Here is a 271,882-nt window from a genome sequence, read left to right on the forward strand (position 1 = left end):
GTCACTCTTTCCTTGGCTCTCGGATGAAGCCTCCACCAGGCTAAGGTTGATGGGCATCAAATCGTCCTCGTCATCATGTGTGTCTGTGACGCAGGTGCAGCTGTCACACAGCCCAAAGCGCCTCAGGCCCTGTGACAGGTGACTCGTGAAGGTTCTTCTGCAGCCCTTACAGATGATTGGACGGTTGGATCTGTGGACCTAAAATTACAAGTAGACAAAGTAAATGTCACAGAAATGGAGTCGAATCGCGGCCTTCAAGGCCCCACCGATGTGGGCCCTGCTGGACCCTCCAGCCTCACTTCTCACCACTCTTCCAGCTGTTCCGTCAGCTGCGGCCGCAGCCTCACCAGGGTCCTTGCCACCCCAGCGCCCTTGGACATCCCTGGAAATTGCCCTCCTCCTCATTGCCAACCCCTCCCGTCTTTCAGGAAAGGCTTTTCTGATGCTCCAGGCCGGGTTAGCTCCCCCAGCTATATATTTTCACTTCTGCTTCTTCCTTGATTATACAGCAGTATCCCATTACCTGTGGGGAATATGTTCCAAAACCCGCTGGGAATGCCTGAACCTGCAGATAGTACTGAACCATACATACTAGTCTGTCTGGGAAAAGTGCAGCCATTCTTAATATGGTTAGAACAGTTTGTGTGGCATCGGACATCGATGTAATCAGGCACTCAAGGAGAGTGGACCGGAATGCGCATGCGTGAACAATGATGCCTTCACTGTACTAGTCAGTGGTGGCGGTACACGCAGTAAGTAAACACATGTACTATACAGCTGCTGCATTGAAAATGACTGAGCGAGACTTCCGCCAAGATGGAGGTATAGGTGGGTGTGCCGTGCCTTCTCACACAACCAAGTTTAGGGACAACTAAATATTAGCATCAGAAAACACAACCAGAACACGGAAAATTGAACTTTTCGGAAGTCCGTTAACAACAAATTCTTCAGCCCGACCGGTAAGGGGCGAAACCGGCATCTCGTGAGGGGTTGCACAGGAGGACTCCTGTCGGACGGACCCAGGCGCGGAATCCCGGCGCGCGAATCCAGACGCACGGGTTCCAAACGCAGGATTGGACCTAGCGAGCGACCGAGCAACCCACCAGGTGAGCGACTGCTGAGGAGACAGTGGGGAGGCGGTGCTGCGTGTTGACTGCGGTTGCCTGTCTGCAGGTGAGCGGACAGGCGAGGGAGTGGGCGGTTGGACCGGGGCCGGCGGTCCCCGTGGCGTGCGGCAGTAGAGGGCACCGCCATTTCCCCGCTCTGACCACGCCCCCACATACAGCGTCACAACCCAGCGACCTGGGAGTCCAAGGCCCCGCTTCTCACATTTAAAGGGCCAGAACAGACCAAAAATGTCGCAGGAAGACCTCAAAGCCCCAGAGATAAATCTAAGCGACGAAGAAATAGCAAAACTCTCAGATGCACAGTTTAAAACACTGGTCATCAGGATCCTCACAGATCTGGTTGATTATAGCCACAAATTAGAGAAACATATGAAGGCTAAACTAAGGGAAATGAATGGAATTCCACAGGAAACCCATAGAGATGAAAAGGAAACTGGGACTCAAATCAATGGAGTGGACCAGAAGAAAGCAAATAATGGCCAAACAGAAAAGAGTCAAGGAGCAAGAATTCAAATAAATGAGGAGAGTCTTAGGAACCTCCAGGACATCTTTAAACGCTCCAATATCCAAATTATAGGGGTACCAGAAGGGGGGAAAGACACAACCACCAGTGGAAAAATTATTTGAACAAATAATAAAAGAAAATTTCCCCAATCTGGCAAAGGAAATAGACTTCCAAGAAATCCAAGAAGCTCAGAGAGTACCAAAAAAGTTGGACTCAAGAAGAAACACACCAAGGCATATCATAATTACATTAGCCAAAATTAAAATGAAGGAGAGAATCCTAGAAGCAGCAAGAGCTAAGGGGACAGTCACCTACAAAGGAGTCCCCATCAGACTGTCAGCAGATTTCTCAAAAGAGACCTTACAGGCAAGAAGGGGCTGGAAAGAGGTATTCCAAGTCATGAAATCCAAAGACCTACAACCAAGATTGCTCTATCCAGCAAAACTTTCATTTAGAATGGAAGGACAGATAAGGTGCTTCTCAGATAAGATCAAATTCAAGGAGTTCATCATCACCAAGCCCTTATTATATGAAATGTTAAAGGGACTTATCTAAGAAAAAGAAGTTAAAGAAACATGAACAGTGAAAGAACAACAAGCTCACAGTTATTAACAACCACACCTAAAACGAAAGCAAACTAAAAGGACAGCTAGATCAGGAGTGGAAACATAGAAATGAAGATCTCAAGGAGGGTTAGCAACAGGGGAGTGGGAGGAGGAGATGGGGGGGAGAAGGTACAGAAAATAAGTAGCATAGACAGTAAATAGAAAATAGATGGGGGGGGCAAGAATAGCATGGGAAATATAGAACCTAAAGGACTTGAGACACATGGACATAAACTAAAGGGGGGTAATGGTGGGGATGGGGGGGCAGGGTGGAGGGGAATGAACGGGGGAATAGAACAACTGTAACAGCATAATCAATTTAAAAAAATAAATTTAAAAAAAAAAAGAAAATGACTGAGCAAGGGGACCTCCAGTCAAGATGGTGGCACAGGCAGGCATGGCTCCCCTCTTCACACAAAATTATAACTAAAATGTAGAACCACCATCTCTCAGGAACATCAGAAGTTGAGTTGAATGCAAGTCTGACAACTACAGAATTAAAGAAACCCCATCCATTCAGACTGGTAGGAGGGATGAAGACATGGAACAGGCTGTTGCAGATAAAAATTCAGAAGGGATACTCGGGAGCTCAGAGTCCCAGCCCCACACCAGGCCCACCAGCCTAGGGTTCCAGTCCCAGGAAACTGAAGTCCCTGCAACTTCTGGCTACAAAACCAGTGGAGATTCAGTCAGTGGAAGAAACTTGTTAAGTCCCAAGCAGTTCCTGTTAAAGAACCCACACACAGACTCACCTACTCAGACTCACTCCCTCTGAGCTCCTGCACTGGGGTGTAGCTCGAAAGGCACCAGTGGCACGCAGGGAGAAACTAAAGTGTCTGGCATCAGGGCAAGCAGAGGCCACTGTCCCTTTACAAAACCCCACCACAGAGCAGGCGAGCTGGTGCCATATCTGAGACTCCATCAATCTGGCTAACACTGTTTGATCTGCCTTGGAGATCCCCAGAGATTCTGCCCCGCCCAACTTACAGGCCCACCCAAGCTGCTTTTCCATATGAAGCGCAGGCCTTAGCTCACACTTCACAACTTCTTGAATCCTATCAAACAAGCAACAGCCTGCCTCAGTGAGTCCCAGGCCCAGCACTAGCAGCAGGCAGCTTAGATTCACAGCTTGGCTCCACCTGGGAATATCCAAGCCAAACACAAGTAGCAGCCTTATTGCTTTATAGCTCAGGAAGGGTGGCCCTAGACAAAACACAGGTTGGGGCCGACCTTGGCCTGCACCACTTGGGAACCCCAGGGCCAGTGCACCCAGAGGTACACACCGTGCTGGAGCACTATCACCCTGTCCCTGCACAGCTGATCCTCCACAGAGGGCTGAGGTTGGTGGTCAGTGGTCACAGACAGCCCTTGCAGGTGACTGGCCTAGGTAAATCTCACCCATTGGTCTGCCAACAGCAACCAAGGCTCAACTACAAGAGGAGGGTGTACTCAGCCCATACGAAGGGTGCCCTGGAGTACCCATCTTGGGTGATAGGGGAGGCTGTGCCACTGGACCCTATAGGACACCAACTACATTAGGCCACACTACCAAGACACAGAGTCAAAGCAGCTCCACCTAATACAGAGAAACAAACACAGAGAGGCTACCAAAATGAGGAGATACAGACACATGACCCAAATGAAAGAACAGATCAGAACTTGAGAAAAAGAGCTAAACAAAATGGAGATAAGCAATCTGTCAGATGCAGAGTTCAAAACACTGGTTATTAGGATGCTCAAGGAACTTAGTAAGTAAGGACTTCAACAACATGAAAAAGATCCAGTCAGAAACAAAGGATAATTGAAATAAAGAAATAATTTACAGGGAAACAACAGTAGAGTGGATGAAGCTGACAATCAAATCATTTATCTGGAACATAAGAAGGCAAAAAGTGTAATAAAATGAGGGTCACCTACACAACTCTCCCCCACCTCCACGCAGGTGCTGGGGCTGGGTGGGAAATGGAAAATGCGGCTGACCTTTGGCATCACACTGGTGACACAGACTCAGAGCCACCTGCCTGAGCCCTAGGGTTCTTTGCCTATGACAACCATCCCTGACCAAGAATCTAAACTTAATTCTTCTCTAGGAAAACCAGTCTGTTACTATAAGTTTTAACTTTCTCTAAGTGCCAGCAACACAGCTTCAATTTAGTAGTAGAAGCATGTTTAAAATTCTCTGAAAATAGCCCAGGGACAGAGATGTGAAAGATACTTCTAACCTTTACTTTAGACCAGTCATTTTCAACTGGTTTTGTCTCACTTACGCTAATTGCTAAAATTCTGAGGCACACACAAAATATATTTTTGCCTATCTGATAAAAATAGGTATAATTTTTGTTTTCATTCAGTGATTTGAGGAAGGGAGGAAGGGAGTGAGAGAGAGACAAACATCAAGTTGTTGTTCCATTTATTTATGTGATCACTGGTTGATTCTTGTATGTGCCCCGACTGGAGATTGAACCTGCAACCTTGGCATATCAGGACAATGCTCTAACCAAGTGAGCTACCCTGCCAGGGCAGTATAGCCCTGATTCATTCTCACTGGATGACTACTGTTGTGTTGGCTGTTGTCATTTTTTAATTTGACAATCTAAGGGAAAAGAGGTCAATGCCCCTGACTGAACAGTCAGGTATTACATGTTTTAAAACTTCTTGTGGCACCTCGGTTAAAAATCACTGCATCAGACAAATGTCAGGAGCCACCCCCACGAACCACGAGAGAACCGCCAGCTCACTTACGCTCAGGGCGTGGCTCCGCAGGTGCTCCTGGCGCGTGAACCTCTTGCCACAGGTCTCACAGGGGTAGGGCCGCTCACCCGTGTGCGAGCGGATGTGACGCTTCAGGATGCCCTTCTGTTTGGCAGTGTAAGGGCAGAAAGGACACTTGTGGAGCTTGATGGGGACCACCAGCACGTCACCTAGGAAACCAAATGGACTGATTTAGCTGTACAGTAAGCAGCGACAGCACTGCCTCCGGCGGATGGCATCTGGGGCTGGGGGATTCCACCAGCCCAGATCGAGGTGATGGATCAGACCCCTGGACTGGGGTTCATGCTCTGACGGCCCCTCCTCAGCACGGCTTCCAGGCACGTACAGAGAGGTTTGTTACGAAGCAAACCCCAACTGTTTGGAATCATATTAACTCTGTATATCTGAAATGACCAAACATCCTGAAATCACTTGAATCTTTTTCCAACTTTTTTTTTGTTGTTGTTTACCTTGCTCATACAACCATTAAGGGGACAAGTGTAGAAACTGTTACTGTCAAATAAGTTTGCAGTATTCAGAGATTTGTTCCCTTTATCCACACCCTTCAGGATTAGCTAGAGAAACTTGGAGTTCGGGGAAAGAAGGGGAGAGCACAGTTGGGGGAGACCTCGGCAGACTGAAGTGGTTGCTTCACCTGGGCCCTGCCTCTGTCCTGAGCGCTCTACTTCCCTTAACGCTTAGCCCTGACACCTCTGGGTTGGAGGCGGGTGGGGTCTCTCTTGTGCTTCGCTGTCCCCTGTCCCTCCTTCCATCCTCAAACACCCTAAGCTCTTTTGAAGCTCACACCATCAGATGATACTACTGCTACCTCTCCTTGCTACAGTACCCAGGAGCCCCTTGGCCATCTCCTCATTCCCAGGAGCCCCTTGGTCATCTTCTCATTGCCTTCAAACAAAACTCCTGGCATAATTCATGGCAATACCAAAAATGACCCTTCCAACACCCTGGTCTCTCTGTCCCTTGCCCTCCTTTTCTCCAAAGACCTTGTCCTCACCCACCTTATTTCAGCTACCCAACCCTAGATCCAGAGTTCTCAACTCTGCCTGCATATTAGAATAATCTGGGAAACTTAAAAAAAAAATACTTATGTCCAATCTCCATTTCAAGGATCACATTTTAAAAGCACCCTTCCCATTCTAATGTACAGTCAGGAATGAGAGTCATGGCCCCATTCCTAGATACTGCCATTAAACCATATTTGCTCCATAACCTCCATTTCAAATACCCCATTACCCAATCACTCTCTCTTACCTTTTCAGCTCACCCCCTGAGGGTCCTTTACCTGCTGGAACCTCCAAGCCATGGACTCGACTGCCATTCTACTGCCTTTCTCCTCCTTTAGTCCTCACTCCTCTTTCCATTCATCAGGGAACTTACTCCTCCATGTACACCCTCCATTGCCTTGGTCCTCTCTCTCCCTCTACCTGTATTCTCTTGGTTAAACCTAGACTCTGGTTAAATACAATCCTCTGCCCGTTCCATACCTGAAACAAGGCAAGTCAACATCACCGAAGAAAAATACTCCACTGTGTGTTCTGGTCGCACTTCAAATCCATTTAACCATCACCATCTAACCACTAATGTCAAAAGAGCTCTTGGCTCTGCCCAGGCATCCAAAAAATGTCCCTGGTTCATTCACTCACCCACTCTTCTCAATGACTATTTTACACCTTCCCTCTGCTCAAGCCTGCATCCCCTCCGACTGCCTCCTCACTTTCAGCTTCTGTCCTTGTTCCTTGTTTAATTGAAAAGGAGGACCATGCAGAAGAGAACCTCTCCTGGCTCCCAGCCACCCACCAACCTCCCACATGAACACATATGTTCTGCTTTCACTCCCAATACTGTGAATGAATTGTCCTTGCCCGCTCCAAAGCCAGACCATCCCCTTCACTGGTACACAGGATCCCATGCCCCTCCCTCTATTAATTGCCCTTCCTCTTCCATCATCAATCATCCTCCTCTCTCCGGCTACCACACTGAGTCAAGGATCATCATCTCTCACCTGGGTAACTGCAGTTACTTCCTCCGAAGTGATCCTCCTGCCTCCACCCTTACTGCCCTGGGTCTATGCTGCCCTGGGTTCTACAGGTAGAGAGCGAGGGAGGAAGCAAGAGGAGCACTTAGGAGGATACTGCACACAGTACCCAAAGGGATCCTTTTACTGTACTATGCTGAGATCCTCTAGTGGCTTCCTTGCTCAGAGTAATATCCCAAGGCCTTCTCATGGCCTGCAAGACCCTACCTGGCCTACCCTCACCCAAACTCCATGAGCTCACCCCCCAGAACTCTCTGCTGTGCTTACTTTACTCCAGCCAACACCAGCTGGTCTTTTGGTTCACTCGCCAAATGCTGTCCTGCACCTGGCGTGCCTTGCTCTTCCCTCTGCCTAAAATGCTCTTCCCCCTGATATCTGGACAGTCTGCTCTTTTACTGCCTTGAGGTTTCTGCTCAAAAGCAGCTTGTTAGGAAGGGCCTCCTTGTCCACGCTAAATAAAATAGCATCCCCTTCACTTTCTGTCAACTTTTCCCTGCTTTTGTTCTTCTTCATATTATATATATACTTATTTATTGTCTGTCTCTCTCCACTACAATGTCAGCTTCATGAGGACAAGGACTATCTTTTGTTCTCTGAAATAAACAATGCTTGGCCTGTAGTAAGTGCTCAGTAAATATCTGTTGAGTGAATGAACGAACGAACGAACAGAAATGAAAAGACACTGACGAAGCACGCCAATGACAGAACACTAGACATTAAATGACCCGTGATGAGGCTGAGAAGGAATGGGCAGAGGTAACAGCGATGGGCACTCATGGTGTCAGAGGCCAGGGTAAAAAAGAACTGCAAGGAGAGAAAGGTCAGAGGCCACTACTGAGGGAGGTCAAGTAAGAGAACACCTGAAAATCGCCCTTTACCATGTAGCTGACCTCATGACAGAGGTTTCAGTGATGTGTAGGGGGCAGAAGCCAAGCTGCAGTGGGCTGAGAAAGCAGTGGGAAATGAAACAGTGGGGGTAGTAAATGTAGATGAACTTTCCAAGAAGCGATAGGAGGTGCTAGAGCTGGGGTTGGAAGGTCGGGAAGGAGATTCTAACAGGACCTAAAGCTTTGACAGTGTCTGTGAATGCGGACACAGGCAACACGGACACAGAACTACCACAACAGCCTCCTGCCGTCTCCCTGCCCTGGTCTCCCAGCCGCACACCACCTTGTGCTGAGGCCAAATTAAATTCCCTGAAGCACAGATCCAGTCCACTCCCAAGCTCAGGAACTACCCAAGATCCCCTCTGTGCCTAGAGATAAAAACCTCACCTCTGCCCTGGCTGACATAGCTCAGTGGACTAGGTGCCAACCTGCAAATCAAAGGGTTGATGGTTCGATTCCCAGCCAGGGCACATGCCTGGGTTGCAGGCCAGGTCCCCACCCCAGTAGGGGGTGCTTGAGAGGCAATCACACATTGATATGTCTCTCCCTCTCTTTCTCCTTCCTTTCCCCTCTCTCTAAAAATATTTCTTTACATCTATAAATAAACTCTTTTTAAAAAAACACAAACACCTCATCTCTTAGCATTCTGGATTTCCCATGATCTGACTAGTCAATTTTCTCCTACGTCTCTTCTTTTTACGCTCACATGCCTCATTCATACAGCCTCCCTGATATCCCAGTAGGAAGCAGTTCTCCTGCTTTTGGACAACAGGGAAACTCACACTTCCATCTGTCTTCCAGCCCTAGTACCCTTTGGCCATGTCATGCCAATTACACACGTCTGATCTCTAAGTTCTTTGAGGGCTGGATCCTTATCTGACTTATCTTCATAGCTTCACCAAGAAGGGACTCAAATATTTGAGCAAATAAATGAATGACCAGACAAATCAGTCCTACTCAGAGCTTTGGCACTTGGAAGAAATTTAGCCTGGAGCTGTGTGCATGGAATCAAAACCTGGCAGGCGCCAGGCCTGGCCGGGGGCCAGGTGGCTGCCTTGCCACAGCACCCAGTAGCTAGAAACCTGAGTTTACAGACTGCCGCTCAAGACCTGAATGAAGCCCTGGCTGGTATGGCTCAGTGGTTGAGTGCTAGCCTGTGAATCAAAGGGATGCAGGTTCAATTCCCAGTCTTAGGGCACATGCCTGGGTTGTGGGCCAGGTCCCCAGTGGGGAACCACACATTGATGCTTCTCTCCCTCTCTTTATCTCTCCTTTCTACTCTCTAAAAATAAAATAAATAAAATCTTTAAAAAAAAAAGACTTGAATGAAGATACCTGGCAGCTGAAGTACATCTTGATACTTGTGCTTACAGGCAGCTTGTGCTGAAAGCTAAAATAATTGCACTGAAATCCTCAATCCAACTGTGCTCCTTCAGTCTGTATAATAAGTGAAGCAAAGCCAGCCCAGGTTTCTAGATTTAGCTGCGCCGCTTACCAGCTCTGCGTTCTCAGGAAACTCACTAAACCCTTCTGAGTCTGAGTTTCTCTGCACTTCCTCTGCCAAACTCACGGGCGTGAGGAAGGTCTAAGACTGTTAAAGGGCGATCAGAGTCTGGGAAGGGCTCTAACCTGCATGGAACTGAGGCTGCAACAAGTCCCCACAGAGCACTCCCTGGAAACGGCCACTACCATCTACATGTCGGTTGAGACAGTGTCTCTGAGACCAAAACAGCGTTTTCAAACCCTTCCAGTCTAATTTTAATCAGACATACGCAATGTTCTCCTTCAAAAAACTGAAATTAAAAAACCCTAAAGACAGCCATTTAGTAACAGATAAAAGCAGCTGATCTCCATTATTTAAAATACTTTCACGGTTCCATATTGAAGGGTATATAAGAATTTGATTCATTAATTTCTTTTGCCTTTAGGTTCTGGAAGCTATAGGGTGCTTTCATCGGGACGGTGACAGCCAAATCTATTTCGGTCTCCTACGAGATGCTTTATCACACAATTAGCTCACTGTTAAGAAGAGTTAACTCATCTTTCGAAATTGTTCAGGGATAAAATCAAGCTCTCTTAAAACAAAAAAGCCTACGAAAGGATATAAGAAATTTATTCACACGAAGCCAAAGGCCAACTCTAAAATATTCTCAAGTAGGCCACACCACTGACCATGACATGTTAGTGAATGTCTTTGTGCCGGTCAGCATGGCTGACACAAAGAAAAATCAATTTCCTACCTGTCTAGAGCATATTATACATGACAAAAATTATGAACACCTTGTCGCTTGGTCCTCAGTCCTGTGAAAAAGCAAGACAGGACGATTACCTCCTGAGCAAGACAGGCTCAGAAAGATTTAGTGATTTAACCCAAATCCCACCACTGGTTGGTGGGATTCTGAATGTTCAAACTGCCCTCAACATGCTTACACTCTAGTTGTAGAGGTAAAATACTCACATACATGAAGAGACAATGACCCACTCAATTAGTACCTATTGGTTGTAGTGGTGGCAGCGATAATGTGGTGAGAGTGATGGCGGTGGCAATGACAGCAATGATGGTAGTGGTGGTGGTGGTGATGGTGGTGATGGTGATGATGGGAGACTACAGGCACAGATGTGGGTGCTAAATGACCGCCAGAGACAATGAATGACAATGGAGCTCACCTGAGTCCTCTCCATACCAGTCGGCCTGGACATCCATCATGGAAGTCATGGCTCCTCCCATGCCGTCTGGTCTTCCCTCCAGACTCCGAGAAAAGTGATGGTCCACATCATCTTTGCTCTGGACAGCACTGTTGCGCAGCAGGGCCTCTAAAAACTGCTTCACATGGAAGTTACTGTAAGCCAAGTCCACGGCCTGGCCACTGGGCAAACCCTCCTCCATGTGGGCCAGGCTCAGCGGGGCAGCATACTGCTGTAGCTGCTCCCCAACCTCCACCTCCACTTCATCAGCATCAAACTCCACCTTGGGCTCGATCTGTTTGGGCAGAGTAGAGAGGTCACTGTCAGCTGAGCCACTGCCCTGGCTGTCTTTCCCCAGCAGTTCCAAGGGGTGGCAGCCTCTGCAGTCCCCACAAGGGGACTCTCTTGGACAATCCACACGCTCTTCTTCCTCAGCTGGAGAGGAGATCATGCTCTTAGTATCACAGGAGGTCCCCTCCTTGCTTGAACTGGGGCTCCCACTGTCAACCTGATGAACTGCTGCTGCAGCCGCTGCCGCCACCGCTGCAGCCACAGCAGCCTCCTTCTCCATCTTCCGGCAGATATCCAGGGATGACCTGATGTATGTCTTGCAGAAGTTCACCACATCATTCATCTGCAGGTAGCTGGCGGCCGACATAACTTCAATCACATTCTCCCCACACAAATCCAACTTCCCAGAATAGAGGAAATCTAAGATGATGGAAAAGGCATCGGAGGTGACAATGTCCAAGGAGGCGGTGCTATGCCGCCCACTGTCCTGGATATAGTGAATGAGCAGGGCTCGGAAGTAGCCGCTGTTGGCAAACAAAATGTTCCTGTGGGCCTTGAAGATCCGCCCTTCCACAATGATGCTGCAGTCACAGAAAAAGTCCCTCTTTCGCTGTTCATTCAGCTCTCCTAAGAGCTTGGCATAATAGGACTGCACCTCCATTTCTCCACCAGCTGCTGCTGCTATTCTGGAGCAGCCTGTATCTCTGCCAAGATTTTTGAAAAGTTAATTCACAAACTCCAACTTTACAAATAAGATGTCCATTTTTAAATTTTTATTTTTTAATTTCTTTAAAGATTTCATTTATTTTTCAGAGAGAAGGGAAGAGGGAGGAACGAGAGGGAAAGAAACATCAATGTGTGGTTGCCTCTCGCATGCCCCCAACTGGGGACTTGGCCCACAACCCTGGCATGTGCCCTGACCAGGAATTGAACCTTGAACCAGCAACTTTTGGGTTTGCAGGCAGGCATTCAAGCCACTGAGCCACACCAGCCAGGGCATTTTTACTATATTTTTTAAATTCTTCCCAAAACACTGGTTCAATAGCGTCTTTATATATGGGCTGTTTGGGATCTAACAAAAATCAGAGGTTGTCCAACTCTGTCAATTTTAGAAAAACAACAAAATATAACTAGAGCTAACTACATGTGGGCAGAGTACATGGTGTTTGATTCTTTCAGTGAATTTTTAGAAATATCCTATGACAAAACACCAATATTGTCCCCATTTTTCCAATAAGGGCAAGAGACTCAAAGAAGACACATGACCCAGCTGTAACAAAGCCAGGACCCAAAATAACCAGGCTGGTTAACCTCCAGAGTTCGTGCTCTGATGCATGAACTATCTCTACTTTCTTCAAGGCTCAAAATACAGATAATACCCAAGCCTGAGAATTACCGTTCAGTCTACATTGTCCTGATACACAGCTTAGAGACTGGCAACCAGTCTCAGCTCACACCTCTTCTCATCACTTTGTGGAAACATTGGCAGATCCTTGGGCCAGCACTGACCTTCTTATGGCTGTAGTGTCCTTTCTGGCTTTGGTTGGAACCACCCTTCCGTATTCTTGGTCAATGTGCTTTGCATCTGGCTGATGCATGCCCAGGCTCCACCAGCTGACCACAGTGATTGGCTCAGAGATGGCCACGCGGCTTGTTCAGAGCCAGTGAAAAGCGATTAAATGTTTACTGGGAGTTCAAACACAATGCACTCTCTCCTGCTCTGCAGGCAGGTGCGGTATGAGGGATGCTGCTGCCACCACCAGGTGACCCAGCCCTACAAGGATGACAACACAGGAGTAACGGATGGACCCAGGGATACCATCTAAGCCCCAACTTCTGCTGTGCCAGAAGCCAGTTCAGTTCCTTTTTCCTTTTTGCTTAGCTGGTATGAGTTATGTTCTCTCTCTCTCTCTCTCTCTCTCTTTCAGTTTATTTTATTCTCATTTGAGAGAGAGGGGAAGCGGGGAGGTGGGAGGGAAGGGGAGAGAGAGAGAGAGAGAGACACGTCAATGTGAAACATCAATCAGTTGCATCCTGTGACTGGGCATGTGCCCTGACTGGGAATCGAACCAGCAACCTTTTGGTTATGGGGATGATGCCCCAACCAACTGAGCCACTCCGGCCAGGGTTGAGTTAGGTTTTCTACTTCTTGCAAGTGAGAGACTCCTGACTGATTGACTCTACTACCCTTGGTTTACTCCTCTGTATTTCTGTGTCCTGGCCCTTGTCTTTCTGTGGATTACAAGACGTATGATCCGTGTCTTATTTCATTTGATATCTCCCACAGCACCTGGTAAAGTGCTTTGGACAAGGTACATTTGCCAAATACAATGAAATACTCTTTTCTTAACTGCTAAGTAGAACATGTATAAACCAAATTCAAAATCTTCCTGCTAAAATTCCACCTACGTATATGCTTTTGCTGGTATATGCATGCATTTTTCCCGGATGGTTATATAAGCAGTAGTTATCTTCTTTCCCAAGCTGTCTGCTCCATCCTTTCCCATCACACAAGCCACAGAGCCATCCAACAATACCCGTCTTACTTACTGACCCATTGAGCTCAGAGAAGTGTCTACAACCATGGACACCATCTCCCCTTACTAAAATTGCAAAAAGCCTAGTTAGAGCTGCCAGCCATAGCTAACGACTCTTTAACACTGTTCCTTTCTACAACTGGAGCACAACAGTACCTCTCCCAACCAGAAATCAGGCACTCTCTTCCCCCAAAAAGGGTCCTTCCTCTGGCAAAACTAGACTCCCAAAGGCCTAACACAATAACTGTGCCGACTTTACTCTTACAAGACCCACAACAACCTTGTTAAAGGGCAATTTACACCTACTTCATACATATATATAACAAACGATGCATTCAGGTTGGAAACTAGAGAGCCAATTAGGGCCAGAAGTGGAGAGGAGCCTCTATAAGCAAGTAAAGTGACAAACTTAAAAGTGAGAACTGACAGCTAGGAAAAAGTAAAACCATTCCAAAAAACTAGACCTACACATTTTTTTTTTCCAAAATATCAGCCTGAGGCCATTTAGCTAAGGGCATTAAGGGCTCCTACATTGTCCAAATGGCCTAAGGACACCACTAAATTATAGCCCAGGGCTATAACAGGTGAGCCTAAGTCATCAAGAAGACTCATCTTTTTATATTATTCTAAACTCAGGGACGTTATATATATCATAATTTTGGAAATTTTCACCTGAAGTAGTTAGAATTAACATTTGGTGCTGAAAGGAAGAGAACTGTCAAAGATACCTGAAAAATTCCACTATTCCCAAATAAAACACCCCTGAAAGTTTTGCACAGGACTAGGGTTTTGTTCCAGTCATTCTTACCTCTTCTGGCTGCTCCACCCAAGCCTTCCCGGCAGTTCCTGCTACTGCCCCGGCAATTAAAATGGTGAGAGAAGAACAAGATACAGGAAAATGCTACATTTAAATACCGCATTGTAGGCTTCCTCAGGACTGAAAGAAAACCTATCAGATTGGTAAAATCACATTTTTTTAATGTGATAATATCCACTATGGATGGGAATGTAAATTTGAACACCATTTTAGAGAGGAATGTTTAAAGGGGAATATTTATCCCAGCTTAAAATGTATACATCTTTTGCCCCAGAAATTTCATGGCTAAGATTTTACCCTTTTGGATGTATTCTAAAAAATACATCAAATTATAAATTCAGAGATACCAGCGATTACACCAGGTCTTTTTGTATCAACGCAAAAGTAAAAACAATCTGAATGTCCTCTGACCGAGAAGTTAAATCAATGAAGTGCAATCACACAGGGAAATACTAGGCAACCATGTTTTCAGTGAGCTAGAGCTGAGAGTGTGTATATGAAAAAGGACACTAAGATATGGTGAGAGAAAAAGGCAAGATGCAAAACAAAATATATAGTATGATCCTATCTGTCTACATGTTTTTGCTGGTATAGGCATAAATCTTTTTCTGAAAGCTTATATAAGCAAATACCCTTGAGGAGAGAGAATATGGGCAAGAGAATGTGTGGTAGGAACTTCCCTTTTCCTTTGCAACCTCTGTACTGTTAGCATGTTCTACTATGTATTTGTATTGCTTTTATTTTTCTTTTCTAACAAACAAAGGAGGGGGGCAAAGGGGTAAGGAGTTGGCAAACCAGGGAGATAAATACGTAAGTGGGCACAACACTTCTGAATGTGTAGAACGGTCTTACCTGCATGGCCTCCTCCCAGGACACTTCCATTTTTTTTTCACTGGAAGATGCTCCTTTTCAATAATAGTGCTCAAAATCCTTTTCCTTTGGCTTACTCTCTGCAACTATTCTAAACTCTATTGGCTCACACAAATACTCCCTGACTTTGCACAAGTCGATCCACATACTTTCTTCAAAACTTGCCTCAATCCTACATTTGGCATATAATGTGAAAATGTTTATTCATATTAATCTTACTTGCCTTTGGTGCTCTGCATCCCTGGGACATGCTGAGGATCAACATTTCTCCCAGAAAAGCAGCTCCTAGGGCACACTGCTCTCAGAAGTATATTTATCCGCACTCTGGCAGGCGTCCTCCAACCTTCCCACAGTTCCAATTCAACAGTTACTAGCTACGAACAATGCCCGATAAAAGGAAGATGCCAAGAACAGAAAAGTGAACCTAATACTACATAGTGCCCATCCTCCGGGAGAGGGCAGATGTCAACGCTACCCCCTGCAATCCTACCCAGCCAGATCACAGGACGGTCTTCATTCCGGCACCAAAAGCAGCCTTGAATTCCAACCACTGACTCCTGACAAGACTCCTCCAGGTTCACTGACCTGAGAATAAGGAAAACCTGCTCATCAATTGGTAGCATTCACTGAGAACTACTTCTCACGAAGCACTGAACAAAGTCTGTACAAATGTTAATTAATTTTAACCTCACAAGAGCCCAGTGCAGTAAACACAATCATTACATCCTCTTTTTCCCAGGAGAAAACTGCGGTTCAGACTTACAGATAACACGCCCAAAGCTAGGATTTGAACGGAGGTCGGTTTGATTCCAGACTTGACACCCTTAACCACCATGCCAGCCTGATTCCCCAAACCCTCCAGGACAGAATGAGAAGGGTTGGGGAAGTCACTCCTTTCCCCAAACCATGGAGTAAAAGGGAAGGACACGGAAGAAGTTTCCATTTCTACAAAAAGAATTTCAGGGCGAATCGCATTTTTGGTTCACCTGATAAATTTTCACAAGACAAGGGGGTCCTCCCCCGTCCGGACCCAGACGACTGGAACTTTGGCCTCCGAGGGTAGGGAACCGAGGCCTTCCTTGCCCCTCCCGTGGCCTCCGCGGACAAAGTGACCATCGCTACGGCGGTTACTGCCTCGCGCCCCCGCACCTTCTGGATGAGCCCACTCCCCGATCACCCTGGTGAGCCACGCCGGGGGACAGCCTAATGCCAGGGAAGGCGCGCGGGGGGAGGGGGGGTGCTCTGCCTTCACGGCGCCCGTCTCCAAGCTTAAGGGGAGATTGGGGGTCGGTCATTCGCTGCGGGGATCCAGGAGTCGCCAGGGCCGGGCGGTCGGAAGAAGGCCGACTGAGATCGGGCTCCCTGCCCGCTGACCCCTGGCCAGGGCCGACCTTCGGTGTGCCCGGGATCCTGCCCAAGCCAATGAAAGCGGCAGCGTGAAACCCCTTCTCGGTTCTCACCTTCCAGCGGGTCCCAGCAGCGCTTCCACTAAGCTACGTGCACCGACACGCCCCCCTTTCATTCACTCGCCGCCCCCTCCATTGAGGAGCGGGGTAGCCAACCAATCATGGGTGCGCCTGGGCTCAGGAAGGCGGGCACTCGACCAACAGGTTAGTCAATGGCGCCGGAGCCCCCTCCGGGAGGATGCGCTCTGAAGACTCCAGTGCTCGCGGGGTGATGGGAGTTGTGGTCTCAGAGTTTGTTTTTCGGTGAAACATATAGTGGACAAAACTACAAGTACCAAGATACCAAAAAGAGCAAGAACCAGCACTTGCCAAAGGCTAGAGCTTCCTTCGGTCTTCTGAGTCCCACTTGAGCGACCTGCGAAGTATTGATCTCTTTGTCCGGAGAGCTAAAGGCACGTCATGCATATTAATACAACCTGGAGAGTAAGGGCTATGACTTATCCGTGCCCCCTTCGCAAAAAAATCTGGAAATGTGTGAAATGGTTTAACCTACTCAACAGGTTTTTTTAAATTGTATTTTCCCATTGTCATTTAGTCCCCTTACACCTCTCACTCCCCGCACCCCATCACCACGCTATTGTCCATGCCCATGAGTCCATTTTACACAACAGGTTTTGATGGAATACTAGCTACCATTTTCCCCCTTGAATAAAAGGCTTTCAGATTCATGTAACACTTAAGTAGCTGTACGAGGTGTTAAGCAATGGTACAGGCAAGATCTGGCGTGGCTGTGAACAAGATAAACCAGCTTACTGTTCTCAGGAAACTTAGTTTTAATGGGGGGTGGGCTGTATTAGTCCGTTAGGGCTGCTGCAATAAAGTATCACACATTAATTTAAACAACACAAATTCATTGTCTCACAATTCTAGAGGCTAGAAGTCCAAAATCAAGGTGTTGGTAGTGTTGGTTCTTTCTGAGGCTATGAAGAAAGGATCTGTTCCTGTCCTCTCTCCTTGGCTTATAGGTGGCCATCTTCACATTCACATGGCCTTTTCCCTGTATATACTTCTGTGTTCATATTTTCCTTTTAAAAAAAAAATAAGGACATCAGTCTATTTGGTTAGGGATTCGCTCTACTCCAATACAAAAGTCATCTGAACTAATTACATCTGCAGGCAGAACTGTAAGCAGTGCATCTCATTGTCCACTTTGCCTAGAAGGAGAGATGGCCTGAGGTCAAGATCTATACCAGTTCACAGGCAGTGACTAATGATTTGAGCAGCTCAGAGCTACAGATCAGAAGGTTATGACAAACAGGTGTGGGAAAGATAGATCCCCCGCTCCCCCCAAATAGGCCCAGCTCATGAGACAACAGCTATGTCGTATGAATGCTCACCATGGGCTCCCACGTGTTCAGTGGGTTCATGGGCAAAGGGCCGTGGTGACGGGGTAAAGAACACAGACACACCCTCACCAAAGCCAAGCTAGCAACCACCGCTACTGATACCCAGTGTGCCCACAGCACGAGTCAGCTCGGAACCCTTGAAGTGATATCATACCTCGAGGGCACCAGCCAACTGCTTGGTGGCAAATTGACTACATAGGACCATGTCCCTTGCGATGGTGGTAGGAATTTGTTTCCCTGGAAGAGGCAGTGACTCTGGATTCGGATTTGCCCCACAGGCCTCTGCCAGCACCTCCATGTGTAGACTTACTGAACAGTTGGTAGCCCACACAGTATTGTTTCTGGTCATGGAGGTCCCTTCACAATATCGAAGTGAGACACTGAGCTGACACTCACAGGATTCACTGGCCTTAACCATGTGCTCCATTGGCCAGGCTTCTAGAATGTTGGAAGGGCCAATGGAAGGTCCAGACAAGGTACCCTCTGTTAAACACTTTGAGAGGTAGAGCGCCATCTACAGGATGTGTAATGCACTGAAACAGTGTGTTTCTCCTTTAGTCAGATACTACCCAGTTCAAGAACTAAGGGGGCTAGATGCAGGGGATTGGCTCCTCTCATAAAAACTTTTAGACTCACTCAAAAATTTCTGTTTCTTAGCCCCATGACTGTAGGGAGGGGAGGAATGCTAAAAGCTCTTAGTGATCGAGGGAGGAATGCCTCCACCAAGTGACAAAAATTTTCCACTAAACAAAGTTGAAACTGCCACTCAACCATTTTGAATATTTCATGTCTATAAACAGAAAACAACAAAAAAGAAAAAATCAAGGTATTATATGGGTTAAAAACTCTGGCTATCAAGGGGAAATAAGTTGTTACCATACCACAGGGGCAGGGAGGCTTAGTGATAGACTCAACTGTATCTCTAAGGGTCCTGTTGCTACAACAAATCCTGTGATCAAAGTTACTGCAAGACCACTGTAATTCTTTACAAGACAGCTTCACAGGGCACAGATCTCTCAGAAATGGAGGCTTGGATCTCTTCTGTGGGCCAAGAACTTGACCATCTGTTGCTAAGTGAAGGCAGAGGAACCTGAGATAGTGAAGAAGAAAAGTCACAAATCCAAGCACAGTCTTAGAATGAGTTATGGAGGGGAGGGTGATAGTCTGAATTTGAACTCTTTTCCTCAAAATATATATTTACATATTTCAAATAGTTTTTCTTCTCTTTCTTCTCCCTTGCCCCTATTATTGTCTCCAGGTGGTTGTCTAAGGAAAGTAACTTCACCATTGAGTCATAGATTGCAGATTTTTATTTAAAGATTTTATTTACTTATTCCTGGAGAGTGGAAGGGAAGAAGAGAGAGAGGGAGAGAAACATCAATGTGTGGTTGCCTTTCATGTGGCCCCCACTAGGGACCTGGCCTGCAACTCAGGCATGTGCCCTGACTGGGAATCGAATTAGTGACCCTTTGGTTCACAGCCCACTCTGAATCCACTGAGCTATGCCAGCCAGGGCAAATTGCAACTTTTTGAGAAGGAATTGCAAGGGAGCCAGAGGAGGAACATCAGAGTCTGGAGGTGACTTCCTAGGGGAGAGGTAGGCCACTTAGGGAAGAGGGTAAATAATTTTTAGGAAAGAAGAATGGGCCCGTAGAAGAACAGATGAGAGATATGATAGTTTGCATCAGTTTGTCTGGTTACACGTCCACCTTCCTCTCTTGTGATGAGTCAGGCTTCCCTAGCTGATGAACCCCAAGGGAGGGGGTTTATTACAATTGAGTTCCTCTCCCTCGACTTGTTGTTTTTCAAGTGACTTCAACTCAAAATAATCAATCTACCAAAGTGGCATACTTAAGGCTGGCATTTCCTGAACTCCAAAAACATCAACCCGTTTCCCTTCTTGGAAAAACCTTCACTGTTGTCACAGTAAGAAGGAAATGCCAGTTATCTCTCACAGCTGTATTCTTCTGCACACTCAGAGGGGGCTAGATCTACCCACTCTCAGTTACAGCCAAGAAGCAGACTCATGATGCATGAGTCCCAAGAACAATGCTGGAGCCATTGGGAAGACTATTATTTATTATTATTGTTATCATCATCATTTAACCCATGCGGAGGGGCACTGATGGCTTATGTGACTTGCTTCCCTGAACCAGTCCACAGCGCCACCTTCTGGAAGTCTTTGATGACAACCAACTTTAGGGAGCCAAAGTCATCACCTCTTCCTGGGAAACATCCTTTGCTCTTTGGACCACAATAATCCACCGGCTCCGTGGTTCTAAGGATTACATGAGACAACAGTGGCCAGCACACAAAGGATGTCCCCACTTTTGCAAATTATAAAATAATGCATATTCTTTTATAATAATGTGAGGCTGGAAGGAATAGGACTTTACTCAAGTTCACACAGCATTTCCCTGGCTGGTGTAGCTCAGTGGATTGAGCACAGGCTGTGAACCAAAGGGTCACCAGTTTGATTCCCAGTCAGGGCACATGCCTGGGTTGCAGGCCAGGTTCCCAGAGGGGGCCATGTGAGAGCCAACCACACATTGATGTCTCTCTCTCTCTTTCTCCCTCCCTTCCCCTCTCTCTAAAAATAAATAAATAAAATCTAGAAAAAAAATCATACAGCGTAGCACAATAGTAGTAAAACAAGGACAAGGGCCAGGGTACTAGTAAAAGTTCAACAACTGTCTTGGAAGCAGGGGTGTGTAGTGTTTGTAGATCTTGCTGATGTAAGCACTCCCACCTTCACTGATTTTAAATGATCCATATGGCATCACTGAGAGTTAAAGTTACTGTAGAAGATGTACAGTAAAAGGCACAGCATAGTGTTTCTACCATACAGATACAATAAGTTTGTCACTTCAAAAGCATAGATGACAGTGAAACACATAAAAATAATTACATAGTGTGAGTTTATTACCTTTATTTAATTTGTTTAATTGTAAATTTATATCATTTTTATTTTATTTATATTTTATTTATTTATGTTGAGAGAGAGGGGAAGGGAGGGCAAAAAAGTGGGAGAGAACGTGGATGTGCGAAAGAAACATCGATCAGCTGCCTCTCGCACACCCCCAGCTGAGGACCAGGTCCACACCCCAGGACCTGACTGGGAATCCAACCGGTAACTCTTTGGTTTGTGGGACAACACCCAACCCACCGAACCACACCAATGAAGGAAGTTTATATCATTAAAAAAAAATAATGGCTGTGGCCCTGGCTGGTGTAGCTCAGTGGATTGAACATGGGCCTGTGAACCAAAGGGTCGCTGGTTCAATTCCCAGCCAGGGCACATGCCTGGGTTGCAAGCAAGGCCCCCAATTCGGGGGATGTGAGGGGCAACCACACATTACTGTTTCTTTCCCTCTCTTTCTCCTTCCCTTCCCCTTTGTCTAGAAAATAAATTCTTTAAAAATAATAATAATAGTTGCTGTGCTAAACAGTTAGCTTATAAAATTCTTGAAATTTTAACAGCTCTAGAAAGTTGAACTAGAACCTTTCTATCGGCTTTTAGGCATGCCCTGTGCTACCTCTACCAGCAACTTACGCGTTTCCATTTTACAATGGGTCCTGCAAATTATGTAGCTGGTCCTGCTGCCAAGTCTGTGCTGCGATCTCCACAGCAGAAATAGGGCAGTGTTTGGGAATGTCCCCTCCCAGAATCATCTCCAGCCTAGCTGCCCTCCGCTGAGGAAGCCTAGCCTCTTCAGAGGAGCCAGAAAGTCACTGTAGGGCCACTCCTGTAAGCCCTGCCTGGAGACTGAGAGTCAGCCTCACCTGAATGTGTCCACAGCACCACCTGGTGGCAATCAGGTGTCAGGGCTTCCTGGGAGTCTAAGGCAGGAAGATCCCGGGACAGAAATCCTCAGCCAAGAGGGGTCCAGCAGTGCACAAGGCAGGATGTGGGTCAAAGAAGGGCCTGGGTCAAGGCTGGGGTAAATCTGTGCGTTTATATTTCACCTAAAAGTTATTGGTAAAAGAGCTCCTAGAGGTCCTGAGAACAGTGAAAAAATATATAGTTTCAGAGAAAGTGACCAAAGCCTGTAGAGCCCAAGATGAAAGTCTACCTCTGCTGACACCCAGTCCAGTTTTCTGTCAACAATACTGTTTAATTCAAAAGAAGCTTATTGGAGGACGGGTTATAAGGAAGATAAGTGGTAATAAAAAATGCAATAAAAATAAATTTAAAAGATACGTATTAGCCAGTGCCTAGCAATGTGTTAGGCTATAAGGACAGCGGTAACGGGCTAAGACAATAATTGCCTCATTGAGGACTTTGCTGTATAATGTGTTGGGCGTTTTACTTATTTTACTTAATCCTCATAACAACCATGAATCTTATTCCCACTTTAATGATGAAGACACTAAAGCCAGGGGCAGTTAACTTGCCCAAGGTCACGTTGCTGAGAAGTGGCTGAGCTTGAATCCAGATCTTCTTGATGTGAGTGAAGGGAGCCGAGGGTCAAGGTGTGGGGAAGACCAGAGATTGAAACAGGATCCCAGTCCACACACACTGAGGGCCTCATAGGCAAGCACTGTGCTAGGCCTGGATATGGGAGTGTGTGTGAGGTTAATATATCAAAGGATAGAATACAGTCCTTGCCCACCCACAGCTTATCATTTGGGTGTGGAGGTGGAACATAAGGCTGGGTGGAGTTAAGATATATAAGACATGCGGAAACTTGATTTTATTAGACAACACTGGCTTCAAATCAGAGTTCTGCCATTTCCTGGCTGTGGGACCATGGGAAAGTAACTCCCAAGTTACTGAAATCTCAGTGTCTTCAATAAGAACATGGGAGATTAAAAATTGCTCCTGCAAATACTTCTGGCCAAGATGGAGGCATAGGTGGAAACGCTGTGCCTCCTCGCACAACCAAGTTTAAAGACAACAAAGTTTTAGTAACAAAAACGCAACCAAAACACAGAAAATTGAAATGTGTGGAAGTCTAACAACAACAAACTATTCAGCCAGACCAGTAAGAGGGGCGAGTCAGCGGCTAGCGGAGAGGGGTCCCAGCAGGAAAAATTAGACCAACTGACACAGGCTCATAGGCGGCAGTTGGTGGATCCCAGGCATGGGGTGGCAACAGGCAGACCCAGGAGGGCGTGGGACAGCTGGCTGACCGCGGTCACACATTCAAGTGCAGATAAACCAGGCAAAGGAGTGAGCAGTGAGACAGACCTCACTGGCTAGGGCCTCAGCGACGGGAATTAAAGCCTAAAAGCACCAATTAAAAAAACTTTCAGGGTCGAGGTGCCAGGAGAGGCTCCCAGACTCACAGTTTGTTGGAGAGACCCACAGGGTCCTGGCAGGTGCACAGGCCCACACACCTAGGAGCCAGCACCAGGGGGGCCCAGTTTGCTTGCGGGAAGCAGCAGAGGAGACCAAAAAACCCGAGAGAGCAGAACAAACGCCACTGTCCCTCTCTGACCCTGCCCCCACATATAGCAACACAACCCAGAGACCTGGGTGGCCCCACCCTAGTGAACAACTAAGGCTCCGCCCCTCACACATAACAGGCGAGAACAGACCATAACATTATGGCTCAAGCAGAAAAAGAGCTCAAAGCCCCAGAGCCAGTACTTCTAAGCCACCAAGAGATAGCCAACCTACCAGATGCACAGTTCAAAACACTGGTGATCAGGAGGCTCACAGAATTGGTTGATTTTAGTCACAAATTAGAGGAACATATGAAGGCTAAACTAATTGAAATGAAGAGAAATGCACAGGAAACCAATAGTGATGGAAAGGAAACTGGGACTCAAATCAAGGAGTGGACCAGAAGGAAGAAAGAAACAACCAAACAGAAAAGAATGAAGAAACAAGAATTCAAAAAAATGAGAAGCTTAGGAACCTCCAGGACATCTTTAAACGCTCCAACATCCAAATTATAGGGGTACCAGAAGGGGAAGAGGAAGAGCAACAAGTAGAAACCTTATTTGAACAAATAATAAAGGAGAACTTCCCCAATCTGGCAAAGGAAATAGACTTCCAGGAAAACCAGGAAGCTCAGAGAGTCCTGAAGAAGTTGGACCCAAGAAGGAACACACCAAGGCACATCATCATTACATTACCCAAGATTAAAATGAAGGACAGAATCCTAGAAGCAGTAAGAGATAAGGGGACAGTCACCTGCAAAGGAGTTCCCATCAGACTGTCAGCTGATTTCTCAAAAGAGACCTTACAGGCAAGAAGGGGCTGGAAAGAAGTATTTCAAGTCATGAAATCCAAGGACCTACATCCAAGATTGCTCTATCTATCCAGCAAAGCTTTCATTTAGAATGGAAGGGCAGATAAAGCACTTCTCAGATAAGGTCAAGTTCAAGGAGTTCATCATCACCAAGCCCTTATTATATGAAATGTTAAAGGGACTTATCTAAGAAAAAGAAGTTAAAGAAACATGAACAGTGAATGGACAACAAGCTCACAGTTATTAACAACCACACCTAAAACGAAAGCAAACTAAGCAGACAGCTAGATCAGGAGCAGAACCATAGAAATGGAGATCACATGGAGGGTTAGCAACAGGGGAGTGGGAGGAGGAGAAGGGGGAGAAGATACAGAGAATAAGTAACATAGACGGTAGGTAGAAAATAGACGGGGATGGCAAGAGTAGTGTGGGAAATGTAGAAGCTAAAGAACTAGGGGGAAATGTGGGGGGAGGGGTGTGCAGGGTGGAGGGGAATGAAGGGGGGAAATGGGACAACTGTAATGGCATAATCAATAAAAAGAAACAAATTTTTCCTACGTCATAGGGCTATTGGGAACGTCACACCAGGTACATTGTGTAAAATGCTCAGCTAATAAGTAGCCCCATTTCACCTATTGACAGTAATACATGATCACTTGGTCATGTCACCTTCACAGCACAAGTCATTTCTTGATTCAAAAAATCTTTGGTGCCCTGGCTGCTGTAGCTCAGTGGATTGAGCACAGGTCTGCGAACCAAAGGATCACAGTTCAATTCTGTCAGGGCACATGCCTGGGTTGCAGGCCAGTTCCCATCAGGAGATGCATGAGAGGCAACCTTACATTGATATTTCTCTCCCTCTCTCCTTCCCTTCCCCTCCAAAGATAAATAAAATCTTTTAAAAAAATCTTTGGTCACTCTGTGTCCATGAATTATGTTTGAATTTTCAGTCCTGCATCAAAGGTTGCATCCAAGAAACCTAGATGTTAATGACCTTTACAGCTCCACCTCCATCTTCTCTTACTTTTCATAATTTAGCCACTCCAGCTTGCTCCAACTTAGTCCTGAGTTTGTCCTTACTCTCCTTACATTTATTCTTTTATTTGCTCAATAAATATTATCTGTTTTGTTCCCAGGACTGTTCTAGGTGCTAGGGGTAGACAGATAAACCAGACAAAGAAAAACTTGTGACTTCATGGAAGTCACATTTCTAGTCAGAGAGAGGCAGAAAAAAATTTTTTTTTAATGTGTGGTATTTCAGAGGGTGATAAGTGATATGTAGAAAAATAAGCAGGGGAGAGGAATGGAAATGCTGGGGCTTTGAGATTTTTTTATTTTGCTTTTTGAGAAAGAGAGGGGAGAGAAAGGGAAATATCAATTTGTTGTTCCACTTATTTATGCATTCACTGGTTGATTCTTACCTGTGCACTGACCTGGGATCCAACCCACAACCTTGACATATCAGGATGTTGCTCCAGTCAACTGAGCTCCCCGGCCAGGGGAGCTCAGTTTTAAATAATGCGGTCAGGGTGGGTAAGAGATATGAGTGAAAATTCAAAGGAGCCAAGGGTCTGAAACACATAGATATATGGAGTAAGGGCTTTGTGAGCAGAGGGAACAGGAAGTTCCCTGAGTGCAGAGTATGTGGTCTCTTCCCCATTCTCTCTTCCCTCTAATAACTTCAATAACCCTCCTCCAGCCTGTCTCTACATTTGTCTTAAACACATAGTCGATTTATTGAGTAGGACCAAGAGCTGTGGTACTTGAATGTGTACCTCCCGTTATCTCCAGAGGTTGCAATTAAGTCACCTGAATTTTTCTCCACAACTCCAAACCCTGACCTAGAGCCCCTCGGTCTGAGCTTCAGGAATTAGCCCGCAGAAACCCCAAGCAGCTGCTACGCGGCCGGTTTCATAAAGGGGGGCGGTCCTAACCCTGCACTCTGGGATCCATACGTTCGAGCTCCGGGCCGGCTCCCCGCAGCCAGGATCCCTCTCTTCCTCTCCCCCTCCCGCCAAGACCCCTCCCTCCCTCCCCTCTACTCCCAGTTTTCCACCGCCCACCCAGCAGGACTACAAAGGTCCACAGCGGCCACCGTAGGGAATGTTGACTGATATCCACAAAGATTCGAGGTTGGTGAGGGCGGAGCTAATGCTGGGGGTGGGCCTTAAAACAAAACTGAGGATTGGACCAAGCCTTCAGTGGCGGAGTTTAAGGGCGAAACAGAGAATGGGCTAAGCTCAAGGAGGCGGAGCTCAGTGGTAAAGCAGAAAGAAGATTGGGCTGAGGAAGGTGTCCGCGAAAGGATTGGGCCGAGTGCTTCGGGGCGGTGCTTGAGGGGGCGGGGCCGTGTCGTAAGTCAAAGGTCAGTAAATAGTGGTGATGTCATGCAGGCAAGATGGCGGAAGGGTGAGCCCGTCACCTAACTCTCGGGCGTTGGGGCCTGAATTTTCTCAGGGTTGGGGTGCTGGGCCAGGGTCCCTGTGGGGAACAGGAGGCCAGCGCGGCGGTGGACAGAGCTGAAAAGGCGGGGCGGAATCGCAGTGTGAGGGGGGTTGGGAAGCGGTCTGCGAAGCTTCAGCCCGCGGAGCCACTTCTGAGGGGAAACTGCGACCCGATCATTGCGCGGGCAAGAGTCGCACTGCAGGGATGCCAAATGTGTCTTCTTCCACAGGGAGGACGTGGGATGGTGGCGGAGCTGGCTGCAGCAGAGCTACCAGGCAGTCAAGGAAAAGGTAAGCCGGACCGGCGCCGCCTCATTGCAACTGGGGCGCAGCGTCCCCGCCCGACCTGTGTGTGTGCCGGCCTCAGGGATGAGAGCGATTCTGTCCCTACTTTTAGCCCCTTTCGGTCTGCCGAAGGACAGACCCCCCCCCCCTCAGGCCAGTGTGACACTAGCCACAGTGAAATAAAAATTGTTTTAAAGGCTGGAGCGACTCTTTCGTAGGGATCTGTAGGAACGAGCAATTTATTCCAGCTCGGGAAATGCCTAACTTTGTAGAAAAGAGAACATTTGACATAGGCCTTGAAGATAAACAATTCTAGCAATAGAAACTTCCATCTATAGTCATTTAAATATTAGCGTTTATGCCACAGCCAGCCCTCTGACAGGTTCCACCGGTGTCCCCACCAAGGGCACCGATGTTGGCCAAACCGATGCACTCCTGGGCCTCACAAAGCTCCCAGTCTGGTGGGGAGACGGCAGTCCCTGTGTGATGAATGAGACTTGGCTCTGCCAGTGAACAGTGCCATTGTGTGTTTCTGTTTCATTCCATGCTAGTCTGTCAAAACCGACCCAAATGAATTCTGGAAGAAAACTACGGTAGTTACTGTTTACCGAGAACATTTAGGGGCAAGTCCTGCTTCCACGCGGACTTCAGGAGGCTTCTGGCCTCAGTTAAATCATTTGGCTACTCTGGGGGCATTTTTGTTCATTTTTGTTCTTCTGGCCTGTACACAAACCCTCAGCTCCAGTCCAGCAGATCTGAGGATGCCCTGAGCGGTTTGTTTTGGTAAGGACCAAGAAAGAATTTCATACTGAGGTTAATAGAAGAGACTTCCGCGTAGCTTGCTTCCTGTTGATCAATCCACTGAGAGTCTGACATTCATTTAGCAAATCTGTTTGAAGGCCTCCTGTGTGTTTCGTCAAGGTTTGTTTACCATAACTCATGAAAAATAGGTAGTTGACTAACCTTTCATTGTTGTTCTTGGAGAATTCACATTTGAAAGCAAAGGGTGGGGAAGTGAATGTTGTTTCTGCCTTTAACAATTCCCCATTTGTAAAGAAAAGGCTTAATTTCCCTTTCTTAGCTGCTTACTCTTCAAAGAACCTGTGCAAGTTATTTAACCTCTCTAGGTTTCCATTCATCATCTGTAAAATGGGAATACTAACACATACCTGATAGGGTTTGTATGAAGATTAAGTGATAATATGTATAAGCACTAAGAAATGCCTAGCACACAGTAAATTTGATAAAATAAGTGTTGGCCTTTTTTATTAAGTGCTCAGAGTGTTGGGGAAACTCTTAAATACCACCCATCCATTTCTCCTTCCATTTTTTTGTTGGTCTTTCAGTGCTTTCCTGGCCTTGCTTCCCTCCTTCCTATCCGGGTTTCATTTGGACTACTCAGTTCCCAGCACCTTCAATTTCTTGTTCCCCACAGCTCTGAGATGGTGCTGGTAATCTGCCTCTACTCTTCCTACAGTGTGTGTGTGTGAGAGAGAGAGAGAGAGCGCGTGCACTTGCCCACAGACACTGGTAGAGAAAGTCACATTGCTCTTTGGCCCTGCCATAGAGTCCCCAACCTCATCTGGGCCGGAGCACCCCTAGTAAGCATCTTCATCCTTTATGTCCTCCCCTTGCCTTCAGAAATTTTCCCCTAACTCTTTCCTCAAGTCCCCTGTTCAGCCACTTCTTTTATTTCAAGGAGATAACATTAACTCTGACATTTTAAAATTTGAGGTCAACAACATGATCTCTCTGTAATTCCTTCCCACCCCTGAAGCCAGTATGTATCGACTTATCTATATACACACACGCAGCTGCACCTACCACTTGCCAAATCCACTGGGTGGTTTTCAGCCCTTATCTTCCGGCAGCTTTCTGCTGCATTTGACACTAGTGATCACTCTCTCGTTCTTGAAACTTTACTCCCTTGGCTTTTGTGACATGATTCTCTCTCAGTTCTCCAAATACTTCCTCAGGCTTTCCTTTCCTGACTGTTCTCAGAAGTTTCTCTTCCTCGGCCTCTTAAAAGTGTGGTGTTCGAAGGGTCTTGTCCTCAGTCCACTGCTCTGTTTATCAACTTTTCTGGGTGACCTCCATTCTTGTTTGGGTGACTCAGTCCTTTTCTCTGAGCTTGCCTTTGAGAATAACTCTTTCTGGACAGCAGTTCCAGATACCCCATAGTCACTGCTGACTCTGCATGACCAGAGTCACTGTCATCATCTTCTCTCTAAAGCTGCTCCCCATTCAGCATTTTCTCTCTCAGTTGGCAGCAGTGCATCTCCTCTAGTCACCTAGTTTAGCAGCCAGTGGCTCTTCCCTGATTCTGTCTTGTCCTCAGTCAATATACCTATTTAATCACCAAATCCATCTCTTTTGCCTGATATTTCTTGAACCAGTCTCATCCTCTTCATCCTTACCAGCACTGTCCCCTTATTCTTCTATTTTCTTTTCTAGACTATTGCAGCAGCATCCTGACTGGTCTTCTTCTCTCTTCTAATCTTGTCACTCTTGGACCACATCAGTCCCTGGAATGACCTATTAAAAATGCAAATCTCATCATGGCTGCCCTTTTTCAAACCTTTGGTGGCTCTTCATCACCCACAGGGTTGATCAGGTGCTCCATGGTTGCCCTTGGCAACCTCTCCCTCACTACTTTTGCTTTACCTTTTATATTCATTAGGACTATCTGCTTGTAGGCTTCAGTAAACTCATGCCCCACCACATCCAGGCTTCTTAGCCCATTCTTTAGGGCACAGTCCAGGTCTTTCCAAGCTCTGCACAATACTCTGGTTACTGGTCTTTCCTTGCTTGTCAGAACTGTTATGTGAGCATTTTTCCCAATAGACTGTGACCTTCTTGAAGGCAAGCACTATGTTAATTCACATTTGTCCCTTCCAAGCTCACAGTCTAGTGAGGGAAACAACCATTCATCACATAATCATGCGGATGGTTATATAATTAAAGCTGCTTTATTACGTGTAAATTTAACAACATTTTTTACTCCGTGCCCAACTCTTTGTCAGACACTGGGGAAGCATCAGTGAATTAAAAAAAAACATGAGATCAGCCCTGGCTGGTATGGCTCTGTGGATTGAGTGCCGGCCTGTGAGCCAAAGGATCACCAGTTCAATTCCCAGTCAGGGCACATGCCTGGGTTGCGGGCCATGTCCCTAGTAGGGGGAACGCAAGAGGGATTGATGTTTCTCTTCCTCTCTTCCTCCCTCCCTTCCCCTCTCTCAAAATAAATAAAATCTTTAAAAAGAAATAAGTTCTATGTTCATGGAACTCCCAGCTCTGCAGGAGGATAGACATTGAATGGGCAGTCATGAGTCTGAAGTATGAGAAATGTTCAGACAATGTGCAGTTCTCTTAGACCATGAAGCAGGGGAGCCACCCCAGACTGAGGTGGCATCGGGGAAGCTTCTCTGAGGAAGTGACATTTAAGCATAGATCTGAAGGAGGAACAGGAGTTGGCCAGGTGAGAGGGCTCTCTCATTGTGTTTGTTCTCTGCTTTGCTTTGAAGAGTTAGAACTGTGTGTCAAGGAGAGGAATAATATATTCAGAATTCCTGAGATAGGGAAGATGCTAGAACATTTGAGAAACTTGAGGAAGGCCAGGTAGAGCTCAGTGAGGGACACAGCATTAGGGAATGAAAGAGTGCCAGAGGCAAGATTACATGGGCCTTGCAAGTGAGTATTAAGATTTATACTTGCTCATAGGGTACTGTGTAACCGTCAAAAGAATGTACATGGCCTGCTCTGACTTAGAAAGCTCCCACTGGTGTCAGGAAGAGAATTTAATAGAAGCACCTGAATCATGCAACCTAGGAGGAGTCCAGGTTGTCCTGGACTAAGGTGGTGGTAGTGTGGATGGAGAGAGAATTAATGAATGACCTGTCTATCCCAATTAAGGAGTCCTGAGTCTGATATGGAGGCATAATGCCCACCTCAGAGTAGCCTGTGGCTGATAGATGAGACTGTCCCACTCAGGATTCCAGTGCTGATGAAAACTGAGCAGGCCCTTCCACGAAAGAAGCATCACCAGGATACTAAAATACATGCTAAAAAATTGCAGGTGGCTATCCTTGTGTAAAATGAGAGGGTTTGCAGATGAGTACAGAGCTAGTCCAGGAAGGTGTCCTTGCATGGGTGAAGAAAAACAGACAAGGCAGCACTTAGACAAGAGCCGAGAGCTCGCTGTCTCAGGCTGCTTCTGAGTGCAGGATTAGAAGCAGATTGGTGTAAACAAGCAAATACCAGTTCTGCCCGAAAGAGCTCTATGCATGAATGGGACCAAGAAAGCCTGGGAGAGGATCCAGTCAAGTCTTTCTGTTAACACTTCCTTTGTTGAATATAAAAATCAACATATTTTTTTTACTGGTATTAAATCATTAATAATCATAAAAGCTTTCTAAACTATTGTTATTATTGCAACATGTTTATTAAACCTTTCAGACACATAATTTCACATCCTCCCTCATTTCAACTAAATTTTCCTGTACCAAAAAAAAGTGAAAATAGAAACTTTCCTTTGATTAAAAAAAAAAAATCACAGATCTTTTCATGTTATTTGAAACAAATGTCATGTCTTGAAGCATATCAAAGTGATGCAACAAAATCTGTTTTCAGACTGTACGTCCCCTTCCCGTCTGCTCCTGAGAACTGCTCGTCTAGCCCCCCTCCTTCATTTTCTAGGGTACCGCAGAGGACTAGACGAGAGTTAGCTCCTGGCTCCATAGCTTGTAAGTGTCTAGGCCGGTACACAGTTGCTGTTCGCAGAGCAGCAAGAAGTTCTTTGCTCTCTGTTGTCAGATACCAGGTCGTGGAATAGGGACAAGTGAGCATTGTTTCTGAGCCCAGGCCTCCCATGTCATTTGAGTTTTCCATGCATCTGTCTGTACAAAGAAGCACAGGGAACAGCAACAAAGGGTGGTGGAGACAGCTGTCTTTGTCATCCTTCTCTGTCTTCCCATAGTCCTCTGAAGCCTTGGAGTTCATGAAGCGGGACCTGACAGAGTTCACCCAGGTGGTGCAGCATGACACGGCCTGCACCATCGCTGCCACGGCCAGCGTGGTCAAGGAGAAGCTGGCTGTGAGTACCACCTGTCTCCTCCACGGGACTGCCCTTCACAGCCTGACCTGTTCTGGGACTACGCTGGGGGGCTCCCAGCCTTTCTCCAATTTTTTTTATGTGATTGTTTTTCCCCATAGACTCTCATTTTGAAAGAATTTTGTCTTGTCAAGCAAACAAGCTACATAATACGTATTAAATAACAATAAGCTTTCTCATTTTGTCCTAGCAAATGTTTTCTGTTATCAAAGTCATTCATTATAGACAATTTAGAAAATACAGACAAGTGAGAGAAAGAAAGAAAGAGAGAGAGAAAGAAAAGAGAGAAAGAAAGGCCTAGAGACGCCCATGAGTCCGTCTCCCAGAGGCAACTCCTGCCACTGTGTGGGGAGGGCACCCCCATTTACACTTTCTCCCTCAGAATCAGAACCAACTCAGTACCATGTTTGGTGGCCTACTTTTTGACTTGATCATTGCAGACCTCTTTCTGCAGCATCACAAATGGCACAGTATTCTGTTAGGGGTTTAACTAGTTCCTGGTTTCCTCTTTCATGTCTTTCCCAGGGCTGTAAACAGGGCTGCAGTGAACACTCTGATTGCTAAATCTTTGCCCTTAACACTTTCTTTATAATAAAATCTTGGATGGGATCATAGGGTGAGTACAGTTTGGGGCCTTTTAATATCTATTGCAAAACTGTCCTCCAGAAGGGTGTGCCAACATATTCTTACTGGCCTTGTTTTTATTACTCAGAGATGTGCGGTGGAATCTTCTTGTGAGAAAGGAGTTTGATTCTGAAGTCAGTGTGACAGTGAAAATTATGTACAGTTGAAGGTACCCTTGCAAGTGTCAAGTTTATGATGAAGTGTAATATACTGGTTTTGTATGACAGCATTTCGTTTAGTATTGGGACACACTGCAGTTTCTTAATTTGATCACCAGCTGAATCAATTTCCTTGTGACTAGAGGTCACATTATGAAAAACATGTTTTGGAGGAGTTTTTTGCCAGGCTTTTTTGGTCGAATGTGGTAAAATACTAGACATCTGCTACCCACAACTACTGATAAGTATGACTGACAAGTGGTAACCCTGTTGAACTGCGATAAGTCCAGCCAGTAGCAGAAACAGCACTTGTTTCTTTCATTTGTTGATTCCTTTTTTTCATTCAACAAACATGGTTGTATACCTGTGCTAACCTGTGTGAGGCACTGTGGTATATTCTAGGGTAAAATGCCTGGGTGGCCTAATTAGGAATAAATGTTACAGTTTTCCATGAGGTCTTCAGACCTCATCTCTGTCTCTCAGCATCTCATCCCTGGGTGCTTGAGGGCATTCTGACCAGTGTGGCTCAAGCTTGGTGTCCTGCTTGCCCTTTCCGTGAGGTCTGTACGTAGGCCCTCAGCTGGCCTTCGGCTTTCCTCTGGGCAAGACTCTCTGTTCTAATCCTGCCCATATTTCCTCAGCCTTCATATAGAGTATTGCACTTCCTGAACAATCATGATGATGAAATTGTGATGTTTCATATTGCTTTTTATTAAATGTTTCTTAAGTGCCAGGTATTGTACGTGCCTCATCTCTTGGAATCTTCGCAGCAGCCTCCTGAAGGAAATGTATTTATCTGCATTTTACAGATAAGGAAACAGAGATTCAAGGAGGGTGTAGGTCTCATAATCAACAAGCAGTAGAGCTGGGATTCAGATTCAAGTTTGACTCCACAGCTATACCTTTCTCATCACTCTACTCATAGGTCTTCTTCCCCACTGAATGTCCATAGCATGGCTTCTCTCCTGTCAGTTTTTGTTCAGTCTGGCTGGCCTTGAAATTTTGATGAAACAGCCAGTCACGTAGCTCTGCTCTGACCTACAGAGGCCTACTGCAGCCCTATTCTGCACCCTCATCTGAAGGATGGAAACCCTGGGCTGTCTCTCTCTCCTTCTCCAGCCCCAGAGATGGGGTGAGAGGTCACGAGCACTCCCTGGTCCCCACATACACAGTACACTCTCCCCCTGATACTTTGCTCCTCCATACCCCATGCCCCAGAGTGTAGCCTGCTTGTGGGCCACTTGCTTCTTTTGCCGACTTCTCTTTGCAGACTGAAGGCTCCTCGGGGGCGGCAGAGAAAATGAAGAAGGGTTTGTCTGACTTCTTAGGGGTGATCTCCGACACCTTTGCTCCCTCACCGGACAAAACCATCGACTGTGATGTCATCACCCTGATGGGCACGCCCTCTGGCACAGCTGAGCCCTACGATGGCACCAAGGTATTCACTCACTAGTGGCCTCCCTGCAGTTGCCTAACCACACTGGGCTCTAGCTTCCCGCATGTCCTCACAGAAGCAATAATGTGCAGGCTACAAAGTAAATATACTTATATAACTAAATTGGAGACTACTGATAAGCCGCAAAGTAAGTATTTCTAAACCCATAATCCCATCACTCAAAAAAAACCACTAATTTTTTGTTAGTGTTTAGCCTTCCATTTCTTTTTATTTACAAACATGGGTAAAGATTGTTTGGGTATTTTTCTAAATACCCAAAATAAATAAAAGGCACATTATATGTGCAATTTTATAACCTTTTAAAAATTTTTACGGTAAATTTAGCACCTTTCCTAACCACCATTATTTTTAATGTCTTTAAACTCTTGCAAAGGAATCTAGTGTAATTTATTCAGTCATTTCCCTAATGTTGCACATTTGGATTCCTCTCACCTTTCAACCATAATAAGCAGTCTTGTAGGGAGCATCTGTACAGGCATGATCTTTTCCACATTTGGGTTATTTAAGACTAATTTCCAACCCTGACTGGTGTGGCTTAGTGGGTTGAGTATCATCCCAGAAACCAAAAGGTTGCTGGTTCAATTCTAGGTCAGGGCACAGGCTGGGGGCATGCAAGAGGCAACCAATCAGTGTTTCTCTCACACACTGATGTTTCTCTCCCTCTCTTTCTCCCTCCTTTTCCCTCTCTCTAAAAATAAATAAATAAATAAAATATATTTTTTTAAGACTGATTTCTATTTCTAATAGGAATACATGTACAGAGGGCAGTGGGGAGAATGTCTATTTCTACTGCATTTTATTTTCTCATCATTCTTGGATTTCGTGGAATGTTTCCACTTAAATGTACAGTGTGGTGTCATAACAGTTTGGCCTCCTTCGTAGCATTTTGCCACATTGAATTTTCGTTCCAAACCTACTACTGATTTTTCAAGTGTGATTTTAGCATTAGAATTGGCACCACCACACAGTGAACATTTGAGTGGAATTGTGAATATGTTTAAATTACAGGATTTTAAATTTAAACAGTGAATCACTAAAACCTGATGTTCTGGTGCAGCCAGCCAGCCCATGCTTCACATAATACGGAGGAAGGAAGGTGGGGCTCTCTGTGTACCAGCTAAAGGTTGCCACATCTGTGGCCCTAATAGCAACACAGCTTACAGTTTCACTTGGCTGTCAAATTAAGGCACTCTTTAAAAAACTTTTTTATGTATTGATTTTAGAAGAGAGAGAGAGACATGGACTTGTTGCTCCACTTACTTATGCGTTCACTGGTTGATTCCCGCATGCGCCCTGACCAGGGGTGAGCTCAGAGCCTGCTGTGTCGGGACAGCACGCTCCAGCCAACTGAGCAGCCGGCCAGGGCTAAGAAATTCTTGATGAGTCGTTTCAATCTGGGGAAGTTACATTATTTTAAAACCTGCCCATAACTTTGGACTTTATTAATGTTTTTATTAGCATTTTTTACATTTCACATCATTTCACACATATAATTTTGTAGCCTGTTTACACTGTATTTTCCTAGTTCCCAGGAGTGGAATACTGGGTGAAAGACCATTTTTCTCGGAGCCCCAGTCTTAGACTCCTAGCCCAGCACCCCATTCCCTAGCCACACTATTAACTGACAGGTGCGCTATGGACGAGGTAGCCAGCAGGGGAGGGGCTGGGCTGGGGTTGATTGAGTACTGTGGCAGAGGGGGCTGCCTTCTGTGCCCAGCACCTCAGAATTTATGTTCTCTTTCTCTTTTCTTTTTTCTCTTCTCTTTTTTCCCCTCCCCCCCCCCTCCCTCCCTCCCTCCTCCTCCCTCCCTCCCTCCCTCCCTCCCTCCCTCCCTCCCTCCCTCCCTCCCTCCCTCCCTCCCTCCCTTCCTCTCTTTTCTGCTTCAGTCAACAAAAGGGAAACTTTATTGAGGCCTCCGGGCCATGGGGTTCAGGCAGAACACCTCCTGAGGAGGTGGTTGGAGGAGCCTTATTTAACCTTCTTGGGGTGCACGTTTGTTGGTGTGGCCACACTTCTTGCAGCAGTTGACAGTGGGGGTGCAGGTGAGCATAACACTGTGGCAGATCTTGTCACAGTTGTACTTCTGGGTGAACGGGTGGAGGCATGGCTTGATGATACCACCCCACAAACGAAGCACCAAGTGCAGGGTGGGCTCTTTCCAAAGAGTATAGTCTCTGTCAGAGAGTGCGGCCATCCTCCAGCTGTTTGCCCACAAAAATCAGACACTGTTGGTCAGGTGGGATGCCCTCCTTGTCTCAGATGTTAGCTTTGATTCTCAGTGGTGTCACTGGGCTTGACCTCGAGGGTGATGGTCCAGCCAGTCAGGGTCTTCACAAAGATGTGCATATCTGTGTCTGCTGGGGAAGCTGCTCTGCTGCCTCATTGAAGAGTCTTCTCTGTTTCTTACAGGCTCGTCTCTACAGCCTACAGTCAGACCCGGCAACCTACTGCAATGAACCAGATGGTGAGAGGGTAGCGGTAGGGGGTGGGCTTGCGGGGCAAGGAGACCAAGGGCATCTGGGCTGTGCTCCATTTGTCTCTGGTAGCAGTGGCCAGGCTCCCACTGTGTAAAGGGATGAGAGTGGGGCTGGTGCATACCTTAGACCTAGTGGGATGGGTTGGTGGTCTCTTTTCCTCCCGGAACCCAGGCTCTCTTCATCCCTGTCTGCAGAGGCTTTGATCCTCTTCCTCATCCTCAGCTCAGGCCCCTGCCCAGCCCTGCTGCTCTGCCTGTTTGCTAAACCCCAGTGGTAGAGCAAGTTCCAGGTCAGAAATGAGTCAAACCCACAACCTGGTCCAGACTTCCAGGAACCTGCTCTTAGAAGAGGGAAACAGGAAACAATGAACAAAGCAAAGATAGTAGATTTGCAGTGACTGCTTCTGTGGAGCCAATGAGGGGAGTGGGAACCCAGAGGGATGGCATCCAACCCACCTTGGCAGCCTGTGACATGACACTTGAAGTGAGGTTTTAAGGGTGAATTAGCAGTAAACTTATTTTTTAAAAGATTTTATTTATTTATTTATCTTTAGAGGGGAAGGAGAGAGGGAGAGAAACATCAATGTATGGTTGCCTTTCGTGCATCCCCTGCTGGGAACTGGCCTGCAACCCAGGCATGTGCCCTGACTGGGAATCGATCCTCTGGTTTGCAGGCCTGTGCTCAATCCACTGAGCTACACCATCCAGGGCCAGCAGTAAACTTATTTTACCTTCAGAAGTGAGGGGTGGGTGTTCAAGCATAGCAGTAGAACACACGAAGGTCCAGGAAGAACAGGGCGGACCTAGGCATTTGGGAAGGCTGGACTAACGGTGCCGCGTGGGGTGAGAGCAGAGAGAACCTCGGGGGCAGCCGGGTCTGTGTGCTCTGGGGTCAGGCTAAGCTGTTTGAATTTTGAATTTTGTCCCCAAAACAAAATTCTTAACCTTTTTTTTTTTTTTGTCACAAAGACCTTTAAAAATCTATTGAAAATGGCAATCTGAAAATTTTGTAGAGAGAGTTCTCTACAAAATTTTATATGCAAAATCGGATTCTTTGACCTTTGAAGCCTGTCTTTGGACCCTAGTTTTAAGAGTGTTCCTATAGAGAACTATTAAAGGGCTTTGAGTCCTGATGTGATCAGATTTTACATTTTATAAGAGAGCCCTGGACAGTGTTGTGAAGAATGAAGTAGAGGCAGAGACAGAAGATGGGAAGACCAGTTAGGAGGCTTGGTAGCAGCCCTGACGTCGGAGGTAGGGCCAGAACCTGGGAAGCGGCAGGAGTGAGGAGGAGAGTGTGCCGTGAGAGACACTGAGGAAGTGGAGTCCAGAGTGACTGGGTAGGGAGGCATCTCTGAGGGACCCCAAGTTTTCCAGTGGATCAGGGTGGGTTGGGTTGGGCAGGAAAGAAAATGAGTTGGGTTTGCATCGCCTGGGCATGTAGATTTGTCCAGGGGACACTCGGACCCCTGGATCCGGAGGGCTTCAAGAGGAAAGCAGTGGCTCCCAGGGTCAGAAACTGGATTGGTCTCAAGAGAGGACAGAGAAGTTGCCATTGGATCTGGCAACGTGGGTGGCCCGAGAACAGCTGCTGCAGAGAAGAGGTTCAGTGGCCAAGTGCTGTGGGGGCTAAAAAGCGAGCAGGCATGGCAGAGAACAGAGTCTGCAGCCCCTCCTGGAGACCACCTGGGTGCTGCACCCTGGTATCAGTAAGGCCCATCCACCCCTTCACCCAGCCTTTCCCCCCAGCTTGGGCCAAATGGCACTTTGAAAAGACCTTAAGCTTTCCTCATTGTCCTCCATGTCCAGGTTTAGGTGAGTTTTCTGGAGGCCCAGTGTCCTTTTCCATACTCAGGGAACTGACCATCAGTGTCTGTCCTTCTACAGGGCCCCCGGAATTGTTCGATGCCTGGCTTTCCCAGTTCCGCTTGGAGGAGAAGAAGGGGGAGATCTCAGAGCTCCTCGTAGGCAGCCCCTCCATCCGGGCCCTCTACACCAAGATGGTGAGGGCCCAGTTGACAGGACCTCAGCCAGCTGCCAGCTTGAGGTGTAGGGATATGGGAGAGGTACTTCCAGAGTCATTTCGGAGTATTTGGCCTGGGGAGCAGTGGGCAACCCTGTACAGCCAAACCAGTCAAGCACCTGTAGGGGGAAACTGACCTGCCAGGTTTCTGGCCATCATGGTAAGCAATGGAAGGGCTGGCAAAGCTTGATGAAATTTCTTTCCTCCCTCCTGGGTCAGGCTAGGCCAGGAAAGTAGCTGGGGTTGGATGTGGGATAGAAGTGCTCTGATTAATCACTGCTCAGCCTCTTACTGTGTCTCAAATTCAGAGTGGCTAGGAGCTGACCGATAAGGCTGGGGATGCGGGCCCCACACAACCACTTCACAAGTCTCATCTCTGCTGTCCTGTCCTTCCAGGTGCCAGCGGCTGTTTCCCATTCAGAATTCTGGCATCGCTATTTCTATAAGATTCATCAACTAGAGCAGGTATGCTGGCCTAGCCTGGGGAGGTACTCCACTCAGCCTTGGGGAAAGTGGGCTGGATTTTGTTGAGGGAAGAAGGGGACACAAGGGTGTCAGGAGTTCTGGGGTTAGGACCAGGGTGTGGGGAGAGGATGCTCTGACTGCTCCTGGCCATCTGCTCCCCCACATTCAGGAGCAGGCGCGGAGGGATGCCCTGAAGCAGCGAGCAGAACAAAGCATCACTGAGGAGCCTGGATGGGAGGAGGAAGAAGGTAAGAAATGATGGGCAGGTAATAGGTCCTGCCTATGGGGGACTCTCTGGGCCATGTGCTCTATGAGGCCTGGAGAGATGCGGCACCCCAGGGAAGAGGGAGGAATGAGTACAGTGTGTGCGCATGCTGAGGACAGGCGGGGCTGAGGAGGGGACGTCTGCCAAGGCCGGAAGACTCCCAGGCTTCGGTGTAAAAAGCACATGTGTCAGTTGCAGCAGATTCCCCTGGCAGCCGTGGACCAGCTACTTCAGAGTCACCTGGGATGCTTCGTGACATTCCAGAGCCTCGTCCCTCCTCATAGGACTCCATGCCTAGACTTGTTAATATTAATTGACTTGGGAACTGCTGGCTTAGGGAGGAAGCTGAACATCCTCTATGACAGCTCAGCTTAGGACAGTGTATCGGGGCCACCTGCAGGATATAATGCTGAGGTGTTTAGTAAGTGCTTGTATCATACGCCCAGTCTGTACTAAGAGCTTTCTTTGTATGTAAGGTCGTGACCACGACTCCATTATCCCTCTTTTACGAGTGAGGCAGGAAAGTTAACGAACTTTAAGTGCCTTGCCCAAGATCACACACTTAGGATGTAACAGAGCCTGACCTGAGCTCAAAACTGACTAACGAAGAAAAGGTGGCCCTGACCGATGTGGCTCAGTGCGTGGGCATCATCCTGCAAACTAAAAGGTCTGATTCCCAGTCAGGGCACAGGCCTGGGTTGTGGGCCAGGTCCCCAGTTCTCAGTCAGTGTTTCTCTCCTTCCTTTCTCCTCTCTGTAAAAATAAATCTTTAAAAAAAATAAAGATAAATAGAAGTGACTGACAAGTCTTGGCTTTGTAATCTGCAATACCACCTCGGGCTGCATTTCTGGAGGCTGAGTGCCCACCAAATAGGTGCGAGGCCTCAGGTGTAGGGGACACTGGGACACGGAGTGTCTGCAGAACAACCTGGTGGAAAATGGTGAGGAAACTGGTGTCTTTAGTCTTTTTTTCTTTTTAAGTCTTTTTGATTTTAGAGGGAGAGAGAAACATTGATTTGTTCCATTTATTCATGTACTCATTGGTTGCTTGTAAGTGCCCTGATTGGGGATCAAACCTGCAAGCTTGGCATATCAGGATGCTGCTGTAACCAGCTGAGCTACCTGGCCAGGGCAGGTCTTGATCAAAGTAAACTTTGGAGGGAACCTAAGACCTGTCTTCAGAGAGCTCCGAGGTTGTCTTGCGCTAACCAAGCACATTGCCTACTTTTTCTGCTTTTCTCTCTCGACAGAGGAACTTGTTGGCGTTTCACCCACATCTCCAAAAGAGGCAAAGTCTCCTGTGGCCAAAACATCCACATCCCTTGAAGGACAACCTGGCCCCCAGAGCCCCTGTGAAGAGAGTCTGGTGATCCCAGTAGAGCCTCCAACAGAAGTGACCCCGTCGGAGAGCAGCGAGAGTATCTCCCTCGTGACACAGATTGCCAAACCTGCCACTACACCTGAGGCACAAGCGGTGCCCAAGGACCTGTCCCAAAAGCTTCTAGAGGCGTCTTTGGAGGAACAGAGCCTGGCTGTAGACATGGGCGAGACTGGACCCCCGCCCCCAGCCCAGTTCAAACCCCACACCCCTGTGGGCCGCCCCAGTGGCCCAGAGCCCAGGCCTCCAGCCGCCAGAGTAGAGACCCTCAGGGAGGAGGTGCTCACAGACTTACGGGTGTTTGAGCTGAACTCGGACAGTGGGAAGTCTACACCCTCCAACAATGGAAAGAAAGGTGAGTCAAGGCCAAAGCCCAGGGAGTGTGTGGGGCAGAGCAGGTGAGAGTTGATACTTCACAAGGCAGGCTTGTCTCCTTGTCCCTTGTGAGGATTCTAGGAGCAGATGTCTTTCTTTTGTGATACTGATGACGATGATAACAGGTTCTCTGTGTTATTTATTACCATACCATCAATTCTAAGATACACAGATTCTCAGAAGTAAAGATGCCTCTTAAAATTGTTGTGATCTTAGAGTCAACAATATAAGGTTTATGTCAGATCCTGTGCTAAAGTTTGTAACAGCCTTTAATTTCTCATATCTTACAACTGAGGGCAGTCAGTATTACTGTCTCCATTTTACAAGTAAAGAAAGTGAGGCTCAGAAATGATAAATAACTTGCTCAGATTCACGTGGCGAGAAGTGACAAGTCCAAATTCAGATCCAGGTCTGTCTGACTTGAAGCCCACGCCGTCCACTGCCTACCACGCTGTGCTGTTTTCTCTCCTTTTGTACAGTTTAACCTCGTCCTGGGGTGGGTATTCCTATGACACTGATTGATGTTAAGGATCTTCTTTCCTGGGTGACCTTAGGATTGAAGATTTTAGACAGAGGGGAAGGGATAGAGAAAGAGGGAGAGAAACATTGTTTGATTGCCTCTTGCACGCTCCCAGCTGGGGACCTGGCCTGCAACCCAGGCATGTGCCCTGAGAATATCACCGGCGACCTTTCAGTTCGCAGGCCAGCCTTCATCCACTGAGCCACACCAACTAGAGCTAGTATTATGAAATATATAAATAAAACTTACATGTTCAGTTTAAGAACAATAAAGTTAGTCCTGGCTGGCGTAGCTCAGTGGATTGAGCATGGGCCTGCAAAACCAAAGGATCATGGTTCAATTCCCAGTCATGGCACATGTCTGAGTTGCAGGCCAGGTCTCCAGGGGGGGCCATGTGAGAGGCAACCACACATTGACATTTCTTTCCCTCTCTCCTTCCCTTCCCCCTTAAAGATAAACAAAATTTTTAAAAGAATAATAAAGTTAATACTCCTGAACTTGCTGTGAGCCAGTTTAAATACTAAAGCTTTAGTTTCTTATCTGTATAATAGAATTTTAGTCTGAGACTCTTTGACTTTATGCCAGGAGGAAACCTCTCTGACTCCTTGAATTAAAGGACAATTGTACATCTGTTGTCACATCCAGAATACCTCTTTAGAGACACCTGATTATCAGCAGGACCTCCCGTCCACTTCTCACACGCACATGCATCCTGTTTTGCCAACACTCAGTACCAGTTGGCCACAGAGCTTGGCCAGCCTCTGAGTGCTGGCCTGCTGGCACAGTGAGAGACTGTTTTGCTATAGCGTGTGGGAAACAGGCCCTGCCCCACCCTGCCATGCTCCCTGATGGAAACTGCAGGGTACCTAGTTTCCATCACAGTGCTTTCCTTCTGACTGTGGCTCAGTGAGGTCGTCCATTGAGCTCCCACCTAGTCTTTGTGAGGCACAGAGGAGGGAGGGGCCGAGGCTGCAGTCTTTATGACGAAGCGTGAAGCAGTATGGGACAGACATGGTACTGGAGAAAGTCAAAGAAAGAAGGAACCTGTTGGTAACAGTCGTCAGGTGTTTCACCACAAAGACACGCGCCGTGTAGGAGAGCTTGGGGCAGGTGCAGGGGAGCAGTCCAGGCCGAGCGGGCCTGCAAAGTCCACAGAGCAGAGGGCATGGGACCCATGGCAGGGTGGTGACCAGAGCCACTTTTTTGTATTGTCTCCTAGGAGAGGGAGGAATAAGAAGGGTGGATGGATTGGCTCAGAAATAGAACTTAAGAACTTCAACTGAATTTAGAAGGTTGAACTTAGTGCCACAAAGCAACAGGGCATGCTGCTTATATGATATATACTTGCATGTATCATACAAGGCTCTACTAAGCCTTGCATGTCGAGGCTCCAGGTTCAAATTCCAGCTTTGCTTGTAAGACATACAACTTCAGAAAACTTACTGATCTCTAAGCCTCCATTTACTACTCTATAAACTGGAAGTAATTGTTCCACAACAGGTCAGGGAAGAAATCTGAGTGGAGCTCTGCTTTGGAGAAATGATGATGATAAAAAGAGTTACTATTCCCTGAGCACTTTCCGTATAGCTCTGTGCTAAGCACTTGATATGCATAATCACTCATTCTTCACAAAAGCCCTGTGCAATTTTCCCCATTTTTTACTAGCAAGAAACAGATCTGTTACCTACCCAATAAGTATTTAGAAAAGTATGAAATAGTACTTTAAGAGAGTAGGTGAGTAGCTAGGGCCCAACAGGTAGTGTGGGGTTGCTGATGGGTGGTAGCAAGGACCCGTCGGAGGCAGTGGTCCTGAGTTTTGAGACAGCAGCCAGCATTATTGCACTCTTGTCCAGCCACTCAGCTGCTCAGGTGCAGGCACACAGCAAGTGGGGAGTTGGTCTTAACCAGGGGTCAGATTTAGCCAGGTGAAACCAGTGGAGGAAGTGTGTGTGAGAAGTGACCAGAGTGAAGGCCTGTGGGATCTGAGCTGGAGAAGGTGGGGCATAACACTGAAAGAGGTAGAGGGTTAAAGAATTTGAGGTTCTACTTGGAATTGGAATAGAGAGCATCATCAGGAAAAATGAGTGGTGGGTAGAAGAGACCAGACAAAATGAGATGAGGGGGAAGGTGCAGTGAAAGCTCTTGACTGCTCTGTTCTACTGTCTCTATTGCATTGGAGATTCACAAAAGGAGAGGCTGGGGATTTGATGCAGAAGCCCCACCAGAAGTGGTCGTAGGTAGTGGGGGGAAGCCAGAGTCTTAGACTAAGGTAGGACAGTGGGAACGGAGTAGAGAGGGCAAATCTTAAAAGGAAGAATAAAGACTTATAGACAGAGTGACTCCTTTCCTTCTTATGGTCACTTCCTAAGGTGACATGAGGGAGGCTTGGTTTCTGGGTGGAGCCTAATCTCTTGAGGTCTAGCCGCAGGGACTCGCAGGTCCCAGGGCATCCCTGCCACTGCAGAGCTGCTTCCCACCTGAGATTAGTAATCAAGAACCAGAAAGCTTCCATCATCATGTCTAAAACTGTTGTTGCATAGATGAGTTTTCTGCCACATGCACTGTGTTATGGAGATTTTTTTTTAAGATTTTATTTAGTTACTTTTGGAGAGAGGGGCAGGAAGGGAGAAAAAACCATCAATATGAGAGAGATACATCAATTGGTTGATGTATCTCACACCCCCCCAGCTGGGGACCTGGCCTGCAATCCAGGCATGTGCCCTGACTGGGAATTGAACTAGCAACCTTCAGTTCACGGGCTGGTGCTCAATCCACTGAACCACAGCAGCCAGGGCTGTGTAACGGAGATCTTAGTACTCTTTGGGTGTGTCAGGACAGGATGGTGGGATGAGGCAGGTGGGAGAACCCAGGTTCACATCTCTGCCAACTCAAAGCCTCCGTTTCCTCATCTGTAAATTGGAACTATAAATGCCCACCCTAGAGGGTGGGTGTGAAGTGCTCTTAAAGTTTAGTTGATAATCTGCTTACTAACCCTGGAAGGGTCTGCCCTAGCATTTAAGCCTGAAGAAGAGAATTCCAAGTCCCTAGAAGGTAAGCCAAGGTTGGGAAAAGCTGTCAGGGCCACAGCCATAGCTCCGAAGTGATGAATCACCCCAGAGTCTGGCTTTCACCCCACGGGAACCCTATGCTGTCCCGTAGGCGGGTGTGTGGCCACCACCGTGTTCTGAAAGCGCAGGGAGACAGATGTGGAGTCAGAAGGACGTGGTCTTGGTTGCAGGTCTGCCTCTGACTAGCTGTGGCCCCGTGCGCAACATCACTTAACCCTGAGAAGGGGCCTTTAGGGACTCTATTTGTTAAGTCTCCACTATGTATACATGTTACAGGCACTTTACATTGATATTAACTCTGGTCTGTGAAAAGGCAGGCTCTGGTCTACACAGAACCATCCAGGTACCTGCAGAGTTCTGGGACACCACCTAGATCTGCTCAGCCTGAATGAGAGGGTTAGAGAAGCAGGAATCTGCGTACTTTTTTCATTATTTTTTAAATTTTATTTATTTAGTAATAGAGAGGAAGGAAGGGAGGGAGAAAGGGAGAGAAATGTCAGTGTGTGGTTGTCTCTCAAGTGCCTCCTGCTGGGGACCTGGCCTGCAACCCAGGCCTGTGCCCTGACTGGGAATGGAATTGGCAACCCTTTCGTTTGCTGGCTGGCACTCAGTCCACTGACCCACACCAGCCAGGGCGGAATCTGCATTTTAATAAGCTTCCTCAGTGGTTCTTTGCAAAGAGGGTGGTTTTATTCTTATTTTATAAGTAGACTGAAGCTCTGAATATCTTGCCCCAGAACTACAGTAATAGATAAAAAGAATAGAGATTTTTGCCCTGCCTGGTGTGGCTCAGTGGGTTAGGCATCGTCCTGCAAAGCAAATGTTCGCTGGTTCAGTTCCTGGTCAGGGCACGTACCTGGGTTGTGGGTTTGGTCCCTGCTCGGGGCACGGAGGAGAGGCAGCGGATCCGTTTCTCTCTCACATCATCGTTTCTCTCCCTCACTTTCTCCCTCCCTTCCCCTCTCTCTAGAAAGAAATAAAGTTTTTAAAAAAAAACAGAGATTCCACTCAGTTCTGCTTGTTTGTCTCCAGAGACCATGCTTTTATAATGGAAGGAGATATTCATGGGTCATGGTTTGGGGGGAATCGGGCCTATGCTTTTTAAGGCGCTTAAAAAATGATAATGTAATATATGTTCCTTTTAGGGGGAAAAAAACCCACCAAGAAAAATTACCCCATGACCTCATCACCTAGAAATAACTATTATTAGTATTCTGTGGGTTATTGCTCACCTTTTCTGTGTGCGGGCTGCATCTGTGAGCACATCTCTAAAATGGAATCTGACTGCATATACTTTTTTTTAACAGGGACTATTTTTGTAGTTTTCTTCTTAGTAATAACTTTCGGCGTACATTTAAAAAATGCTGCCTGTAAGAAGTCATAACCAAATATGAATTTTTAGAGTAGTAGTTATTAAACTTTAGCAGGCATCAGAATCTCCTAGAACAGGGATACGTAAACTTTTCTGTGTTGGGCCAGGTCACAAATATTTTAGGCTTTGGGGGCATACGGCCTGTGTTCCAGCTACCCGGCTGTGCTATTGTAGCCACAGAGTGACCTAGGCAATGTGTACACAAGTGGCCATAGCTGGGCGCCAAATTTTTACCTCCAAAAACAGTAATAGGGTGGATTTGGTCCACAGACCATAGTTTGCCAGCCCCTGGTTTAGGGAAAGGGTCCATGGATATTTACTGATTACAGACTATGTGTTCTAGTTCGTTGGAGTATTAAAAAAATCCCACCTGTCCTTGGGGAGCTCTCATTCTAGCTCCTGTATTATTAGACAGTGAACATATTAAGTCTGATGATACAAGCTAGAAACTGATAAAACAGGAAAAAAGAACGAGCAGAGCAGAGTATAAGGGAGTAGGTTGCAATTTAAAAGGATGGTCAGGGTAGGCCATACTTCACTGTGAGATCTGAGCACAGGGAAAGGAAGTGAAGGAGTTGGCCTGTGGCTCTCTGAGGGTCCCAGGGACAGGGGGACACCCCCTGCAGGGGCCCTACAGTGGGATGTGCCTGGTGTGTTTCCAGAGGAGGGAGTCAGGGTAGGTAGGGTGTAGTCAGTAAAGAGGAAGAGATTATTTTTTTTGGAAGACTTTTGTGGCTCCCAAGGAATCTCTGGACCAGAGTGCTTCTCCCCTACTCATGAACTTACTTTGCTGCCTCACTTAGTAGTAGAGTTTAATACTATTTAAATGTATATAAATGTTCTACATCCTAAACGTAAAAGTCACATGATGTTCCATCATGTCACCATTTATTTGTTTGGAATTCCCTTATCAGTGGACTTGCAGGTGGCTTTTTAAGTTTTTACCACTACAGCAGCACTACAGTGAACGTGCTCTTGGCTAAATTTTTGACTGAATCTAGGATTATTCCTTAGATTCCTTAAAGTGGGAGGTGAGCTAGAGTGACAGCAGAAGGCAGAGACCCTCGGCGTGTATTGGTCAAGTCCTTTAGAGAGTGCCAGCGCCCCAGCTACAGCCTCTTCACATACCCCTTCCCGAGTCTGACACTGTGGGTTATGGTTCCAGGCTCGAGCACAGACATCAGCGAAGACTGGGAGAAGGACTTTGACTTGGACATGACTGAAGAGGAAGTGCAGATGGCACTTTCCAAAGTGGATGCCTCGGGTGAGGTGAGTGCGTCTGGTTGACCACAGGGAAGCAAGCCCAGCGGGCCCAGGGTCTGAGGCCTCTCCTCACCAGGCCCAGCTGTCCCCTCAGGGTAGACCCCTGTGTCTCTCCGAGGTGACAGGCTGCAGGAAAGAGACCCGGCACCTCCCACTGTGGCCCTGAGCAGTTGTCATCAGCAGGCTCTGCTTCCTTTCAGCTTCAGGATGGATGAGTGGGAGAGTTCCTGACATTAGCTGTGTCAGAATCACCAAGGCACTATTAAAAAGTACAGATACCAAAGCTTGCTCCAGATCTCCTGGCTCACGGCCCCAGGGTGGAGCTGAGCAGGTTTCTCGCTTTGCAGACCAAAGACAATGCGATCGAAGGCTAATCACTTAACTGGAACCTCTATTTTTTCATCTAAAACATGGAATTAGTGATTACGAGCTGTGACAGACAATGTACATAGCTGTGTTAGGCATAGTGCCTGGGACAGGGGAGCACCGGTAGATGTTACCGAAACCACCGCAGGACCCAGACCAGGTATTAGCTCAGAGGCCTGGTGCTCATCGTTCACTGCTTCTCAAAGTCACGAATGGGTCCTTCTAAACGAGAGGCTGGGAGGAAAGCTCTTATCGCTGATAAGCTGCAGGGCTGACCCCCAGCCCAGACATACCATTCAAGTCACTGTTACTTCCGCTGTCACACAAGAACTGCGTGATTTCCTCCATCATGTGGCCCATGCGCCTGTTGGAGAGGTGAACAGGTTAGAGGCGCAGCAAGGGCCTGGTTTTTCGTGTCGGGAGACTGGAGGCTGAGGGGGGTGGTGTGTGCAGAGCATTTTGTGCCGTGGTGTCACTGTACCCAGGGCGGAGAAGGCCATGCTGCCCTGTCATGCCTCGGGGGCCTCGTGTCTTTGCAGCCCTCTTTTAAAACCTGACATACAGTGTCCCTGAGCAGTCATTCTATAACCCATCATAGTAGGGATCAGCTGACAGCAGGCCAAGAGAAGGTTGCCTGGGAAGACTTCGGCTGGGGACCAGGGTTCTGGAGCCCCTAGTGAAGACCCTGTGAGCACCTGTAGCCCAGGCCGCCACTTTCCAGTTCTCTGCCTCTCTGACCCATCTTCTTAATCTGCTCAGCAGGGGACAAGTTTTACTTAAGGAGCTGACTGACTTGGTTCCTGTGGGTAGGGCTTCCCCCTTGTAGAGTCCAGCATTGGTGGGTGGAAGCATTTCCTTTGGTTCTGAAACGATCTCAGCAACAGATCGACCCTTTAGGCAGAGGACAGCTCTGCTCCCCAGACACGATGCTTAAGACTGTGGTTCACTCTCACGGGTACTGTATGGGCCAGGGGAGTGGGGTGAGGGTTGGGGAGGGCTCCCTGGAAGTGGAGGCAGCAAGGGGAGCTTGAGCCTGGGCTTGACATAGAGGAGTAAATTTGTTTTTGTGTTCTCCATTGTCGCCTCCCATTTGCAGCTGGAAGATGTAGAGTGGGAGGACTGGGAATGAGGGGAGCCAGGGCAGCAGCTCCCTCTCCACGGCATCTTCGATTTCCCATGATCGTCTCAGCCCAGCCCTGGAAGACACTGATCAAGAATGTCCCCCAAACGGCCTCTGTGAGCCAGAGCTCAAGGCACAGATTCTGGGTTGCTCTTTGCTGGCCCCGTGGGTCTCCGCTTACAGCTGGGAAGGGGCTCACTAAATCCAAACCAAGAACTCTGACTTGTGCCAACCACGGGATGACCTAAGGGGGAGGAAACCTGCCCCCTCACCAGAAGAGCCTGCATTTCTCTGCTGAATACCCACTGTTCTTGGGGACTCTTGCTGGAAAGTCCCAAGGGATAGCTCCATTGCTTCTGCCTGTGTGGACAGGAGCTAAACAACCAGTCTCTTGGAGGAAGCCAAGTCAACGCACTGTCCAGCCATAAGCAGGGAAGGAAGGCCATGCCACCTGCCTTTGGCTGGACAGGCATGGCAAACACATTCTGGTCCCTATTCCAGTGGGTAAGAGACATTTGACTCTGGGAAATTATCCTCTCTCGGGAACCTCCCATTCCCAGGCATTTTCCATTTCTGGAAAAGTTCCTTGTGGTTCAGAATCTAGAGACCAAACCCTGAGTTCCTACCTTTTTGCTCCAGTACAGGCTGGTTTGTCCCCAATGCCCTTCCCAGGGCTTATTCATGTCAGAAGCACCCAAGTCCTTAGCCCACCTGTGCCACCTGCAAGACTCTGCTCTTGCTTCTCTTCCCCTCCCCAAGAAGGGAGGGACCCCTTCAGGCCCTTCTGTGCGTTGCCTGGCGGGGTAACTTGTCCAGCCAACTGCCCAACTTGGTTCACCTGGATCTTAGGATGCAAGTCTGCTCCAAGTGGTGCAGAGCAGTGATCAAAGCCGAATACTTACATCCCTGGTAAGCGCAATTTCTCTGCCTCAACCCTTCTGCTTCTTGAAGGAATATACCGGGGGTGAATTCTTGAGACTCTCACCAGGCTTCTGAAAAAGCTCTTTCTCCCGAAGGCAGGCAGTCTTTATGGCTCTTACCCTCCACTCTGGTAAAGGTACACCTCTCGGGGGAGTGAGGGGCTGCAGGAGTCCCTGGAGACCCTGGTGCTTCACGATGCTGCTCTGGTGATTCTTGTACATAGTCCAGGGTGTTCGCCCATGACTTAGTGGGATCAAGGCAGGGCTGCTGAGAGAGGTGGTCAGACCACTCCAGACCTTCAGTGACAGGGTGGGTTGGAGAGAATGCTGAGTCTTTTTGATGGGATGGGGTTTTTCTCTCTTTGTAATATCTTCAGTTTAGTTAATCTTTTGGTTGTTTGTGCAATATTATATATTTTAAATTATAATGCATCTCCCCAGAGTATTTTGTAGCCGGGAAAAGAAAAAAGGAAAAAAAAGATTCTAACAGCTGTTAGTTTTGTAATTAAAAAGAAAGAAAAAAGAACCTTGTCCTGAACGTTTTCCAGACTTGCCGTTAACAGCATTAAAGAGATTCAACAGAAGCTGGAAGGTGTCTGGGGGTCTGTTCTTGTCCCCCATGGCAGCTGCCCTGAGGTCAGGGCAGGACACACAGTGTACAGAGTAGCTTTCTGCTTGGACCCGGGCAGGGGGGCGGGGCATGGATGGGAGGTAGCATGGCTCCTGAGGAAGTCCCTTGTCCTCACCCAGACTCATCCAACTTGGCCTTTGGGATGAGGAAGGGATGGGGCCCCCAACAGGCTTCTCACCAAGGCATGGAGTCAAGAGGCCAGTTCTGCACTCCCAATGCTTCTGCTTTTATTTGGAAAGGAAGTTGTGACAACAGTGGCTCCACTTGCTCTTTGTCATTGTTCTCTCCTCTCCTCCCCCTGTATGTATATGATTCTGAGGTCTAATTTAATTACCTTTAGTTAAATACCCATGTGAAAATCACTTGTCAGCCATAATAAAAGGGAAGCCTGAATGAGGCCCTCTGGTTCCATGAAAATCTTTAAAGGGAAAGAGAAGTAAGGCTGGGGAAGGTGTAGGTAAGTTTTAGGATAAATAAACTTAGAGTGTAAAATATATATCACCATTTCCGAAGCGGGTTAGGTTTGCTTTCTCCCCCTGCTTTATTGGGGAGGACTTGCCATTGCTTTTATGAAGTGCTTGCTAGCCATGGATGCCAACTAATTTCTTCGATCGAAGGCCGGAGGATCATGTCTGGTTCCAGGAGCTGTTTGAGCAAGTCCTGGCATTCAGCCGAGATGCCCAGATGAGTGGGGAAGGACACCCCCTTCTGCTGCTGCCACAGCATCTTGGGAATGTCTGTGTCATCAAAAGGTAGGCTGGCACAGAGCATGACATAGAGGACAACGCCCATGCTCCAGACATCACCCTTCTTGCTGTCGTGAGGAACACCCTGCAGCACCTCGGGGGCGGCATAGGCTGTGCTGCCGCAGAAGGTCTGGCTCAGCTCCCGGCGTGACTTGGGCAACACCTTGGCGAAGCCAAAGTCAGTCAGCTTCAGGTTGAAGCCCTGCAACAAGGCGTTCTCACACTTGAGGTCCCGATGGGCCACACCACAGCCATGGCAGTAGCGGATGGCCTCAACCATCTGACGGAAGAGGGCCTTCGCCTGGCTCTCGGGCAGTGGCCCCCCATGCAGCACGCAGTCAAAGACGTCCCCCCCCTCAGCCAGCTCCATCACCAGGTAGATTTTACCATCGGCAGACTCCAGCATCTCATACACCTGGATGATGTTCTTGTGGTCCAGGGTGCGGACAATCTGGAGCTCCCGAGGTAGGAATCTCTGGATAAATTCTGAGGAAACAAAGGAAAAAGATTGTGTATCAAGTTCAGAAGGGCCTGTCTCCCCACCATGTCCGGCTGGGTCTGGTGCCTTCTAATCACAATGTCAAATTCCTTTTAACAGTCTTAAATGTTTAGGTGCTTGGACAGTGCAAAGAATATTTGCCTTATTTTTGTAGTTAATTTATTTTCAAAGGAACCATTCCCTGCCAACCTCAGGGACTGTTGTGAACAGCCTGTGAGACCGTAGGTGTCCAGGTGCTTGGGTGACTGTTGGATAAAGCCAATCTCAGCTGTGAGGCCTGACTTGCCTGCAGTGTGGTGACCAGCCCCTCCTGCCCCTGCCTCCTGAACTGTTCAGGACAGTTCTTTCCCTGAGCCCAGTTTTTTCCCCATTGCTGTCTGCTTCCACACCAGCATCTGCCATCTAGTGCTCTCTGCCACTCTGTTCTGATGGGTTTGGGTTCTGCCTCTGAGAACCCTTTGCCTCCTGCCCCTTCAAGCTTGGGTTTTGGATGGTCTGGTGTTCCTGGACTCCCAGCATCCCTCTGTTCCCCAGGGACTTACTCCAGAGCCATCATCTTGGTTTCAGACTAAGGGGAGGAAGCCCCACCCACCACAATCAGCCCTCTCCCTCCAAAGGGGCCCCAGCTCACCTTCTGGCCCTCCCATCTTGTCTATAATTTTAATTGCCACCTTTCTTTGGTGTTTTTTGGAAAATGCTTCTTTGACTTTTGAGTAGGTCCCTTCCCCAATGGTCTTGCCCAGCTGGTACCCATTGGAGAGCAGAAAGTCCTCCATGCTGTGTAGCGCTTCCTTCCTATCAAGCTATTAGCTCATGCTGCCTCTGTGAGGCAGCTCTACTCCACCATCGCCCTTGGCCCGGTCCTTTTCCCCCCAGGGACTTCACCCACAGCAGCCCCCAACGCTAGAACATTCTCGTCTGGACACAGCAGCCGCAGGTGGTGGGGAGGGAGAGGGCCAGACATTTTAAAACTCCAGCCCAATTGTGATGTAAATATTGTATGACCCTTGGCCAAAATGGCCTACCCTCAGCAGCAGCAGCACCACCAAACCCAGTACCGGTTAAGTCATAGCCGCGCTCCCACCCCCGAGCCAGGTCAGGCTGGTGTAAAGGGGCGCTCCGAGGTGCCCGGGCTCCCTAAAATGCCAGGTTCTTTGTGGATGCCCCCTCCCATCTGGTTGCTGTCGCCGCTGCGCCCCCATGGGGCTGCTGGATGTCAGCACCACCCAGTCTCAAAGCGCCATGGCGGGAGCCCTCGGGCTCCCTGCGCACGACTGCACTAGGTGTCGGGCAGTGGGCGGGTTCCCTGGCGGGAGGAACGGGTTCTGTGAGGTCAGCACGCCAAGGCCCAGGTCACAATGCGGCCCTCCCCCTCGACGCCCGGGCTCACACGCACCGCAGACACCTGCCCGGCTGCGCCTGGACCGGAGCGTCCTCCCGCGGCCAGGGCTCAGGCAGCTGCTTCCAGCCTGGGACCGGCCTCGGCCTCCAGCAGGTGAGCAATGGCCCAAGGGGCAGGTGCGGGGTGGAGGCGCCCAGCCGTCCGACAGCAGCTTGACTGCCTCGCCCCCTCCCCGTGCAGAGCGACCCGGGGCCTGGACATGAGTGCCCAGGAGCCCCCTCAGGGTCGGAGATTCCCCATTGAGGCCGGAGACTCCCCTGGCCTTGCCGCCACTCCCGAGTCCCAGGACAGCCCAGAGCCGGTAGCTACGGAGCACAACCCTGTCAGGTGAGCCTGTGTCCCCTCTTGCGCTCCCGGGTCATCCCCGGCCCACTTTCCATCCCCAGTCCCACCCACCCCCACCCCAGGTAAAGGCCCCACATCCTCGCCCCAACCTCGGAAACCCCAAGTGCACTCCCTGGATAAGACCCCAACAGCGCCCCCTGTCGCACTGCTTTCCCTAGGCCGCTTCGACGCTGCCCGGGCTGCCACTGCCTGACGCTGCTGCACGTGCCCATCGACGTCTACCTGGCCATGGGCGGGAGCCCCCGGGCCCGCGCCACCTGAGTGCGCCTGAGCACGTCGCGCGCGCCGAGCACGAGACAATGATGCACATTTTAAAATAAAAGAATGATGCACATTTTAATAAATTACAGCATAAACTGTTCTTTCCACTCCGGACTGGCCGTGTATGTCTGTCCTGCCGGGTCTGCGCTATCCCTTAGTGCCTTCCCTATCGCTGCCTCTTCCCTTGGATCCTCCCAGCCCCAGGGGCTGGTCTTTCCCCGCCCACTTTCTTCTGGTTAGTCATGACTCCTCCCCACCCCCTCAGGCTCCCTCCATAGCCTCTGGTGAAAATCACATTATTGGGCTGGACTCCGGGGCCTAGAGAAGCTCAGGATCCGAGGGGATCGGCGGACAACTTAGAGTAGAAAATGACCACCCACACCAGGCTCGTTTAATGCTCCCAAGATGGCATTAGGTTTTGCTGCCTGCTGTTTTGTGACCCTGGGCACCTCTGGTTTTGTTGGAAGAGTTTAGGGAGGCACCCTGTTCATCTTGACCTTGGTTTCTTCTAGAAGTGGCGGAACCAGAAAAAGATTGGGGAAGAAGTCCCTTCAAAAACTTTGATTTCAAATTCCTGTGTTACAGGTGAGGGAACAGCCTTGAGTGCCAGTCCTGGGCTCTGCCAGCCGGTGGGTGACGGGAATGTCCTCAGACTTCACAGCTGCCTCCTGTAGGAGGGGCCCACAACACCGAATTGCCTGGGAGTGTAGGGTTTAAGCTGAATAAGTATTTTCCACTTTCCATTTTTGCTTTAATGAACTGTATTTATTTAAATATTGGGGGAAAATACATGTAAGCTAAAGCTTAGGTTCAGTCTCCTGTCCCCTGAGATCTAAGTACAGTTGGCTCAATTTTCCTAACCTAATTTACATAAGTAGAAGGCCAGGCTGTCTGTCCCTAGAGCACTTCAAAATCCCACCGCCACCTGAAAGGTGACTTGATGACTTCTACACAAAACGCTGTCCCGGGCAGTGCCAAATGCAGGCTGGTTGAAGGAGAGGGTGTTTGCCAAAAGGTCTACTTCGAAGTGAGGACTTCGGATGACCGTTCTGCGCCTGGTCCTTTAAAACATCCTGGCTCTTTGGAAACCCCTCCACACCTAGCTTGCCCCTTCCCCGAATAATCCCTGGCTTTAGGCCCTAGTGCTGGCTTCTCTCTCCTTCACTCCTCTTCTCCGCCACCCTTCCTGCCTGGAGAACCCCTCAGGGACTCAGCTCTTCTACTCGGTGGAATAACCCAGCTGCCTCCATCCCCACCAAACTTAACGCAGGCCCTGCTCCGCCTGCTGTGGCTCTGCAGAAAAAGGGCCTCACTCCCTGTAAACAGTATTCACCCCCCTTAGGAGGCCACTGTCATTTTAGAGAATAAAAATCACCGGGCTCTGTATTGATATGGTTTCACCATTGAGAGCAACTGCAGTTAGCTTAAACAGAAAAGAAATTGATTGTTTCAAGTGGCTGAGAAGGATATAAGCCAGTAGTTAAAGAAAGAACTGTAGAAATCAGGGCATCTGTTGGGATGGGACCAAGGGGTCAACCCCACCAGGACTGCCCCATTGTTCCTATCTCACCCCTGGTCATCTCCAGGGGAAGCAACACGGTTGCAGGCAGCTCAGAAACCCCAAGAAGGGAGAGGTATTTTCTCCCAGGCTCTATATACCTACCCATGGCGGGGCAGCAGCAGTTGGCCCTTCTTAAATCACAGGTACACTCCTTGGGCCAATTACCATTGTCAAGGAGATGCGAGACTATAATTGACCAGTCTGGGCCCTGAGTAAGACTCCCCTCGAGATGTAAGCACAGCCAGGTGATGGAAAGCATTGCCAGAAGATAACGGGTGAAGATGGAGAAAAAAACAACCCAGGAGCAGAGGCAGCTTATGCAAAGATTGGAAGATGGAGTGCACCTGGGAGAGAAGGAAGCCTGAAAAGAGGGGTAAAGAGTGGCAGGGGCCAGGGTGACAGCTCGGTTCCATGGCAAGGAGGAACCTTGGTCAGTGTGAGCAGGTGTCAGGCCCCTGGGTTCTAGTTCAGGCTTCGCCCCTGACACAGATAGTACAGGTCCACTAGGCCTGTGCGGGACGCTGGGGACTCCGTGGTAAACTTGACCCTCATAGAAGACACCTGGCTTAGAACTCACATCAAAATCATAGAACTCACATGATTTCCTGGGAGGCCTCATCAGGCAAGCCCCTTCCCTCAGGGCACCTTTCTTCACTGGTTAAAAAAAAAAAAGTTACAGGGAGGACCAGCTCATCTCTCTGAACCTTGCCAGCCCCCAAATGCTGACTCCTTCCCATTCTTCCTTTCTTTCACCCCTCTTATTTCCTTTGTCTCATTTCTCAACCCTCCTTTCCTTTAAAAAGATTTATCGCCTCCTTCCATTTGCTTGGATAGTGAGGGATGCAGATTCCAGACACTCTGGACACATACCTTTCCACGGAACCAGACCCTGAGTCTAGTGAGGTCTAGAATGTCCGTGAGTAAGGGGAAAGGGCACTCCAGGAGGAAGAAACACTGCGGGCAAAGGCTGGAGGCAGAAAAGTGGAGGGCAAGTTCAGGAAACTCAGTTCAATCAACTTTCACCAGTAACTACCCAGGCCGTGCCAGGTGCCGAGAGCCCAGGCCTGAATCTAATCCCTGGCCCTTGCAGAGCTCAGAATTCATGGGATCCGGGAGGGAGTTCACAGAAGAGAAGGCACTGGGTCGAGGCACTGAGTCTGAACTTTGTTCTGTACGTGATAGCGGGTGTGACAGGCTCCCGTCTAGATCGCTTCTCTCTCCTACTTCTCATCTCCTTTTCCATCCTGTTCTCTATTGCTTTTTCCTTTTCCCCACTGCAGAAGTCACTGGCCTAAATTCTGCTTCTGCATTTCAGTCCTGCCATTTACAAGCTGTGCTACCTTGGGCTAGTTAGCCATTCTGAGTCATTTCCAAATCTGTGGAAGGACATTAATGACACCTGGTGGAAGTTTCAGTAAAGTCATGTGAGTATAGCACCGGGAAGGAATCTCGGGCACAGCTAGGGCTTGATGAACAAGAGGCTGCTGCCACTGCTGCTGTTCCAACATTTGACCTCAAGGGGCAACAGAGAGCTGGGCAGCCTTGTCCCCCAAGGCTAGGTGATGACCAGCCCAAGAGGGGATTGGGGAATCCCTCTTGCCTCCCTCTGCCAACTTCCCAGCAGTTCTGCTCAGGAGCTTGAGAACTTGGTAGGGGAATTTCCAGGGGAATCCCCAAGTGGTAAAAACAGTTGCCTCCCTCACCCAAAAGAGCCAAGCTGTCCCCAGATGCCAAAGCCAAACTCCCAGATCCCAGCCTTATTGTCTGCACCTGAGGAATGGGCAGGGGCCCAGGGAAAAAACGATGCTTGAATCACTGCCTTTCCTGACTTCTCTCTCAGACACTTTTAGCCAGCCCCTCCCTAAGGGGCCCCCTTTTAGAAGGAGGGGGTGAAGTAGGCAGATGGACCCCCCAGGTTACCATGGAGACAGCAGGGAAAGGGTTGCTGTATCACCACGGCAACAACTGACGTCAGTACTACCCTTTCCCATCACTTGATATAAGAGGGGAGCAGCCACCCCAACCACAAGCAAGTTCCTCACAAAGCCTCCTCCCCTTACTGAGCCAATCAACCAGGGGTCAACAGGCTTAATATAGTTCAGGAGTTAAAAGCACACACTCTGATGTCAGTCAAACCTTGATTCCAATCCTCCTCCTGCCTTGTCTTAGCTGTATGAATTTGAGCAAGTTCCTTAACCCCTGGAAGTCTTCCCATGTACAATGTGGGTGCATAAGCTGCTGACCTCCAGGGTTAGTGTGAGGATCCTGACCTCATAAGATCATGGGCACTGGGCCAACTCAGAGGAGTGCACCCTGATGCTAGGGACTGTCGAGAGTCCTGGGGACCTGTCAGGGGATGGTGGTCCTGACAGGATATGGACTCACAGCCCCTAGAAGGCTCCCACGACTTCTAAGGACTGGGCCCCAGAGATTGAGCATCTCGGAATTTCGGAATCTTAGGGTGAATCCAGAGACAGTGGAATTTCCAGACCCTGAGGAAACCCCAGGTGTCACTTTCCCTGAAACCCCATCACATCCAGACTCTGACCCAACTTCCTTTTCTCCTGCCCTCTGCCTCATTCTGGGTCTTCTTAACAGCCTTCTACCCCTTGGGCCTCCATCTGCTCCTCTAGAATAAAAGGTGAATGAGGACCCCTGGGAAGACATCAGGAAACCCAGCCCCAGGCAGATCAGTGAGCTGGTCGCCACAGGGATGTGGGTGTCCCAGCTCCTGTGGCCTCTCTCCACCCCACCTTGGAGTAAGAGCACCAGAAACATGTTCATTCCGCCTCTCTTTTCCAACCCCCCCCCCCGTCCAGACGACCACAGTCCATTCTACTCTCATTCCACCACCAACCCCCCCCCCATTGCTACTCATCTGGATTACACCAGCAGCCTCCTGTCTCCCTGATTCCTTTCTTGCTTGATTCTTCCAGTCCGGACTGGTTTTACAAAGACCTCAAACCCAGCCGTGTCATTCTCCTATTTAAACCCCATCAACGGACCTGACTGGTGTGGTGGCTCAGTGGGTTGAGCACTGGCCTGCAAACAGAACAGTGACCGGTTCAGTTCCCAGTCAGGGCACGTGCTAGATTGCAGACCAGGTCCCCAGCTGGGGGTGCCTGAGAGGCAGCTGAGCAGTGCTTCTCTCCCTCTCTTACTCCCTATCCGTGCTCTAAAAATAAATAAATATTTAAAAAATAAATAAAGCTCGTCAATGGCTTGTGACATCACTGCCCAGCCACACCAGACACTCCTCAGCTCTTCACGAAACATTATTCCGGCCTTTAAGCACGCCGGTCCTTCTGCCTGGAATGGCCTACCTCCCAATCCCACTGACCCTTCAAATCTCCATCACTGTCACTTCTCAAGGCTGCTCTGACCGCTTGTTTCCTGCCCTCCCATAGCCTCTACTTGCCCCACTTGTGTACTTACCTATATTCCTGGATACCTGTTGAATAGCCGTGTACCCCCGTATGATATGCGTGCATTGGGAGTGGGGGGCTGTGTCATATTCATCCCTGGGGCTTAAAATGGGAGGGCTCAGGAGTTTGTAGAGCGTCTGCAGATTAGAGTAATGAATGACCGGTAAGTCCGCAGAGGAGAGGCCACAGTGGCGTGAGGAGAAGGAAGAGCAGAGCCAGCTGGGGGTCCGGAATGGCTTCCCTGAGCAACTGACACTGGAACCGAGACGAGAGGCGTCATCCAGGCGAAGGCCCCGGGGTGGGGAACGTGCCAGCGCTGAGACTGGTGTGCAGCGTGAGCGAGATTTTTACTGCAGACACTGTGCAGAGGGACACACTCCTGTTTTGGAAAGAAAACCTCGGCTGCTCTGTGGGAAGAGACCACCTAAGAGACTGAGAGCGGCAGCAGGGAGACAATTAAGGAGGCTGCCTCGCCTCCCAGGTGAAAGGCGGTGAAGACTCGGACCAGGTGTTAGCAGTGGAAACGGAGAGGAGCAAGGCGATTTCAATATGTCCTGGAGAGGACGGGGTGTTGTAGCTGCTTGGATATGAAAAACGGGGAGAAAGGGAAGAGTCTGGAACCAATCCCAGATTTCTAGTTCAAGCGACTGAGAAAACGGCCAAACCGGGGGACATGAGAGGGAGGTCAGGTGTGGGGCATGTTTCCTGTGAGGGGGGACATCCAGGGGGAGGGGTCCAAGAGACAGGTGTAGAGCGGGGAAGAGAGGTCAGGGTGGAAAGAGAGGAGTGAGCCTCTGACACAGGTGGACACCAGGCATGGGGACCCATGAGGTTCCCTTAGGACACACTGCGGAGGGCCCAAGAACACCCATGTTTAGGCAGTGAGCAAAGGATGAGGAATTTGCCATGTCCCAGCAATCAGTAAGATAGGTGAGAAAGTCAAGAGTGCATAATGTCTAAAACAGCAAGGACACAAAAGTACTTCAGACAGGAGGGAGTATTTGTGCCAAAGTCACCGCTGCTCAGGGGTCAAGTGAGATAAAGCCTTGAGAACATCCCTTGGATTTAGCACCAAGGAGGTGAGCGATGACCTTGATGAGCTGTTCCTGTGGAATGGTGGGGGAGGAAGCCCAACTGCAGGGGTTGAGGGAGGAAGAATAAACAGCCTGTGTACACAACTCTTTCAAGAATGTTGGCTGTGAAGGGGAGCTGGAGAAGGACACCCGGTGGAAGGAAGGCTTTCTTCTTTTTCAAAGATAGGGAAAACCAGAGCCTGTTTGCTGCCGAAAAGGAGCGGCCAGGGAGGAAGAGATTGGAGACAGGGGAAAGGGGAAGGAATGGCAGGAGGTAGATTCCCCACGGAGAGGAGAGGAAAAGAGAAGATTAAATCCCCAAATATGGCTGCACACATGGAGAGGCAAGTCAGGACCTGTAGTGGATGAACTCTGGGGGCTCAGAACAGCTGCCCACTCTTCTCAGCAGCCAGTATGAGTCACTGGGGGGGAAATAGCCCAAACTGGCAGCGTGGGAGAGGGAGCTGGGCCAGCACGTTCCTCAGGATCCCAAGGGGTCAAGAAGCAGGGCCCAGTCTGGGCTCAGAGCCCTGAGCCCTGAACCCCATGCTCCGCAGAACAGGGGCACATAAGAGTTGTCTCACCCTCTGCAGGGGCAGGCAGAGTAGTAGGAAGCCTGAGTTTTATTTTTGGCTTTTCTCTGCCCCACTCTGAACCTGTTTCCCTTTCTGCAAAGAGTGGGTTAGGCCAGATCAAGGACTTTTTCTTGGAGGGATGGAGAGGAGGTGTCAGGGACTCTTTCTAGATTCTTTCCGGGAATATATTTGTGTTTGGAACTTTGCAGACAGTTTTGGGGGTCCTGGAACTCCCAGAAATTCATTCCTGGCCCCCAGATAAGAATTCCTGCCCTGACTGGTGCAGCTTTGTTGGTTGGACGTCAGCCCACAGAAAGGTTGCCAGTTCAATTCCGGGGCAGGGTATCTGCCTGGTGTCCTATTAGGGCCCATGTGCAAGAGGCAACGATTGATATTTCTCTCACACATAGATGTTTCTCACCCTCCCTTCCTCCCTACCCTTCCCTCTCTCTCTAAAAATGAATAATAAAATAAAATAAATTTAAAAAATTCCTGAGGTAGGAGCTGAGAAGCTTTCTGCCTCTGACATTTAAGAGTGACCAGAAGCAAGGAAAAAGAGGGCCGTGGGAGCAGAGAGGCCTTGTGATACGTGAATTCTACCTGAGCACACCAACAGGGTGTGTGACTGGGTGCTGGAGGTCCCTGAGTGGAATAGGGAACGGTTTATTCAACTGGCAGCTGACCTTCTTGCCCTCAGCCCCTTCTTGCTGACTCCGCCTCTCCTTGCCTTTCTGTCCTGGGTCAAAGCGCCTCAGGGGATCATTAGGATCTGGTGACCAGCTCCATCCACTAAAGCGGCTGGTGAAATCAGACAGCGGACTAGGCCCCAGCAGGCACTGCCCCCACCCGCTTCTACCAGCTGAGGCCTCCTGCTAAAAACAGCCAGGCCCGGGGGGACTATGGGCTTTCAGGCCTCCCCGTCCACGCCCAGACAGGTATTAAAGAGGCCGAAGCCGGGCCAGGCGGCCTGGACACCATGCTATTCACCGAGACTGCCCACTTCGTGGTGAATTTTCTTCTGTCCCGGTGAGGAGGTTTGGGGGAGGCGCCAGCAGTAACAAGGGCCCTGGTCTGGCATCTGGGGGAAGATCCCGATGGGGGCCTTCAATCCTCCTCCCAGTCCCTCCATCCACCAGGAGTGGCCGCGGCCCTCGCCTCTCCGCATCTGATGCGAGGAGGCCCCTCCTCCCCGCTCGTAGTTCCTTCTTGGGGTAACTGCCGCCCCATCTCCCCGCAGGCGGCCCCGGGCCACGACCCCGCACCGCCTGGACAAGGAATTGTGTTTCTGGGGCTCACGGGGCCCGGCCTTGCCGGCGCCCGCCGCTCGCCGCAGCCTGGGCGACTACTGGCTGAGTCCGCAGCGCCGCCGCCCGCCGGGCGCCACCTGGCGCTGGCCGACGCGCAACCTGCTGCTGCTGCCGGGGACCACCAGCCTGGCCGACGTGCCTTCCGCGCGCTGGCCCAGCTGCTACGGCGCGCGCCCCCGCCTCACGTGAGCGCGGGGAGAGGGGCGAGAGACAGAAAGAGATGAGATAGAGAGATCAGACAGACAGACAGACAGACAGAGAACAGAGACAGAGACAAACTTCAGAGATCGAGACCGAAAGAGACCGAGGCGGAGTGGAGGGGCACTCTGGGAAAGGGGCGGGACCTACTGCGGGGGGCGGGGTCTGTCTGTAAGAAGGGGCGGATCCCGAGAGCCGAGGGCCATTCAGGGATTGGATAGGCTGGGCTTGACGGTGCATGGGAGCGGGTGGAGGGGGCGGAACTAGGAAGGACAGCGCCGGGCAGACCCAAGGGCGGGGCTAGGTAGAGTGGGCGTACTCCCAGAGGGAGTAGGTTTCTCCCCTCTTGTCTGCCAAATTTTCTCTCCCTCCAGGTGGAAGCACCGGTGGCAGAACATTAACTACCAATATCTGGGTAAAAGGAAGAGACATCTAGTTCCTCTCCGCCCATGAGAACAGGTGACGGGCGGGGCCAGAAGAGGGTGCGACCACAAAGGGGCGGGCTTAAAGGCGGGGCCTCGGGGAGCATTGGGACTGGGCAAAGTCTGAGCACCTGGACCGTGCTTCGGGGCTTGGGGGAGGGGTGAGCCGAAGTGGGAGGAGCCTCACGAGCTGGGCTGGGGTTTCTGCAGGATTATTTATCCCTGCCCTTCTCGGACCACCACAAACATTTTTTTAAAGATTGGCAGATTTAACTATATTAAAATTTCTGTTCATCAGAAGTCACCTGAAAAAGTAAAATAAGAGTTCCAAACTGGGCTCCTCAAATAATGCCAACTTCGTGCCCTGAACGGGGAGTGCAGGACCAGGATAAGCCTTGAATTCGGGCACCAACTAGGTCGGCTCCAGGGCAGGAGTGACTCGAGCCCCTAGCTTGGTGACCAAGCTGAATAACCTAAGGAAAGGCGGGAAGGCTCAGGGTCCACTTGACGGGTACTGTCGTGGTGATAATCCTGCGCGTGTTTGTGTATGTTTATATTCCTGTGCATCTCTGAATGTCTGCATCAGCCTTTCAGGGTGTCTGTTTCTGTGCGTCTGTCTATCTCTGGTCTCTGTGTCCATTTATTCAACAAGTGTTTATCAAGGACATATCCCGGCACCTAGATTTGTGCAAGGTTTATGCACCGAGTCACTGGGTTCACACCAATGAAACAAGCAGTTTACAGCCCTGAGATCATAGCGCTTACATTCTGGTTAGAGAGACAGACAATAAAAAGAGGTCAGAGATACAATGTTCTGTGTTTGAGAAGATCTAGGTGGGCCAGGCACTACTTTAGACGTAGAGAGCAGGGACTTGGTCTTGTTCACAGATATAGAAGAGTGCCTAACTCATAAATGGGGCTCAGTGAGTGCCGAGGGGATGCATTTTTCGGTCCGGAGGTCTTGCCTGAGGAGGTTAACGCTCATACAAGGCCTGAAGGGTAAGGAGTGGTCAGCTACTCCAGACCCTGGAAGAGTGTTCTGGACAGAGGAAACATATGTCTAGTGGGTGGCCTCTTGCCTCTGTCCGTCCTCAGGTATCCTTATTGTTGTCTCTGCTCCTGTATGGTGTGTGTGTGTGTGTATCTTGGGAGCCTTGGAGCAGGCTTCAGGGTCTCTGGAACTGAGGTCACTGCAGAACCGATTCACTCCCACTGGCCCATTCTAGCCTGGCCATTTCCCTCAAAGCAACCCTTCTCCCCAGCAGCCTCAGTTCCAAGACTTCTAGTGCCTTTCCAGGGGAGTATCCTGCAGCCAAGAAGGAAGTCCTTTGTCCTGTCTAACTGCAATCCCTGCTGGCCAGCCCTTTCCTCTCATTCTGCCTTGCGGGCAGAGGGGAGGATATGGACGGGTCCTGTGGTAGCAGGTATTGCCTGGATTGAGAGCCCAGTGAAGATCTGGCAGAATGAGGGTGATAAGCCCCCTCCAGCCCCAGGGAGATGAAGAGATTATTATTCACTTTAGAAGCCTCTGTCAAGTTCATTATCTCATTTAACCCTTCGACACCCCATTTTACAGACAGAAACTCAGCAAGCCCAGAGAGGAAAACATAGCAGAACTGGGACCAGAACCCGGGTCTCTTGATAAAGCAGTAATAGTCATAACAAATAATATTTATTGCACATTTGACTCTCTTCCAGGTACCATGCTTAAACTTTGCATGCAATGATCTTTCTTAAGCCTTATCATAATGCTGTGAGGTGGGTACCATCGTTATTCCCATTATCCTCAGATGAGGAGACTGAGGCTCGGAGCCATTAAATGAATTGCCCCAAAACACCAGCTAGTTCATGGCAGAGCAGCATGTGAGGCCAGGCAGTCTGGCATGCTCAGCTGCACACTGTGGTTCAGGGTTCCAGGGAAGCGTCACAGATGTCTGTTTTCCAGAGATCTGGGAAGACAGACTTCAGGTTCACCGCATGATGGTCCCGGCTGATGTGTACTGGGCCAGGATGAGCAGAAAGATGGCGTGGGAGCGCTGTGTAAGCCTGTGTCCCTTCTCTGAGCCTGAAGATGACCTGACTCTGCCTCATCTCCTGGGCTTTCCATGTTTCTGCCCTGCACTGCCCAAATAAAGCTGCTTTCACCTCTCTCTGGCTCTCTCAGTGCTCCCCGTTCCCACCCACTGAGTCAGACTGAACCCAAAGGCTGGGAGCATCTGCTGCCACCCCTGACCCTCCCAGTGCACACATTCCCACACAAACCCCCAGCAGGATGGACCAGATGAACCACACCTGGCACCTGCTCCCCAGACTCTCGTGAGATGTGTTCCGGCCCAGGAAAATGCCCCAGGGGGATGAAATTGGTTTCTACAAGGCACAGTGGGTCCCTCTGGTGGGTCAGAAAAGCCTTTAGGAGAGGTCCCTTGGGCTGAATCTTGGTGGGTGAGCAGGAACCAGGAAGGCATATATGCGGCACAGCAGTGCAGGCAGAACTGGCCGCCCGGAGAAAGGCGTAGCGATTTGCAGGCTGAGGTGGTCATTCAACTGATGGAATGGGTGGGACTGGCAGCCAGGTGGGCTCCGCCTAAAATCAACCTAGCTGGGCTTGGAGCTTCAAAGGCTCTGAAGGTCAAACTAGGGAGTTCGACATTCTCCAGGAGGAAGTAGGGAGCTATGGACAGGTTCAAAGCAGGGGAGGGACATAGTCTCATCATGGCATCTCCAGGCTTCAAGCCTTTCCTGGGTCTCAGATCCACCTGGTGAGCAGAGTGGTCTCCAGCCCTCAGCTAGTCTGAGGCCTCTGGCACCTGTCCCCATGCTCCCCCTTGCACACTCTCCCAGGTCTTACTTGGGACTGAGACCAGGAGTGGGTCCTGCCTAACCCTCCCTACAAAGGGAGAGGGCGCTGATGGCTAAGGAGGGAGGATTTGGGCTGCTGCCTGGACTCATCCACTTGGTGGTCAATAGCAGCCCCTCTTCCTCACATAAGGCCTACTTATGACCCATTCTCTGCCCTTCATGGGGTTTTGATCACATACAGGTAACTGCAGGGCAGCCCCTCACCCAGTGGAGCCCTGGAGCTGTCTCCCTTCTCTAGCCCCCTCTCCTCCCCCAAGGTCACTAAAAGGAGGCCTCAAGGGTGCAAGATAAGGGTGCAAAAGGAGGCTTCTGGGGTGCAAGATAAGGGGGAGAGAATCCTCAGAGTTCTAGAGACAGATTCATTTACCATTTTAGGAATTGATCGAGCTACATAAATTTCCCTCCAAACAACTCAGCACCTGGTCAGTCCAGATCAGCCTGGTCAGTCCCTCTACCATCCGCCCCAGAAAGATGTTGATGGAGGGACCAACCACAAGGTTATCCCGGGGTGGTCCCCAGGGCGGGGAGGGAAGAGAAGGGAAGGGCGTGGGCATACTGGTGAGCGCTGTGACAGGCCTTCGCCCAGCACATCGCATGATCGCATCTAGGAGAGCTGTCGAATGTTCTGGGTGCTCCGCGCCACAGGTGCTCGGTTTTAAGGGCTTTGCTGACTGGCACTAGTTCATTTATCTCACAATAACCCTAAGAAGTGGGTACTGTTATCACTCCCATGTTACAGATGAGAATACCGAGGCTCAGAAAGGGCCTAAAGCTGCCCTAGCTGGTGTGGCTCAGTGGATTGAGTGCCGGCCTGTAAACCAAAGAGTCACCAGTTGGATTCCCAGTCAGGGCACATGTTTTGGTTGCAGCCGCAGCCCCAGTTAGGGGGCATGCAAAAGACAATCACACGTTGATGTTTTTCTCACCCCCTTCTCCTCTCAAAAACAAATAAATAAAGTCTTTTTAAAAAGTAAAGAAAGAGCCTAAAACTACACAGGATGTGATGGAGCCAGCTCCTCATCCTACAATCACCTCAACACAACGACACCTCAATGTAAAGTGGGCGTGGTGAGGTCGGTGAGGGGAAGGGGCTTGTTGGGGTCACAAGCTGGAAGGTAACACTACTCTGGGTCCAGATGGTTTGGGGGATGAGGCTGAGTGGGAGAGGTGGTGAGCGGTGTGGGGAGGAAGGGGTGGGACTGGGATCTGGGCTAGGAGAGAATTTCAATTTCCCTTTTAAAGGGACTTCCCCTAAATGGGGATTTTGGCTGGAAAGTTGTAAGCAGTCCACATTCCACCTCTTCCCCAAAGACAGCAGGATCTGAAAAGAAACTGAAAGTTGGGAAGAAGGGAGGGAAGGTGGAAGGGAGCCAGCCGTCCAGGGCAGTCCTGAAGAACTGGGTTGAATTTCTGATGACTTCATCAAGGCTGGGGGAGACAGGCAGGCTGGCTGGCCTTACACACCTCTTGGCTGCCGGGGAAACTGAGCCAGAGAAACGGCTCTATTGGATAGTGGCTGGGCCCTGTCCAGTGCACGCAGCCACCCTCCCCCGGCCACTCACACACATGTGCACTCACACACAGAGTCCAGGGGAAGAGGGAGGGGAAAGGAGAAATAAAAGTTCTTGGCAGCCTACAGTCTGAAGTGGAACTTTCAGAATCCCTGACCGTTAATTTGGTGACGGGTTGGACGGTGGGTTCCAAAGAAAGGCCCCTAAAGTGCCTTCGTGTCCAGACCCAGGTTCAAGGGCAGTGATTGTCAGGGAGGCTGCAGGCCTGGGTCCTGCTGACTGCAGTGTCAGAAGCCGGCACACCCAGGGTGCTGGGCCCTCAGCGCTGTGACGGCCTTGCCTCTCCTGCCGGCATCTCTGCCTACTTCTTCCACACCTGAGGCATCAGAACCCTTTGTGGATGCCTCCCACTGACCCCAGCACCGCCATGCTCCTGAAAACCAGTTTGCACTAGTCCTGACTTCCTCCCCTTCAGCTCACATAAACTCCCTGCCTCTGGGTTTCAGTTTCCTCCTCTGTAAATGGGAACAGAGATGGTACACGTCTCACCAGCTGGAGGAAATGTATGGGAAGCAGCACGTAATCAGTGCTGGCAGCTGTGATTATAATGACTGTTACTGGTCATTCTTGTCCTGTTCAAAATCTCCCCAGTCGTCCAGGGTCTCCATGGTTCTGCACTAGGGGGCTTCCGTCCCCTTCTTTGCTGGCTCCCTCTCAGGTTCCTTCCTGGGGTCCACTCCTGCTGCCTGGCCCTCTAACGGCAGCGCCCCCCATTGCCCGGTGCTTCCTGGGTGACCTCATGTACTGCGAGGCTCCAGTTATAAGCAGTGACCAGAGGCCCAGACTTTGTGGGGTCAGTTCTGACTTCCAGCCTTTTGTGTGCTGTCCCTGTGAGGCCGAGAGCCAGGTTGGGCCTTTGTAATCCCATGTCTATGTGCTAAAGCGTTTAAACTTCAGGCTGCCTTCTTGGTCATCCCCCGGAAATGTTCCCTCAAACTTAATAAGTTCCAGCAACTCCCTCCCGATTCTTCCCCCCCCATGCCCTGTCTCAGTGGATTCACTTTGCTAACTGTCCCGCCGAACAGACAGGTGGGCGACAATTCCATCACTGCCTTCTCCCTTCTCAACCCCTGTACCCAGCCAGTCTCGGGGTCCTGGGCAGCCTGTCTCCGAAACCGCGCTCGGACTAGGCGTCTCCCTCCATCCCTTCCCTCACGCAAACCACTTGCTGTGGCCTCTTTGTCCTGAGTTCTTCCTCTGTCCCCTGGCCCACCCACATGACCCCTCTTCGTGCAGCCCACGGAGCCCTCGTCCCATCCAGGTCTGGTCTTTCTTCTCCCTGTAGGTGCTACCGGTTTGTTCCCTCAGCGGGAAACCCCTGAGAGCAGGGCCTCGTGTGACTCACAGACGACACCCTGCCTTGTGAGAGCGGGAGGAACTGCAGGCCAGTTTTGGTGGCTTTGGATCACAGAGGCCAACCTCTCACTGTACAGATGAGCAACCGAGACCCAGCAGGGGAGGGGACCGGCCCGCACTCACGGAGCTGGAAAAGGCAGCAGACCTGGGCTAGGACTAAGGTCTCCGGGTCCAGTTAATGGTCTTGGAAGAAGATAGGGACCCCGAGGCTGGGAACTGGGCTGTGCCAAGTCACCATTCCTGAGGCCTCCGTTAGCACCTAGTGGTTCACTGATGTCTCTTCCCCATCTCCAGGCCTTTCCTGATTCTGGGAAGGACCACCTCCAGCTCTGACTAGATAGCGCCCACTCATACTTCGCCTGGCGTCTGCTCTGATCCCCACCCCACCAGAGATCCCCAAATACTCCCCCAACCTCTATGGGACAACACCCTCTGTTGCCCTCCTCTACCTGCAGCCCCACCCTGTGTCTCTCTGAGGTCCAAGTCTTCCTGCCAAGGAAGTTCATGCCTTTCTGTCCATGGGAGCTAGGAGCATCTCATGCCGGAGCCGGGGTCGAGGTCTGAGCCCCATGGGAGAGCTGGGGACAGGTGGGGGTGTATGAAGACTTGCAGTTTCCCTTCCACCTGTCCATCCCACATCACCCCACTTCCCATCCCCCCTTCCCCTGCCACTCCTCCTGGCCAAAGCTCACACCTCAAAGGTTCCGACCGCCACTGAGGCACACAGAAAATACTCACTCTTTTGTCCACACATTCATAGACATACTCTCGCCCAGCCTCTCACACTCAGTTATACACCCAAACACAGTCAGACAATAGTCACCATGACACAAGCTCAAGGACGAACAAGCACACGCCCAGAAAGTCTCAGAGTCACCGAGAGTACCGAGTTTCTCTCACCCTAAACACACACAAAGATGGAGGCTCACACAACCACAACTCTACACACCTGGTCACACACACACACACACACACACACACACACACAGCCACAAAGTCTCTCACACACAGACAGATGCAGAGCAATACACAGTCACACACAGAGAAAAACAGACACACACAGTTGCACACAGGCCCCCAGAGACGCAGAACAATGGGCACATTGTCTGGGCTTGCAGCAGCTGGGGAGGAAGGAGCAGCAGTGTGGACAGAGGAGGCAGTAGGGGCTGCCGTGCCCCAACCCCCTTCACCCCCGCAGCATCCTCTAAACCTCTTCCCTCTTCCAGAAGCCAGATTCTGCTGGACCTGGATTTTCTGAGGGGTTGGGCTCCGAGGAAGCCCCCGCCCCCAGCCTCCAGGAATGTGTGGTGCGTGTGTAGGGGTTCCTCTGTGGACCAGGTTTCTTCAGAGGCTCTGGGGACTTGGATCCTTTATCCCTGGTGCTCCTCCCTCCTTCTGGGATTATCCAAGCAATTTGCCCCTCATTCCCCTAGGGCAGTGCCTGGAAATCAGGAGCCTTGGTAGGAGCCTTGGTATCCGCTCTTAACCTTTGACCCAAACCCCTCCGAACTCACTCACCCTCCTTCTAAGCCCTACCAACCGGGGGCGGGCAGTGCCTGGCAGCATTGTGGGTTCCCTATTGTGGCCAAGACAGAGATGCAGGTCACAACGTCCGTCCCTTAGTGGCAGTGGGTGGAGAAGTCACCGTCATATCCTAGTTGCTGCAGTGGGGCATGGTGCCCTCCCTGTCCCAAAGCTCGCTCCTCTTGCCTCCCACACTGTCCAAGCAGCCTCAGATCTCAACAGAGAATTCCTTAGTGTCCGCAGCCCATTTTAGCCGATCTCTCCACTCTTTCTCTCCCTCAGCCACTGGTATCTGCTGTATGCCTTTGGACATGTCACTTTCCTTTTTTGAACCTCAGCATCCCAGTCTGTAAAACAGGAGGAATGGAGCTAAGAGTCTTCTGTGGTCTCAGAGTGTGGAGGGATATGGAGGGTATACGAGTGAGTGCTGAATATAGAAGCCACCTGGGCCTGCCCCTCCCACAAACTCCGCTGCAGTCAGACCTGTGGGAGTTTCTGACCTCTCAGGCCAGGGTGGGGGGTAGTATCTCCACAGCTGACCGCCTCAGTCCTCCCAGAAGCCCCTACCCATTGTAGGTTGAAGGGGAGATGGACACCATTGCTGAGCAGGCTGTCCAGGACACAGCCTTGCTTTTGCAACACTGCTTCCTCCAGTCCCCATCCCCTTCCTCCCGTATGTTCATCCTGACAAACAGCCCCTTCGCCCCAGGCAGCTGGACGCACACACACATCGTGGGGCCAGCCGCGACTCTGGGGCTCCCGTAGCCTGTCCAGGAGTGAAGGGGGCCTTGGTGATGTCCTACCCCTCCTCCTCCTCAAGAACTGGACTGTTTTCAGGTTTCTCAGTCCCCCTCTCGGGGTTTCTCTGCCTGGTTGGTGGGTTGGTGAGTTCTGAGGTGGGGGAGCAGATGTGGGAGGAGAGCAACAGCCAGTCAGACATACTGTGTTAACCTCTCTGAGTCCCGGGCTTCTCAGCTTTCAAATGGAGATGAAGATGCCCTTCTAGAGTCCCCGGGACCACTTGAACTGGGATCCAGTCTGAGGGCATGAGGGACCAAAGGTGAGCTCGTCTGTGCTGGCTCAGCATAACTGGCCGCCAGGGACCGAGCGGGTGGATGAGGAATGGGCCTCGCCAGTCTGACCAGAGTGATGCCGCAGAGGGTCAGACCCGGGGGGGGGGGGGGGGGTCCAGCAGGGAAGTGGGTGAGACCTCTGACCTGCTGCGGCTCGGAGGGAGAGCAGACCCTAGCCAGGGGCCCTGCATCTTTGATGACCACATTCTCTGGAGCATAACTCAGGACTAGCCGTCGGATGCGTCACCCTTCCAAGAGTTCTAGAGGGAGACTGTCAGGGACTGCCAGAGCAGGACTAAGGTAATGGGGGCGGGGGGGGGGCACGCCAGATGCTGGGGCCGCTCGCTGAGAGGTGGGCGGTGGGAGGAGGAAATGATTTCTCTCTCCCCTTATCCCTAGGAGCATTCCTCTGCCCCGCTCGCCGAAGAACTCTCCTCTCCCCTTCCCACACAAGACCCCACCTGCCCTGTGGGCTGTGGGGGACCAGACCGCTGGCGTCGCCCACTGCACAAGTGGGGCGCGCGACCAGAGCCCGCCTCCGCCCCTCGATTGGGCGCTCATTTAAATGCCCGGCCCCGCCCCAAGCTCCGGGCGCTCATATAAAGGCGGCTCGGCGGGCGGCGGGCGGCATTCTGGCGCGGAGCAGATCGGCGACTGGTGCAGTTGTTGGGTCGGGCACGAAGAGGGGGGTGCAGCTTGATTTCCCCCGATACCCCTCCCCCTCAGGCGCGAGCCCCACCCCTTCGCCCGCCAGGCCGACCCCGCCGAACCACCCCCTGCGGCGCGAGCCCGGGGTGGCTCCGGGCGCCCCCCAGCAGACCCCCCATCATGGGCAGCCAGAGCTCCAAGGCTCCCCGGGGCGACGTGACCGCCGAGGAGGCAGCAGGCGCTTCCCCGACTAAGGCCAACGGACAGGTGGGTGCGCTGGGCATGGCCCGCCCTGGCCCCCTCTTCGAGTACCTTGCCCCCTCTGGGGCCCTGGGCCGGGGCCGCGCGCTTTGTCCGGCCCGGGACACGCGGCAACCCCCTCCCCCGCCCGGTCCCTTTGTTCTCGGCGCCGCAGCCCCCGCGGGTGAAGCGAGGGGAGGGGCGGGGAGGGGGCGCCGGCCGGGCCCCGCCGCCTTCTTTGTTCGCCGCCCTGGCCCCCGGCGCTGCCCCCCGGCCGCCCCGAGTGCCGCGCGGGGAACAAAGGGCCGCGCCAAGGGGGCGCCCAGGGGCCGCGGGGCGGGTGCCCTCCCCTCTGAGCACTCCACCCGCATCTCCGACCTCGGTGGCCAACGGCCTTTTTTTCAAGGGGTAGCCGAGATGTGGGGAGAGCCTGCGGTGAGTGGGGGGCCGTTTACACAAAGCAAGGAAGCCGGAGAAATAGGCCGTCCAGGTGCGGAGAACAGCGCCCCGGGGCGGCTTCCCGCCCAATCTCGGCTGGCAGGGCTCACCCGCCTTCCCGGGGCTCCGCGGCCGCCTGTGGGTCTGCGCGGAATGGAGAGCGCGCCCCGGGGGAGGTGGGTGGGGGGCCACGGGACCCCAGCGCCTCCTGCTGGCCACGGCCTCGGTTCTTGGCCCAAGCGCCCCTGGAAGGGCAGGAGGAGGGAGATAGATGTTTGACGGGATCCCGGGTTTGGGGTGAGGCTACAATCAGACTCGGATGCAGTAGAATGAATCGGGTCTTCATTGTCTGGAAGAGGTCAGAGGCAGGCTGGGGGGGGGGGGTGTAGAGTCCTGACCCTTACTGCTGTCTCCTCTGCCCCGCAGGAGAATGGCCACGTGAAAAGCAATGGAGACTTATCCCCCAAGGGTGAAGGGGAGTCGCCCCCTGTGAACGGAACGGAGGAGGCAACTGGGGCCACTGGTGATACCATTGAGCCAGCACCCCCAAGCCAGGGAGCTGAAGCCAAGGGGGATGTACCCCCCAAGGAGACCCCCAAGAAGAAGAAGAAATTCTCTTTCAAGAAGCCTTTCAAATTGAGCGGCCTGTCCTTCAAGAGAAATCGGAAGGAGGGTGGGGGTGAATCGTCTGCTTCCTCACCCACAGAGGAAGAGCAGGAGCAGGGGGAGATCGGTGCCTGCAGCGAGGAAGGCACTGCCCAGGAAGGGAAGGCTGCTGCCATCCCCGAGAGCCAGGAATCCCAGGCCAAGGGGGCAGAGGCTAGCACTGCCTCCAAGGCAGGAGACACAGAAGAGGAGGCAGGGCCCCAGGCTGCAGAGCTGTCCACTCCCTCCGGGCCAGAGAGTGGCCCAACACCTGCCAGCGAGCAGAATGAGTAGCTGGGTGGGGGCAGGTGGGTGATCTCTAAGCTGCAAAAACTGTGCTGTCCTTGTGAGGTCACTGCCTGGACCTGGTGCCCTGGCTGCCTTCCTGTGCCCAGAAAGGAAGGGGCTGTTGCCCCCTCCCAGCCACGATCGATCCCTTTCCTCCTTTCCTTCCCTCCTGTGGATTCTCCCATCATCCACCTGGTCTTCCTCTCAAGGCCAGTTGAAGATGGTCCCTTCCCTGTTTCCCCAAGTTAGGTTAGTGACGTGAAATGCTCCTGTCCTTGGCCCCACCTCTTTTCCTGTCCCCATCCCTGCAGAAGGCAATTGCTGGTTTTTCCCAATTCTTTTCCAAGTAGGTTTTGTTTACTCCCCAAATCCCTGAGCCAGATGTGGGGTGCCTGTGTCCAGCCTTCCCCCTGTTGAGTTTAGTCTCTTGTGCTGTGCCTAAGTGGCACCTGGGCTAGGGGAGGACACTGCCCCTGTCTAGGTTTTTATATTTGTCTTACTCAAGTTCAAACCTCCAGCTTGTGAATCAGCTTTGTCTTTTTTGACTTGGTAAGCAAGTATTAGGCTCTGGGGTGGGGGAAGGTCTGTAATGTGAAACAACTTCTTGTTGTCTTTTCCCCCCTCCCATTGTTGTAAATAACTTTTAATGGCCAAACCCCAGATTTGTACTTTTTTTTTTCTAACTTCTAAAACCATTTTCTTCCACCTGGTTTTACTGTAACATTTGGAAAAGGAATAAATGTTGTCCCTTTAGTGGTGCTTTTTAATGAGTGATCTCTTCTGGGGGAAGGGTGACAAGACTGGTTAACTTCAAACCTGAGGAAGGGATATGAAGAAAGGTGAGTTGGTGTTGTGTTGTTGGGGGTTGCCCATACCCTTGTGGACCCCAGAGGGCAGGGGAGTGGAGACAAAATCAGCCCAGGAATACTGCTAGATGAGCTCAGAACGGTATAGAAATGTACCATTTTATTACAAAGACTCACACACACAAAAAGAAAATATCTCAAAAATGAAACTGCCTATCTCCACCTGCAGAACCGGGGAGGGAGGGGACCACAGGTCAGGCAGTGTGAATTTCTTGGCTCACCTGGGGCAAGTGGAGAAGTTGTGAGAACATAGCCAACCTAAAGATGGCTGATGTCACCTTCAGGAGCCTGTAAAGAACAGGGAGTCCCAGAAGACCCAGCCACCCTTTCTAAAATGCTCAATAAAAGGCATCTTTCCAAAGCTACTAAGCGGAAATTTGGCATTTCAGGAATTTTGTCCTATGGATGTTTAAGAGAACGATCCCTTCCATCCAGAACCAGCACCCTTTATGGTTCAAAATTAAGAACTGGGGAGAGCTGGTAAGGCAGCTATTAGAAGAACTCACTCAGCACATGTGCCCTGTGCTTGGGGCCCTGGTTCCTGTCAGGTCCCTGGGGATATTTATATTTAATATATTTTTATATAAATACACAGAAATAGAAAATATAAAATCTGAGGGGTTGCAGGAGAAAGGTGGGAGACTTTGCAAGAAGTCAAAACTGGAGAGATCTGCTCAGGCCAACTTGACCTCCTCTTTGACCCTGTGGAAAGAGACTGGTATGAGATAACCCACTCCAGAGGCCTTGAAGCAAAAGTGCAGGTACAATGACTTTCACAGGACCCCAGCTGCTCAGGTGACTGCTGAGGACCCGGGGCTTCCTAGCTCTGCCTAGAACTGCAGAGGCAGACTGGTCCCTGAAAGAGGCCTTTGTAAGCTAAACCAGCTGTCCCTGCGCCTTCCCTCTCAGTGTAGTGGGACAAAGGGGCTGGTGCACCAATGCCAGGGAGATGGCCGACAGCTCCTTCCTCACCCTTTGGCTTCTTGCTTGTCCTCCTTGGTTCTCTCTTCCTCTGTGACTTCTGGAACATAAAAGTGCACGATAGTCAAGGACAGCCCCTCTGGAAAGACCCATGGGATCTTGGCTTACCCAGAAACCCCTTCCCCACAGTACAGCTCACTGGATAGAAAAAAAGAGAAAAGCCCATCCCAGGTCCACCTAGTGAGCCCCGTGAGAACAAACAGGTCTGACCGGTTTCCCAACCTGCTAGAGTCTGAACCAGGTGGGAGGAGGCAGCCCCCTGGGAAACTGGAGTGAAGTGCCAGGAAAAGGGCTTGGGTGGTATGTGAGAGCCACGCTCCTAACCACAGGGAGCCCGGGCATGTCCCTGGCTCTGGAGCCTGGCAGGGCTCAATAAGCCAGTGGAGATGTCGAATTGGATTTCATTCTTTTGTAAGCCCTGCCACTTCTGGGCGCAACTGAAAGGCCCAAGGAGCTGAAGAAGAGCCCCATAGGAGCCAGCAGGGCCCAAGTTGGCTCCCTCCTCCCAGTGCCCTACATAGATTCATCACCCTCCGGGGCCTGAGGCTTAAGACCCAAGTCCTGGCTCAGCCCAAACCCACCTTTCTTCTCTTCTGGGTCCTTCTCTTTTTCATCCTCTGTTTTGACTCTCTTGGCCTTTTTGAAGTTGGAAGAGTTCTTCCGACCACCTTCCCCCTCCTCCTCAGAGTCGGAAAACTCTTCCTCACAGGCAATTCGTTTGTCAGAGGAACAGACTGGGAAGCAATGGGAAACACGGAGAGAGCAGGAGATTCTTATCTCTGGGTCCGTGCCCAGTGCGTCCCTGTTCCTGTCCTCCAAGAGGCACCAAGGGAAGGGGACAAAGAGATGGGTGCAGGAAACTCAGGCTCCCTAACTGTTCCTACAGGCACCAGAACTTGGAACTTGGGTTTCCCAACAGATGGGTAGCTTGGGAAGAAATGTGGGAGCAGGAACAGTGGAGGGAAGTCAGAGCTGCCTACTTAGCGGGAAGTACAGGACCCTGGGTCTGGGTCTTACTCGAGATGCGCTTGTCAGGGTCTTCTTCGTCCTCATCACCACTCTCCTCTGGAATGGCATCCTCAGGGATCGCCTGCATTTGGACCCCGGGTGCGTGGGGCAGCATTCTCAGGTTCTCAAACAGTCGCTGTCTATGGCCAATGGTAGAGAGGGTGGCTGGGCTCTAGTTAGGGACAAACCACAGCCTGGAATGTTCAATCAAGGGTTGCCTGGGGATGTACTCACTTGATTTTCTCCAAGTATTCATTCGTGTTCTGGTTAGTCATATTGGAAGGACTGATGTGAAGCTTAAAATCTGGTCCAAAGTATTCAAAGTAGTCGTTGTATGGAAGCTCTAATTGGGATAGTGAATAAGACAGTTATGAGACCTGGCCGAACCAGGGGACCCCGAGAAAAGCCTTTGTAGGTTTATCTGGACCCGTTAGCCCAACTGTCAAAGAGAAGAAAGCCTCCCAGATGGGGTGAGAAGGGTGCCTATAGTACTTCAATCCTTTTTAATGCCATTCTACAATGTCCACACCAGTGGGGGGGAGGGTCTCACTATGAGAAGGCCCAAGCCCCTGGGGTTTAGAAAAATTTAGGTAATGCACACTGGGAGCACTTCCTTACTACCCCAGTTACCCTACAGAATAAAAATTCCAAAGCTATAAATAACTACTGATACTTCTGTCGTTCACACCAAAAGAGGGAGAGGGGCCAGAGTCAAAAAGTACTCAGGAAAAAATGATGGCTATGGTCTGATAATCATAAGAGAACAAGCAGAATCAATGACTAGTATTGGAAGAGGAGAGATCATATGCCCAATGGGAAAGGAGTTGTGAACTTGAGGACAGGCGAGCTCCAGCCCCAGCCCAACGTGCCCCTGGAACTATTACCATTAGGAATCTCTGTGTCCAGGGCCACGGCTGTTTCATACGTCCAGCACCGGGCAACATTACGAATGGTGTAGCCACCTCCTCCCAGCATCAGCATAGGTAGGTTAAAGCTCTTCACAAATTCCACACACTTGGCATGCCCTTCGGTGGGAGAAGACAGTGCTAGGTTACAAAAGCACCCAACAGGACCCTGCCCACCCAGCCCCATGCTACCTGGCCTCACCTTTGATGGTCAGATTGAAGCAACCTAACCGATCCCCCGACAGGGAGTCAGAGCCACACTGTAAAACCACCGCACTGGGCTGGAACATCTCCATTACTTTGGATATGACCTAAAAGGACACATCCTGGTCACCACCAGCCTCAAGAAAAGCTATGTGATATCAGGGACAAAGAAGAACAGGTGCAGCACTTTCTCCTGTGCTTTACCACCTACTCCAGCCATGCCACCCTCTCACAGGCTGGGTGGTAGATGAAAGAAAGTATCAGCTTGGGTTTCCCCATTTTGGATTTCAGTTTTCCAATCTGAAAGCATCTCCAAGAGCCTCCTAGGTTTACTAACACTGAACCTAGAATGGGCTCCACATCAACTCCCTGAGTTCCTTCACTGCCTGGGCTCCAGTGTCACATCCTCTAGTAAGTCTTTCTGACCCTCAGCTGCATCTGTTCTGCTCACCTGGTCCTACAGACTTTGAGCTCGATGTTGGGAGCACCCCGCTCACTTTACTAATTCATTCTCACAACCAGAATCTAACATTACTGAGGACAGAGACCATAAGTCAGGCTTCTGTCATCCTTACTACAAGGCACACAGTAGGCATTTGGTGTTTGCTGACTTTATTAGGCTACTCTATTAATGGTTCCCTGCTGCTTACAGGCGAAGATTTATCTCCTCAGCGTGATATTCAAGGCTTCCTTCGAACTACTGACCCCAACATACATTTCCCACACCCTTCAGCACCCCCACACATCACACTGGCCTACATACAGCTACATATTGGCACCACCGCTCCTTCTGCTGAATGCTACCCCTCCCCCCATCCAGCCCCCACCTCCTTCTTCACATGGGTAACTCCTCATTTTTCAAAGTCTAGCTCAAATGTCACCACCTCTGTGAAATCATCTGACTGCCCTCTCCCCAGCCCAGACGGCAGTCTGACTCTCACTCCTCTGTTCTCCCTCAAAAACAGTACTGGCTGCATGCTGCTGGGTGTGTACCTGCCTCCCACACCCTACCCGGGGTGTCCCACCCGCAGCCTGTGGGCTGCATGCGGCCCAGGACGGCTCTGAATCTGGCCCAACACAAAATTGTAAATTTACTTAAAACCTTTTTTTTGCTCCTCAGTTTTTGTTAGTGTTTGTGTATTTAATGTGTGGCCCAAGACAATTCTTATTCCAGTGCTGCCCAGCGATGCCAAAAGGTTGGACACCTCTACAGGCCTAGACCGTGAGGTGTAGGCCATAGATCATCTCTTAAACACCCTCATATCCAACAGAGGGCCTGACTCACAGAAGGCATCAACAAATATTTGGATGAATTTTGTTTTCAGAACTGAGCACACAGCATGCAATCCAGGGTTTAAACACATCTCCCAACCAGCCTCTCAGTGGGGAGAGATTCCTGAGACACAGTGAGCATGCTCTGCTACCCCTCCCTCAGACCAACCCTGTTGGTAGCCCACGTGGTGGGTAAACTACTTACCGGCTTGAAAATAGCCTCATAGGACTCGTCATCAATCCCATCTCGAAGCGGGTAGTTAACAGCATAATACTTGCCTTTGCCAGCCCCAATATCCTAATCAAGGGGGACAGTAAAGTAAAACTGAAAAATGAAGCTAGGAGAAAGTTCAAGGTTGGGGGCTGGAAGGCTAAAGAAAGAGACAGTGGTTCTAAGAGAGACAAGCTGGGCCCATGAGGTGGGCCAGGGGCGGAGTAGGGACACTTTGGTTAGTGCCATTCCCCTCAATGGCAAGTCTAACTCACATCTCTTGCCATACCACTGAGCCTGTACCCAAACTGAGAATTGTTTATGGGGCCAGAGATTAAATACCCTACTCCACAGCACAAAGATCCTGCCTCTGGACTGCGTTACACCTGGCTGGTGACTGGGTCACAGAATACCTACCCGCAACAACCCTCTCCAGAGAGCTTTACTGCTCTCCCACCCCTAACCCTCCCACCCTCTCCTCTCTGGGGAGGGACGGAGGGGAAGCAAAGAGAGAAAAAGAGTTCTTCAAAACAGTAAATGTTCAGTTACTCTTATGCTTGCCATACCACACAAACGACTTAGTGCCACTCTCTCACCCCAGGGCTACTGGCATGACAAAGCGGCTGGTCTCACTGCGCTCATGCTAACAATAGAACTGTTCCATGAAGTAGCTTCCAAGGGTTCTTACAGGTCCATGGACAGAATCGTTACGGGGAGGTGTCTATTAACTATTTGATATCAGATGCAAAATTCATGTACTTTTCTGGGGAGAGAGTCCACAGATTTCAATCAAATGGTCAAAGGGGAAGTAACCTAAAAATGTTAAGAAACCCTGAGATGGTTCATAAGGGTCCCAATTCCTAGCCCAGGGGAGAGAACATAATGTTTCTAGACTAAAATTCAAGCCATACGGGACATGTGAACAGTGTAATGCAATTCAGCTGTGGTCAGGAGGGAAGTGCGTGAGTCAGGCAACCCCTTCCCCTCCCAACCCTGTATGTCCCATCACTTCCTTCCTCCAGAACGAGGGAGGACGGAGACTATGGGCAGGTGTCCCAGGCTGGGTATGGTGTTCTGAATGGCAGAAGAGACAGGAAGCAATTTTTGGTGACATAAGACAGGAAAGTTAGAGCTGGCAGCTGAAGGTGAGCTGGCTGGCCCCTGAAGGGAGTTCTCACCCGTAGGTCCCCAGTTCCTGGGAAGTACTCTCCATATTTATGAAAGGACACAGTCATGACCCGGTCTGTGGTATAGAAGGCCTCTTCCACGCCATCGCCGTGGTGAATATCAATGTCAATATACAGCACTCTCTGGTGATACCTAGGACCAAAAGGGGGTCAGGGATCTGGGAGCCCTTTCACAGTGGGACGCGCCAAGGGCGCCAGGTCCCAGCTTACCGAGCTGGCTGCCTCCCTCAGGTATCTCTAAGCACCAGAGTCGTGGAAACTGGCTGAAGTAAGGTGGAAGAGCGGCAGGGTGTCTCCACAGGCCTGACCAAGCCGACCAAGTCCGATCTTCCTACTCTATAGCCAGGGTCAACTCCGGCCACACAGGGACACTCTGGAGGCAGGATCTGAGCAGCACCTGCCCCTGATCTTGCCGTGGGCTCAGACCAAATCAAGACCCCGTCAAGGAGAGAATGGCCAGAGACACTCACCAAACATATCCTAGCCAGCACACTGCTAGGAAAAGCAAACTAGGGAGGCAAGCCCCGGGGAAAGGTAAGTGGGAACCTGGCCTAAGGTGCTCCTCCAAAAGACAAGGCCAGGCAGGCATACTTTAGCAGTTCCAGGATGGCCAAGACGATATCATTGACGTAACAGAAGCCAGATGCCTCGGACTTCTTTGCATGGTGCAGGCCCCCAGCCCAATTCACAGCGATGTCCGTCTGCTGCTTATTAAGTTTCACAGCACTTGCTGGGCGTGGGAAGAGAGAACATAAGCCTATTACCAAGCCACTCTCCCCCTCCCCCTCTCCCAAAGAAACCCAGAGAACCCAGTGAGAGGTAGGACCTGCCTATAAAAACAGCTGTACTGTACAGCCCACAAGCCAGTCTTCTCCCTCCTGCCTCATTCCAACAGGGCTGTAAACATGGGGTTAGTACTTTAAAAAACTATTTTCCAAACTGAAGGTGATAACCCCTCAGTAGACCTTAAAATTGGTTTAGTGGGTCATGACCAGTATATATATTTTTAAATAAAACAGAGTAGAGTAAAAATATGAGAATGACAGTAAAGGTAACTGCTCTTCAGTAAAACTGGCTTCAGAGTGAGAAAGGGTTATGAGTGCTTGTGTGTGTGTGTGTGTCTGTACACACAACCTAGACTGGAAGTATACATGTATTTCTTACTATGGTTCACAGTAAGACAAAATTTGAAGATATCAAAGGTAGTAGAGGCTTAAAGTACACACAGATCCAAGAAGTGAGAGAGAAATACACAGTCAAATGTTCAAGTGCATTTGTGGCATTTGTTAAAGTGTAATTTTAACAGCAATAAAAACATGAATAATCCAAATGACCCAACAAGAGGGAACCAATTGTATCAACTGAGGCAGGTCCATAACATGGAATAATCATGTAGCCATTAAAATTCATGCTGTATCTACTATAGAAAGAGAAACTTTAAAGATTTGCTAAGTAAAAAAATGCAGCCACAAATGTATATAGATATAATGCACGCATTTATATGAAACACAGATGAATATACGTTATGTCAAAATATATACACACAGAAAAACAAACGGACATACAAACTCCAAAACGGTGAGAATGGTTATCCATAGCAGTGTAATTGTAGGCATTTTTTTTCATGCACTTCTTTGTTTTCTGAGATTACATTGGGTGGTGGGACGGAGGGGGGAGGAGAGAAAACAATGATCATAAGAAAATAAGTATTTGTTAAGCCCTGGCTGGGTAGCTCAGTTGGTTAGAGCATCATTCTGAGTGTATCACAAGGTTGTGGGTTCGATCCTCAGACAGGGCACATACAAGAATCAACCAATGAATGCATAAATAAGTTGAAAAACAAATTGATGTTTCTCTCTCTCCCCACCCCTTCCTCATTCTCTAAAATCAATAAATAAAATAAAAATTAAAAAGAAAATAAATATTTGTTAAGAAAAAGTGTTTAGAGCAATCCTAGAGGTAATCTAGAAGTTACTAATGGAAGTGAGCAATATATAGGGCATCATTCTGATCTCAAAGATAACTACCATGCTCTTGTGTAAGACACAAATGATACTTCCCATTTTTATAGCACTATGCAATTCAAAAATTGCTTTTACATACAGCATCTCAACAAGCCGTAAGATCAGCAGGGAATTCCTGTACATAAGATCGCACGGGAGGAGAGGACAGATACGAATACTTGTCAGTACCATGTCAGAGGTTGAGCCTGGTTGGGATGGAACCAGGACATTTGGAAGACCTAGGCTAAAAACCCACAGGATCATTTCATATGGTCACAGATCAACCCTACTAGGATAGTGACCTCAAAGACAGATCTCACGGTTACAACCCAGCACAGCGCTCAGGGAGGGAGGTGTGTTCCTTACCCACAGAGCCACCAGTAGATAACTGACAGAACTCAAACAGGCCGTCAAATACCGGACAGTCCTCACCAACGTTGACTTGAAAGACATAAGAGAAAGGTTATTTTCCAGAGTTTCCTTTAGTTTGTGTTTAGAGATTTATGAGCTAATGGAGAAACCAGAATTTGGATTCAGAAGGCTTGGGTTCTAGTCCAGACTCTACTACTTACTGGCTGTGTAACTGGCTCATTGCATTTAACTTCGTTCAACTGTGGCTCATTATCTATAACAAGTGATCATGATATCCACCTCACCCAATTGTTGAGAAGATTAATAGAAATCTTACATGGGGAAGCATTTAGCAAGTAAGTACTTGGAAAATGCTGATTCATTCCTTGAGGGAGAAAAATTTAGCCTCTTCTTCCAGCCTGGGTTTTTTCCTGGACCTCACTCTGGCTGACCAACAAGGAAATGAAGGACAGAGACCTATAAAACTATCGTTCTCTGAACGTTTAACAACATGCCAAACACTGCTAAATGCTTTCCATACCTGATGTGATTTATCCTCACACAACCATATTAGGTAAAATTTGGTTCTATTTTTTAAATGAGGAAACAGGCTCCGAGAGGTGAACTGCTAGTAAACGGCAGAGGCAGTACTGAATGAAGTATTGGCCTATCTGTCCTAAAAGCCTATGAAAAATATACTCTGGCTTTTCCCCAGTGATTTCTCATTTGATTCTCGTAACAACCCCCTGAGCTGGATGGACAGATAACCCCAGTGCAGAGGAACAAGCACATACAGAGAAGTTAATTGACTCGTCCAAGGTTATACAACCAGGCAATGGCAGAAACAGTCCAGGTGTCTTGACTCTCACGGTCCAGTGCTCATTCTACTATACCCACAAGTGACAACTGGAGTAAAGTTATTTCAGGCCTAAAGGGGCAAAAGTACCAACTAACACATAATGATGAAACACATGCAAACCATAATGTAAATGAAATGAAAAAAGACAGGAAGGGAAGCACACCTGAAGGCTGTAGACTCACAGAGCTAGAGGAACCTTATGGCTCCAAGTCTCCTCTCAGAAAAGGAAACTGCCGAGACATCAATGATATACAGGAAGTTAGAGGCAAGGGTAGGGCTAGAGCCTTATTCTCTTGTCCCAGCCTTCCCACTGAATCCGCTGTTATAAAAAAGGGGTTCCCAAATTAGAGCAAGGAGGGGGACCCCTAAAATGAAGAGAAGAGGAGAGCCCAGCCTGGACTGTGGTGACCTACCTCTTGAGACACAGCTGAAGCGCAAGGTGTGCAATACCCACGAGAGTTACCAACTCTCACAATGCCCTAAACTTGGAGGGTGCCCTGATCTGATGTCCTGCCAACACAGTGATCTGAGGAAGCGTGGTCTGCGTGAGGGAGAGTGCAGTGGGTGGCTCTCTCCCCAGCTCCCTGGGTAAATACTGGGAGACTGTGTCAATAAGGACTTTGGTCCCTGGGGCCAGGCTATTTATCCACTGGCAACCGATTCCCCCCTCTGGCTGCTTCCTCCTGCAGTGGGTTTTGCCTGTTTGGGTTTCCAGAGTTTTGCTTGCATTCCCATTCGGGATGTGGAGCCTCCATGGGAGGAAACAGTGTTTTAAGACACAAGGAAAAAATATTTCCCTCCAGACCCCCAACCAACATGTGGCTCAAAAGGCCAGCCCATTGTTCCCAGCTCAACGAGTTGTGTGATTAGAGATGGAAAGGGGAAAATGGGAAAGCAGACCCTCATTTAGACTAATCTGTAAGGTGAGGAAGGATTTTTCTATGAGTTTTCCATTTTCTACTACAAATACTTTTCTCATTCTTAGGCTGGCTTTAGATGGAAGGTGAGCAATACTGGGTGAAAAATAGGGGAGCGGAAATGGGTAGAAAGGCAGTAAAAAGCATACTGCAGAAAGAGATGCACAGGATTGAACGCTGACTTCTGGACAACACTTACATCTTGGCAGTGGTGGTAATGGACAGGAGTGGGGAGTAGGAAAGAAAGGTATGTGATCAACAAGAGGTGCCCAGGGGGACTTCGATTATATTGGTAGTATTTTCTTTCTTAGATGGGTAGTGCGTACATGGATGTTCATTATGTTATTTCCTTATACTTCTTTTATGTCTGAAATATTTTATACGCAACATATTTAAAAACATTCCAGAATCAGGAGACTAGAATTCCATTCTCATTCTACCACTGGAGAATTCCTTTTTCCATTCTTTAAAAAAATTTTTTTAAATTTATTTTTAGAAAGGGGAGGGAGGGAGAAAGAGGAAACATCGAGGTGTGGTTGCCTCTTGTGCACCACCTACTGGGGACCTGGCCCACAATACAGGCATGTGCTCTGAGAGGGAACTGAACTAGCAACCTTTAGGTTCACAGGCTGATGCTCAATCCACTGAGCCACATCAGCCAGGAATTATTTTCCATTCTTGCTGTGTGACTCTAGCAAAAATATTTTACTTCCCTGGGTCTCAGTTTGTAATCTATAAAACGGATAAGAATGGTTCCAAATTTTACCACCATAAATCCCTTTTATCATGTTTCCACCATAAGCCTCATGTTCTGAAAGACTATCTGCCAAAAAAACTGCATTTATTCATGTTTCCATTTTCGCTTCTTATCAAGCTTCTCAAAGACTCAAAGTGACCACAAAGCATTTATCATTCTAGCCAAGAGCAAGGAAACCTGACTTAGTTGGTCTTGTTACAGGTACTACAGGTAGACTTTCCTAGGTTAGGTATTGGTAAATATTTTTAAAGAGCTCAGTTCTTACGTCCCTGGTACTTCTGCAGACACCCCTGGTTAAAAAGCACTGTACTAAGTGACATCTTTCTATAACCCTATAAATCAAGGCAATAAGGTACCTTGTGGTCCTTATTGAGGCCCACAAGATAGAAGAGCCTCATTCTTCCTACTCCACATCTTTAATGAGAGAAAAATCCCAGACCTAGTTTATGAATGCAAAAGTTTAGAGTGTTAGTTTCAGGAAAATTACAGCAATCTGGGAACCAGAGCCAAGCCTGTACACTCCCAAGGTCCTATTATTTTGTCTGCCTTGACAGATTTGAAAATAAAAAAAGTTGTAAGTCATACTAGCGAAAGCTACTATTCAGTGAGAATTAGTGCTTTGAATACATTATCTCATTCATCCCTGCCCCCAACCTCCACTATGAGATAGGCACTACTGTCTTCTTTTTAGAGAAGGGAAAACAGGCTCAGAGAGGCTAGGAGACTTACTCAAGACCATATTTCTACGTGGCAGAGCTAAGGGATTCAAATCAAAACAAGAAATTCATTTTCTTGCCTTAACACCAAGCTGCTCCTCTAGTAAGAGCCCTCTCTGCAGACAGTGGAGCCTGACTGCTAGCCTACATGGGTAATGAAAACCCCTAAAGCCACCTAGAGCAAAGGAATGAATTTGTCTCACCTTGAAAGGAAATAAGACCCTGCTAATTCAGAGAGCAAATACTTCACTTAGAGGGGCCAGCAGCTCCTGCAGTTGTGAAATGTAATGTTTCAAAGAACGTTTCTGTGGTTCTGTAATCATTACCTGCACAATTACTGCAACAAATAAATAACTTTCTGCTTTGGGACTCAGACTACTCGTGTCCAGTAGCAACAAACAAATGCCATAGATTTCCTGATATTTCAAAATAAGCTGTCATAAGCCATTAAAACCTCTTCTGAACAATGCTGTTACAGTACATTGACTTACTGAGATCTTAGGTGCCAAGTGAGAATTTCTAAAGTAACACAAGCAAAAAGTCATGTATGATAGTTCTTCCCAACTTTGAACATATTTCCCCCCCACAGCTATAATATTCCCCCAGAATTCCTACAAACTGAGTGTTGCTTCTGAGACGGAACCTGTTCTGAGTTTCAAGTCCCAGAGGGCAGGGGTAGAATCAACTCAACTCAAAGATTGTATCATCTAGAGTCTGTCCTAACCAGCTGCTGAATTCTTTTTTCTAATTATATTTTGATTATGCTATTATGGCTGTCCTAATTTTTCCCCTTTGCCCCCTCTACCCAGCAGCCTCCACTCTCTCAGGCAATTCCCATATCTTTGCTCACGTCTATTAAATTTTCAATGAATACTAACACAGTAGGAGCAGGTCAGTTGTACGGGATGACATCCAGTCCATTTTAAGAAAGAAAAATCTGAGGGGAAATGACTTGCCCAGTAGTTAGTTGTCAGAGCTGGGAGCAGTATCTATATTCCCACTCCCAGGTCGGTGCTTTTCCCATTACAATAACTATTGTTTTCTTGGCAAGATGTTGTGAACTTAACTAGACAGGGTTAAATCTCTGTTCCTTACAATCAGAAACAAGGAAAACCAGACTTGAGAAAAAAGTACTTTGGCACCCTTGGGAGGTAAGGGAAATCAGGTGTCAGCTGAATGGGAAGTACAGAGGAAAGCAGGCTGGGCCCCTCCAACTGAAAGAGAGATCCAAAGGGGAGCTTGAAGGCAGGGAGAGAACAGAATGGACTTACATCTCTGCATCTGCTTGCTATACTCAGACATGTTATCTGGGCGGATGGAGCGCAAGAATTTTATGTAGTCGTCACTGTGATACTTGGTCATCTCTTCAGCGTTGGCTTTGTGAGGCCGCTAGAGGGTAGAGAGGAGAAAGGGCATGTTATTCTGGACTACACACCAATCTTCACTCAGTCTAGTTTGAATGCATATCTGCCCAGCATTAAACTAGGTGCTAAAAAGGATAAAAATAAGTTATTGGTTAGATTCTGACCTCAAGAAACTTACAGTGTAATTAGGCAATAAAACTACCAAAGGAGAGTCATTATCAGAAGACTCAGACTGCAACTCAAACTCTGCTGCTTAGGCAAGTCTACCTCTTGAGCTTCAGTGTCCTCTTTTATTATAGACAGATAATACCTACCTTACAGGGGAGTTGTGAGAACTGAATGAGATTGTTAAATCTTTCTAAATTGTGAAGCGCTTTACAAACGATTACTTCTTCTTCCTCTTCTTTTTTTTGTATCCTTGCCCCAGGATACATTTATTGATTTGAGAGGGAGACAGAAAAAAGGAGAGAGAGAAACAGAGAGAAAATTGATGTGAGAGAGAAACAAAGACTGCAGGTCACAGGATGATGCTCCAACCAACCAAGCCACACTGGCCAGGGCCAAATTATTACTTCTTTTTATTTTATTTCTTAAAGATGTTATTTATTTATTTATAGACAGAGTGGGGGAGGGGCAGAGGGAGAGAAACATCCATGTCCAGCCACCTCTCACATGCACCCCACTGGAGACCCAGCATAGCCCAGGCATGTGCCCTGGCTGGGAACTGAACCAGTGACCCTTTGGTTCACAGACTGGCCCTCGATCCACTGAACCACACCAGCTAGGGCTACTTCTTTTTAATATCAAATATGACAATATATAATTATGGGCCAAATGGCTTCAAAAATTCAAAAAGAAGGGGTGACTAATAATTATAATACGAGGTCGGTCCAGAAGGAATCCAGCCATGTAATATGAAAAATACAGACATCTACTGAAGAAGATACAAGAAACATTGTACATAGGACAATGACGCCTCAGTCCCTTTCAAAGCAGGCACCTTGGGACCTCACACAGTTCTCCCAATTGCCATTAGCTGCCCCACCATATTTTCCTGAATCTCATCAACGGTCTGAAATCTCTTCCATTTCAAATGTAATTTTAGTTTTGGGAAAAGCCACAAGTCACAGGGCACCAAATCTGGGCTGTAGAGGGGCTGAGTCATCTAGGTGATTTGATGTTTCAACAGAAAACTCTGCAAGAGACATGATGCATGAGCGGGTGTGTTGTCATCAAGAAACTGCCAATCACCAGTTGCCCATAGCCGTGCCTTCTACATCATCCGAATTATTTTCCACAGAGGAATGTTCAAGCTTAACACAAAATCTGATGCAGACTAGTAGCTCTACTCAGTCATTTTGAATGCAACAGCCACACAGCGCACATGCTCATTCAATGGCGTCTACCACCCCACTGACTAGTACAGGGAAATCATCATTGTTCACACATGCACATTCCAGTTCACCCACCCTGGCTGCCAGGTTACATCGATGTCATGTAAACTATTCTCGTTATATTAACAGTGGCTGGACTTTTTCCAGACAGACCTTATAAATGGAAAATATTATAAATCATCATCACACCAACAATTCTGATGACATCTTTCCCTTTAAAACTTGACATAGTAATTTCCTGGGTAGTCCAACATTCTGATTTCTCCTTCCTTCTTTTAAAAAATTTTCTTCTCACCGACTGGTGTGGCTCAGTGGATTTGAGTGCTCGCCTGTGAACCAAAGGGTTGCTGATTCCATTCCTAGTCAGGGCACATGCCTGGGTTGTGGGCCAGGTCCCCAGTGGGTGGGTGGCACATGAGAGGCAACCACGCATTGATGTTTCTCTCCCTCTCTTTCTCCCTCTCTAAAAATAAAGAAACAAAATCTAAAATAATAAATTATCTTCTCATGCCCTGGCTGATATGGCTAGGTGGACTGAGTACAGGCCTATAAACCAAAAGGAACCACAAGGTTGCTGGTTCAATTCCCAGTCAGGGCACATGCCTAGGTTGCAGACCAGATCCCCAGTTGGGGGCATGCATGAGGCAACCAATTGATACATCTTTTGCACAGTGCTGTTTCTCTTCCTCTGCTTCTCCTCCATTCCCTTCTCTCTAAAAGTAAAATAAAATCTTTAAAAAAATTATTATTAATGTTGAACCTTTAAAAAAATTCTCTTCTCTTCATCCCATCAAGGTAGGTCTTCTTCAAAGATGACACTCTTCTAATTACAAATACTTTTATAGTTTATAAAGCATTTTCAACTAACATTCCCACATACAGCTAACACTGAGTGTTTCCTTGGTGCTAGTTACTGTTTCAGACACTTTATGTGCCATCTCATATGGTCCTTACAACCTTTTAAACTTCGTACTATTAGCATCCTCACTTTGAACTATAGCAGAGAGGTTAAATAATTGGCCCAAGGTTAGAAACTAGTAAACTGGATTAGGAAACTCTTGAGGTCTAGCTCCAGGTACAATGTGATTCTCATTTAATCCTCACTAAATATAATGAGAAATGTAAGACTGAAAGATGGACACTTTTATTAAAAAAAAACCCACCTACACTGAAAGAAGCAAGGCTTAGCTCCAAATACTAAGGTGTTTTTTTGTTTGTTTCTTTTTGTTTTACTATTTTAAGCCCTTTACTCTCTTGGCAATGTTATCCAAGCTCACTTTGACTATCTCCTCTAGACAGGTAACTATCCAAACTCTCCATCTTGCCATATTTTTTAGACTATAAGACACACTCCCCCCAAATTCTGGGCGGGGGAGAAAGGGGGTGCGTCTTATAGTCTGAATGTAGCTTACCTGACTCGCTGGAGGGCAGGGGGAGCAGCAGTGGAGCAGGGTCACAGGTTATTAAATATTTTACCACATTTTTCGCTTCAAAAATTTTCCCCCTCTAAAATCTTATGGGTTGGTGTATCTTGTAGTCCTAAAAATACGGTAATCTCTGTTCACAATTCCAACAGTTTCCCAGCCAGCTCCACCCACGAATCCCAGAGGCACTTCATATTTAATTTATCTTCCAGAACTTCTCTTTCACTATTTTTTGTGAATGATGCCAACATCCACACAGGCCGAAAACCTAAGTGTCAACTTTAACTCTATCCTTTCTTCCACTTCAATCAACTGTCAATCCCTTTTACATTATCCCTCCATAATCTTGATCACACCCACCACTATATTTCTCCTATGCTCCTCTTTCCTGGGTTTCCTGTTCTAACCACCATCCACCCAGTTGCTTAAGACAGAAGTCTGAGTTATCACCCTTGATTCCTCTTTCCTCGACTACTGCATTCCACTTGTCCTGAAACTACTGCCAGTGTATCTATCAAATCTGTCTACTTCCATCCCCAGGACACCACATTGGATTATGGCGATAATCTCCTAAGTGGTATCCCAGCTTCAACTTTAACAACTGTGAGTCTGTTCTCAATCCTATCGCCCTACAGCCAGAGTAATCTGTCTATATTTCAACTGAATCATGTCACATCCTCCTAAAAACCCTTCAGAGGCTTCATTACTTACAAGATCAAGTTTGAACTCTTTAACCTAGTTTGGGAAACCAAAATAATCTGGTCCTGATCCCTGCTCACCTTTTTAGAATCCCTCTAAATATTTTACAATCTAGCCCAGGAAATACCAAGTTCAAAGCAATTAAAAGAGCCAGTAGGTAAACTAACTTGGTACTTCAACAAAAAAATCTCATGCATTAATTGTACCATTCTGCCAAGCACAATTTTACTTGCAATTCTCCAACAGACTTCTCTCTCATCTTTAAAACTGTGCACATGCTATGGCCTACATTACTATTCTCTTCACTTCCTCTACTCAACCTTTAGGTTGCAATTGAAAAGGTAATTCCCCTAGAACACTGTCCTTGACCACTGTTTTCTCAGTCAAGAAACTCATGGATGCTGTAGCCACCTAGCTCAGGTGGTTAGAGCATTATCCCAATAAAGCCAAAGTTGCAGATTAATCCCTGGGGTCAGGACACATACCAGAATCAACGAATTGATATTTCTACTTCTTTAAAATGAATAAAAAAAGAAAAAGAAACTCACTGAAGTAATACCCCTAAGAATCCTGACTTCACTTATCATAAACATTCAAAGTGCATAGAAACTGCATTTGTTTGGTCCACCCTGGAAGGCCAGGAGCAGGTCTGTCTTTATTCTAAGGAACTAACTAGCACAATGCCTGGCACTTAGCAGGTGCTCAGTAAATACGTTGCCAAAATAAACTCTCACTTGGATTATTTTTGGCCTCCTAATTGGTCCCATTTATATCCAGCCTTATCCTCTTCCAATCCAGCTTCTGTAATGGTGTCACAAAAATCTTAAAAAGCCAATGCCCCATTCTCAAACATTCAATGGCTTCCTAACTATAAAAGATTCTGACCCTGGCCAGGTAGCTTAGTTGGGCCAAATATGCCAGGGTTGCGAGTTCAATCCCCAGTCAAGACGTATACAACCAATGAATGCATAAATAAGTGAAAAAAGAAATCAATGTTTCTCTAAAACCAATAACTTAAAAAAAAAAGATTCTAAAGTCTAACATGGTAATTGAGGATCTTTAGAACTTTCCTTTTCCAATCAAATCCCTCCCTGCCCTGTTTCATAAATATTATACTGCAGACAAACAGCTCTTCAACAAGACAGAGCGCCCCACCACAGTGTCTTTTTTTTAAAGATCATATTTATTTATCTTTAGAGAGGAAGGGAAGGAGAGAGGGAGAGAAACATCAATGTGTGGTTGCCTCTCATGTGTCCCCTGCTGGGAACTGGCCTGCAACCCAGGCATGTGCCCTGACTGGGAATTGAACCGTGATACTCTGGTTCGCAGGCCCGCGCTCAATCCACTGAGCTACACCAGCCAGGGCCCACCAGTGTCTTGATCATGTTCTTCCTGCAATCTGAAATTCATCTTTATCTCAAATTTCTGAAGGACAAAGGCCATCTCAAAAGCTGATTCTTTTACAAAGAAAAAGCAAATCTTACTCTAAGAACCCATCATCTTCCTTACCCTGACCTGTATGGCTCCGCGGGTTGGGCAATGTCCCAGAGACCTTTGGGTTGGGCAATGTCCCATAGACTGAAAGGTCTCCAGTTTGACTCCCAGTCAGGGCACATGCCTGGGTTGTAGGCCAGGCCCCCAGCTGGGAGTATATGACAGGCAACTGACAGATGTTTCTTCCTCTAACATTGATGTTTCTCTCCCTCTCTTTCTCTCTCCCTTCCCTACTCTCTAAAAGTAAATAAATGTAAATCTTCCTTAAAAAAAAAAAGCAACGAATGAATACATAAGTGGAATAAATCAGTATTTCTTTCCCTCCCTCTCTTGAATATCAATAGATAAAAAGTTAAAAAAGAAAATTCAAGAACAAGTAAATGAATACTATATATTGTTTAGGAACATACACATATGATAACTATTTTTTTAAGAGCAAGAGAATAAACACAAAATTTAGAAGAGTGATTGGGTTGTAACAATGTTCCCTGCATTATGAAAATATTAAGTAAGTAAATTAATACATAAAAAATAAAATCAATTAAAAAAAAAGAAGGCCAAGTATGAGCCTTCTTTTGATGCTTATGAGCCAAGGATAATGATTAACCCTATTCTGTGCATCTGAGGTCCAGTTAAAACAAAAATAAAACCCAGACAATCAAATGCAAAAATGGACAAAAAGCTTGAATAGAAACTTCAACAGGGAAATCTGAATGGTCAATAAATACCCAAAAAGATCTTCAAAGCTCACTAGTAACCAAGGAATACAAGTTAAAACAATCATAAAATACCATTTCACACTTACTCAAAATGGCAAAAAAAATTAAACTACATGAAAAAATCAAGTCAAAAAAATTAGAACGATGCAATTTTTCTCCATTGCTGGCAAGTGGAACCATGACGGCATTATCTAATAAGTGTGACTATGTGCACACCTCCTGACCCAGCAATTCTACTCCTAGTAAATCCTCCAGTGAAACTGCAGCATATCTGCACACATTTAAGAATGTTCACAGCAGCAGTGTTAATAATAGAACAAAACTAGAAACCAACCAAAGGCCCACCATTAATAAAATAGGCAAATTATAGTAACTCTTTCAATGAAATATAGTGAAAATAAATTCAGCCACATGCATCAATGTGCATGACTCAGGAACATGTTGAGCAAGCAAATCACATAATAAATATTATATGGCTTCATCTATGTAACATGCAAACATGTAACACTAAAACATGTACTGTTTATGAACACACACTGGTAAAACTATACAGAAAAGTCAGGAAGTAATAATCCACCCCCAAGTTCAGGGCAGAGGTTAACTCTGGGAAGATAGGACCAGAGAAAAGCACACAGGGCTTTAGCAGTCATGTAAACGTTCCTTTTCTTAAACTAAGTGGTATTAATTATAATGTGATTTGTTATATCTTATATATATTTTCTTTTTAAAAATATCTTACATATATTTTATGAAAATTCTTTCACATCTACAGTATTTTATTTTTTTTTAAGATTTTATTTATTTATCCTTAGAGGGGAAGGGAAGGAGAGAGGGAGAGAAATATCAATGTATGGTTGCCTCTCATGCGTCCCCTGCTGGGAACTGGCCTGCAACGCAACCCAGGCATATGCCCTGACTGGGAATCGAACCGTGATACTCTGGTTCGCAGGCCCGCGCTCAATCCACTGAGCTACACCAGCCAGGGCAATATCTATGACATTTAATAAAAATACTTAAAAAAAAAAAAAAAAAAAAGAACGAAAGAACAGCCCTGGTTGGTGTAGCTCAGTGGACTGAGTGCCAGTCTGAGAAACCAAGGATCACTGGTTCAATTTCTACTCAGGGCACATGCCTGAGTTCCAGGGCTGGGTCCCCAGTTGGGGATGTGAAAGAGGCAACCAATCGATATATCTCTTGCACATTGATGTTTCTCTCCCTCTTTTTCTCCCTTCCTTCCCTTCTCTCTAAAATTAAATAAATAAAATCTTAAAAAAAAAAAAAAAAGAACAGAAGGCGATGAATAAGAAGCCTGGGAATATACAAAATTAGCATCCGAGACAAGAAAGAGAGCAAGATTTTTGATTACGTAAATAGAAAGGTGCCTGGATGAAAGTGGGGATGTAGATTCTAGGAGAGATTAATTATACATATGGAGACAGAATTAGAGAAGGGACCAAAAAGAGTGGAATTGTTTGAAAAAGACCTCAACATGTCTTGTTCAGGTATAGGACAGAACACAGCACCTTCCATGAGAAGTCTAAGGAGTATCTTTCAGGACTGACTCTCAAAAGCCATCAATTTCAGGACAAACATTAAAATGGTTACCTGTGCTCTGGAAGCGGAATGCTAGGATCATAGCTCAGAGAAAGCAGAAGACGGAGAGATGAATGCAGACAAACAATGTTAGGGGAACAGGACAAAAGATTCACACTCATTGCAAAAATAGGGCCAGAGACAGAAAAAGATCACATTAAAGATAACAAGGTCTAGATATTTCGGAAGAAGAGGTATAATATTGAGGTTTTGCTTCAGAAGTTTATAATAAGAATACCACACACACGAGATCATTGCCAATAAGGTATTTTATTTTCTGTGAGAGCCACTGTTGGTTGCTTCCTGAAGAGCCATTCGAACCCTTCTCTCTTGGTGACATATCCCAGTTTGCTTAGGTATTAATGTACCCAACCCCAGGGATCAAATATGATTAATCTAAGCCAACTGCTGGTGATGAGCTAAGCATGGCAAATGACCAATTGAAATTTAAGGGGAAATGTGTTGGGAACTTTCTGGAGAGTTTTCCTCTTTAATCAAAGGGGGAGTATTAGGTGGGAACCATGGACAGCGGTCCACTTACTCCTGTCCCATTCCTCTTTAGGTTCTGCTCTATGAAGACATGCTATTTGGAGACAGCCATCATGTGACTTCAAGGCAAAAATATGAGGATGAAATCACATAAGCTATGGATGGCTAAGGGTAGAATAAGCCTGGGTCCCTGATGACGTAGACAAAAAAAATCCTAAGAACATCTACCTCTAGACTTCTTGTTAAAAGGTTGTTTAGGAAGGAAAAAAAGGACAAATGGACAGATACAGACACTGGAATCAGAGAGATATGGTTTGGAATATCTTAGCCCGTCTATTAAAAGCTATGTGACTTCGGGCATGTTAATTATCCTCTCTGAGCTTGTCTTCTGAGCTATAAGTTAGTTATTATAAGAAGTACATAAAATAGTCCTGGCTGGTGTGGCTCAGTGGACTGAGGGCCAGCCTGCAAACCAAAGGGTCGCTGGTTGATTCCCAGTCAGGGCACATGCCTAGGTTGTGGGCCAGGTCCCCAGTGAAGGGCGCCTGATAGGCAACCACGCGCTGATGTTTCTCTTCCTCTCTCCCTCCCTAAAAATAAATAAATAATAAAATCTTTAAAAAAAATAGTTACGTAAAATAATAGGGAACCCTGGCCAGGCACCTAGCAATCAATAAATGTTAGTTTACTTTTCCTGTCACTTGAAGATAGAATCCATTTTTAAATTTCTCAATATCTCTCATAGAGGTTAATACAGTCCCTGGGGTATGACAGTTCTCAACAAAAATATGCTGAATACAAGAAAGAGGGCTTGAGGTGATTCTTGAAGATGAGTAAGCTGAGTGGGCCTAGTAAATAATCCTTCCAGTCAGGACAGGGTGGAAAGAGGCAGAATCTGATCTGACTGACTTGGAAGGCGAAAGGGGGAGAGGCAAGAAAGGAGGCAAGTTGGTGCCAGACTGGCATGATGCAGATGTGCAATAGATAGCTCCGGGAGGTCTCGGTGCTTACTCTTCTACTATCTAAACTCTAGTCTGCTCTCCAGAGTCCCTGAAAATCTTGCTACCTTTTATGTTTTTCATTCTCAGCTGCCTTTCACACCTGAAAAACCTTTGGTCCCAAGGTATGTCTGTTCCTGTCTACCTTCTCTCTGGCTTCCCCAACTGCCTCTATGGTATCTTAGACACATGACACAGCCATCTGGGAAGGAAAACTCATCCCCTTTCATTCTCTGGAATGGTGAGGAAAGACACTGCTGTTGCTAGGTTACTTAAGCTGCTGGCACACTTTAACAACAGACTCTTATGCTCTTACCATAAGGCAACATGGGCCCCCAGATCCTCTTTATTTATCTCATTTGGACCTTTGCAACAGCCTCCTAACTGGCCTCCATGCTTCTAAATTGCATGCCTATTCCTATTTCTCTTTCACGTTAAAATACCTCACTTATTATTCACTGCCTCCAAAAGAGGTTCAAACTGGGAACCTTTGGATCAAATTTTGTTCACAGATGTACTGATGTGTTTCTATTTGTACAGCTTTAAACAAAAAACTGCCTTGGCTGGTGTGGCTCAGTGGGTTGAGCACCAACCTGTGAACAGAAAGGTTGTTGGTTCAATTCCCAGCCAGGGCACATGCCTGAGTTATGGGCCAGGTCCCCAGTTGGGGGCATGCAAGAGACAGCCGATTTATATTTCTCTCACACATTCACACATCGATGTTTCTCTCTTCTCTTTCTCCCTCTCTTCCCCCCTCTCTAGAAATGAATAAATATTGCCCTGGCTGGTGTGGCTCACTGGATGGAGTACTGGCCTGTGAACCAAAAGGTCACCAATTCAGTTCTCAGTTAGGGCACGTGCCTAGGTTTCAGGCTGGGTCCCTGGTTGGGGCAGTATGAGAGGCGACTGATCGATGTTTCTCTCCCTCTTTCTCTCCCTCCCTTACCCTCTCTAAAAATAAATGAACGAAATCTTTAAAAAAAGTTTCTTAAAGAAAGTAAATTAATAAATAAAATCTTAAAAAAAGAACAAATTGGGCCAACAAGTCCTTGTTGGAGATTTTTGTTGGGAGGTTTTACATAATAATCTGGATATCTAGCTTCTGTTTAAAAACTGAAAGATGCAGCAGAGATCACTAAAAGCTGAGTCAGTCTACACTCTCTAGTTACTACACACTTGGTACTAGTTCAATACCCAATCACAACTTTTTTGTTTCATTCAGCCTTTCATTTTAAAATTTTAATAAAGTGTTTTTTTGTTTAAGATTTTATGTATTTATCTTGAGACTGGAAGGAAGGGTGAGAAACATCGATGTGTGAGAGGAACACTGATAGGTCATCTCTTGTACACCCTCAAATGGGGACCTGCCCCAAACCCAGGCATATGCCCTGACTGGGAATCGAACAGGAGACCTTTTGGTTCATGGGCTGGCACTCAATTCACTGAGCCACAACAGCAAGGGCCCCAATCACACAGTTTTTAGGCACTGGATTGTTTGACCCTGGCCCATCAGAGCTGCTTAGTACAGTACATCCAATCTTTACTGACCTCTCCAGCTCTAGCGGCCTTCACTTACACCTGTGAACTTTACACTATAGTAATACCTGCACACTAAACTACTTGTATTTTCCCCAAATACACCAGATTGTTCTTACCTTTCTGTCTTTTTGTATATGTTCTTCCCTTGGCCTAGAATACGAGTCCCCCTCCTGAATTCCAGGCTAGATTCCATTCAACCTTTGAAACTGCTCAGATATCACCTCTGGGAAACATCCCAAGGCTCCCTTTCTCCTACATTCCCCCTTATCGCTATATCTTGAACATTTTTTAATTGTTGCACTTACATACTATAAATTATCTGTGTACATGTCAGTCTCTAGCACAAGAGTAAACTCCTCAAAAACAGAATTTCTATAATTTACAGTGGTTGTCTGCCACATAACAGCCACTCAACACATGTTTGATGAATGAGTATTTAAGAAAATAAGATAATAGCCCTGGCTGGCGTAGCTCAGTGGATTGAGCGCGGGCCTGTGAACTAAACAACTGTGGTTTGATTCCCAGTCAGGGCACATGCCTGGGTTGCAGGCCAGTTCCCAGCAGGGGATCTACAAGACGCAACCATACATTGATATTTCTCTCCCTCTCTCTTTCTCTTTCCCTTCCCTTCTAAAGATAAATAAATAAACTCTTAAAAAGAAAAGAAGATAATAAATGACCTAAGGGAAACCAGAGCTGATGAGATCAGGAGGAGGTAGAGCTCCCAGTAACTCACATAGATTTCCATTTTTCGGTAGAGACCATAGTTAAGTAGCAAATTGTGAGTCATGCGGATTCGGTGAGGCTTCATTGGGTGGCCTTGTCCATAATAGTAATTTCCAACATCCCCTAAAGAAGAAAGAGTGACAGTTTCAGTGACATAGTTAGACCCACTCTCAAAAGAACCCAGGAATTTTCCCAATAAACTCCTAGGCAAACTGTCTTTCTGGCTCTGGCCAGTGTGGCTCACTGGGTTGGGTACTGTCCTATCAACTGAAAGGTGGAGGTTCAATTCCAGTCAGAACCTGGGTTGCAAGTTCAGTCCCCTGGGGCATGTATATAAGTCAACCAATCAATGTTTTTCTCTCACATTGATGTTTCTCACCCTTTCTCCCTCTCACCCCCTCTATAAAAAAAAAAAATTAAACACACACACACACAAAACAAACCTCTCTTTCTGGTTCACTGTAATCTCTAAAATTCTCATGCATCTCAAGGAAAGATAACTCCAAAAGAAAAAAAAAGCAGCGGATCCTGGAGAGGTCAGATGAATGTCACTTCTAGCCCAGTTTCTTCCCCTGGGACTCACAGGCACTACTAGAACTATTAGAAAGTGTGAGGGGTTCATTCCAAAACTACTTGGAAGAGTAGCCAGTGAGGTGACACTGTATCTCCAAGGAATCCACTCCCACAAAAGAAAAATAACAATCAATACTGAAGATTATTTTAAGCCACAGTTCGCCTCTTACACATTGTGACACTTTATGGTGTCAGAGCACATTCACGTTCATTTTCTTACTGGATCCTCACAATAACTGTATAAAACAGTTAAGACAGGAAGTTTTATTCCCAGTTTATAGAAAACTACTCTATCATCTCTTGCTTCATCTATAGCAATACCCTTCTAATTGGTCCTCTGCCTTCAATTTAAAGTATCTGCCTTACTATCACCAGTCATTCCCTCAAAAACAGCTCTGATAATATCACCACCCCTCTCCTGCTCAAAAATCTTTAATGGCTTCCCATACCCCACAGGATGAAGAATACAGAACTACTTCAGTCCTGCCTGGGGTAGTTGGCTTGGACTGCTGACTTGTGAATCAAAAGGTCACTGGTTCAATTCACAGTCAGGGCACATGCCTGGGTTGCAGGCCAGATCCCTGGTTGGGGGTGTATGAGAGGCAACTGATCAATGTTTGTCTCACATACCAATGTGTCTCTCCCTCTATTTCTCCCTCCCTTCCCCTCTCTAAAAATAAATAAAATTTTTTTTTAAATTATTTATTTATTTAGTTTTAGAGAGAGGGGAAGGGAAGGAGAAAGAGAGGGAAAGAAACATCAATGCATGGTTGCCTCTCATGTGCCCCTCACTCGGGACCTGGCCTGCAACCCAAGCATGTGCCCTGACTGGGAATCGAACCAGTGACCCTTTAGTTCGCAGGCCAGTGCTGAATCCACTGAGTCACACCAGCCAGGGCTAAAAATAAATAAAATCTTTAATAATAATAATAAAAAAGGAACTTCAGTAACCTGGCATTCAAGGACCTTCTTAATGTACCATTCCAGATTCACCACACCACCCTCTTCCACAACTCTCTCCCTCTCTATCCTCTAGCTGCCAGTAGACAAACTACTATGGCCTTTGGGCCAAATACAATTGGATGCCTGTTATTTTGCAAATAAAATTTTACTGGCACACAGCCATGCTGAGTTTATATATTGTCTACAGCTGACTGCACATTATAATAGCACAGCTGAGTAGTTAAATAATTGTGACAGAGATCCACCCATATGGCATGCAAAGCCTAAAATATTTACTATCTGACCCTTTACAGAAAGTTTGCCAGTATCTGCTCTAAACACACTGGATTATTATCAGCATCCTGAACACAGCAATTGCCTTCACCAAATATTCTCAGTTCAGACTGTTCCTTTGACCTGGAAAGTCCTGTTTCTGATGATCTCATACTACAGGGCCCAGCTCAAGCTCCGAACATATTCTTGATCAGAATAAATGGTCTTTTCCTGACAATTTGTATATAGCACTTAATTCATTTTGTTTTGTGTCTGAATTACTGACATATCTACTTATATCCACAGGACTAGGGAGCTCCTTTAAGGCAAGGACAAGTATACCCTGTATATCACAGAAGCTCAATAAATATTCAAAGACTTGAACTGAGACTCAGAGATGTTAAGTTGAATCTCAAAATGGCACATGAGTGATCTGGGGTCCACTCTTCTGACTTCAAATCCAGTGTGCTAAAAGCTACACTGGGTTTCCTAGGTGCCTACTTCAGTTTGCACTTAATCTAGATGGCTCTGTGAGTCTACTTGGTTGAAAGTTCCTGTAACAATATTCCATAACCTAGTGAACTGTACACCCAAAGATCTCTCCGTAGGAGTCCATCAGGATGAGGCAGATTTTTCAGCATCCGTGAAAAAAAGGTCCCAACCTCTAACCCATTGGTTTGGTTGGTGCCAAAAAGAGGCTTCATTCCAGGGATCAATGTACTGTGGGGAATGCCACCAACGGCATCCAGGCCACACTCCAATTCTCTTTGATATAGGCACAGCCTGGGGTAATGAGAAATTTCTAAACAGTTGGATATTTAGGATCTTATCCTCTTCTCTATTTCTCTTTAAACAGACTTTATTTTTTAGAACAACTGCAGATTTACAGAAAATTACAAAGACAGTAGAGAGTTCTCAGATACACACAACCAATTTCCCTTATTATTAACATTTTACACTAGTAAAATAAGTATTTGTTATAACTAGTGAACCGACATTGATACATTAACTAAAAGTCCATACTTGACTCAGATTTCCTTACTTTTTATCTAATGTCCTTCCATCCTCTTCTAATCTTAGTGAGGCCTCTGAGAGCAGGGACTATGCTCTCAGCCAGAGCCACAAGCCAGAGTACAGCTTATAAATGGCATTCAATAGGGACCCTTGTCCTATGCAGACACAGACTTTGAGATGTGGTAGCAAGGAAGGTGAGCAAAAAAGTTGTCCCCAGGGCCCCTCAAATAATCTTATCAGCCATACTGATTGGGTAGAATAGGTAGGTTCTCAAGGTATTGGCTGAGACATCCAGATGCAGATCCAATTTATCGGCAGTCAGTAGTCACATGGCCAATTTCATGATAAATAACTGGATTCCTGCTTACCCATTCTTTGGTATAGGCCTTGATCCCTAGCAACTCCCTTGCCTGGATCTAGCCAAGGCTTAGACTTGAGGAACTAAGATAACTTATCTATTTCTTTCACATTTCTTTTTTTTTTTTTAAGATTTTATTTACTTATTTTCAGAGAGAGGGGAAGGCAGGGAAGAAAGAGAGGGATAAAAATATCAATGTGTGGTTGCCTCTTGTCTGCCCTCAACTGGGGACCTGGCCCACAACTGCCAGGGCCCAGGCATGTGCCCTGACTGGGAATCAAACCAATGACCCTTTGGTTAGCAGGCCAGCACTCAATCCACTGAGCCACGCCAGCCAGGCATTTTTCACATTTCTTATTTTTTTATTTCAATACTTAAAATATTCAAAGATGAAGTATCATATTCACTGACATGTCTATGGAAGATATACCGAACAAAGCATATAGGTATTCCACAATTATAAGATACAAAATACCTTATCTAGACGGCTAAGGGAATACCTGAGGGTAGGGTCCAGAGATGCCATCCTCTTAAATAATTTTATTAAATATGCCCTCTTAATAATTTTTAATTAGGTTGCTGAGAGACTTTAAATGAAATAATTCTTTTTATTTAGATACGACTTTTAAACTTTACAAGTGCTCTCCCCACTGTTTTCACAGGAGAGTGACATGAGGCTATAAAAGTAAAGTAACTTGCCTGATACTACAAAGCCTCTGAGTAGCAGAGGCAAATCTGAGTCTCAAGCTAGTGACCTCACTGAAAAACTGTTTCTTTTATTTCTTACTTTTTAAAAATATTACTTATGCTATTACAGTTGTCCCAATTTTTCCTCCTTTATCCCTCTCCACCCAGTCCCCCACCCCACTCCCTTATGCAATCCCCACACCATTCTCCATGTCCTTGGGTCCTGCATACATATTCTTTGGCTAATCCCTGCACCTTCTTTCAACCAGTCCTCACCTACTTCCTCCTCTTACAGTTTCTTAAAAAGTAAAAAGTCTCAACTTTTTAACTCCAGCTAAAATGGAGGCATAGATAGATACACTTTGCTTCCTCGCACAGCCAAAAGGACAACCAATTTAAAAACAAAAAATGACCAGAACTGCCAAGGAAACTAACTAAGGAGTTAAAGAAGAAACATTCATCAAGACTGGTAGAAGGGGCAGAGACGGGCAGCTGAAGCAGAGAGGACACGTGGCAAGGCGGAGGCTGGGGGACCAGGTGGTCCCATATTCACATGTGGGTAACTGGGAGAAACAACTGTGGAACAAGACAAACTGAGCAACCCAGGGTCCAATGACAGAAACTAAAGCCTCAAAACCTCTGGCTATAAAAACCTGTGGGGGGTTTCGGCAGTGGGAGAAACTCTCAGTCTCACAGGAGAGTCTGTTGGAGGGACCCAAGGAATCCCAGAATGTACACAAACCCACCCACCCAGGAATCAGCACCAGAAGGGCCCAGTTTGCTTGTGGGTAGTAGAGAAAATGACTGAAAGCAGGACAAGAGAGCAAGTGGCATTGTTCCCTCTCTGACCCCTCCCCCACATACAGTACCACAACACAGCAAAGTGAGTTGTCTCGCCCTTGTGAATACCAAAGTCTCCACCCCTTAAAACATAACAAGTGTGCTGAGACAAAGAAATATGGCCCAAATGAAAGAACAGATCAAAACTCCAGAAGAAGCCCTAGCTGGTATGGCTCAGTGGACTGAATGCTGGCCATTGAACCAAAGGGTTGCCAGTTTGATTCCCAATCAGGGCACATGCCTGGGTTGCAGGCCAGGTCCCTGGTACAGGAAGCGGGGGCAGGTAGGGTGGGCAGTGGGAGGGTGCTGAAGGGCAATTACATACTGATGTTTCTCTCCCTCTCTTTCTACTTCCCCTACCCTCTGCCTAAAAGTAAATAAATAAAATCTTTAAAAAAAAAAACCTCCAGAAAAAGAACTAAGCAACAAGGAGATAGTTAATCTATGAGATGCAGAATTCAAAACATTGATTGCTAATCAGGATGCTCACAGAAATGCTTGAGTACTGACCCAAAATAAAGGAAAAAGTGAAGGCTATACAAAGTGAAATAAAATATACAGGGAACCAGTCCTGGCTCGTGTAGCTCAGTGGATTGAGTGTGGGCCTGCGAACCAGACAATCGCAGTTCAATTCCCAGTCAGGGCACATGCCTGGGATGCAGGCCGTTTCCCTGCAGGCCAGTTCCCAGCAGGGGACGCACAAAAGGCAACCATACATTGATGTTTCTCTCCCTCTCTCCTTCCCTTCCCCTCTCAAGATAAATAAATAAAATCTTAAAAAAAAAAAATATATATATATACAGGGAACCAACAGTGAAGGGAAGAAAACTGGGACTCAAATCAATGATTTGGAACAGAAGGAGGAAATAAACATTCAACCGGGACAGAAAGAAGAAACAAAAATTCAAAAAAATGAGGAGAGGCTTAGGAACCTCCAGGACAACTTTAAAATTCCAACATCTGAATCATAGGGGTGCATAAAGAAGAACAAGAGCAAGAAATTGAAAACTTATTTGAAAATATAATGAAAGAAAACTTCCCCAATATGGCAAAGGAAATAGACATGCAAGGCCAGGAAGCTCAAACAGTACCAAAGAAATTGGACCCAAGGAGGACCACACCAAGACATGTCATAATTAAATCACCCAAGATTAAAGATAAGGATAGATTCTTAAAAGCAGCAGAGAAAAGGAGAGAGTCACCTACAAAGGAGCGCCCATAGACTATCAGCTGATTTCGCAAAAGAAACTCTACAGGCAAGAAGGGGCTGGAAAAAAGTATTCAAAGTCATGAAAGGCAAGGACCTACATCCAAGATTAGTCCATCCAGAAAATCTATCATTTAGAATGGAAGGGCAGATAAAGTGCTTCCCAAATAAGACAAAGGAGCTATCTTTAAGATCAAGTTAAAGGAGTTCATCATTACCAAGCCCTTATTATATAAAATGTTAAAGGCACTTATCTAAGAAAAAGATCAAAACTATGAACAAATGGGCCCTAACTGGTGTGGTTCAGTGGATTGAGCACCCGCTTATGAACTGAAAGGTTGCTGGTTCAATTCCCAGTCAAGGCACATTCCTGGGTTGCAGACCAGATCCCCAGTTGGTGATGTATGAGAGGCAACCATTCAATGTTTCTCTCCCTCTTTCTTCCTCCTTTCCCCACTCTCCAAAAATAAAATAAATAGCCCTCGCTGGAGTGGCTCAGTGAATTGAGTGCTGGCCTGCAAACCAAAGGACCATTGGTTCGATTCCCAGTCAGGGCACATGCCTGGGTTGCAGGCCAGTTCCCAGCAGGGGACTCATGAGAGGCAACCATACATTGATATTTCTCTCCCACTCTTTCTCCTTCCCTTCCCCTCTCTCGAAAAATAAATAAATAAAATATTAAAAAAAAAACAAAACCTGAACTTAAAGAAACAAAAACAAACTAAGCAAACAACTAGAGCAGGAACAAAATCACAGAAATGGAGATCGCATGGAGGGTTATCATCAAGGAAAGGGAGAGGAGGAATGGGGAAAAGATACAGGGAATATTGGTAGGTAGAAAAATACATGGTAGGTAGAAAATACACAGGGGGAGATTAAGAATAGTACAAGAAATGAAGAGGCCAAAGAACTTATATGTATGACTCCTGGACTTGAACTAAGGGGGGGATGGTAGAGGAAAAGGAGATCAGGGTGCAGGGGGATAAAGGGGAGAAAAAAATTGGATAACTGTAGCAGCATATTCAATAAAATATACTTAAAAAAATAGTAAGAAGTCTCGCCCTGGCCTTGTGGCTCAGTTGATCACCCCAATGCGCAGAGGTTGTGGGTTCAATCTCTATTCAGAGCACATACAGGAAGCAATCAATGAATACATAAATAAAAGAAACAACAAATCATCATTTCTCTCCCTCTTTCTCTAAAAATCAACAAAAAATTACAAGTTAAAAAAGTAAGAAATCTCTTCTCTAAACTTTGGGTCTTTTCCCTTTTTAAAAAATTTTTACTTATTGATTTTGAAAGGTGGGGAGTAAGGGAGGGAAGGGGGGAGAGGGAGAGAGAAAAACTTGCTGTTCCACTCAGTTATGAAACCACTGGTTGATTTCTGTATGTGCCCTGACTGGGGATCAAATCAGCAACTTTAGTACATTAGCATGACACTCCAACCACCTGAGCTCCCTGGTCAGGGCTCCATTTTTCTCTTTTTAAACCAGGAGTGTGGAGATCACTAAACTGTGCAAACTGATATGGCTGCAAAGTTATAGGATCCAGCCTCAAATGTGCCCTCACCATTGTCCAGCAATCCTTCCAAATTTATTTTCCTAGCTCCCATTTTCACAGCAGCTATTTAACAGCTATCTCTCTTCGAGATTACTACTGTGACAACTGCTCTCCCCTGCTTTCAGGAAAAGGAATATTCTACTTCATCTTGAAAACTCCCTCAACTAGCCACACCAAACTTACCTACATTTAAATGTTTCCTTGCCACTTGCCTTCTCATCAAAAAGGAGCTTCTCTTGAAGACTAGTGTCCCTACTTGTGCTCTGGTGTGCATCTCACCGGCCTCCTCATGAACCTCCATCATTTCTAGTTCCTCTATCTTCAGCCTCCCCTTCTCACTGGCTAATTTTTTAAATATTTTATTTATTTATTTATTTTTAGAGAGACGGAAAGGGAGAAAGGGAAACATTAATGTGTGGTTGCCTCTCAAGCGCCCCCCAATAGGGACCTGGCCTGCAACCCAGGCATGTGCCCTGACCAGGAATCAAACCAGTGACCCTTTGATTTGCAGGCCAGCACTCAATCCACTAAGCCACACCAGCCAGGGCTCTCTGGCTATTTTCCATAAGAATCTGAATATGCTCGACTCTCAACCACTATATCTTCCCTTTATCAACAACCCTCTCTCTCTCTGCCCTGGACAAGCTTCACTAAAAAGGGTTCAACCTGATCTTTCCTTTACCCACTTCTTTAATTCCAAAACCTGCACAGGAAACAGTTCACAGTTCTTGCCAACACCTGGCCATTCCCTCCCTCTTTCGGCTTGGGAACCCAATACTTTCTGGTTCACTTACATCTCTGGCCGTTCCATATGTATCTTTATTCATTTAGTCAACAAATATTTACTAAAAGCCTACTAGGAGCTAGCACTGTTTTGGTGGTTGAGCATAGAGAAGAAACATCGTCCCTCTCCCTTAGACATTTACTCTCTGTAGAAAGTACGAACAAGCCCTGGCTGGCGTAGCTCAGTGGATTGAGCGCCGGCCTGCGAACCAGACAAGAACCAGACAATCGCGGTTCAATTCCCAGTCAGGGCACATGCCAGGCCAGGGTTGCAGGCAGGTTCCCTGCAGGCCAGTTCCCAGCAGGGGACGCACGAAAGGCAATCATACATCGATGTTTCTCTCCCTCTCTCCTTCCCTTCCCCTCTAAAGATAAATAAATAAAAATAAAATCTTAAAAAAAAAAAAAGTACGAACAAATAAATGGGCAATTCCAATACACAGTGACAGTGCTATGACTGGGAGTACAGAGCATGAAGAACGCTAGACTCTTCCTCAGTCCACTTCCTTAGCATTCCACCCTGGATCCTCCTCTCTTTTCCACCTATACATCTTGGATGATTGATTGTGTCCCCTTCCATAATAAAATTTCCATTTGTATGCTGACAACTATCAAAAATCTTTATCTTTTCATTTCTGTCTTATAAACTGCAGACCAGAATGATATCCAACTGCCTAACTGGGCACCTCTACTTAGATATCCCCCAGACATCTCAACAAGTATGCAAGTATCTATTAAAAAAGAAAAAAAAGCCACCCAAGTTATCAACTGACATGATCGCCTCCAAATACTCAGCATCAAACTGCCCAAATCAGAAACTTGGGCTCTTTGCTTTCTTCCTTACCCCAACATTCACGAATTTAATTTCTGTCCCAGAGTGATAGTTCTAAAGTATAAATCTGATGACGTCACTAGCCTGCACATAAAACTGCAATGATTCACAAGTGCCCTCAGAATAAAGCACACCTTCTTTAGGGTAGTATGCCCAGCCCTTCATGATGAGGTCCCCACTTACTTCTCCAGGCTCATCACTTGCAATCTTACCCTGCTCCCTACCTTCTTTCTACACTCTGCCTCAGACATACTGAATACAAATAAACCTGCTGTCTTCCAAAGGTGCTGTCCTCTCTCTCACCTCCAAACTTGCTTTCACCTTTGCCTTCCCTGTGCCAGGCTAGTAACTCCTGCTCTTCAGGTCCTAACTGAGAAGGCACCTTCACCGCTAACTCTTAAGGCTGGGCTGGGTGCCTCTTCTCGTAGCCCCGATAACACTCCACGTTCCTTTATCCCAGCAAGGCACTGGAGAGCACTGCCACTGTCTGTCCCCGCCTCCAAACTGAGCTGAAGAGGAGAAGTGAACTGATCACCCCCCTGGCCCCAGCACCCAAACGCTACCTAGTTCAGAGTAAGCTGCTGGATAGATTTTTGCTACATGAAAAAGTTGAATCATTTTCCTTCCAACCCCAGGGACCGCATTTCCCAGTAGCAACTGCAGGTCCTGCTCAGAGACTGGGGAAGGGACAGAGGTGACAACTAGCTGGTGATCCCTGAAGGACTCTCCCCAAAAAGGATGAGGAAGGGAAGGGGCAGTGGAAGACCTTGGTATTCTCAGCAGGAAAATAGACCCTTGCAACGTTCTCCATCATATTCTACCCTCCCCTTCAGACTCAGCCTCCCCTCTAGGAATCCCACCCCCTCAAACGCTCCCCATCAGACTTCAGAATTCCCGACCAAGATTATTTCAGGCTTCTCCAAGCGACCCTCTCGGCCTCAGACTCTTCCCTCAGTCTCGACCCCCTTTCTATTCCTCTGAGCCTCCCACCTCAGGCGCGACCTCAGCCTCAGTCTCTTTTCCTCTTGAGCCTCTTCCCTCAGTCTCGACCTCCTTCCTCCGCCCGACCTCATTCCTCTCAGCCTCCTCCCTCAGCCCCGACCTCCTTTCCCCTCCAGCCTCAGTTCTCAGCCTCTCCCCAACGTCTCAAGCCTCTCCCAGCCTCCCGCTCCGGGATTCGGCCTGGCCACGCCCCGCCCCCGCTGCGAGGACAGTGCTCACCGTCGTAGTAGTAACAGACTTTCCTCCGAGTGCCCTGTGTCTGCGCCATCTTGCTCGCCTCCCGTCCGTCCGTCAGTCGGTCCCTCAGGCCTCCCGCCCGCTGCTCCGCTCAGCGACCGACCCAGGGGGAGGAGCGGGTCTCCAGCTGCTCCGCCCGCCCCTCCCGGGCTCACCTATAGCCGCGCAGCCCGGGCACGGCTCCAGCCAATCAGCTTCCGCAGGGACGGCCCGGAACTCGGCAGGGGGCAAGGGCAGCCCGGAGAGGCAGCCCCAGGGCCCCCTGGGCCTGTACCAAGGCCAGCAACAGGGGGGTGGGGGAGCTGTTTAGGGACCGTACCATTAGTCTCGGGGGAAGAAAGCTGGTCCGTAAACTTCACAGTCCCATTTAGGGGATGGAAGAGTGCTTGGAGATCAGAAGCTAACTTTGTAATTTTACAGAGAATCCACCGAGGTCTACGGGGGAGGAAAAGTGACTTGCACAAGGTCACTCAGCAAGTGAAAGTGCTGAGCTGGATTAGAACTCAGATCTGGAGGAGGGAGAAATTACCTGACGAAGGAAATGGAAGTGCAGTCGACCAAGTACTTTACCAAGGTTATCTCAGTTATTCCAGTAATCCCTCACAACAGTTTTAGAGGAGGGCTTTTATCCCCATTTTACAAATAAACATCATGAAGTTGAGGTCTTTGTGACTTAAATTCAGTTTTCAATTGTAAGCATATTTTGAATGTCTGGTATGCACCAGAGACACTGTAACAAAAGGGAAGAACCCAATCTTTTTTACTCCAAAGGCTACGGCCCCATGCAGTCACCTAAGAGGGCTAAGGAGTGCCTTAGGACCACAGGTAACAAACACAAGGCCTGCCAATCCGGGCGCCGGGGACCTGGTTTCTACCCATTGGCAGCACTGAGCTCTCAATTAACTGTTAAGGAGTAGTTACATTTATACAGTCCTAAAATTATATTTGGCCCCTTGAAGGCACTGCAAGGCTGATGTGACCCCCCAGTGAAAATGAGTTTGACACCCCTGCTTTAGACAGAAGGAAACTGCCCTCTTATACTGGTGTAGGGTTTCTCAAGCTATTGAAGCTATTGACATTTTGGACTGGATAATTCCTTATTGTGGGGGGTCGTCCTGTGCACTGTAGGATGTTTAGCAGCATTCTTGGCCTCTACTCCTTCCCAGTTGTGACAACCAAAATTATCTCCAGACATTGCATGTCTCAGGGCAAGGGGGGAAGGGATTGGAAGGAGTGTAAAATGCCCCCCACCTTGCCCTTGAGAACCATTGCACTAGATCAATCAACTGGCCATAAGCTGAAAGTCAGTTGAAAAACACTGAGATGGGCTATTAAAGCTAAAATAACAACAATATTAATATTTAGTGGGTACTTAACTAGGTACCAAACAAATTATTCACTAGTGGTCCTACAGTGAATAAGATACATTTTTATGCCTCTTTACAGTTTACAGGGTGCTTGGGTACTTGTGTTCCTCACTTGGGAACGGCATTTCAGCCATTAATTATAAATAAAGGTAACAGATCTATTATAGAAACAGCAAGAACCAGGGAATAATTCTATTACCAGTTCTGTGCTGTTCCCTACCTAGGAATCTTTCTTGGCCTCCATTTCTCTCTTTATAAAATGGAGAGAATAAGAATACAAAGTTCACAGACTCCATAGCTGCATACGGTGTCCAAACAACGCCATGGGTATGGCAACTTTTTATAAAATGCAGAACAGAAATTACAAAAATGCCAACAGAGGTCAGTCAGATGCAAATGGGTTCATATAATATATATTATATACATATATATACATATTATATGATGTATCATGTTATATGATATAATGTATATATCATATATTATTTTATTCAAGCACTTTGCATATTCTAAAAATTGAATGCTTTTTCACTTTCTTAAAGAAATGCCTTCCCCCATCCTCCTTCACACACGCTGCCATCTTAAGATGTCTTTCATTTTCTCACTTTTTAATGAAAATGTGAGTGCAAAAGAATTTTGTTTTTCTCTTTATTATAAGAACAACAGTGTGCATATGATGACAAATAGCTACTAACAGTCTCATTGTCCAGGAGCAATGGGGAGTGGAGGGGACTCTGGCAAAGGGACAACTCAGGCCTCACCTGACGGGCTGGGCCATTACCCAGCACCATGAAAACGGATAATCCCAAGGGAACCAAATCTTCTCTTCCTTTTTTTTTTTTTTTTAAGAGAAGCAGAAATCTGGAGTTTTATGCAGAATCTCCTCAGTTTTATAAATTGACTACTAACTCAGTCTATTATCACGAGATCAGTAAGAACCATCGTTTTAAAATGTAAGACAAACCCATGCTGTAGCTCTGCACAAATCCCTGCCAAGTATCCTCAAAATGGCTCCTGCAAGGGCCACATCCCTAAGGTAGCCAGTAGGTTTCCAAGCTGGCCAGGCAAGCTTCTGCCTCAGGCTGTTCCCTGTGCCCAGCTGGCTCCTCCCCTCCACAATAGCTCACTCACTCACCTCCTGCAAACCTTTGCTCAGTCACCTTCTCAGAGACCTTCCCAGACCAATTCTTTAAAAGTACCAACTCCCCAAACATGACCTTTCTAAATGTCCTTATGCTGATCCTTTTTCTCCTCATCACTCATCACCTTGTCACATACCATATGATTTACTTTTTTGTAAAGTTTATTTTCTGTCTTCCCTTACTAGAATGTAAGCTCAAGAAGGGCAGACTTTATCTACTGTATATGCTATGAGCTCAGAACTGTGCCTGGCGCAGTAGATGTTCAATAAATATTCATTAAATGAATGGATTAGCTCAAGCTTAAAAACATCTTGAAGGTGAATCAAAACATATGAGGCCAAATATAGCCCTTGAATCAATAGCTGTAAAAATTGCTATTGCCCCATATAATGGGCAGGGTAGGGCCCTGGGACACGCCCACTCCCTAGGAAGTTCTGGGCAGGGGTTGCCCTGAATCCTTTGGGACAGGGGTTTAAAGAGCCATACTGGAAAGTGTAGGGACCTCCTCTTGGTCCCCAGCAACAGCCGAGCTGGAAAAAGTTCAGACATCCCCTCATCCCATCTTTCAGCCCAGTTCATGGTTATCATCTTCTGAACCCCCACTCTCCCCTCCCAAGGAAGAAGAGATAGGAGTGGGGAGCAGAGAGATGTACAACCTTCATCAACAAACAAACATTTATTGAGCTCCTGATGTGTGCCAGGCAACAAAGAGGAGCATAAAGAGGTATTAGATAAGGTTGCCCCCTCAAGGAGCTTCTTGATGACCAGGGGGGAGGAAAAGTGGGTGGGCAGAGCTGGTGTCAATCACAGGCCTCTCTCCTTTCTTAGTAGCCTCAGGAAGTGGGAGGGCCCAGAAAGGGATAGCTTGGACAGGTCTCCAAGACATATGAACAGGCTGCACATGTACAGGACACGGGTGTAGAGCCCACACAAATGAAGAACCAGTGTGTAAGACATGAGAAGCATATGTGTCACATGTGGGCAGGATTCACACACAGACTCCCTGTGTGCATAGGCCACATAAGTATGGCACAAGAACCGCTTCTTCCCAGCCAGATTGGCTAGATGAGGGCAGGGCTCCAGGCCCCGGCTGGGACTCTCAGGGCTGGGGCTGGTACTGGCCCTCCGTGGCCGTGAAGAAGTCCTCCAGCACGCTGCGCAGGTACTCAAAGGTAGGCCGGTCCTCTGGGTGCTCCTTCCAGCACTGCATCATGATCTGGTACAGCTCCTCTGGACAGTTGTCAGGTCGCACCATGCGGTAGCCTCGCTCCAGGTTCTGAATCACCTCAGGATTGGTCATCCCTGGAGGTTGATGGGAAAAGGGGACATCAAGGCTGCAGGCTTTGAAAGCCCACAGACAGGGACGATGTTCAGGATATTTAACTGTTTCAGTGTGAGCACCAACCCGAAAGGACCTCTGTCTTTATCAATGGTAAGGCCTTGCTAGAGGTACCTGTCAAATGTCAGGTGTGTTACTTGGAGTGTCTGCTATGGCTTAGACACTCAGTAACACACACGTCTTGGCTGCAAGACATTGGGTGAGTCACCTTACCTCTTTGAGCCTCAGTTTTCTCATTTGGAAAACAGAACAAATGAGAACAGAGTTGTTGTGAGGATTGAATGAGACAGTGCCTAGAAAGCACTTAGTGCCTGAAGAAAAACTGCATAAATAATACTTGTAATTATTATCATCGTGTGGGGAAGGACACGGTGGTCAGGGCCCAGGGCAGGATGCGAGCTCACAGCCAAGACAGTGGTGAGGCTTCTCTACCTTTGGGACCAGGCACATCAGATGCTGCATTAGGAAGCCAGATAGACTCCCAGCAAAGCAGACCCTGCACGGGGCAGAGGCCTACCAGGTCCCTCCATGACCCAGATGAAATAATTCTGGGACCACCGGCCTCCCTTTGTGCTGGCCCTGGCCCACCTGGCAGGCCCCTAGCATGTGGACCCCGAGGACCTGATCTGGAGAACTGCATGATCATGGCAGAAACAGCTGTCTGTTTCTAGAGTCCTCATGTGGCCTCTTATTTCTCCTTCAGTCTTCTAGGGGAGACTGTGACAGGCAGTTCCCAAAGAGTAAACCCTTACAGGGTCCTGGCCAAATAGAAGTTTCGCTCCTGCAAAGCTTGGGGCTAGACCCTGCTCAAAAAACACCATTTTCTCCAGGCTTTGCCCCTAGGAGGCCTCCAACTATCAGTCCCTCACATTTCCAAATCAGCAAATTGGAGGACACAGGCCATGGAACTAAACACCAAGGCGAGAGCCAAGGATGAGAACCCATCGGCTAAATCTAGCCTACAGACCTACTTTGGTTTGGCCTCTGTAGCATTTGTAAACTCTTTGAACCAATGTTAGGAAATGGGCAAATCTTCTAGAGCTGCCAGTTTTGGCTTCTCTTAAAAAAACAAAATCTGGTTTTGGGGCCCCCATGGCTTAACGGCAGCTGTCTGCTGGAGCAGATGCAGGTTCACCCAGGTCCCCAGTACCCCCTACTGTCTCCCTGACCCTGAAGCCATACATCAGTTGCCATTTATCATCACGCTTTCAATACCTTTTTTCTCCTAACAGAGACATTCTCAGTGGATTTGCCTCTATGGACACAGGGAGGAGCAGGAAGGGTCCTTGGCAAGGATGACCAGAGTGGGCTTCTAGCCCCGGCACTGTCCCTGGACTCTGTGACGGGGCAAGTTCAGAGCAGGGAAGTAAGTCCTTTAGGTTCTCACCTGATTATAATGTGCCTTTTTTAAAAAAAAAATTGTTTTAGAGAGGAGAAGGAAGGGAGGAAGAATGAGAGAAGCATCAATGTGTGGTTGCCTCTAGTGCACTCGCAACTGGGAACCTGGCCCCGATCGAGGAATTGAACTGGAGACCCCTTGGCTCACAGGCCAGCACTGAAGCCACTGAGCCACACCAGCCAGGGCCTAATGTGCCTTTAGTGTCCGAGGAGCAAAGTTCTGTGCACACTGCTCTCAGGATGTGGTAAGATTCTACAAATCCAGCCACTGTGCTCCATGACCTCTGTGCCCTGTCTTTGTGTTCCATTTCCTTTCTCCAGTTTCCTGGCAAGTTCTTTTCAAAAAATTCCATCCCCGTCTTGGCTAAATGCAAGGGTAAAGGACTTCGTTCAGGAGATAAAGGGAGAGGTGGGAGAGGGTAGGAATCGTTCACACGTCTCTCTCACTCTTTAGTCAGAAAGCGTCAGAGGGAAAGGAAGTCAGTGTTTCGTGAACACCTATCATGAGTCAAGCTCTGTCACAAATATTTTCATTTTTCATATCAAGAAACAGGCGAAGTCACTTGCCCAAACTCACTTGCCCTAAGTGATGATTAATAACAAAACCTAACACTCTTGAGTGCTTAATAAGGGCAGGTAATGTTCTAACTTTACGTTTTATAGATGGGAAAAGAAGGAATGGCCTGATCAGAAAGTCAGTATCATGGCAGACCTGGTAATAAAAGGTCTTGTCTCCCAGGCCAGTTCCTCCCCGGCCATACTATGCTGCCAGTGTTAGAAGTAAAGAGAAGAGCTGGGATTATTGACGGGAGGGACAGAGATCCGGAGACACAGATGGAAGCCAGCGTGGTTGACGTGGTACCTCATTGGGGACACTGGAGTCGCATCTCTGAGAAGATGGAGGATAAGCAGCTAGAAAGTTTTCAGATTCTGAGCCCGAGAAGTGAGTGGAAAGACATGAGTTTTGTTGCCCTTCTCCATCATCCTACTCAGTTCTGGTCTTTGGCCCTGACCTGGGTAAGGGATGCGGCCGTGGGTAACAATCTCCGTCAGCAGGATCCCAAAAGACCACACATCCGACTTGATGGTGAAGGTCCCGTAGTTAATGGCTTCTGGTGCTGTCCACTTAATTGGAAACTTGGCCCCTGGGGAGAGGCAGAGTAAGGTCACCTGGGTCTGCTTGGCCAGACCCTGTGAACCCGACTTCCCTTATGTCCCACACCTACCCTCCCTGGCTGTGTATTCATTGTCCTCGATGAGGCGTGCTAGGCCAAAATCTGCGATCTTGCAGTTCAGGGTGTCAGACACCAGGATGTTGGCAGCCCTCAGGTCACGGTGGATATAATTGCGCTCTTCAATGAATGCCATGCCCTCTGCAATCTGTAGGCCAGGTATAGGTCAGCAGTTGTGGGCAAGACATCCTTACCGCACTGCCCTGTGCCCACGCCCACCCTCCCAAGTCTCCTTACTTGGGCTGCCATATCTAAGAGTTTGTTGATAGTCAGCTTGATGCCTGTAGGGGTCTTCAGAAAATCCACCAGGCTCCCTGTGGACAGAAGCAAGAACTGCTGACCCAAGTTTCCCCGGGGAGAACCTCCAGACTCCTCTCCCCTAAAGGAGGATGAGGGATGGGTTGTAGAGCTAGTGTCTGACATGTAGAAAAGGAGAGTAAGAGCTAAAAATGGAGGTATATGTGTTCAGAGTGAGGACACCTGGGAAGGTCTTTTCCCAGGGACTAGGATGGGGCATGCCTGCAGGGATCTGTAAGCTTTTTGTCAACAGTAAAAGTAGAACCCAAACTCCTCAGCCAGGCATCCAAAGCCCTGCAGGGTCCACTTTGTAGTTTCTTCTCTTCCCTCCCACCCCCACTTCTGTTATTTTTATTCCACACACCCTCAACAATTTTGACATTTTTTACATGGACCATTGGGCTCTCACCCCAAAGTCTTTTTATTCCATCTCTGTCTGATAAAAATTCTACTTTTCCTTTCATGTCCCAGCTAGACTATTCCTCTAGGAAGCCTTTCTAGATCCTACCAGACATAATAAATTACATCATCATACATTCCCTGTGGCATGCTGGAACTTTCCTATGGCACGAACTCTGGTTTCCCTACAGTGCATAACTAAAAAGAGATTTCCCTGATAGCAGGCAGCTTGTTTTGTCCATCTGTGCTCCCAGTGCTCAGCCCAAAGCCAGCAGCAATAAATGTGTGCTGAATGCATTAAAAAGGGTATGGGAAGAGATGCCTGGGGGCCGGAGGGGCTGGGAATTGCTGGATTGGAGCTAGTGACCACTGTCCCTTCTCAAGAGTTTAAAACTCTGTGTGAAGATGACAGCAACCTAAGTGTCCTCACTAGGAGTGCTGAATTAGTCACCAAAGATAAAGGCCTTACCCAGACACAGCAAATACATCACATATACTGCCATTCCCCCCTTATGTCCATAGCAGACACTACTAATCGATCCTAGCACTCGCTTCCAATGAGCCTCAGAATCCTTCTCAACACAAAACTCTAAGCAACTACCAATCAAAGTTGGCTCACATGATAAAACTTATTTGCTATTTCCAGAATTCATTAGCCAATAAACAGCCTTTTTCCCTTCCTGAAAGAGGGAGAGATCTTGTACTTCAAAAAAATTAGAGCAAGATAACACCCTCACTAAACAGTTAATATGTGACAGGAACTGTTCTAATTGCTCTGTATGCATTAACTCTTTCATCTTCATAAAGACCTATGAGAAAGTTACTACTGCATTATAAGCATCATTTTACAGATGAGGAAACCATGGCCAAGAGGAGTGAAGTTATTAGCTCAAGGCCACAGAATTATGAAGCCAGAATTCCAACCCAAGCAGTCTGACGCTAGAGACCTGAATAACTTCTCTGTATTATTTCTGGGTGAACCATTTAGACTTCTGCTGTTATACTTGGGAAACTGAGCACCAGATACAGGTCAGGGACTAGGCCTGTGTCATACAGGAAATCAGTGGCAAAACTTGGCCTGAAAATTCCTATTTACCTTCTTGCTGCTCCTACTCTGTCCAATAGCAGACCAAGGGAGGGGAAGGGGCTTACCCAGAACTGAAAAAGGGTTCTGGCCTCTTAAGAGGGAGACCTCCCAAGAGGGATTTCTTTCCCTTCTGCTCAGGGGCAGAAGGGAGAGAAATGGGATTAAGGAACCCCTCATTTCCGGAGAAAAAGCATCCTTAGCTCCATCAAGGTGGGGCTTTGAGGAAGGCAAAGGGACTGCAGGTCATGGGAGATTGGGGCTGAATCCTCTTTCAGAGCCTGCCACCTTAGGCTGGACTCTCAGAGACTCAGAGGACACACTCTCATTCGCCTTGAAGGCGAATATTTGGCGGCCCAGGCAAGCTCTAGCAACTTTCAGTGCTGAGCCAGAAAATGCACATCTCTCTCCATCCTCTAGATAAGGAGCAGAGGGGGGACGACAGCGCCCCCAGCGGCCGCGCACGGTGGCGGCGCCCACCATGCTCCATGTATTCCGTGATGATGTAGATGGGCTCCTGGGTGACCACAGCGTAGAGCCGGACCAGCCGCTGGTGTTGCAGCTGCTTCATAAGGTTGGCCTCCTCCAGGAAGGCGTCCGGGGACATGCTGCCCTGCTTCAGGCTCTTCACTGCCACTTTTGTGTGTCCGTTGTAGTACCCTGGGGTGGGGCGGGGTTGGAGGAAGTCACTGGGAGCCCAGCACTCAGACTGTGGCCTGACTCTCAGGACCTCGGCAAACACCTCCCCTCCCCGTTTCCCACAGCCCTGAAGGCCTCACTCACCCATCCACACCTCCCCGAACTGGCCAGCCCCCAGTCGCTCCACCAGCTTCAGAGTCTCCCTGGGAACCTCCCACTCGTCCTCCCACCACGGCTTCTGTGGCTTCTGGGTCTGGCAGGCGCGGCTCAACCGCGTGCACAGCCCGTCAGAATTTTCTGCAAGGACAAGGGAGGGATTAGAGTGTTGAATATGGCGGGACTCGAGTACCCTCACTCAGTCCCGTCTAAGGGAAATGGACTGGCAGGGGTGTGGGGCTGTCACCGCATCTCGCCCACTCCCGGGCATGAAGGAGCATACTTAGTGATGGGTAGAGGGTATGCCCTAGAGGGCCTTGCGGGAGACAGGCTGATAGGGCACAGGCAACCGGGCCTCAGGCCCACGTTTGAGGGGTACTGCTGCGCTCACTGGTGTAATGGTCGACCAGCTCGTGCAGGCTGTGGAAAGTGATGCGGGGGGAGATGTAGAAGCCTCCTTTGTCCAAGTTACGGATCTTGTAATGTTTCACCACCTCTCCCTGGTTCTGGTCGAAGTCCCGGACGGACAGGGAAAACGATCCTGAATAAGAGAATGGGTAAACAAAAGCAAATAGGGGGAGGGTGTCGCCCTGGGAGCGGTGCCTCGGCCACCGCGCCCCTGCGCACGGGCTCACCAGGCCCGCACCTGGGCTCCCGGGCGCCCGCCGCGGCCCCGCCCACCTCGGCCCCGCCCAGCCGCTCACCCGCGGTGCTCTCGCTCTCCCGGATCAGGAAGGAGCCGTGCGTGTTCCCAGGAGCCAGGAGCTGCCGTTCCGCATCCTTGCGGCTCAGGTTCTTGAAGAACCAGCTGCTCAAGGCAGAAGGGGAAGCCGTCATCTATTGTAAGGTTCTTCCTCCATCAGCCTTAAGCATTCACCGTCACCCCTAGCGCCCCTCCTCTGCTGCGGGATCCCTAGATCTGCTTCCTCCGACCCATCCCACGTCGAGTTCCCACTTACGGTTCCGGCTCCAGGCTATTCGCTTTGGCAACGAAGTTGTAGGGGATGAAACCTTCCTGGCCGGTGGTCAGGGACTGCGCCTTCCACCACTCGCCGTTCCTGAGCAAGAGCAGGTGGTCGGCGTGGCCTGCTCAGCCTTGGACTCGGCTGCAACCCCCCGCCCTGAGAGTTCCACTTATTACATGCCACCCCATCCTCCAGCTCAGCATTTTCGAGCCTCCCATTTTTGATTCGAGGGCGCAAACTAGTCAGGACCTGCAGGAGGGCTGTGGACCTGGGCATCCCCGCTCCCTCATTCCCACAGGGCAAGAATGGATGGCAGAGAGGGGGCACTCACTGCTCCAGGATACGGAGCCGTTCATCCTTCTGGAAACCCAGGTCTCCATCGTGAGAGGGCTCATAGCTGTGCAGGGCGATAACCAGATTATCTGTAAAGACAAGAAGACGTCAGGGGGAACCAGTCTGAAGTAGGCTGGGAGAATAGATAGAGTTCAGGAGTTACAGGGCAGAGCACAAGACTGGGGGCAAGAGAGGCAGGATGGAGTAGAGAGGAGGTGAAGAGGAGATGGAGGCCGGCTGACAGCCAGGCCCTTGAGGATCCTTATCTCTGGGCCCTGCTGACTGAGGTCACCTTGCAGTGGAGACGCTGGCGGGTTGTTGCCCACGTAGTCAACCAGTGCGTCCCGCACCTCAGAGCCATTCCGCATGGGCAGCTATGGAGTGGGGAATGAGAGCTGAGGTCAGAGAGCAGGAGGCTGGGTGAGACCCTGGCTCCTCTCCCTACGGGGCCCTGTTCTCCTTCACTGCTTCACCTTGGCTGAGTCTTATCCCTGAATTTGCCAACTACTTGCTGTGTGATCTTGGAAGAGTCCCTTTCCCTCTCTGAGCCTCGTTTCCTTTCTGTTACAGGAGAGAGGGCTGCTTTTTTATTTCAGTGACCTACAGTGATGGTCCATTTTGTTCTGAGTTGTGCACTCCACCCGGCTCCCTCACCAAGGCACACACCCACCCCCTCCTGCCCCATCTTGCCTCTTACCGTGGCCTTGACACCAAATGGGTCTATGGGGTAATGGCAGTTCTCACATATATCGATGTTTTCCATCCAGTCATCTTCAGGGTTTGAGCTGCAGCTACAGCCCATGATCCCTGGGGGAATGGAGAGGGGATTTAAGGGACTCCCCCAAGATCTACTTGCCCAACATCAGAAAGGGGAAGTTCTGGAGGTTCTCAGACATTCCCTAGACCTGGGAACTTCCAGAAGTACCTGAGACTGCCAGCTCTCCTCCCCAGACCCCCATTCACCAGCCATAGAAAAGCTGAAATGGGACCCAAGCTACCTACTGACGCTCCCTCTAAGCCCCCATGCCACAAGTCGAGTCACACCAGGCCCCGCCTTCCCACCTGGGATGGGCAAACCGCCACAGGCACCTTTGTTAGTCTAGCTGCCCGCTTCCTGCCTCTCCCCCCCTCCCACCTCTCTCTGCCCATCCCCCATGTTGGGGGACTACCTACTAGAGATCACAGACTTCCCCCAAGCCCTGGGGGCAGACCTAAGTTTTGATCTGCCCCTACCTGAGAGGTGTGAGCACTCCACCTCCTAATACAATCCCCTTCTCCAGCCCAGGAAGATGAATAAAAAAGACTCCTGCTCTCAGAAGTCAGCCATCAGGCCTCTGCCCCGTCACCCCTCCCACACACAAAGTTTCCTTCAGAGGGTTCCTTCTGCTTCTCCCCAGAAGAAAATCCTTCAGCGGCCCTATCGGTAGTAACCTTTTTATTTGTTTGCTTGCTTTAGCAGTGGAAACTTTTTGTCAGATGAAATCAAGCAGAACCCCATAGATAGATAAAGCAGGCAAAAATGGAGCTGTTCTGCTTGAAGTGAAGTGGAGCCTCTCTCTGAAGCCCCTAGAAGTCCCCGAGACACCTCCTTCCCTGGGCTGCCCGTCAAAACTGCTTGGAAAGCACTAGTCTTCAGATGAAGTTTAATTTACCATGCATTCAAGACGCTTTAAGAGCAAGATAACTCCATTGCCTCAGTCTATTCTGCTACAAATATATACACACAAACACCCCCACCCACGCACTGACACAGACTGTATTTTGAGCTACTCTTGTCTTTCCCAAGCACCCCACACCATTTTTTTCACTTCATGTCTTTGCCCATGTGATTCCCCTGCCTCGGAACGCTCTTTCTTTGTCCATTCATTGAACTCAACCTTCAAGGCTCGGCTCACGTATCACCTATTCTGTGAAGCCTTCCCAACGCTCTTTGCTCCTACAATTTTACTCAGAGCACAGTCACCAACTCAGGCGCTGAGGGCCATAACTAGACTGATTTAATGTCCGTCCCCTGCCTCTTCCATCCTCTTCATGAAGTGGGGGAAGTCCTCAAGGACAGAATTTGTGCTTTATTTGCCTGAATGCCCCAGCACCCAGCACTAGTTGTAATTAACAAGTGCTGACTGGCAATGTAGAGGGTTAATGCACAGATTCTCTCCCCAATGAGAAAAAAGCAAGAGTTCATCACCACCAAACCAGTAACACAAGAAATGTTAAAGAGACTTGTCTAAGAAGAAGAACAACAAAAAGATAAAATATGAATAATAAAATGACAATAACTACATACCTATCAATAAGTATTTTTTAAGAGATGGAGAGAAACATCAACGTGTGGTTGCCTCTCACATGTCCCCAACTGGGGGACCTGGCCTGCAACCCAGGCATGTGCCCTGACTGGGAATCGAATCAGCAATCTTTTGGTTCACAGGCCAGCCCTCAATCCACTGAGCCACACCAGCCAGGACCAATAAGTATTTTAAATGTAAATAAATGCTCTCATCCAAAGACACAGGGTGGCTGAATAGATAAGAAAACAAGACTCATACACATTCTGTGAAGAAGAGACCCACTTCAGGTGGAAAGACACACACAGATGGAAAGTAAAGGGATGGAAAAAAGATATTTCATGCAAAGGGAAATGAAAAAAAGCTGAGGTAGCAATACTTGTATCAGATGAAATAGACTTCGAAACAAAATCTATAACAAGAGACAAAGGAGAGCATTTCACGTATAATAACCACAATTTGGAAGCAACCTGAGTGTCCATCGATAGATGACTGGGTCAAGAAGACGTGGTACATGATTATATACAACAGAATATTACTCCGCCAAAAACAAGAATGAAATCTTACCATTAGTAACGACATGGCTGGACTTAGAGGGTACTGTGATAAATGAAATGAGTCAGAGAGAGAAAAACAAATGCCATATGATTTCACTTGTATGTGGAATCTAAAGAACAGAATAAATAAAACATAAACAAATGCATAGATACAGAGAACTGGTGGCTGCCAGATGGAAGCAGAAGTCGGTTCGCAGGCCAGCATTCAATCCACTGAGCCACACCAGCCAGGGCTCTTTTCTCCTTTTCAATTTATTGATTTTACAGAGAGAGAGAGAAACATCAATTTGTTGTTCCACCTATTTATGCACTCATTGGCTGATCCGTGTATGTGCCCTGATGGGAGATCGAAGCGACAGCTTTGGTGTATGGGGACAACGCTCTAACCAACTGAGCTACCCAGCCAGGGCCAAGCTCCTGTGTCTTACACTGAGATATGCATAACCTCTCATGTGTATGAGTCACCCATGTGCATCCTCCCAGAGCATCTTCTTGACCTTCTTCATGTAGTTACACCTAGATCTATAAGAGGAAAATGCAAAATATACACAGAATTTCAAGCTAAATCAAGGAAAAGGGGACATGTTAACTATTTCTCCTACTGTTTAGGAGTCCTGGAGGGTGGTGGAGTAGATGTTAGAGAAACGCTGTTCAGTCACAGTTCACTCATCTGTGGCTGCAAATAGCTTTTTGACTGCTACTTTTGTTATGGTCGGGAACCGGTTAGTAGCAAAAGCCTCCAGAAAAGGACTGATGACAACCTAGAGTCAGCCTAAGATGAGCTGAGCCATATGGTAAGGTCGTGAACATCCTGTTGTTTGTGATGCCCAAACAGGCCTTGGAAAACCACAGGTTGGTTATAGTGCAGTGAAAACGCCAGTACCAAAAGGAGTGTGGATTGAGATCAGCGAGGTCCCTTCCAAGCCTCACATTCTTCGAGGCTTCAAACCCTGGCTGGTGTGGCTCAGTTGACTAGGTGTCATCCACTGAAACAAGAGGTCTTGGGTCAATTCCTGGTCAGGTCACATGCCTGGATTGGTTTGGTCCCCATACTGGAAGCGCATGAGAAGCGCCCTGCCAGAGGCAGTCGATTGATGTTTCTCTCCCCCTCTTTCTCCCTCTCTCTAAAAATAAGTAAATAAAATCTTTAAAAAAAAAAGAGTCTGGAGAAGAGGCCAGTAGAAGGGCAGAAGGAATCTAGGCTGGAGATCATAGGGCTGGTACCTGGTCCAGGCTGGGGTCACCTCGGGAAGGAAGAGAAACCACAAGGCCTCAGATTAGGATCCAGAGGGTCATGCAGGCAGGACCTGCTCCTGGACTGAATCTGGGCCTGCCAGAGGGGACCTGACCTCCTTAAAGACTGGGACCACGAGTGTGAAAAAGTCAAGCTGTGTTGAATTAAGCCAAAAGGAACTCTAACTGTGCCAGTGTCTGACCCCGGGTACTTCTTCTGTGTCTAGTTTTATGCTCCCTGGGTCCTCCGGCTGCAGGTAGCAGACCCTGCTGTCTACAGAGGGTAAGCGTTGGAGTGTGGGGCCTGGCGGCAATCAGGAGACCCTGGGACCAATGGCAGCGGTTATTTCGGTGAGGGGTGGAAGCCACGGCAGCGACGTGCTCCCAGGAGGTCCCAGGATAATGTTGTAGGCCTGTGGGTTATTTCGATATTTTCACCATCCGAAGGGAAATTGTATTATTATTTGTTTCTTAGTTTGATAAATTGTAATTACTATTTCTTTAGCGCCAACTTAGTTAAGTCTCTGATTAAAATTTGAACTAGTCACCAAGGAAATTGGTACCTAAATGATGTAGTTTAATGGCAAAAACTTGAAAATCATGAGCTCCACAGGTGTGGAGGGGGGCAGGTAAGGATGACAGAGGAAGGGCAAAGGAGTCCTGGGGAGGGGAGAGCTCAGATGCACAAATGCGATGCACCAGCTTCATGTTAGAGATGGAAAGGCGAGGGGATCAGAGACGTTAAGTCATTTTCCCAATGGCACATGAGGACTCTCGGCAGAGGCGCAACTCAAATCGGGCCCCTACCTTCTCCACCCAGGTACTCTCCTCCACGCTTGATTCCCTGGGAAGTCTAAAGAGCGTGGGGGATCCTGAGAGGTCATGGAAGAAATGGGCAGGGAGGCAGATCTGACAGAGTGGGGTCCACTCTTCATCAAAAGTGTGATCATCGTGCTGTTAATAAAGTCCTTTCTCTTCAAGATTCCCCCTCTACCTAGAATGGGTGTTTCTGAGTGTACATTTCTCTGCCTGGTGAGTGCAGATCCATGCATATGGAGGCCTGTGACTCAGTGAGCATTGTGCTAATGTGTGCAGAGCCATGCATGTGTATGAATTGTGGGTGCAGACGGATGTATACAAAATGGGGGTATATATATAGTTTGTGCCTGTCCCTGTGTAATTGTGAGATCTTATATGTGTATGTCTCTTTATGTAAAATATGATTCCCATTCTTCTGGTCTTTGTTTGACAGACACTGCTGAGTAGCCAAAATGGTATAACCAGGTTAATAAATGAGGTCAGTAAAAAGAAAATCAAAATTAAAGCTTAATATAAATTTTTCATTGTCTGGGAAAAAAAAAAGAAAAGAAAAAAAAATCCAAGGAATCCCCAGGGCTCTCAGAACCAGCAATGAGGGCAGATTTTGGGGTAAATAAAACAGGACATTCTCTTCTCTCAATGCAGGAATTCAAGGTCAATAGCGGGAATTTGTAGATTCTAGACCTTCTCTGCCTAGGGTCTGGAATGTTCTTGGTCAAACTCAAGGCCACCTGTGGTCCACAGGGCATTTTGTGCCAATCAGAAGGGCCACCCCTCCCTGGGGTTAAAAAATTTGGAGAGCAGAGTGAGGGTTCGATTTCATTCCCCAGCCCCTCTTGCCCCTCAGTGAAATGCCCAGCACACACAGTGGCCTTGCTATGAATTAATCAAAAATCCTAGGCGTTGGGAAGTCCTGGACTAGATTTTCTCATCCCAGGCTTGTTTGGGACTCATATCAAGATGAGTTCTGATTCTTGCTAACTTTTACTTTTATGAACTCCATAGACATTATTGTACATAGTATCTGGCCTGGCTGGCCCAAGAATGTGTTTTGCCTGCTTACCAAAAAAAAAAAAGGCAACACTTTTCCTCCCCTCAACTGTAAACCTAGTCATTTATTGAACATTCTGTCCAAAACATGTGCCAGCTTCTTGCCTGGGTTTCTCAGGCTAATCCTTTAGGTCAAGAGCAAGCAGGCTCTTTCCACTGCAGACCACTGTTGTACTCTGGGCCACCTTGTGGCAAAATCAGTCAGGAATAACTTAAAACACTGTCTTGGCCTTTTTCTTTGGCCAAAGTCTGGTTATTGGCAAAGGCACAAATGCTCAGTGAAGGGTTTTAGCTACGAGTGCCCTCCCAGAACCCTCGTCACAGTATTCAGGAGTCAGGGTTGACAGGCATGGGGCGTAATTTCTACCGGGGGAAACAGGGGTGTGTCCCGAATTGCCTCCTTTTTCCATGTGTTCCTTTTTAATATAATGCCACTTTTAAATGAACTCTGTGAGTTCAGAGTTCCCCAAAATAGAGAACAAAAAGATAAGTCTTCTCTTACCCGCAAACAAGTTGGATTTATTCTCACAAACTAGGAGTGGCTTGAACATAGAACTGATTCTGCTCCTTCCCTGTTGCCATAAGCAAGGGCTACAGAGCAATTATTCTGAAGCTGGCATTTTTGGCAGAGGCCCTCCCACTAGTTATTTACAGGTACTTAGTAATCCCGGATAGCGGGCCCCCTCCCTCGTACACCTCCGTGTGCACTTGGTGTTACGGGGATTTTATCAGGACAAAGCCTTACTCACAGCTTGACAATCCAGCTGCTTTATTAAACTTTCTGAGAGTCTGCAGGTCATAGAGGCTCAGCTCACCGTAGCCATGTCACAGTGACCCAAGTTCAGTCCAAGGCCTCCTAGCCACTTACTGGAAGAGGGCCTTGGGGCGGGTTCCTAAATCTTTCCCAGCTTCCCTCAGTGACTTCTACGAACTGAAAATAAAAATGGGACCTGTGTCTAGGGCTAGCTACCATGAGCACTACATGTGATAGACAGATGATCCCCCATGATAAAGTGCTCACCATGGTACTCAGCATATAGGAAGGACTAAATAAATGAGAATAATAATTAGTTGAAGATAGCATTCATTACATTTCATTACAACAGCATTATACATTTTCCAGACTGAAATGTTGAATCATTTTCTTTCTTTCTTTCTTTCTTTCTTTCTTTCTTTCTTTCTTTCTTTCTTTCTTTTGTTGATATTTTTGCACTTTCATGGACCACCTTTTCACCTTTAAATATATTATCTTAAAATGAAACTTTACTACAATAAATGGAAAACTAGTATCACCAGCCATAAATAGAAATCAGTATACAGTACATGTTAAAAGAAGCACATGACATAATACACAAATTTGCACTTGTAAACGCCCGCTCACACCCCTGACAACCCCTCACCCAAGCCACGGTGCACAGACCGTGCTTTCGGCCTGCTAGGCTGTGAGGCAACCTGGAGCTCAGGCCTGTGTCCGTGAGTTGGAGGAGGCACAGTTTTCTCAGTTAGCTAGCCTACTGACCAAACCTAACGGGCGTTCCTTATGTGCCAAGCTCTGATCTCGTGCTGGGGATGCAGAGGGAGCAAATAGACAAGTTTCTGTCCACCTGGCCCTGTCCTCCGTGGCTGAGGTGGGCGCCCCTCTGGCGGGTCACTCACTCCATTTTCACAAGAAGCCAAAAGGCCTCTGTTCAGCTCACTGATCGGCAATGTCTGTGACTCCCAACATTACTGATAATACAAACCAGCAATACTTGCCAGGAAATAGAAACTCGGTCACCACAGTTACTCACTTACCGAGTTGACAATGGTTAGCTAAAACTTAAAAAGGTGGGGTGGATTTCCATATATTGACATGGAAAGACGTTCTCAATATAACATGGTAAAAAGTTACAGAACAAAATACAGAGTATAAACCTATTTGCATTTAAATATGCATATATAGGAGGTTTTTTAAAGCTGGCTTCCCTGCTATTTGCATGATTTCATGTAATTCTCATAATAATCCTATGAAGTAAGTGCTATTATTATCCCCATTTTACAAATGCAAAAACTGAGGCCCGTACAGGGTAAAGCGATTGGTCTGAGTCCTCATAATAAACAAATCAGTGGTGGGCGGCCATTGACCCTGGGTCTACCTGCCTTCAGAGACTAGGCTCTTAACCGCAAGGCTTCTCTGTAGTCATACACAGGAAATTCTGGAAGGATGCACACCCAATTGTCCCTGGTGAGCATCTCCCAGGAGTGAGATTGGATGGAGCTACATTTCATCTATCTCTTTATATGCCAAGTTCTGGCTGGCATGGCTCAGACCGAGCAATGGCCTGCAAACCAAAAGGTCGCCGGTTCAATTCCCAGTCAGGGCACCTCCCTGGGTTGCGGGCCAGGTCCCCAGGTAGGGGCATGTGAGGCAACCATCTGATGTCTCTCTCACACATCAATGTTTTTCTTCTTCTCTTTCTCCCTCCTTTCCCCTCTCTCTAAAAATAAATAAATAAAATCTTTATATGCCTCTATACTGTTTGAATTTTTAAAATTCAAACCCTGTGCTAATTTTTGTGCATGAAAAACAGAAATCAACAAGACCACCATCAGCTCAAACACTTTGCTAAGAGACACAATCATTTGAGGAGGATCAACGCTATGGCCCACTGTTCCATCACCTTCCTTGTATGAAAAGGCATAGGTATGGAAGAAGCACTGGGGAAGAAAAAGGTTCTGCGGTGGAGAAAGTTTAGGAAACTCTGGGTCAGACAAAATCAATCTGGCTCTTTCTCTGCAGGGTCGTGCAGAGCTTTAACAAGCTCGTGTTCACTGTGAAGCTAATACAGGACAGTTTGCAGCTGAGGCCGTGTTGATATGACCCCAGAACCCTTTACTTTCCAGGTGCCTCATGGAACTACAATTCTCTAGGGCAAGCACTAGGAAATGCTACTCCAGACACTTTAAAGCCAACACTGAAGTTCCTTGTTAGAGGAGGGTCACATCCCTGGATGGTATCTTGGGCCGGCCTGTCCCCACGCCGCCCACACATCAGCTTCTCTCAGCATTGTTTTCACTGAATTAAGCTTGGCCTTGAAGCCGTCAGCTTGCGGGGGTGTGTATGGATGTGTAGTCCCTGCCTCTGCCTCTGCACATACACGCACACATACATTTTGCAAAGACGATGTGTATGGTGTTTGGGATGGGGAGGGTGTGTGAGCGTGTGTGGTTGTGTGGGGGACCCTCCTCTAAAGTAGACCTGTAGACTAATCGACAATTCTCACACCCACCATACACAGGAAACAAGCTCATTTGCAAAGCCACACCACAAGCGTGAGGGAATGGGTGGTTTGCTGGCCTGCCAAGTGCTGAGCAGGAGTAATTCTGGGTGTGGACCGCCTTCCCTTTGGCGCACACTTGCAGGAGGAGAAAGTACCAAACCTCTGTTTAGCACCTACTGTGTGTCAGGTTATTACCCACAGCACAACATAGTCAGTATCTTCCTCTTCGATTGGCCACAAGCACTCTGTACGGGAGCGATTCATTATTGCTTCTTTGCAGGTAAACAAACTGGAGTTCGGAGAGGCGAAAACACTCGTTCAAGAAAATGGCAGCACCGGAATTGTACCTGGGCGGGCCTGCCTCTGAGACGCGTGTTTTCTGCACTGGCTCTCCCGCATTTGGTTTTGATCTGAGGTCTCTACCCTCAAGGTACCCAAGAAACAGAACCCAGAGACAGTGACCTTGCCTTCGTGTTTTTGTTACTCTCCAAAACAGGCTTTCGTCCTTCTCAGAACTGCCTTCACTCTTCCAGGAAGCCTTCTCCAAATCGCCTAAGTGGTGCCTTCTCCCATCCTCTGAATGCCCAGCCTGTCCTTTCGCCCCATTGCTTGGCCCTTTTTCCCTTTGAGAAGAACATCTGACCCTCAGCCCGGAGTCATCTATCAGCACAGGCTGGTGGCAGGGTTGGGGGACTGCTTAAGCCTGTCTAGGGTGTGGAAAAGCCTTGGTCAAGTGCAGGGGGAGCCAGCGTGCTCCCTGGCTCCCATGAAAGTCTGCAGGTCTGGAGCTACGGACAGAAGCAAGGTTGGGATATGCTGACCACATGGAAACTGTGCGTCAAGAAAACTTCCAATGGTAGGGGAAATGTGGAAAGTCTGGGGCAGGTGGGGACTGCCCCCATAATCTGAAGCCTGAGAGACAGTGAGGGGGTGGGCAGGTTGCTGAATATGCTTTCCTGGGCCTCCACCTTGCTGGGGTTTGAAGCAGGAATCTACAGGACCAACTGGCCCTACAAATGCCGCCGCCGCCGTGTGCATGGGGCTGCGGAAGCGAGCAAGCGAGGGGAGAGGGGAGGGCATCCACAACACTCGGCAGGGACAGGAATGGCAGCTTTCCAGGTGGAAGTTCACGCGTTCCTCATCCAGGGCCAACCGCACCCCTGTCTGGGATAAAAATAGCCCTTCCTCTCTCCCCTTTCCCCCTCCGCTCCAACTTCCCAGCTTCCGGTCAGATACTTCCACCCTGGAGGCCCCATCGCAGATGATAAATATGTCCCCCCGTATCCATCCACTCCTAACGGGAGACTCCTCCCTCTCTCAGGCCATGCTGGTCACTGAGGCTAAAATTACTTCACTCGTGTCCATCCAGATGCTCTGGATGACTCTGGGGCCTCTGAAGAGCTTCTTCTCACTGGGGTCTGCCCCAGCAGCCAGAAGGATTCCTGGGTCCCTTCCCTAGAGATTGACCATTACTCTGCTCCACAGGAAACGGGTCACAGCCTCAATCATCACTCCTCCCAAGGCCTGGCTCTGCCACTGCGTCGCTGCGAGGCTGTGGGGAGGGGGTGCCTGGCCCTCTTGGGGTGCCAGGCGGCTCATCCATCACGGGATGGAGGATGGACTTGGGGACGTGTATATGCTGCCGAAGCGAGCACTGGGCTTGGGGATTTCCGAAGGCCTTTTTAATACCTGGCAGCCCAGGTGCCAGACCTCCCAGTGGGGTGGAGACCACGGCGGGCAGTGTGGCAGAACCAAGAGCCAGCGACTAGACCGGAAAGAGGATCTGACTATCGCATGCCTCCCACCTGACCTCCAGCAAGGTTCTTTTGTCCCCTAGCCTAAAGGGCTGCTGCATACCCAAGTAGCCTGGCCCCATGATGAAATGAAGCCCCCTGCTGTGAGGCCCCCCACCACGGCCCCTGGACCCCTGTTCCCAGGACTCCTTACCTGCCCAGCCCAGGAGCCCTCCGGCCCCATTCACATGGTCCTCCTGGCCTAGCTTGGCTGCCCAGACAGTTTCAGCTCCCCTTGCCGTCGTAGCCGCCACCTGACTCCTCGCGCCCACGTCCCACCCTGACTTCCTGCCTCCTCCTGAGGGCTCTGCAGCCAACCGGGCCCCAGCAGCCCAACCACAAGCCTCCAGCACCCCAAGCTTCCTGCCAACATAGCCCCCCATCCCTCAGTCCCTGAGGGTCCTGTACATCTCCAGGCCTGACCCTACTCATGCTGAGGGTGGCACTTGGAGGGGAAGAGAGGATATTAGGTGGAATCTCCCTCTTGCCCTTCAAGGTGCACTTGGACAAGAGATCAAGGGCAGCTTCAAACCCCAATGAGCAGGGGCAAGCAGTCACACTCTCCGCTGTCAGAGAAAGGCGAGACGCACTGTCGTCACAGTCCGAGCGCTGAAGGACCCTTTCGCCACAGTCTGAGGCAAAGGGAACATCACTTCAGAGCCAGAAGAATGTCCAGGGTCCCTGCTAAGCAGCTGGGGATAATCAGATGTCAGGCTAACAGGACTGCTGCAGCCAGAATAACAGCTACATCATTTTGGGGCAGAGGACAATGGCTTTATTACAGTCGGAGGGTAGGCTGACACTCCTCCAACAGACAAGATGCTGGAAACAAGCTGTTTAAGGAAGTGGCGGCGGGACAACACTCATTAATTATGGTTGGAGAGCAGGGGGTCACTTCTACTTCAGGTAGAGGCAAGGCCACAGGCCCCGTTAAAGGTGTGGGGCCTGGTACCGTCTCCTGCAACAGGTGGAAGACAGATCGAACCCCCTTCCCCCAGCACCCAGCTGCGGGCAGCAGACTGGCAGCACCTTTCGTTATAGGCAAGAGACAGGAACCCTCTCTCGCACGGCAAGCAGGCCAAGCATCTCCCTTTAACCTGGGGCCACACACTGAGGCTGGCACCCACCGTAGGATAAGGGCCAGGTCATCAGTGTTATGAGAAACTGCTGGTAGCCTTCATCAGGCCCAAGAGCCTTAACCCCTCCCAGAAAAAAAGTATAAATGCGTCACCAACCCATGAGCTACACTGAGTGAGCAGGTTGGGGGAAGGGAGCCCACAAAGCATTGTTGGGGTTTGTGAAGTGGAAGCTGATGCAGTGTACACCTCAGCTGCGGAGAGAAGGGGGAGACAGGAAATGGGTGGGGGGAAGAGGAAGCCTGAGCTGGAAAGTCAGACAAAGAAGGTAACACAGAAACAAAAGCTAAGAGATACAAAGCTTCAAAAAAACACCCAAAAACTACAGTGACACAGAGCCCAGAGTCTGGGCTACAGGCCTCAGCCAGCCACCTTGTTATGATCCCAAGCACCTCACAGGAAATCTCTGGGCCTCTGCACAGTGGTCCGAGCACTGGTGACGGTAATAAGCAGTTGAGAGTTCACATTTACTGAGTGCTTACTGTGCATTATTGCACATAAGACATGTCCACCGACTTGTGGAGTGAGAATTAGCACTTGCGTTTTAGAGGCAAAGAAACAGATTCAGAAATTAAGGGACCGCCTCAGGGTCTGATAGAAGTAAGTGGTGGGGCTGGCTCTGAACCCTGGTCTATCAGATGCCGCATTCTTCAGCTGCCCGTTTACCCAGGTCACCTTCCATGGGGCTCATTTTAAGTTCTTTCCCAGTTCTGAATTTGATAAGATAGAGAGCCAGAGCTAGAGCTGTGGAGGAGATGGGGATCCATTCGTTCAGGTCCACCCCCAACCCAGACCTTCTGCAACAGAAGACACTTAGAGACCTTGGCCTGAATAAATGAAAAGAGACCTTGACAGGAAGCAGAGAGGGCATTTATTTGAGGAGCCTGAGGGTCTGTAAGCTCCTCTTCCCCACCCCCACACACAGCTGGGGCAGCAGCAGGAAGAGGATGCTGGCTGGTGCTTTATGCTCCCAGTGCTGAGTGTACCCACCAACCCCCATCCGTGCCAGGTGCTGGCGCCTTTGGGGCACCCTTCCGCTTCCCCTGTCCAGCAGGGCTGGGGAAAGGGTAGTCGGTGACTCAGTAGGCACGCAGGTTCTCAGCAGAGTGTGAAGCGCCGAGTGCTTATGTTCATACGTGTGAGGCCGAGGTGGCGCAGCGGCGGGGCCAGGGCCAGGCCGGCCCCCGGCTCCAGCTCCAGCTCCAGCTCGGCCTCGTCCAGCAGCTCTTGATGCAGGTGACAGGCTTGGTCCACCTTCAGCCGGTGCAGCTGGGCCCGCAAGCGAAGCAGCTGCTTCGCCAGCTGCCGGTCCTGAGCTTGCATCTCCCTCTGCGGTCGAGAGGGGGCATCAGCGGGCCGCGTGGGACCTCAGCCGCGCTCACCCCGTTCTTCCCTTCCTGTCAACACCCTGGGTCTTGGCACTGTGGCTGTGTCCTCCAGCTTAATCCCTCCCCATCTCTCTGTGCTTGTTCCACACTGGTGGTTCTAAAACCAAGCTAAGCCATTATTAAACAAACACAGGTGCCCGGGGCCCCATTCCAGATAATGAAGTGGAATCTCCAATTAGGAGCCTGGGCCTCTTGATACTTACACATGTTAAGAGTCACCTATTCAACATTGGCCTCCTCAGATTCTGCCTCCAGCGTGGTCAGTGCCTCATTTTGTACTTCATAGTATCTTTGGGTACAGCAATTCCCAGGGTAGGGGAGCCCATGGCCTCCCCATCTACAACCCGTGACCTGAAGGGCAGGCTCCGTCCCTTTAGCCACAGAAGCATGAGGTCATAGATTGAATGGAATCCTTCGGCAAGTCTCCCTGAATAAAACACTGAACAAATGCATTCCTGGCCCCTCAGCCCCTGAACACAGCCACAAGAATGGGCAGTTGCTGGAGGTGGGGTGTATTCTCATCCCCACCCCATACCTGTGGTCTTGGAGGATTATCTCAAAGGCCCTTTGCAAGGCTGCCCATCCCACCAGACTCACCAGCTCCCGTCGGAGCCACTCAAGAGCAGAGTCCATTGAGTCGAAGCCGCAGATGGCCCCAGGTTCCCCCGGCCCAGGTCCAGCTCGGGCCCTGTGCCAGGCCTGGCTCTGGACCTGGGCCGTCCACTCCAGATATGAGGGCCGCCGCGTCTGCAGCTGCAGCTTGGCCGTCAGTGCCTTCAAAGAGTTGAGGCTCTCTCCCTCTTCATACTCCTCCTCTTCTTCACCCACTGCCTGGAATTTCAGTGGCCCCAGGGACATGGTAAATTGGGGGTGAGTGACAGAATAAGACTGCAGCTCTGGGATTAGGGAAAGGCTTGCAAGATTGCCCAGGGAGAGGTGGCAGAAGCTGAGGGTGAGAGCAGGGTGCCAGGGAGTATGGGGTGGTGAAAGTTCAGGGTGGGTAGGGGAGGCTGAGTTTGTCAGGGTGAGTGAGGAGACGGGTGCGGGAGACAGTGTGCAGGGCTGGGATTTTCCTGGACTGCTAACCCTGGAGCCACGTGATGCCTATCCGTTTGGGGCAGGAGAAGCCCTGAGCCTTTGGCCCCTTGGATGAATTTTATTGTCTTTGCTCAGAAGGAGACACCCAGTTTCCCAGAAAGGAAGTCGCTCCAGGATGAGAAAAGCCTCACCAACACCAGCATCTTGGCCCTCGTCCCAAGACCCAAGTAAGGGAGAGGGGAGGGATAGGAGGCTGACAAGCTGCCCATGTCCTTGCTCATGCCACTGGCCCTTCAGCAAAGGAAGTGTCCAGAACCCCGGCCCAGGAATTAGGAGACTTGGGTTCTGGTGCTGGCTATGCGGGGCCTTGGATAAGTCACTGACTCTGTTGGGACAGATTTTCAAGCTACACTTTAAGGAACTTTAGTTCCCCTTGGAAATCTTTCAGGGACTGTGTGTAGGCTAAGGGCACAGCTAGGCCTGCCCCTCCCGAGCCCTCCCAGGGCTTCAACCAGAACAGCTCCCTTTTGTGAACTTTGTATTGAAACATAACATACAAACAGAAAAATTCCCTTATTGTAAACACATGGCTGGATGAATTTTCCCAAACTAAACATGCTTATAACCAGCACCCAGATTGAGCAACGGTGCACCGCATTACCACCATGCAGGCTGGTGCAGCCTTTGTGCTCCTGGGCTGTCACGACATCTGAAGGATGATACTACCCTAATTTCTCTCAGCACAGATTAGGTTCTCCCATTTAAAAAATACTTTCTGGTGGTTCTCAAACTTTAGCATGCATCACCTGGAAAACTTGTTAAAAAAAGATTGCTGGGCCCTAACCAGCGGAGCTCAGTTGGTTGAGTGTGGTCCTGCAAAGGGAAAGGTCTTGGTTAGATTCCCAGTCAGGGCACAGGCCTGGTTTGTGGGCCTGTTCCTCCCCCTCCCCTTTAGGGTTCATGCCAGAGAGAGAGAGAGAGAGAGAGAGAGAGAGAGAGAGAGAGGTGGGGGAAATGCAACCTATTGATGTATTTCTCACACATCGATATTTCTCTCCCTCTCTTTCTCCCTTCCTTCCTCTCTCTCTAAAAATAAGTAAATAAAATTGTGGAAAAAATTATTAAAAAGTATCTTTGTAAAAAAATTGCTGGGCCTCATGTACGAGGAAGGGGTGGCATAATTTGCATTTCTTTTTTTAAAAAATGCTTTTATTTATTTTTAGGGAGAGGGGAAGAGAGGGAGAGAAACATCCATGTGTGGTTGCCTCTCACATGCCCCCTATGGGGCACCTGGCCTGAAACCCAGGCACGTGCCCTGACTGGGGATCGAACCAGGGACCCTCCGGTTCCCAGGCCGGCACCCCATCCATAGAGCCGCACTGGCCAGGGCATATTTGCATTTCTAATAAATTCCCATCCCAGCAGTTGCTGCTGGTCTGGAAGTTTATAATTTGTACTTTTATGTCTGGTTCCTTTCATAGAATATTTCCAATTTTGTGTTTATATTATGGGGTCCACCTATGACTTTTTTTTTTAAAGATTTTATTTATTTATCTTTAGAGGGGAAGGGACAAAGAGAGGGAGAGAAACATCAATGTACGGTTGCCTTTCATGCATCCCCTGCTGGGAACTGGCCTTCAGGGAACCAGCCTGCAACCCAGGCATGTGCCCTGACTGGGAATCGAACCACAACTGTCTGGTTCGCAGGCCCGCGCTCAATCCACTGAGCTACACCAGCCAGGGCCACCTATGACTTTTTAAATTGAACTTTTGGAGAGAGAAAGGAAGGAAAAGGAGAGAAACATCAATTTGTTGCTCCACTTTTTAATGCATTCATTGGTTGATTCTTGTATGTGCCCTGACTGGGGATGGAACCTGCAACCTTGGTGTATCAGGACGATGCTGTAACAAACTGAACTATGCTGCCAGGGCCTGATTTTGTTTTAATTTGAAAGAAGGGTTTTGAGCGCCCAAGAGCACATGCAGGCCAGCTATCTCTCTCACACACACACAAGCTTGGAACCTAGTGGACCAGAAGGCTCTTTGAAGGCAGAAGTCCATCTTATTCTTAGTAATCTGCACTTAACACTGTATAGGCATGAACACAGTGTAGGCATCAGTGTTTAAGAAATGAAAGAATAATTGTATGGATAGATTGATGAATCCTCCAGCCACTTGGTTTAATTTCAAGCAAATTACCAGTTGAAGTGTGTCTCTTGCCAGACTGAAAACATTACCGGGAGAGTTCAGTCATCCTTCTTCGGTTCCAACACTAAATACAGAGCCCAGCTCAGTGGACGAGCAATTCATATTTGGTCAAAGGACGGAGTGATAGAGGATGGGGCTCCAGAGGACAGGACTGAACCAGAAGTGGCCACCACAGAGGTTGCCCTCAGGCTGGGACTTCCAGCTGTGGTGGGGGAGGGGTGCCAGCTACACAGCTGCTTGTATTTAAGGTGGACCAAGGGATTTCCCCCACCCAGCCTAAAATGTAAAGGAGGAAGTAGGCAGTTCCCATTAGTTTACACCCACACTTTCCACCTCCTCCACCACGGTCCACGAGAAGGGATGGCATTTTTCTTTCTTTAAGTTAACAGGAGTGCCAGCAAGGCAGTCTAAAAAAATAAAAAATATCCTTTATGTTGTTCTGTGGCAGTTTATGGATTCGCACGAGAAGAAACAGTTTACAGAACTAGCATTGTTTTGCCTCGTCTTCAGAGGCAATATTCTGCTCTTTTGTGAGACATTCTGGGGAGAAAAAGGAACTCCCCCCGCAAAGAAAAGAAAAGAGAAGAAGTAAAAGAAAAAATATTGAGTGCCTCCTGCGAATTAGGAACGAGGTTAAAGGCTTAAGCAAGATTATTCGCCCCATTTCACAGGTGGCGAAATTAACGTTTCCTTAACAAGTTCTGTCTGAGGTAATCGCTAAGAGGTGTTGGCAATAAGAGGGGGAAATTCCTTTGAAAGGGTGTGGTCCCTTTGTCCAAGGGGCTCCTTAACAGCTGCCCAACCAGTTCCTGTTCCTTTCGGAGCCCGCGTTCTACCCTGCCTGACGCTCCTGGAGTCTGTCCTTTTGCTGGGCCCGAGGCCCACCACAGGCGGAATGGAGTTTTCGGAGCTGATCTGCACCAGGCAGGCCCAAGCTAAGCTCTTGAGTGGCTCGGAGGCGTCCCCGCTGCGCGGCACGCTTTGCGTTACGGGCCACCACCTGCTGCTGTCTCCAGGACCCCAAGCGACAGACCTGTGGCTGCTGCTGTTGCGTAGTGTCGACTCCATCGAGAAACGGTGAGCTTGGCAGGGGCGACCCCGGAGTTGGGGACCTCGCGCCTCCCCGTGGAGAGGGGAAGGGGCAAGGGCAGAAGTAGCTGGTGCATTAGAAACCATTTTATAAAACTGGTTTCTCCTCCCCTAATGGATGGCGGGGGATACTAAGCCTAAACCCGTCCATCCCCAGGGTCGCGGGTGACTCTGGCACCATCACGCTGCGCTGTAAGGACCTGTGCGTGCTAGAACTGCGCATAGAGGGAGTGGAAGCGACGCTGGACATAGCCCGCGCCATAGAGGTACGCCACGGGTGCACCCGAGGTCCTTAAAGGTACCTTAAGGGGTACCTTAAAGGGTACCCCTTTCCTGCAACAAGGAGTAAATAGGGGTTACTGAGCAAGTGTATTCAGCTGCCAGTGTTAGCCCGGGGCACAGCTAATGGCTAGGGGATGCAGGGTGCTCTGCAGTGCTTGGAGAGGCGGGTGCTGCAGGATCAAGGGGCTGTAAGGTCATGGTGAGATGGTTCCACCTTTCCCAGATCCCCTGACTTCCTTCCCCAGGCGCTGTCCTCCCTGGAATCGGTCATCACCTCCTATCCGTTCTTCTATCGTCCCAAGGGCTTGAGATTGGGTGACGCCTGGCACTTCCACCTGCCCGAAAGCTACTACAAGAGAGTAGCTCTCGAGGTGGGTGCGCTCGTGGGGGCCTGGGGCTGTGGAAGGGCCGGGCCTGGGAGGAGCTCCGGGAAGTGGCACGCACTGGGTACTCTAGACTTGGCCTTTCCCACTCCTTGCACCGCAGACCGACGCGTGGAGGCTGAGTAAGGTGAACGAGGACTTCAGCTTGTGCCCCAGTTACCCCCGCGCGGTGATCGTTCCTCGCGCTGTGGACGACGCCACCCTGGCACACAGCGCCCGTTTTCGCCAGGGAGGCCGCTTCCCTGTGCTCAGCTACCACCATGCTCGCAGCGGAACCGTAAGCCCAACTCTCCCCAGACTCGCTGCTAGGACCAACCGGGTCCCTACCGGGCCCTTTTCTGCAATGGCTGGGCCAATTCGCTGCCCTGCTGCTGCCCGGATACAGGCTTTTAGCCCTTTCTGGAAGTGCCAGGGGGTGCCGCCAACAGGCCCCGCAGGCTCTGCTCAATTCTGGATTCCCCATTCCGGCCCCGCCCCTCTTCCGGTTTCGGAGTCTAACTCCCTGGCCCCGCCCCCTGGCCCCCGAAGTCTAGTCTCTCTGCTGTCCACGCAGGGCCCGCGCGCGTCTACCCCTCCGGTCCCTACCCGTCCCGCCACAAGCAACCCAGACCTGATCTGAGGCTTGCCAGTTCCGTTCGTAAGTCCCGTGTCCCAGCCCGCCCCTGCCAACTCTGCCCCGCTCCAGTCTGTAGATCCGGAGCTGAGTTCCTGTCTGCAGGTACTGCTACGTTCCAGCCAGCCCTCGATCGGGCCCCAGAAGCGGCGCTGTGCTGAGGATGAGGAGCTGCTGCGAGCCGTGCTGGCGGGGGCTCGCCCTGGGGCCCGTGGCTTCATCGTGGATACGCGCTCAGCCCAGACCGCCAAACAGTCCCGCATGACTGGCGGTGGCACAGAGTCCAAGGCCGCCTACCCAGGCTGGAAACGGCTGCATCGGCCCCTGGAGAGGTAAGGGGCTGCCCATACTCTCCCAGGCTCTCCTGCAGGACTCTTCATGGATGGGGGAGGGGGAATAGACGGGGAAGGGCTGCGTTACAGGAGGCTCGAGGACTGCTGGGCCTTTCCTGAAGCCATCCCACCAGATGAGCATCCCCACTTGCACAGCCCCACTCCAACTCTGCAGGAAAGGAAAAATTCCTCTTTACATTAGACTGAAAATTTTCTTCCAGGAACAACCTCACCACAGACAGACAGACACACACACACACATCCCTCTGCATTGGTCCCAGCCCCCTGCCCTGAGGACCTGTATCTGCCCAGCTGGACCTATCCCCTCAGTCTCCAGATGAGGGTAGTACCAAGAGGAGGTCCTGAGGCAGTTTTTGTGCTTTGAGGAGGGTGCACTGGTGTGCTGCTCCCCTAACCAGAATTCAAAGCTCTGTTTACTCATTTATTCAACCAGCACTGAGCACAAAGGCTTAGATAATGGCTAGCCCAGACATGGCTGAGAGACCAACAGTGAACGGGAAGCGGGCAGTTAACAGTTCAGTGTGATAAGTAGCAGCACGGAGGAGTTGCCTCTCTCAGTGTAGGCAGTCTAACGAAAGATGCTCTCGAAATAGGATGTTTTAGCTGAGACTGGAGCGAGGAAGAGGAGTTTTGGAGGGTGGGAGATGACATTCCATGTGGAAAGCACTGCAGGTGTTTAGGAGCTGGGAGCCTGCTCGTCTGTCCTGTTTGGGGAACTGCAGATAACACTGGGCATGGTGGGAGTGTCCTGTGTGAAGTGGAGGTAGAGTGGGCCTAAGGGGGCAGCAGGGGCCAGAGCTAAGATCTTCAATGCCCTGACTAGGAGCTCAGACTTTGTCCTAAAGGCAATGCAGAGTTACTGAAGGGTTTTGAAAAGGGGATTGTAAGCCCTGGCCGGGTAGCTCAGTTGGTTAGGGCATCATCCTGATACACCAAAGCTGTGGGTTCTATCTCCTGTCGGGGTGCATACAAGAATCAACCAATGAGTGTATGAATAAGTGGAACAACAAATTGATATTTCTCTTTCTATATATCTCTCTTCCTTCCTCTCTCCCTCAGACAATCAACAAGTAAAAAATAAAAGTAAAATAAAATAAAAATGGGATGTAAAATGTAGCATAGGGAATATAGTCAATAATATTGTAATAACTATGTATGGTGCCAGGTGGGCACTAGATTTATGGGGGATCACTTTGTAAGTTATATAAAAGTCTAATCACTGCATTGCACATTTGAAATTAAGATTGTACGTCAACTGTATTTAAAATTAAAAATTAAAAGTAAAGATTTTCTGGCAGGAGGTTACTGTTTTGGGGAAGTAGGAGCAGATACCAGAATCCCTAGAGTATCGTGTTTCTCCTGTCAGAATGGGGCTCCCCAGGAAGTCAGTACTCCCATCAAATTGGGGTACATCAAGGCTAGTGTGATACTTCCATCAAATTGGTGGTTTCCCAGGGCATTCTGTGTTTCCCCAGAGTGCTGAGACCCCTCCCCAGGTAATGCTTGTCCCCTGAAACAGAACAGTTCTCCCCAAAGGGTAATGGGCCTCCTGCATCAGATTAGGGAATCCTCAAGAATACTGAATCATTTCCATTTGATTAGGTGGGCTTCCCAAAGGGTCCTGGGTCCCTCTTGTCCAATCCACTCCTCCGAGGGTTCTATTTCTCCCTCTTTGGTCTGGAGCATTGGTTCCCAAGCTGTGCTCACGGGGGCCTGGCCTGGCGGAGGGGTTAACAGACTCCCACTCGTGCAGGGGACGACCCCTACAGGAAAGCTTTGTGCGCCTGGTGGAGGCCTGTGGGGACCTGGAGCAGAGCATGGACCAGTGGCTTAGTCGGCTGGAGAGCTGCCGCTGGCTGGCACACGTGCAGGAGGCACTGAGCACGGCCTGCCTAGCAGCCCAGGGAATAGAGAGGTAAGAACAGGGTGGGATGGGCGGGGCTCTCAATCTTTGGGCACAAAACCATATCTCAGTAAGCAAATAGAGCCTAGAACTATACCAATTCTATTCCTGGCCTGGCTGCCTCAGGCAGGGAAGGACTAGCCAATGTTGACAAGCCCTGGGCTCACAGGGAAGGGGCCTGTGTTCTGGTGCATGGAGCTGAAGGCATGGACAGTACCCTGCTGGTGACGTCACTGGCCCAACTCATCCTGGACCCCCTGAGCCGGACCATGGCTGGATTCCAGGAACTGGTGGAGCGGGAGTGGATCCAGGTAAGTGGCCACCCAGCCCAGCCCTCCCCCTCCATCCCAAAACCCATCTTCCTCACGCCCATTGCTCTGCCCCTCCTCAGGCTGGCCACCCCTTCCAGCTGCGCTGTGCCCACTCAGCCTTCTCCCACGCCCGCCCCAAGCACGAGGCACCCACCTTTCTCCTCTTCCTGGACTGTGTGTGGCAGCTGGGCCGCCAGTTCCCACTGTCGCTGGAGTTTGGGGAGGGGCTGCTGTTGGCACTGTTTGAGCACGCCTATGCCTCCCCTTTCGGCACCTTCCTCTGCAACAGCGAAAAGGAGAGGTGAGCTATGGGGGTGTTAAGGTGGGTCAGGGGACAGGCACAGGACAGCGTCAGGCGCCTTCTGCATCAGCACCCTACTTCCTTATGTGACCCTTTTCCCTTTCAGATGAGTTTCTCTCTTAGGAAAACTCCAGGTGTCCTCTGCTTTCCTACCTCCATATCTCACTCATTCCCCTGACTTAACCCAGAGGTGGATGGGTCCAAGGCCAGTCCTTTGGCCCTACCCACGCTGTCCACAGTCAAGAGCAGTTGCACCCCTTGCTTAAAAACAAGGACTGAAAGATAAAGTTGCTGCAAAAAGAAATCATTTCTGGGGCTCTTTACCACATTAATGTTGATTCTAGTGAAGCAATAGAGGTCGAAAGCTGCATCCAATTGTTTGGGCTCAGATTCGGACTCCATCACTCACCTGCTGGATAATCAGAAGCAAACCTGAGTGAGTTTACGCATCAGTAGCGAAGAGAGGATCGTAACCACAGCCATAATCTATGGGGGGCGGGGGATGGGGTTTAGTGGAGTTGAAGCATGCGATGTGCTACGTACAGTGCCTGGCAGGTAGTGGGCTCACAAGTGGGTTATTTTTATTACTCCGTTGGCTTGTTGCATATGCTCCCAGTGAGTCCCAAAAAGCCGTCTTTTTCTCTTAAGACTCAAATGTGGGGAGGATTCAGTCCTCTCCAGGAAGATGTTACCTTTTGTTGCCTAGCCCACCACCCGCTGTTTTTACTAACCCCACTCATGGGTCATCCAGGTTAGAAGTCGTTGTCTTATTTACCTCCTCCCTGCCCCCATCCTTTGCAATTCTTCTCCTAAAAATTTCTTAGCCCAGTCCTCTCCTGTCAAAGGCCCCTTCTTTGGGACCAACCGCAGTCCAAACTCACATTCTTTCCCCTGTGGACCACTCACATTCCACACTGCTGTCATTATTTCCACTTTCATCATTTATCCGTTTTTTTTAAAAAACTCACCAGTTCTGACCTATCAACAGTCACGTGGGGCTCTTTTCCACTTTCTCCATCTTGCACCTGCAGTTCCTCCTCCTAAGTGAACACCTATTAAACTTCTGCTACTAGAACCAGCGCAAATGGCATGGTGCCTGATTAACCTTCCCTGACACCTTCAGGGAAGGCCAAGTGGAACTCCTTAAGAACCAGGCCTTGGTCTGGTTCTGCTTTATCCTGGTGCCCAGTAAAGAGTCTGGCTGGCGGTGACATTTGCAGGAAAGAGAGGCTATAGCTGCCCCAGGGTGGCTGTCACCCTACTAAGAATCCCAGAGCCCGTAGCTGAATGTGGAAACTCCCTCCCTCCAGATGCCTGTGTGAAGTCAGAACTCAAACGCACTCCTTGTGGTCTGGGCTCAACCAGTCAAAAGAGCAGCGAAGACTCAGGAACCCACTCTACGTACTCAATCCTTTGGCCATTTGGCCTTCTGTGGAGCCCCAGAGCCTGCGACTGTGGCAAGGTGACCCTCCCCACCGCCCCCCCCCCCCCAGGGAGTTCTCCTCTCCCTCAACTTTCTTACCTGTCCTCTTCTTCCTCCGCAGGCCTATTTCTGCGCCAGACCCGCCCACCTGAGCACTCAGAGGCAGTATGGGAGAAGGTGTGGCAAATAGTGACAGATGAGAAGACCAAAGACCCTCCGCCAGTGGTTTCAGCCTCTGAGCCCCAGCCCTAAGTGCTGGCGTCTCACAGAGTGGCCGAGATGCTCCTGAGACCCCTCTAGGCCCCCCCGCATCCTTGGACCTTGAAAGAGGGTGCCTGCAACCAGCCCTAGTCCATAATACTGAAGTTCCAGGTTTGCAGTGTCCCAAGTGTAGGGAGGTCCAAATAATAGAGGTATCAGCTCACCGGGGTGTCACATTGAGAAGGGAAAATGATTAAACAGACCCCACAAAATCTGACCAGAAACATGTATTTCCAAACTAATTTATTATTTCTCAGAGTCCAAAAGTTTCTGTGAGCCCCCGGCCCAGAAACTTTTTCCCTGGCCAGGATGGAGATCCAGCTTCTTAAGCCTCAAACTCAAATTCAAAGTACTGTGGGTCGAAGTAGTGGATGCGGACATAACCATCTTCACCACCACTGCTGTAGCTGGAAAGAGAGAGCCAGGGACCAGTCAGACGCTTGCTCTTGGGGGAGGCGGGCCGTGGGGCAGGGCCTGGGAAAGGGCTGGGGTGGGGGTGGTGCGCCTGTGGGGCAGGGACCAGACCTGGCTGAGCCCCGCTCCCTTTCCCTCCCCCCGGCCCTACCTCTTCCCATCAGGATGGAAGGCAACACTGTTGATAGGTCCGAAGTGACCTTTGACTCTTCCAAACTCCTCCTCAAAGGCCAAATGGAAGAACCTGGAGAGAAAAAGGGTGGTGATAAGGGGCAGATGATTTATTTACTCTCCACCTCCTTCCAAAATACTTTGGAGGTACCACTGCCAGCACAGACTATAAAGTGGGGAAACCGGGATGTGGGGAATGAGGGTGAACATTAAGTGAGGGGGGACTGGGCCCAAACGTTTGCCTGCATACACAGCTGACACTTCTTCCCATGTGCTGGGCAGCGCTGAGAGCTGGGCAGTACTGACTCGTTTATTTAATCAGCACAATTTTAGGAGATACGTATATTATCACTGTCCCCATAATACAGCCGAGGATAACTTGGCACAGAGGAATACAATGATGTGTCCAGGGTGCCAGAGTGAGCCTGAGTTCATGCTCTTAACTGTTTGCTACACTACACACTTGTCACAGGAGGGCCACGAATCTGGCTCCTTAGTTACGTGGTTTGTGTCCATCACGAAAGACACGCCATGAGGTGTGGGTGTGGAAGAGCTCTCTCCCCCGTTACCTGGCCTCGAACTTGCCAATCCTGGTGGAGGTGGTGGTTACGTCCATGGCTTCCTGACCACCGCCCAGCACCACCTGAAGGGAAGAAGGAACTCTAGGCAGGTTCAAAGGACACACAAACCCATTTTCTGTTTTTTCCCCTCACCCCATAAACTTTTAGTGTCTCCCACATCGGACTAGGAGGGTACTCAGTAGGGCAGGGGACAAAGATACTTGAGCCACCCCTACTCCTGGGGCTTTTCAATTGTCCAGCCTCGCTGATGCTCGGGGAATCTCTGCCAGACACTGTTTTCCCCCAGAGTTCTGTCTTAACTGCTAGGCAAACATCCGGACTCTGGAAGCACAGGGATGCTTTACCAGGCAGCCTGGGTGGGACGCACTTACATGGTCATAGTTAGGAGAGAGGGCAGCTGAGTTGACAGGACGTTCCGTCCGGAAAGTCTTCTGATGTTCGAGGGTGGTGGAGTCAAAGAGCTGGAGAGAGAAGGCGGGTGGGGAGGGATCTGTAAAAGGAAATTACTTGGGGGAAGTCAGGCACCTCGAGGGGCTGTGCAGGAGCGTGGGAGCAGCCCTGCTAGACCCCCGCCCAGGCTCACCTTGGCTGTGTTGTCCTTGGATGCTGTGACAAACATGGTCATGTCCCTGGATAACTGGATGTCGTTGATCTGCCGGGAGTGTTCCTTAACATTCACCAGCACCTCTCCAGACTTGGGGAGGAAGAAGAGTGAGGCTCTCACCAGCCCCAATCCCACCAGCCCCATTCCTCAGCCAGGAGTCTAGAGTGCTTCCTGTCCCATCAAGGGCTCGGGGTGTTTGGGCGGGGACCAAATATCCCCTGAACTGACGTTTACTCCCTCTCCCTGCCCAAGCCTACATCCTAACCTGGCCCGTGTATGCACAAGTTTCATAAACACTGCCGGTCCATCTAGGAGAACACATGGACCTATTCATTAATCACCACATAACAATGGTAGAGCAGTTTCCATTTATTCCTGTTTTCAACAAATATTATTGTACAGCTACTAATTGCAACGCAATGGGCTAAGCACTTAACAACTCCTTCATTTAATCCTCACGATTATCCAACGGAGTGGATCCTTGAACAGAAATGTTAAAAGGAAGACACTAAGGTTCAGAGAGGCGGCATGACTCGGAGAGCATGCCAACAGTAAGAGGCAGAGCGCCTGAGCTTATCCCTCTTCCCCACCAGGGTCTGGACCACACTCCAGGGGCCCTGCTGCGTGTCCGCCTTTTCCTACGTCTTCTTGAAGGGCCGTTTCATCTGCTTTCCCTTCCCACAACCCACCAGACTGTGTCGTAGAAAGAGCAGAGTTGAGTCTGTCCCTACAAGTACTTTTCAGTGCCTCAGTTTGTCTAGAAAACCAGACTGCTAAAAGCCCACTGCCCGGTGCACTGTGAAGATACTGCAAACCTAATCACTCATTGAACATTCTGTCCAAAATGTGTGGTTTCATTTGACTTTGTTGTGACAAGCACCTGGCCTATGTCCTGTAAACATCTGAACACAGTAGACCCTCAGAAAACATTAATTTCCTGCCCTGGCAGGGTAGCTCAGTTGGTTAGAGAGTCGTCCCGATACACCAAGGTTGCAAGTTCAATCCCTGGTCAGGACATGTACAAGATCAACCAATGAATGCATAAATAAGTGGAACAACAAATTGGTGTTTCTTTAAGATCAATGTAAATAATTAAATAAAAAGTATTCATTTCCTTTTCTTATTTTTACCTATTCTGAGGGAGGAATGTATTTTTTTCTCCATCAACATGGTAGGGATGTATCTGGCTCCTACATTTTGGGGAACATGAACCAGTTTTGCGGTCCGGCCTACCTGGGGGCACAGATCAGTTCTATTTGCTGGCATCAAGCGTCATTTACGCTTTTGACCTTGGTTCCCGTTCCCTTCCTGTGGGTAGGCCTGGTGCCTAGTGGACCACGGTCAGTGCTTGCTGAGTGAGTGACTAAGCTTCATGGTATTACACCCCAGTATTACATCCCAGCATTCCCGAGAAAAGCAATTGCCCGAATCAGAAGTCTCCGACAGCGGGGACTTTATACCCGTTCTTCCCTCATCCATCTCATTTTTGTCAGTCACCCTTAATTATCTCTTGACTGTTAGGCACTCCATATCCCCAAGGCTATTGCCTAGTTCAGGTCTGTTCTCCAAACTGTAGCCTGCAAAAGCTTTTTAAAGAGGAAATCTGATCATGAATAACCATTTAAAGACTCCTTACTGTCTAAAAAAATCACTCTTTAACTCCTCACACTCAGAATCCCTGTCCACCTTCCCCAATGCCACGTGCCAGTGATACCAGATTTCCTGAAGAACCCATACCCGCCCTTAACTCTGCCCGTGATGTACTTCTCTTCCTGTGTGAAGCTCCACTCACTGTACACGGCTTAATGTATGTGCCACCTCCTCTGTGACAGAGGACACTCCCTGCACTTGACTGAGACCTCTGTGGTAGCACAACTTGCAACCTGACTCCTGTGCTGTTTGCCAGACTATCTCCCCCTGGGGCAGGGCCCTGGAACTCAGGGATAGCAGGAAAATACTTAACTGTGATCATTACTGACAGACCCTGAGAACTCTGTGACAAGTTTTTCAATCACCTAATTATTATTACTATTTTTTAAAAATTCTATTCATTTATTCTTATAGAGAGGGGAAGGGAGGGAGAAAGAGAGAAACATCAATGTGTGGTTGCCTCTCATGTGCCTCCAACTGGGGACCTGGCCCACAACCCAGAAATGTGCCCTGACTGGGAATCAAACTGGCAACGCTTTGGTTCACAGGCTGGCACTCAAACTGAGCCACACCAGCCACGGTTCAAACATCTAATTATTATTAAACCCTTGTAACATCTGACAGATAAACAGGCCCAGGGAAGTTAGGTAACTTGCCCAAGATCACATAGCTCAACCACGGTAAAATCTGTATTTAAGTCTAGTCCTCGCTCTTAACCACTGTGCAATCCTGCCTCTTGTAGGAAATCACTCTGGGGAGCTCAGGCCCCACACAGCCCCTTACCTTGGCGCTATACTGGTTGAGCTCTCCACTCTCATGGCCCGCAATGATGCACTCCCCTAGCGGTCCCCAAACGGCACTGGTGATCTTGGAGTCATTGCAAGGGATCTTCATGTAGGGCTCATTGTTGTCTGTGTGGGCCAGCAGACGTCAGGCCTGGGACTTTGGGGATGCACCCTTCACCTCAACCCCAGCCCTAGGCCCAGCCCTTACCAATCTGGCTGGGATCCCGCAGGTCAAAGAAGCTCACAAAGCACTGGTAGCCCATCTGCTTGTCCGTGGAGAACATGATGATGTTGCCCCCAAAGTCAAAGCCACAGGTCCGGACAGCTGAATTAGTCTTGAGTAGGGCCAGCTGCTTCCCTGGGGGCAGAGAGAGGCTGGGCTACTCCTTGCCTGTTGCCGCACAGGGAAACTATACCTTCCTGTCACCATGTCTCACTGTTTCTCCTGCCTAGTGACTCCAACCTGCCACCCTCCTCTTCCTCACTGCTATGCTTTGGCTCAAGTCACTGAACTTCTTCACCATGGTGTCTCCTTGGACAGCCTGCTAATGTGGCACTGCTCACAGTGGACTGCAAGACAACTGTTTCCTTCTCAGAATGTGCTCCACTACGGCAAAGACCTGTTCTAATTTCTCTGGTTGTCCCCAGTGCCCAGCATAGACCCGGCACAGAATTGGGTGCCCAGTAAATATTTACTAAACTGAGCAGCTATATAGAATCCCATCTTTAGTCTCAGTTCTTTCAGTGCTCCCCACTACTACCCAATCTGAAGAGGAAATTTAACGCAGACCACCACTCTTCCCTGCTCAGGGACCCCCACAGCACACCAAGTACTGCAGAACGCCTCGCTCCTGAGTTTGGCATTCAAGGCCTGTTCTGGTCCTAGCCTCTGCCTCATCTGCTCCATTATCCATTTCATTCCCCAAGAAGCAGGAGCTCCTGTCAGATCAGATGACTTGGACATGACACTTGCCATGCTTTCATCCCTGCATGTGCCAAAGTGATGACCTCTTTCTCATCCTTTAAGCCTCGGCCCACGTGACATTTGCCTTGGGAAATCTTTCTGGGCTGCTCCCACCCCATTCCAGGCGGTCAGTCTCCGTGGCAGGCTCTGGCCTTCTGCAGTGCTCTATGCTTCCTCGATGTGGCCTGCCACCTTTCTAATCTGCGTTCTTTACTTTCTCACCTGTTTCTTGCTCCCTAGACTAGGAGGAACCATCTCTGGACTTACCTCTGTTTCCTCAGACCCTATGTGCTTCAACAGTACACTGTAGGTCCTCACTGTCTGCTAGAAAAGCACGACCCAGGCTTACCTGTTTCACAGTCCCAGAGACGACAGCTGTTGTCAGCTGAGCCGGTGAGGACATGTTTGGTGTCCCCTGGAGAGGGTGTTAAGAAACACGACCAAGTTCACCTGAGCCCAACTAAATACCTCCCTGTTCAGCTCCAGAGGGCCCTCCTTCCTCCCTTACCTCAGAGCACTCTAACCTCATCAACCGAAACCGAACTTGTCCTAAATGTCCTCCCAACCTGTGAGCAGACTGGGGAGTAGGAGGGGAGGGGAGTAGGTGTCTGGACTCGCAATAGCACCCCAGATTCCCAGCTCCGAGTCAACAGCCTCCCCATTGCTGGCAGACCCTGGGAACATACACTTGGAGCAAAGACAAGGATACAGTCAGCGTCTACACACCACACAGCTCCAGTATGGCCCATGTAGGTTCCCAGCCTCTCGCCATTCACAGAATACCAAACATTGACAATCTAGAGGGGTCAAAGACAGTGTGACAGGGCAGAACACACCCAGGCAGAGCAATGGCTTCCTATTTTTGCCTCAGGAACCCTCAGCAGCCTCTAGCCAGGTCCTCTGCCCACTCCTGAGCATCTCCTGGGAAATAGCAGCTTGCTGGCAAAGGAGATTAACTCCTGAATCCTCCCACTACCTGCAGAGAAGTAGCAGGGGAGTCAGAAGGCCAACAAAAATGTCTCCATTTGCCTCTGTCCCAGCCCTCCCGCAGACTACAACACCTTCAGCAGAAGAAAAGGTCAAGCTGTGGGCAAGTCCAGGAAAACAGGAGCTTTGGTGTCCTGTGCCAGGGGGACCTGTCAGTAGCAGAACAGCCTGGGTTTTAGTCACTGCTCTGCCGCTGCCTCACTGTATTAGCTCAGGTACGGTGCTTCTCCACTCTTAACTTCAGTTTCCCACCTGTAAAAGACGGCCACAACAATGCCTTCTTCAAAGGATGGCTGTGAGGCTATTCCAATAAAATGATGTCTAAGGAATTTAAAGTGTAAGTGACTAACAATTAGGCACTCAGACGCACCAGGTTCTGTGCTCTACTCTTTACTTGAATGATCTTATTTAATCCTAAAGACAACTCCATGAGGGAAGTACTATTAGTACCCATGTTTTATAAAACAGGAAACTAAAAGTTTAGAAAAGTTAAATGACATGCTCGAAGTCACACTGCTGGTGGATGCAGGAGTCAAGATTCAAATCAGATCTGTTTGGCTTCAGAGCCCCTGCTGTAAGCCACTGGAGTTCATTTTCTCCATATGGAGGTACTTCAAAAGGTAGTTAGTGTGAGGGACTGTTTGCAGTCGGTGAGTGGCAGGCTGGAGCCCAGAAGCACTGACTGAAAGGAGCCCAGAGGCACCTTCCTTAAATGCTCTGCATCTCTCGCTGTCCAGAGTTCAGCTTTCCCCTCCAGAAATTGGTCTGCTTCCCTATCCTGATAGAATAGTTCTGTTCTTTTCCAGAATAGTCTCCTTCCGGCCCCCTGAACGAACTGACCCCAGTCCAGCCCCAATTCCACAGAGGCCTCATGCTTTTCTTCTTCCCAACTACTCCTTTCTATTAACAATTGAGTTCTTTGCCACCATTCCCGGTAGAATGCTCTCGCCCACCTACCTCCGGGATGGTCATTCCCTACTTCTTAGAGTGCGGCGCTCTTCGATTCTCGCGGCAAAACTGCCTTGTCTACCCATCACCCTGGCAAACAGAACTCGCTCCCTCCCAGGCCCCCTCGGCAGGGTCCCGCCGCCCCGCCCTCTGGGCGATGCTCACAGGGTCCTTGGCCACCGTGAAGAGGAGGTCTCCCTCGCGGTTGTATTTAATCTGAGTAATGGACCGCTCATGGCCCTGCAGCAGGATCGGCTTCTGTGGAAACAGGACGAGAGTGTCAGCTCCCAAAATCGGCCCTTGCCCCAGCCCCGGACCCCTCGGTAACACCTCCAACTCTGCGAAACTCACCATCCCTGCGGTGATGCCAGGAAAGAAAAAAACGTGAGCAGGACCGGAAAAGGCTTCAGAACCACTTCCGGATTGTAGGTCTCCGCCCTTTCGTTCCCGGAAGTGGAAGGGACCGGCGTTGCCATGGCGGCGTCTTTCGGTGTGTAGGCTACCCATACCCTCCGTGGGCTTCTCACACCCGCAGATCCCCATATCCCAGAGTTCATTTCCTACTCCGTTTCCATCACCTAACTCAGACCCCTACCACAACCCCAAATCCCGGGCTTTTGGACCCATCTCCCATGATCCAACCCCCAGTTTATCGGAAGGCGAAGGAGGGCTGTGGAGGCGGCTCGCTGGGGATGGGAGGCTGGAGGCTGGCGGGCCCGGCGAATTGCCATTTGGTGGCGGGGAGAGGGTCACTCGCATCTTCATCCAGGGCAGGTGCTGGCTCTGGTGCTTGTGGCCGCTCTGTGGGGCGGCACACAGCCGCTGCTCAGGCGGGCCTCCTCCCACCTGCAGCCGGTTCACGAGCGGACCTGGGTCCGGCAGTTGCTGCAGGAGATGAAGACTCTCTTCCTGAATATCGAGGTGCGTCTGTGAATGACCTCTCCAATAAGAATTTGATCTCCGGAGTCAAAAAGGTCTGGGCAGAATCTGCGCCCAGCCACTGACGCACTGAAGGCTCTTGGAGCAGTCACTTGTCTGCCTTGAGCCTCAGTTCATCATCTGTAAGATGGGAATAATAGTGGTGAACATGTTAAAGCGCAGTTGTGAACATTGAGGTGAAGCCCATAAATAACTTAGCATTGGGCCTAGCACACAATTAGTGCTCAACCTATGACTTTTATTTAGTATTTTTATTATGATAGTTCAACAGACCTTTCCCGAGGGAGGGCTTGAGGCTCAGATTTTTCTGGGGAGGGAGCATAAGGAAGGATATGGAGAACTACCTCTGACCCAAAGGCTGCCAGTCTAGGTTTGTGGGAAGACAAGTCAGACACAGCCACCTGTCAGGGCTAAGGGCTAGGAGAGGCACAGGTAAAGTGCTGCATGAGTTCAGAGGAGGCAGGCTGGAGCCAGGGGACTCAGAAAGGCTTCTTGGAGGGAGTGAGATTGGCATTCAGGGCCGAGGGAGAGGGCATTCCGGGCAAAGAGAGAGTTCACTTAGTAAGTTCCCCCTGCCCTGGAAGGGTCCTTTTCAGAGGGCTTAGTTCCGTGGGTCCTTGTAGCTATTCCTCCGAGGCAAGGCATTTCTAGGAGCTCAAAGATGGCAGTGCTGCTCAGCCAAGCAATCACACTGACTTCATATTTCTTCTGTTTCCAGTACCTGGTGCCCTTTTTCCTCAATCAGTGTGGCTCCCTTCTCTACTACCTCACCTTGGCATCAACAGGTGGGTCTTGGGCTTAGAACAGTTGTGCTTAGTGGTGGAGGCCACTGAAAGAGTCGCTTTGGGGCGGGTGCCTGTAACACCTTGTTTCCACGAGTGCAGGAGAGCCCGCCGTCTCCCTTTGCGCCTTCTCTGAGCTGCAGAGGCCCAGCGGGCTGATTGTGAGTACGCTGCCAGGCACTGGAGTTGCTTTCAAGTCTGGCAGTTTTGTGCAGCAGCAGAGGAAAGAGGAAGGCTCATTTTGTAATTTGTTTCACCCGTCTTAAGGCCTACATCAGTGTAGAAGTTTTTGAAGCCATGAATTACCTAAAGTTTATGCTTCTGTTATGAGAAGTCCCCCGGCTGTAGTCCCGTCCCCCCCGGCTGCCTCAGAGTTTCACCCAGGCCCCCCAGGGACTTGAAGGGAGGGAACCTCCAGACCTGCTGCCTCGGCTTCAGCTAGAGTCACTCTACTTTTCATCTGTTTTACATTTTGGGCTCCCAATAGTGCTTCTTTTAAGAGAAAGTTTGAAAGCCTCTGGCCAGCTGACTGCACTGAGCCATTTACCAAGTTTTGAGCAAATTGCAGCTTTAGGCCCCGGTTCTCATCACCGACTCGGCTCCTGGCCTTTAACACCCACCCATTCTAATAATCAGAACTGTGGTCGCTGTTAAGCATTTCCTTTAGCTTCAGCCAGGGACTATAAATGCACTATTGTATTTCATCTTACAGCAACCCTATTGTAAGGAGATGTTATCTTGCTTTCACTGTTTTACGTGTGGGGAACAGGCGCAGAGTGTCTGAGTGACTTAACCAAGATTACTGACGGAGACCGATGTCTGCCTCACTGTAGTGTTCTTGCCCTTCCACTGGCCACAGTGGCTCCCTTCTCCACCCACCATTGCACACCAGTGGTTAGGAGCCTCAGCATTCAGTGGAAGGTGTGTGAGCTTAAGGAAGCATCTCTGAGTTAATAGGAGTTGTGTCACAGTCCTGGGTGGGTAATGCCAGGAATGGTGGGGCCTTAGAGGGGATGAGGAGCAAGACAGTTCCCTCCTCTACCTGAAGCGGTGAGGCCTGGGAGTGCTGGGAAAGAATGTGCTGGGAGCCTGCATGAGCATCGAGTCTTCCTGGCTGTTGTGAGTCTGCCTTGTAAACAAGTAACTCAGCTTCTGACTTATTCCTTAGTGTTTTGTTTGGGGGTGTGTGCGTGTAGTAAGAATACTTAACATGAAATCTACCCTCTCAGCAAATTTTGAGTGTACAAAATTTAAGTGTAATATACTTTAACAGTGTTAACTCCATTAGTCTTTTCCAAGTTTGTTTATTGGGAGTCGCTTCCTTGGAGCTTCAAAACTAAGGTGCAAATCTGGGCTTTGGTGACCTCTACCTGAGGTCCAGCCCTGTGAGGCCTCTTCTGAATGAATAACCAGCCTCCGACCTCTGACATCTTTTTCTCTTCTTTAACTCCAGGAGGCCGGAGCCTGAGCTGAAACCCAGTGTGCTCCACCTACTGTTTTGAGTTGTTCCTATCCATTAGTTCAGTAAGGGCGCCGCTTTGCAGTCGGGCAGACCTTGGTTTGAGTCCTCAATTTGCCTCAGTTTATGTGACTTATATGAGCCTTCATCTCCTTACTTATGCACATGACGATAATGCTTTTCTTGCTGTGTGGCTACACAGGTTAAATGCGGTATGCACACACAGTGCCTGGTGCAGTGGATGGCGGTGGTGTTTGGTGTCACTGTGGTCATTCTGCTGCATCCTGGGGCTTTGGCTGCCTGCCCATCCTGATGTCCCCATGATCTCAGGAGCTCTCCCTGAGTGCAAAGGTCTCTTTTTAGCAGCAAAGCAGGGTGGTTCAAAACTTTGCAGTTTGGATCTTCATGCTGGAGCCCTGAGCGAGCACTGAGTTTGGAGTCAGGACACCTGACTTCACCTGGGAAATGAGGTCACTAGGGATCTTTTTAAAAGGCCCTCCTGATGATGAAATGAAAGTGTTTTGTGCTTGGAAAGGCATTTTTTTGCATCGCAGTAATTCTTTTCAATGTGATCGCTCAGATCTGACCCTAGCTGTGCCCATCAGTAACTCTCTGTCCATCGTCTTCACACTGGTTGTCGGGAAGGTCCTTGGAGAAGATATTGGTGGAAAACGTAAGTCAGGCCACCATAGACATGGGAAGCGGCTACTGGGTTAGTTCCTTCCCAGAGCCATCTCTTGTGGGTGGGTGAGGAGAGGACCTTCCTCCAGCCCTGCACCAGCTCTGCTGGCGCCGCTGGGCTCAGCCACTTGAATTCTACCCATTATCCTAGGAACATTAGCAGGCATGGTGCTCACCACTGCCGGAATTACACTCTGCGTCACAAGCTCAGTGAACAAGACCCATGGACAACCATCTGCCCTTTAAGTGGGCCAGCGCCACTCTCCAGCTCTGCCGTCTCCAGGAAGTCTGTTGGGCCACAGGGTGCAGCCAGTGAGCAGATGGACTTAGCACTTCCCCACTCTGAGCCTCAGCTTCCTCCTCTCTTATGGGGGTAATAGCTACCTCGTGGATCACAATAAGAGAACAAGAATGAAAGGGTTTTGTAACTTGCAAGAGCTGATCTATGGCTAGGACCTAGCACAATGGACTTCACACTCACTCCCAGCAACCTTTCTGCTGCAGCAGCCCTCTCCCTGCGGTCACATCAGGCCCCCAGCCCAGCCACTGTTACTCTGACCTGCTCTGGACTATCACGGCAGCGGGGTCAGTGGGTGGCACAACCCCAGCTACATGGATGGGGCCAGCTCCAGTCTTTGAGCCAGAAATGCAAACAGGAGGCCTCCAGGACCCAGTCAGAAACCTTGGCTGGCGGTGGGGGAAACTGAGGAGAGGAAGGTGCATCAGAATGGCAGATGTAGGGAAGAGGGGCTGGCTGCCGGCCTTGCATATCCCACCCATGGGGTGGGTGGCAATCCCCAACAGCCCACCCCTCAAACAGAGAGACACCTGTGAGCCCCAGCACTGCCCAACTCCGGCATTTTGCGTAATGCCTGGCAAGTAGTAGCCTGTAATAAATCTGTAGTAAACAAACGGAAGCTAGTAAGTATTCTTTTATTGTGACAGACCTGCTCTTAAGTTTGTGGTCTCTTCCCCACGCTCAGCTGGCTATTCCTTTCTTTGGCCAGAGAACCTCATAGGAAGTGACCTCTGTGGTTAGGGCTGCTCTGCTCAGAGAGGAAAGGAAGACTGGGCTGTGGGTTTAGGAGCAGAAGACTGGGGAGGGTCTGAGGGGGCTGAAGGACCCTGTGGGCCCATGAGAGGCACTTCCTCCTCCAGTATAGGCTGCTGGGGGCTGAGGACAAGATGTGGCTGCAGAGTGGCAGTCCCCAGTTATTGGCTGGGATGCTGGCCTTCAAGATGGCAGAGCAGGTGCTGAGGTTGAGACAGCTGCCCCAGCCCCAGGCTGGTTTTCCAGGGCCTCTTCCACTACCTGTGCCGCCCTCTGCAGTAGGAGGAAGGCCATACAGGGTGGGCCATTAGCATCCCACCTCCAGCCTCCAGCCCTCAGCCAAGTCTCCCAACACCAGGAAGAAAAGAGACTTTAGAAATTAGGATCTGCCCTCCACTTAACACAGTAGGAAGTGGGGCTTTGAGATGTTAGATCTGCTCAGTTGCAGGTGAACTGTCCCTGGGACCCAGGGCTGACAGTTTCTGTCCAGACAAGACACTTCCTGTCCTAACATAATGTGTCCAGCCCCAGCCCACCTGATCCAAAGATTCCTCTGTCCAGGTGTCTTCATCATCTGCTACTTCCTGGGCCCCTTCTGTCTCCTTTCTTGGGTGGGGGGCCCTGTACACTCCTTTGACTCCTGATGAGAGGGGCAGCATTAGCTGATGCCCAGGCTGAGGAGCGCTCAGCGCTCTTTCCCTTGACCTCCTCTGTCAGCCTCTTCCCCTGAGTTTTGCTCCACATTTCTCGGTACCTTGGAGCATGGCAGGGTAGTTCAGAAGCAGGCTTTTGCCCCCATCCCCATCTCTTCCAAGCCCTACCCCTGAAGTCTTATTTCCTTGAGTTTCCATGTGCTTGTTTTCACATGCCAAGTCCCTGTAAAGGGGCCAGGAACTGGGTATTGTGCACAGGAGACAGCTCAGCGGAGGTCTGGGCCACCTCCGTCCCTGGGCATTTTGCCCCCGTGGACCATCCCCGCAACATCAGGGACCATCCTGTGTCCGAGTGAGAAGGTGGCTGGGAAGCGCCTGGGTCCCAGGGTCCCCTCACCTGATGGAAATGACAAAGTGGGCAAGGTGCTTCTTGGCTGAGTGGCCAGCTGGGGTCTGGCATAGAAAGCAGATATTTCAGTTTGGCTTGGTTCCTTTGGAGAAGGCTGGGCTACCTGTGCCCCATGGCCATGGGCCTGTAGATGGGACAGTGAGCTTGGGCCATGGGCACTGGCTGTTCTTACCTTCTTACTCCCAGTCCAGGCGTGAATACCCCTGGTGCCCATGGGAGCTTTGAGAGGAGAAGCTGTCCGTCTTCACAGGCTGCATCCTCCCTCCCTGCTCCCTCTTCCCATCAGGCTGCCTTGTCCAGGGACAGAGCAGTTGGTGCCTGGTGCTCAAGAAGCCCAGGGTAATCCTGTCACATCGCCCTACCTACCCCTCCCCCCGCACCACATGCTCACTGGCTCATCTCATAGGAGAGATCTGACCTAAGATGTTGGGGGGGGGGGTGCAGGGTGGGCAGATAAGCTTCTCGAGCCTGGCAAGAAAGCATTAGGTCCAGGCAATCAGTCCTGAAGATCCTCACAGAGCCGGGATGAGCTGACTTCCAGCCCAGATCCTGGTCTGGCCCCTGCCACTCAATAACTGTGTCACCCTAGGCAAATTACTTCACTCCTTGGAACTTCAGTCTGTCCTCTGGAAAACAGGAATAATAATATCTCTTTTGGTGCCCTCTCCCTTCTACCTCTTCTTTCCCCAAGGTGCATTACCTCTGCCTTTCTCTCTCCTAAGCTTCAAGGGCCTGTCTACTACCTCTCTAACTTTCTAAATAAACATTCTCTTAAAATTAAAAAAAAAGTCTCTCTTTCACAAGATTATTGAGAAGATGCAGTGAGGTCAGGACAGAGCCCGAGCTGCAGGAGGAGCCAGCCAGTCGCTGTCCCTTTCCCTGCCGTCTTTGGCCTCTCACATCACCTACCCCCTGCTTGTGGGGCCTAGGCTTTGGGTCTCGGGGGTGCCTGCAACGAAAAAGAAAAGGCTGGTAGTAGACAGAGGAGGACGCGGAGTTGAGGTGGCTTCCTCTGCTCTAACCAGCTACCCTTCCCACGGCACACATACATACCAGCAGCTCTTGGGCAACGAGGGACTAGGCACCAGCAGCTCCAGATAGGGGAGGGCCTTGAACTCATCTTCCCCAACAGCCACATAGTAACGTCCACTCACCAGTGCCTCCCTTGCTGCCAGCGGGAGCCCCTCCAGGGTGCAGAGTCTGGGAGAGAGGTGAGCGGAACAAGACTGGTGGGCAAGATGCTCTTCATATTTGGCAGACTGTGAGGGGTGAGCACAGCTATTCCAAGGCCACTGGCCCCCTGCGCACCAGGGCCGGTCACCTTGGCTCTGCCCTGGCTCCCAGAACTGGGCTGGAGGAGCCTCTCCCCCGGCACAGAGGGAAGTCCCGCTTGGGGACATGTGCTTTCTTTTGGCCTTGTCATCTGTAAGGACAGCCGGAACCAGTAAGGAGGCTCCCTTTGGACTCCGGGAGCCCCGGGCCCCACACTCACTTGCACACAGCCCCGGTCCGTAATTTGGCCTTCTCGGTCAGGAGCTTCAACACTGTCTCCCAGTCCTCGTTGGCAGCCTGGGACAGCTTCAGGCCAAATGGGGGACTTAGCAGGTCCCCATTCCTGAACACACTGGGACAAAGAGCAGCCTGGTAAGGGAAAGGATCCCCAGAGTTTCCTACGTGTGAAAGGGGCCGGAAGGCAGTTCAAGAACCAGTGTGTTGGCCCATTTTCACCCATCAAGCATGATGGACTTCTTATACCCAGGGACCAGGGGCTCCTGGAACAAACCTACTCACATCTTGGTCTCACTGAGACAAAACTCTATGTTCCTGCTCCGAACGCCAGCACTTACTGGATATAGCAGGGGGAACCTGCAGGTAGCCTCCGGCCAAGGGCCCTGTCGCCTGGGTGCTGAGTCACGGGACGACCCTGAAACCCAAGTCAAGCAAGAGTTGAGGCCTTTGGTCAGGAGTGGATCAGTCCAAGTGGGCAGGGGAGGGGAAGGAATCAGACGGGGGCAGGAGAGGGGGCAAGGAGGGATGATACTAGTCACATCCTCACCAAATGATGCTGTGAACTACCTAAGTCCCATTCTAAGCACCCCTGCCCCATGCGTTTTACAGTTTCCTCTTTCTTTGGGGACCACAGCCTAGAGATAAAGTAAAAGGGTGGGAAAGGAGCAAGGGGGGAGTGTCTTGAGATCTTACACCCAGGAAGCATGCCAGCTATTCCAGAGTAGGTGTGGAGACTGCCCCCAATGGGACTGGCAGAGATTCTGCCCTTCCTAGGGCCCCTGGCTCCCCAAATTGGGCGCAATCCCAGGAGTGGGAAGACTTACAGGTAGTCTGCTGCTTTTCCCACCTCGATCCTTCCCTCCAGAGGGTGAATAGCTGAAAGCACAGGTAGATCACAGGTCATCTTGGGGAGCCTGGTAGCTGCCAGAATTTGGGGCCAGGGTCTAGCTCATCCCTTCCCATTGGAACAGTTCCAGTCATCTCAGTCCAGAAACAGATGCTGGCGATTGAACCTACCTTAATGTCCTGAGTTAGGCTGACACAAACCATAAGATTAAAGGTTGAAACTAGTTCATTAAGTACCCTACTGATGTGAGAAATTTTCTCATTCATGGGGTAGGCGGTTTTATCTCAAGTATGGAGTTCAGAGTGATTCACCCAAAGAAGTGACAAAGTCCACATTCTAAGTCTGTCCAGATTCCAACCCCTTGCTTCTTACATTACAGCAGGTAACCTCAGCTGAGAGCCCAGTAGGGCCTGGAAGCCAGCTCTGAGTCAGGAGCTCAGACCCCCAAATTCTTCTCCTGTCTTGGAAGGCACAGCTCCATCTGCAGAGGGGAATGACCCCGGCCTAATGCTGAGCACGGGATGCCTAGACGGGGCCGAGTGCAGTGGTGGATGAATTCAGCGTGTTTGGTGGTGGTAGAGGACCCAGTTAGGAAGAGCCCGTGGTAGGGGCTCAGCCTGCAGAGTGTTTTCCTTCCCACCGGCTGGTCCTGGCTGTGATGAGCATGAACATTAGTGTCAGACTTCAACCTAAACTCTGGCTCCACTATTTGTTACTTAACTCCACTGTCTTGATTTCCCCTTCTAAAGAATGGGGGCAAGACCAGCCCCTTTGCAGGGTTGCTGCCCTCCGAGACAGCGTATAAAGCACCTCCACGTAACAAGTACTGAACACGAGCCACTGCTGTTACCTCCCTCCCTAGGCTCTTTGCCCAACCCCAGCCCACTCACTGGAGCTTGCAGAACCGTTCGAAGCCAGCAGCCACATACTGCCCTCCGTTCTGCAGGTCGGCCAGGTTGGTGATACGGTGGCCGTGACGAGGTGTGTAGAGGGTGCGCACAGCCACTGGGGCCTGCACAGCTGATGTTACCTCACTGAGGAAGGTCTCCATGGTGGGGAAGCGGCGCTGAGAGACCACCAGCTGGCGGCCTGGGCAGAAAGGGTCCCCATTCCGGTATACCACTACCCTCTTGGCTGCCATGGTGTGTTCTCAGCTAGAGACGCAGAGCTGTTGTCAGGCAACTAAGGCAGGCCTGGGAGCAGTGCCAATCAGAGGTGGAGGCCTGCCATCTCAGGAATGCAGGGAGAGCCGCAGCAGGGACACTTAACTAGAGTCAGGATCTCATTCAATCTGCCCTTGGGGGCGCCTCACCAGAGTAGAGAGGGTGTAAGGAGACCCTGGGGCCCAGTGAGAGAGGCACTGTCAGAGAGCACTCTGAAATACGGGTGGTCTGGTACCAGATAGATGGAGGGCTTCTCAGAAACTCCCTGCCACTCCACAGCCCAAGAACTGAGCTCAAAGGAGGATCAGCTTAGGAGTCTGCTCCCAGCCAGCTCTGGGGCAGGTACCCCAGGCCTATAAGAAGTGATGGGAAGGCCCCGAGTCTGTCCTTACCACAGGCACAAGATGAATGCAACCAGGCTCAGAATCCAAGAAATACCTTTATTCTCCATCAGGTCTCCCACTTAACCAGTAACTCCCTGTCCAGAATTCGCACTGAGCCACAGGCAGAGGATGAAAGCATGTCCTTCTCCCTCCTCTCCCTGTACTGGTGTCAGCCTTTTGCTCCAGCATTTCTTGGCCCCACTGGCCACCAAGGGAGGGGCAGGATGTAGAGCTGGTACCAGAGATTGAGGATGAGGACCCGTCTCCTTGCCCTTGTACAGCCCTTGGACCTCCGCCACCCCAGGGACTAGCCTGGTGGTCCTGTTTTCCACAGCTTGCCCCTCCAGTGGTGCTCTTCTATGCTGTCTGACCCTGTGGAAGACAGTTTTTCAGATGGCCTTGATCTCCATGATCCAGTCCTCTGGTTTTTCCATCCTTCAGAGCTAGGCTCCTTGGAAGCTCTATCTCTAGAGCTGTTATTATAGGCGGTCTGGCCCTTGGGTGGTTTAGTCTTCCAGAGATCCTGGCCATCATGTTCTGCTGAAGTCCCATCCCAGATGACACGGTCTTCTGAGAGGCCCAACTCTCGTGGCCTAGCTCGTTGGCACTCCAGCTTTTTGTGGTCTGGCCCTCTGGGAGACCTGTCTTCAGTATTCAGGTCTACATGGAGCGTGGGTAGCTGTGTTCTGGCCTTTCCAGAACAGGGACCCTTAGGTTTGAGGCCTTTAGGAGTCTGGTCCTCCCGAAGTTTTGTCAGCTGCAGGCAGGCCCCTCTAAAGGTCTGGTCCCCATGGTGTGGCTCTTTGGTGAGTCTATTCTCCATGGTCTGGTTATCTGATGGTATGGGCAGCTGTGGTCCAGCCCTCCTGCGACATGAGTCCCTGTACTTGTTCCTGACAGTGGCTTTGTCTGTAGTGGCCAGTCTTTCTGGGGATTTGTGGGGTTGTGACTTGAGCCTCCAGCAAGAGGCATCTGCATGGCCTGGCTCTCCAGCGGTTCTGGCTCTGCAGCACTGGTCTTCCAGTGGTGGGCCTGGTTGTGAGCCAGCTCTCTCACAGGCCTGTCCCCTGTGGTCTGGGCTCGCCTCTGGGGATTGCAGTGTTTGTCTGAGAGTTAAGTACTGTTGGGGAAGAGAACAGACACTGTACTGGGAAGGTGTGTGTGGCCATGGCAGGAGGTGTCTCTCTAACTGCCACCCTTGGCCCTAAATGTGCACAGAGGCTTCCAAATTAGTGCTTACCTCCTTACGGCTATTGATGGCCTGCTGTAGCCAGAGCAGTTCCATGGCCAAGTGGCTGCGGCGGTACTGGAGGTCTTGGAGCTCAGCTGGCCTGTGGGGCAGTCCTGGACCTTCGGCTTCTGTGAAGGCAGGAGGAAAGAAAGAGAAAGCCTTGAGGGGTAGACATGGGGCGCTGGCCTAGCAGAAGACCCTGGGACCCTCCCCTGCCCATGAGTTGCACTCAACCAGGCAGAAGGAAGAAGGAAAAGGATGCAGCTTATCTAGAAAAAGCCTTTCACTTTTCAGGTAGGAAAGCTGAGTCCCAGAGAAGATCAGCGCTTGCCTTGATCTAGCAGAGATGAACCTGGGTTCTCCATCCTTGACATATCTCTGATCTTCTCTTGGTTGGGTTTCCCGGTTTTCCTGCTCTGCTCATCCCGAAGCCACGGGCTGTCATCTCTGCAGGGAAGACTGTCTGAGTTTGCCGAGCTCTCTCCTGACTTCTTCAGCACCATCTCCTCCGGGATGACTTCTCTCTCAGGCTCCTTACGTGAGAAGCAGCTCCATGGTTCCTGTTCTGGCTTTGGTACCCTCTCTCTGGCTTTCCAGGTCCGATGGGATTTTGCCTTCTGAGCAATCAGTCAGAAAGGTATGAGAACCCCAGGGCTAAACCCTCCAAGTACCTGAGTGCCATGATTTAGCTTACAGGTTAGTGGGGATTTGGGATTGGGGTGTGAGGAAGTCTGCTGCCTCTTCCATTGAGAAAAGCTTGTCAGCAAGAAGGGTGGATTCTACCATTCCCTCGAATGCCCTACCCAGGTCCCTCCTCCCCCTAGGATGTATACTACCTGTGGGAGAAACTTAGGTCTGGGAATCCAGCCCTCAGTCCATTGTAGCGTGCCCAGATCACCGTCGAGCTCTCGTACAACAGCCTCATACTCAGCCCGTAGACTCTGGAAATGGCGTCGGGCCAGGAAACCCCGGACGCAGGCCTGGTATAGAAAAGGAGAGGAAAGAAAACCCTCATGATTGCAAAGGTGAAGGCGTCTTTACAGATTCTCCTGGGGAGGTCATCCCAGTGGCTGCAAGAGAGGACCCAGCCACGGGAAAAGGGTAAGTGATGCACTGTGCTGGGGCTCAGGGGCTTCAAGGGAGCATGTTGGACTGTGTCCCTTTCTTCAATTTAAGGCCCTTGCTACCATTTCCACGCTGCCGCAGGAGCGTGTGGTGGGAGCGGTGGGTGCTGGTACTGCGGGGGTCGGGGGTCAGGGGTCAGGGTCCGTGAGTGCCAACACTCTTTAGCACGGTGGGGACGGGTTGGTACCTGCAGAAGTGGGCACGCGGATAGGTAACTAAACGTGACAGCCTCATCTCGTTGGAAGGTCTTAGCCCGAAATCCCATGGGGGTAACCATGTGCACCCTCCGCCCTCCCCGCACCTGCAACAAGACCACCTTCCGCACCAACTGCTCCCGCTCCATCGGGAGCCAACTGCCGGCGCCTGTACAGTGCGTCATTAGTCCGCACCGCGCGCGGGCCAACGCAGGCCCCGCCCCGCCGTCTCCCAGCAACCGCCTCACGTGGTTTAGGCTGGAGGCCCTGGGCGCCCGACCCTACTCCCGGAGCTTCATTCCCGAAAAGGTGTGCCAAGTGTGCCGCGCAGGGGTGTATTCGCCGAGGCCGCGGCGCCCCAGCAGAGTAAAGACGCAGTGAGGAGACGGAGGTCACGGAGCCGCTTTCTTTCTTTCTTTGTAGTTTAATTCCATCTAATGCCCCCCTCCCCATAGCACCTGGGGGGCTGCGGAATATACAGTCGAGTTCGTAAAAAGTCACAGTTTGAAGGGAATGAGAAGGGGCAGGCTGGGCCTGGCTGGGTCCGACATCTACACAGCTGCCTGTTCCTCAGGTTCCGCGTTCTCCGCCAGGTGCAGTTTCTGTCTTTTCCAGTCAAGGATCAGCTGTTTGGACCGGTCTTTTCAGCCCGGCCTTCCCGTCCCGCGCAGGCTGTTTCCCCAACTGGGGAAAGGGGCTGCGCAAGGGACTCGGGTGGTCCGAGGTCTGAGGTTGCAGTCCTCGCCTGCCCTTTTTGCTAGGTGGCTTACCCCATCGCCTTTTGGTCTAAATCATACAGGCGTTTGCATCCGCACCACTTCTGACTAGGACTAGTGATCGAAACCGGTGAAAATGACTGTTGAGTGCTGAAAGATTAGGAAGCCACTAGTGAAGCTTTGCAATGGATTAGCGTCAGCTCAAGTATTTGCCAAGATTTAGATACGGAGGTAAAACGTATTTCCTGCAACCAGCTGTCTCCTGATATTTGGGAAAGTCTTCCTGCACTCCTTTTCTTGGGTGGGGTCAGCCTGTGGTTGATTCTGACTCAGTGGGACACAGGTGTGGAGATGTTGGTTATATGTAAATATCCCTGGATGGCGGTAGGGAAGAGGAAACTGACATCATCTTTGGGAGGCACATACACACGTACACACTATAGGGTCCCCTGGAAAGGATACATAGAATTACTAAGATCTTCCAGCTGTGGAGAGAAAGAGAATTCCCTGTCAGGAGAGGCACCAGGCCGAACCCCAGATGTTCTGGGTGCCATCTTCTGGTGGAGATTGAGGGGCCCAGAGCTCAACCTCATGCACCTCCAGCTTTTCACCGAGAGACCAGTAATGGCCTTAGGAGCATGTACCTCCCCCACCCCTTCATGCCCCCGGGAACCGAAGCACCCAGCCTTGACCCACATTGCTAAGCAGCTGGTCCAGGTTTCGGTCAGCCATGGTCTTCTTCTGCTCCTCAGGCAGCCCCTCAGTGACCCCATCCTCTTCCTCTTCCTCTTCCTCCTCTTCCCCACACACGTCCAGGCTGAAGTGCAGCCGGGCCAGCTTCTCCTGCATCTCCCGCACGTGCTCCAGCTGCTCGAAGGAGCATTCCTTCCCTGGACAGCACCTGACTGAGCCCTGGGAGCGACTCGGGGGCCTTGGTCCCTGCCGCCCACCAGAGACCAGGTCCTCCAGCCCCACCCACACGCCCTCTGAGCCCAGCCCCCAGGACTCACCAAAGGCCTGCAGCCGGCCTGAGTGGAAGTCATTGAGCAGATTCAGCAGTCCCCCCTCCATCTCATAAACGTCAGTCACCTCAGTCAGGAATGAGTGCTGCAGTGGGGTGCCTGCAGGGCCAGCCCCACCTCCAGCCAGCACTGGGCGGCATTTCTCCTTGCCTACCCTGGGGGGTGGACATGACCAAGGTCACGGGGTGGAGGCAGCGAGGTACCCTTAGGTCTTTTGTGCTGTCTATGTACTGATGCATCTTCCTGTCCACTCTCCAACATAAATGGATGCTTGTTCTTGTGGCCCCACCCTGGACACCAGGACTGGGAAAGGGAAGGGAACGGGTGAGGAGGGGGTAAGGGTAAGGAGTCAAAATGTCTTTCTCTGCTGCTGGTACAGCCAGAGCTCTGCCTAGCAAGGGGCTCCTAGATTCCTGTCTGACCCCCACTCATTCTTCCTGTGACAGTCACTTATTTTCACTGGTCCTCAGTGAATTGGGGACAGGACTCCCTTATTGCTGTGAGAGCCATCTTATCTCTCCCCACAATATCTTTCTGCCCCTCTTCTATTTAAAAACTGTTTTGAATTTTCCAGTGCCCTCAGGATAACAATTAAGGACCTTCCCAGCCCAGCCCACCCTCCACCTCCACTCTCCTATTGCATTCCTTCCTATTCCTGCCCCAGCCCTGCGCTTCCTCGATGCTCACAGTGGCTGTCCCAAAACATGCCCCTGAGGCGGGGGGCATCAAAGCCATAGGAAAACACGGCAGTCAGGGAAAGAACATACATGAACACAGACCCCTTGTAGGGTAGAATGCAGATTCCCAATCATTCAAAAAATTAAGCCATGGATGGATGTTGAGAATGTTATGCTAAGTGAAATAAGTCAGTTAAAAAACACTGAGAACCATAGGATTTCGCTCATAGGTGGGATATAAAACTGAAACCCCTGGACACAGACAACAGCATAGTGGTTACCAGAGGGAAGTGGGGGTAGTAGTGGGTAAAGGGGGCCAAATATATGGTGATGGAAGATGGTTTGACTTTGGATGGATGGTGGGCACACGATGCAATGTATAGGCTATGCAGCACAGAAATGTACACCTGACACCTATGTGACCTTATTAACCAATGTCAACCCAATACATTTAATTTAAAAAATTAAGCAAGGAATTTGAGTTGTATACCTGAGTATCTCCTCGCCATTTACTCCTCCATCACACTCCAGGGCCACCAAAGCACCTGGGGTTCCCTGAACCTTCCAGGCGGCATTTTTCTCCCACACGTGTGCTAGGCAAGCCCCTTAGAACACTCTCCCTGTCCAGTGTGCTGACCAGCCTCCTCTGACTCTGACTTCCTGGTGGCTGGGCTGCTCACTCACTCCCTGCTGTGAGGGGTGTCACCACACTGGCCTTTCCCCACACACTTGAGGACAGGACCTGGGTCTGAGCATTTGGGTTCTCAGGGTCAAGCCCAGGGATGGTGTCAATTATTGCTTAGTACCTACAGGCTAAGACCCCCTTTACCTTCCTGCCCATAGGGTTCAGCCCAGAGTTAGGGTCCCTCCCTCCCTGCCCTACTTTCCTTCTGTACTCACCTCTTGAATTTGGCCCTCTGTTTGGGGGACGGCAGATGTGGGAGGCCCAGAGCCAAGGAGCCACTGTGGCTGGTGGGCACAGGGACCCTGCGGAGTGTTCCTGGGGCTGCAGCAGGCTGGGTCAGGCAGGGCTTGGGACTCCTTTTCTTCTTCTTGTCCTCCATTGACGCTGGCTGGGATTCAGGCCCTGTGTGGGAGGCAGCCCCACTGAGATGTGAGGGGCAAAGTCATCCCCTCGCCCGTCATCCCCTGAGAATTGCAAAGGGCCTCTGTCCAACTCTCCCTTAACATGTCAGGGTCTCTGTCCCCTCATCTGTCCAGTACGGGCAGGGCTAGATGCCAGGGCCAACTCCCTACCCCCATTAGGGTTGGGGTTATGGATCTGTAGTTGAAGGACCTTTGGAGGCCCACTCAGGTCCCCACCCCGCCCTCCAATGCCACCTGAAAGGGTTGCACCCCATATGATTCTCCTGAGGCTGCTGGAGTTTCCTGCCCCAATAGCTGAGGGGTGGAGCTGACCGAGGAAATGTGGAGGAAGGGACAATGGATGTGAGCTGGCAGGAGCTCAAAAAGATTAGGGGTGTCTTAGCCAGGCACTGTGCTATTTATCAACTGCCTAGGCAGATGCTGGGAGCATCTACATGGAAGGTGACTGAGGCGTGAGGACACCAAGCACCGACCACCAGAGGATGGCTAACAGCGGGAGGAGCCATAGTGTGTAGGGTGGGCTCAGAGTGGGTTTCCCCCCATCCCCAACCGCAAACACCAGGCAACTCCCAGAAGTTCCCTGGGACATGTTTCCAGCTGCTTTACCCTCCCTACTCAGAAAGTCCCTGCTTGGGTTCAGCTAGGGTGGGTGGTGGGCAGCAGCTGGCTTCCTTGGCTCGACCGACAATGGCTGGCTTGTGACTGGCACCGCTCGGCCTCCAGTGCGACCCTGCCTGCAAGCCCAGGTTGCTGGCGCCCTCCCCGGGGAGGTCTGGGGGCCCTTTCTGGGGGTTTTCCAGAGCTGCTCCTTCCAAGCTGCCGCCACCAAGCCTGATTCTGCCCTCTGGGATGGTGGTGGTGCTGGGGGCATAAGCCTTTAAATTGGCACCAGGCCGGCTGGCACTGAGGGGTGTGGTGGAGGGGAGACCTGGGGCGGCGGCTTGGGCCAATTAGGGACTTGATAGAAGAACTGGAGTGGGAGCCTTTGCTGCCCAGGAACCGCTGGGGACGACCTGGGATCTATTTCCCACACTCAACTCCCTAAGCCATGTGCCAAAGGGATCGCTCAGCTCGGGAACCAAGATCCTAAATGGCTGCCCCCCTCCCCTCCCACTCCACCCTCCTCCCTCGGGGCAACTGACCTGGAGGTTTGGGGTCTGGAGTGATGCTTAGATACGTGTTCCTCCGCCCTCAGTACTCTCCTACTGGGAACAGAAGGGGTGGAAGCCTAGCTGGCGGGAGGTAATTTGCATTTAAAGAGAAAGTGACCTTTAGTGCTGGGGATGGAGTAAGATGGGAAAGCGTCCCCACATTTATTATGCTGTCCCTTTCATGACTTCGCCTTCTCACTTGAACAAGGTGACTTTGATGGTTGTGTGATGGCCATCTCAAAACCTTTTTGCCTTTCCCATCAGTTTTGGAGAAAAACTACAGTCTCACAAAATGGTGGTGGCTTTGTTAGAAAGAAGAATGGAAAGAGGGAGAAGAGAGAGAAAAAGAACAGCAGCACATAAGAAGTACAGAAGTGGCAGCAGCAGCAGGAAGAAACTTCAAGACAAACATCTATCAGGTGAGTCCAGGTCTCCTGTTAAGCACTTTATGGTCATTTGACCCTCGGCAACCCTGACAGAAGACACTGTCATCGTCTCATTTTACCGAAAGCCTACAATAGTCTTTCAGGGCAACAATGCTCCTCCCACTGACCAGACACCTCCTCGCTGGTGAGCGTTGGGGGCTGAACTCGGTGGCTGAGGAAGTGACCGGACCAAACCCGCCCCCTCCCCACCCCAGGCCTAGGAGACCCTTGTGAAAAGCATCAGGTGAGTGGAAACTCGCGAGATTACCGGTGCTTGACTGCATCTGCTCCCCTCCCACCGGGAAATCTGAGCGGGTGAGGGAGGCTGACCCTGGGCTGCTTGGTGCTGCCCCAGGTGGGAGGAGGGGGCAGATCAATGGGGCAGCTATTTAAAGACCTGGCCTAGGCTTCCAGCTCAGGTCCTCAGAGAAGCATCTGATGCAACAGGAGACAAGCATTTTCTCCGCCAGGCTGCCCTACAGTCTCAAATAACTCCCACAGAGCAGCCACACAGCTGTCCCACCCCTTCCCCTACCACTGGGCAGGGGCCTGCTTCCCAGGGCCTGGGCCTGGGCCTCAGGCCGAGCCAGGGAGGGGCAGGCACTGCTTCCGCAGGTTCCTGGCCAGCAGAACTCTTCCTGGTGCTTCCAGCACCGTATTCCAGAAGGGGGGGACATTAACCGAGGACTTTTTCAGCGAGCAGGGATCTGAGGGAGGGGCCTGCCTAGGCAGAGAAGACACCCAGAAGCCGCTGTCCTCCCCAACCAGAACTGCTAGAAAGTGGCACCAGGGCCCCTCTAGGAGAGTGGCAGAGGGCCTGGAGCACCGCTAAGGTAAAGAGACTTTCGGAGCTGCTTTGCTCAGAGCTCCAGGCCTGTAGAGGACTCCTCTGACGGCCTCCCAGGGACCTTCGGAAACAATGTGGCCAGCACAGAAAAATATCTTTGCATTAGGACCCTGACTGGAAGGGGCAGAGGCTCTATGGGGACTGTCACCACCAGTGTGGACACGTCTGCCTGTGGAGGGCTGGAGGGAAAGACACTTGTCTGTCATTCGTTGGCCATTCACATATGGCTCTTCGTGCCAGCCCAGCCCTCAGAGAGAGCAGGGCGCTGAGCGAGCCATCCAGGATGACTGCCACACAGGATCTTCAACTTTTCTTAGTTTTAAAGAAAAATATTTTATTTATTTATTTTTGGAGGGGATGGGAAGGAGAAAGAGTGGGAGAGAAACATCAATGTGTGGTTGCCTCTCATGTGTCCCCTACTGCAGACCTGGCCTGCAACCTGGGCATGTGCCCTGACTGGGAATCGAACCAGCAACCCCTTGCTTCACAGACCTGTGCTCAATCCACTGAGCTACACTGGCCAGAGCAGGATCCTCAGCTTTTACACCGAGGCTTGGGGTGGGTGAACAGGAGTGTTTAAGAAACCAGTTCATTAAAAAAAAAAAAAAAAAAAAAAGATTTGAGAGCGAATTTGTTGTTCCACTTGTTTATGCACTCATTGGTTGCTGCTTCTGTGTGCCCTGGCCAGGGACCCAGACAAAGCTATAACCAACTGAGCTACCTGGCCAGGGCAAGAAACCAGTTTACTTTTTTTTTTTTAAGATTTTATTTATTTATCTCTAGAGGGGAAGGAAAGGAGACAGGCTTAGAAATATCAATGTATGGTTGCCTCTCGTGTCCCTTGCTGGGAACTGGCCTGCAACCCAGGCATGTGCCCTGACTGGGAATTGAACTGCGATCCTAGTTCCCAGGCCCGCGCTGACTCCACTGAGCTACACCAGCCAGTGCCCAGTTTACTTTTAAGAACTGCATGCAGAATGTGGTCTTGTCAAGGAATGCCCAAAACCAAAGGAACTTGGAGGTCCCTGGTGGGCCAGGGCCAGAAGATGCTGCCCCAGAGAGTAGTGATGTCCACTCACCTTAATTTGGACCTCAGTTGGCGTATGACTACATTTTGGCTGTCCTTGTTTTTTGCCTTCCTCCTGGATTCTACCTGTCCCCCTGCCCTCTGGATCTAGCCCAAATTTCTTCACCTGGCACACAGGCTCCTGGTGATTTATCTGCCCCTGCCTCATCGCCTCCACCACGCTCCCGTGCACCTGCATCACGAGGTGGACCAGTTACTAACTGAAGGAAGTGATCACACTTCCGCCTGCCCTTTGCGCCACAGGCCCTTCCACGTGTCCATGCCTATTCCCTTGCTGAAGGTACAGGCTTCCCTCCTGGTCCCACAGCACCGCCGTCCTTTCTACATCTCAAAGCCCCTTTTCCCTCAGCAGCCTGTGAGCCCTGGGTGGGGGTGGGGTGGACAGGGACGAGTTCTGACTGAGTGAAAATCACCTCCGGTGCTCATACACACATGAGCAGTGGTGCCAACTTTGCCGAGGGCTCCACTCAGGCGGCTCCAGAGAACCCAGGGCTGCAGGAAGGGAGGGCACTTCAGCAGATCCGGGTCCTGGCACGGCTGGAGGCCTGGCAGCAGGTCCAGCAAATCAGTGATGACTGGATGGATCCCGAAGCACCAAGTGACCACAAAAGTCAGGAGAGAAATAGTAAGGCAACAGACTTTTTTATTTAATGTGGTTTAAAATACATCAAAATCAAATCCCTGGCTGTTGTGAATACCAAAATGAGACCAAAAAAAAAAAAAAGCTGTCAGCACAGCTTCAAACAAATCTGGGAGGTCAAGCTGGGCCAGGAGGGAAGCAGTGATAGGGACAGATGGCAGCACCCCACCCCCAGGCAGGTGCCTGGCTGTCCCTGGGGTGACCCTCTATACTGTGCACGGTGGGAGGGCTGAGCAGCAGCTGGAGAATCAGCTGGGCAGGCCTCGGCCCTCCCCCACAGACACCAGGGCAGCCCCACTGGCCTCTTGGTCAGCCCTCAGCAGGGCCACAATGGGGTGAAAGGGAAAATAACCACCTTCACCGACGTTAACATTCTCTTACAGAAAAGTGCCTGAGCCCCACCTGTGGTCCAAAAACCTCACAGAAAACAAACACAAATTTTAAAAAAAGTGCTGCGACACCTCTCAGAATCCGGTGCACATGAAATTCTCAGCCGACATGGTGAACACGAATCACTTTCAGCAGAGCCAAGGGCGCTGGGCCATGAGCCTTGCCCACTGTGGGCCCCTGGAGAAAAAGCTAGCAGTCTAAGAAACCAGCACGGCTCTTGGTCCTACAACTGAGGTCATGTGCACGGGACCCACCCCAGTGAGGAAGGCGCTGGCCTTCCCAGAGGCCGCCTCCCTCGCGTCAGGACCAGGCTCCTGGCTGGCGTGGGTAGCACCCAGGTGCCTGGGCTGACTTTGGAAGCAGAGCAAGCAGAGCAGCTGTAGTGATTAAGATTTGGTCAATGGCGTTAGAGAAATGGGGTCCCCACCCATGCCCGGCCAGGATGCCCAGAGCTGAGAGCAAAGGTGCTGTCTACCCTGCCCAGGGCCTATTACTTCAGACCTGGGAAGTCCTGCTGGGGCCGCCTTGCTCACTGTAGCTCTGCAAAGCTAGACCTGGTTTCAGAGGGCTGCTGTGCCAAGTTCCCACCCCACCACTCTGGGCTCCAACAGCCCCTGCCCCACTAACCCCCACAGGCTTTAAGAGGTAGCTGAAACAGGCAGGGAATCACACGGGCCACTGCAGGCCTACCTGATCTATAAAGGGGGCAGGTGGGAGCTTCTGCCTCTTCCCTGTTTCCATAGCTCAGCAAACCCTGTATGGGGCTGTGGCTCTCATGTACCTCAGCCTGGCAGAGGCTGGGGGACAGAGCCTTACTGGACCAGGAAGAGGCATGGGCAGGGACCATTCTAGACACAGGCATTTCAGAGGGGAAGACGACCTTAGGAAACACTTCTCTCTCCACAGGAGAGCAGTATCTTAGCCAGGGATGGTAAACAGGTCTCAGCACTTATACTGGCTGCTGAGCAAACCATGAGAAAGGAGGAAATACCAGGAATGAGCAGGAAATACTCCAAAGCAGATTAGTGGTACCTACTATGGGGTCAGAGAAGAAATGGTGTACCTTGCATTTGCCATCTCTGGTCTAAGTCAGAACACGGTTTAGGAGTACTTAACACTTCACGAACCTATTTTATGAGAGGGATTTAAGGGCTGAAAGAGTAGGCTAGTTGTGAAAGATGAAAGGGCCTGTATGAAAATGGAGGTGGAGTGTAGCACCCCGAGCCCAGCAGAGCCTTGCTTCCTGACCCAAGACTGTGTTGCTCCAGAAAACCGCTCTATTCAAAGACCAGGTGACACCCCAGCAAGTGTGCAGCCAACAGAACTTCCAGAGTATGGGGTGACGTGGAAGGGGTGGGGAGTATGGGTACGGGAGAAGGACTGATATAAGTATCTGCAGTCATTCTGTGGATTTCTGGGGTTCAGTCAATTGCTGAGTCTCATTCTTACCCATCAGTTGTCAGATGAGAGCTGGGGCTCCCACACAAGTGGGGTGTCAAGGATACACCTCAGATCTTATTCCTTGGACAACAGAACGAGAGCAAACCTCAAGGACTACACACTAGGGCAAGGGCAGGAAGCAGAAACACCCATACTGCCAGCGGGGACAGTCGATCCCCTGGGGCTCAGCAACTGCTGCACAGACAGCGGTGATGGGAACTGGCGGCGGCCTTCCAGGTTGAGACCCACACAGGTGCTTGTGGTAAGACCATGAGAAGCCCTTTCCTTTCTCTTGCTACAGTTTGATTCCATCAGATGGGAAACCTAAGCACCAACAGGACAGAGGTGCCAGGTGGGGCGGGGAGGGTGGGGTTACCAGAGGCCAGGAACCCAGGCACGACTGATAGAGCACTTCTCCCTCCGAAGGTCCTCAACACAAACACTATCACGTGCAACAGAAACAAAAACCAAAAAACCTTCAGAAAGAATCCTTTGGGTGATCTCTTGTCAATCATTTGTGCAGGCTAGAGGCACCTGTGAATGATAAGGCTACTGAGAAGCATCATTGGCCTGGTCCTGACACTGCCAGAGGGCAGGAGAAGCGGTGCCCAAGGGGCTCCCTACCAGTGCACCATTCCACACAGAAACATTCTCCAGGTCCCTGTCCTGGGCAGGAAAGTGGTTTGAACACCAGCTCTGAGTGCCCCGCCAAGGCTCTGCCTGGGGACCCCCTCCGGGTTAAGAATAGCCAAGGAGCTTCCAGGGGAGCTAGGAGAGCCAGAGCTGCCCAAGCCCCGCTAACAAGAGAAACATGGTCAAGGCCTGGGTGTGTCACTTGTTACCATCCCTGAAGGGCAGGGAGGGAGGGGTCTGAGCCTCAACTCAGGCAGAAAATGTTCAAGTCACTTGTCCTGCCAGGTCACTGTGAAGGCAACTACACAGATGACAGCTCCACTTTAGCTCACAGAAGAGCCACTGAGTTCATCTGTACACACCCCACCTCCAATGCAAGCCTATTTTACACTTACAGATATAAATGTACGAGGCCTTGCACATGTCCTATGTACGTAAAACTGACCCACAAAATCCAAAACTGCGAAGTGTCAGATGCCAGCGAGGTCAGAGTGCCCTAGGCCTCAGCACTGAATTGCTTAGCAGTGGGAGCCTTGCACAGGACAGGCCTGGCTGGGTGGCTCACTCCCTTCCCAGCATGCCCCCAGGGTCAGGCTCCCTAGGCAGTGGTGGAGGCGGGCTCCTGGGGCCCTGTTTGGCCAGATGCTTCTGTGCTTGGTGCTCCAGGGCAGCAAGGAGCTCCTGTGGCTCCTGGGGAGCTAGGTGCTCGGGCCCCAGACCCCTCGCCACCCTGCTCCTTGGACGCAGTGGCAGCCTCTGGCCTTTGTTCAGGGCTGCTTTCGGTGAGGGGGCCCTGGCCCCCAGCACTCAGGTCCTGGACCCTCTTGTTCAGGTCATTGCGCTCTGTCTGCAGTGCCCGGCACAGCTTCTCCAGCCGCTGGATTTTCACCTGCAGGCCCTCCAGCTCTTTGTCCCGGAGTGTTTTCTAGGGAGAAAAGGGAGCCTGCCATCAACCCTCCACCTGACACTGCCACTTGGTAGAAAACATTCACACTTTAACAACGCTGGGAACAGACTAGAGTCCAAAGCTGGCTCCTTTCAAGTAAACAGCTCTGGTTTACGCCAAGACCCAGCTGTCAGTTGAGGACAGTGTGGTGTAGGGGAGGGTCATGGCTTAGAGACAATATATTCCTCCATTTATCCACCAGATGATCTTGGCAAAGTTATCTGGCTTTTGAGTCTATCTCTCTATGTGTTAAACTTGTCTACTAACATCAACCTCACAGGTCTGGAGGGAAGGTTCAATAAAGGGCATATCGAAGACATTCAGCAGGTCTGGATGCAGTAGGGGCCCCAGCACTCTTACCCTCTTACATCTCAAGCCACAAAGCCAAATAACCAGGGCCACTGCATACACACTACATACATCACTGGCACCCCTTGTCTCCCCTGCTCTTTTATTCCTTTCTTTAGTTTATTTTTTGGTTCCACTGTAGGCCTCACCACCTCCCCTGGGAAAAGCTGGCCGCACCCTGGACCTGGACAAAAGTACCTGGCCCCACTCCACGCTAGATGCATCACTCACCCAGAACTACAGAAAACAGCCCGATACTTGGTAACCGCACCCCCCGCCCCTGGCTGCAGGGTGCACTCGGCCCACCTCTTCAGCCATCTCCAGCAGGGCCTTGTTGCTGCTCTCCCACCGGGACCGGTACATGGTCGTTTCTTTCTCCAGCTTCTTGATCTTCTTAGTCATCTGGGTTACATGACAGACAGAGGAAATAAATGGTCAGGGTGCAAGACTATCTGTATCTGTGATGCCAAGGTGGGGTAATGGTCCCACGAGGGCAGGCAAGGCGTACAGGACACAGCCAGTGCTTTCGGTGCCCCCTTAGCCCCTCAAGTTAACTGTCCACCGCTCCTAACTGGGATGGACAAGACAGAGCCTCCTCCAGGAAAACCTGGAAGGTGCCCACACCACTGACACTTCCTTCATGGGGGCAAAGGCGGTGACCCCTCCTCACAGCCTTCCCTTGGCCCCGATCACACTGTGGCTGTGAACACCCCCAGTGAGGTGCCCCATCCTGAAGGACACTGTTTGTGTCCCTGTAGCCACACCCAGCCTGGGGCAGTGTTACCTTTTCCATCTCTTGTTTGAATGTTGTGAACACCTCACTGCTTTTGGAAAGAGTGTTCTGGAACTCTTCAAACTTCTCCGTGTACAGGGCAAGCTGAGTAAGAAAGAAGCCCACAGGTTAAGTCTGAACTTCCCTTGCGGGCACTTCTCATCAACAGACTCGGACCTGCCCTTGGCCCTCTGACCCAACAGTTCTACTGAGATACCATTTTCCTTTACAGAAGCCTGGAAAGGAGAATTCAGGCTGACAGATTTTGCCTGTTTGTTTTCTCTTTCTTTTCTTCTTGCCTTTTTTTTTTAAAGAGAATAAAGTTTTTATTCACTTTCTAAGAAAGGAGAGGGGCGTGGTGTGGAGAGATACACTACCTATGTTTGTTTTCAAATGTTTTTTTCTGGAATGCAGTATAATTTATAGAATTAAAAGCCACCATCTGGGGGTGGGTTGGGATGGGAGTAAAAAACAGAGAACTGTACTTGAACAATAATTAAATTAAAAAAAGTCTGTCTCCACCTCCTCCAAAGCAGCACCACACTTCCGACTAGGAATGAGGCCCTTCGAGCCCACCTGGCCACCTGGTCACCACCACACAGGTGCCGGGTGGGTCCAGAGGGAACAAAGACTCAGCAAGGTCACACAGCAGTCCTAGAATGTGGGTCCCATTTTGCCCCCCAGGATGGGACCCAGGGAGGGGACCTTGGGGGCACAGGGTCAGGACACACAGTCTCACCTGCTGTTTCAGGTGGGTCTCCTGTTGCTTCATCAGCTCACACATTCTCTGGGACTCCACTGCCTCTTTGAGGAGCTATTTCCAAGACAGGACACCAGACCCTGTCAGAAGCCTCAAGGGACAGTTTATGTGCATGCGTGCGTGCGTGTTGCCATACAGGTCAGAACCTACAGAGACTTCCTGCTCTCTGACTGGTATCTGAGGAAGCAGCGCCCTGATCTGGCCAGGCAGCAACTTTCCCCATAAAACCTGACTATGACCTAAGTCAGAACCCAACCCACCTCTTCCAAGACCCCCCACTCCCAGGGCCTGAGCCTCACAAAATCCTTCTCCCGCTGGTGCCTCTCCTCTGCCTCCTTCAGCATCTCCTGGGCCTGCTGGAGCTTGGCGTCCACCAGCTGCTGCTGCAGGTCCTTGTGTTTGAAGACTTTGTCGATGTGCTGCAGGAAAGCATGGTGGGGGGGTCCACCCATCAGGAACTCCCTTTCTGGGGGAGGCCCAGTGGCAACAGGCTCCCCCACCAGCCTCCCGCCTCAGTCCCACATGCTGGACTCCTGCGCGTGCCATAGCGCGTGGGTCCCCAGTCCCTGGAGAGCCTGCTTCCCAACCTCACTCTATTTCTCTTCCACTCAGTCAGTCCTGGGTGAGCACAGGGGTTTGTGGATGAAATCAGCTCCCAGGAAGCCAAACAAAAAATATCTAAATCGCTAGCCGCAAGAAAGATCAAATCATCAGCTGACAACCCTCACTTTTATGGCCTGACTCCCCTGTCAGTAGGAAAAAAGGGCAAAAACGACACCCCTGCTGACACAACAGCGCAGCGCTACTGGCAGAGCTCCTGGCCCACCTCTGCTCTACCTGTGGGTGAAGCTTTGCTATCCCGGGGAACGGCTGTCCCAACTGCAGGAGCAGCCCTGAGAACTGGGGCAGGGCGAGAGAACACAGAGAGGGCAAAGGTGGTGGACTCAAGAGCTACCTCAAAGGTAAAAGCAACCGAAAAGTGGGATGTGGGAATTTTATGTATTTTTTGAATAAGAAGGGAAGGTGGCTTGGGCATGTGTCCAGTGTGGGACATGATGAGCTTCAGTCGCCCGTGATGTGAAGTCCAGAGGCTCGGGGGGCAGGATGGCAGTGCCCGACTCTACTGGGGGCGGGGTGTAAATGAGGAGCACAGGGCCTGGGCTCCCACACGTCTGCCTCTGCAGGCAGGACCAAGTCTTACTGTGAGCCCTGGGGTGAAGCGGGGGTGCGGGGTGGCAGGAGAGGAAGGGAGTCCTCAGATTCTTGAAGTAGGTGCCTCTCTATGTGGTGGCTCAGTGAGCCTCCACGTCTCTCAGTGCTAAGGGACAAGAACCAGACCAACTCCTCTCAAACCAAATGCGTCACAAGCAGCCTTGTTCCCAGAGGACAAGATATAGGGAAAAGACGGGGTGGGTCAGGGGACGCCCCTCTAGGCCCTGCACACAATGACCGCCACACTGGACTGTAAGCCTAAGGAGGCAGGGTCTTGCCCAGCCCACTCATCACCTACCACCACACCCCTAGGGTCTAGGCAGCGGCCTGGTTCAGAGCTACAAGGTAGCTGCCAGTCTCCCTTTTCATGACAAGGAAACAGAGGCCCAGAACAGACAAGTGACTGTCACATGGGGACCAAAGAGAGTGATTCAAGTGCCCTGGGAAGCAGCCAATGCCAGCCAAGGCAGTGACATCCTGTCCTTTCTGGGGACAGGGGCAGCAGAGCAGCAAGAGATCAAGAGGATGTAGCCTTTAGAGTTGATCACTGACCACAGGTCCTGCTCTTCCCTTGTGATTTCAAAATCACAGCAATTCTGAAAACGAAAATTATCAGACAAACCCAACCTGTACCTCTGTACAGCTAATTATGATCTAGGTGTGTATACTCTGAAATTGCATAAATATTAATGTGTCTGATTTAGGGTGTTGCCAGAAGCAAGGCCAGGCTGTGGTTATGCTGTGTAATACAGAGAACGGGAACTTATCTCCATCTCAACAGTAGAACAGTTCTAATTCTATGAGATGCTGGGCCCTAGCATTTAGGACCGACACTGTGGATCTGTGGTCATGTGGCTGTGGGACATTCTCTTTTCCTGACCTCAATTCCTTGTCTACACAAGGATGCACAATAACGCTCCCCTGCAAGGAAGGAGCAGGAAGAGCCAGAGAATGGAAGGAAGCCTGGGGAGCGCTGTCCCGTCGCCTGCCACACGCCCAGAACCGCCCACTTCCCTGGCTGTGGCGGCTGTCCGCACACCTCACCTCCTCTCGCAGCTCATACTGCTCAATCAGCTTCTTGAGCCTCTCGGCCAACTCCATGTTCTCCTGGCGCAGCTTGGAATTGCGCTCATTGTGCTGCTCCATCTGCAGCTGAATGTCATTCAGCGTCACCTGGAAGTGGGAGGTCACCTCCTTGCGTTTCTCTTCCTCCTCCCGGGCCCGCTGCACACCTTCTTCCTGAGAAGAGAAGTCAGCCCTGGCTCCATCATCTGCTGTTCCCCAGCCACCAGCCTTACAAGGCTCCCCCGACTAACCCAGAATGATCTCTGTCGATAGCCCTCCCTGCTCTCCAGTGAGAAGTAGCCAGGCTCCAAGATGTCATTCGATGGGGCTCCTAATGGACCCTTCTGTATCTCAGATGACATCAAGTGAGATACTCTCTCTCTAGAAAAATGCAGGCAGACATGTAACTGCCATTCTAAAAACTCTGGATCTCCTAAAGCCTGTTCTTCCAGACCTATTGAGTAGTCTCGTTTTAATATGCTTTCATCTTTGACCCCCTCCACCCCCAATCAAGTAGGTAAAATTCAGTAATGCCCAGGGTTCACAAGGCTGTGCAGAATAGGCACCCAGACACTGTTAGTGGGAAGGCAACCTGGGAAAATCTATTAAAATTTAAAATTTGTACACTCTTTGACCTAGACACTTCACTGCTGAGATTTATCCTCTAGATAAAATCTATATAATCAGCCAGGCACATATGTAACAAGAATTTTCACTGAAGCTCTCCATATTTAATATAGAAAGTGAAAAAAGTCTAAAATACCCAAATTAGAACACTTATGAAATATATAATATTTCCATATGATGGTATTGTTAAACAGAATGAGCCAGCCCTATATGAACTGAAAGGGAAGGGAAGGCACTGTGTCACGGCATTACGGCGGAGAACGTGGAACAATACGTGTACAATACTTTCATTTTAAAAACTACATAAGATTTAATTCATAGACAGAAGTTAAAAGGTTGCACTTAAACACGTATTAGTAGGTTTATATCCCAGTGCTTTCTGCTGGGCACTGGGGTTCAGGCCGGTGGGTGACAATTATTTTGATTTGTTATGTTTCTGTCACCTTTGAATCCCTTATATCAAATTTATATTAAAACTGGAACATTTTAAAAGACAAACTAAAAACAAGGAAAGCAAGCTGCAAAATATTTCCAATCCAAACTGAAAAACATATAAAGGATATATGCACAAAAATGACCTGGAGGTCACAGCAGTGACCAGGCTTTAACCAGAGCGACCCCGCCCTAGAACAGGATAAAGGACCCGCATTCCTGACTGACCAACTTTGGGAGAAGAGCTGCAGGTTGGCGCTGGACTTACCTGGGAGCTGTGATGGAACTGAAAACTCCTGAAGGCCTGCTCTCTGGGTTCTCTTTGCTCCTTAGCACCGCCCCCCCCTTTAAGGTTTTATTTATTTGTTTTCAGAGAGAGGGGAAGGGAGGGCGAAAGAGTGGGAAATAGCGCTCTGTTGCCCCGTGGACCCAGCCTGCGACCCAGACATGTGCCCTAACTAGCAATCTTTTGGTTTGCAGGCCAGCACTTAATCCACTGAGCCACACCAGCCAGAGCTGCTCCTTAGCCTTTACCTTACCTAATACAAGTACATGTCAAATGGTTGCAAGTAGTTCTTGCTAAGGTAGAGCATTACTAGGGTAACCTATTTCCACACTGAAGCCTGTGCTAGTTTTTAAGAGGAAAGCCACCAAAGATAAATGGAAGTCAAGGTAACCAGCTGACTCGGGGCCCAGGCAGCCTACCTTGAGGGAACGGTTGTGGCGCTGCAACTCTCGGCACAGGCTCTCGAGCTTGCTGCGGGCCAGGATGGCCTTGCTGTGCTCGCCGCGCAAGTGGTCCTTCTCCTGCACCAGCTGGCTCTGCTTCTTTTGCAGGAGCTTCATCTGCTTCTGGGAGTTCCGGTGCTCCTCCAGCTAGGGACAGAAGGGCAGATGAGTGCCCTGTGAGGCTCTCCCTGTGGTGATCCAGGGTCCCCCCTGAGTTGACCTGACCATCTCCCCTGACTCCAGAGGTGATCCACATGTTCCTCACAATAACCGAAGGGCCCCTTACCTCTAGGGTACAGAGATGGACACTAAAACAAGGCCAGCAGAGCTATGCAGCCAGTTCACCCCCGTTTTCCTCCCAGCCCTGACCCGAGGGACAAAGCTCTCAGGACTCTCAGACCATTATGTTCCCCCAAGTCTGGAGACAGTCAGGCCCTCAGATGAGACCACCACCTGCTACCCCTCTGTGCTCAACAGACCCCATCACTCCCGCCTCCAAGACTTTAGCACTGGTGCACCATTTCTTTCCCCAACACGACTCCTATTATCATCTCGGCCTCTTCATTCACTATCGACAGACAATTCTTCTGACTCCCTGACCTCACAGTCCTTAACCTCCCCTCGGACCCCACCCTCTCCTAGCTTAGCTCCATCTCCCATGAGCCTGCTCGTGCTGTACAGTAGACAGAACTCAGCTCAAGTGTACAATTACAGTTGCCTAGTAGCCACATTAAAAAAGGTAAAATTAACTTTAATATCTAAACATTATAATTTCAATCTGTAATCAACATTAAATTTTTTTAAAAAAATATTTTATTTATTTATCTTTAGAGGGGAAGGGAAGGAGAGAGGGAGAGAAACATCAATGTATGGTTGCCTTTCATGCATCCCCTGCTGGGAACTGGCCTGCAACCCCGGGAATCAAACCGCGATTGTCTGGTTCGCAGGCCCACGCTCAATCCACTGAGCTACACCAGCCAGGGCTAACATTAAAATTTTTGATATATTTTACAGTTTTCCTTTTCCTTAGGTCTGTTAAACCTGATGCATATCTTAGACTCACAGCACATCTGGCCAGCCACATTCCAACTGGCCACTCTCAGCACCTGTAACCACACTCACCTCCAGAATCTCACCCCAAGCCAGCACCACCACCTATCTTCCCAGCCCAGCCCCTCTAATCACTGTCTGTGGTCCCAAAAGACCTACTGCCCTACTAGACGTTTAATCCACTGACCCGAACAGCCTTTCACTTGCTTTTATTATTTTTTAAAAGATTTATTTATTTTTCAGAGAGGGGTAGATGGGGGGAGGGAGAAAGAGAGGGAGAGAAACATCGATGGGTTGCTTCTCACAAGCCCCCAACCCAGGCATGTTCCCAGACCGGAAATCGAACTGGTGACCTTTTCACTTTGCAGGAAAATGCCCAACCCACTGAGCCATGCTGGTCAGGGCCTTCCACTTTCCTTTAAATAATCACGTACATTCTCACCCAGCTTAGATTCGTTAAGCCCTCAACTCTTTTGTCCCTCTTTTCCAGAAAAATCCCAAACCTAGCACATCAACTTCCTGCTTACCCTGCAGCGGCCCTGAAGCAGCCCTTGCTGAAAGAATCTCACTTGAAAATTCATGACCACCACTGCCCCTGGTTTGCCCAGCAGCTCTACTACATTCCTCATATTATTCACATTCTTATAGACAACTACTTCATCCTTCTCTTCAAATCTCCCCTGCCCCGGCTAAAATGATCACTTCCATTCCCCCAGGACACAGAAGCAACCAGAGGGGCAGGGGCACAGGCTCCATACCTGCCAGTCCACCTACACCTGTTCTCTTGCCATGAGGGCCCTGCCCTGCTTTTCACCAAAACGAACCCCTTTCCTGGTGCAATGGATCCTATCTCCTCTTATCTCCTCTAGAACATCATTCTAGCAACTCACTTCTTCCTCTTCTGCCACCATCGATCTTTCCATGGCTGGATCACTCTGAAAGAGTGGTATCTTTTCCACATCCTTTGCTTTATTTAAGTATCATAACAACCCATTAGGCAGGTATGATTTCCCCCACTTTATAGATGAGAAAAGTTCCTTACAGGAGAATTCCAGCTACTAAATGTGAACGAAATGAAAGAATTTAAAATCAAGTAATTAGACAATAACCTCCAGTGGATGAATCTGTTCATTCAAATTCTGATGGGGAAAGACTACACCATTTTTCCAGTGATCCAACTACAAAGAATTCTTGTCAAAAAACTTGAACCTGATTTGGACTAAGCTTCTAGAGCCAACTTCCTCTTTAAGGAGGTAAACAGACAAGTGAAATGCCACCACAAAGTGAGAAAGGAGGGTACTCTACAGGACAAGTGATCTGCCATAAGTCAATGTTGTAGGAAAAAGAGCAGGGCAGTAAGATGAAAACTGCTTTGGAGTAAACAGGGAAAAAAAACCGTCATAACAACCCAACGTAATACACGGACCTCCTCTGGACCCTGACTTAGTCAAACTTGACATTTTTAAAAACTGGGGAATTTAACTATGGACTGGGGGTTAAGAGATTATTATGTGACTAATTTTATTAAGTGTGATGATGGCACTGGACATTTCCGTATTTGGGGGAGAAGCATATTGAAGAACACAGGGGAGAGGTGACATGGTACGTGGGACTCAGGCAAGCAGCTAGGTCTCTTCCACTGGAATGTGAAATTTCTCCTTACTGTCAGCCTGGAAGAGGCTGGCTGGGACTTGACCCCTAAGTTAGATGAAGAAAAGGCTCAAAGAAGTTGAACAGGAATTACGCCACCCATCTGCCCTTGTACCCTCAACCCCATGCTGGGTGGTGTGCTGACTTTCCAAGGCAGAGATGGTGCAAGGAGAAGGCGGAGGACTGACCAGTTCAGCATACTTCTTGCACAGAGCTGCCAGCTTCTCCTCTGGGGTACTCAGCGTGTTCAACGTCTGCATCAGTAACGTAATCTCCTTTCCTGCAAAGTACAGGGAGCATAAGCATGTACCATGTACCCCCTTCTCTGGTAGAGCCCCCCAGGCCTGGGCCTATACTCTTCCACCTTGAGACAGCCCTCCCCTATCAATACTTTATATTTGCTTGTTGAACTGGCTGCCTTCCCTGCTAGTCTGTGAGCTCCCTGAGGGCTGAGACCAACTTAGTTCTGCCTATCACTGTAGCCTGCTGCTGCCCCTAGTGCCCATCACAGAGGACATGCTCAACAAATACTAAATGAATGACTGAATCTCTGTGGAATCTTCTTGGTGAGCACCAGAAGTGGGAGAAAAAACCTGCCTGCTCTGCCAACAGGTTTACTAAGTGTCCCACCTGTGAATTCCCCACTACTGTTCAATGCAAGGAAGGCCCTTCTGTAAGAGAAAGAGGGCAAAAAGGAATTGGTCTCCTTTAGAACTACTTTATCAACGGAGGTAGTCAAACAAGGAACTTCCAATATTTAACACTAAAATTGGAAACAAACAAAAAAAAACTTTAACTCGGGATGACAGGGTGTGGATCAGCAAGCACTAAGGCATGGGTACAACACCACCTAACTTTGATCCTTTAAGACACGCTAGCCCCCTATCTCCACTCTCACCCAAATGACTTTCACCCACTGCCTGTGCCTGAGCTGGATTCTTCCCTCTGTCTCCCTGGAGGGCTGCGTGCATAGCACAGCACCAGGCTTCTGAAGTGGCAGCCCTGGGAGGGAAGAGATCAGTGTGGAGCCTGCAAATCACCAGCTCACAGGCCAAATTCACCCATAGATGGGTTTTGTTTGGCTCCTAGCATATCAGTTGCCAGCTGTTAAAAATCTAGAAATTGCATGCAACTGGCTTTTCTTAAAAAAAAAAAAAGAAGGCTGTCTAGACTAAACCTGTAGTTTTGCATGCTATTGACTCGCTGGGACCAAGTGGCAGTCAACCTTTTGGATGACTCTCTTGACTAGCTTGGCTTATCTGAGTATTTAATCCTGGTCTAGTCCAATTCTCTTACTGCAGAGAAGTGACTACCAAGGCCCAGGGAGGAGAAAGACCTTGCCCAACGTTGCACGGGTGAGAAATGGTGCTGGATGGCATAGGAGTCCACCAGGCCCCGTACTTTCCATCTTCTCAAGACAGCAGGTTGGATTTTGGTTCTCACTCACTCCCAAGGCCAGAAGCTGTTGTGTAGTGAACACGCACATCTTTGTGCCATGGCCCCATGCCCCGGATATGATTAAACCAGTAGAATACACTGCTCTGGGAAGCAGGGGTTCCTCTGAATCCTAGCAGAGCAGGCCAGCCCAAGGAGTGTCAGGTCCAAACTCCCTCCCCTCACCCACCTCATAAGTAGCAGCCCTCTGCTCACCCAGACCCTTGATTTTCTTCTTCTCCTGCGGCCTTCGGTGGTCTCGGTCTCCCACCTCATCACTTGCCCGGATCTCATTTGTGCCTGGCTCCCCCTTGGAGGTCTCCTTCTCACCATTGACCACTGGAGTCTCTGGCTCAGGCTCCCCATTCCTTGTGGCATAGGTCCGGGACTTCTCTGCATCTTCGAGTTCAGTAGGCTCACCCTGTGCACCATCTTCACCTGGGCCGCCCTGATTGTTGTCCAAGCAGTACGTACTCAGGATATCTTCCAGCTGGCGGCTCAGCTCCTCAGAGACATCACGGAGGGCACCAGACTGAGCAGTTTTGGCTTGTGCTCCTACTGGAGAGGATGAGGGACAGAGTGCGAAATAAGATGGTTATACCACTGGCAGAGATTTTTCAGGCCCATACTAACTGGTTTGGTTTAAGTGTTGCCTAACTTTTTAAAGCCTCAGTTTATTTACCGATAGAATGACATCTATTTTCCACTACCACCCAACCATGTTTGAGTATAAAAGAAACCAAGTAAGTAAAACATCCAGCCTGGAGAGACGGCATGTAGCAGGACCTCACTGTCTAGCCAACCCCCTTCTCCGCCCCAGGAAAATAATTTCTTGATATTAAAAAAGTTCAAGAAATGCCTCAATTCTAAAGAGTAATCACCCACTGCTGCATGAGGTGATTCTAATCTGGACTTTCAGTTTGGTGTTTCATTTGACTGCCACCCTATTTAATCCTGTTACCCCTAGGACACGGTGGGGATCTCACACTCAGCATTGTCGTTCCCATTTTCTTTCTGGGTATAAAAAGGGCCCGCTAACTCCAGGAGCTGGACTGGCGCACTACAAACTCCTCCCCCTGCCTGCTGGAAAAGCAGAACCGGCACACACCCTCTGTATTCCCGGGAGCCTGGCTGGAGGAACCTTCAGCTTCTGTCGCAGAGGCCGACTGACTCGGCAGCCCCTGGGCTCCCTCTGTTCCTGCTTCCGCTTGCCCCGGATTGCTTTTTGGGTTGGAAGTGTTGCCTGATTGTTTGGCAGCCCCATTCTTTTTGTCTTGGTTCTTCATTGTGGTTTGCAATGTCAGGTGAGAAGCAGATCCTACAGAAACAAGCACTCTCGCTATTTTCCAGACTTCGAAATTCTCAGCCTGGAAAAGAAATCCCGACACCGGATGCACAAAGCTTCTTAAACTGGCCGGCCTTTCCGGTAGGGAACCAAAGGTACTCCTGGTCTCTGGCGAGTCAGGGGAGCCTGGTGTGCCCTGGTAGGTTTTCGGAAAGCTGTTCCAGTAGCGGAGGAGGAAAGGCCTCCTTTTTCCTGCAGCAGCCTCTTCCCGGCACAATGCGGCCCCCTCAGGAACCGCTAAGCTTGGGATTGGCTTGCAGCCGGTGACTGACGTGGCGGAACGCTCGCTTCCCGGTCCCTCCCCCGCCTCCCGGGTTCCACGTGGGCCCCCGTACCTTCGCGCGCACAGCCACCTACGCTCCGCGCGCGCGCCCTCACACCGCAGGCGCCGCCCGCCCTCCCACCGCCCGCGCACGCGCACAAGCCTCAGCCCTGCCCCCCGGCCTGAACCCTCGCGTAGAATCTGTGTGATTCTCCCTACTGGGCGAAAGCACTTAGAAATACAGACCCTTGATAGCCTTCTCCCTCTAGTCTTCGGGGTACGGACCCCACCACTGACGTCCTGACGGCTTCGCCCGCTCTGGTCTCGCACCGGAAACCCTGGGTAACCGCTGCCGGCAGAGCCGCCTGCTCCCCGCAGCCAATCAATAGTCGGCGCTCGCGCGGGGCTTGATGGGAAAGATTAAGGGAAGGGGGCCTCAGAAGCAGGCGAGTTGGGAAAGAGAGGAGGGGAAAGGACTACACGTCCCGCCAAGCACCAGGGATGAGCCCGCCCCAATTCCCAAAATGCAGTAGAAAGGCTTTAGTTCCAGGAGCCGGATACTCTGGAGGTTCGGAAGGAGCCAGTCCTTCTGCACAGGCATCCACGTCAACTTCGTTTCAGTCGTTCAGAAGCTGTAATTCAGCTCCGAAAGCCTTAATCTTGGCTCTTCTCTCTTGCACACCTCCACCAACAACCCTTCCCCTCTCTTGTGAACATGTACGACCGTCTGGGAACTGAGGACGAGGGACAGAATACTGGGCAGGAAAGCAGGAGACCTGTATTGCAGTCTTAACTTGGTTACTTATTTGCTCTGTGACTAGGCATTCTTCTCTCCCGGGGCCTCCATTTCCGTATTCAAATAGAGTCTTTTAATAACAATAGCAGTTCTCTGAGCGCTGACGACGTGCTTTACCGTTATATATTAGCTTAACTCTCAGATAACTACTCAAGGTAAGTACTGCTTGCTATTATTTTACAGGTCAGGACGGTAAAGCAAATGTTGGATAACTTTTCCAAGCTCTCATCGCTATTGACTGGTTAGAGCAGGAAGTCCGGAACGTCTGTACACCCTGCCTCCCACTCAGAAAGAATAACCCTCATGGCCCACTTACCCTGAGGACGAGTTAACGTAAAAACTTGTGAAAATATATATTTCCTCCCTCTCCATTACCAGCACGAGTCCCTCTTAGGAAGGGGTTGAGGGGACCCTCTTAAGAACTTTAGTCTCAGCAGATTCCTGAGCCTTTTCTCTGACTGACCCACTCTCCTTTTGCACAGGGGATAAAGGTGAGAAGTCAAACTTTTCTGCAAATGTGAGATAACAATTCTTTATCCAGTTGCATATAGATAATGGAATGAAAACCAACAATCCACACTCCTGGAATTTAATGTGTACAAGCCTGGCTTCGATTTCCAGCCAATCTTGCCCACCCCCTCTGCGGTATTTTTGCTCCAGATACACTTTTATTATTATTTACAGGTTTTTGCAGTGGCTATTCAGCTTCCAAAATGCTCTTCTGGCAAAAACAAAATCTTTTGAAGCCCAGCCCAAAGGTTACTTCAGCGCCCTCCAGTGCTCTGCTCGCAGTCTGTCCTAGCTCCCAACGCCTAGATATATTTCTATTACAGCATTAGGTGTTGAAATTATTTGCCAACAAATCAATGAACATTACAAGATCTGTTGGCTAAATCCTCAGGTCCTAAAGCCTAGGATATGGGGGGGGGGCAGAGAATGTTTTAATTGTGCAAATCAGCATCGTTTTAGGGACCTTAAGATGTGAAATATATTTTTTAAAGATTTTATTTATTTATCTTTAGAAGAGGAGGGAGAGAAACATCAATGTATGGTTGCCTCTAGTGCGTCCCCTGATGGGGACTGGCCTGCAACCCAGGCATGTGCCCTGACTGGGAATTGAACCGCGATCCTGTGGTTCACAGACCTGTGCTCAATCCACTGAGCTACACCAGCCAGGGCTGTGAAATATTTTTTTAAAAAGTGAAATATTACTCCTGGACAACAGTATGGTGATTGCAGGGGTGAGTGGGTGGAGGTAGAAGGGGCTATGGGAGGATAAATAGTAATGGAAAAAATACAACTAAATTTATTTTTTAGTCAAAGAAAAAAGGATGTCAAAATGCAACAACAAATCTCTTAACAAAAAACAAAGAAAAAGCCCTGGCTAGTGTGGCTCAGTGGATTGAGTGCTGGCCTACAAACCAAAGGGTTGCGGGTTTGATTCCCAGTCTAGGGCACATGCCTGGGTTGCGGGCCAGGCCCCCTGGGTGGGGGGTGGGGGGTGCGCATGAGAGGCAACCACTCATTGATGTTTCTTTCCCTCTCTTTTTCCTTCCCTTCTCTCTAAAAATAAGTAAATAAAATCTTAAAAAGAAAGAAAAAGGTGTTGTGTTTTTTCCCAGGTAGGGGACTCCTGGGCAGTGGTCTTTCCCTTCCTTTAGGCGGCACACGTTCACGTTTACCAGGTAACACTGAGAGGTGATATGGTGTAATATAATGGTGGAGATCAAGCCCAAAAGTTTTGGAATCCAGGTCTCGAGAAGCCAAGGCCTGATTATTTCTCGAAAAGCATGTTGGGAATCTGTTGAGGAATTAATATATAAATCAGACCTTGATGGATTTCCATAGAAAGAAGGTGTTCGAGGCAGGTAAAGAACACAGTAAGCAAGAACAAAGTGAGGGGTGGAGTAGTGTAATAAGGATCAACAGTAGCCTACAGGTTACAGCCTACAGCTGGGTAATGAGTGGAGTAAGCAGGCAAGGAATAAAATCTGATAAACATGAGTTAAAAAGTTACTTGCTCCTTTACTATCAAGGAAAATAGCAACAATATTAAAATCTGCCTTGAGGGACACCATTCAGAATGGTGGTGATTGTGGTCAAATAGAGCTCGTGCAGGTCTTTCAAGTAGATGCTCAGGACTGGTATTGCCAGGTATTTTACAAGATAGATATTTTTATTTTATATTTTATTTTAAATTGATTTTAGAGAGGGAGGAAAGGAAAAAGGGGGACATCAATTTGTTGTTCTATTTAGTTATGCATCCATTGGTGGTTTCTAGTATGTGCCCTGACCAGGGATCCAAACTGTACTTTGGTGATGCTCTAACCAAGTGAACCTACCCAGCCAGGGCTATCTTTATTTTTTAAAATGTTGGCAACATATCAAACCTTAAACACACTATCAGGCAACCAAAATCCTCCTTTTGGGTTGAATCAACTTTTTGGCTACTTGTCTATAATCCCTACTTTAAGAATGGATCTAAACTGAAGCAAGTTACAGTCAAACCTCCATTGACTGGTTCGTGAAGAGTTTGGTTCCTGACCAAGTTGTTCACAGGAAAAATGTCTCGGTTGTCTAACAAAATTTTGGGTGTCGATTCTCTGCCTGACCACCCTTTCATGCTTGATGCCTGTATGACCAGTTACAACAGAGGAAATTCGGTTTTCCCACAAGTCACTTCTCGAACAGTTTTCTGGAGCAAATTGTTTGAGAACTCAATTCTCAAACTTAGTCTGTGAACTGTATGACCTTTATGGGCTCTCTAAACTGTAGCAACAAAATGCAGATCAGTGGTTGCTGGGGGTTGAGTGAGGATTCCTAGGAGACATGCAGAAACTTCTAGAGGTGATGGATATGGTTCACTATCTTGATTGAGGTGATGGTTTCATGGGTACATATGTCAAAATCTATCAAATTGTACATTGTAAATGTGCCATTTACTGTATGTCAGTTATATTTCAATAAAGCTGATTTTTAAAAACATCTTTATAGCAGGAGTAGGCTGTTGCAAATCTTGATTCCAGTGTTAGGCCCAGACATTTAAATACCCTCTCCTCATTCACTTCGAAAAAATCCAGTCTAGGATTATCCCAAAAAAGACAATTTAGAACTTTGCAACAGGTTTTTATTTTTGCTTTATATCTATTACAGTGTTCGAAACCTAAAGAAATACATTTTTTCTTCAAATTTGGATGTGTATATAAATATCATTTGTCTGGACTCAGCACACGCAATGCCACGGTTTCTTGGCCTCTGTCTGCTCTGAAATCAAGCTTTGTCTATCTACCCAGGGGTCCTGAGAATATAAAAAATAGCCAGAGTTTATAGTTCTTTGAAAACTAAAAGCAAATGGGTCCAGAAAGAAAAGCCAGTGAGAAAAAGGGTTCGATTCACCTTCCTAAAGTCTGTAGCTGGTAACCCAAGCTGCTTTCAAGGGACATCTGGGTTTGTCTCGGGTGGTTGGGACTTCATAACCCCTTCACTTCTTTAGTGGTTCAATCAGAGGCAGTTGCCACAGAAGTTGGGAGCCAATACCCAACTACAGGGCCTGAGAGCTCTCTACAGGTGGACTTGTTAAGCCATCCCCTGAGCCTGAGGCTCCCAGCCTATCTCAGGATCTGAGCTTCGATTTCCTTCAGGGCATGATAAGATTTTCTGTTCTCAAACCCAGGGGCTGATAATCTGACCTACATCGGGAAGCAGGACTAGCACTTAGCAGAGGGTTTGGGTATGTTCTAACGTGGACATCTGCAGTCAGGCTGGCCCAGAAATAGCGAGGTAGGCCCAAACTATACGCTACACAAACCTTTCTCCTGCGGTGTTCTGGGCCCCAAATTGAATGCTGCCTCTTCTCTCATACCCAGTTTTGGTTCTACAAACAGCCCAGACCTGAGGCAAAATGCCCTCAGAGGAAAAATAACAGCTTTAATTCAGACTTGGTTGGTACTGACCTCAAATTCTTCCCTTGCTATGGTCTTAATCTGGGCTGGTGGCTGGACAACAGGATGACTGAGTAAGAGCAGCTAATGCCCACAACATGGATCCCCACAGGGCTACATTCTCAGCTTGCTAGTCTAACAAAAGAACCCAAAAGGTAAGACAGAAGAATTATTGGACCAGATTGGTCTAGAATCCTAAAATGGCTATGGAAAAACCCTACTCTGAGCAATTTTGCAGTCTTGCACTCACTCGTTCCTAGGATAGTCCTATCTAAATGTTGCTACTGGTTATGAGCATTTTCCTGTGGGTTAGTGTGCCAAGGAAGCAGGTGGTCACACACATTCCTGAGGCCCCCAGCCAGCCTGGTTTCCCTATAGGTCCCTATAGTTTGTATAGGGACCTGGAGAATGTGGCTCTCTGCTTTCAACTGAGAATCTAGAATCTGAGTCCCTAAGATGAATCTACAGAATACCCAAGATCATGGACACCAAGCTGAGTGAGTCAGGGAGAAGAGATGTGGCCCGAACATAGGTGCTGAGGCATTCAAAGGAGCGTGTGTAGATGAGAAGGGAAGTATTGCCCGGCATCCGTCTTCCCTCCTAGTCTGCTAGAAACAGGATGTAGGGAAAAGGCAGGCAGACACGAGAAAATGGAAACCCATTTCACTCTGTAGACCATTCTTCCTTTTAAGCTGGTTTGGCTTGAGAGAAGCAAAAGTCTATGCCTGAGAGCCTTCCTTTGCTCTTCCCTGACTCAGTACAGTAGCAGCTATACTCTGTGCAGTTCAGCTCCCCCCCCAAAAAAAAATTGGCTCCTGTTAAATAGCTTCCAGGACAAATAGAGTAGAAGGAACAGATCTAAGGGTCATAGGTAATGGGGAACAAGGCTCTCTGGAAGATGAAGTCATCATTACCTGTGCCTTGGGTCATTTGTACCCAATGACCCAAATAACCAGGCTGGCCGGTCACTGGGGATCACTCAGAACTGAAGGCAAGCTTCTAAGACTAGAGATCCTGTTAGTACTAGAGGATGAACTGGAGACGCCCAGAGGGGCTGGCAATAAAGAACGGCTGGCATTACTCAAAACAGGGTTTGAATACTTTAGCTAAGAAAAAGGCTCCTCGTCCCCTTAATCCACACACCTCCACCCCCACCAAAGATCTTAAAATGGACATACCAGCCATGTGCCAACGTATGAAGAGACTCCAAAACCATGTCATATCAGGCTGTTCCCTACAGGAGGCTGGCAGCCCTCCATCCCTGCCACATCTGCTCAGAAATCTACCAGAAAGCCTCTGACCTCAGGTAGGCCAGCGTCTGGAGTCCGATGGGAGCCGCCCATGAAAAGTGGCTGTCAAGCCATGGTTAAAGAAATATTATTTTGCTTTCCAAGATGGCCAAAGGAAAGGAGGAGACTCAAAGGATGATGTCACTCCCTCAGTGGGCTGGAAGAACTTCACCTGCTGATGGAAAGGGGTTGGAGGAAGATTATGGGAAAACACGGTCCGGTCCGAGGAAGACACTAACAAAGGAAAGCTCCTAGAGGCCACTTTTATCTGATGAGAAATCTGTCCTCATATTGTGCCCTGGGAGACGTCAGCCTTTAAAAAGTCCTTGAAGAAAACTGACTTTAAGCAGCAGCTTGAGGATCAAAAGTCTTCCATCTGGTACAGGGCCCAGATCTAAAGGGAAAATAGATTTTGGAGGAAAAGTTGGAAAAAGCAGGATATGTATGTCTCACAGTAAGAATTTGGCCCCAATGCCAGGGACTTAACTATTGCTTGAGATGTACAGAGTAGATCCTAGTAAAGTGCTTTCCCCTTAGAAAAGGGTTGGGTTGGGGCGAAGGTGGAGTTTTCCCTTGAACTGTAACAGTTTTGTAATGGAGTCCGCAGGCCATGTGAAAAAGGTCCTGCTCTTGCCTGCCTGGGAGTAGACTGTCATCATTCCCAAGCCGAAGCGTAGCATCTCACTCACTGAAGTGGTACAGCATCAATGTGACTTTTCAGTGAAAACCTTTAGCCCAAACCACCTTTCTCAGAAAATGGCTGTGGACTTGGAACTCACACTAGAAGGAGGGCAAATTGAACACCATGGCTGACAGCGAGCACCTGAACTTTAGATCTGTAAATAGAGGGGCATGGATTTTACCTGAGCCAGAGGAGGTGTGCAGAAATGGGAACGAGAATGGCACTATTTCTGGGGAAGGGAAGAAACACCTTCAGCAGGGCACCTCTGACTGACCAGAGCTGCAAAGCGGGGGGTGAGGCAGACTGTGCCTTCTCATGGTTGTTCTATACACAGCTGACAACTTTCTCCACCCCCATCCCCCAACAACTGGGCTTTACTCTCATATGTAATCCACCAAAGCACAGGCAAGCCACTGTGGCACTGCATTAGCTTTACTCAAACAGAAAAAAAAGACATCGGGATTACAATTGTCACAAGGAAGGGCAAAACGCAAACCAGGTATAAGGATCCCAAATAGAGAAGATAACAGTAAGTCCTGAGGCTGCCACGTTTCTGTCATAGTAATAGAGGAACCACGTACATTAACTTATGTGAACAAGGGCCTCAGACCAGATCTGAGAAGGCAGACTGCCTCTGGGTTTCCCGATGCAAGCGGGATGCTCGGCAATGAGGATTACAGTGGTAGACTTCACCATCCCCTGGGTCGTCCTCGCTTCCTTCAGGTGCTGGGACAATCAGACCAGGCTGACCTGCTATGTAAAGGTTCCAGAGCTGAAGCTGGTCCCAGGTGGGGGCCCAGAACCCAAGCAGAGAAGAAAGAGATCAAGCTCAGGCCTCCTGAGTGCGGGAGCCTCCACATTTCCTTTCGGTCTTCCTCACAGTATCCTACTTCTAGAAGTTACAAGAGTTCTTCCTCTTGAGACCAATTAAGATTGACCTACTTAATATATAGAATATAAAAAAATACAGAACTTTTTGACATTCTCTCCTTTGGAAGTAAAATATACATGATCCAACTATGGGAGAGGAAGAAGAGGAAGAAAGGCCAAGGCAGGGATCCCTGGCTACCCCAATACAGGACACTCTCGCCCCAACCTCCTCTGCAACTTATGGGTCACCAGAGCAAGGACTTTCTCCTCAGGAGAAAGGAAGGACTAGAGCCCCCTGTCTCGTGCTTAGGAGAAAATACAGCTACCTCAGAGGCTCATTCATCTCTGAGGGGAATTTTCAAGTAAACAAATGAAGTTGGGTCGCACCATTGGAAGGTGGGAAGGAAACATGGGATCAGTAGCGACACATGGGAAGCCCCGTCTGAAAGGCCTGTGCCCCCGGCTCCACTCCCACAGGTGTACTTGCCCCAGGAGAGTGAGGGGATCTCCCAAACTAAAGAGGGCTGGGAAGGGGTTAGAGGGCAGGAAGGGAAGGGCCTCTGTCTCACGGTGACCTCCCCTCAGCCTCTAGTCCCAGACGATGCTGGCAGCTGGGATTCCTAGAACCAGGAACTCATGGTCCTTGGAAAGAGCAATCTTAATACAAGAAAAATGTGCAAAAGAAAAAAAAAATTAAATAACTCAATCCAAGCATACAAGATTAATATTCTGTCAGAGCAAGAATACTTTGTTTTGGATTTCTCCCCGCCCATCCCACCCCCATTTCTGGAATATTCCACCTGCTCAAGTACCCAAGATAAGAGTTACACAGATCAGGGCAGAGAACTGGGAAGGATGAAGGAAGATAAAGGGAACAAAGTCACCACTAAAGAAAAAAATAAAAATAAAAAAGGTGCAAAATTGATTACCTCAGTCCTCCTCTGTCTACCCCTGGGCTCCTGGGTTAAAGACATATGTGCAGCCAAAATATAGTGTGAGGAAGAAAAACCCAACACGTCCCCTTCTTGTCACAAAACCCAAATGTGAGCCTCAGATGGTTCTGTCTGTCCAGAGGGTGCTCCCTCCAGGGAAGGGGGTGGAGCAGGTCAAGAGCACAGTTTCCAGGGCACCAGAGGTGTGTGGTGGCTGACAGTGGGGGGCTGGTTTCCCCCTCACCAGAGGGCTGCTCTTCCGCTGGTTGGTGGTGCTTCCCATCCCATCCCCTTCCCGGAGGCAGACATTATAGCTGGAAGCCCTCCATGGGGGCCTCAGGCTGCTGGAAGATGAACTGCTGTTGCGTTTCATCCACCTGGGGAGCCAGGCTGCTATCATCATCTTCTACACCAAAGTAGTGCTCAATGAGGTCGAAGGCCTTCTGGTAGATCTCCTGGTTCTCATGGCTCTGGAGAAACTCAATCTTATCCAAGCCTGTGGTGGTGAGAAGGAAGGAGGCAGAGTGAACTTGCACAAGTGCTGTTCTATGGCTCTGGGAAACATTTACCTATTTTTCTTTCCCTGAGGTATGCTGCTATTTACAAACACAAATATGATGAAATCTCTTTTTTTGCTATGAAAGAGAAAAGCCAACATTTCCCTCCAAACTACATGACCCCAAAGGAAAAGACCAAAATGTCCGTTATAAAGCGGAGGTTCCAGTCCTGATTCTGTGTTTAACTACCTGTGTCACCTGGGCACATCATCAGCCTCTCTGAATCTCTCAAGAGACGAATGATAAGCACATTCTACACTCTAACTGGAACTTGCTAGAAACTCAGCTAAAAACATGCCTCTAGTGCCTGACTCTATTATCAGTTCTGGAGCTTTCTTTTTGTATCCTATCATATCTACTCACTGGGTGGAGTCCATCAGAAAGAAGAGATCTAATTGTTCCCCTGAGAGAAAAGGAACTGGTAGAATAGAACCCTGCTTTCAGGCCCTAGCCAGGTAGCTCAGTTGGCTGGAGCATTGTCCCGATACACCAGGGTTGTAGGTTTGATCCCTGGTCAGGGCACATACAAGAAGGAACTAACAACTGCGTAAATAAGTGGGACAACAAATCTCTCTCTCTCAAATCAGTTTAGAAACAAAAAACCTTGCATTCAATGATGACTCTAGCCCTGGCTGGTGTAGCTCAGTGGATTGAGCATGGGCCTGCGAACCAAACAACCATGGTTCAATTCCCAGTCAGGGCACATGCCTGGGTTGCAGGCCAGTTCCCAGCAGGGGACTCATGAGTGGCAACCATACACTGATATTTCTCTCCTTCTCTTCCCAACTAAAGATAAATAAAATCTATTAAAAAAATGATGACTCTAAAAAACATACACCCTCACATACGTATACAACTTTGGAGGCCTGCAGTCCCAAGACTCTGACCTGGAACCTCTCTGCCTAAGGCAGAGATGACGATGGGGAGAGGGCACGTACCGTAGGCTTCTTCGATGAGGCCACAGTAGGGATTCACCCCTGAGCCACTGCGCTTGCCCTCTTGCTCTCCGAGCCGAAGGATGTTCTCCAGTCCATTAAGAGCCACCTGCACAATCTTTGAATCCATCACAGTCAGCAAGTCACACAGGGGTTTGATGCAGCCCAGCGAGACCAGGTACCTGGGAACCAGAGACCAGGCAAGTTCTAAATTTTTGCAGGGCAAGGGAGGTGCCCGGTGCCTACACTCTCCCGCATACACGTCAACACACTGAGCAATCCACTTTACTGAACCTTCCCAACCACCTAGCCTGTATCTGAATCTCTCTACCTTCCCAGTACTAATGGTCTGGTTCAGCAACTTTCGACCTTTTTCATCTCATGGAACATATAAACCAATTACTAAAATTCTGTGGCACACTGAAAGTATATCTTTACTAATCTGACCAAAAAAACTTTTGATTCATGTGCACCATATGGCTAGTGTTGTGTTGGCTGGTGTCATTTTTTAAATTTGGCAATCTAAGGGAAAAGAGGTCAGTGTCCCTGACTGAACAGTCAAATACTGCATTTTTAAAAATTCTTGCAGCACACTGGCTGAAAATCTCTGGTCTAGTTCATTTCCATGTGAAAGTCTGCTGCTGACTTCTCCTCATCTCTAATGTCTCCTTGCTGCAGTATTACCATTCTGAACATGTCATTTCCCTGCCTAAACGTTTTCACAGCCCGAGCTCCACAGGGACAACACAGCCGCTCTCCGGTCTGGCTGCCGTCCTCTTCTTCCAGCACAGCGCCTCATCGTTCCCTTCTAAGGACACTCCATTCCACACAAACACGCAAAGGTTTCCTGGTGTCCGGTTCTTGTACCTTTATTTATGTCTTTTCCAATCCAAAAGGCCACGCTGACTGGTGTGGCTTGCTGGCTAAAGACCTTTTACAACCCAGTATTTACCCTTCAAAGATTAACTGAATGACTACGCCTTTTTTCTTACAGCATTATATAGTCAACTATGGGCTTCACGTATGACGACGGTTCCATAAAATTATAATGGAGCTGAACAATTCCTATCATCTAGTGACATCATAGCCATCACAATAATGTCACAGTGCAACACATTACTCACTTGTTTGTGGTGATGCTGGTGTAAGCAAACCAGCACTGCCAGTTGTACAAAAGCACACAGAATTATGTACAGTACATAGTATCTGATGAAGATAATAAACGACTATGTTGCTGCTTTCTGTATTTACTACACTGTACTTTTTTATCATTATTTTAAAGTGTATTCTCTTCCTACTCATAAAAACGTTTGCTGTCGGTGCACTGTGTTACCCTGGCAGCAGCCTCATATGTCTCGTGTTTCCTGCGCCTCGTGATTGCACCATTTTCTCTTGTGCCTGATTTCATCTTGTGTTGTTCTGTGTGGTAACGTGTGGCACAGGCTTGTAGCCTAGAACGGCAGGCTACACCATATAGCCTAGGTGTGTCGCAGGCTAGACCATCTCGGTTTATGTAAGTGCACTCTGTGACGTTCACACAATGACAGCATCGCCTACTCTCAGAATGTATTTCTGTCATTAAGTGGCATGTGAACTGTACTGAATATACTTCCCTTGCTGAGGGCAAGATACTTGTCCAATTCCCACCACTCCTACAGAACATACAAACTCAAAACAGCTATTGGCTTCTCCCACGTATCACTCCCAAAAATGATTTCCCAAAGAACCTGCTCTGATGAACCACAGCAAGCATGGTTGTCCTTCATTTGTACTGACAAGCACATGTACTCTCTGGCAGGCAGGAAGAGGTACAGGAGAGACAGATGGACGTGTTGTAGGCTTCTATTCTCCAGAGGAAAAAGAAGCACATGGTCTACAGCTATCTATTCCAGACTGCAGGGCCCCTGCAGCAGTTCATCAGTTAAAACCCACTGCCACTGGATGGAGCAGACTATCCCAGAAAAAGCAGTTTGGAGGTCACCTGTAAACCGTGAGCCAAGAGGGTAAAAAGGTGATACCTGATCTGCTCAGGAGTTCCTCCAGATGTGGCATTGGTGATGGCCCAGGCTGCCTCTTTCCTTGTACGGAACTCTGCTTTCTGAAGAATTTCAATCAACACTGGGAAGATGTTTGTATCTATGACAGCCTGAGACAGGATGGGGGGGGTAGGAAGGAAAAAGTAAGTCATTTCAAAAAGAGAAATCAAATCCAGCCCATGAATCAGCTAATATTTATACACTTTCCTTTCCTGGAAGTTTCCCTTTGTTCTTGTTCCATGGCTGAGAGGCTACAGGGGAACCCGGCTTCCGCTACGCAGAATCCTTAACCAATAGCACATGCACACCCCAATTTCTAAAGGGAAACAAATTCCCCTGGAAACAAATATTCTGAAACCTCTCATGCCCCTAAGCCTTCTCACCTGATATCCCCGCCCCCCCACCTCCCTCCTGCTGTCCTACCTGTATCTGAGCCCTGTTGCCAGCAGTGATATTTGAAATGGTCCAACAAGCTTCTTTCCGGATTGACTCCTTGGGGCTGCTCAGCAAGTGGAGGAGGCAAGGGAGCGCTGAACAGTTGAGAATGACCTAGAACAGGTAACAATAGAACGAGAGAAACTATATGCAAATCATATACCTGATAAAGATTAATACCTCGAACATATAAAGAATTTTTACAACTCAACAGAAAAAATCCAAGCAACCCAATTTAAAAACGGGCAAAGGAATTGGATAGACATTTTTCCAAAGAAGATACACAGATGGCCAAAAAGCAAATGAAAAGGTGCCAAACATCACTAGTCATCAGGGAACTGCAAACCGAAACCCAAACGAGACACTGCTTTACACTTAGTACGCTGACAGCTATCGAAGAACCCAGACAATGAAGTGCTGACAAGGCCACAGGAAAAACTGGAGCCTGGTACTTTGAGGGTGAGGATGTAAACTGGTGTAGCCATTGTGCAAAATCCTATGGGTGTTGTCAAAACATTAAGCACTAAATGAACATATTATCCAGTAATTCCACTTCTAGGCACATATCCAATCCAAAAGAACTCAAAGCAGACAATGAAACAAATAACTTGAACGCCAATGTTCAATGCAGCCAAAGGTGAAAACAACCTAAGTGTCTATCAGCAGATGAATGGATCAACAAAACGTGGTGTGCACGCACAATGGAGTATCACTTAGACATGAAAAAGAATGAAGGTCTGACACGTGCTATACAGTATGAATGAACCTCAAAGACATGCTAAATGAAATAAACTGACACAAAGGACAAATATATATGGTTCTAATGATATGAGGTACCTAGAGTAGTCAAACATGTAAGAAAGTGGTATTGTGGTTACCAGGGGCTGGGGGAGGTGGAAATAGGGAATTATTATTTAATGGGTATAGACTTTCAGTATGAAATGAAAAAACTGTGAAATGGATGGTGGTGATGGCAGAATACAATGTGAATGTACTTAATGCCACTGAAATGCATACTTGAAAATAGTTAAAATGGTGAATTTTATGTTGTGAATATTTACTCATGCATGCACATATAACAATGACCTAGAAAATGAGAATGTGGGTTTGAGTGAGATTTCTCACCTGTAAGAGAATGTCAAGAATCCCCCCAAATTATGCCAACTACTCAAGAACCAAAGAATACCCAGATCTCCAGCCTCTGAACAGAATAGAATCCTGTTCACAGTGCCCTCCCTGGAGGTGTTATTAACATGAGATTAACATGAGGTAGTGTCCAAGGGATCCCAAAGGTCTAGGAAGTAGGAGTAAGGTTCCACAGCTTCTGGTATCTCGAAGAGGCCCAGACTCAAAAACTGTTAACAATTACTTTACAACGTTTCAGGTATTAAGTCAGGTTAATTTAGTGTTTCCTCAAAAGCACAGAATGGATGATGACTTGCTTTCAATTTATAGAAAAAAATGAAAGCAACCAAGGTTCTCGTGATTATATAGTAAGCGGCAGAGCTGGACTTTTCCACTCAAGCCCACGTTTTCTTTCCTAGACCATGCTGTCGCTCCTTGTCCTTGGTAGGGAAGGCTTCTGTCCACAGGCAGCTCCCCTCTTCCTTACCTGGGTCTGGATGTCATCCCCAGTGACGATGTTACCCACAGCTCTCAGTGCAGGAGAAGCCACTTTGTAATCATTATGCCTGCAGAGGAGGGAGATGTGGTAAGAGGGTTAGCACACGTAGTCAGCCCTGACAACCATCTCAGCTGAGAGCACGCTCATGGCTCCAGACCTGTGAACAGGGCAGCAGTTTTTCAGTCTGAGCGTGGAGGGGATTAGGGAATCTGTACCCTTTCTGAGACCACTCACATTAGAAGCTCTACCAATCTCCTGCAGACTCCAGAGTCTATGACTGCCTGGATCTTCTCATTGGGGCCATCGGACAAGTAAGAAAGGGCCCAGCAAGCATCTGCCAGCAAGTCTGAGTCGCTGCTGAAGAGAAGACGAGACAGTACAGGCAAACAAGGGGACACCTGTTGGAAGCAGAGTGAGAGGGGATCAGGGCTCATCAGCTCTACTGTTACTACTAACACTGCTGCCCCCTCCTTTCAGGTAATTCTATGCCCTGGAGATCTCTACTACATTAAACCATCAGGCCTAACTTCCCACTTTACTGTCCATGCACATGAGATCACCCACTTCACTGACAATGGCCTCTTTCAGTTTCCCATGGATTGAGAAGACTCTAGGGTTCTCCAAAAACTTGAACATTCCCAGATAAATATTCGTTCATATGAAGAAACTTGCTGCCCTGGCTGGCATAGCTCAGTGGACTGAGCGCGAAACACATGATCACGGTTCGATTCCCAGTCAGTTCCCAGCAGGGGACTCATGAGAGGCAACCACACATTGCTGTTTCTCTCCTCTCCTTCCCTTCTAAAGATAAATAAATAAAATCTTTTTTTTTTTTTTAAAGATTTCATTTATTTATCTTTAGAGGGGAAGGGGGGAAGGAGAGCAGGAGAGAAACATCAATGTATGGTTGCCTTTTGTGTGTCCCCTGCTGGGGACTGGCCTGCAGGGAACCAGCCTGCAACCCAGGCATGTGCCCTGACTGGGAATCGAACCGCGATCCTGTGGTTCGCAGGCCCGCGCTCAATCCACTGAGCTACACCAGCCAGGGCTTAAATAAATAAAATCTTAAAAAAAAAAAAAAGAAACCTGCTCTCCCCCTCAGGAACCAGTAAGAAGCCCTCTCACCTTTGCAAATTCTGGAGGGGGGTTCTTTCCTCGGCAGAGGTTCGACAGGGCCCAGACTGCGTTCCGTGTCATTGTCAGTCGTGTGGACTTTGTAAGGAGTCTGAAAGAAAAGCAAAACCAGATCCTGAGCAAGATGTCCTCTCATAGAGTTGTTGTCAATAAATCCCAGGAGCAAATCTGACCAGAGCTCTAAGACTCTGGCAGCCTCAGTTTCTTCCTACCTGTTGAACTAAGTTAAGTGAGCCTGTCTGGGCCAGAGGACCAGCGCTATGGCTAGTTAAGACCGTAGTTAAAAAGGCAAACAGAGGACTGGATCTTAAGAAAGCCTGCAAAGTTTGGAAGATAGGACATACTGTGCCCCTAACTATGGCCAAAAGTTCTAAACAAGAAGTACTTGTTCTCTTTGGAAATGAAAGCTGAAAGTATATTTTCTGAGAAGGGCCTGAGAAGAGTTATAGTGGTAGCCTATGAGATTGTGGTCTCTGAAGAACAACTCATCCATCTATTTTGTTTAGATGTAATGTAGCTCTACTTTAATGGTAAGGGAGTGAGGGAGGAATGGGAGAAGGATCTAGAAGACCTTTCATGGGGTGTCTGAAACAGAGCTCTCCAATGTACCTATGCATAAACTCATAAGCAAATCAATATACAACTGTAGAGAGAAGGCTGGATTTTTCAGATGGGCTAATCCTGCCTTTCTCTCTGGCTCAAAACAAGGCAAGTATGACCAACACGAAATCCCACAGTGCCCTGAAGTGAAGAAGCACGAGGTCTGCCTTGGCACAGACCACTGGCACATGATTCTTGCTCTTAAAAGATAGCTTTTGGACTTCCGCCAAGATGGAGGTTTAAGGTGGATGTGCCGTGCCTCCTCACACAACCAAGTTTAGGGACAACTAAATATTAGCATCAGAAAACACAACCAGAACACGGAAAACTGAACTTTTCGGAAGTCCACTAACAACAAATTCTTCGGCCCGACCGGTAAGGGGCGAAACCGGCGTCGGGTGAGGAGTTACAAAGGAGGGCTCAGTCGGACCCGGGCGCGGAATCCAGACGCGCGAATCCAGTCGCACGGGTTCCAAACCCAGGATTGGACCTAGTGAGCGACTACGTAGGAGTCAGTGGGGAGGCGGTGGCAGCGAGTTGACTGTGGTTGCCCGGTTGCGTGCGGGTGAGGGGTGAGGGAGTGAGCGGTCGGACCGGCGGCAGCGCCATTTCCCCGCTCTGACCACGCCCCCACATACAGCGTCACAACCCAGCGACCTGGGACTCCACGGAGCCGCTTCTCTCACTTAAAGGGCCAGAACAGACCAAAAATGTCGCAGGGGGACCTCAAAGCCCCGGAGATAAATCTAAGTGACGAAGAAATAGCAAATCTCTCAGACGCACAGTTTAAAACACTGGTCATCAGCTTCCTCACAGATCTGGTGGACTATAGCCACAAATTAGAGAAACATATGAAGGCTAAATTAAGGGAAATGAATGGAATTCCACAGGAAACCCATAGAGATGAAAAAAAAACTGGGACTCAAATCAATGGAGTGAACCAGAAGGAAGAAAAAAATGATCAATCAGAAAGGAATGAAGATATAAGAATTCAGAAAAATGAGGAGAAGCTTAGGAACCTCCAGGACATCTATAAACGCTCCAATATCCGAATTATAGGGGTACCAGAAGGGGGAAAGACACAACCACCAGTGGAAAAACTATTTGAACAAATAATAAAAGAAAATTTCCCCAATCTGGCAAAGGAAACAGACTTCCAAGAAATCCAAGAAGCCCAGAGAGTACCAAAAAAGTTGGACTCAAGAAGAAACACACCAAGGCATATCATAATTACATTAGCCAAAATTAAAACGAAAGAGAGAATCCTGGAAGCAGCAAGAGCTAAGGGGACAATCACCTACAAAGGAGTCCCCATCAGGCTGTCAGCAGATTTCTCAAAAGAGACCTTACAGGCAAGAAGGGGCTGGAAAGAAATATTCCAAGTCATGAAATCTAAAGACCTACAACCAAGATTGCTCTACCCAGCAAAACTTTCATTTAGAACGGAAGGACAGATAAGGTGCTTCTCAGATAAGACCAAATTCAAGGAGTCCATCATCACCAAGCCCTTATTATATGAAATGTTAAAGGGACTTATCTTAGAAAAAGAAGTTAAAGAAACATGAACAGTGAAAGGACAACAAAATCACAGTTATTAACAACCACACCTAAAACGAAAGCAAACTAAAAGGACAGCTAGATCAGGAGTGGAAACATAGAAATGAAGATCTCAAGGAGGGTTAGCAACAGGGGAGTGGGAGGAGGAGACGGGGAGAGAAGGTACAGAAAACAAGTAGCATAGACAGTAGATAGAAAATAGATGGGGGGGGGCAAGAATAGTATGGGAAATATAGAACCTAAAGGACTTGAGACACATGGACATAAGCTAAAGGGGGGTAATGGTGGGGTTGGGGGGGCAGGGTGGAGGGGAATGAAGGGGGGAATAGAACAACTGTAACAGCATAAACAATTCAAAATAAATAAATAAATTTATTTAAAAAAAAAAAAAGATAGCTTTTACTTTGGCAATTGAAATGTACTTTTAGCATTTTTGTATTTACTTTTCATCTTAAGGTAAGCTGTCCTACAGATGCCCAGGTACAGATGATCATTAATTACTCACGTTAACAAAGGGTTAAGGATGGAACAGTTCAAGACGTAATCCCGGCAAACGGAGCTGTCTCCAGCTATGTTTCCCAGTGCCCAGACTGCCTGCAAAGAGGATGGATGATGACACTGTCACCACGGAGCCTACTGGCTTCTTTGAGTACATTATACTTATAACTACCTATACTTATAACTACAGAGTGAGTACCCACCGATAATCAGAATAAAAACCGTATCAAGCCTGAGACACACCAGGTCAGCTCAGATACCGTGCCTGCTGACATCTGTTTTGAGCACTTGCTCTATGAGGGCCTTCCTTCTTAGAGTTCCTGGATCAGTGGCAAAGAAAGACTAACCTTTGTACAGAGCAATCAAACCCAAATCTCTATCCCCGCTCCCCAGGAAAAGAGAAAGTGATTAAAAAGTTGCTTTCTGCCCTGGCTGATGTAGCTCAGGGAACTGAGTTAGGCCTGTGAACCAAAGGGTCACTGGTTTGATTCCCAGTCAGGGCACATGCTTGGGTTGCGGGCCAGGTCCCCAGTTTGGGGATGTGAGAAGGGCAACCACACACTGATGTTTCTCTCTGTCTCCTTCACTTCTCTCTAAATATAAAGAAATAAAATCTTAAAAAAAAAAAGTTGCTCTCTTGTAGTCTCACAAGACCGGCCTTACTATAACAGACCCCACTACCACTCTCCACTTCTGCCCCAACAGCAAAACGCCAGTGGAGGGAACGGAAGCCGCATCTCTGTCTCTGTGATCTGCAGGCACTGAGAAACGGGCACTGCGGTGTCCGTGTTCCACTACCTCCTCTGACGCCAAATGTGGGAAGATCTTCCACACCAACAACTAATTATCTGATACCAACTGCCCAATAATCCAATTAAATTCTAGCTCTTCGAGTGGGAACAGACCTTACAGGTTAAAGTTCAGTTCCACAAGACTGCCCCCACTTCAGACACTAGCTGCAATTCCTAGGTGCCACTTGTACTTCTGACCCACTGGCTCTAAATTCAGGAGTTCCCACGATGTCCTCCCCAGGTTCAGTAACTCACTAGAGGTTCACAGAACTCAGGAAAACAACACATACCAGTTTATTATAACGGCCACAACTCAGAAAAAGCTAAACAAAGGAGGGAAGTTGGGGTGGGGGGGTAGGGAAAGGTTGTAGGGGTGGAGCCGAGAGTTCCCACTACCCAATCCTATATTTGGTCTTTCTGATGGCCAGCCACCCCCGGCAATTGTGATATTATTCAGGAGCCCCACCCTGAGTCATCCAATTAACATGGACTCGGGTGTGTTCCAAAGGGGATCATTATAAGTAACAAAAGACACTACTATTACTCAGAAAATGCTATGCTTTTTAAGAGCTCTTTGCCAGAACTGGAAGCAAAGACCAAATATACTTTTTATTATACCACAGGTACCATCAAGAATTAAAGCAAATTTGCCCTGGCTGGTGTGGCTCAGTGGACTGAGTGCAGGCATGCAAACCAAAAGGTCACCAGTTAGATTTCCAGCCAGGGCACAGGCCTGAGTTGCAGGCCAGATCCCCAGTTGGGGGGTTGGGGGAGTAAGAGGGCAACCACACACTGCTGTTTCTCTTCCTCTCTTTTCTCCCTTCCTTCCAATCTCTTTAAAAATACATAAAAAAATCTTTAAAAAAACCCCAGAAACATTTAAGCCAAATTTGAACCCTGGCTAGTATGGGTTGATGGATTGAGTGCTGGCCTGCTAACCAGTCACCAGTCTGATTTCCAATCAGGGCACGTGCCTGGGTTGTGTGGCCAGTTCCCAGTTGGGGATGTGGGAGGGGCAACCTATCTATATTTCTCTCCCTCTCTATCTTCCTCCCTTCCCCCTCTCTAAAATAAATAAACAAAATCTTTTAAAAAATTAAGACAAATTGGAGCATTACCTGTTCCTGTACATCCTCAAAGTCCGAGTTAAGCAGCTCTATAAAAATGGGGACAGCCCCTGCCTCAATGACAATTTTGGTCTGCTGAGAGGTTCCAGAGGCAATGTTTGTCAGAGCCCAGGCGGCTTCAAACTGAAAGTGAGATTAAGCCATGATTGACAGGTCATTCCAGACAGGGCAGCCATGCCTCCCAGGTGGCTAACAGCTGTAAGTCTCTCGCTCCTGACTAAAAAAATCAAAACACAAGCCTTTTCCTCTCCCCCTCGAAATGGTAGGGAGAGGTATCCACAGTGACATAACAGTATGGGAAGCTGGAATTGGGCTTCAACGGTCCACAAGCATTCCTGCACCACTACAGCACCCCTGAGTCCTTTACAAATCCCTTTATTTCCCAAGCTTCACTGTTCATTTCTGAAACCAGGATTAGAGTGCGATGGAGCTCTCAAAATCCTTTCAGCAAGTACTAAAAGATTGGCCCACCAACCATTCCAGAGAAGAGAAACCCAGAGAGGCTAAATGATTGGCCTTGGGTCACAAAGGTAATGTGGAAGTCGACTAGAACCTCTGATTTATAACTGAACGATCAATCTGTAATATTCTTTTATCTTTCCTTTGAGATTATTTGGAAGAGATCTGGGCTTTCCTATTTGAGGCCAAGACTTCTGAGGCAATCAACTGATAGCAACAGCTTCTCTGAAATGTTTCCTCACATTACTTGTCTATTTCCTGAGAGAAATGGCTACAGAAGTATCCCACTGCAACTTCTTGAAAGGAGGGCTTTCATCTGGCACCCTCCACCCCAGGTCTCACTTGTAATGTACAGTTATCCTTCCTCTTCAGAAACTCCACAAACCGATCCACCACTCCTGGAGTGTTGATAACTTCATCTATGGGAGGGCTAGGCTCTGGAAGAGGAGAAAGAAAGGAGAGAAAAATTCAGGATAGGCTTTAGCAGATGAATTCATTGATGTCCACCCACCATCCTTCCTATATACAACTGACCATCCTTATAAATATTCCCAAACGCCCTTTTGGTGAGGTGGTTTTAACAACAGTTGGTCATTGTTGAACTGTATGATACAGCTGGTATGCTAAAGAGTAAAGCCCATCCTAATTTAAGTATGCTCGCCTTTGCTTACTGGACCTACACAAGTAAGCCACTTTACTTACCGAAGCAAGCAGGGAAGTAAGGGAGAGAAGACAGCTCAAGGGATGAGCAATGCTAGTCTAAACATTTTCCTTCTAAGACCAGCATTCTTTTCTTGGGAGGACTGCTTCATATACTAAGGCAAGAAGTATTTTTACTACTACTTTTTTACCGAGCACACACATTGTGCTGAGCACAGTTCCAGGTACTGAGGATACAGTAGTGAACAAAACCTAAAGTCTCTGCTCTCAAAGAGCTTATGTCTCAGTGAGGACAGACATTCTATTATGATAAAAGACAGTAAATGTGACGAGGGGAGAAAAGAACAGGTAAGGCAGGGTAAGAAGCTTAAAAATGCCGAGGGCGGGAGGATAGCCTGGAATTTTAAACAGGGCGCCAGCATAGGCTTCACTGAGAAGGCAGAATCTGATCACAGAAGTGAGGGAGTTGTCACACAGACATGCCCGGTCGAGGCTATCAGGAAGCAGGAATAGTCAGTGCAAAGGTAAAAATGTGCCTGGCTTGTCTAAATACCAAAGCCAGGAGGACCGGAGCAGACCGAGTGAATGGGAGTGGGTTGCAACAAGACACTAAATCATGTAGGGAGTCTCTGGGGAGGACCAGGCTTTGTACCTTTGGAGAGCAGTTTCCGGAATTTCTGTGTGGTTGCTAACTGCAGGTCAGAGTCATCAGAAAAGAGCATCTCTACCATCTCTCTTGTGATCACACTCTCCTAGAACACAAAAGAGGTTCAAGGCTTTGCAAACCAACACTAGAGCCAGATACCACACATAATCCTGTGTGGCACCCTGCTTTGTAATGAGTTGAGGGCAAGAGGAAGGCCAAACAGACAGGCTCAGGAGAAGGTGTTTGTTTAGTCCATGGCTGCTTCAAGTCGGGACATTTGAAAATGAGTCCTAACTTCTGAGGCAACTGATAGCTTTCCTTAAATGTTTCCTCAGGTGTCTCAATCAGAGATGAATCCTTGTTGACTCTTAAAGCTGACCAGCTATGAAAGGGCCCACGGAAGAAAGAGCTTAGTATGGCTGTCAGCGAAACTACTAAATGATGCGAACTGCTCGATTTCTGTTCTGCAGAAGCAGGTACACGCCAGGCCTGCGTGAAGCAAGGGCCTTACCCCAGTGGTAGAGCTCACATAAGAGTCCATGAGGAGACTGTCGAACATGGCAGCTTCTTCATTAATCATCTCCACATTTCTCCGTTTAAAAAGCTGCATGTAAAGAGAAGAGATGGTGGTAAGACTACTCACTGAAACACACACAAAAACAAAATCAAACAAGAACCCAATGTTAAATTATGGCATAACTGTCAAGGAAACGCTAGCATGGTTAAGAAAATGCCAAGTTTAACATACTGGCATGGAAAGATGTTCACGGGCTTTACTTTTTATTATATCTAATTCATTGTATTTTTTAAGGAACCATTTTTATTTATATTTATTTATTTATTTTTAAAATATTTTTAAAATTTTCTTTTCAGAGACAGGGGAAGGGAAGAAGAAAGCGTGGGAGAGAAACGTCAATGTGTGGTTGCCTCTCATGTGTCCCCCACTGGGAACTGGCCCGCAACCCAGGCATGTGCCCTGACTGGGAATCGAACCTCAATTCTTTGCTTCACAGGCCCGAGCGCAATCCACTGAGCTACACCAGCCCGGGCATTTTTATTTTATTTATTGATTTTAGAGAGAGAGAAGAAAAAAAACACATCAATTTACTGGTCTACTTATTTATGCATTCACTGGTTGATTCTTGTATGTGCCCTGACTAGGAACTGAACCTGCGACCTTGGTGTACTGGGATGATGCTCTAACCGACTGACCTACCTTGCCAGGGCTAAGGAATCATTTAAAAAATTTTTCTTTTAATTTTAAACTTACAATTGTTTTTATTTATTGATTTTAGAGAGAGAAGGTATGAGAAGGAGGGCGAGAGAGAGACATTAATTTGTTGTTCTACTTATTTATGCATTCATTGGTTGATTATTGTATGTTGTCTTGTATGACTGGGGATTGAACCCACAACCTTGATATATCAGGACAATGCTCTGACCAACTTAGTTACCTAGCCGTGGCTAAGGAAGCATTTTTATAAGCAAAAATATCTTTAAAGATTCTAATGTCCTCTGTGTAAAAGGTGAAGGCATAAGTGACTTTGAAGGGAAAGAATAATGGTAAAGCAGGAGGGTAGGAAAAGCAGGCTAAGTGGCTGCATTTTAGTCTGGGCAAGGCACCAATGTAGTGGGTATGTGGCAGAGCATAAATGATGAGCCATTAATATATTTTCAGGCCTAGAATGACTTACAAAGAATGGACCCAATAAACAGAAGCAAGGCAGCCAAGAATAGCCGATGAACCTCTTAAAGGGCCAGGCTTGGAGCTGGGAACCGAAGGCCAGGTTTACACTGACTACACTATAGTCACTATAGGGTAAGAATGGGAGAAGGCAACAAGGGGTTAGAACTAGTAAGTTACATTGAAGACACAAATGATGTCTTAATTGTTCTAAATTATAGAAAAATAAGGGCGTGATTTTCTCTTTCTCAAAGCTTCCAACATTTCTTTACAATAAAGGAAACTACCAAACATGGCAGCTTAGCTACTTTCCTAAAGAAAGGGTGAGAGTGTCAGATGTAGGCCAATGGTGGCATCTGGGTCCTTTCCCTAAACAGTACATTTAAGAATATTTGCCCCTGGCTGGTGTAGCTCAGTGGATTGAGCGCGGGCCTGCGAACCAAACAACCACGATTCGATTCCCAGTCAGAGCACATGTCTGGGTTGCAGGCCAGTTCCCAGCAGGGGACGCACGAGAGGCAACCCTACATTGGTATTTCTCTCCTCTCCTTCCTTTCCCCTCTAAAGATAAATAAAAAAAGAATTGGTTAAAAAATCTTTCCTGTACGGCGCATGGACATGAACTAAAGGGGGGATATGCTGTTGAGAGGGAGTGTGCAGGGTGGAGGGGAATAAAGGGGGAAATGGGACAACTGTAATAGCATAATCAATAAAATACATTTTTAAAAAAAGTATTCACCAAGAAGAAGAAGAAAAATAAAGAATAAATAAAGTGAGTTAACCCACTTGCTGCTCCCGCTTCTGCTTCCGAAGCTGAATGCCCTCTTCCTCTCTTCTTCGCCTCATTTCCTCAGGGTTTAGGGCATTGTTCTTATAGCTCTTCATTCGATAATTGTCTTTCCCTGGGCTTGCCATGGTTTCTAGAAGAAGAGAAGATACAAACACATTGACAAAGGCTCTTAGAATTTCTTTCCCACTGGGCTTCTGTCCCTACCCAGCCCCCTACTCAGAGACCACAGATTCTCAAGGAGGCCTAATAATCTCAGTAACAGCAGCACCTGCCATCTCCAACACTACCAGCACACACAGTTACCTTAATCATAGTAAGCTGGTTAAATAAGTGTAATTATAGCAATTGATATTAAGCACAGTGGTCAAAGATGTAAGCCCTGGAGCCAGACTGTGTTGGGTTCAAATTCTGGCTTTTTTACTTCTTAGCTGTGCAAATCTTCAATAAACTGCTTTAATCTTGATACCTCAGGATCTCATCTTTAGAACAGGGACATAATAGTTCCTACTTCACAGAGTTGTTAAAAAAAATTAAGTAGGTTGATACATGTGAAATATTTTTTGGAACAATACTGAGCATGTGGTAAATACTTACATGCTATGATTACCTCTATGACAGGAGAGAAAAGTTATATGACTTTCCCAATAAACTCAAATATATTTATAGTATATACAATTCAGTGGAATATGATGTCTTTTTACAATGACCCACATGCCCACCAGCCATTTTTTTAACTAAGAAATTTAAATTAGTATGTAATATTTGATATAAAAAAGAAACAATGTTGTTACCAACCAAGCAAAATAATGCAGTAAGATCTATAAGCCCACCACCAAATCTAAGAACATTATCAATATACCTGAATTCAGTTGCGTATTCTTCCCCTATTCCTTCATCTCCACTCTAACTCCAGCCAAAAGAAAATGCTATCCTGAACTGTCATCTTTCTATTTAATTACATAAGTATATCCCTAAATATAGTATCTTACTGTATTTAGTCTTCTGAGAATTTCCCCAACTCCACTGGATTTCTAAGATCCACCCATGTTTTTCACGGAGCTGTATTTCATTCATTTTTCCTGTTATATCACTTCACTGTATAAATGTATAATAATTTAGCCATTTTTATGTTGGTCTGGCCCCCCACCCCATTTTATTCTATTACAAACCTTCGGAAAGTTGTTGAGCATCAGGTGGTATATATAAGTTTTCTGAAATGCTCTTTTCACTTGAAAGCTAAAATTTTATCATTGGCAACAAATACTATCTGGCTTCATGCATTTTGAGAAAATGTCTGGCCAATATGTAAGTTTGAATAATGAGTTTTTCTGTCAGCCATTCTTTCAAGTAAAAACTGTGTCAATTTAAAAACATGTCTAGTTTTGCTAGCTACTTAAGCCTACAAGGTGATTTTCCTCCAGACCTGTTTTCAAGGGTTGAATTTGTGCTATTACATCAGGGACATTCTTAAATGCAACTAGCATCTTTTTTTAACAATGAGTGAGTGGTGGTGAAGAATAACACATGGATTATTAGTACACCTCGGTGTCATTATCTTGATTTGTGCTAAGGTACCAACATTTTACCATTGCTTTCAAAACATCAGTACAGATGTCACATGCAGTGAAAATAGCAGGCAACACCTTAAATTTTTTCCTGGTTTTATTGAGATATAATTGACACATAATAACGTGTAAGTTTTAAATGTACAAAGTGATGATTTGATACAAGCAAGGCTATGGGATGAATTCCATCCCATAATTTAGCTTCATTATGGGATGAAGCTAAACTAGTGTTGTTTAGCCATACTGGCCAGGGCTAAGCAACAGATTTATTTTTTATTTTGATATATTGCAAGATGATTACCACAATAAGGTTAGTTAACATATCCACCACCTTGTATGGTTACCTTTTTGTTTTTAATGGTAAAATTTTAAAATCTACTCTCTTGGCAACTTTAAAGCATATAATATAGTATAACTACAGTCACCATGCTGTACATCAGATCCCCAGAACTTACCTTTCAATGGGAAGTCTGTACCCTTTGACCACCTTTGCCCATTTCCCCCACCATGCCACTGGAGACCACTGATCTACTACTCTGTTTCTATAAGTTCTGTTTTTAGATTCCACATAAAAATCTGCAACTGACCCTCGAAAAACATGGGTCTGAACTGTGTGGGCCCAACTAATACAGATTTTTAAAAATGAATCTGCATTATTTTTTAAAACTGTTAGTGGACCCGAATAGTTCAAACCTGTGTTGTTCAAGGGTCAACTATATTTGATTTGTCTTTCACTGCCTGGCTTATTTCACTTGGCATAATGGCCTCAAGATTCATCTGTGCTGTGATTTCATTTCTGAGAAGTGGGACTGCTGGATCATATGGTAGTTTTATTTTTATTTATTTTAATCCCCGCCTGAGAATATGTTTTTATTGATTTTTGAGAGAGAGAGAGAGAGACTTGTTCCACCCGTTTATGCATTCATTGGTCAATTCTTACAAGTGCCCTGACCACAGATGGAACCCAACCTTGAAGTACCAGGACAATGCTCTGACTGAGCTACAGGGCCAGGGACTAAACAGTCTCTCTTTTTTTAAAGACTATTTATTTATTTTTAGAGAGAGGAAAATGAAGGGAGAAAGAGAGGGACAGGAACATTGATTGGCTGCCTTTCGCACACCCTCAACTGGGACCTGGCCAGCAACCCAAGCATGTGCCCCCCACCAGGAATCCGACTGGTGACCCCTTGGTCTTCATGATGACGCCCAATCCACTGAGCCACACCAATCAGGGCAACAACAAATTATTTTTTAATTAAAAAAAAAAATTTGACCTGGCTGGTGTAGCTCAGTGGATTGAGTGCAGGCCTGCGAACCAAAGGATCGCGGTTTGATTCCCAGTCAGGGTACATACCTGGGTTGCAGGTCAGTTTCCAGCAGGGGACACATGAAAGGCAACCATACATTGATATTTCTCTCCCTCTCTCCTTTCCTTCCCCTCTAATGATAAATAAATAAAATATTTAAAAAATACTCAAAAAAATTTTTTATTTTGTTATGTTCACCAGAGGACATTTTTTTCCATTGCTTTTAGAGAGAGGAAGGGAGAGAGAAAAACATCAATGGGAGAGAGAAACATCAATGGGTTGCCTCTGGTATGTGCCCAGGATGGGGATCGAACCTGCAACCTTTTGGCTATGGGATGAGTTCCATCCCATAATTCAGCTTCATTATGGGATGAAGCTAAACTAGTGTTGTTTAGCCATACTGGCCAGGGCTAACCAACAGATTTATTTTTTATTTTTATAAACAGAGGGAAAGGGAGGGAGAAAGACAGGGAGAGAAACATCAATGTGAAGTTGTCTCTCATGTGCCCCTCAACTGAGGACCTGGCCTGAAACCCAGGCATGTGCTCTTACTGGCATTCAAACCAGCAACCCCTTGGTTTATAAGCCTGTGCTCAATCCACTGAGCCACACCAGTCAGGGCTAAACAACAGATTCTTAAATAATAAAAAATTGTAGAATTCACACTTTCTAGTTTTGTAACTAAAAAGCTATAGTATGGTACTGAAATAAGGATAAGCTTATAGATAGATCAATGGAACAGAATCAAGAAACCAGAAATAAATTCACACATTTATTGACAGTCAACTGATTTTTGATAAGGGTCTCAAGTTCATTCAATGGGGTAAGAATAGTCTCTTCCACAAATAGTTTTGGGCCAACTAGATTTCTAGATCCAAAAGAATCAAGTTGGATCCTACAATATAAAAATATTAATCAAGGACCAACAACCTAAATATACAAGCTAAGACCATAAAACCCTGAGAATTAAAATAACCACTAAAAGACAACAAGTGAAAAGACAACTTAGAGAACAGAAGAAATTATTTCCAAATAATTTGTCTGATAAGGGTTTAAAACCCAGAATATGTAAAGAATTCTACAACTCAGCAACAAAAAGACAAACAACCAACAACCCACTTTTAAAATATACAAAGGATATGAACAGACATTTGGCCAATGTGCACATGAAAAGGTGCTAAACACAATTAGTCTTGTAGAAATGCAAATTAAATCTACAGTAAGATAGGCTTTGTACCTACTAGAAGGGCTGTAATGAAAACAAAGTAACAATGTGATAAAGACGTGGAGAAACTGGAGCCTGGTGCACTGTTATGGGAGTAGAAGAAGACAGTGCAGCCTCTGGAGAAAACAGTACGGCATTTCCTCAAAACAATTAAACACAGTTATCATGTGACTTAGCAATTCTACTTAAAAAAAAAAAAAAAGATTTTATTTGTCCTGGCTGGTGTAGCTCAGTGGATTGAGTGTGGGCTGCAAACCAAAGGGTCACTGGTTCAATTCCCAGTTAGGGCACATGCCTGGATTGTGAGCCGGGTCCCTAGTCAAGGCCACAAGAGGGACAACCACACATTGATGTTTCTCTCCCTCTCTTCCCCCCTCTCTAAAAATAAATAAAATAAAACCTTAAAAAAAGATTTTATTTATTTTTAGAGAGGGGAAGGGAAGGAGAAAGAGAAGGAGAGAAACATCAATGTGTGGTTGCCTACTGAGCACGTCCTACTGGGGACCTGGCCCACAACCCAGGCATGCGCCCTGACTGGGAATCAAACTAGCGACGCTTTGATTCATAGGCCAGCACTCAATCCACTGAGCCATACCACCCAGGGCTACTCTTTAGTATATTAAAAAGAACAGGAAACAGAGACTCAATCAGACACTATATGCCAATGTTCAATGCAGTATTATTCATAATAGCCAGAAGATAAGAATAACCCTTGACAAACTTTTACAAAAAACAAACCAGGTGCCATCAACAGATGTGCATATACATACAAAGGAATATTTATTTATTTATTAAATATATTTTATTGATTATGCCATTACAGTTGTTCTATTTCCCCTTTCATTCCCCTCCACCCTGCACACCCTCTCCCCCAACCATTCCCCCTTTAGTTTATGACCACATTAGATTCTGTATTTCCCCTACTATTCTTGCCCTCACCCCTATCTATTTTCTACCTACTGATATGCTACTTATTTTCTGTACCTTCTCCCCCCTTCTCCTCCTCCCACTCCCCTGTTGCTAACCCTCCATGGGATCTTCATTTCTATGGTTCTGCTCCTGATCTAGCTGTCCTCTTAGTTTGCCTTTGTTTTAGGTGTGGTTGTTAATAACTGTGAGTTTGCTGTCTTTTCACTGTTCATCTTTTTTATCTTCTATTTCTTAGATAAGTCCCTTTAACATTTCATATAATAAGGGCTTGGTGATGATGAACTCCTTGAATTTGATCTTATCTGCGAAGGACTTTATCTGCCCTTCCATTCTTAATGAAAGCTTTGCTGGATAGATCAATCTTGGATGTAGGTCTTTGGATTTCATGACTTGGAATGCTTCTTTCCAGCCCCTTCTTGCCTGTAAGGTCTCTTTTGAGAAATCCACTGACAGTCTGATGGGGACTCCTTTGTAGGTGACTGTCCCCTTATCTCTTGCTGCTTCTAGGATTCTCTCCTTCATTTTAATCTTGGCTAATGTAATGATGATGTGCCTTGGTGTGTTCCTTCTTGGGTCCAACTTCTTTGGGACTCTCTGAGCTTCCTGGATTTCCCGGAAGTCTATTTCCTTTGTCAGCTTGGGGAAATTCTCCTTTATTACTTGTTCAAATAAGTTTTCCACTCGTGGCTGTTCCTCTTCCCCTTCTGGTACCCCTACAATTCGGATGTTGGAGCGTTTAAAGATGTCCTGGAGGTTCCTAAGCCTCTCCTCATTTTTTTGAATTCTTGTTTCTTCATTCTTTTCTGTTTGGTCATTTTTCCTTCCTTCTGGTCCACTCCCTTGATTTGAGCCTCAGTTTCCTTTCCATCACTATTGGTTTCCTGTGCATTTCCCTTCATTTCAATTAGTTTAGCCTTCATATGTTCCTCTAATTTGTGACTAAAATCAACCAGTTCTGTGAGCATCCTGATCACCAGTGTTTTGAACTGTGCATCTGATAGGCTGGCAATTTCTTGGTGGCTTAGAGTTATCAGTTCTGGGGCTTTGAGCTCTTCTTCCTGAGCCATAATGTTTTGATCAGGTCTCGCCTGTTATGTATGAGGGGCGGAGACTTAGGTGTTCACCAGAGTGGGGCCACCCAGGCCGCTGGGTTGTGATGCTGAATGTGGAGGTGGGGTCAGAGAGGGGCAATGGCGGTCCCCTGTGCTGCTTCCCGCTGCTAGGGCCTGCGTGGTCTGTCTCACTGTTCGCTCCTTCCCTGGTTTATCTGCGCGTGAACCGTGGTCAGCCTGCTGCCTTGTGCCCTCACTGGGTCCGCCTGTTGCCACCCTACACCTGGGTTCCACCAACGGCTGCCTTCCCACCTGGGTCGGGGGATCTTTCCTGCCCTAGCCTCCTCCCCCCAGTCCACTGCTGGCTCCACCCCTCTTACCAGTCTGGCTGAATGGTTCGTTGTTGTCGGATTTCTGTATAGTTCAATTTTCTGTGGTTTGGCTGCATTTTTGTTGTTAAAACTTTGTTGTTTTTAAACTTGGTTGTGCAAGAAGGGACAGTGTTTCCACCTACGACTCCATCTTGGCGGAAGTCTACAATGGAATATTATTCAGCCACAAAAAGCAATGGAAGTCTGACACCTCCTACAACATGGATGAACCCTGAAGACAGTGAAATAAGCTAGACTCAAAAAGACAAACATATTATTTCCAGTTATATGAGGTACCTAGTGTAGTCAAAGTCATAAAGATAGGAAGTAGATTAGAGACTAGAGTTTCTGTTTGGGGTAATGAAAAGTTTGGAGACAGACAGTGGTGACGGTGGCACAACACTGTAGATGTAATTAATGCTACTTAATTGTACATTTCAAAATGGTAAAGATGATAAATTTTGTTATATTTTACCACACACACACAATTTTTAATTGCAGCATACTGCATACAGTTAAATATGACATAGACTCCTGTTCTATGTTTTCTTAGAGTTTGTGTTGATCTAGTTGCATTCATCATCACAGGGCCAATTATTTTAATTGTATTTTCTTATTTCCTATGTTCTTGAAGTTCTGGTATTTGATTTTGGAGGCTTACAGACCCAGGGAGAGACTGCCCCTCTCAGGTCTACTAATTCCTAAAGATAACTTTCCTAAGAGCATGTCTTTAATATGCAAACTAACCAGTCAGAGCCACAGACCCCAGATGGCAATACTCCTCTGCTTTGATCACTCCTGTACCCCAAGCCCTCTGGAATTATTCAAACCAGCTTAACCCTAAACTGTTTACTCTGCGCTGCCTTCGCTTTCTCTCAGAAATCCTACACTTGTCTCCTCCTGTAGCTGCAGTGACTTTATCACACCTTACATTTTTAAAACAAACTCAATATTTTAAAAACTGATAAAAGTGAAGCTGATTAAGTATGTACAGAGGAAGCCTTATCAACTAGGTTCTCCCTTTATAAACATTTCTTTTCCTCTAAATTTCTAATCTGAAAGTTACTAAAAGTATTGCAAAAGGAATAAAAGTATGTTTTATAAGCACACAGAAAGGAAAAACTAATTCTAATGTTGTCCCTTTCTGCAGTGGTTGGGGTGATTGTGATGAGAGTTTCTTTAAAAAAAAAAAAAGCGCTGACCCTGACCAGGTGGTTCAGGTGGTTGGAGCGTTGTCCCACACCAAAAAGGTTGTGGGTTCGATTCCCAGAGCACATACCTAGGGTGTGAGCTCTATCCCCAGTTGAGGCACGTGCTGGAGGCAACAGTTCAATGTTTCTCCCTCTCCCTCTCTCTAAAATCAATAAACATATCCTCAGGTGAAGATTAAAAAAAGAGAGAGAGAAAGAGGAAGGAAGGAAGGAAGGAAGGAAGGAAGGAAGGAAGGAAGGAAGGAAGGAAGGAAGGAAGGAAGGAAGGAAGGAAGGAAGGAAGGAAGGAAGGAAGGAAGGAAGGAAGGAAGGAAGGAAGGAAGGAAGATAGATCTCCCAGCACACACCTCCTTGGGGCACTTGAATCTCCTTTTCCAATGAACTTTATCCTAAACTGTAAAGATCCCCAGGAGACTTGCAACCAGGGGATCAATGGGCAGCGGCAGCTCATCCGGACTAACCCCTGGAACCTATCTCCATGGCTTCCTTTTCTCTCATCTTCCAGTGAGCTGACAGCAGCCTGGCCTTGGCTCACTGCTTCCCCAGAATGTTTCTAGAGAGCAGAAGCAGCCCACCTAGGCTCTCCTATTGCTTCTTCTTTCCTATGACCTTCCTTGTTTCATTGTCCCCAGCTTTACTGTATCTTGCTGTATAATGGTTACATATCATGGGTATAATAATAGATATAATCCCATGTATAAGGAGCACAAAACTGTGGGCATGCATCATACACAGCAAAATACAGTACTCTCGAAATAAACAAATCTCCCCATATAAAATGCCTAACCACTATACTGTACACCTGAAAGTAATATAGTGACTGTCAACCATAATTGAAAACTTTTTTTTTTTTTTTTTTTCCCTGACTGGTGTGGCTCAGTTGGTTGGGCATCGTCCCACAAAGTGAAAGGTTGATGGTTTGATTCCTGCTCAGGGGTCACATGCCTGAGTTGCAGGTTTGGTCCCCAGTCAGGGCACTTAAGAGAGAGGCAATTAATCGATGTTCCCTTCTCTTTCTCCCTCCCTTCCCCTCTCTAAAAAGAGTAGATATAAACTTAAAAAAATTTTTTTCATGCCCTGGCTGGTGTAGCTCAGTGGATTGAGCGCAGGCCTGCGAACCAAACAACCATGGTTCGATTCCCAGTCAGGGTACATGTCTGGGTTGCAGGCCAGTTCCCAGCAGGGGACGCACGAGAAGCATCCATATATTGATGTTTCTCTCCTTCTCTCCTTCCCTTCCCCTCTAAAGATAAATAAATAAAATATTTATAAAAATTTTTTTCAATAGAAAAAAAAAGGACATCTCCCAAGGATAAGATTTGGGCTGGTTCTTCAAGTCAGAAATGAACCTTGGGGGTAGAAATGAAATAAATGTGAGGGGGAGAAAGTCTGTTAAGAGAATATGAGTGAAAGAGAAATGAAAATGAAGTTGAGGAGAGAGGTGAATTCTGGAGCTTGATACTGAGGGAATGAAACTTCAGAGATGCCTCTGGTCATTCTAGAAAGTAGCTCAGCAAACCAATAGTGGCAGCTGGGTCTTCGAATGTGCAAGTCTCCACACCCACTTGGCAAAGCCAAAGTGGATTTATTGTTAAACAAACAAAACAAAAATAAAAACAAAAAAGTTCTAGAGGATTGCAGTAGCCTCCCTTTGGGGTCCCTAGTTACCTCTGTGCCTAGGGACTAACAGGCACAGGAAGGGTTCCTAACGCCGCCACTGCTGACTCCTGCTCCCCATTACCTGACAGATGGTTTTTCATCTGTCTGAATCTGAGCCTGGGCTCTCCTTCCAGCACAGCTGACAGTGAAGCTGAAGGGAGAACCAGTCTGTGCTTCTTTAGTCACCATGGTGACAAGAAACTATCACAAATATTTGCTTATGACTTCACTGGAGAAGACAGGCAGGGAAGGTTAGATTGGAAGGAGAAATACCTGCAAAAGCACATCTGGAATCAGCAACCAAAGGGAGGCTGGACTGTTGTTTTGGGGACCAGCAAGCAAGGGGGCTTTTTTTCATCATGCACTCCCTTAGTTACTGGAGCTAGGCCCAGAAATCCACAATACAAATATACCTTTTCTAGCACCTGCCTGTCTTGGGTTTTCTTAGTCAAGGAATTTCTCAAAGGGAATAGGTCCCTGAAGTTATCCCTCCCATTTCTAGGAAATAAATGTCTAATATTGACATGCATTTTCTAATAGAACCACGAGACTAGCAATAATAATACAAAATAGTTATGGACCCTGTTATGGCCTGAATTATGCTCCCCCTTCATATATTGATGTCCTAACCTCCAGCACCTCAAAATGTGTCTGTATTTGGAGATAGGGTCTGAATGCTGGGATAAGGCCCTAATCCAATTAGGATAGTGAAGATTAAAATGCAGATGCACACCGAGGAAGTACATTATGTGAACACAAAGACAGGCATCTGTAAAGCAAGGAGAGAAATCTCAGAAGAAGCCAACCCTGTTGACACCTTCATCTCAGACTTCTACCCTCCAGAAATGACAATATAAATTTCTGTTCTTTAAGCCACCTGGTCTGTGATACTTTGTTATAATAGCCTTAGCAAATTAATAAAGGCCCTAACTGATAAATGAAGACCTTGAGTCTCAGGTCACACACTAGGTGAGTAGTAAGATTACTCTAGTACTTCATTTAATCACTAGTATGTTTATAACTTGAGATTCATCAAATTTTAAAACAATGCACTTTTTTTCCCCCAGAAAAAGGCATACATGATATAGCTAGTTGTCCTGTGTATGGGATGGGGATAGTCTGATAGTACAACACCTTTGAGCTCACATCCTAGACATCTGCTGGCTGTAGGACATTCCAAAAAGAAGTCTTAAGTTCAAGGCCTGGACTTCAAAAAGTTACCAAGCAATCACTTGAAGGCATCAGCCCAGAGAATCTGAAAGAGCTATATTTAGGAGATGGGGAACTAGACTTATTGTCTAGGTAATGACATGACAATCTTTCATGACAAGGAAATTAACACAATGAAGTAGTCAGTCTTTTCAAATTACTTCCCTAGTGCTGGTGCTAAACTAGTGCTGGTACTAAACTGAGTGGGTGCTTCTCCCTTTGAAGAGGGAGGCTTTCTAATAGAATGATATTTGTAGCTGCCCAGGCAAAGAGAATGAGCTAAGGCTTTAAATCAAGCAGACTACTGGGATATGCTACAGTTAAGAAAGTTTTACAATTTATCAGAATGCATGGAGAGTTACTTAATGGCACTGGGAAGAGAGAGAAAAGAGATACACTGTTATTTCCCAATTTAAGACCTCTTCCTTCTACAATGTTGGAAATATAATTCTTCCCAGGCTAGTCTTGCTTTTTTTTTCAGCTGGCCTCTCTGGCTTTTCACTAGGAACTCATGGCCACATGCTAGTTACTTTAAAAAGAAAGGACTTGGAGTGTAAGTTCATAGCCTGAGCAGGTTAGTAAGGTTTGATAATTGTCAAATTCTGTGTAGACAGAATATGTAATCTTCACAACAATCCTGAGAACATACCTTACAGATGAGAAAAATGAGACTCACAGGTTAACTAACTGCCATGATGGTAAAAAGTCAACCCTGACCTGTTTGCGCCCAAAACCCATATTCTTCTTATGTCCTAAAAACAGAAGTGATTGGTAACAGCAAATCTATCAGAATTCTGGGTTAGAAACTGCTCCAACACCAAATAAGAAACAAATCTGCTCACATCCCAGAATTTTGGTTAACCACAAACTCAAATGCCTTAAAAGGTAAAATAAAGAGATTAATGATTTTTAACAGGGCAGTTACAATGATACAACAGAGATTGCTCTCATTCTCAATTTTTACATAGTGCCAGCCAAACAAAATTTGACAGGGGCTTTGGTAAGTAGTTAAATAAATCCCAGCATCATGCTTCTGTTTTCAAAAAATGTTTTCATACACAGGATCTAACTGACCCCTATGACAACCAATCAGAAGGATGTCAGTTAGGAGCGCATCCAGTTAATAATAGCTAAGGAACCCGGTTCAGAGGTGCTGTGATTTGCACAAACTGTGAAGCTGGACTCCAGTCTAGATCCTCTAATTCCAAAGGCCTCTTTTCATCCAGCCTCTGAGAACTACTACTTTCCATCCTCACAATATACACATAAAATTCCACCCAGTTTGGGTCCTGCCCTTAGACCAGATTCTGTCTAGCTTGATCTATTTACTCACAGTCATTTTAACCTGAGAATTACTGGCAATTAAATCTCTAATTAGTGCATATGATGAACAGGGAGGAATTGAAATACTGTTATGAAGATGTTCGCCTGAGACTTTCCTCCATCTCTTTCATCTAATCTATCACCAAATCCTTGTCCTAATTTTACCTCCAAAATACAATTCTCTCAACTCTTGACCCCCCTGCCCCATCGAAGTCACTATCAGCTCTTGCCCCCCTATCTCCCTCTAATCCATCAACAAACAATAAAACCAGAGCTACTACTGCTCCCATGTACAATAAATATTCCCAATTCATGGTCCTGCTTTTATCTTCATCTCATTAGCTGTTTTTTTTTTTTAATTGATTCATTTGAGAAAGAGAAATGCTGACTTGTTGTTCCACTTATTTGCAAGTTCATTGGTTGAGTCTTGTATGTGCCCTGACCTGGGATCGAACCCACAACCTTGGGTTATTGGGACAATGCTCTAACCAACTGAGCAGCTACCTAGCCAGGGCTCATTCAAGTCTTAACCCTCACTTATCACATGCTCCTGTCACAGATGTCCTCTCAGCATCTGGAACCCATCAAGCTGTTTCCTGCTTCAGTCTTCACACCTCTTGTTTTCTTTCTATAGCTCTCACAATTGCTTGATCCTTCTCTCCTAACCCAAAGAAAGCTAATTTTTTGTCAGAACACCTGTTTTATTTCCTCCATTACACAATTTACAATGAATTTGTTCTCCATAGGCTGCATAAGTTCTCCAGAGGCTGTTGTATACCCAGCACTATAGGCTCATAAGTATTTGTTGAATGAATCACTGTTCAAATATTTATTCAACACTTAATGAACATCTGCACTGTCCCAGACACAAGGCCTACCTATAAGAGCTTCTTATTAAATGTTTGCCAGTAAGTGAAAAGCTACACAAGCACAAAAAAAACCTTCGTTGTGACTGGAGTGGAGAACTTCCAAAGGAAGATTTTAGAAGGGTTTCTTACTAGAAAACCAGAAACCATGGGTTTCCTGCAGAATAGATAGGGAAACCAAATAAAAACTGTTTTAAGACTACAGGGTACAGATCCCTCAGAAAAAGACATTTAGACTGCTAAATCCAGTGACCTTGTCAGCATTTATTCTGTTTTACTTTCTAATTTGTCACTAATGATCACTTTCACCTCCTGCAACGCTACCCATGATTCTGGACAGTACCATGCTCTCCCAGTTCTTACCTTCCCAGACATTCCTTCTCAGGTTTCACACTCAGTTCCCCTTCCGATGCCAATCTCTCAATGTGAGTGTGTATCAAAATTCTACTTTTTGTCCTCTTAGCAGGAGCAGCCCTCTCCCCAAGCAATCTCCCTTGGTTTCAACCTCCACTTTCAAATCAACTACCAAATCCATACAGTCACAACCTCCTACCTAAAAGTACATTTGCAAATGACCGCTTGCTCTCTCTCTACCTCACTTTCTCCTTAAAACAGTTTCTTCTCCTATCTTCCTAGTTTGGAATTAAAGCCATTACCATTCACGTAGTCCTCAAGTCAGCCTAAAGTTTCACCTCCCCCAAAGACAACAGGTTTATAGACTGATTTCTACCTATGCCAGAGAATCTCTCCTTAACCAAATTCTACCCATTCTCCTCGAGCCCTTTCTCAACTAGGCCTCAACTTTGGCCTATAAAAGCTTGAACAAGCCCTGACCAGTGTGGCTCAGTTGGTTGGGCATTGTCCTGCAAAGCTAAAGGTCATCAGGTTTGGTTCCCAGTCACATGCCTGAGTTGTGGGGTCAGTTCCCAGTCAGGGCATGTGAGAGAGGCAACCAATCGATGTTTCTCACATCAATGTTTCTCTTCTCTTTCTTCCGTCCCCTCCCTCTAAAAATAAGTAAAATCTTAAAAAATAAAAATAAAAAAAAAAAAGACTTGAACAAAACATTAACATATAGTTTCTAACAGCTCAAGGTCACATCATTAAAATGACCCTAGCCCTTCCTTAAAGTGCCTGCCTGAGAGAATCACAAGACTGCCAAAAGAATTTGTTCTGTTCCATCTAACACCTAAAAACAAGGTGCCGGTCTCACAGACTCTGTGGGAGGAATAAGCACCAGTGAGCAAACCCAGGTGAGTTTCACAGGGCCCAAACCCCTTCCTCAAATTCTGTAATTTTTCACCTCTCTGACTCTACTGAGCCCCCTCTTACCCCGCTCTACTTCCTAATCTTCCCTTTAAAACACCCTGTTACCTCTGTACAGGTGGAAGTTGAGTTCAGTTCATACTTATTCCTATTGTAATAAAATCTATTCTCACCACTTAACCAGTATAGGGCTTTGTTTATCTTTGACACTTGTTACCCCAAAGTGGTACCTCCTGGCAACTTCCAATGATATTGTTTTAGTTCACAACTCATCACCTCTTACTTCCAGACCACGAAATCTCTGCGAGAACGACTCTCTGAGTCTCCAACACAATGCACAGCACACATATGCTCCCAAATGTTCAACATCTTCAATTTTAAAAAATTTCACTTACTGATCTGGAGAGAAGAAGGGAGAGAGAGGGAGAGAGGAATATCCATTTGTTGTTCCACTTATTTATGCATTTATTCATTTATTTTTATATGTGCCCTGACTGGGAATCCAACTCACAACCACGTGCACTGGGACGATGCTCTAACCAACTGAGCTACCTGGCCAGGGTTCCAATCAACATTTTAAACTTCAATTTTCCAAAGGATGTGAAGCGGGTTATAATAAATTCAACAAAATAAAAATACAAAAACAAAAATCTGAAATAAAAATATACAGATTTGTACAGAAAATAGGGAAAGATGAATGCAGATAAGCAGGATCCAAAAAATCATTTAATTAAAAGTGAGTTGCATTTTTTTTTGTTGTTTTTTTTTCTTTAAAACCGAGTTGCATTTTGACATGTCCACCTGACAGCCAAAATAAAGCAACACAAGTGAGCCCTTACATCACCCCCGTTATCCATGATGGTGGCCTTTGATGCACAAGAGTTTTATATTTTGACTAAGTCCAATTTACACCCCCCCTTTTTTTAGATTGCCTGTGCTTTTCCTGTCATGTGTTATCTTAATCTCAGAACATTAAGATTTAGCCCTGGCTGGTGTGGCTCAGTGGATGGAATGCCAGCCTGCAAACCAAAAGGTCACAGGTTCTATTCCCAGTCAGGGCACATGACTGGGCTGTGGGCCACGTCCCCAGTAGGGCAACCACACATAGATGTTTCCCTTTCTCCTTCCCTTCCCCTCTCCCTAAAATGAAATAAATAATTCCTGTTTTATTGAAAGAGTTCTATAGTTTTAGATCTTTACATTTAAGTCTTTGATCCACTGACTTAATTTCTGTATATGGTATAAGGCCAGGGTTCAATTCATTCTTTTCCATATGGGCACCTATTCTTTTTAGGTACTCATATGGATACCCATCATAGGTTCCCATATGGATGCATGGCATTATATATAGGAATTAGAACATTAAGGTAATAAAAATAAACCAATGATCCACCTAAGTCCTTTCTTGATGAATTTATCTTTAATTGAGATGCCTTTAAAATGAATGGTTTTTGTAATTCAAGCAATCTATCAAACCAACAGGCTACTGCAGTATATACAAGTTCCTTTCCTGTGTCAAGTTATTTATTGTATTGGCCAAAAAGTTCATTTGATTTTTTCCATAAGGTGGCTCTAGTAGTACTTAGTTGTCTTTAACTTCATTCAAAACAATTTTGTTAGATTGTATTGTGACAGCTCTCATACCAGCACACATAAAAAAAATCAAAATTGGTGAATTTTTGTGTGGCCATTTGAATATGGAAGAAAATATACAACATTTTTGGCATATTATGCTTTATTATGTCAAGAAAGGTAAAAATGCAACTGAAAGACAAAAAAAGGTTTGTGCAGTGTATGGAGAAGGTGCTATGACCAGATCAAATGTATCAAAAGAGGTTCGTGAAATTTCATGCTGGAGATTTCTCCCTGGACCATGCTCCATGGTCAGGTAGAACAGTTGAAGTTGATAGTGATCAAATCAAGATATAGAGAACAATTAATGTTCTACCATGCAGGAGGTAGCAGAATATCTAAATATCTAAAATATCTAAATCAGCAAAAATGAAAAATGTGTATTTTATGGAAAAAACCATACGGACTTTTTGGCCAACCCAATATTTCCTCGTCCTACTAGGAGGCCTGTGCCAATTACCAAGGCTGAAAAGGATCATGATACTCCTGCCAAGAAAATGGCACGTCTGTGTCCTTACTGCTAGATGGACAGAAGTCTTCTCAAGTTTAGTCCAGAATGCTTTTCAAAGTTTCTGGACATGGCGAGAAGGTATTATGGTCATATGTCACATAACAACTTTTTGGTCATCGACAAACTGCCTATTATTATATAATGGAACTGAAAAATTCCTATTAGTGACATCATAGCCTTCCTGATGTCATAGCACAATGCATTACTCAAGTGTTGTGGTGATGCCAGTGTACAGAAACCCACTCTTCTGCCAGTCGTACAGGAGTACAGCACATACATCTTCTGTGCTGTGCATAGTAGTGTAGAAAGCATTTTGGGAACATTACTTGCCTTCAGAGGCAAGCACTATATGATAACTTCTGTTTGTATGTGCATGTTTTAAAAATGCAAAACAATTCATACTTCCAATTAACTGCTCCTGGGAAAATGTAAACTTGCCTTGTGCTATTTCTGATCTACTATTCCTTGTACTAGACAAGAAATAGTTTGAGAGAATTTCTTAGAACGGAGTCAAATGAAGGAAAGCCCTGGTCTGTGTTTTTAAGGAAAACGTGCTCAAATGTACACTATGGTGGCCCGTTTGCTGGCTCGAGATGTAATATATCAAATGTTCTACTATGGTGATGGGTTCTTTGAAAAGGCCAATTTGGTGTGCATTCCCCAAACAGTGATGTTGTATTAAAACAAGGCATTTTTTTCTAATAAAAAATTACCTTTGTTTCTGTAAAAAACAAAACAACAAAAAAAACAAGAGTACAGCACATACACTTAGAGCAGCAGGCCGTGCCACCTAGGTTTGTGCAGCATGCTCTATGATGTTCCCGTGACGATGAAACTAAGGACGCATTCATTTCTCAGAACATATCTGTGTTAAGCGGTGCACAACTGCATCTAATAAATCCAGACTAAGAGCTAACATAACCCTTTGAAAGATCCTTCAAATATCCCAAAGCCAATCCCTGACTTCTATGGTCGGGGGAGGGGGGAGATGTTCCCAGGGAAAACTGTAATAGTAATGATTTGCTTGGCTTTTAAGTCTAAGCTCTTACCGAATCTTCAGTTTAGAAGTGGGGAAACTCAAGCATAATTTGCACAAGGTCCCAGCTAGTAAGTGGGGGATTCTAATACAGGCCTTTCTGACTAAAGCCAATGCTCTCTCCATTACAATACTTACCTGCACAGCCACAAGGAAACCCCTGGAAGGAGCGTCAATGTTTCACTGCCTGACTCAATACCTCAAATACTATGTGTGTTCTAGTTCTTGCCAAGAAAAAGGAACACAAACATCAGATGATATCAACACTGATATGAACAGAGGCAGAAAACTGTCGGGATTGGCAGGTAGTCAGGTAGTCATTTGAAGGCTGTCTGCCACTTCAAAGAAAAAACAAAAAACACTTGAGTTAAATTTCCCTGTTCTTGTTTTTCTGGCAACCACTCTGCAGAGTAGGTGCCTGTGTGCAGGGAGTGACTGGGGATGGCAGCAGCTGTGTTAAAGGAAACACAAAGCTGAGGGAAACAGGATGAGCTGAGAGAAATGCCATTTAAGTCTGGTGTAGGGTTTGAAAATCTTTTTAAACCTCAACATTATGTAGATGGATGGCCTATTTTCAATGGTTTGTATTGGAAATACCTAGGCAAGAGAAGGCAGCTGTGCTGGCAGGACCACGAAGAGGCACTGGAGAAAGCGTGGTGTGGGTGAGGACCCACAAAGCCAGACCATACCGTCTCTGGCCCTGCTACTCAATGCACGTGCCACCTCGTGTCTCGCTTACCTGTGTCTCCATTTTCCTACCCACACCCTGTGTGCCTCTGAGATACAGTGAAGATCAAATGAGAAAATACGTGCAAGTACTTTGTAAATAGCTACATGCTGTGCTGATAAGGTAGACTTAAGTTTGGTAACAACTTTTCGAACTTCTGGAATTTCTTTGAGCTTCATGACAAGGAACTACTGGAAACAAGAAAACAGCATGGAACAGGTCTGACTACACGAGGTGCTCAGGGTGTTATTTGCAAACCTGTCAGAACTGCCAGTCACCAAGACAGTGAGAGAGACTCCTCTAGGGACAACTGGGTCAGTTCATGATGGGGCCACCACAACAAGGCTGCTCATATTCTAGCGGATCCTCATAGGACTGGGCTAAACAGGGATCACTCTAGAAAACAAACCTGAAACCACAGTAGGTGGTTTGCTGAAAAGACCATGTGGGAAAAACTATCATCTGCTCATACAATGCTATATTCAAGGCTCGAGGTCTCAGCTTCATATGGCACATTGAGGTATAAACCAACCAGACACCTGAGAGCCCCAGTTCTTTGGTTCTCTAATCCTAATTCCCTCCTAGGATGTATTGTCCTTTTAGCCTTTGAGTCTATATGTAAATACAATGCTCAGACCTAGGAATGGAAGGCAAGGAGTGGCAAGGGACATAGCAGAGGACTGAGGATTAGCTACAGTTCAAGTGTTACTATCTCTGTTAACTATAACATGAGAATACACTTTACAGCCCTAGAGGGTTGCTGAGGTAATATGAAAGTGTCTAGGGTCTAAATGCTAAATCAATACAGACAACGGCACGGTGGTTACTAGAGGGATGGGGGGTTAGTAACAGGTAAAGGGAACCAAATATATGGTGACAGAAGATGACCTGACTTTGAGTGGTGAGCACACAGTACAATATACAGATCACGTATCACAAAAATGTACACCTGAAACCTACATGACCTATGAACCAATGTTACCCCAATAAATTTAATGAAAATAAATTAATTAAATTAAAAAAATGCTAAATCAATGGTTATTTCCCTTTTCTTCTTAGCTCCTACTCTGAAAGGCCTCAATTGCCCATAAGGGCAACTTCTAGGAAGTTGGGTCAAAGACGACGGCTATATTTTCTTGCTCTCTATTAAGGTAGTTTTCCCTCCTCCTAACACTATAGCTTCTTTCTCTTAATCTTTATCTTTCTATTCCATCTTTGCTTCCTACAAAGCTAGGTTGTAAGGACCAGTAAGCCAGAATTTTTTTAAAAACCCTGCTTTCAATCATTTACCTTACCCCAAGATGAGCAATTCTAATAATGTCTCATTAGATAATTATTGTCTCTTTGGAAAACAAATGCTGATGACTTCTAAATCTATATTTGCAGCCCACGCCTAATACCCAAGAGGTTCCCTCAACTCATGTCCCACAAGTACCTTGTATTTTTTTTTTAATTTAAAAGTCATCATCTAGTAAAATTAACTTCTGGCCAAGATGGAGGCGTAGGTGGAAACACCATGCCTCCTTGCACAACCCAGTTTAAAGACAACAAAGTTTTAGTAACAAAAATGCAACTAAAACAGAAAATTGAACTGTACGGAAGTCCAACAACAAGGAAACATTCAGCAAGACTGGAAAGAGGGGCGGAGCCAGCAGCAAACCTGGTAGGGCAGGAAAGATCCCTGAGCCCAATCCAGGCACGCAGGCAGCTGTTGGCGGATCCGAGGTGTGGGGTTGCAACGGGCAGACCCAGTGAGGGCACAAGGCGGCAGGCTGACTGTGGTCACACATTCGCACGCAGATAAACCAGGCAAAGGAGCAGGCAGTGAGACAGACCTCAAAGGCCGTGGTGACGGGAAGCAGCAGAGGGGACCGCCACTGGCTCTCTTTGACCCTGCCCCCACATACAGCATCACAACCCAGTGGCCTGGGTGGCCCCACTCTGGTGAACACCTAGGGCTCTGCCCCTCATATGTAACAGGCGCAAACAGACCAAAATATTATGGCTCAGGAAGAACTCAAAGCCCCAGAGCCAATAACTCTAAGCGACCAAGATATTGCCAACCTATCAGATGCACAGTTCAAAACACTGGTGATCAGGATGCTCACAGAACTGGTTGATTTTAGTCACAAATTAGAGGAACATATGAAGGCTAAACTAATTGAAACGAAGGGAAATGCACAGGAAACCAATAGTGATGGAAAGGAAACTGAGGCTCAAATCAAGGGAGTGGACCAGAAGGAAGGAAAAATGACCAAACAGAAAAGGATGAAGAAACAATTCAAAAAAATGAGGAGAGGCTTAGGAACCTCCAGGACATCTTTAAACGCTCCAACATCAGAATTATAGGGGTACCAGAAGGGAAAGAGGAACAGCCACGAGTGGAAAACTTATTTGAACAAGTAATAAAGGAGAACTTCCCCAAGCTGACAAAGGAAATAGACTTCCGGGAAATTCAGGAAGCTCGGAGAGTCCCAAAGAAGTTGGACCCAAGAAGGAACACACCAAGGCACATCATCATTACATTAGCCAAGATTAAAATGAAGGAGAGAATTCTAGAAGCAGCAAGAGATAAGGGGACAGTCACCTACAAAGGAGTTCCCATCAGCCTGTCAGCTGATTTCTCAAAAGAGACCTTACAGGCAAGAAGGGGCTGGAAAGAAGCATTCCAAGTCATGAAATCCAAAGACCTACAACCAAGATTGATCTATCCAGCAAAGCTTTCATTTAGAATGGAAGGACAGATAAAGTGTTTATCAGATAAGATCAAATTCAAGGAGTTCATCATCACCAAGCTCTTATTATATGAAATGTTAAAGGGACTTACCTAAGAAAATGAAGACAAAAAAGATGAACAGTGAAAAGACAGCAAACTCACAGTTATTAACAACCACACCTAAAACAAAGGCAAACTAAGAGGACAGCTAGATCAGGAGCAGAACCATAGAAATGAAGATCCCATGGAGGGTTAGCAACAGGGGAGTGGGAGGAGGAGAAGGGGGGAGAAGGTACAGAGAATAAGTAGCATATCAGTAGGTAGAAAATAGATAGGGGGGAGGGTAAGAATAGTAGGGGATATATAGAATCTAAAGAACTTGAAACGCATGGTCATAAACTAAAGGGGGGAATGGTGGGGGAGAGGGTGTGGAGGGGAACGAAAGGGGGGAAATAGAACAACTGTAATGGCATAATCAATAAAATATATTTTAAAAAACCCTAGAGGGGAAAAAAAGTCATCATCTCCTTATACTTGCTCCTTATACATGTTTAATTCTTTTTTTAAAAGATTTTATTTATTTATCTTTAGAGGGGAAGGGAAGGAGAGAGGGAGAGAATATCAATGTATGCTTGCCTCTAATGGGTCCCCTGCTGGGAAGTGGCCTGTAACCCAGGCATGTGCCCTGACTGGGAATCGAACTGCCATCCTCTGGTTCCCAGGCCTGCACCCAATCCACTGAGCTACACCAACCAGGGCACATTTTTAATTCTTTAAAAAATGTTTTTTCGCCCTGGCTGGTGTAGCTCAGTGGATTGAGCACGGGCCTACAAACCAGAGGATCATGGTTTGATTCCCAGTCAGGGCACATGCCTGCGCTGCAGGCCAGTTTCCAGCAGAGGATTCACAAGAGGCAACCATACCTTGATATTCTCTCCCTCTCTCCTTCCCTTCCCCTCTAAAGATAAATAAATAAAATCTTTAAAAAAAAAAAAAGTTTTTTCTTTTATTGATTCCAAACAGAGGGGAAGGGAGGGAGAAAGAGTGGAAGAAAAATATCAACTGGCTGGCCCTTGTACATGCCCTGATAGGGAATCCACCCCAGGACCCTTCAGTTTGCGGGGCAACACCCAACTGCCAGGGTAATTTTTCTTAAAAATTTTTTTTGAGGGAGGGAGAAAGAGTGAGAAAGAAACATCAACATGCAGTTGCCTCTCATGTACCCCTACTGGGGACCTGGCCCTCAACCCAGACTGGAAATTAAACTGGTGACACTCTGGTTCACAGGTTGGCATTCAACCCACTGCGCCACACCATCCAGAGCCATTTTTCTAATTCTTAATTCATGGTCCATGATTCCTTATTTGGAATTCTGAAATCAAGAGTTCTGAGCCCTGGCTGGTGTGGCTTATATATACTGGTATATAAAGTCACCAGTATTAACAAGCATATATACGCCCATTTTACACATACAGGGTCCAGCACAAATAACACCCCCTTTTTAATTACAAAAGCATAAGCATGTAATTCTGTAACATAACAGTATCATATTCAAGGACACCATATGACATGTTAGGTGAAAAGTTCAAATTAAAATGATAAATTATCACACCCATATTATTACTTGACCAACCACACTCAAGCAGGCCTTACTCTGCCAGACCCTGTATAATACTGGCAATTTTGGTCAGATGGCCAAGTTTTCCTGAAGAAAGTCTGAGAGTTACACCAAACAGGCCAGGACACTGGCTCATTCACATTTAACATACTTGCAACATATTGTAGTTTATGTGCCTAGTTATAAGAGGACTTACAAGTTATCTAGTTTTAACTAAATTAACATTCACAAAATGGATAAATGGTTCTGACTCCAGCAAAAACAAAAAACAAAAAACAAAAAAACCCTGAATGTAAGACAATAATCTAAGCACAAAAGGAATAAAACAAAACCAGCAGAGCTGATGTCTCTGGAAGTATGAGCTCCTAAGTACCAAAATTTCATCTGCTGTATCACGATAAGACAAAACAAAATATAATAACCAACTAATCAAAACTAAGTCAGCCAAAACATTTAAATGATCTAGAAGACTATCTAAAATATGGACTTACAATCTCTTATCTTACTCCGAACATATATTATGCTTAAAAAAATAATACCTACTCAATACAAAATGCTACCAAGATCATCAAGATGTTTAAAAACACTCGTCTTCATCATTTTCATATGTATTTTTAAATACATAGAATTTGGTAAAAATACATAGACTACATAAGAAATATTTTAGCCCTGTTCAGGTTGCTCGGTTGGTTGGAGCACTGTCTCAATTCGCCAAGGCTGAGGGTTCGATCTCTTCAGAGCACACACGAGAGTCAACCCATGAGTGCACAAATAACTGGAACAACAAAATCGATGTTTCTCTCTCTCTCTCCCTTCCTATCTCTTTAAAATCAATTTAAAAAGAAGAAATATTTTATAAAACATGGAATATTAATTCTTGGGTTACTTTTGGCCTCGAATATCCTTATCTTTGGTTAGCTTAATGTTTTCAGATTTTAAAGTTAAGTTGTAATGTTTACAAATGTTTAATCCATTAATACCCTATGAAAACTTGGATTTCCACCTTCAAGGGGGAGAGGGCTAATGGAAATCGATGGGAAATTAAGCAGTAAGGCACCACTAGACCTACATTCCCCCACAGCAACAACTGCAGAGAGATCAGTAGATTTCATGGGGCTCTCTAGACGGCAGCCAGTCTCCATTTGATTTCACTCAATTACCCACTGTAATTTAAATTCTGGGGATTTCAACAAAAAGATAGACTTTTGTCTATTTTGTTTACCACTATACTTCCAGGGCCTTAGAACAACAGTCCATGGCACAAAGGCATTTAATAAACATTTGCTGAAATTAAAATAAATAACTGTTGCCTGCCTGGCCCCCAAAAGTATGAGTTTCTGACAAGTATTCATGTTTCTGCCTTCTGCTCAAAGACAAATGGATTCACCTTTATATTTAGCATAGGGCCTGACACATAGTAAACACTTTATGTGTTCACTAAGTGACTAACAGCAATTAGTAATTACTTATGAAGTGCGTACTGGATGAAATACCATGCTAAAATGCTTTACACACATTAGCTCATTCAGTCACCCTAAACTCCAATGAGGTATATACTGTTATCCCTACTGTAGAAGTGAGGAAAATGAGGTTTTGGAGATTAAGTAACAGGCTGAAGAACTATCTCTATTGTAGAATGAAATAACTGTAACAAGAATGAGTATGAAAAGGGCTATATAAAAGGCAAAAACAAAAGTACTATAGAATTTATGAGAGTTCACTTCCAGTTTAAAAGGCATAAAATATTTGGGAAAGGTTCATAAAAGTGGTAGGTAGCATTTACATTGGATCTTGAAAAACAGGCAGGATTTCCATGGGAAAAGTACAAAGGCGGTCGTCTGATTGGAATTCAGGATATGCAGATAAATGTTAAATAGAGTAAGATTAGTAAAGTCAAGAAGGAGGCCTTGAATATCATACCCTATGGGTTATGATTTTATCCTGTAGAACAGTGGTGCCCAACCTTTTTGGCACCAGGGACAGCTTTTGTGGAAGACAATTTTTCCATGGACCAGGGTGGAGAGAACTGTTTCTGGAAGATTCAAGCACGGTACATTCAAGCTCATCTCCTGCTGTGCAGCCCTGTTCCTCACAGGTACAGGTCCCAGCCGAGGTTGGGCATCCCTGCTGCAGACAGTAAGGAATCGGGCGAAGGTTCCTAACTAAGGAGGAGAGTGACAAGAGAGGGGGCGGTTTAGCAATGCTGCTGCAGCAGAACTGTAGTGGCAGGGAGGCTACAGAAGAGATCTGGAGGGCCTCTTGGGTTAAAACACCTTTTCAGTTGAAACTATTTTTTGACATCTAGTAATTCACTGAATCTTCACTAACAACATTAATAAGTAGTGTTATCCATATTTTCACTTTAAGGAGCCTGACACTCAGAAAGGTTGCAGACCACAGAACTAAGACTCTTTGTGGCACTCTGCTGTGAGAAAAACCCACACAAAGCAATTTAGGGAGGATCTCAGTAAAAGATCACACAGTGTCCAACAACTGCCAATATAGAAAGGGAAGAAAAGAGTAAGAAACCAAAGATAGTTAGGATTTCTGTCTTTTACCCTAGTGTCTGGGCCAATGGCGCAATCATTAACAAAAATGCAGGAAAAGCAGGCCAAGAAGGGGTTCAGTGCGTGTGAGATACTTAGGTGGTGACAGTTTAGTGCCTTCTCTGCAAGTAGCTGTTATGAACTGTGGGGTGGGTGGGCCAGGCTGGAGGGAAACTAAAAGAAATGGGCTAAATTACTTTCTAACACATAAGGATGATCAGTTACAAAGGTTACTTGCACCCAAAAGCAAACTAGAAGTGGTCTTCAGTATACTATTTAAGGCCAGATCAAATTCTTTCCATCTTCTCTACCCTCACACTTACAACTGCCTGCTCTTATAAATTCTGCCTCATGACTCTGGCACTGCTAATAGCAATTTCAGAGTCAGAAAGGGCTCTTTCCTTTCCAGAGACAAAACACTGCCCTACAAATAGCCCATATTTGGGGTAGAACCATCTACCCCAAAAGAGAAAGTGATTCCTACCCCAAAAGAGAAAGTGGTTCCTCTATTTGCTATCTCTGACCTTTCAGAAGTTACTGAACCTCTCTATGCTTCATTTCCCTCAACTAGAACATGAGAGTCTGAGAATTAAATGAGTCAATATTATAGTTTTTAGGCATTAGACCTCAAAAAAATATTATAGTACTTAGTACCTAGCACATATGAAGTCCTATATATTTTTGGCTATTATTACAGCTTTTTTAACCTCTGGGGGTGTTTTTTTTTTTTTTAGGTTCTCATTCTTTGGTGATACTTGGATTATAAACTGGGCCCTGGCTGGGTGGCTCAGTTGGTAGGGGTGTCATCCCATACACCAAAAGTCTGTGGGTTCAATTCCTGGTCAGGGCATGTATGGGAGGCAAGTGACTGATGTTTCTCTCTCATACTGGTGTAGCTCGTTCCCTCTCCATTCCTCTCTCTAAAATGAATAAACATATCCTCAGGTGAGGGGTACACACACACACACAAGCAAAAAATGATAAAACAAAATCTGGCAAATCTCTTTTAAATAAGGAAGGCCCTGGCTGGTGTGGCTCAGTGGACTGAGCATGCCAGCCTGCAAACTGAGGGGTCCCCAGTCAGGGCACATGCCTGGATTACAGGCCAGGTCCCCAGTTGGGGGTGTGTGAGAGGCAGCTGATCGATGTTTTTCTTCCTCCCTTCCTGTCTCTCTAAAAATTAAACCTCTTTAAAGTAAAATAGAAATAGGAAAGCTTTTCCTGAAGTCACCCAGACTTCCCTTTAAATCTGATTAGCCAGAACTGCAACACATGCCCACACCTAAACCAATCACTGCCTAAGGAGTTAAAATGACAATGACTGGTTTTGAGTTTATACTAATCAAGACCTATCCCTGGGGCTGGGGAGGGACTGCCAGATTCCTCATTAACGAGGTGTAAGGAATGATGACAAAACCACCAGTGTCAAAAACAATGACAACAAAAACCCCACTAGTGTCTGCCAAGACCATTTTGAGAGGCTGTGGTCTCTGCTAGGAAAGGTTAGAATACTTAACTTCCACATTTGCAAGCAGCACCTCCACAGGGCTCCTGTGGCACTGAAACCACTACAAAGGTCTATTAAGGCTAGTGAAGTCCGGCACAGGAGAAACAGCATAGGATACATAGACCAGAGCTGAAGAAGAGTATGAAAGGTGGTGAAACACAGCAAGTCCTAGACCCATGTAGGTGTGGTGGAGGCCACCAGCCTTGGACTAGTTACCTAATCCCAAAGCCTCAGTTTACTCATTTATAAATGAGGAAAACAGAAACCAACTGATTTAGTGTTAGAATTAAATGTATCTCTACACTAATTTCACTCCCATGATATAAGGATCAGCCCCAAACAAAAAACAACAAAAAATCCACAGTATGGGGGTGCTCAGAAAGACAGGGTGGGATGGGGAGAGGTACCTGAAATGAAGTCAGAAAGAAAACGGGAGGCAGTCTGACACTAGACTAAAAATCCCTTTCAGGAACTTGGTCAGGTTTTGTTGCCCCAGTGAAGAACTTTCCAAGTCTTCCAGAAAAGGAATACTTTACTTCATACCTTACGTCTTCCAAGAGGTTTATGTGCTGCAAAATGGGTAAGAATCTCTTTTCTGGCCTTCGCTGCCTAGTGTGTTATCTGCTCTGAGGTAGTTTCCCAATCTGTAAAAACTAAGTAAATCTCCACCAATTGTATTTCACTGAACTTAATAATAACTAAGTATTGGCTCATTTCTGTTAGGCATCAGTGCTCCTGAGGTTGCAAGCCGATACAAAACCTGTAATAGTAGAGCCCCTAAAATTTCTCATCCATACCTAAGGCTGCAGTTAAAAAGACAGGCTTATCAGTCTTCATGGAGGTTTCTGGAAACCAGAGTATTTAAGAGAAAGGAACTAATATTACCAAGGGTGGAAAAAAATCTGTTCTGATATCTTTCTTTTTTTAAGGTTTTATTTTTAGAGAGGGGGGGAAAGAGAAGGAGAGAAACAGCAATGTGTGGTTGCCTCTTCTGTGCCCCCAACTCAGGACCTGGCCCACAACCCAGGCATGTGCCCTGACTAGGAACCATACTGGCTACCCTTAGGTTCTCAGGCCTGTGCTCAGTCCACTGAGCCACACCAGCCAGGGCTGTTCCGATATTTCTAGACTTCTTACTAGACTTCCAAGATTGTGTTGTATCTTTCGTTTTTAAATACCTTAAGAACACTGCCCCTTTTCCTCTTCCTAGAGATGAGGAAATAAAGACTTAAAAAGAAAAATAACATTTATTGAGGCCACACTAAATGCTTTCGATATGTATCACTGCATTTGACATCAAAGTGACTTCTCTGGATGAGAGCTAGGAAGCCGCAGGCAGGATTATACTATATTTGATTCTACAGTCAATGCCTTGCAGCTCAGGGGAGTAATTTGTTTTCTCAGGATCAGGGTCTTAACAAAACTCAGCCCCAGAGTCTCATTTAGCTCCCTGCCCCACACATGAACAATATTTGGTGTTAGTAATTCAATTTGCCCATTTCCAATTTCCTTCAGACTCAGGATTTCAAAGTGGGCCCACTAGCAAAAAAAAAAAAAAAAAAAAATCAATCTTTACAACTTTGCCTAGGGTTAAAAGCTTTCTTTCCCGCTTTTACAGCCCAAACATTAGGGGGCCAGACTATAAACTATGGGTCTGGAGTAATCACCCTGTTTTAGGCGCTGTGTATCTATAACAGGTAAGTTACTTTATCTCTTTAGCCTCAGTTTCCTTATCCATAAAATAAGGATGACAGTAGTACCAATCTCATTAGGTTGTGCATATTAAGTAAAACGTGACATATAAAGCACTCAGAACAATACCTGCACATAGGAAGTGCTTAGTAAATTTATTTACTTAATTTTGCTGGAAAGTAAATACCACTGATGTTTCTGTCCCTAAGACCAAAAGCTTCGCCATTATATTCTCCCTGAACACAAACCTTGCCAGCCGGGAGTCCCTTAAGAAACAGCAACAGGTCGCTCCTTTTCTCCTAACCAGGGCCAGGCCCAGAAACCTGAAGACCCCGACCTACGTGTGGCCCCAGGTCTTGGCCTTTAATCTTCTACCACCTCGAAGGCTGTCAGTTTGAGCCCAACCGAACCACCGCATTTCCGCCTCGGCTCGGGAATTTCTCCCGGCCTTGAGCCGCCCAGGCTGTCTTTGGTACGGCTGCCCTTGGTTCCGAGCCGGGAGCTGGCTCGCCTGGCCTCCCCTCACCAGGGCAGTCTACCTGCGACGTAGGTAAGATCTCTTTGACTTCGGGGGAACCATTGAATACAGTCAAGATGCGCGTCGCTCAGTCTCATGCCGGGAGGAGGATCCCTGAGCGCCGCCCGGGCCTGCGACGCGGAGCCCGTCCCCCAGCCCCAGTGTCTGCGGCGAAGGCCGGAGGGCTGGCCCCTTTCTAACCCCCAGGAATGCTTGGGCTCTAGCCCAGAGCCACCACGTGGGGGTCTCCAGGCGTGGTAACATTGAACCAGCCCCCGAAGACTGCCGCCCGCATGGGCCCTGGCCGGCCCCAAACTGTCCTGAGCAGCACTCCAGGTACAGTTTCTCCCCAAAACCTATTTAGAGGGACCTCAGACACCCCCTGTAGATTGGAGACAGGCTCTCGCCTGTCTCAGAGCCCAAGCCCTGAGACTGCCTCCGTTCGAATCCCAGTTGCCTGGTATCCTTACTCACCCATCGCGGCTCCGCTCGCTCCTGCTTGGCGGCGGCAGCGGCAGCAGCTTCAGCAGACAATATGGCGGACCCTGCGGGACGGCAGCCCGAAACGGACAAACAACTTAACATTCAACCCCAGGAAGAAATGCGCACTCGGCCACACCGCCTAGTTTATGCAGGAAAGCCCTTAAAGATACCGCAGCTGTTGAGGGCGGGGAGTAAGGATGGAATATGAAAGAGATTGGTGGAGACTGAGAGAGGTAATCTGCTAAAGAAAGCATGTCTAGGAGAGGTAATCTACTAAAGAAAGCCTTTTCTGTCTCTATTTCTTCTTTATAGAGCAGTCTCCTCCACTACAAACTTTTTCTCCCAGAAAGCAATCCTTACCTTTATAGTTAAAGCCAATCATAGACCATGATATGAATAAGGACTCACTTAAAGAGGGGAAATGACATGCACAAGGATATAGAGATAAGTCAAAAGTTAGCAGGGTTACAATCTTATTGGGAGATAGAAGTAGAAAAATGAGACCAATACAGTGCTTTAAAGTTGACAGAGCTATTTCACCTATTCTCACTGCAAGTTGTCTGAAGGCAGAGGTCAGTTCTGTATTTTTCATCACAATCTCCACCTAGAGCAGTATCTAGTACGTGGTATGTGCTCCATAAATAATTGTTGAATGAATAAACAAACAAACGAACATCTCTGTGAGTTACACAAAATATGGGAAATGATCTCTCTTTTAGAGATGAAAAATTGAAACTTTGAGTATTCCTGTGGCTTTTGAATCATGGAATTTATGGCTGGTATACATTTGGCCTCTGTTTTTGCATAATAATAGGCCACTCCTCCTGTTCCTCACCTCAACACATAGAGGAAAGCTGACTGCAAGTCACTGGTCCCAAGAGGGAGCTGTTTTTTGGAAGCAGAATGAGAACCTGGGCTTCCAGGTCCTGTCACAACAAATTGCCAGTTCTAGTTGTGTGCCTCCTCTGTTAGGGAAAACAACTCAGAAAGCCAACTATTAGATCTCAGGGTCAGGAAAGGGAGTACTAGCCTTTTCTTTCTAGTGCCACTGCTCAAGGTCAGACCTCTTCATTATCTCCTGGTCCATTTTACCTGCCTTCACCTGGCCCCAGGCTCTTCCACTTGTACCTACCACCTCCTTAAAAACACATTCCTTATCAGGTTATACTTCTGCTTAAGCACTTCCTACTGTCTGTCCTTAGGAAATGCCCCAAAATTTCAATCTGAAACACAGGCTAGTCCTTACTGGCTTCTTGGGCCACTCCAGGATCCATCCATATTTAGGAGACCATTTTTCTCCAGATATGCTATTGATGGGGGACTCAAGAGTTGGAAAATTTTAGTTTAGGTAATCGCTAATAAGCTTAGTAATCAATATGGGTAAAAGCTATCGTTCCAGGACTGAAGTTCCACCTTTACTCCAGGAGACTGTAAACAGTTCCACCTTTCTGCCTCAGCAGGACTGCAAGCAATTCAAGATGGTATCTGAGCCATTGTGCTCCAGGGTGAGAGTCTGCCTCCTAAGACACAGAGGAAAGAATGCTCCACCTTCTATCTGATTAACTTTGTTCCTGAATTCCAAACCCCTTACCTACACTTTTCTTCTCCTTATAAACAGTCGGTTTAAAAGGGAATTTAATAATAATAATAAGTATTAAAAATGGAATTTAAGACAGTCTGTTAGGGTACATCACCCGCTATCTTCCTAGATCACTGGCCATCTGAATAAAGTGCCCATAAAGATTTAATACCTGTCTCTGCTTATTGGTTCTGGCGGTGACAGGCAGCGCCAATGCCGGCTTTTCTGGTTTCATATTCTGGCTACTCCGGGACAACAGAGTCTGGAACTCTCCAGTAAGCCTGGGAATTTGGCTGGGAGTCCCACTGGCTGCCTGGACGGGGGGGGGGGTGGGGGGGTGGGGGGGGTGGGGGGGGGGGGTGGGATGTGGATTTGGAGACTCCCTAGCAACTGCCAAGTGATTTCACTTGGGGACTCTCCTCCAATCTGCACCTCATCTTTACTTGTGATTGAATCACTGCTCTTTCTGGTTCAGATTACGATCCCAGGTCATGACTTAGACTGGCAGGAATTAAGGTACCTTCTGGTTTATGGAGCTCTGTCTGGTAAAAAGGTGTCTTCTGGTTTAATTAAGGTGCCTTCTGGTTTTACCAGAGTTCTATCTGGTAGAACTGGGGGGGAACCTCCACTTCAGGAAACAGCCCTCTTGGGAAACTTTTAGCTGATTGGTCCACCTATGCTCAAAACCTGTGACTAAAAAGAAAGCGGTTTTTATTATAACACGGTTTGGCTTATATATTGTATAATTTAGACTCAGGAGAGTACTGGCTGCTGAAATTACTGTATTAGACTGCAATTGGAATTGTTTTGTCAAAGATCAGGGAAGTGGAACAAATGCCTTACCTAGAAACTTTCATGGGTTTACGTAATAAGGATGCAGGATTAAAAGGTAATAGATTAATGGTCCAGAGAAAAAGGGACTTGCCTGTGAACAATAGCAGAAGCTCAGAGCAGAGGGCCCAGGAAGATCTGTATATTGTGGCTGCTGCGAGCATGGTCATGGTTTCCATGGCCCCTCCAACCGTGGGGGATCGTCCTTCTTACTCAGCTGAGGGAACTGGGGAAAGTGAGCCCGAACTTGTCTCAGTGTCTTGAACCCAAATTCAGTGGAGGACAAGCCCCTCCCAGGGGCTTTTGTGAAGACTTCCAGTGGAAGTAGAGACAGAGGGCCAACTTGCTAGATATTATTGGGCGTGTCCTCTGTTTTCTGCATCAGATCTATTAAACTGGAGAAACTCTGAAAGGGCCAGAATATATCCCTTTAGAATGGGCAAAGGAGAGCACTCAGGCTTTCGAGTTCCAGAAGGTGCACCTGGCTTCTTGCACTGGCCTTGGGGCTTCTAAACCTACTAAAGTGCTCCCAATTATACATTCATGAAAGGCAGTCATTGCCCTAGGACTCCTCACCCAAATGCCAAGTGACATTCCACAGCCCATCACATACTTAAATAAATTAGATCACACTGTCCAGGGGTGGCCAGCCTGCTTGAGAGCTGTGGCAGCCACATGCCAGCTTTTTTTAAAGAAAGATTTTATTTATTTATTTTTAGAGAGAGGGGAAGGAGAAAGAGAGAGAAACATCAATGTGTGGTTGTCTCTCACATGCCCCCTGCTTGGGACCTGGTCCTTAACCCAGGCATGTTCCCTGACTAGGAATTGAACTGGTGACCCTTTGGTTCACAGCCTGTACTCAATCCACTGAGCTACGCCAGCCAGGGCCTGCCAGCTTTTACAGGAAGCCGAAAAGTTTTCTTTGGGACAGCCTGTCCCCACTTACACACCCCACCAAGTGTTGAGCCTGCTGGAGCAAAAGGGAAATTTGTGACTCACTGTTGGAAGAATGAGCAGGTACCAAGCAGTCCTTCTCGACAATCCCAACATCTCCCTCAAGAGTGTAAGTTAAATCTTGCTTCTCTTCTCCCGGAGCCCAACTCGGCTGCTCTAATACATGACTGTACTGAAACAATTGATGGTTTATTCTAGCTGAATTGATTGACAGGACCGTCCTTTAGTAGAAGCAGACTGGACTGTATATGTGGTTGGAAGCAGTTATATGGACAAAGGAAACAGAAAGGCTAGTTGTATGGTTGTGACTCTTGAAGGAATAGTGAAGGCCAAGACCTTGCTGCCAGGAACCTCTGCTCAGAAAGCTGAACTGATTGCATCAGTGAGGGCACTGGTTTTTTCACAGGAAAAGAGAGTGAATGTGTATACGCACTCAAGGTGCGCTTTCTTAATTTCATATGCACATGGTTCAATCTGGAATGAGAGATGACTATTAACTTCCAAATGAAAAGGAGATTGAGCATGCAGCAGAAATTAAAAAAATGATTAGAGTCAGTTCAGGTACCTTTCCAGGCGGCAGTGATGCACTGCCCGGGCATCGGAAAGAGGACACTGAAGTGGCTGGAGGAAGCAATCTGGCCAATTGAGCAGTGAAAGAAGCTGCTAAAGGAACGTTTATAATGCCTTTGGTGCCTGTTCTGGACTTGTCACAATTTGACCCTGATTATTTGACTGCAGACTTAGAGAAAGCTGAAAGATGGAGTTTTGATGAATAAGGTGCTGATAGTGGATGGAGAAAGAATAAGAAAGGAGTTATACTGCTTCCTGAACATTTAGAAGAGCCAGTCATGAAGCATTTGTATGAGGCCAGTCATCATGTAAGCAACTTGTTAACCACGTGTGTTAAAACCTTGGCTCACGGGTGCTGGAATTTCTAAAGCCATACGAAAAATAATTGCTGGATGTGTTTTGTGCCAGAAGAGCAACCCCAAGACAGATCCCCATCAAAAGAAAGAAGGGAGACAATACCAAGGACAGAGCCCATTTGAGGACTGGCAAATAGACTTTTCCCAGATGGTGAGGGTCTGATGGTGACGCCTTTTGCGAGTTTTTGTTGACGCCTTGTTCAGGATGGGTAGAAACCTCTCTACTAGAATGGAGAAATCCTTAAAAGTAGTGAAAGACTTACAGAAGGAAATAATTTCTCACTTTGGCCAACCCAGTAGCATCCAGAGTGATAGTGGACCTGCTTTTGTCTCAGAAATTATACAGAAAGTCAGTGAATTTTGGGAATCAAGCGGAGCCTCCACACAGCCTGGAGACCTCAGGCCTCTGGGAAGGCAGAGAACATGAATCACACTTTGAAGAAAAGCATAGCCAAGCTGTGTCAAGAAACTCATCTCCATTGGGATCAAGCTCTACCTAGTGCCCTGCTCAGGATGAGGGTGGCTTCTCAAAGTGGGATTCGACTGAGTCCTTATGAAATTGTGTACGGGCAAGGGCAACCATTTCAGGCTATGATTGGGGTGGGAGGTATGTATATAGATCAAGAAGTGAAGGTAAAGAAATATGTACAACATTTAAGTCAGACCTTAGCTGTCATGCATGACCTTGCTTGTATTAGAGACCTCTCCCCCACCGGTTCACTACATTCCTGTGAACCTGGAGACAAAGTGCTACTCAAGACCTGGAAGACAGGATCTCCAGAGTCAACAAGAAGAAGAGTGGTCTGAACCTTGGGACGTGCTCCTCACTGCCTCTGGCAGTGACAGTGGCAGAAAGAAAACCTTGGATTCGTCACACCCAAATAAGGAAAGCACCTGAGAATAATGAACTGCCGAACCTCAAGAAGACCTGAAAGTTATCTTTTGAAAACAATGACATATTCTTTTCATTACTTTTTGTTTAACCCCATGTTATGGAGAACTTGTTCCTTTCAAATGAGATGAAAATATTTGGGTATTTTTAGCAAAAATGTTGTCAACATCTCTGAATTTTGTCTTGCAGGAGGAACCTAGGTTGAGCACACTTTCACTTCATGTTTTATAGGTGCTTGTACCCCCCTGGAAAGACTTCAAAACTATGCTTAGTTTAGGCATATCAATAAGAAAATAACCTACTCCATCGATGTTTATAATTGGGGACCTGTGGTAAGTCTAAAGGACAGGGCAATGTTTTCCTTAAAAGCCACTAATGTAGCCCCAGCTGGACAGTGTGCAACTTTTGTCAGCTGTGCTAAAAACTGTTTCGTGCTGTATCACAGCTTGTTGTTGCATACAATGTGCCCCCTTATGTGGGTCTGCAGTTAAATGTATTCCTAAGCCTCCTACCAGACGGTCTAATGGGTCTAATGCTAAGATACGTTCTCAACAACAAAATGAGCACTCCCATAGGAAACTGATTTCACAAAAATAAGCGGCTTAAACTAACAGTGGGGGAATGCTGGGGGACTCAGGAGCTGGAACATTTTAGTTTGGGTAATGGCTAAGAAGCGCAGTCATCAATGCATGTAAAAGCCATCGTTCCAGGAACTGAAGGTATAGCCCACCCTGACTTCGGGAGACTGTACGCAGTTCCACCTTTGTGCCTCAGGCGGACAGCAAGCCCTTCAGATGGCATCTGAGCCGTTCTGCTCCACTGCCCAGGACACAGATAAAAAAATGCCACACCTTTTATCTGATTAGATTTTTCTCTGAATTCTAAACCACTTACCTACACTTCTCTTTTCCTTATAAAAAGGGTCAGTTTAAAATGGAATTTAAGATAGTCTGTTAGCCCTGGCTGGTGTGGCTCAGTGGACTGAGTGCCAGCCTCCTAACTAACCGAAAGGTGGCTGGTTTGATTCCCCATCAGGGCACCTGCCCGGGTTGTGGACCAGGTCCCCGATCGCGGGTGTGTGAGGCAACAGATCCACGCTTCTCCCTCACACAATGATGCTTCTCTCCCTGTCTCCCTCCCTTCCTGTCTCTCTAAAAATAAATAAAATCTTTAAAAAATTCTCGACCTTTACATAAACGAAATAAGCAAAGCAAATGCCACATCTCTGAGGGTGTATGTGAGTCAAACTGACAACATATGTTGGGAAGCAAAATCTCAAATGCTCTGGCAAATGCTATGTATCTAAAAACAATTCTCTATAGGTGTGGACATTTTTTTTAAAACTTTTTTATTGATTATGCCATTACATTTGTTCTATTCCCCCCTCCATTCCCCTCTACCCTGCATACCCCTCCCCCACCATTTCCCCCTTTAGTTCATGAACACGTGTCTCAAATTCTTTAGATTCTATATTTCCCCTACTATTCTTACCCTCCCCTCTATCTATTTTCTATCTACTGCCTATGCTACTTATTTTCTGTACCTTCTCCCCCCTTCTCCTTCTCCCACTCCCCTATTGCTAACCCTCCATGGGATCTTCATTTCTATGGTTCTGTTCCTGATCTAGCTGTCCTCTTAGTTTGCTTTTGTTTTAGGTGTGGTTGTTAATAACTGTGAGTTTGCTGTCCTTTCACTGTTCATCTTTTTTGTCTTCTTTTTCTTAGGTAAGTCCCTTTAACATTTCAAATAATAAGGGCTTGGTGATGATGAACATGTCAGAATCTTCCTCATCTTCGTATCTGCCCCAGTGCCTAGAACAGTGCCTGCCTCAACAGAGGCAACAGAAGCGTTTGTTGCAGTGTCTGTCTCCCATGCACCTCTGTGGCTCATCTGCATATCCTGTGGCCAAAAAGGGTTCGGGGAACACAGCCAGACCCGATGAGCAGCGGTGACTATCTCCTCTCCAAGCAGCTTTCCTTTTCACTCTAGCACTTGGCCCTGCTCACAAACCCTCTAGTCTGGAGCCATCCATCCTCCCCCACCCAGCCCTGCAGACCATTCCAGCTCCATCCCACCCCACCCCTACCCAGTGGCCTTATGAACCACACCCAGCTTACCCTCCCCCAATACACCAGGATCTGCCAGATCTGTGCTACTGCCCACGCTCTTTTCTCTGCTTGAAGTGCCTTTCCCTTCTTGTCCACCTAGGGAAGTGGCTGATACAACTCATGCTATCCTCTTCCGAGAAGTCCAGAGAACATTGTATGTTCTTTCCCCTGTGCTACCATGTACCGTGTGACTATCACACCCACCTGTGTAGTGTGGCATGTTCAACACTTGGCATCCTCACCACCTACCACACCTGGGACGGAGCACGGTTGCGGTGACTCCACACTGAACCGGAACATCACATTCTGCTAGGACAGTCATGTTGTTACCTTTGCTGGCCCGGCTGTATCCTAGCTGCGCTATCCCGGGCACGTCACTGAACTTGTTTCCATTGAATGACTAGGAGTGACAGCACCCACCTTCTAGGGTTATCATAAAAGTCAGAGGAAGTCAAGGCCTGTGATACATACACACGAAGCAGCATCTGGCAAACAGCGTGCATTCAGCGCGCAGCAGTTTTCACCGTGACCGTGACTTCTGGTGCCTCATCTCCCCTCCGCTGGAGAAGGTAGAGCCCACAGCCCCAAAGACACATGTCGGGCTTCTGGCCCAGAATCCCAAACCTCTGTACTCTGCCCGACAGGCAGGAAGTGAAAGAAAGAGGACACGGGCTCATTAGGAGTATAAAAATAGGACTTTTTTTCCTCATAATCATATCAATTATCAAAGAAAGAAATGGTATGTAACAAAAATACAAAGCTCTGTGGACTTTTTTTGTATGTCAGTTTTTGTCCCCCCCCCCTCACTCCTCCCTTGCCAACAGCCCCTTCCCAGGTGTCCCCCAGCTGAAGCCTGGGTCGCCTTGGGGCTCAGGAGAACCGGTGGTCCAGGTCCCTCTGGGGGCTGACGGAGTAGGAGTAGGCCTTGCCCAACACTAGGCGGTCCCGCAGCAGCTTGAAGAAGGCGTAGTAGTTGCTGAAGAGGATGAGTGCCAGTGAGATGGTCTGGTGCCACTTTTCAGAAGACATTAAGGAGTATAGCTGGTAGACAATGACAGCACCCTCCAGCAGTAGAAGGATGTTGAGGATCCGCAGGGGTTTGCTGAAAAAGAACTGACCAGAAAACAGTAGGCATGGACCGGAAAGGACGCTCCAGAAACCTGACTCTTTGATGGGCTTGGTGGGCCAGTGAAGGGGACGAGCTCCTGGGGCCCCACGCAGACTGGGGTGGGGAGAGAGACTTCGGAGGGTTGGGCACAGACTTTGCCACCTCTCTGCCTTCGCTTGTGGTATTCCTTCTGTCAAGGTTACTACTTCCCACATAAGTTGCCCTGGCTGGTGTAGCTCAGTGGATTGAGCGCGGGCCTGCGAATCACACAATTGTGGTTCGATTCCCAGTCAGGGCACATGCCTGGGTTGCAGGCCAGTTCCCAGCAGGGGACTCATGAGAGGCAACCATACATTGATATTTATCTCCTTCTCTCCTTCCCTTCCTCTCTAAAAATAATTAAATAAAATCTTTAAAAAAAAAAAAAAAAAGATCCTGTTCAACTTCTGCCTCTCCCGGATCCTGGTCTTGCTTGCTCTCTCAAACTTTTTCTGGTCTAAAATCAACACTTTTTTACACGTGATCCTCCTGGCTACTATAAGACCTGAACGAATCAGAATCTCAAGACACAGGCATGGAAAGTTACTAGAGACTCTACAGCCTGCACTACCCACTACTTCATGTGTAGCCTCACCAGCTAGGCCAGAAGTTTCCAGGGGATATGGAGACACCTCATGCTTAGCTGTTTAGCAGGCACTCAAGGGAAAGTTTCTGATCAATTCAAAAGAGTGATCGACGTCCAGGGGTCCAGATTCCGCAGAAGCCAAGGTACCTAAACTTCAAGAGTTGCTTACAGGATGGGAGAAGTAGCAGGAACCGGGTGCCTAACACACCAGGACGCCAGGCTCAGCTCTGCAACTGACAGGCTCTGGGACCTTGGGCGAGACCTTTCCTGTCTGCGCTTTAGGGTTCTCTACTGTGAAAGAAGAGATCGCCCAGATAGATGATTTCTCGAACTGTGTTTCTTAGAGCACCAGGTTCCAAGGTTGTTATTTTAGGGACAATAGCAGTGGTGAGTGGGAAAGGAAAGGAGGTCCGAGCCTTCCAAACAGAGCAGTGTCATGAGGTCCCGTACACTGGACGTGAGTCTATAACTGGATTGGGCAAAGGGTTTTTTCCCCTAATTTTCTCAGACTTTATTCCGTTTTTTGATTTAATCTTTATTTGCATTTTTCCCCAAGGGCAAAGGATTTGAGCGCAAAATAGGTAAATACAATGGAGCCCACTAGCCTAGGTGATTTTGAGCAGACTTCTTCCCACAGTGTCACTGCCGTCAGTCCCCGAGTTGCCCGGGAAAGCACCTTGAACAAGGTGGGCGCTCTAAGATGGCTGCAGCATCTGAAAATGCGGGGAGCCCTGGCATTTCCCCCCTACACGAGCTTCCAGTACTGATGGATGGAAGGGCGCATGGCGAGTGCTTACCACCCTGCCTGGCGCACAACAGGAATGACGACTGTTATTCCACCACTATGGACCCCTCCTTTTATTGCATCATCTTTCCCGCCTCCACCCAGTGTTTCCAACGACCTGCAGTTACGAAGCGGCTGTTGGTGTGGCGGCCCTTGTTCTGCACTATGCACTGTCTTCCTTTGGATTTGGGAAATACTGAAAATAGCTTTCTTGAATGACATCACCTTCCTGCCCCTATCCTCCTGCCCTGGAGGTCAGGCCCCACCCCTCCTTCCCAGGGGAGGAGACTCACATGGAACCGGAAGTGGGAGACGTCAGAGGGAATGGCCACATTGTAGTGACCCACGGCTTTGTAGACATTCTTGCTGTGCTTCACCAGCACGCCCTGCGGCCACATGCATTCTTCAGTCCACCTGGAGGCACAGCCCAACAATGCCCTTTACTCCCAGCTCACCCGCAAAAGCAGGTGCCAGAAGACTGGGCATGAGAGACTACCGGGGCTCGACTCCCATTTCTATTAGACACAGTAACTTTCCTCTTCTGGGTGTCAGCTGTCTCCTTTGTAAAATGAGGTAAGAATCAGGAGAAATTCCCTGTACTGGGAGTCACCGGGTCCAGGGCTGACAGTAATGACTCAGGGACTGCCAGGAAAATGCTTTTCCCTTTCCAGGGGCACCTTCTTCATCTGGTCTCACCTGTAGCCTCCAACTGGTCCATCATGCAGCTGCCTAAAAGGCCTTAGTAAAATACCAAACTGAGTCTATTTTCTGCTCAAAACCCCCTGAAGGTACTTGGGGTCAAGTCCCCAGTGTGGCCTGGCCTTCTGTGGCTCCCAGCATACAGTCCACACTCACGCCATTCAGAACTGTTTCTAGGACTCAGGTGCACCTTCTGCTTCGTGTTTCTGCACAACTTGCTCCCTCCAACTGGGCTGCACCTCCTGATGCCTTATCCTTTTGGGCAAGCTCTTTGTCATCTTTTATAACTCAGAATCCTTCAGAAAGCCTTCCTCTAACTCCTCACAGAGTTCAGTAGCTTTTAATTCCCCCTGAATCACACTATTTATTTCCCTGTACCCATCACTAGGCCGGGAGCCCTTAGGGATAGGGATGGTGTCCAGTTCATCTCTGTGTTCTCGAAACACGCCACAAGGCCCGGCACACAGGGGCCCCAGTGAGAGTGTGAGCGAGGTGGGAAAGCCAGTGAGCTTTCTTTCAGTGTTTCTGTGAGACCTTCCCAGGAGCTCTGAGGGTGCCAGGCTAGGGGACTGAGAACCACTGTCTGCAAGAAGCTCAAGCTCATGCTCCTGTCTTGTTGATTCATTCATTAAAAAAACAGTTATGCTGCTCTATGCAATAACACGAGTGAACCTCGCAGATAGTATGCTGAATTAAAGAAGCTGGCCCCAAGATTTCACTTATATGAAGCGGCAGAACAGACAAAGAACTGTGGTGAAAGAAAGTGGAAAGGTGGTTGGGAAGGTCACTGGGAAGGGCCATGAGGCGACTGTCTGAGGGGCTGGAAGATGTTCTGTATCTTGATGGGGTGGTTACATGGGTGTATATAGCTTTATCAAAACTCAAAGAATTATACACTTTAAGATTTATACATTTCATTGTATACAAATTTTACCTTAAAAAAAACTATACACAAAAAAATAGAACATATTTGCTGTGGACCTAGTTTATGAGCCAGGTGCTCTGCCAGGGGTGAGGACACGGCTGAGTGCTTGACAGGTAAGGAGCCTAATGTCCAGGAGCTTTTGTCCTGGAGGGTCGGGCAAGTCACTAAGCAAACAGAGTAGAAAGCGTTAGTGCGATGATCCTGGCAGTGTGGGACTGTAGGGGCATCGGGGAGGGGCACTTGAATGGTCAGCAAAGTATACCTGGAGGAAGTCAAGTGCGAAAGAATGAATAGGGATTAATCAGAAAAAGAGAGTTGGGAAGGGCATGGCAGGCAAAACATGTATCATGTGCAAAAGCCTAGACACTAAAATGCATACAGAATTTAGGGATCCAGAGAGGTCTGGCTTGGCTAGAGCAGAGTATGACTTGGGCATGGTGACAGATAAGGCAGAAAAGGCTGGCAGGCCCCAGGTCACCAGGGGAGAAGCGACCTGGCGCTTACGTGCAGACCGTGGTGAGCTATGGACAGGTTTCCCCTCGTATTCACCTATATTCTATCTTTCTATTCCTCCCTCCCTTCAAAGCCCAGAGCTAAGCTGAGCCCCCTTTTGGCCCATTTGGCAGTGCCCATCCCCTTTCCCGGACCACCTGGACGGAGGCTGAGAAGGACCCTGACCGGCACAGAGGAGGCTTGGCCTCTGTGGCCTCTCCTTGCGTCTCTGCTTCCGGGTGGGCCTACCTCTCGAACCTGTCCCAGTGGCTGGCCTCTTCTCTGCCACGCACTGCGCTGGGCTGAAGATTTAGATGTGATACAGAAGTGGCCCCAGCCTTGAGAAGCTTCCAGTGTAATGGGACAATACAGGCAGGAAAATGAGCATAACCTGGGTGAAAAGCACTGTGGTGAAGGGCTGAAGAAATGCTCAGCACCGTGAAGAATGAGCCAGGCTGTGGGAATCCCCAGCAGGGCCACTGGTGCCTCTGCTCTGGGTGCAGCACCATCTTGCAGCCGGGCCTCTTTTATGCCATTCACCCTAACCGTGAACATAGCTGTTGCCCCACCAGACTGTGAATTCAAGAGTCTCATCTCAGTCATTTCCTCCCTGTGTCTTTTCTTCCCTGATTTATCATGTTACCAGACTGATGTTTCTTAGATACACCTTGGAACCAGTCCCTCTACTACTCAAAACCTTCTGTAACTCTCCTCAGCCTGTCGCTCAAAGCCAAACTTCTTTGTCCAATACATAGCACTAGGTATGGTATGGATTAGGGAGAAGTAAATGCCTGCTGAAAATGCAGATGATCTAATGATTGAACGGATGAGTAAGCAGTTGATAGTGGGGGGTGAAGCAATAAATAAATGCATGAGCAAATACACTCAATGAGTGAATGAGTAACGGTTAGTAAGTGAGAGAGTCAATGAGCCTATGAATTTACCGCTTGCCCCGGACCGCCCCCAGTACACTACAAGTTAGCTAAGGACAGGGAGCATGCGCGTCTTGGGCCCTGCTATACCCCACTATGGCCACAAGGTGAGGCATACAAGACACGCTCATAACTGTTTGTTGACTGAAGGAAAGAGCTGCTGAATGAGGAGGTGACTGACTCCAGACATTGGCCAGGAGGGGTGGGGTTGGGCAGAGAAGGGGAGGGCAACTCACGGGTGCTGCAGCACGTTGGAGCACAGCGCTGGGTCCACCTTCTGCCAGCAGCCCAGGTGGGCAGCAGCCTTGTGCAGGAGGTCGCAGTAGCTGGCAGGAAGCAGGTGCTGCATGAGGATCACTGAGGTGCTGATGGATACCAGAAGGAAAAGCTCACAGGACCAGCGCTTGTCATAGTAATGTGTGTTCTGGAGGCAGGAAGAGGTGGCTAAGGCCTGGGTCGCCCACAATGGCCTCACTCCATCCCCCTTCTGTGATCCTATCTGCCTCGAAGACCAGGACAATGCTGGAGAGAACTCAGGGCGACCTGAAACCAAGGATCTAACACCTAACAAAAAAGGTTTCATCATGGGCACGGACCCTTGACCACTACTTAGTTTTCTACTTAAGAGAAACTGTTCCTGCCGCCCACCACTCTGAGCCAGGGCACAAGCTCCAGGGGACAAGCACGGACTCGAGTCCGACAGACAGGAGTTCAAATATTGGTTCTGCTACGTATCAACTACCTAACTGTGGGCAAGTCATTCCACTGCTCCATGGTCTAGTTTCCTCCTCTGTTAAATGAGGATCAAAGTGAGAGGCATCTGCAGGACCGTGATACTCATGAAAGCTCTAGTACACTGTGGGTGCTCAAAAGACTTTAAGTCCTCTCAACCCAAATTATTCAGTGTAGTCCATCACTGTAGAAATGTTTTAGGCCTACGGTCAGCTGGGCAGACTCCTTCCCAGAAGGCCTTATGAGCCACAGAGAGAGCACAGGCCTTTGCAGTCACTCACATGTGGGTGGATCCTGGCTTTTCTACTTAAGGACACTGTGGCACACTTGTGCTAAAACAGCCCCACTGAGTACGGTCACTGCTCTTTGTTATCAACTATTATGAATAACAACGCCATGTCCTCCTCATTGGCTGGGGACCCTGTGCAGGTCACTTCACTTCCTTTCAGTGAGCTCTGTTCTCCCCACTGTAAAATAGAGGCAGCAAGTCATTCCAGTCCTCAAAAGGACATAACAGAATCTCATCAAAAATAGCTGAGTTATTTATGCAGCCAGGTCTCCTGGGGGGCAGGCAGCAGGGTAAGGCCCTGGACAGGCCCCTTCTCACCTTAGGTTGAGCTACTCACTTTCACGAACCAGACAGGCACAAAGGCCACGTAATAGGCACTCAGCATGGAGCTGACCAGCACCTCCTTCATGCGCCAGTTGAAGTCCATCTTGAGGAACTCCACCTCGCTGCGGATGAGGCTGGGCGACAGGCAGCAGGCATGCGTGGGCATGGCGTCGGGGCCGTACAGCTGCCGCGTGTGCTGCTTCCACGTCTCCCTCAGAGTCAGCAGGTAGTCCCGGCTCCGGGCCAGGCCGCTGACAGCCTCCCGGGGACCCATGGAAGCTATGTGGCTGAAGAGATTTGTCTTGCGGATGTCACAGTTCAGCTGCAGGAACGGAATGTACATCCCAAACCTGCTGGGGAGGACGACAGTGAGGGCAGGCCTGCCCAGAGGCCGGGGTCCCGACCGACCCTCAGCCACTGAGGCGATCGATCCTCTTTTCTCCCATGGGCCTGAGCTCTCCTGGCTGTTCTGAGGGAGCATTTGCATTTACCCACCCTTCTATCCATCCACCCTCCCATCCAACAGTCAGCCGTTCGACACACGTGCTAGCACTGCGTGTGTGCCGAGCATCAGGGACAGAGCAGGAAGCAGCAGACAAGTCCGGGCCCTCACAGTCTGCTGCTGACCAACAGCGATTAACGGCTCACAGTCATTGAGCACTACCTCGGTTCCAGACCCTGTACTAAGTCCTTTATGTGAGTTCTAGTTTTCTTCCTCCTAAGAACACTGAGCATTGGGTACTGTTATTTTGTGCCCTTTTCAGATGCAGAAGCTGTAGCTCAGAGGGGTAAAATGGATTCCCAAAGGTTACACAATTAGTAAGGAAGAAATAGTGCAGGGATTCAAACCCAGAATGGTCTGATACCAAAGATCAGGACAGATGCTCAACAAATACTACGACTAATTAATTAATTTAAAAGGCACCACGGAAGAGAGGCGTTAGTTGTGAGTACATATGTCAGAGGCAGCTCTCAGTGTGCAGAGGGCAGTACGGGAACAGGATCTGTGTGCCTGCTACGTGCCACGCACTGAAATGGACCCTTGAACAGTACAAACCCCTTCCTCTGGGCGGTACCCTAAGGTCAGGTCTGGCGCTAATTAGTCGAGGGGTATTTTGAGTCTGGCTGGTATTGTTTGGGAAGAAGGCTAGATGAACCCGTAGCCCAGAGGGTAGGTAATGAAAAAAGTGGGTGAGGGCTGAGTACGGCACATGGGACAGTAGGAGGCCTTTACAAGCATTCCTTATTTAGCTCGGGCCCCTCCATTTCCCACATCCTCAGACCCAGACCCAGAAGGATCCCTGGGCCGCCCCCTAGAAGCTAGGGTCAGTGAGAATGCTACATTTTCTTATCAACAGTAATTTCCTCTTTTCCTGTTTCTGAGGTCCCGAAAAGGGAAATGTGAGTGTCCTTGGGCAACCTGCCTCTGGGTTTTTCCTTTCTGTTCTATAAACCGGGGATGCTACCATTCTCCCTGGGGTAAGATCAAGTAAGACAACTGAGAGGATCTGGTTGAGAGAATAACCTTAGGGGTCAAACAGGCCAGGATTAAAACCCCAGCTCTTCCACTTACTGACTGCTGTGACTGAGGGCAAGTTACTCAACCTCTGTGAGACTCAGTTTCCTTAACTTGCTTTAAGTTACATAGTTTGTATTAATTTCTATGCTCAGCCAGGCATTATGTTAGTGTTTTCATAAATACTCTCTTAATCTTTGCAACAACCCCCAGCATGGTGCTTGGCTCCGAGTATATCAACATGATTTCTTTTTAAATTTTTTATTTATATATTTTAGAGAGAGGGGAAGGGAGGAGAAAGAGAGGGAGAGAAACATCGATAAGCGAGATACACTGATTAGCTACTTCTTGAATGCCTCCAACTGGGGACCTGGCCTGTAACCCAGGCATGTGGCCTGAGTGGGAATCCAACCAGCAACCTTTTGGTTCACAGGCTGGCACTCAATCCACTAAGCCACGCCAGCCATGGCTCAATACAATTTTGTTTAGAAAAGAAACAGGCCAGTGATTCTAAGGGACAGGAAAGAAGAGAGAAATGGGATTCCCAAGACACCCTTCGGGATACCCTGTGGGAATGAGGGAGTGGGGCACCTGCATGAACACACAAGGGATTCAGAGGCAACTGAAGGTCACGGACTTAAAATCTCCCTGGCTCCGCCTCTAAGAACTGCAGATTCAGTTAAATTATGTGGTAACAACAAGCAACTGCTCTGACAGGTCATGAGTTAGAAGCAGCTTCACATGCAAGATGGCCGATTTCCTCCCAGCCTCTCCACCCAAGACATGACAGTAGGAAATAAATCCGTGTCAGCAAAAAGAATGGGGCGGGTTTATCAGTGCACAAGTGATCTTGACAAATTTAGAGAGCAGACAGAAGCACGCTGGCAGACGAGGAGGGAAGCCGTCGTGTAGAGAGCACTGTTGTCCAACAGAACTGTGAGAGTCGCGCGCATAATTTCAAATCTTCTAGCAGCCACATTAAAAGACAGATACAATTAATTTTAAAATATTCTGTTTTACTTAACTCACTATATGTAAAACATTATCACTGCAACATATAATCATTGTTTATGAATAACATGTTGTACTTACTTTATTTTTTCCACTAAGTCTTTAGAACCTGGTGTGTACTTTACACTTACAGCACATCTCAACTCAGATTAGCCTATTTCAAATGTTCAATAACAGGGCGGCTAGAAACTGCTAAACTGGACGGCACAGGTCTAGAACGTGCCGTGAGAGGGCTGTACTGGAGGTAGGAGCTTATCTGCCTGCAGCGACCCAGGAGAGACTGGCTTGAAGCGGGCACATGTGATAGACGGCAGAGAGAGAAGCAGGGCTGAACAAGTGGGATTAAACAAAGACCTGTATTTATATAAAAGAATCGGTTCCTTTCTTCTCTTACATACCTCACACAATGTACCCTGAAGGACTCAAGAAATTGAACAAAGTGTCTAAGAACTGAGGTCGATCCAGGCACCCTAGAGTAAACTCAACCCCCTTTTTCTGGCCCACAGGGGCCCACAGCCTGGTGACTAGTACCTTACTCAACCACCCTAAAGCAAGGTCTGCCGGTCAGTGCGCCCTGCCCACACGCTCACAGCCCCCGGTCAAATCCCCTATTCTTGTGTACAATGGCAGAGGGAGAGAAAATACACTCCAAGCTACTAGGTCCTTCATTCTTGACTATAAGTAGACAACCAAAGAAACCAACTATACTTAGAAAACTAGCAGCATGAAACAGAAAAACTGAGTCAGGTGGAAAGATGAAATTGAGGGAACATTAGAGATTTTAAAAGCAAGAACAGAATGCTAGGAAAAAGAATAATCAGAAAACAAGAAAGAGGCCTTAGAGATGAAAAATATAATTGCTGAAAAAAATCTCCATAAGAAAGCTAGACGATGGAGTTCAGAAAATCTCCCTAAGGCAAAGCAGGAGAAAGAAAGAGTGAAGGGAGAGGGAGAAAGATGAGAATATGAGAGAAAATATAAATGGAACAGATGACCAATCTATGAGGTCTATCAAAGAAATGACAGAAGAAAATTTCCTTGAGGTGAATACCAAAATCTCTCTTGGGAAAAAAAAAATGTTATTTATTTATTTTTAGAGAGAGGGGAAGGGCGAAAGAGAGGGAGAGAAACATTAATCTGTGGTTGCCTCTTGAACACCTCCAACTGGGGTCTGGCCCACAACCTAGGCATGTGCCTTGACTGGGAATTGAACCTGTGACCTTCTGGCTTGCAGGCTGGCACTCAACCTACTGCGCCACACCAGCCAGGGAGAATACCTCAATCTCTTGGTTAACAAAGTCCTAGAGTACTGGTAAGATGAATAAGAAAAACTCCATACCAAACAAATCCTTGTGAAATTTCAAATAATCAAAAGATAAATAGAACATCCCAAAAAGATTCCAGAAAGAAAAAACAAGTCATCTACAAAGTAACTGGAACCAAACTGGCATCAGTCTTTGGAAACTGGGGATGCTAGAGACAATGGACCAATAGCTTCAAAATTCTGAGAATATCAATTTGAATTTAAAAATCTACATTCAGCTGAATCATCAACTGAGCATGAGGGCAGAATAAAGACATTTTTATACATGCAAGGGCTCAAAATGCATGATTCCCACATAACCGCTGTTAAGAAAATTACCTGGTAATGCACTCCAGCAAAATAAAGGAGAAAACCAAGAAAGAGGAAGACATGGGATCCAGGAAGACATGGGATCCAACCCAGGAGGGCAGCGAAGGGAAGTCCCAGGCTGAGCTGTACAGCAGGCCTAGAGAGCAACCACCCCAGACTGGAGCAGGAGGACGGAGGGCTCCAGGACGGATGGCTTTGGGTGGGGGAGGGGGCAATGAACTCCAGGCAACAGGTAGCGTGATTGAGAGGCTGGATAAACTTGAGGATATGTTGAAGGCCCACCATTCTTTTGTCAACAAGAAAAAAGAAAAGCAATTAGAAAATTCAAGACAAATAAAAAGCTGTACAAGAAAGTTACAATCTAAGTATGAAGCAAACTAAGATATGACATGATTTTAAGCAATTGATGGAATGTAAGAGAAGAGAAACCATTAGACCTTGACACTAGAACCTTCTTTTTTAAAGAGGCCCAAGACTATAACTCAGTAACTATAGAGAAGGTACGTCACGTATGCATACTACTTGGCCCTACACCGAATGGTATTTGCACATTCATAGCATCAAGGTAACATTTGTTTTTAATTTTTAGAATTAGCCTTAGACAAAGAATGAAGAACTTAAATGTGCTTATGTACAAGAGTGTGACTGTCAAGCTTAACCATACAAAAGAAGGAGTATGGTTGCCAGGAAGTGAGAGGAAGAAGAGGGGAGAAAAAGTGGATGGGCAGGGTTCCTAACATCTCCTCTTACATAAAGGTGATAAAGATACTGGCTACTGCTGACAGAACAAAATATACAGGCATACACTCATGACTGTAAAAAGATAACCAATAGGAAGCTAAAAGTAGTAAGTTATCAAACACTGCAAACAGCGGGGATGGAAGAGTGAAATAAATCCTTCACCTGTCACGGCATGTGAACTCGTATGTGTACGTATGTACGTACGTGTGTACGTATGAGAGTACGTGGGCGTGCTTGTATATGCAAAGAACATTTGTTTCCAGGATGTGTAAGAAACCAGAAACACTGGTGGCTACCTCTGGGAAGGAAAACTGGGTGGCTGGGAAATAGGAGTCATGGGGAGACTTTCTCATTCATATTTTTATACCTGTTGCATTTTAACTACGTAAGCCTATTATCCCAATTATAAAATCAATACATTTTTGGTCCTCAGTCTGGCACTCAATCCACTGAGCCATACCAGCTAGGGTTTAGAACATTTTAAAAAGGAACAGATAAAGGTATAAGGACACTAGAATTATGGAGGTAACCCAAAAAACACTTAAAACCAGAAAGAGTGACAGACTGCTTTTGAGAAGCAGGGCTAAAACTCTGGTGGGATGGGCTGGAGGCTATTTTTAATTTAAACTTTAGTCTACTGGGGTTCATTATTTATTTAAATATATATATTTTAGATTTTATTTATTTATTTTTTGGAGGGGGGAAGGGATGGAGAAGGAGAGGGAGAGAAACATCAGTGTGTGGGAGAAGGTTGCCTCTTGCACACTCTCAATGGGGGGGCCTGGCCTGCAACCCAGGCATGTGCCCTGACCAGGAATCAAACAGGTGACCTTTGGTTTGCAGGAGGGTACTCAATACACTGAGCCACACCAACTAGGGCTGGTTTTGATTATTTAATGAGGTATGTTGTATTATATTTAAAAAAATTAGAAAATTAAAAAATAAAGCAAAATATGAACACTGGATGATGTCTGCATCCAAGGGGAATGAACTTATTAGAGAGTAACCAGAAAGGGTCAGATAAAGAGGACTGTTGACAGTTTTAATCAGCACAACCCTTCTGGAGGGCCATTTGCTAATATCAATCAAAAATGTATATGGAGCCCTGGCAGGTGTGGCTCAGTGGATTCGGCACCAGCCTGCAAACAGATTCGATTCCCGGCCAGGGCACATGCCTGGGTTGTGGGCCAGGTCCCCAGAGGAAGCGTGTGAGAGTCAAAAGACTGATGTACATTTTGTGCATCAGTGTTTGTCTCCTTTTTCCCTCTCTAAAAAATAAATAAAATATTTTTTAAAAATGTAAATGGACATAACTTTTGGTGCAGAAATTCTACTTCTGGGAATGTGCTTTACAGAAACATTGGACCAGTGTGCAAAAGTGTATGCAGAAGAATGTTCCCTGCCCTCACTGTTTCAAATAGGGAGAAGCTAGGAACAACTCAAAAATCTACCAATAGAAGACAAAACAAATTCTGAAAAATCTATACAATGGAATATTATGAGGCCATTAAAAAAACGTGAGGCAGGCCCTCATCTATTACCGTGGAAACAGCAAAGTTATCTGATACTGAAAAAAAATGTAATAAACCGTACCATATCATGCACAGTATAATCCCATTTTTGTTTTCAGAGAAGTGTACCCGTGTATTCTTGCACAAAAAATACATGGAAGGGCCCTGGCCAGTGCTGCTCGGTTGGAGCACCACCCCGTACACCAGAGGGCTGCAGGTGTGATCTCTGGTCTGGGCACATGCCTGGGTTGGGAGTTTCGTTCCCTGGTCAGGGCGCAGACAAGAGGCAACCAACTGACGTTTCTCTCCCTCTCTCCCTCCCTCCCGTCCCTCTCTAAAATCAATAAGCACGTCCTCTGGCGAGGATTAAAGAAAAATGTTCCATTAAAAAAGAAAACACAGAAGATTACGGTGCAAGTCGTGGTTTCCTGGGGGACTGAGACTATGTGGACTTTTATTTTCTGTGTTAGAAGCACCTATGAAGTTCAATGTTTTTATATGATATGTGTCATTCTTCTAATTAAAAACGGAGGGCTCCCTTAGTCTCTCCCTCTCTCCCTCCCTCAATATAATATTAAAAAAAACAAAAAAAAAAAACGAGATATAACTGAACAGTGGTGGTGCTCCTTCCACGGCTGCCCTGTTGGCCAAGCCGGGCAGAGAGGGAGGAGTGTCCAGCTCTGAAGTTCCCAGGGAACAGGGCTGGTCCAACCTGGGGAAGCTCATAAACCAGAAAAGCTCAGTGGTTGGGAAATAACTGCTAATGCCCGGGCAGCCAGGAGGCCGCCTCAGGAACAGCCACAGTGGACACCTTGTCAAAGTCCTCCCCAGTTCCAGGTCAGAAAGGGACAGTTCTGGGCTCCCCTCAGATACGACCTCTCCATCCTCAACAACCTGGGTTCTGGCAAGATAGGGAGTGAGTGACCAAAACAGACACGAAGACAGACACAGACACCTGTACGTGCAAATACACACGTGTGCTTCATGCAGAGACACCCACAGAAAACATGCATACACACAGGTGCCTGCATGCACACAGATCCACGGGAGGCACCAGGAGCTTCCATAAATACTGGCACACATGGAGACAGAGAACCAGAGAGAAGGCAGGGATGAGAGATGGAGACGAAGTGCGTGCACTCTCCCTCAGGGACCTTCCTTTGGGACATATGCTCAGATCTGCGCCCCATTCCGACCTCCCCGTTGGTGGCACCTTGGGTAAGTTATGCCACCTGTTTCTGCTCCTGCAAAAGGTGACTAATCACTCCGATCTCAGGGGGATACTGTCGGACAATGTGAGAGGCACTGTTGTTGCCCTGCCTGTGAGTCTCCTAGGTGTGGGTCCTGGTGACCCGGCTACATGCAGGACAAAGGTCAGAGCCAGGTACCAGGCAGTGAGGGGTGAAGTGAGGGGTACTCACGGATAGCAGAGGAACAGGAGGTTCAGGAAGGAGTAGGTCCTGAAGAGGTGGATGAGGGAGCGGCACAGACTCCAGCCTGTTGCCGTGAGAACGGTGAAGCGGGTGAGGAACAGCAGGATGGAACGAAAGAGGGAGACCTTCCCCCTCTGAGAAGCCTGGGTCAGGGTGAGATAGGACAGGATGGAGCCTTGGATGAAGGCCATGGAGGTTCCCAGCACGACCTGTGACCCCACCCGGGGAAACACGGGGCAGCAGGCTAGGCAGAACCTGGCAAGGTGAGTCCTCGATACCCAGTGAGCTCCAACACCTGAAGGGATGAGTAGTGTTCTTCAACCAAGTCCGAAGGGAGCCCCAGGGAAATGCCTCAGGGTTGAAGGGCTCCGTGTGTCCCCTTGGTACCCCCAGGGGAACGGGAGTCCCAAAGTCCCCAGCCTCTAGGACCCAATCACCTCCTTCACGATGGACCCAATGAAGCGGCGGCCCAGAACGATGGTGGTCACCATCAGCAAGTTGAAGTCGATCAGGTGGAAATTCTGTCGGGGGCAGAGGCTGGGGGTCACGTGGGCCCCCTGCCCATATACAAGCTATTCTCATACCCACCTCCCCCTGCCCAGTCCTCTCCATAGGGACTGTCCCCACTCTCTGACCTTCATAGGCCTCCAGCTGAGTCAGGACAGGAAATTACCTAGAGGAGTAGAACAGGACCCAGAGGAGGGAAGTGGGAACGTCCCTGGAGATAAGAGAGCGTTGTGTGAGCCCTCTTGCTCTGATCACCCATGCCCCTGCCCCTGAGCCTCTCTTTCTGCACGGAGAGCTTTCCACTCCTTGAAACACTCGTGTGTACCTGTGGTTCATCTCCCCCACAGGACTTAAGAAGGTACTGCTTTAGGCAAAATGAGATTCATCTCTGTTACTCTTATAATGCCTAGTGTGCCGAGCACACAGGGGTCGAGTATTCAGGAGTCAACAGTTTCCTGTTCCTTCTATATGTCCCTTGTCCTGCATGAGGCCAAGTGTACAGGGTGCTAGATGAGCTATGTTAAACTGAAACCAGACACCACTCACTCGCGCACACACACAGCTGGTCCTAGCTGGGCACCTACCAGGGAGGTGTGGGAGGGCGGGTGGGAGGGTGGGTACCACCACACTGTCTTGTAGATGTTGATGTAGTGAACGAAGAGAGCTACAAGCTGGCAGAAGAAGAGCTGCAACTCAAACAGAATGCTGGCTTGGACTGGCAGCTCGGGGATCTTGCAGTGTTGCAGCGGCACGACCGTCTGGGTGGCCAGTGGGGGGCTGGAGAGACCTGGCCCAGAACTGCTCCTGGGGATAGAAAGGGAAAACATCAGGAGCTGACCTGAGAACCCTACCAAGAAGGGCTCTGGGACACAGGATTATGGGGTAGGATCAGAATAGCAATTCATGCCCTGGCTGGTGTAGCTCAGTGGATTGAACACAGGCCTGCAAACCAAACGATCACAGTTTGATTCCCAGTCAGGGCACATGCCTGGGTTGCAGGTCAGTTCCCAGCAGGGGATACGTGAGAGGCACCATACATCTATATTTCTCTCCCTCTCTCCTTCCCTTTCCCTCTAAAGAGAAATAAATAAAAAATCTTACAACAAAACAAAAAAAAAAAGGAAAAAAGAAAAGCAATTCATGGCAAGAATGGAGTCCCTAACTGCCTGTCACACAAAGGAGTCAACAGCCTTTTTCTATTCCTAATCTCATTCGGGCTTCTGAACATTCCCCAGGAAGAAAAGAATTTTTAGGTCAATTTTACAGATGAGGAAAAGGAGGCCCAAAGAGGGGAGACACCCAACCAAGGCATCAGCAAATCAGCAGCAAAACTATAACCAGAATCCAGGCCTTTGGGATTCACTATGTCCTGCCGAAGCTGTCCAAACAACCATCCTCTGAGTTTTCTCTGTTGCTCACTGCCTTCTGAGCCCCTACCTGGAATGTGAGGTATCACATCCTGAAGCCCAATCAGGGACAGCTTAGTCCGTACTGCCCCCATGAGCCTGTGGTGAGAGACAAGAGACAGAGACAGAGAGCTGATTTACCTGGTACGGGAACGGACACTAGTGACTGATGTGCTGGAAGCGTGGCCCCCGCCAGAGCCCCCAGAGGATCCTGGCTCACAGAGTGGATTTCGACAGTAGGATGTCCTGTTGGGACCTCTTCGTCCTCCTGTGGGGCTCAACATAAGGTAGATGGTCAAGCGAGAGGGCATAGGTCAAGGGTACCACCAATGATCCTGGCTACATTACCTGGTGTCTCACCCTACCATTTAATCACAGAGACCAATGGTCTCTTCCCTGCCTACCTCTTCAATTTCATACACTATTTTCTGTCTCACCCCCATGCTTCAGTCATGCTAGCCTTTCTCTCCTTGAGTAAATCAAGCTTGTTGCTTCCTCTCGTACTTGCTGCACCCTCTGTCTGGAGAGCCCCTCCCTGATTGCCATTTTTGAAGTATCTGTTTCCCCCCAGAGAAGTCACTCTTAGAATTTACCTTAGTTATTTGTTAACATATTTATTGTCTGTCTTACCCACTAGTATGGAAGGTCAGTGAGGTCACCAAACTTACGTCTTTTTCTGTTGTATTGCCTACCCCTACCACAGTGTCCAGCATTAAGTCAAAGCCCAGTAAGAGTATGTTAATGAGTGAATAAAACCAACAGGGTAGGTTTTCCACAGAGGAGGAAACTGAGTTTATACTGTGTCTGGGTCCTGTGCTCTTAGGTCTGGTGTACGTTGCCCCATTAGGATACTACACAGTTTCTATAGGCTTACAATTCTAGGCACTCTTGAAGCTTTTTCCTCGAGGACTGGAGATCCAGTTCAAGGGGCATCCTGGTGTCTTATGGTCAGGACTCAGGGCCCCCAGCACAGAGTTAGGGATGTGGACTTCGGGAGAATTGTGTGGTTGTGGACCGAAAATTTGGACCCACAATCTGTTACTCTAGCTTTAGCAGTCTAGCCCAAGCTCCTAGGCACCATCCTGCTTATAAGTCCTACGTCAGCTCTAGTTAAGGTTATAGCCTCTTCATTCATACTCCTACAGGGCAATACAGCAGCCTACACAACACACTCCCTTAGCCCTAGTTCCTCAGTTTGGAAGCTTTTCCACAAGTTTCCACAGAGCACTCGTCCACGAACTCTGCCCCAACCAGCCCCTAGCCCAGATCAGTTTACACACTATTATACTTGATTTAGAAAAATCCAGCCCTAACTGGTGTAGCTCAGTGGATTGAGCGCGGGCCTGCGAACCAGACAATAGCGGTTCCATTCCCAGCCAGGGCACATACCCGGTTGCAGGCCCAGTTCCCTGCAGGCCAGTTCCCAGCAGGGGACGCACGAAAGGCAACCATACATTGATGTTTCTCTCCCTCTCTCCTTCCCTTCCCCTCTAAAGATAAATAAATTAAAAATAATAATAATAATAATAATAAAAATCCCACACAAGCACCAAGCACCCACAGCCCAAAAGCTCTGCCCACATTTACTCTCCTCTGTTTAGAAGCTCTGCACCCTCAGCCCAGAAGTCCCGCCTACACACAATTGTCAGTCCAGAAAACCCGCCTACAAGCCAATAAAAGCTCTGTCTGTCCAGAAGCCCCGGCTCCAGAACGGGATCCCTTAATCTGTAAGGTCCCCTTTCTGTCCCACCACTGCCAGTTTAAAGCCCCTACAGCTAAGATCGCCCCCGCCCCTAGCATTAAGGCCCCGCCCCCCGTAGGCCCCGCCCCCAAGCCTAGCCCCGTCCTCACCAAAGCCCAATCCCCCACAAGCCCCCTCATTTTAGAACTCCCGCCCATCACCTAAGGGTCCCGCCCCAACAAAACGATAGGAGGGGGCGGGGTCCCTCTGCGCCAGCGCCCCCTCCCCCTCCCCTCCCAGAGGTCCTGTCCGCGTTTGGGAGCAATTACCAATTTAGCCATCCCAATCCCCGCGCCCGCCCGTCCGGGGCCAGGACCCGCACTGCTTACCCATCTCCTCCCCCCCGGCGCTCTCCGCTTCGCCGCCGCAGCTCCTGCGGGCAATATGTCGGAGGCGACGGCGGCCGGGAGAGGACCAACCGCCGCAACCCAGTCCCAGTGTATCTGCCGCGCGCTCCCGCCCTGCCGCTAAATTTGCATACAAGGCGGGCTAGAGCACGGGGGCGCGCTTCTTAAAGAGGCCGTTTGGACAAAGGCGGGGCCAGCGCGGTCTTTGTCTCACAGTCCCCCACGCCCTTCCTGAAGCTGCTGCTGAAGAAACCTGAGAGGCTGGGAAACCCACGTCCTGATCTTCCGCGCGTCCCTTCTCCCAGCATCTCCTCAGGCCCGCGGGAGAAGGCTGGAAGACGCCTCTCATCTCAGTTCCTACCTGAGATGGACTGTATCCTTGAGTGGCCCACAGGCTCCTAAAACTCAACACCTTCCAAATTTGGCTGTCACCTTTCTCTTCGGCTTTATTGCACTTTGGTCCATCCCAGTCAAAACCTGGGAGTTATCTCCCCATTTCCTTCGGCCCCCATCTCATCTTTCCCCTAGTCGTACCGACCCCAAGATCCAAATATTTCTCACATCTGACCCTACTCTGCCACCACCTGTTCAAATCCTAATTCCGCCAGTTCCCAGCCTTGAAATACTGTTTCTTGCCCTTTACAGTGAGGCTGGTAATATTCGTTATGTCTTGGGGAGGATTAAATGAGATCATGCATGTAGAACAGAGTCTGTTTTATACATGTTAGCCATCATTATTATGATGATATATAGCAAGCAGTAACAGAGGAAGCGCTCAATAAATGAGGTACTACTAATTGTTATGGTTTCTTCCCTCATAAGAATTATAAGCTGTGTTAATCACCTTACATTAGTAAATTCTGTAGTATGTTAGAAGGGAATGATTGCTGTGGAGGAAATAGGAAAGGGGGTTGGGTGGCAGGTCGCCATTATATATGGAGAAATCAGAGTAGGCTTCACTGAGGTGACTTTTGAGCAAACAGTTGAAGGAAACAAGTGAATCAGTCATGCAGATATTTGGAGAAAGGGGGCCTTGCAGCCGGAGGAAATCAGTGGAAAGGCCCTAAGGCACAAGCTTGCATGCCAGATGTGTTGAAGAAACACCAAGGATCCCTGCCTGGTGTGGCTTGGTGGACTGGGCGTGACCTGTGAACCTAAAGGCCATGGGATCGATTCCTGGTCAGGGCACATGCCTGGGCTGCAGGGCCAAGTCCTCGCTGGTGGTGTGCAAGAGGCAACCACACATTGATGTTTCTCTCCTTCCCTTCCCCTTTCTCTTATTAAAAATAAATAAATAAAATCTTTAAAAAATTGAAAAACAAGTAATTTATTTAAAAAATAAATAAAACCAGCCCTGGAGTGGCTCAGGGGATTGAGTGCTGGCCTGTGAACCAAAGGGTTGCTGGTTTGATTCCCCAGCAGGGCACATGCCTGGGTTGCAGGCCAGGTTCCCAGTAGGGGGCCATGAAAGGCAACCACACATTGATGCTTCCCTCTCTCCTTTCCTTCCCCTCTCTCTAAAAATAAATAAAATCTTTTTAAAAAGTAAATAAAATCTAAAAAATAAAAATAAAAAGATGTAATTTAGTTAAACAAAGAACTCCCCAATCTAGCATAACTTCATGTCTCAAAAAAAAGAAAGAAAAGAAACAGCAAGAAGACTGAAATGGCTTGGATAGAATGAGAGAGGATGGACCATATAGGATTGTGTGGCTTTATTCTAAGGAAGATGGGGAGCAGTTGGAAGGTTTGAACTTCCATTTTTAAAGACTCACTGTGGCCCTGGCTGGTGTGGCTCAGTGGATTGAGTTTCAGCCTGTGAACCAAGAGACCGATGGTTCAATTCCCGGCAGGGGCACATGCCTGGGTTGCCCTGCCAGGTCCCCAGCTGAGGTGCACACGAGGCAATCAATCAATCTATGTTTCTCTCACACATGACCATGTTTCTCATCTCATCCTCTTTTTCTCCCTCCATTCCCTTCTCTCTATACATAAATGAATAAATAAAATATTTTAAAAATAAATAAAAAATAAAGACTCACTGTGACCTGAGATAAGAATGTAGGGGCACAAGGTTGGAAACAAAACCAGACACGAGGCTCTGGCTGGTGTAGCTCAGTGAATTAAATGCAGGCCTGCCAACCAAAGGATCGTGGTTTGATTCCCAGTCAGGGCACATGCCTGGCTTGCAGGCCAGTTCCCAGCAGGGGACGCACGAGAGGCAACCATACATTGATATTTTTCTCCCTCTCTCCTTCCCTTCCCCTCTAAAGATAAATAAAAAACAGACGACCCTATGGCAATGACCTTAGGAAGAGATGTTAATGAGTGGTACCAGATTCAGTGAAATGATAAGACATGACTGGATTTTGGATTTGAAGTGAAAGTCAACAGGATTTGTTGACAGATATGTGGAAGAGAAGATAAAAGATTACTCCAAGGTTTTTAGTTTAGGCAAACGAAAATATGGAGTTTAATTCCACACATACACATCTGTTCTAGATTTTACACCAAGTCAGGGCCCCCCTTCTAGGGAAAAAAAAAAAAGGCCTGGAAGTGGTGGGGGCTGGGGAGAGGGAGGAGAATGACCACAAAACAAAGCAGAGTAGAAACCAGGGCAGAAATTTTTTTTTCTCAGCTAAAGAAATTCTGGTAGAAGAAGAACTGGTTCTGGTCCCTTTAGAGTTTGAACTGTAGCTCATTAATTTCTGAATCCTCAAAGCATAATACTACCTGGCATATGATAGGCATTCAAAGTAAGTTTTAATTCAGTTGAATTGAGATAATGGCAAGCTAACTCTTGAAAGGAAGGCTAATTGGGGAGGGAAGCTAAATGGTTTTAGAAATATTGTATAGAAGCCTGAGGACAAGCCATACCCGGGAACTCATTTTAACTCAGGCCAATAAACTTTATTGAGCAGCTAATATATCATGGACACTAGGGATACAGAGCTACATGCCCCTTATTACTGAAGGAGACAAAGAGAAGAATCATTTTATGGTATGGTGACATTATCAGTATGTATCAAGTTCAGGAGTGGATGGAAGGTGACTAACTCTGACAGTGGTGGTAGGCAAGAGGTGGCTTTGTGGGAGATGAAATCAGAGCTGGTTTCTGAGAGATGAAGAGGAGTCTGCCTGTTACACTCCTATGGGAGGAAGCAATAGCTTGAGTCTGGTAACTGTCTTACTGGAGGTGGTGGCAGAGGAATGCCTTGCTCTGCATTTATTATGTGGAAGGTGCTGGACGTTGTGCATGGTGAATCCTCTGAAAATATTTGCCAAATGGATTTTAGGACATTTATACCACCCAGGGTAAGAGTTCCCTCAAACGAACTGTTATGCATGTGACCCATTGCCTGTGGCTTTTGCCTGACCTTGTACAGGTTGACTATTGGTTTTGCCTGCCCAGCATCTGTTTATTCTGTCTTCTGGTAAGAACACTGATTTTCCCTTGGGGACTACTCCTCCTTCCACTCAGTTCCTGCGGTTTTGTGCAGATGCCTCACTGAGAGGTTCCAGTGTGGGTAGATGGCCCCGGCCTGGTGAATTACAATGTTCCATCCCTGCCACCCACCCCTGTGACAGTGACTGGTTGCAGGAAGGTGGGGAGGGCGTGGCAGTGACCCGCTGCAGGCCAAATGAGATGCAATTCTAGGATCTTTGCTAGAATTATTGGGAAATAATTTTAACTTCTGGAATGGCTAAGCAAATAGGATGTAAGCGTGGAACTCTTGGTGGGTATCTTGCTACTTTCAGGGAGAACTTAACAGACAATGAAGGAAACACAACCATATCTGAAGTCTGTGGACTTTTCTATTCAAAAAGCCAGTTTGTGTTTGATGTCTGACAACCGCATCTGAAACCTTCCAGAATATACACTTCTATCAGTCTCTAGCATAAATATCAGGGTCTAGTCTTTTCGTACAGGCCCTCTGGGGAAAATAATTGTGAGATGGCAGGATGTTGGTTAGGTTCTGTTCTCCAAACCTGAGGCCAGTCATCTCAGCTGTTTCCTGACCTTGAAGCCCTCATTTCCCTTCCCTGTGTCTTCATTTCCTGATAACTTGCTCTCTATTGGCTCTTCCAGGAGACTGAAATTTTGAGGAAATGCCACTGGCTCTAGGCCAGTTCTGTGTCATTGGGTGTCAGGAGTTAGACTCTCTTCCTTGGTCATGTTATTCTGGGGCCAAGGCTGGCATGTCTGTCCTCTAGATCAGTAGTTTTCAACCTGGAATATGCAGGCCTTTGGTGGTACACAGCGGGGGTGCTGAAACCACAGGGCAAAACACAATACTGCTTTCTGGAGTGCCAGTTTAATTCATGGAAACGTAAGGCAATATTTTCTTTTTTTTTAAAAAAATATTTTATTTATTTATTTATCTTTAGAGGGGAAGGGAAGGGAGAGGGAGAGAAATATCAATGTACGGTTGCCTCTCATGCATCCTCTGCTGGGAACTGGCCTGCAACCCAGGCATGTGCCCTGACTGGGAATCGAACCGTGATACTCTGGTTCACAGACCTGCGCTCGATCCACTGAGCTATACCAGCCAGGGCGTAAGGCAATATTTTCAATATCAAAATGTAATTATTCAGAGGACCCTCTCTGAGCCAGACTTAAATGAATTCAAATCCTGGTTCTACCGCTTACTAGTTGCATGACCTTAGGATTACTTAACCTCTCTGTGCCTCAGTTTCCCCAAACTAGGAAGGTAGTATCAATACCTATCTTATGAGATTACAGTAAAAATTAAGTTAGTCTGTGTAAAGGACTTAGAACAGTATCTGAGGCACAATAAGTACCATTCAAGCATTAACTATTATTGTGAAAACATGGATATATTATGAAGTGCAAAGAAAACTAGTGTAATTTTAAGGTCCAAGACTTTGAAGAAATGTCACCTGCAGCTCTGACCCAGCTGTGCAGGGATTGGCTCTCACTTTCTTCTGCCAGCAAGAGTAGTTACATCTGTGGGGAAAAGGGAAACCCTGTGCACTGCTGGTGGGAATGTAAATTAGAGCAACTACTGTGCAAAACAGTTTGGAGGCTCTTCGAAAAAATTAAAAATAGAGTGATCCAGCAATTCATCCTTGTGTATTTATCCAAACATGAAAACAGTCATTTGAAAAGATATAGGCACCCTTATGTTCACTGCAGCATTGTTTACAACAGCCAAGGTATGGAACAACCTTGAGTTGTCTGTTGATACAGGAATGGGCAGAGATGGTGTGATATACAGTGGCATATCACTCAGCCATTAAAAAGAACAAAATCTTGCCATTTGCAACATGGATGGGCCTAGAGGGTAATGTACTAAATGAAATTAGACAGAGAAACAGACAAATACTGTAGGATTTCATTTATAAATGGAATCTAAACTGCAAGAGAAATGAACAAAATAGAAACAGACTTGCCCTGGCTGGTGTGGCTCAGTGGATTGAGCACTGGCCTGTGAACCAAAGGGTCACTTGTTTGATCCTCAGTCAGGGCACATGCCTGGGTTGCGGGCCATGTCCCCAGTGGGGGAGGGTGGCAAGAGGCAACCACACATTGTTTCTCTCCCTTCCCTTCCCTAAATAAATAAATAAACACATAAATAAATAAATAAAATTTAAAAAATAGAAGCAGACTTCATAGAGAACAAAATGATGGTTGCCAGAGGGGAGTAGGGGGATGAGTGGGGGGAATGGTGAAGGGGAATGACATACAAATTCCAATCATAAAATAATTAAATTACAGGGATGTGATGTGCAGCATAAGACTATAGTCAATAACATAATAACTTTGTGTTGTGATAGATTGTTACTAAGCTCAATGTAATCATTTTGAGGTATTTAAATGTTGACTCACTCAGTATGTGGTACACCTGAAACTAATACTGTATGTCAACTATATTCTTTTTTAATCCTCACCTGAGGACATGCTTATTGATTCGAGAGACAGAGAAGGGAGAGAGAAACCTCGATGGGAGGAAGAAACATCGATTGGCTGCCTCCAGATCACATGCTCTGGCCAGGGATCGTACCTTCAACCATCTGGTGCACAGCACGATGCTCCCATTGACTGAGCCACTTGTCCTGGGCTATCAACTACATTCTTTAAAGAATACTTACATCGGAGTTTTACTACGAGAGCCTGCAAGAGATAATCCAGGTGAATTCCTGTCCTTCTAATTTCTGGGACCATGCTCACTTCATGTATACCTCAGTCTCCCCTCCCAAATCCTAGGCCCCACCCACCCCTTGTCATCCAGACATTTGCCTTCCATGTTTTATATGTGCTTATTACAAAGACAATACATGAAAGCTTAAAAAAATAACAATTTCTTCAGTTTTTCAAATAGAGGATTTTGTTAGGTAATGTCTTGGTGGGGGGAAGCAGTGAACATGGAAGGAACAGCATGAGCAAAGGTCCAGAGGTCATGTTCCAAAAGAGCAAGTCCATTTTGGCTTGAGAGTAACTGAAGATGAAGCTGGAAAAATAGGTTAAGTTTATATCATTTGGGGATCTTGACTGTTACGTACATTAAAGAGTTTGAAGTTGGTTTCAACTACCTAAGCTTGTTTCATCTGTAAAATGAGGGTAATTTCTACCTCATTGAATTGCTGCGAGGATTAATGACAAAGAGAAGCAAAGAGATGGTTGGAACATCCTATATAAAAATGGGAGAGTTCCGAGTGGTGTCAACCCTTCCCCCACAGCAGCCATGGCTCTCTGCTACCCCACGGCTGTGGGCATCCACAAGGACCACAAAGTGACAAAGAACGTGAGCAAGCCGAGGTACAGCTGCCACCGTGGGCACCTCACCCAGCACACCAAATTCGTGCGGGACATAATCTCAGAGGTGTGTGGCTTTGTCCCCTATGAGTGGCGTGCCATGGAGCTGCTCAAGGTCTCTGACAAGTGGGTCCTGAAATTCATCAAGAAAAGGGTGGGGACAGACATCCATGCCAAGAGGAAGAGAGAGGAGCTGAGCGATGTCCTTGCAGTCATGAGGAAGGCAGCAGCCAAGGACTGAACCCCATGCCCTCCGTGTAACAAAACCTGTTCAGGGGAAAAAAACCCCACAACGGAATGGCCCCGACTGGTGTGGCTGAGTGGGTTGAGCATCACCCTGCAAACTGAGGTCACCAGTTGGATTCCTGGTCAGGGCACGTGCCTGAGTTGTGGGCCAGGTCTCAGTTAGGGCATGTGAGTTAGGGCATTGAGAGAGGCAAACGACTGATGTGTCTCTCCCTTTCTTTCTTTTTCCCTTCCTCTCTCTAAAGAAAAATAAACATCTTTAAGAGAAAAAGAGAAACGTAATGACTCTCTTGAGACAAAAACCCTTCTCCTCATTATAGAGTAAACCCTCCCAACCTGTCTCATTTTTGAGATTTTATATTCCTGCAAGATACATATCAACAACCACCAGAGGGAGCTCAATACAAAGAAATCAGAGCTCTCAGCTCAACGGGAAAATTGTGGTGGGCAAGTCTGAATAGGGATGTGGAATCCTGGAGCCATCCAGAGCTCCTCAGTGGTAGGGGTGGGGCCTGGGTACAGGTGCCCCCATTCTGGCCCCCTTTTCTTAGACCCAGGGGTGGGGCATACTGTTACAACCTAGATCTCCAGGATGGGGGGCTAGAGGAGGAGGGCCAGATCTAGTTTGGGGGCCTGAATTTCTTCCTGTATCTCAAGTAAAAAGGGCTTTCACCGACTCTGCTTACAACCACTGAGCCCTACTCCTTAAAATATCTGATGCCAGGTCAGGTAATCTGGCTAGACTTGGGAACCTTAGAAGAGGGGCAGGGCCACAGTGTGAGGAATGGAGGAGAAAGGGAGGCAGTGCCTTACCTGGCGTTGCCCTGGGACTCCAGCCTTGAGGACTACACGAAAGGGTTACAGGGTCTAGCTTCTCCAATCATGACTGCTTACTAACCTCGCATTTCATGATATTTTACAGAACCTTTGTCTTCTCTGCTTACTTGCACTGAGCAAAGCAGGGTTTTTTTTTTTGTGTGTGTGTGTGTGTGTGTGTGTGTGTGTGTGCTGCAGATATTAAAATGAAAACCTGAAGACATTTAGCAATTTACCCAAGGTCAAGTAGCACTCAAGGGCAGAGGTGGACCTGGAAACACACAGGAGTGGCTCTGAGGGGCCCAGGAAAGGGAGGGCAGGCCAACAGAGCAACAGCCTTTAGAATTGCCAAAGCTGGCACGGGCTCTATGCCAGGCTTCCTACCGCCCTTCCAGGGCCAGCTCTGCTGCTGGCCTCAGGCTGCCAGCCCAGCCCCACTCTCACCCCAGTCCCCTGAGAGACCATCGACCTGGCAACAGTCAGAGAAAAGCCCAGCTAAAATATTTATGACTCGAGTCCAGAGACTTCTGATGGGAGGGGGGGCGGAAGTTTGATGTCATTCCTTCTTTGCTTGCAGGGGAGGTGACTGACATGCAGGGTGGCTGGGTGTGTGAGCCAAGCCCAATAGACAGGGGCTCTCCAAGAAAAGTTCCCTAAGGCTGTAAGTGTTAATGAGACAAGGGAGGAGTCTGTATGTGATAGATGTGACAGGTGACAGGACGGGGTAAGGAAAACGTCAGAAAAAAGG

General features: G+C 47.9%; 18 protein-coding genes and 1 long non-coding RNA gene across 37 annotated transcripts in view; 7 read left to right on the top strand and 12 right to left on the bottom strand.

Annotated features, from left to right (window-relative positions):
• The window catches only part of ZBTB8B (zinc finger and BTB domain containing 8B), a 17,062-nt gene extending 409 nt beyond the window's left edge, over nucleotides 1-16,653 (bottom strand). The window contains exons 1-4 of the mRNA XM_037149197.2: nucleotides 16,592-16,653; nucleotides 10,599-11,611; nucleotides 4,980-5,158; nucleotides 1-198 (exon numbers count right to left, since the gene is read on the bottom strand). The exon at nucleotides 1-198 is cut by the window's left edge and continues 409 nt beyond it. Of these exons, the coding sequence (XP_037005092.2) occupies nucleotides 1-198; nucleotides 4,980-5,158; nucleotides 10,599-11,611; nucleotides 16,592-16,653 (1,452 nt within the window). The remainder of the gene's footprint in view (nucleotides 199-4,979; nucleotides 5,159-10,598; nucleotides 11,612-16,591) is intronic.
• A 9,859-nt stretch (nucleotides 16,654-26,512) lies between these two features.
• Nucleotides 26,513-50,415, top strand: BSDC1 (BSD domain containing 1). Of its 2 annotated transcripts, none has more exons than XM_037149362.2 (11): nucleotides 26,513-26,552; nucleotides 26,818-26,878; nucleotides 31,848-31,964; nucleotides 34,035-34,202; nucleotides 36,631-36,685; nucleotides 38,585-38,700; nucleotides 39,117-39,185; nucleotides 39,355-39,433; nucleotides 40,700-41,182; nucleotides 47,328-47,431; nucleotides 48,888-50,415. In XM_037149362.2, exons 1-11 carry the CDS (start codon nucleotides 26,542-26,544, stop codon nucleotides 48,918-48,920), a joined length of 1,296 nt encoding a protein of 431 aa, XP_037005257.2. In that variant the 5' UTR covers nucleotides 26,513-26,541; the 3' UTR covers nucleotides 48,921-50,415. The 2 variants fall into 2 exon arrangements, with proteins under 2 accessions (XP_037005257.2, XP_037005259.2); XM_037149364.2 differs by lacking the exon at nucleotides 48,888-50,415 and adding an exon at nucleotides 47,520-48,766.
• Nucleotides 50,416-51,029: 614 nt separating this feature from the next.
• TSSK3 (testis specific serine kinase 3) lies at nucleotides 51,030-52,483 on the bottom strand. The gene is made up of 2 exons (XM_037149365.2): nucleotides 52,339-52,483; nucleotides 51,030-51,694 (listed from the first exon to the last, which is right to left on the bottom strand). Exons 1-2 carry the CDS (start codon nucleotides 52,481-52,483, stop codon nucleotides 51,030-51,032), a joined length of 810 nt encoding a protein of 269 aa, XP_037005260.1.
• FAM229A (family with sequence similarity 229 member A) lies at nucleotides 51,637-53,796 on the top strand. The gene is made up of 3 exons (XM_037149361.2): nucleotides 51,637-53,202; nucleotides 53,290-53,436; nucleotides 53,613-53,796. Exons 1-3 carry the CDS (start codon nucleotides 53,066-53,068, stop codon nucleotides 53,713-53,715), a joined length of 387 nt encoding a protein of 128 aa, XP_037005256.1. The 5' UTR covers nucleotides 51,637-53,065; the 3' UTR covers nucleotides 53,716-53,796.
• A 17,503-nt stretch (nucleotides 53,797-71,299) lies between these two features.
• MARCKSL1 (MARCKS like 1) lies at nucleotides 71,300-73,671 on the top strand. Its single transcript, XM_037149425.2, has 2 exons — nucleotides 71,300-71,574; nucleotides 72,412-73,671. The coding sequence occupies exons 1-2, from the start codon at nucleotides 71,488-71,490 to the stop codon at nucleotides 72,922-72,924; spliced, it is 600 nt and encodes a 199-aa protein (XP_037005320.2). The 5' UTR covers nucleotides 71,300-71,487; the 3' UTR covers nucleotides 72,925-73,671.
• Nucleotides 73,672-73,853: 182 nt separating this feature from the next.
• Nucleotides 73,854-108,024, bottom strand: HDAC1 (histone deacetylase 1). Its single transcript, XM_037149424.2, has 14 exons — nucleotides 107,885-108,024; nucleotides 97,605-97,717; nucleotides 86,427-86,544; nucleotides 81,922-81,996; nucleotides 80,144-80,282; nucleotides 79,544-79,685; nucleotides 78,360-78,452; nucleotides 76,881-76,989; nucleotides 76,658-76,798; nucleotides 76,008-76,116; nucleotides 75,783-75,913; nucleotides 75,347-75,499; nucleotides 74,757-74,805; nucleotides 73,854-74,486 (listed from the first exon to the last, which is right to left on the bottom strand). Exons 1-14 carry the CDS (start codon nucleotides 107,931-107,933, stop codon nucleotides 74,459-74,461), a joined length of 1,449 nt encoding a protein of 482 aa, XP_037005319.2. The 5' UTR covers nucleotides 107,934-108,024; the 3' UTR covers nucleotides 73,854-74,458.
• Nucleotides 108,025-111,072: 3,048 nt separating this feature from the next.
• LCK (LCK proto-oncogene, Src family tyrosine kinase) lies at nucleotides 111,073-129,519 on the bottom strand. Of its 2 annotated transcripts, XM_037149488.2 has the most exons (13): nucleotides 129,405-129,519; nucleotides 118,951-119,060; nucleotides 118,546-118,627; nucleotides 118,252-118,342; nucleotides 117,915-118,013; nucleotides 117,660-117,763; nucleotides 117,347-117,496; nucleotides 116,944-117,096; nucleotides 116,641-116,820; nucleotides 114,618-114,694; nucleotides 114,375-114,528; nucleotides 114,162-114,293; nucleotides 111,073-111,713 (listed from the first exon to the last, which is right to left on the bottom strand). In XM_037149488.2, the coding sequence occupies exons 2-13, from the start codon at nucleotides 119,053-119,055 to the stop codon at nucleotides 111,511-111,513; spliced, it is 1,530 nt and encodes a 509-aa protein (XP_037005383.2). In that variant the 5' UTR covers nucleotides 119,056-119,060; nucleotides 129,405-129,519; the 3' UTR covers nucleotides 111,073-111,510. The 2 variants fall into 2 exon arrangements, with proteins under 2 accessions (XP_037005383.2, XP_053516534.1); XM_053660559.1 differs by lacking the exon at nucleotides 116,944-117,096.
• A 1,727-nt stretch (nucleotides 129,520-131,246) lies between these two features.
• FAM167B (family with sequence similarity 167 member B) lies at nucleotides 131,247-132,991 on the bottom strand. The gene is made up of 2 exons (XM_037149467.2): nucleotides 132,372-132,991; nucleotides 131,247-131,715 (listed from the first exon to the last, which is right to left on the bottom strand). The coding sequence occupies exons 1-2, from the start codon at nucleotides 132,630-132,632 to the stop codon at nucleotides 131,485-131,487; spliced, it is 492 nt and encodes a 163-aa protein (XP_037005362.2). The 5' UTR covers nucleotides 132,633-132,991; the 3' UTR covers nucleotides 131,247-131,484.
• Nucleotides 132,992-135,382: 2,391 nt separating this feature from the next.
• Nucleotides 135,383-142,936, top strand: LOC119052303 (myotubularin-related protein 9-like). Of its 2 annotated transcripts, none has more exons than XM_037149457.2 (10): nucleotides 135,383-136,097; nucleotides 136,267-136,375; nucleotides 136,694-136,762; nucleotides 136,878-137,051; nucleotides 137,493-137,719; nucleotides 139,494-139,655; nucleotides 139,813-139,954; nucleotides 140,035-140,255; nucleotides 141,566-141,717; nucleotides 141,800-142,936. In XM_037149457.2, the coding sequence occupies exons 1-10, from the start codon at nucleotides 135,916-135,918 to the stop codon at nucleotides 141,928-141,930; spliced, it is 1,569 nt and encodes a 522-aa protein (XP_037005352.2). In that variant the 5' UTR covers nucleotides 135,383-135,915; the 3' UTR covers nucleotides 141,931-142,936. The 2 variants fall into 2 exon arrangements, with proteins under 2 accessions (XP_037005352.2, XP_037005351.2); XM_037149456.2 differs by having other exon boundaries at nucleotides 135,384-136,097; nucleotides 136,637-136,762.
• On the bottom strand, nucleotides 142,168-149,611 carry EIF3I (eukaryotic translation initiation factor 3 subunit I). The gene is made up of 11 exons (XM_037149464.2): nucleotides 149,395-149,611; nucleotides 149,209-149,301; nucleotides 147,818-147,905; nucleotides 147,458-147,523; nucleotides 146,353-146,502; nucleotides 146,143-146,270; nucleotides 143,689-143,799; nucleotides 143,477-143,566; nucleotides 143,094-143,167; nucleotides 142,505-142,597; nucleotides 142,168-142,346 (listed from the first exon to the last, which is right to left on the bottom strand). The coding sequence occupies exons 1-11, from the start codon at nucleotides 149,584-149,586 to the stop codon at nucleotides 142,265-142,267; spliced, it is 1,167 nt and encodes a 388-aa protein (XP_037005359.1). The 5' UTR covers nucleotides 149,587-149,611; the 3' UTR covers nucleotides 142,168-142,264.
• Nucleotides 149,495-153,816, top strand: TMEM234 (transmembrane protein 234). 2 transcript variants are annotated; one of them, XM_037149470.2, is made up of 6 exons: nucleotides 149,495-149,533; nucleotides 149,813-149,964; nucleotides 150,701-150,767; nucleotides 152,804-152,896; nucleotides 153,056-153,114; nucleotides 153,495-153,816. In XM_037149470.2, exons 1-6 carry the CDS (start codon nucleotides 149,518-149,520, stop codon nucleotides 153,609-153,611), a joined length of 504 nt encoding a protein of 167 aa, XP_037005365.2. In that variant the 5' UTR covers nucleotides 149,495-149,517; the 3' UTR covers nucleotides 153,612-153,816. The 2 variants fall into 2 exon arrangements, with proteins under 2 accessions (XP_037005365.2, XP_037005364.1); XM_037149469.2 differs by having other exon boundaries at nucleotides 153,056-153,816.
• A 25-nt stretch (nucleotides 153,817-153,841) lies between these two features.
• On the bottom strand, nucleotides 153,842-158,888 carry DCDC2B (doublecortin domain containing 2B). Its single transcript, XM_037149471.2, has 9 exons — nucleotides 158,264-158,888; nucleotides 157,351-157,402; nucleotides 156,865-156,941; nucleotides 156,510-156,641; nucleotides 156,071-156,217; nucleotides 155,927-155,966; nucleotides 155,006-155,141; nucleotides 154,492-154,595; nucleotides 153,842-154,228 (listed from the first exon to the last, which is right to left on the bottom strand). The coding sequence occupies exons 1-9, from the start codon at nucleotides 158,512-158,514 to the stop codon at nucleotides 154,139-154,141; spliced, it is 1,029 nt and encodes a 342-aa protein (XP_037005366.2). The 5' UTR covers nucleotides 158,515-158,888; the 3' UTR covers nucleotides 153,842-154,138.
• A 68-nt stretch (nucleotides 158,889-158,956) lies between these two features.
• IQCC (IQ motif containing C) lies at nucleotides 158,957-161,668 on the bottom strand. 4 transcript variants are annotated; one of them, XM_037149459.2, is made up of 5 exons: nucleotides 161,577-161,668; nucleotides 160,987-161,130; nucleotides 160,482-160,683; nucleotides 160,160-160,278; nucleotides 158,957-160,039 (listed from the first exon to the last, which is right to left on the bottom strand). In XM_037149459.2, exons 1-5 carry the CDS (start codon nucleotides 161,652-161,654, stop codon nucleotides 159,227-159,229), a joined length of 1,356 nt encoding a protein of 451 aa, XP_037005354.2. In that variant the 5' UTR covers nucleotides 161,655-161,668; the 3' UTR covers nucleotides 158,957-159,226. The 4 variants fall into 4 exon arrangements, with proteins under 4 accessions (XP_037005354.2, XP_037005358.2, XP_037005356.2 ...); XM_037149463.2 differs by having other exon boundaries at nucleotides 160,482-160,767; XM_037149461.2 differs by lacking the exon at nucleotides 161,577-161,668 and adding an exon at nucleotides 161,463-161,569 and having other exon boundaries at nucleotides 160,482-160,597.
• Nucleotides 160,699-168,007, top strand: LOC119052310 (uncharacterized). 4 transcript variants are annotated; one of them, XR_008390723.1, is made up of 6 exons: nucleotides 160,699-160,787; nucleotides 160,975-161,251; nucleotides 166,407-166,561; nucleotides 166,664-166,811; nucleotides 167,264-167,400; nucleotides 167,840-168,007. It is a non-coding gene; the product is annotated as an uncharacterized LOC119052310 (long non-coding RNA). The 4 variants fall into 4 exon arrangements; XR_005083096.2 differs by lacking the exons at nucleotides 160,699-160,787; nucleotides 160,975-161,251 and having other exon boundaries at nucleotides 165,749-166,561; nucleotides 166,654-166,811; XR_005083095.2 differs by lacking the exons at nucleotides 160,699-160,787; nucleotides 160,975-161,251 and having other exon boundaries at nucleotides 165,749-166,561.
• Nucleotides 161,854-166,197, bottom strand: CCDC28B (coiled-coil domain containing 28B). Of its 2 annotated transcripts, none has more exons than XM_037149465.2 (6): nucleotides 166,134-166,197; nucleotides 164,785-164,971; nucleotides 163,196-163,362; nucleotides 162,882-163,075; nucleotides 162,648-162,670; nucleotides 161,854-162,075 (listed from the first exon to the last, which is right to left on the bottom strand). In XM_037149465.2, the coding sequence occupies exons 2-6, from the start codon at nucleotides 164,946-164,948 to the stop codon at nucleotides 162,021-162,023; spliced, it is 603 nt and encodes a 200-aa protein (XP_037005360.1). In that variant the 5' UTR covers nucleotides 164,949-164,971; nucleotides 166,134-166,197; the 3' UTR covers nucleotides 161,854-162,020. The 2 variants fall into 2 exon arrangements, with proteins under 2 accessions (XP_037005360.1, XP_037005361.1); XM_037149466.2 differs by having other exon boundaries at nucleotides 164,785-164,991; nucleotides 166,134-166,188.
• A 1,119-nt stretch (nucleotides 168,008-169,126) lies between the features above and the next one.
• On the bottom strand, nucleotides 169,127-184,623 carry TXLNA (taxilin alpha). 3 transcript variants are annotated; one of them, XM_037149455.2, is made up of 11 exons: nucleotides 184,483-184,623; nucleotides 183,738-183,947; nucleotides 182,846-183,184; nucleotides 181,384-181,475; nucleotides 178,472-178,642; nucleotides 176,687-176,881; nucleotides 174,730-174,849; nucleotides 174,410-174,484; nucleotides 173,683-173,775; nucleotides 173,205-173,300; nucleotides 169,127-172,529 (listed from the first exon to the last, which is right to left on the bottom strand). In XM_037149455.2, exons 2-11 carry the CDS (start codon nucleotides 183,913-183,915, stop codon nucleotides 172,203-172,205), a joined length of 1,686 nt encoding a protein of 561 aa, XP_037005350.2. In that variant the 5' UTR covers nucleotides 183,916-183,947; nucleotides 184,483-184,623; the 3' UTR covers nucleotides 169,127-172,202. The 3 variants fall into 3 exon arrangements, with proteins under 3 accessions (XP_037005350.2, XP_037005347.2, XP_037005349.2); XM_037149452.2 differs by having other exon boundaries at nucleotides 182,846-183,187; XM_037149454.2 differs by having other exon boundaries at nucleotides 182,846-183,187; nucleotides 183,738-183,996.
• Nucleotides 184,624-191,355: 6,732 nt separating this feature from the next.
• On the bottom strand, nucleotides 191,356-237,345 carry KPNA6 (karyopherin subunit alpha 6). 2 transcript variants are annotated; one of them, XM_053660404.1, is made up of 14 exons: nucleotides 237,240-237,345; nucleotides 208,276-208,409; nucleotides 206,335-206,409; nucleotides 205,812-205,911; nucleotides 204,842-204,936; nucleotides 204,032-204,163; nucleotides 202,130-202,218; nucleotides 199,459-199,558; nucleotides 198,568-198,731; nucleotides 198,322-198,400; nucleotides 196,698-196,823; nucleotides 196,257-196,384; nucleotides 194,242-194,420; nucleotides 191,356-193,242 (listed from the first exon to the last, which is right to left on the bottom strand). In XM_053660404.1, exons 1-14 carry the CDS (start codon nucleotides 237,241-237,243, stop codon nucleotides 193,055-193,057), a joined length of 1,593 nt encoding a protein of 530 aa, XP_053516379.1. In that variant the 5' UTR covers nucleotides 237,244-237,345; the 3' UTR covers nucleotides 191,356-193,054. The 2 variants fall into 2 exon arrangements, with proteins under 2 accessions (XP_053516379.1, XP_037005234.1); XM_037149339.2 differs by having other exon boundaries at nucleotides 206,317-206,409.
• A 7,867-nt stretch (nucleotides 237,346-245,212) lies between these two features.
• On the bottom strand, nucleotides 245,213-263,382 carry TMEM39B (transmembrane protein 39B). Of its 5 annotated transcripts, none has more exons than XM_037149534.2 (9): nucleotides 263,277-263,382; nucleotides 261,348-261,474; nucleotides 260,385-260,604; nucleotides 259,731-259,814; nucleotides 259,282-259,436; nucleotides 251,462-251,798; nucleotides 250,340-250,527; nucleotides 247,349-247,469; nucleotides 245,213-245,651 (listed from the first exon to the last, which is right to left on the bottom strand). In XM_037149534.2, exons 1-9 carry the CDS (start codon nucleotides 263,278-263,280, stop codon nucleotides 245,409-245,411), a joined length of 1,479 nt encoding a protein of 492 aa, XP_037005429.1. In that variant the 5' UTR covers nucleotides 263,281-263,382; the 3' UTR covers nucleotides 245,213-245,408. The 5 variants fall into 5 exon arrangements, with proteins under 5 accessions (XP_037005429.1, XP_053516602.1, XP_037005434.1 ...); XM_053660627.1 differs by lacking the exon at nucleotides 263,277-263,382 and adding an exon at nucleotides 262,596-262,677; XM_037149539.2 differs by lacking the exons at nucleotides 261,348-261,474; nucleotides 263,277-263,382 and adding an exon at nucleotides 259,967-260,011 and having other exon boundaries at nucleotides 245,214-245,651; nucleotides 260,385-260,468.
• Nucleotides 263,383-270,001: 6,619 nt separating this feature from the next.
• Nucleotides 270,002-270,313, top strand: LOC119052432 (60S ribosomal protein L36-like). Its single transcript, XM_037149705.2, has one exon. The coding sequence runs from the start codon at nucleotides 270,002-270,004 to the stop codon at nucleotides 270,311-270,313; it is 312 nt and encodes a 103-aa protein (XP_037005600.2).
• The last annotated feature ends 1,569 nt before the right edge of the window (nucleotides 270,314-271,882 follow it).

The sequence above is a fragment of the Artibeus jamaicensis genome, unplaced genomic scaffold (assembly GCF_021234435.1).
Source record: "Artibeus jamaicensis isolate MK-2021 breed Jamaican fruit bat unplaced genomic scaffold, CSHL_Jam_final scaffold_847, whole genome shotgun sequence".
Lineage (NCBI taxonomy): Eukaryota > Metazoa > Chordata > Mammalia > Chiroptera > Phyllostomidae > Artibeus > Artibeus jamaicensis.

Coding starts and splice junctions, on each gene's coding strand:
- BSDC1 (XM_037149364.2), top strand. Junction 26,879..31,847: donor ACCAGGCAGTCAAGGAAAAG/GTAAGCCGGACC, acceptor GTCTTCCCATAG/TCCTCTGAAGCCTTGGAGTT. Junction 34,203..36,630: donor AGCCCTACGATGGCACCAAG/GTATTCACTCAC, acceptor TGTTTCTTACAG/GCTCGTCTCTACAGCCTACA.
- TSSK3 (XM_037149365.2), bottom strand. CDS start 52,483: ATGGAGGACTTTCTGCTCTCCAATGGGTACCAGCTGGGCAAGACCATT. Junction 51,695..52,338: donor CAAGATGGGAGGGCCAGAAG/GTGAGCTGGGGC, acceptor TTGTTTCCTCAG/AATTTATCCAGAGATTCCTA.
- FAM229A (XM_037149361.2), top strand. CDS start 53,066: ATGCGGCCCTCCCCCTCGACGCCCGGGCTCACACGCACCGCAGACACC. Junction 53,203..53,289: donor CCGGCCTCGGCCTCCAGCAG/GTGAGCAATGGC, acceptor CTCCCCGTGCAG/AGCGACCCGGGGCCTGGACA. Junction 53,437..53,612: donor ACGGAGCACAACCCTGTCAG/GTGAGCCTGTGT, acceptor TGCTTTCCCTAG/GCCGCTTCGACGCTGCCCGG.
- MARCKSL1 (XM_037149425.2), top strand. CDS start 71,488: ATGGGCAGCCAGAGCTCCAAGGCTCCCCGGGGCGACGTGACCGCCGAG. Junction 71,575..72,411: donor CGACTAAGGCCAACGGACAG/GTGGGTGCGCTG, acceptor TCTGCCCCGCAG/GAGAATGGCCACGTGAAAAG.
- HDAC1 (XM_037149424.2), bottom strand. CDS start 107,933: ATGGCGCAGACACAGGGCACTCGGAGGAAAGTCTGTTACTACTACGAC. Junction 76,799..76,880: donor CTTCAATCTGACCATCAAAG/GTGAGGCCAGGT, acceptor CTCCCACCGAAG/GGCATGCCAAGTGTGTGGAA. Junction 74,487..74,756: donor GACAAGCAAGAAGCCAAAGG/GTGAGGAAGGAG, acceptor CTCTTTCCACAG/GGTCAAAGAGGAGGTCAAGT.
- LCK (XM_037149488.2), bottom strand. CDS start 119,055: ATGGGCTGTAGCTGCAGCTCAAACCCTGAAGATGACTGGATGGAAAAC. Junction 118,343..118,545: donor GCCAGCGTCTCCACTGCAAG/GTGACCTCAGTC, acceptor TTGTCTTTACAG/ATAATCTGGTTATCGCCCTG. Junction 114,529..114,617: donor TCTTAGATATGGCAGCCCAA/GTAAGGAGACTT, acceptor CCTGGCCTACAG/ATTGCAGAGGGCATGGCATT.
- FAM167B (XM_037149467.2), bottom strand. CDS start 132,632: ATGTCCCTGGGGCCACTGAAATTCCAGGCAGTGGGTGAAGAAGAGGAG. Junction 131,716..132,371: donor AGTGGCTCCGACGGGAGCTG/GTGAGTCTGGTG, acceptor TCTCGACCGCAG/AGGGAGATGCAAGCTCAGGA.
- LOC119052303 (XM_037149456.2), top strand. CDS start 135,916: ATGGAGTTTTCGGAGCTGATCTGCACCAGGCAGGCCCAAGCTAAGCTC. Junction 136,098..136,266: donor GTCGACTCCATCGAGAAACG/GTGAGCTTGGCA, acceptor GTCCATCCCCAG/GGTCGCGGGTGACTCTGGCA. Junction 136,376..136,636: donor ACATAGCCCGCGCCATAGAG/GTACGCCACGGG, acceptor TTCCTTCCCCAG/GCGCTGTCCTCCCTGGAATC.
- TMEM234 (XM_037149470.2), top strand. Junction 149,965..150,700: donor CTCTCTTCCTGAATATCGAG/GTGCGTCTGTGA, acceptor TTCTGTTTCCAG/TACCTGGTGCCCTTTTTCCT. Junction 153,115..153,494: donor CACTCTGCGTCACAAGCTCA/GTGAACAAGACC, acceptor CAGCGGGGTCAG/TGGGTGGCACAACCCCAGCT.
- EIF3I (XM_037149464.2), bottom strand. CDS start 149,586: ATGGGGATCTGCGGGTGTGAGAAGCCCACGGAGGGTATGGGTAGCCTA. Junction 143,800..146,142: donor TCAACCAGTATAGCGCCAAG/GTAAGGGGCTGT, acceptor TTCCTCCCCAAG/TCTGGAGAGGTGCTGGTGAA. Junction 143,567..143,688: donor CCAAGGACAACACAGCCAAG/GTGAGCCTGGGC, acceptor TTCTCTCTCCAG/CTCTTTGACTCCACCACCCT.
- DCDC2B (XM_037149471.2), bottom strand. CDS start 158,514: ATGGCAGCCAAGAGGGTAGTGGTATACCGGAATGGGGACCCTTTCTGC. Junction 157,403..158,263: donor GAACGGTTCTGCAAGCTCCA/GTGAGTGGGCTG, acceptor CTGTGCTTTCAG/CTATTCACCCTCTGGAGGGA. Junction 155,967..156,070: donor TCGTTGCCCAAGAGCTGCTG/GTATGTATGTGT, acceptor TTTTCGTTGCAG/GCACCCCCGAGACCCAAAGC.
- IQCC (XM_037149463.2), bottom strand. CDS start 161,654: ATGACGCACTGTACAGGCGCCGGCAGTTGGCTCCCGATGGAGCGGGAG. Junction 160,279..160,481: donor TTCATCTCTGCTAGATCAAG/GCAAGCGCTGAT, acceptor CTGCCTTCACAG/AAGCCGAAGGTCCAGGACTG. Junction 160,040..160,159: donor CCATCAATAGCCGTAAGGAG/GTAAGCACTAAT, acceptor CTTCCCCAACAG/TACTTAACTCTCAGACAAAC.
- CCDC28B (XM_037149465.2), bottom strand. CDS start 164,948: ATGGAGGACAAGAAGAAGAAAAGGAGTCCCAAGCCCTGCCTGACCCAG. Junction 163,363..164,784: donor CAGAGGGCCAAATTCAAGAG/GTGAGTACAGAA, acceptor TCCACCCCCCAG/GGTAGGCAAGGAGAAATGCC. Junction 163,076..163,195: donor AGGCCGGCTGCAGGCCTTTG/GTGAGTCCTGGG, acceptor GGTGCTGTCCAG/GGAAGGAATGCTCCTTCGAG.
- TXLNA (XM_037149452.2), bottom strand. CDS start 183,915: ATGAAGAACCAAGACAAAAAGAATGGGGCTGCCAAACAATCAGGCAAC. Junction 183,188..183,737: donor GGCTCCCGGGAATACAGAGG/GTGTGTGCCGGT, acceptor CATCCTCTCCAG/TAGGAGCACAAGCCAAAACT. Junction 176,882..178,471: donor GCCACAACCGTTCCCTCAAG/GTAGGCTGCCTG, acceptor TTCTCTTCTCAG/GAAGAAGGTGTGCAGCGGGC.
- KPNA6 (XM_037149339.2), bottom strand. Junction 204,937..205,811: donor CCGGAAACTGCTCTCCAAAG/GTACAAAGCCTG, acceptor CTCCTCTTCCAG/AGCCTAGCCCTCCCATAGAT. Junction 202,219..204,031: donor TTGAGGATGTACAGGAACAG/GTAATGCTCCAA, acceptor TCCTCTTTGCAG/GCAGTCTGGGCACTGGGAAA.
- TMEM39B (XM_053660627.1), bottom strand. CDS start 262,662: ATGTATGGTTGCCTTTCGTGCGTCCCCTGCTGGGAACTGGCCTGCAGG. Junction 251,799..259,281: donor CTCCTGTTCCTCTGCTATCC/GTGAGTACCCCT, acceptor CCTCCCCAGCAG/GTTTGGGATGTACATTCCGT. Junction 250,528..251,461: donor TGCCTGTCTGGTTCGTGAAA/GTGAGTAGCTCA, acceptor TCCTGCCTCCAG/AACACACATTACTATGACAA.
- LOC119052432 (XM_037149705.2), top strand. CDS start 270,002: ATGGCTCTCTGCTACCCCACGGCTGTGGGCATCCACAAGGACCACAAA.